Source organism: Carcharodon carcharias, chromosome 11 (assembly GCF_017639515.1).
Source record: "Carcharodon carcharias isolate sCarCar2 chromosome 11, sCarCar2.pri, whole genome shotgun sequence".
Taxonomy (NCBI): domain Eukaryota; kingdom Metazoa; phylum Chordata; class Chondrichthyes; order Lamniformes; family Lamnidae; genus Carcharodon; species Carcharodon carcharias.
In genome coordinates this window covers 28,361,851-28,591,637 of record NC_054477.1, presented here as the reverse complement: position 1 = coordinate 28,591,637, position 229,787 = coordinate 28,361,851, and the positions used below count along the sequence as shown (strand labels likewise).

General features: G+C 40.5%; 2 protein-coding genes across 8 annotated transcripts; one reads left to right on the top strand and one right to left on the bottom strand.

Moving 5' to 3' along the window:
- Positions 1-8,511: 8,511 nt before the first annotated feature.
- Positions 8,512-20,608, top strand: LOC121284477 (inosine-uridine preferring nucleoside hydrolase-like). 4 transcript variants are annotated; one of them, XM_041199984.1, is made up of 7 exons: positions 8,512-8,671; positions 8,977-9,157; positions 11,325-11,518; positions 13,412-13,591; positions 14,661-14,772; positions 15,855-15,991; positions 18,321-20,608. In XM_041199984.1, exons 2-7 carry the CDS (start codon positions 9,145-9,147, stop codon positions 18,666-18,668), a joined length of 984 nt encoding a protein of 327 aa, XP_041055918.1. In that variant the 5' UTR covers positions 8,512-8,671; positions 8,977-9,144; the 3' UTR covers positions 18,669-20,608. The 4 variants fall into 4 exon arrangements, with proteins under 4 accessions (XP_041055918.1, XP_041055919.1, XP_041055920.1 ...); XM_041199985.1 differs by lacking the exon at positions 8,512-8,671 and adding an exon at positions 8,716-8,776; XM_041199986.1 differs by lacking the exons at positions 8,512-8,671; positions 8,977-9,157 and adding an exon at positions 8,752-8,776.
- A 21,283-nt stretch (positions 20,609-41,891) lies between these two features.
- On the bottom strand, positions 41,892-223,898 carry tmem131 (transmembrane protein 131). 4 transcript variants are annotated; one of them, XM_041198870.1, is made up of 42 exons: positions 223,670-223,794; positions 206,607-206,705; positions 172,977-173,038; positions 167,553-167,593; positions 140,981-141,049; positions 118,549-118,672; positions 116,202-116,318; positions 115,521-115,643; positions 109,741-109,821; positions 107,743-107,893; positions 107,592-107,648; positions 106,867-106,928; positions 106,665-106,773; positions 104,310-104,418; positions 101,598-101,751; positions 101,281-101,451; positions 100,275-100,385; positions 100,055-100,189; positions 98,259-98,363; positions 92,955-93,041; positions 92,525-92,677; positions 92,233-92,308; positions 91,979-92,096; positions 90,579-90,717; positions 90,332-90,441; positions 87,901-87,967; positions 85,924-86,075; positions 85,476-85,618; positions 83,778-83,964; positions 83,045-83,230; positions 82,011-82,169; positions 79,074-79,666; positions 67,785-67,954; positions 64,953-65,098; positions 64,755-64,873; positions 64,497-64,652; positions 63,639-63,801; positions 52,243-52,364; positions 51,990-52,104; positions 51,475-51,584; positions 44,070-44,239; positions 41,892-43,127 (listed from the first exon to the last, which is right to left on the bottom strand). In XM_041198870.1, exons 4-42 carry the CDS (start codon positions 167,579-167,581, stop codon positions 42,840-42,842), a joined length of 5,436 nt encoding a protein of 1,811 aa, XP_041054804.1. In that variant the 5' UTR covers positions 167,582-167,593; positions 172,977-173,038; positions 206,607-206,705; positions 223,670-223,794; the 3' UTR covers positions 41,892-42,839. The 4 variants fall into 4 exon arrangements, with proteins under 4 accessions (XP_041054804.1, XP_041054805.1, XP_041054802.1 ...); XM_041198871.1 differs by lacking the exons at positions 206,607-206,705; positions 223,670-223,794 and adding exons at positions 152,156-152,243; positions 195,887-195,902; XM_041198868.1 differs by lacking the exon at positions 206,607-206,705 and having other exon boundaries at positions 223,670-223,898.
- Positions 223,899-229,787: the final 5,889 nt, after the last annotated feature.

Genomic DNA, 229,787 nt, shown 5'->3' with positions numbered 1-229,787 from the left:
CCCTATGTGGGCGGGAGGAATGCCTAAAATGAAGAGTGCGCTCTTTTGCACATGCCCACGAAAGAGCGCACTCATCTCCGTCAGGCTAAGTGCTGCCTCAGGGAGATCGCCTCTAGTTTAGAAAATATTAAAAATAGAAAAAAAAAATTCCCTTACATGTCCACTCATGTGACAATGTCACATGAGTTGGGACATGTTCATAATTTCCAAAAGAACTTTATTAAAATTTTTAAAACCCTACATGAAACCTCATCCTGCCTGTGGATGAGGTTTCATGTTTTTTCTACTTCCGGCCGGGGCTCCTGGCGTGCTCGTCAACCTTAAGGTTGGAGGGGCAGGTCCACTAATTACTTTAATTGATCTATCAATGGCCTCAATTGGCCATTGACAGGTCGGCGGGCGTGCAGCTGATTTTGCTGCATCACCAACTTCCTGAAAATTTAAATGGGGCGCAGTGATGTCAGGAGTTCTACCCAACTTCACCACGCGTCATTTTATGTGTCGGTGAGCGGGCCCTGCCCCCACTCGCCAGCAGTAAAGTCCTGCCCAAAGATTCAAAAATAAGGGAAACATGTCCCCACATGTGACCCTGTCACATGAACAGGAACATGTTAAAAATGAGTTTAAAAAATATTTAATTTTTTTATTCACTGTTGGATGAGGTTTTGAAAGAAATGCAAAGGCCACCAGGCCTATTCACCTGCCCACCAACCATAAGGTTGGATGGGCAGTGAAAAATAGAAATAATTGATTAAGGACCTTAATAGGCCTCTTAATTGTCATTGAGCGCACTGCACATTGTCGCGTGCACCCGCCAACCGAAATATTGCGCAATGCTGTCGGGACACTTGCCCAACATTATTGCGAGCTATTTCATGCTCGGGTGTGTCGGGTACGTGCCCACATGCCGAGGTGAAAATGCTGCCCATGTAACATTCCAGGATTTTGACCCAGAGACAGCGATATATTTCCAAGTCAGGATAGTGAGTGACATGGAGGGGAACTTCCAGGTGGTAGTGTTCCCAATTATCTGCTGCCTTTCTCCTTCTGGATGGTAGTCGTCGTGGGTTGGATTTCCTGCCTGCTCCTCACATCCCTTGATTAACTGAGAGACCAAAATCTGTCTATTTCAGCTTTAAACATATTCAATGATGGTGGATCGACAACCCTCTGGGTTAGAGAATTCCAAAGATTCACAACCCTTTGAGTGAAGAAATTTCTCCTTGTCTCAATCCATATCATGAAACTACTCACTTATTCTAGATGCCCCGGCCAGGAGAAACAACTGCCGGGATGTTTGCTCCCAAGGTAGGCATGCAGAGACAGGAAACTTTATGGGTTCACCAGACCAGCCTTGGGAAAATTGCCCCAAATGGCATGGTCTTTTTTGGGGTGGGGCTGTGCGTGCTAGAGTCGGGCCCCATGTGCCCAGATGCAGATCAGAAGCAGCGTCAGGAGCTTCCGTATGTTGAGGTGGGTTAGTTAAAATACCTGCCTCAGTGCTCTGGAAATTTGTTCCAGCTATGCTGTTAAGTAATTGGCCCTCACCCTTCACAGCCCTCACTGCTCCCCAAGCTTCATCCATGCCAACTCATGGCAACCCATGGTCCATCATACCTTCCATGCCAAGCCTTGTCCCTCCACTTATCCCCATAGTTCCCTTTGGTCCCTATGTCAACTTAGTGCAACTCAAGCCAACCCATGCTTCTTTCTCATCCCCATGGTCCCTTATAGCCCCAAGCTAACTTAGTGCCATCTCATGCCAACCCATGCCCACCACCCTGTGCCCTTAGATTCTCCATACCAACTCACCCAGTATCCAGCATGGGTTGACTTCAAGGTCCATGCTGAGATAAAATAAAGTTCCAAATACCTTTTTTATTCATTCACAGGATGTGGGCTTCGCTGGCTGGCTCAGCATTTATTGCCACATCCCTAGTTGCCCTTAAGAAGATGGTGGTCAGCTGCCTTCCTGAACTGCAGAAGTCTATGTGGTGTATGTGCACCCACAGTGCTGTTAAGAGAGTTCTAAGATAGTGAGTGACATGGAGGGGAACTTCCAGGTGGTGGTGTTCCCATTTATCTGCTGCCCTTGTCCTTCTAGATGGTAGTGGTCGTGGGTTTGGAAGATGCTGTCTAAGGAGCCTCAGTGAATTCCTGCAGTGCATCTTGTGGATGTACAGAATGCGGCTACTGTGCGTTGGTGGTGGAGGGAGTGAATGTTTGTAGATGTGGTGCCAATCAAGCGGGCTGCTTTGTCCAGGATGGTGTCAAGTTTCTTGAGTGTTGTGGGAGCTGCACTCATCCAGACAAGTGAGGAGTATTCCATCACACTCCTGACTTGTGCCTTGTAGATGGTGGACATTGGGGAGTCAATGGTGAGTTACTCATCACTGGATTACTAGCCTCTGACCTGCTCTTGTAGCCACAGTATTTATATGACTAGTCCAATTTAATTTCTGGTCAATGGTAACCCTACTGATGTTGATAATGGAGGATTCAGTGCTGGTAATGACATTGAATGACAAGGGGCAATGGTTAGATTCTTTCTTATTGGAGATGGTGATTGCTTGGCACTTGTGTGGCACAAATGTTACTTACCACTTGTCAGCCAAGCCTGGATATTGTCCAGGTCTTGCTGCATTTGGACATGGATTGCTTCAGTATCTGAGGAGTTGCAGATGGCACTGAACATTGTGCAATCATTAACAAACATCCTCACTTCTGACCTTATGATTGAAGGAGGGTCATTGATGAAGCAGCTGAAGGTGGTTGGGCCGAGGACAGACTGTTACAGGCTTCACTGTACCACAGCATTTCTATGATTGTGTACAAAAAAGACTCTCATTGATAAAAATCTATTTAGTACATTTATATTCCCTCAAGTACTTACCCTTATAAAAACAAACATTTGTATTCACAATCCTGCATCAAAGACAGCTAATCCTTTAATCTTTGGAGCTGTCAATCAATGGTGAACTTGCAGTCCCCCACTATGATAATGACAGCTTGTGGAAACAGTCAAGCAGTAATAATACTATAACAATAGCAATTAGTGCTATGTCAACAAACATCTTTTGAAACCGCAAACACAGATTTTTTCAACTCAGAGGGTGGGGTTCTCCAGCCCTGACATTAGCAGGCATTGTCACAGGCTTTTAACAACTGTCCAAATTTTCCTGATTCCCCTCCCCCCACTGGTATTGGGGCTGGAAAATCCCGCCGAGGGACACAGGCAGCCTGGGTTTTTTTTTTCAAAATTTAGAGGCTGGCTATTGAAATAACTTGACGGCTTTGACAGTTCACAAACTTAATCCACCTTTTAAAAGCATTTATGTTCATTCTAAAACATTGTAAATCACACACTGCGGTTTAGGGCCTTTCCTTCAGCAGTAATTTCAAATGACTGCGCTGAGTTTGGGTTTACCCCACATGTGAGTCAAGTCCAGCCCTCATTCCCTCACCAGCAAAACTAGAATCTGTTGGAAATGGAGGCTGGACTTCCGGATCTGGGTTCCCAGTGCCATTTTGGAAAAGCCCTGGATTCTCTGCAAAAATCTGGGCCAACGTCTCAGTATCTACCTTGTCAAGCCTCTTTATAGTCTTGAATGTTTCACTGAGATCACCTCTCATTCTTCTAAACTCCAGAGAATGTAGACCCTATTTACTCAGCCTCATCATAGGACAAACCTTTCATCTCAGGGAACGATTTAGTGAGCCTTCACTGAACTGCCTGTGGAATCGGAATGCCTTGCAATTGGACTGTATAAAATGTGATGGAAGAACCCCAACCCCCCCCCCCCACCAAGTACTGAGAATGAAAGCTCAGCCTCAAAGCAAAACACCGAGTTAGGCTACATTATGGGGAGGGGGAGTTAATCTCAGACATTCCAACATCACAACAGAACTGATACTTTTAAAAGGACTGGAATTTTAAACATCACCACAGTAGGGAACACAAGATAACAATAAGATCATAAGACCATGAGACATAGGAGCAGAAATTAGGCCATTCGGCCCATCGAGTCTGCTCCGCCATTCAATCATGGCTGATAAGTTTCTCAACCCCATTCTCCCGTCTTCTTCCCGTAACCTTTGATCCCGTTACCAATCAAGAACTGCCATCATGTTATCTAACTGAAAAATGAAGGAGGCCATTGTCACAACCAAATAGCCCCAGACGTCATCCATTCATTCCTGTCAGGGAAGGAGAGAAACCTTTCACATAAGTATCAGCTTTGGAGCCAGGGATACCTCACCTTGGTGGAATTTATTATTTTCAGTTGTGGAAACAACTTCAGCACTGAGTAGGTGTGTCTGGAACAGACTGGAAGGATCAAAGAAGGTGCTAAGCACTAACCATCCAGCAGGATGGCCTCAGGAAATGTCTTCATGATATTTCAATAAGGATCATCATAAACAGGATAAGATCAAGCGTTTGGCATTACAGTCAAGAGGGACAGTCAGGAAGGGTCAACCTGGCTCATGGACCTACAGTTCTCACTGGAAGGACCAACCGTGTGGAGGATTGTAAATTATCAGCCAAATCCGAGGGGCACTGGGGCTGAGAGGTTAGAGTAACTTAAGGGTAACGACCAAATCCAGGGGGTTTGTGTCTGAATTAAGTACAGTTGGGGCAGAAATGTAAGGCTTTGCCTGTGGTTTTTCCAGTAAAGGTTTATCCTAATAAGTTGTGGTGACTTTGTGTGTTTTGGTTGGGAGCCGAGGTCGAACTGTGGAGGAATTTAAATCGGATGAACCAATTGAGGTGTTGTGTCATTTAAAACAGCTTAGAGTTTTGTATTAGGGCATTAGGATGTTTATTCCTAACAAACAAGAACTTTGTGGTTGAGCTGAACCCTGTGTCTGTGCAATTTTATTCTTGATAAAATCCTAAAGTCCCAGAACCACTTTGGGAGGGGAATGGAAACCACTTACAGCCTCCAATGGAAGTAAAAGTTCCTTAAGTTCCTTAAATATGGAGACCAAAATTCCAGGTGTGGTCTCACTAAAAGCCCGTATAATTATAGCAAGACCTTTTTATTCTTGGATTCCCATACACTTTCAATAAAGGCCAACACGTTATTTGTTTTTATAATTGCTGGCTGTATCTGCATGCTAAGTTTTTGCATTCCTTGTACAACCATACCCAAGTTTTAGAGTGTGCTCTCTGCCTCTGTTACAAATAGCGGAGTGCTCTCTCTCTCTCTCTCTCTCAGGATTAACGGATTGTGTCCCCTCTCTGTGAGGATTAGTGGAGTGTGTTCTCCCTCTCTCTCTGTGAGGTTTAATGGAGTGTGCTCTCTCTTTCCCTCTATCTCTGAAGATTAGCGAGGTGTGCTCTCTTTCTCTGTTTGGGTTAGCGGTGTGTGCTCTCTCTGTCAAGGTTAGTGGAGTTTGATCTCTCTTCTCGCTCTCTCTGAGGATTAGCGGAGTGCTTTCTCTCTCTCTCTTCCAGCGAGAGAGTATGCTTTCTCTCCCTCTCTCTCTCTGCGAGGATTAATGGACTGTGCTCTCCCTCTTTGAGGATAGTGGAGTGTGCTCTCTCTCTCGCTCTCCCTCTGTGATGATTAGCGGGATGTGCTCTCTCTCTATGAGGGTTAGCAGAGTGTGCTCTCTCTTTCTCGTTCTCTCTGAGGATTAACAAAGTGTGCTCTCTTTCTCTGTCAGAGTTAGCGGAGTGTGATCTCTCTTCTCGCGCTCTCTGTGAGGATTAGTGGAGCGTGCTTTTTCTCTCAGAGGATTAGCAGAGTGTGCTTTCTCTTGTTCTCTCTGTGAGGATTAGCAGAGTGTGCTCTCTCTCTCTCTCTGTGAGGATTAGCAGAGTGTGCTCTCTCTCTGTGAGGATTAGCAGAGTGTGCTCTCTCTCTCTCTGTGAGGATTAGCAGAGTGTGCTCTCTCTCTCTCTGTGAGGATTAGCAGAGTGTTCGCTCTCTCTCTTTCTCTCTGTGTATGTGGATTAATAGAGTGTGACCTCTGTCTCTCTGTAGGTTAGCGAAGTGTGCTCTCTCTCTTTGTGAGGATTAACAGAGTGTTCTCTCTCGCTCTTTCTCCTCTCATTCTCCCTGTGAAGGTTGATGAAGTGTGCTCTGAATGTGTGCATGTGTGTGTTTGTATGTGTGTTTATGAGGATTATTGAAGTGTGCTCTCTCTGTGAGGTTTAGTGGAGTGTGTTCCCTCTCTTTCTCTCACTCTCTAAGGATTAGTGGAGTGTACTCTCCGTCTCCCTCTGTGTGAGTATTAGCGGAGTGTGCTCTGTCTCTCTTTCTCTGAGGATTGGCAGAGTGTGCTCTCTCCCTCTCCCTCTCCTCTTTCTGTGAGGTTTAGTGAAGTGTGCTCTCTCTCTCTCCCTCTCTCTATGAGGATTAGTGGAGTGTGTTTTCTCTCTGTGAGGTTTAGTGGTGTGCTCTCTCTCTCTCCATCTCTCTCTGTGAGGGTTAGCGGAGTGTGCTTTCTCTCTGCCTCTCTCTATGTGGGTTGGAGGAGTGTGCTCTCTCTCTTTAGGAGGATTAGCAGAGTGTGCTCTCTCTCTCTTTCTCTCTCGTTCTCTCTGTGAGGATTAATGAACTGTGTTCTCTTTCTCTGTCCAGGTTAGTGGATTGTGCTCTCTCTCTCTCATTCTCTCTAAGAGAATTAGCAATGAATGCTTTCTTTCTCTGTCTGGGTTAGCAGGATGTGCCTTCTCTGTCACGCTTAGTGATCTCTCTCTCTCTCTCATTCTCTCTGTGAGGATTAGCAAGGTGTGCTCTCTTTCTCTGTCTGAATTGGTGGAGTGTGCTCCCTCTGTCTGTCTCTCTGTGAGGATTAGCGGACTGTGCTTTCTCTGTGTGTGAGGATTAGCAGAGTGTGCTCTCTCTCTCTCCCTCTGTGAGGATTAGTGGAATGTGCTCTCTCTCTCTCTCTCTCTCTCTGTGAGTTTTAGCGCAATGTGCTATTTCTCTCACACAAAAACAGAAAATGCTGGAAAAACTCAGCAGGTCTGACAGCATCTGTGGAGAGAAAGACAGAGTTAACGTTTCGAATCCATATGACTCTTCTTCAGAGCTAAAGGGAAGTATAAATGTGGTGAAATATATGCTGTTAAAGGGGTGGGGAGGGAGGGGGGGTGGAACAGGTGAAGCTGGATAGAAGGCCAGTGATAGGCGGAAACAAAGGATAGATTGCAAAAGATGTCATTAACAAAAGGGTTGTTAATAATGGTTGTACTGACTAAAGGAGGTGCTAATTAAGAGTGGAAAGCAGAGTGTGAAAATGGCAGGATCAGGGTAAGCATTCTGGAAAGTGACAGATGGCCCTAGTGGGGGTGGGGTGTGGGGAGGGAACAGTGGTGGGAAAGAAGATCGAAAATCTAAAAGCTGGGGATGAAGCAATGAATAAAAATGGAAATAAATTTTAAAACTAATAAAAATGAAAGTAAGTAGGAATAAATAAATAAATAAATATTAAAATTAAAAAATAAAAATGAATATAGAAAAAAGGGGGGATCAAAAAGGAGTGGGGATGGAGGAGAGAGTTCATAGTCTAAAATTGTTGAACTCAATATTCAGTCCGGAAGGCTGTAAAGTGCCTAGTTGGAAGATGAGGTGCTGTTCCTCCAGTTTGCATTGAGCTTCACTGGAATATTGCAGCAGGCCAAGGAAGGACATGTGGGCATGAGTGCAGGGTGGAGTGTTGAAATGGCAAGCGACAGGGAGGTCTAGATCATGCTTGCGGACAGTCCGAAGGTGTTCCGCAAAGTGGTCACCCCTAGTCTGCATTTAGTCTCTCCAATGTAGAGGAGTCCGCATTGGGACAGCAAATGCAGTAGACCAAATTGAAGGAAACGCAAGTGAAATGCTGCTTCACTTGAAAGGGGTGTTTGGGCCCTTGGACGGTGAGGATGGGGGAAGTAAAGGGGCAGGTGTTGCAATTTCTGCGATTGCATGAGAAGGTGCTGTGGGAGGGGGTTGAAGTGTTGGGGATGATGGAGGAGTGGACTGGAGGGAAAGATCCCTGCGGAATGCCACCAGGTGTGGTGAAGGGAAGATGTGTTTGGTGGTAGCATCATGGGAGTTGGCAGAAATGGCGGAGGATGATCCTTTGAATGCGGAGGCTGGTGGGGTGAAAAGTGAGGATGAGGGGGACCTTATAATGGTTCTGGGAGGGAGAGGAAGGTGTGAGGGTAGAGGCATGGGAGATGGGCCGGACACGGTTGAGGGTCCTGTCAACCACCGTAGATGGGAAACCTTGGTTAAGGAAGAAGTAAGACATGTCAGAAGCACTGTTTTGGAAAGTGGCGTCATCATGACAGATGCAATGGAGGTGAAGGAACTGAGAGAATGGGATGGAGTCCTTACAGGAAGCGGAGTGCGGAGAACTGTAGTCAAGGTCTACTCTCTCTCTGTGAGGATTAGTGGCATGTGCTCTCTCCCCCTCAACGAGTAGTAGCAGAGTATGCTCTCTATCTCAATGAGTATTAGCGGAGTGTGCTCATTCTCTCTGCGAGGATTAGTGGAGTGTTCTCCCTTTCTCTCTGAGGATTAGCAGAATGTGCTCTTTCTCTGAGAATTAGTGGGGTGTGCTCCCTCTCTCTTGCTCTGTCTGTGTGGATTAATGGAGTGTGTTCTCCCTCTCTCTGTGAAAATTAGCAGAGTGGGCTCTCCCTGTCTCGTTCTCTCTGAGGATTAGTGAGGTGTGCTCTCTTTCTCTATCCGGGTTAGCGGAGTGTGCTATCTCTCTCTCTCGCTCTCTATGTGAGGATTAGCGGAGTGTGCTCTCCCTCTCTCTCTGTGTGAGGGTTAGTGGAGTGTGCTCTATTTGTGGGGTAACGCGGAGTAGTCCTTTGGGCTCTTGGTATTTTGGGAATTGTTGGGTTAATAACACGGTGAATTTTCTGGTCTGGGCTTTGCCGTGTGTTGGGAGTGAGATTGTGTGGCCAGTCCCGAGTTGACAGGTTCCGGGTTATAAAGAATCGATTCTTCAATCGTTCTATTCTAGGTGCAAGTGCTGATACCCTCCGCTTAAGGTCGAAGGACAGATGACAAGTCAAGTGGGTGAATGTTTGAGAGGTCACTGATTACCCTGCACTGCACAAAGGCTGCTTAAAATCTGTTACAAGTTGGCGGCGGAGAGCGAGGAGTTGAGTGAGAGTCAGCGCCGGTGGACATGACATTCCCAGGTAATCCCTGCCACAATCTCCCTCTTAATCCTGCTCCCGACTGGCACCCCCTCCCACCCCCATCACCAGATGTTACCAACTCGACCAAATGAGCCACAAAACAATCTTGCAAAGAGCTTGAGGCACAGAAACTTGGTCTAAAATTAAATCAGAAATGTTGCAAATACTCAGCAATTCTGGTAGCATCTGCGGGGGGCGGGGGGGGGGGGGGTGGTTGGGGGGAGGAAGTTAACGTTTCAGATTCAAATTATGACTTTTCATCAGAACACTGGAACCTGGCCACTGCTCTGTGCCCGTATTTATGTCCCATCCTTGTTGCTTGCTAAAGGCCCGTCAGTTTAACCCGGCCGCAGTGGGGAAAGTTTTAGGAACCGTCATCCAAGACTAAATTAATAGTCACTTGGACAAATGTGGATTGCTTCAAGAAAGCTAGCATGCGTTTGTTTAAGGCAAAATGTGTTAAGCTTAACATGGTTGGGTTTTTGATGAGGTAACAGAGAGGGTTGATTATTGTGATTGCTGGTGGTGTACACGAACTTCCAAAAGGTATTTGATAAAGTGCCACATAACAGACTTGTTAGCAAAGTTAAAGCGGATGAGCATGGGATGAAAAGGACAGTGACAGCATGGACATGAACTTGGCTGAGTGACTGGAAACAGGATTGTGGTGAACGATCGTTTTTTTTTCAGACTGGAGAAAGGTAAATAGTGGGGTTCCCCAGAGGTCAGTACCATTGCTTTTCTTGATATATAATGATCTAGACTTGGGTGTGCAGGGCACAATTTCAAAACTTGCAGATGACTCAAAACTTGGAAGTATTGTGAACCTTGAGGAGGCTGTGTTAAACTTAAAAAGGCCATGGACAGACTGGTCGAATGGGCAGACAAGTGGCAGATGAAATTTAATGCAGAATGGTACTGAACATTATGCAATCATCAGTGAACATCCTCACTTCTGACTTTCTGATGGAGGGGAAGGTCATTAATGAAGCAGTTGAAGATGGTTGGGCCAAGGACACTACCCTGAGGAACTCCTGCAGTGATGTCCTGGAACTGAGATGACTGACCTCCAACCATCTTCCTTTGTATTAGGTATGATTGAAACTGTTGGAGAGTTTTCCGACTGATTGCTATTGAGTTCACTTTTGTGAAGGCTCCTTGTTGCCACACTTGGTCAAATGCTGCGTTGGAAATAACTTTGCCAATCACCTGGAACTCTACTGCCTGCAATGGTGGTGGAACTAGAAGCACCACTGAATGATTTCAAAAGGAATTTGGATGGACACTTGTGGGAACTAAACTTGCAGGGCTACAGGAATAAAGCTCAGGAATGGAACTGACTGGATTGCACAGAGAGCTGGCATGGACTTGATGGGCCAAATGGCTTCTTTCTCTTTTGCAATGACTTTGACTAAAGACAATCTGATAACATGGAGGTGATCGTTGGGTCTTGTATGTGAGAACAAAACTCTTTTTTCTAAAGGGGAATTCTACTGATTTTCTTTTTAAGTGTCTGTACAGTGGCCCGTAGTTCAGAATACACCCAAGTTTGAAAGAAAAAGTTAAAAATTGCATTTATATAGTGCCTTTTATGAACTCAGGATGTCCTAATGCATGTTTCAGTCAATGAAGTTGTGACTGTGTAAGGCAGCAACATATACATACAACAAGGACCCAGCAATGTGACTATGAAAAGTTAATCGGTGTTGAGCTGTTGGTTGAGTGATTATAAAGTAGCCAGGCCACTGCGGTGACCTCGCCTGCCATGAAATCATCTATGTCCACCTGAGAGGGAAATCAGCAACTTCGTTTAATGTCTCATGTGAAATACTCTGACAGTGCAAAGCACTCTCTTTATGGGGCCATTTGAAGTTGTGAATGATATTTATAATTTTTTTTGCATTAACATAACAGAGCGATCTGACTAGATCATTAATATATTTCCTGATTTTTGTTCTGTTAAATAGTTGAATGAATGATTGAATGGTCCATGGCAGAAAGTTTTGAATGAATCTTATCTTCTCTTTTGAGAAACCCTGAACCAGTACTTTCTAGAAAACTGGTTACTAATTCACCAAAGTAAAACATTACCAGAAATGTTAACTGCAGGACTTCAGACCAGTTTTTACTGTTTTACACTTAATCCTCCTCATTTTTTTGCTCACAGATTCTAAAATGGCCAGTAAGAAGCTGTTGCTTTTAGATGTTGACTGCGGGGTGGATGATGCCCAAGCGATAATGATGGCTCTTGCAGCTCCTAATGTGCAGATCATGGGTATAACATGTACTCACGGAAACACAACCATTGACAATGTGTGTAGAAACGTGCTTCGAGTGCTAAAAGTTTGCCAGAGGACCGAGGTTGGTGATAGAAAATAACGAATATAGTCACAATCCCTTGTAGTGATGCAAATCCCCTTTTTTTAGGGGTAGTTTTTAATTATAAAACATTCTATATTTTTTAAAGAAAGGAAATTGTTCTGGGATGCAGGCATGTTGACAAGGTTGCATTTATTACCCATCTATAAACACCCTGAGAAGGTAATTGTGGGTTACCTCTCTTGAACTGCTGAAGACTTTGTAATGATGGTGCTCCCAAATTGTTGTTAGGCAATGAATTCTGAGGATGGTGGGCTAACATCTCCATTCTTCTTCCACTCGCTCCCGGCCACCACTTTGAACCTGGACTGCTGGCTCATCAGCCACCATTGCGCTTTCCACTTTTCTCTCCAGAATGTCGTGGATGATTGCATCAACGTCCTGGCTTTGACTGAAATTTGGCACATAGATTGTATTGCCTTGCCCCTTACTGAAGCCTGACGTGCTGACTTGCCCCGACCAAATTACTGTGTTGACAATGTCTCCCTCCACTCATCTAATACTTTTTCCTCCTTTGACCACCTCTCTCCCTTACACTCCTCTCACCTTCCTCTTCACAGAATCACAGAATAGTTACAGTACAGAAGGAGGCCATTTGGCCCACCAAAATGCTTGTGTGTTACTCCAGAAACCCTGCCACAAGGCCCACCAAAATATCCTGCCTACTTTCTTTCCTTTGCACTAAGTTTCTCCCTTTTTGCCTCTAAATTCACTGGCTTCCTGTCCTCCTTGAATATTTCCCTTCATTTGTAAACTCTCATATCCATACCATCTCTTTTACCATCTTGCAAGCTCTCAACTCCCAATCAGGGACAAGGCCATCGTGATCATTCCCTGGGCAGCAACAACATGCACACCCCTTTCCCCATATCCACAACTGCTTCTGTGACTTTGATTAGAGCCATTTCAGCATTTTAGTAGAGGAACAGCCAAATGGAGAGATTCAAATATGGAGTTGTGGCGAACGGTTGAGGCATGTTCAAGAATTTTGGAGAGAAAAAGGAGGCTTGCAAGGGTTGAGGATGTTTCCCTTTGAGGAGAGGGAGGGGTTGGTGGCGTAGTGGTATTGTCTGGAGATCCAGCGTAATGCTCTGAAGACCTGGGTTTAAACCCCACCACTGCAGATGACATTTGAATTCAATAAAAAATATGGAATTAAAAGTTTAATGAAACCATTGTTGATTGTCATTAAAAACTCATCTGGTTCACTAATATCCTTTAGGGAAGGAAATCTGCCGTCCTTACCTGGTCTGGTCTACATGTGGCTCCAGACCCACAGCAACATGGTTGACTCTGAAATGGCCTAGCAAGCCATTCAGTTCTCAAGGGCAATTAGGGATGGGCAATAAACGAATAAAAAAAAGGAAGGCTGACTGATGGTTTGACTTCAACCTTGAATAGGTAATAAACGCTTGCTTGAATAGGTAATAAACGCTTGTTTATAGCACCTATATACCAAGATTGAATAAAACTTCAATTGCTATGAAATTTGATTTCTTTTTAAATTACTTCTTCCTCATAAAAATACTCATAAAATTAAATACTTCCAGTTTAATAAGGACTTTAATTGTCAAACTCTGAAAGTATTTTTGAAAATGAAATCATTTATGGAATGTGAGGATTGTTTTATTGGCATCTGTAGTCGCTTGTACACAAAGAAATATCCTACAGAGAACAGTAATCAGTTCATGTAGTTTTTGGTGATGTTAGATGAGGGAAAGTTTTTGCACAGAATGCCCTCTCAACTCACTACTCTTTGATGGGATTTTCAAAGTTCACCTGAACAAATAGCTCAAACCATTATTTGCAATTTTTTTATGCAGTAAATACATTCAGGTCAAATGTGGAATCATTAAAGACTTTTCCCCATCACAGATCCCTGTGTTCCGAGGTGCCTGTAGCTCCCTCCTTGGACAGAGTTTGAATGCTTCAGATTACCATGGAAAGGATGGGCTGGGGGATGTTCCAGACCCTAATGCTCCAGGATTGGAACATCTACAAAGTGAACATGCTGTGAATGCCATGATACAGATAGTCACTGAACACACTGGTCAGGTGAGCTATTCGGCCTTTTGGAAAAGAGAATGCTAAATGCTCAGAGGGAATCTTAATGTGAATTCTGATCCTGTAACTAATCCAATAGAAGCTGACTAAGCAGACTTCTGAATCAATATTAAAATATCAGCAATTAAGCCGCAGTTATTATGATTAAACTGGCTATTGCTTCATTGGGCAGTTTGCTGAATGAAAGACACAGGCAATCACTCTTGTTCAATATTTTAGCCAGTGACAAAATATGACTTATGAATGCAGTTTTGATTTTATCAGTGAGTGACATTGGGCTAATAACCAACATATTGACAGACAATTTATGGAGATTCTATCCCCAAATAAACTCCTGTTGATTATATATTTTGGGTGCCTATTTTGACATTTTAATTGTCCTTTATAGAGGCCAAGCAGGTATGTATGGCTAGCAATGTGTACTACCATAACAGAGAAATGTTTTGACGTTTGACTAATTTACGCATGTTTCATTACAATATGTTGTAAAATTTATCTGAGCAAAATTTTCAAAATAATTTTAGCCCCCTCATTTGATATTAAACTTGCATTTATATAGCACCTTTTTAATGTTGTAAAAGCATCCCAAGGCGCATCACAGGACCGTTACGTGGATCCCTGCAGCTGGCCCCTATAACTGTGCTTCTACCCCAGTTTGGAAGCTAGCTTGATTCAGGCCGTGGACCTCATGCCCAGTAAAGAGCATTCCACTGCCAGCAAGTTTTGTATGGGACATGGCACGAACCGGGTTCCATCTAACGGACATGAGTTTCTATGCTTAGTTGAACACGATTGGCTAAATGCCCTCCCTATTATTCCAATACCTTAAAGGTGAAGAACTAGTTAAACTGCTTCAATGAGAGCAAGCAAGTTCAGATTTCAGGACCACAGTTTAAGCTTGTGACAAAATGACTCTGAATACAAAATTAATCCTCTGTAAATTGCGATTATAAACAGCAAAACCATACATGTAAGCTGCACATTAATACTAGTCCACTGCAAGTTTTTAACATCTTGCTGTTGCTATGCAAAGTAACATTGCTGTTATGTTATATTGCAGATCTCTCTTGTGGCTGTTGGTCCCCTGACCAATGTAGCTCTGGCAATTAAAATGGACCCCACATTCTCTACAAAACTGAAACATTTGTATATCATGGGAGGAAACATGGAAGGTACACCAGAGAGATTGGTCCTTTATTCAGCAAACTTGTGATTTTTATAGAGATAAAAACAAAAAAACTGCGGATGCTGGAAATCCAAAACAAAAACAAAAACAAAAACAGAATTACCTGGAAAAACTCAGCAGGTCTGGCAGCATCGAAAAAAAAAACACCCCCACTAGAGCTATACCTTGAGCGCCCTACCATCCATTCTTAATTAGCACATTCGTTTAGATAATATCACCAACTTTAACTTTAACACCTATGTGTTCTTTTGTACTATTGTTGTTGACATCTTTTGATGATCTGCTTCTATCACTGCTTGTTTGTCCCTACAACCACACCCCCCCTCCACCTCTCTCTCTCTCTCTCTCTCTCCGCCCCCCACACACACACCTTAAACCAGCTTATATTTCAACTCTTTCTTGGACTCGAACTCAAGTTCTGTTGAAGGGTCATGAGAACTCGAAATGTCAACTCTTTTCTTCTCCGCCGATGCTGCCAGACCTGTTGAGTTTTTCCAGGTAATTCTGTTTTTGTTTTTGTTTTTGTTTGTGATTTTTATGATATTATATTGAATAAATCATCAATCTAAACATGTTTTTGTTGTTCAAAAATGCTACTATGCTAGGCAGATGGTAAAACAAAATTGTGTTCTACCAAGATTTACTGAAAAATTGATCTTTACATTCTAATTATAATCTGCACGTATGGTACAAGAATAAATATTTATATTTTGATGAAACAAAATCCAGATGTTTCTCATGCTTAACACAAAAATGTCTACTCCTGCACTCACTCCCTATGAACAAATGTGCAAAGTAATCTGAGATACAGTGGTCAAGGTGAACAATGAATCCTTCCGTTATTGTAGAAAAACACAGGACTTCCACCACGTCTACTGTCATTTCAAAAATTGGTTAGCATACGCCGAAAAAAACAATCATGGACAAAATAATGGAGTTTTTTTTGCAACCTCTGTCCAGATTTGCTTGGCAAACGTACTTCCCTTTGGGCTGTATTTTCTGTGGATTGCTGAGAATTCTGAAAGTTTCACTGGAATAAGGTCCATGAAGATTTTGCTTTCTTTTCAGGCAGAGGGAACATATCAGTCTGTGGGGAATTTAACTTTGTATCAGACCCAGAAGCAGCCTCCATTGTTCTGGATCAGTTCGTATGTCCGACCTATATAGCCACATGGGAGTACACTTTACGTCATTCTCTGCCTTGGGTAAGATATTCAGGATATATAATTACAACGTCAAAATGATTGATGTACGTTCACTATTTTACACTTTCACGTAAAGTGGGCTTTGTTGGCAAGGCTGGTATTTATTGCACGTAGCTAGTAGCCCGGAGAGGGTATTGGTGGGTGGTTCTTCTTGAGCTACAGTTCATGTGGCGAAGGTGCCCCCCCCCCCATCATGTTTGGTGTTCCAGGATTTTCAACAACAGCGATAGACGTTCAAGTCAGGATGGTGTGACCTAGAGGATAATCTGGAGTTTATGGTGTCCCAGTAGATTTGCTATACTGCCCTTCAATTTGGCAATCATGGGTTTGGGAGGTGCAGCCGCAAAGGCTTGGTGAGTTTTAGCAGTGTGTCATAGGTGGTACACAATGCTGCCACTGTGCACTGATCATGGAGAGAGTGAATGTTAAGGCTGGTGGATGAGGTACCAATCAAGCAGACTACTTTACCCCGGATCGGGTGTTGGCAACCTATTGCTCTGGAGCTGCATGAGGCTCTCTAATATCTCATTTGCGGCTTCAATTTAAAGTATTTACATTGCCAATTTGTAACAGTGTGATAACATTTAATGATCAATGTTTCTGCTCCTATTGGGCTATTTTACAAATGTATCGTGAAACTGAAAAATGAATGGCATTTAGAGGACTAATTTTTTTTTTTAACCTGGGTGTGCAATTCAGTCCACCCCAGCAGCCAAAGGAAGGCTTTCTATTGGTTCATGTTGTCATTGTATTAATTAATCCAATATCTGGTTGAACCGTAATCCAGATACATATAGAGCTTTTCACATATCTTATACATTACATGTTCAAATAATACAGTGCAGTTAAACTCACTGCAGAGTGTTAGCAAAACTTAAAACCTTTGCCAAAAAATAACCACTTTGTAGTGAAAGAAAATGTGCCATTATGATTCTCCAGAAAAAGAAGCTGATCAAGCTGAAGGCAAATTTAAGATTTGGATAGATTCAACTTTGAAAACAAAAGTAATGGCTTTTACCTATTCCTGGAATGTAGAAACTGGATTTTTTGCCCAACCTGTATACAAAATTGAATTTACATAAAATTTAGTAGTAAGTGCTGTCATTCTTATAAGCGGCCGAGAGAAGTTAAAGCAAATGACTATTTATAGCATTAATGAGTGAATAAACATTTTTTTTCTTATGCTTTTACTCCATTTTAAAAAAAATCTTGCGACTCACAATAGTTTTGCTTTAGTTCAGTTAAAAGAGGTTGCCGACCCTGCCCTGAATGGTGTTGAGTTTGTTGAATGTTGTTGCATCTACACCCATGTAGGCAAATGGAGAGCATTCCATCTCAATCCTGAAATGTGCCCTGTAGCTGGTGGAGATGCTTTTGGAAACTAGATGAACCTCAGCTGTAGGATAGTCAGCAATTACTTGCTATTGCCTATTGAGTTTTGTGGTAAATCGTGACACCCCACCTCCCTAAACCCAGGATGTTGATGATGGGGTACTAGGTGATGGTAATGTCACTGAACATCAAGGGGAGGTGGTTAGACTCTCTTATGTTGGAGATGACCATTGCCTGGTAATAGAGTTGTCCAAGTCTTGCTGCATGCCTCTCTGGGTCTAGCTGTATTATCTAAAGAGTTGTTAATGGAGCTGAACATGATATAATGATCAGAAACCAGTCCCATTTGTGACCCTTACTTTCATTTGGGCTTGATTTGCTGTAGACTGCTCAGGATTCAGAATTTTTTTAAAGTTCTGCTGGAATGAAGTTCAGTAAAGTTTTTTGTAATTTCAACCAGAGGGTTGGTATATTAAATTAATAAATAAAATGAATATTTCTCTGTAGCATTGAAGATTTTTGATGGAAATAATTTGAAATTGATTGAATTATACAGCTATTTGTTACTTTGTCATATATTTTTAAATTGTGGGTTTTTGACAAGAATATAGTCATAAGCCATGAGTTACACTGGAATTGCTTTGCAAATAGGAGAAAGTGATAATTTTTGAATGGGGCAGATTTTCATTACATTATGTTCTTTCATGTTTGAAAATTTACCAATATTGTCTTAATTAATCATCTTGTACTGTAAAAATGTGAGGCAATCAAGTAGGAAGTTACTCATTTTAAGAGTGAAATATTGAGTTATTTGATATTGTGGATGAATATCACCACTCCACATGTTCAGTGTGGAGTCTCTATGATCTGCTCTGCTGGTGTTCCATTGTTCTTTTTGATATCTACAAGCCAGTAGTAACTTTGCCATATACTAGTAATAGTGAGAGAGATTCCCAGAAGTGTGTAGCTGGTGATTCTGTTGTGTCTATTATAACAGGAGTTTTTTCACAAGTGGATAGATCAAGACACCAAGAAGGCTTGCTTCATGAAGAAGATAACTGGACACAGTGGAGAGCGTGCTAAGATCAAGCAAGATGGTAAAGGGGTGCATCCTCAAGCAGAGTTTGTGTCCTGTGATTCTTTTGCAATGGCGGCTGCTATAGATGAGAGTGTCATTACTGAATACATGCAGTGCAGAGTAAGTGTGGAGCTACAGGGAACACTGACCAGAGGGATGATGGTCCTGGATACACTGAATCGCCAGAAAAACCAGAATCGAGCTTTTGTTATGGTGAAATGTGATCTTGAGAAGTTCAAGCAACTCATGATGTCTGCTCTGAAATAGATAGCAGGATGTTTTCATGGTGGTTCGAAAGAGAAAATTAAAGACCATCATCAGTAGATTTTATAGATCATAAATGTAGTTTTTAAAGCTTAGCAGGAACAGTTACCTTCCCAGTCATCCATTAATGGGTCGGGCTTGTGAAGAAGTGGGTTAAAAAAATACCTCAATATAATTAAAATTTGTTATGGCCGTGTAAACTATTGACTTCACACTGTCACGATACAAAAGTTCAGTCAATCTTGCATCTATAGATCCATCATCAATAGCATCTGATAGTCGAACATATAGATAAATCTCTAATATAGACACTTCATCAGAATCCCACTCTTGGAAAAGAGACACAAAGTTCCACGTTCAGTCACATATATGAAGGCAAAATACTGTGGATGGTGGAAATGTGAAATATGAACAGCGAATACTGGAAATATTCAGGTCATGCCAGGTAGCATCTGCGGAGGGAAAAGCAGAGCTAATTTTCATTCCGCTTACCTTTTGTCAGAACTGTAAAATGTTATAGGTGGAACTCACTCTCCCTACACCTCTCCACCTCTCTACCTTGTTTTCCTCCTTTCAGACATTCCCTAAAATGTACCTTTTTGATTAAAATGTTGGTCATCTGACCTAATATCTCTTTATGTGATTTGTGTCATACTTTGTTTTATAATGCCTCTGTGACAGTGAAGTGTCTTGACATGTTTTATTACATTATAAATATAAGTTGTTATTTCAGGGTTATCCTGGACTATATTTCCATTTTCTCCTTTGTCTCATTCGACACTAACAAAAAGCCTATTTTTCTTTCTTTCAGCTATCTAGGACCCCAAGCTTCAATATCTGTTCAATGCCCCTTCAGGACCCCTCTTCTCTTTCACTTTCCTCCCTTCCAATTTCACCCTTGGCTGCTTTTTTTTTTAAAAACTATTCCATCCAACCTTCCCCTCTCTGACTCTGCTTCTGATGGTTCTGTTGTTCATCTAATTAGTCTTCCTTACCACCCTATCATCCGTTGGTTCTTTTCAGCCCTCCCCTTCACACATGCTTAAAACCCATTAAAGCTGCAGCATTTTCCAGTTGCGATGAAACGTTATCAACCTGAAGTGTTAACCCTGTTTCTCTCTGCGCAGATGCTGCCTGACCTGCTGAGTATTTCCAGCATTTTTTTTTGTTTATATTTCAATTACTTGTGTGGTTTGGGTGAGTGAAGAGGAGAAAGGAGCAAAAAAAAAAGCAAGGGAGAATCATATTAAAACACCACCTTATCAGCTATCTCAAATTACTTTTGGAGATTTGAAGATGACATTTCAGGGAGGAATGCTGAACAGAATATAGGGAGATTGCCATCTTGTTCAAATAATGCCAGGAGATCTTTACAAACAATTGAAAAGCCAGGCAAAACCATGGTTTAACCTCTCATGCAAAAAGTTGGAATCCCAAACTGAAAATTGCATTGAATGAGTCTCATCATATTGAAGCAGGAGCACTGCTTTGCTATGTGTGCAGTCCATTAAACAGAATCCCTGCTTCTAAGAACCCAGGAAGGTAAGGACTAAGAAAAAGCCATTCACATTTTACAATGTTTAAGTATGGAGTGAGTTTGATGGGGCAGTTGGTCTTCTTTTATTCCATATTTTTGGTATGAAACTTTCATCTGTCCATTCGTTCTTAAGATTCAGTTTTGGAGAACACTATGTATTTTAGATTTAATTTGTGAAAACATCTGCCATTCAGTGAGGCAGCTGATGATGGAAATAATAATTATAGGGCATCACAATTGTTAATAAGTGCAATAAATAAATAGCATGATGAGCACAAAAGCGGTACAATATATTTCTCTATATTTCAGCTTTAGTACTCTGTATCACTGTCATTTTAAAACTCCTGATTATGCACTCATGTTCTACCTGACATCACAATAAAGAAAATAATTATTTTCCATGAAATGAGGAAGAATTTAGTCAATTTCAGATGATGCATTTCTCAGTTTTTACCATGCCTCTTTATAAAGAGGCTTTTGATAACACAGTTTTTAATTTCCTAAGAACTTTCTACCAATCAAGTACTGAGATAATGTTATCTTTCCCTTCATTATTGGACCTTCTGAATTAAATATCTATTTTAATAGGAATCTTCACTTAAAATATTGTTGCTGTTTCCAACAGTCTTTGCCTTTGGAACTTGCTTAATTTTTTAACACAAACACATTTTTAATAAATGTGTAATCAGTAACGAACAGAAAAGATCCATTGAATCATAAAGGCCATAAAGGAATTATGTCAGCCACGTGCTAGTGGCAGGATTTGATATCATATTTCTCTTCCTTTGTGGTGACATATCCTGGTGAGTTTAGGCATTACTAAATAAATCAGCTGTTATTGACTATCAAGGAGGCATCTAGTACCATTGATTACTTTTCAATTGATAAATTTAACTGTCAGTATAATGCCTTGCGTTAATTTCCTAAATATAAAGCACATTCAACAGAGGTTGTGGTAGTATTTGCCAGCATTTGAATTAACATATTTTGTTGATTTTTATAGAGAATTTCAGTGTTTGTTTTTAACGGTTCATGCACATTTGCTGACTGGACTATTGGAATGAATGAATGAATGCTAAACAAAAATATAACCAAATTTCACAAATATTTCAATCACAGTATAAATCCGTGTCAGTATATATTGTTTCATTAAGAAATTACTTCTGTATTGAGTCACCCCAATGGTGGCCAGAATCAGAGCGGTTCTGAGTAAAAAGGCATCGAGTGTCCTTCCTGTAGTGAGGTAGAGTGCGGTTCGAAACGTACACTGTCAATCATGCCCACCTATAAAGTTTGAAAAAGTTGACTAACCACATCAAAAAGCTGACATGGCCTAACGAAACCAGATAACTTGAGGAACTGTGTATAATTGATTCTTCTTCCCTTTATCTCTTGTGGGATGTAGGCATCACTGGCAAGGCCAGCAGTTGTTGCCTATGCCTGATTGCCCTTGAACTGAGGGCAGTTAAAAGCCAACCACATTGCTGTAGGTCTAAAGTCATGTGTAGGCCAGACTGGATAAGGATGGCAGATTTCCTTCCCCAAGGGACATTAGTGAACCAGATGGGTTTTTATAGTAATTGATAATAGTTTCATGGTCACCATTACTGAGCCTCACTTTATATTCCAGATTTATTGATTGAATTTAAAATTTCTCCAGCTGCTATGCTGGAATTTGAACCCATGTCCTCAGAGGATTAAGCTTGGCCCCACTTTAGCAAGTCATGCTGCTTCCAGGCAACTTAATGCATAAAATATTATATTGAATTTTGCGAACACTTAATGCTTTTAGATTGTATTCGTTAGTTCAATTTTATTTTCTGCAAAAAATGAAACCCAAGTTCCTCATGTATGACATAATGAAAATAGTACTTACAGTAGGATTACAGTGGGGCATGAACCCAAAATACCATCCAATTGTAATATATGGAGGAAAACTAAAATGCACAAAAGTGCATTTGTTTTTTTGCATGGTGGATGTAGAAATATTTGTAAGCAGCTGGCAGGCTTTGTGCAAAGTCGATTTCCTAGGGTCTAAAATTTAGATTTTGACACATTTTCCAGAATTTTGACATGTTCTGATGTTTGAAGCTAAAGATAATTTATTTTGGAATACAATAAAATGTATAGATTATGGAACCTATTTTACACTAAAAATGCATTGGAAATTCCAATGTCAATCTGGTGCTAAGGAAAGTCTCATTAAGTTAACATTTACCTGTTACACCCGTCAGTCAGGATCACAGTGTTACTCGCAGACATTATCAGTTTTAAACTTTGCTAACGCTAATAACACAATCTCAGGAACAAACCTGTTAAAATGGGCACCTACTCAATAATAAAGAGATCTTGCCAGCATTGGTAGGCCTTTGTGCTATTTAAAAAAAAGACTCTTAAAACTTGAAAAATTGGGGCCTACTTATTTTTAAATATAAGGGCCCATTAAAAACCTGTTTTTTTTTAGGTTTTAGCACCCTCAAACATTGAAAGATCTTACTTACAAAATTGGGGCCTTGCTCCTATTATTTCTACCTTGCTCCCTCCTTTACTGGGGTACATTGCCATCACCCCCTTATACCAGTCTCCGCCTTTCAACTTTTCCATCTGAGCCCCTGCTGAGATTTATTAGCAACCTCTGGAATACTACTGAAAAGTAAAGTGATGCCAGTAAAGTACAAGCAATAGGAGTTAATCATTCACAATCAAAGTTGACAGCAACCCACTGAGAGGAAGAACAAGGTTGAACAAGGTTTTTCAAAAAGTTTGTTGTTGGCCCTCCTGGAATGTTGTCTGAGTCCCCCAAATTGAGAAACTTGTTACCCCTAGCTGCCCTATTTTATCCAAGTGCCTAAAGCGTTCCTTCACAAAGTGGATCTACAGCCAAATTTCTAGAAAATACCTCAGTGCTTGGTTACCAGTCTGGCTTCAGAAAAATCCACTGAACTTTAGTCCCTCTCAATCTTGTGATCTTCAATTACTTGTACAGAGACTTTCGGACCTTTCAGTAGGGCTTCTCAGGCTCGGAGAGTCACTGCCCTCTTCTGGCAAAGTTGGTGAACTGTTGGACTAGATATGCAATGCTGTGGAAAATACAAACACGAACTGCAATAAATAGGCAATTGTGTTATTGCAGTAACGATGTAAGAACTTCTCTGGAAAGTATACTCCTCTATTTATTTTCATCAATGTTCTAGTGAAAAAAAATAAAAACAAAAAAACTGCGGATGCTGGAAATCCAAAACAAAACCAGAATTACCTGGAAAAACTCAGCAGGTCTGGCAGCATCGGCGGAGAAGAAAAGAGTTGACGTTTCGAGTCCTCATGACCCTTCAACAGAACTTGAGTTCGAGTCCAAGAAAGAGTTGAAATATAAGCTGGTTTAAGGTGTGTGTGTGGGCACGGAGAGATAGAGAGACAGAGAGGTGGAGGGGGGGGTGTATGGTTGTAGGGACAAACAAGCAGTGATAGAAGCAGATCATCAAAAGATGTCAACGACAATAGTACAATAGAACACATAGGTGTTAAAGTTGGTGATATTATCTAAACAAATGTGCTAATTAAGAATGGATGGTAGGGCACTCAAGGTATAGCTCTAGTGGGGTTTTTTTTTATATAATGGAAATAGGTGGGAAAAGGAAAATCTTTATAATTTATTGGAAAAAAAAAGGAAGGGGGAAACAGAAAGGGGGTGGGGATGGGGGAGGGAGCTCACGACCTAAAGTTGTTGAATTCAATATTCAGTCCGGAAGGCTGTAAAGTCCCTAGTCGGAAGATGAGGTGTTGTTCCTCCAGTTTGCGATGGGCTTCACTGGAACAATGCAGCAAGCCAAGGACAGACATGTGGGCAAGAGAGCAGGGTGGAGTGTTAAAATGGCAAGCGACAGGGAGGTTTGGGTCATTCTTGCGGACAGACCGCAGGTGTTCTGCAAAGCGGTCGCCCAGTTTACGTTTGGTCTCTCCAATGTAGAGACCACATTGGGAGCAACGAATGCAGTAGACTAAGTTGGGGGAAATGCAAGTGAAATGCTGCTTCACTTGAAATGAGTGTTTGGGTCCTTGGACGGTGAGGAGAGAGGAAGTGAAGGGGCAGGTGTTGCATCTTTTGCGTGGGCATGGGGTGGTGCCATAGGAGGGGGTTGAGGAGTAGGGGGTGATGGATGAGTGGACCAGGGTGTCCCGGAGGGAGCAATCCCTACGGAACGCCGATAAGGGGGGGTGAAGGGAAGATGTGTTTGGTGGTGGCATCATGCTGGAGTTGGCGGAAATGGCGGAGGATGATCCTTTGAATGCGGAGGCTGGTGGGGTGATAAGTGAGGACAAGGGGGACCCTATCATGTTTCTGGGAGGGAGGAGAAGGCGTGAGGGCGGATGCGCGGGAGATGGGCCGGACACGGTTGAGGGCCCTGTCAACGACCGTGGGTGGAAAACCTCGGTTAAGGAAGAAGGAGGACATGTCAGAGGAACTGCTTTTGAATGTAGCATCATCAGAACAGATGCGACGGAGGCGAAGGAACTGAGAGAATGGGATGGAGTCCTTACAGGAAGCGGGGTGTGAGGAGCTGTAGTCGAGATAGCTGTGGGAGTCGGTGGGTTTGTAATGGATATTGGTGGACAGTCTATCACCAGAGATTGAGACAGAGAGGTCAAGGAAGGGAAGAGAAGTGTCAGAGATGGACCACGTGAAAATGATGGAGGGGTGGAGATTGGAAGCAAAATTAATAAATTTTTCCAAGTCCCGACGAGAGCATGAAGCGGCACCGAAGTAATCATCGATGTACCGGAGAAAGAGTTGTGGAAGGGGGCCGGAGTAGGACTGCAACAAGGAATGTTCCACATACCCCATAAAGAGACAGGCATAGCTGTCCCATAGCTATGCCTGTCTCTTTATGGGGTATGTGGAACATTCCTTGTTGCAGTCCTACTCCGGCCCCCTTCCACAACTCTTTCTCCGGTACATCGATGATTACTTCGGTGCCGCTTCATGCTCTCGTCGGGACTTGGAAAAATTTATTAATTTTGCTTCCAATCTCCACCCCTCCATCATTTTCACGTGGTCCATCTCTGACACTTCCCTTCCCTTCCTTGACCTCTCTGTCTCAATCTCTGGTGATAGGCTGTCCACCAATATCCATTACAAACCCACCGACTCCCACAGCTATCTCGACTACAGCTCCTCACACCCCGCTTCCTGTAAGGACTCCATCCCATTCTGTCAGTTCCTTCGCCTCCGTCGCATCTGTTCAGATGATGCTACATTCAAAAACAGTTCCTCTGACATGTCCTCCTTCTTCCTTAACCGAGGTTTTCCACCCACGGTCGTTGACAGGGCCCTCAACCGTGTCCAGCCCATCTCCCGCGCATCCGCCCTCACGCCTTCTCCTCCCTCCCAGAAACATGATAGGGTCCCCCTTGTCCTCACTTATCACCCCACCAGCCTCCGCATTCAAAGGATCATCCTCCGCCATTTCCGCCAACTCCAGCATGATGCCACCACCAAACACATCTTCCCTTCACCCCCCTTATCGGCATTCCGTAGGGATCGCTCCCTCCGGGACACCCTGGTCCACTCCTCCATCACCCTCTACTCCTCAACCCCCTCCTATGGCACCACCCCATGCCCACGCAAAAGATGCAACACCTGCCCCTTCACTTCCTCTCTCCTCACCGTCCAATGACCCAAACACTCATTTCAAGTGAAGCAGCATTTCACTTGCATTTCCCCCAACTTAGTCTACTGCATTCGTTGCTCCCAATGTGGTCTCCTCTACATTGGAGAGACCAAACATAAACTGGGCGACCGCTTTGCAGAACACCTGCGGTCTGTCCGCAAGAATGACCCAAACCTCCCTGTCGCTTGCCATTTTAACACTCCACCCTGCTCTCTTGCCCACATGTCTGTCCTTGGCTTGCTGCATTGTTCCAGTGAAGCCCAACGCAAACTGGAGGAACAACACCTCATCTTCCGACTAGGGACTTTACAGCCTTCCGGACTGAATATTGAATTCAACAACTTTAGGTCGTGAGCTTCCTCCCCCATCCCCACCCCCTTTCTGTTTCCCCCTTCCTTTTTTTTTCCAATAAATTATAAAGATTTTCCTTTTCCCACCTATTTCCATTATATAAACCCCCCCCCCCACTAGAGCTATACCTTGAGTGCCCTACCATCCATTCTTAATTAGCACATTCGTTTAGATAATATCACCAACTTTAACTTTAACACCTATGTGTTCTATTGTACTATTGTCGTTGACAGCTTTTGATGATCTGCTTCTATCACTGCTTGTTTGTCCCTACAACCACACCCCCCCCCCCACCTCTCTGTCTCTCTATCTCTCTGCCCCCCCACACACACACCTTAAACCAGCTTATATTTCAACACTTTCTTGGACTCGAACTCAAGTTCTGTCGAAGGGTCATGAGGACTCGAAACGTCAACTCTTTCTTCTCCGCCGATGCTGCCAGACCTGCAATGTTCTAGTGAATACCATTAAGAATCATAAAATTTTACTTCACAGGAGGGCTATATGTGCCATCTAATGTAGGATGTCCAAAAATAGATACATTCCTGAAATTCCTCTTGTGTGCTCAGTTTCCAAGTGTAAATGATTGAAAAGAAGGTCGAAACCTGTGGTGCCAGGTCTCCAGCCAGTTTATGTTGGTCGAGGACATCTCAAGGTCATATTATTAACCCTCAAGCATTCTATCGAGTAGAAATAGCCTACATACTCTGGAGTTTAGAAGAATGAGAGGTGATCTCATTGAAACGTATAACATTCTTGGAGGGCTTGAAAGGGCAGGTATCAAGAGACTGTTTCCTCTGGCTGGAGAATCTCAAACTAGGGAATACGGCCTTAGAATTCAAGTTCAGCCATTTGGGACTGAGAAGATGAGAAATGCCTTCACTCAGAGGGTTGTAGATCTTTGAAATTCTCTACTTCAGGGAGCTATGTATGCTCCATCACTGAGTATATTCAAGACAGGGATCCATAGAATTTTGGGCACTAGAGGATATGGGGATAGTGCAGGGAAATGGAGTTGATGTAAAGCAGCCATGATATAATTGAATTGTGGAGCAAGTCTGAGAGAACACGTGGCGGAAACCTGCTTTTTATCTTCTTCTTAAGCTCAGATTGGATGACATGAGAGAGGCAGGGAACAAGAGTAAGGAGACTTCAGAAGCTGAAACAAACCCTTTTTCTTCAGGTCCCCAATGGATGCTTAGAGTTGAAAGCCTCTGGCTGGTGTACTAAATGCCCTATTTTAAAAATGAGGGTCCAAATTCTTTTTAACAGATTTAAGATCTTCTCCTTTGCACTTCTTAAACAAAGAGCAAGATATCAAATAAAAACAGGAAAATACTGGAAACATTCAGCAGGTAGAAACATTTTGCATCATATATGTTAAGGTAGAAAGCCAGTAAGTTTTAGATGTTAATTTTAAGTACCAGTAGCTGCCTGCCACAGACGGCTTTCATTGGCTTCACTGAATCTGATTGAGAGCCAGTCAGTCTGAGGAGGCTGCAAAATTACAGGCATCCTTCTATTTACAAAACAATTATGAGAACATATCCAAGGTGGAGATAATGGAACAGAAAATCACAGAATCTTAACAGCACTGAAGGATTTGGCCCATCATGACTGCACTGGCTCTCCAAATGAGCATTATGACCTAGTGCCATTGCCTTGCCTTTTCCGTGTAACCCTACACATTGTTTCTATTCAAATAATCATCCAATGCCCTCTTGAATGTCTCGATTGAACCTGCCTCCAACACACCCCAGGCAGTGCATTCCAGACCCAAACTACTTGTGTGAAAATTTTTTTTCTCATGTCACACTTGCTTCTTTTGCAAATCACTTTAAATCTGTGCCCTCTCATTCTTCATCCTTTTCTGAGTGGAACAGTTTCTCCCTATCTAATCCGTCCAGCCCCCTTGCGATTTTGAACATCTCTCCAAATCTCCTCTCAGCCTTCTCTTCAAGGAGACCAGTCCCAACCTCTCCAATCTATCCTCATAGCTGAAATTTCTCATCCCTGGAAACATTCTTGTAAACCTTTTCTGCACTCTCTCCATTGTGTTCACATCCTTCCAATAATGTGGTGCCCAGCTGAAGTCTAACAAGTTTCTTATATAAATTCAGCATAACCTCCTTGCTCTTATACTCTATGCCCTTATTAATAAAGCCCAGGATACTATATGCTTTATTAACTGCTCTCTCCACCTGTCCTGCCACCTTCAATGATCTGTGCACATATATGCCCGAGTCTTTCAGCTCCTGCAAACCCTTCAAAATTTCACCCCTTATTTTATATTGTGTCTATGTTCTCCCTATAAAATGCATCACCACACACCTCCGCATTGAACTTCATCTCCCCCCTATCTGCCCACTCCACCAACTTGCCTGTGTCCCCTTGAAGTTCCTCACCATCCTCTTCACAGTTCACAACACTTCCATGCTTCGTATCATCTGCAAACTTTGAAATTGTCCCTCCACACCAAGATCTTGATCATTAATATATATCAGGAAAAGGGTCCCAATACCGACTCCTGAAGAATTCCACTACAAACCTTCCTCCAGCTTGAAAAATATCCATTGACCATTACTTTCTGCTTCCTAATTTTCAGCCAATTTTGTATCCACATTGCTATTGTCCCTTTTATTCCATAAGCAATAACTTTTCTCACAAGTCTGGTGTGTGGCACTGTCTCAAATGCCTTTTCAAAGTCCATGTACACCACATCAATAGCATTACCTTCATTGGCTTTTTTCTGTTACTTCTTCAATGAACTCCAGCAGGTTAGTTAAACACGGTTAGAAACACAGTTAACACAGGTTAGAAATCCACGCTGGCTCTTCCTTATCAACCCATATTTTTCCATGTGACTACTAATTCTATCCCAAATAATTGTTTCTAGAATCTTGCCCATCACTGAAGTTAAACTGACTGGTCTGTAATTGCTGGGCTTATCCTCACAACCTTTTTTGAACAAAGGCGTAATGTTTGCAATTCTCCAGTCCTTTGGCACCTCCCCTGTGACTAGGGAAGACTGAATGATTATGCCCAGTGTCCCTAATTTCTACTCTCACCTCCTTCAATATCCTTGGATGCATCTCATCCGGTCCCCGTGGCTTGTCAACTTTAAGTACCAACAGTCTATTCAACACTTCCTCCTTGTCAATTTTGAACCCTTCTATACTGCACTGCTCTTCAGGCACACACTATGAATCCTTAGCTGATCATGAGGAAACTCGGACTGGGAGTCCCCTGCATTCAATCACTGCAGCCCCCTCAAACCCTCACTGTCACCTTTCAACAACAGTAACCTTGTTTGGTGTGGACTTAATCTCTGTCCTAAAAAGCTCTGCAGACATTTGTGAGGAAGGTCAGGGCTTAGCAAATCTGGGACCTAATTTGTGACACTTTCTCCAGCACTCCTGCCAGTGGGCGCGTACTGAAAAAGCTGCAGATTTTTGCTTCCATCTAATTCCGTCTTGTAGGTATCACCTTAAGTTTTATTTTAACAGAAGGATGTCCTAACCTCTCAGTGTGTAACGGAGGAAGGGCGATGATCACAAGAATAGTTCACCTAGAATAACAAAGGCAATCCCTGCTATTCTCCGTTTGGAATTGAGCTCTGTGATGGCATACGTGGAGATTAACAAAAGATAAATCAGTTTAGACAATCTGTTTATCATAAGGTGTCAATACTGTCAGATTACAAAACCCTTTAATAATGATCTTTTGGAGCAATTGAAGGGTCATAAATATTAATTGAGTAACAGTGGTAGGGTCTTAATAATACTATTAAACTGAATGACTTCCATGGCTGCAGGCAACTTTAGCGACCTGACTTCACACACACGCTGGCTCTGTGGAAATTAGGTGGCCAGGTAATTGTGGTGTCTAACTGGTTGTTATCTAATAGCTCAGTAATTGATGACCAGAATGTCATCTTGACATCACCTTTCCCCATTCATCAAAATGTTGGTGGTCTCCTACAAGCTTTCAACTCACAAGCTGTATAACTGCACATGAAAAGCTGTGCATTTTGTTTAAAAACACAAGTGGAAAAGTGCATTAGCAGAATTGGTGAACAATCCTCAGCCTTGAAGTTCCAAGGCTCCTCTCAGTTTCCATGATTTAGTTTACTTGTTTGAATTTAGTTTGTCTATGGTTTTGAAAAGCTTTCTCCGACTTGCTCCTTCCTTGGGGGATAATTCTAAATCCATCCATAATGGAGTGGCACCGAGAGCAGACAGCTACAAATCGAATGTCTTCCTTTTAGGTGTTCTTATCAGTATTAGTTCTGCAGGGTTTACTTCAAAATGGACATCCATTTCAAAAAACATTAATTTATTTCCATAAACCTATGTAGCAAATATTCCTTCTTTAAGCCTGAGGCTTTGTATAGTTTGCTGATTGGTGCTCATGTCATTGCCTCTAAAGATGTTTTCCTAATTGGCATGCGTGTCCTGTACTGCCATTGCTTATATACACCCTTTGTTATCTGACTGAAGCTAGAGATTCAGCACTACCTCAGCAGTGTGCTATTTGTCGTCACATTTCAATCTTGATTTTTAAGCGAAACCATTAGATCTATGATTTATCTGGGGGGAAATGTTAAAATGAGTGAAGGTATGGAGCTATTGTATCAAAGAGGTGCTTGATATATCTCAGCCTGAACAAACCAAAGGCAGAGAAAAAGACTGTCCTATGACTCAGAGAAAGCATATTAGAATATGTAATAGTCTCCACAGAATCGTAGAATAATACAACACAGAAAGAGGCCATTTGGCCCATCAAAGTCTCTACCAACTCTTTCAAACCCCAACTAATTAGTCCCAATTTCCCCCCTTTCCCCACATCTCAATATCTTTTTCTGCAAGTATTTATTCAATTCCTTTTTGAAGATGAATCTGTATCCACTGCCCTATCAGGCAGTGCTTTCCAAAATGTAACCACTTGTGTATAAAAGTTTCTTCTCATCCTGCCTCTGGTTCTTTTGCCAACTACTTTTAAATTGTTGGCCTCTAGTTATTGACCCTTCAGCCACTGGAAACAGTTTCTCTTTTTTTAAATTCATCTAAACCCTTCATGATTTTAAACACATTATCAAATCTCCTCTTAACCTCCTTTGTTCAAAGGAGAACAACCCAAGCTTTTCCAGTCTAGCCATGCAGCTATACTCCCTTATTTTCCTGAAACACTCCCTTCTGTACATATCTGTACCCTCTCCAAAGCCTTCATGACAGTACATTTGTTGATACTGTACCCCAAAATAGCTCCTGAACTTCACTCACTACCTCTATCGGAACTCAGAACAGTTTGTTAATGCTCCTTGCTGATTCCACTCTATCTACATCACTGTTATTCCACCACAGGACCTCTGACTTTATCTCTGGACTTAATGTTATCTCCTATCTATTTCCTACTTCCCATTTACTACCAGGTTTTTAAGTGTATCTTAATTTTTATGTAACCAGATCAAGTATCGCATGCGCTTCAGGGTCCAATCATGTGTGCATTTTGGTTGCTCCCCCCCCCCCCAACCTGAGCAACTTTTCTCTTCATTTCTCCTAAACTCTCCATCATCATGCCTACTTCCACTTTCAGATATTTGGCCCTCTCAATTCCCTATCCAAAAACTGTGGAAGACCTCAACTTTCCAGCTCTCTTGCCACCATCCCAAGCTTGACTCCTCCTTAGTTAAGCCTAAAACATCCCTTGGGGCCTCTCTTTTCATCCTCCAACCAGCTGATCAAGGCACTTTGGCACTGGCCCATTACAAACAGTAACTTTAATTGCCCCTTCCCGCTCTCTCGTCGAACTTCCCACACACACTAGGGGTTTATCTTGCCAATCTTGTCTCAGTTGCTGATCCTGTGGACTCTGCCATTGGATCAGCTCTCACCACCGCTCTACACATTTCCCTCCATAATATCGATGAACAAGGACCTCGCCATCATGAACTTAGCATGGAGGATTGCATTGACATCATAGCTTTAATGGAAACCTGGCTGAAGGGTGATGACACATTCCCCCTTATTGAAGTTTCCCCACTGACTATATCTTCTTCACTTCTACAATCAAAACCTTTTCATGGTGGTAGTGTGGCACTTATTACCAAGTCACGCCTTAGTGTGACCCCCTACTCTGCCATTTTTTCCTTTGAGCATCTCACCTTGTTCCATCCCTCTCACCTCTCTTTCAAAATCATCATTCTCCACCATCTACCCAAGTACAATAAAGATTTTCTCAGAGATATTGTTACTTCCCTCCCTTAGCCTGCGAATCAAATGACTTATCTTCTGTGATTTCAATCTCCAACTCAACTAATCATGCTCTCCTGAATTCACTGCCCTCTTAACCTATCTAAAATCTCTCCCTCCACATAAATTCCATAACCCATATTCACAGCCACCCCCTTGATATCATCGTCTCAAGAGGTCCAGCTAATGCCATTGTACCAATTGCAGATGAGGGTGTCTCTGATCACTTCCTTTTGTCACCTTTCACCCACATCCAACTTCCATGGTCCAAACCTTCTGTATCTGCCACTGGAAAGAATATCACCAAATTCACTTGCAAGTGTTACTTTCAAAAATCCCAACTCTCTTGCCTCTGGCCCACCATTTACCACAACATTTTTGTTGCTATGGATTTGCTCAACTGCATCCTCACCTCCATGGTTGATGCCTTATTTTCTAACAAAAATAATATAAACACAGCTCTCCGCTCTGCTCCCTTAACTCCAATGGATGCAAACTTAAAAGGATATGGCAGACAAATGATTTAGCCATCCACCGTCAGATCTGGCTGGACCTGCTAAAACTGCTCACTATCCCAGGAACATCCTGGAATGTAAAGTTAACCCCAGCTTCCTTTCTCTACTACAAACCATCTTGTTAAAACCCTCTCTCCTGTTTCCTCCACCCTCACCAACAATAAATGTGAGGAACCTATGGACTTCTTTGTGACTAAGATTGATACCATCCAATTAATTGCCTCAGTCACATCCACAAGCCTACTGGACCAAACATTCTCAACAGTACCCCCCCTTGCCTTGGCTCTTATCGCACATCCTTTTCTATCTCCCCACATGTTCCCACCACTGAGCTCGTACTACCCACAAGACCCACCCCCTGCTCCCTTGATCCTATTCACTGAACTGCTGACCACCGAATTACTTGAGGGTGATGGAGGCAGATTCAATTACAGCTTTCCATAGGCAATTGTATAATTAGCTTAAAAGAAAACATTTCTCCAGGCTATGGAGAAAGGGCAGGGAGAATGGGGCTAGCAGAGTTGCTCCTGCAGAGCTAGCATGGATAAGATGGCCGAATAGCCTTCTGCTGTGCTGTAAGCTATTCCAAAACTTCAGGTTTAATAGTGTTGTGTAGGAAGTTGGTCTATAATAAGCTAAAAACAAATATGGAATAGGTAGACAGTTTTTTTTAGGTCAAATTAGGTAAAAGTAGAGGGTGAATTAGTGAATAGGATTGCATTGCACTCTCCCAACAAGCACAAGGAGAAAAAATGCACTTAGTGAACAAACACATTATGGGAAACATGTTTCCCAAAGATCTCCATAAAGCCAGTAGCATCTCCTCCAGAAACTGTGGCATACGTCAAATCAACTATTATGCTCAAAAATGAATTTGTTGAAATCGCCATGACAATTAATTAATTAACTGATTAAATTTTAATCTAATGAAAACACTATAAAGATGGCAGGGCAGGTGATATATCGCAGCTGCAGAACGTGGGATCCACTGTGATCCAAGGCAGACACGTCCGCAGCAAATATATGCAACTTGAGGAACTTTGGTTCAAAGTAATTGAGCTGGAGACTGAGCTGCAGACTTTGCAATGCATCAGGGAGGACAAAGTTACCTGGATACTTTGTTCCAGGAGGCCCTTGTTGTAGGGTTGTCTGGTTAATGGTCAGGGACAGGAAGGTGTGACAGTAAGTGAGGCAGATATGGGGATCCAGAAGGTAGAGATGGAAGAGACTCAGCCCCTGCAAATGTCCAACAGGTTCGAGGCTCTTAACCTGGTATGAGCGAATGGAGGAACTGCAGGGCAGATGAACAAACAGACCAGGGCACCATGGTACAGGAAGCCATTCAAGTGGGGGAGTAAATAGGAATATAGTGGTAGTATGGGACCATATAGTCAGAGGGATAGACATAGTTCTCTACAGCTGTTAGTAAGCGCCTGGATAGTTGAGTTGTCTGCGTGGTGCCAGGCTTTGGCATATCTGCTATGGGCTGGAGAGGAACTTGAAGTGGGAGGAGGATTCAGTTGCCATAGGCCACGCAGGTACCAAAGACATAGATAGGACTAGGAAAGAGGTTTCACTTGGGGAGAATGAGCAGCTAGGGGCTAAATTAAAAAGCAGAACCTCAAAGATAATCATCTCTGGATTATTAACTAAACCACAAGCAAATTGACAAAGTAAATAAGATTAGTATATTGAGCACGTGGCTCAAACTTTGGTGTAAGAGAAATGGATTTCGATTCATGGGCATTGGCACTGCGAAAGTAGTACTTTTAGGACGGTCTTCAACTGAATTGTGCTGGGACCAGTGTTCTGGTGAGTTGTATAACTAGGACTAGTAGAGGAGGCATTACACTAAATAGTGGGGGTGAGGGATTAAGTGAGGGAAGATGTAATAAGTTAGAGAGGGGACCAGGCAAGACAGCAGGGTAGCAATAAGGGAAATGATAATCAAGAGTGTGGCAGAGCATACAAACTCAAGGGTGTGCTAGCAAATAAGGCTAGAGGTTACAAAAATGGTAAAGTCAAAACCATAGACTCTTCATCTGAATATGGATAGCATTTGTAACAAAATGGATGAATTGTCAGCTCAAATATTTATGATCTGATAACTGTTACAGAGACATGGCTGCAGGATGACAAAAACTGGGACTTGAATATTCAAGGGCACATGACATTTCAGAAGGACAGGGAGATAGGAAAATGTGGAGGGGTAGCTTTGCTAATAAAGGATGATATTAGTATAATACAGAGAGATGAACTTAGTTCTAAAGATCAAGATGTAGATTCTGTCTGGGTAGAGATAAGAAATAGCAATAGTAAGAAGTCACTTGTAGGAGTAGTTTATGGGGCCCCCTAACAGTAACCACTCTGTAGGACAGGGTATGCAGGAAGAAATAGTGGGAGCTTGTGGGATAAGTACTGTGATAATTGTGGGTGATCTTAATCTACATATAAGGAGGACTAAGAGATTGATTAATAGGGGAAAATAGAGTATGAGTGTAAACTTGCAAGGAACATAAAAGCAAACTACAAAAGCTTCTATATGTAAAAAGGAAAAGATTAGTGAAGACAAATGCAGGTCCCTTACAGTCCGAAACAGGAGAATTAATATTAGAGAACAAGGAAATGGCAGAACAATTACTTTAGTTCTGTCTTCACTGAAGACAAGTAACTAATCAGAAATACTAAGGAACCAAGGGTCTAGTGAGGAGGAATTGAAGGAAATTGTTACTAAAAAAGTGCTGGAAAAATTAATGGGACTGAAAGCTGATAAGTCTCCAGGGCCCAATAATCTACATCCCAAGGTACTAAAGGTGGTGGCCATGGAAATAGTGGATGCGTTGGTTGTCATCTTCCAAAATTCCATAGATTCTAGAACAGTCCAGCAGATTAGAGGGTGGCAAATGTAACCCCAATATTTAAAAAAGGAGCAAGGGAGAAAACAGCGAATTACAAGACTGGTTAGCCTAACATCAGTAGTAAGGAAGATGCTAGAGTCTATTATAAAGGATTGATAACAGGACACTTAGAAAATATCAATAAGATCAGACAAAGCCAACACTGATTTATGAAAGGGAAATCACATTTGATAAACCTACTGGAGTTTTTTTTTAAGGATGAAACTTAGCAGAATAGATAAGGAAGAACCAGTGGATGTAGTGTATTTGGATTTTCAGAAAGCTTTTAATAAAGTCTCACATGGGATTGTGGGTAATATATTGGCATGGATTGAGAATTGGTTAGCGAACAGGAAACAGAGTTGGAATAAATGGGTCTTTTTCGAAGTGACAGGTGGAGACTTGTGGGGCACCATAGGGATCAGTGCTTGGGCCCCAGCTATTCACAATATATATCAATGATTTAGTTGAGGGAACCAAATGTAATATTTCCAAGTTTACTGATGACATGAAACTTGGTGGGAATGTGAGGGAAGGTGAGCAATGAGGGTGTTAAGAGACTTCAAGGTTATTCAGACAGGTTGAATGAGTGGGCAAATACATGGCAGATACGGTATAACACGGATAATTGTGAAGTCATCGCCTTCTGTAGGAAAAGCAGAATGGCAGAGTATTATTTAAATGGTGATAGATTGGGAAATGTTGATATACAAAGGGATCTGGGTATCCTTGGACACTAATCAATGAAAGCAAACATACAGGTGCAGCCAGCGGTTAAGGTGGCAAATGGTATCTAGGCCTTCAGTACAGGAGCAAGGAGGTCTTACTGCAGCTGTACAGGCATTGGTGAGACCACACCTGGACTATTGTGCGCAGTTTTGGTCTCTTTACCTAAGAAAGGATAAACTTGCCATAGAAGGCATGCAGTGAAGGTTCACCAGACTGATTCTTGGGATGGTGGGATTGTCGTACAACGAGAGGTTGGGTCAACTAGGTCCGTTTTTACTGGAGTTTAGAAGAATGAGGGGATCTCATTGAAATGTATAAAGTTGTGACAAGGCTGAACGGACTGGATGCAGGGACAATGTTTCCTCTGGCTGAGGGGCTCTAGAACAAGGGGTCACAGTCTCAGGATACAGGGTAGACCCATTTCGGACTGAGATGAGGAGAAACATCTTCACTCAACTTGTGGAATTCTCTACCACAGAAGGCTGTGGAGGCCAAGTCACTGAACATATTTGAGGAAATAGATTTCTGGACTCTAAAGACATCAAGGGGTATGGGGAGAGTGCAGAGGATCAGCCATGATCATATTTAATGGCAGAGCAGGCTCAAAGGGCCAAATGACCTACTCCTGCTCCAATTTCCTACGTTTCTATGTAATGTATGGTTGCTAAATTTGATGACACAAGGATTCTGCAAAAGGACATAAGTAAATGGACAAAAATTTGGCAGATGGGGTATAATATGGGAAAATATAAGTTTGTCCACTTGGGTAGGAAAAATAGGAACACAGCACGTCATTTAAATTGAGAGTTGCAGAACAGGAGGTACAAAGGGATCTGGGTGGGTTGGTATATGAATCACAAAAATGTCAGTATGCAGGTACAAGAAATGATTAGGAAGGCAAATGAAATGTTGTCATTTATTGCATGGGAATGGAATATAAAAGTAGCTTTGCTACAGCCGTACAGAGCATTGGTCACGCCACATCTGGGGCACTGTGTACAGTTTTAGTCTCCTTATTTAAGGATATAAATGCATTAGAAGCAATTCAGAGAAGGTTCATTCAACTGATTCCTGGGATGAAGGGGTTATCTTATGAGGAAAGGTTGAACAGTTTGGGCCTTTATCGACTGGAGTTTAAAAGAATGATGTGATCTTATTGAAACATAGAAGTTCCTGTCCTTGACAGGGTAGATGCCGAGAGGATATTTACCCCTTGTGGCAGAGACTAGATTAGAGGACGCAGTTTAAAAATAAGAGGTCACTGACTTAGGACAAAGATGAAGCAAATTTCCACCCGCCTACCTCCCCCCACCCCCCCCACACGCCCCACCCCCCTCAAGAGGGTTGAGAATCTGTGGAATTCTCTTCCCCAGAGACCAGTGGAGGCAGGGTCACTGGATATTTTTATGGCACAGGTAGATAGATTCCTGACCAACAAGGGAGTCAAAGGGTACTGGGGGTAGGCAAGAAAATGGTGTTGAGGCCATGATCTTATCAAATAGTGGGGTAGATTCAAAGGGCTGACTGGCCTATGCCTGCTCTGAATTCGTATGTTTGTATCCAGACCAAGTGAACTGGAGCCAAGTGATCAGTACTACTAAACCAAAATTGAAGATTGTTAAAAGCAGAGGATGAATTTACTGAAAGCACTCCAGGGTGCAGTAAAGGCATCATTAATTTAAGATCAATTGATACTGAACACATTGACAAAGATGTCTAGTGTCAAGCTGATCTTGCAGCAAGGATAAGTTGTCAGGGTTGTTAACTTTTGGAACAAGTTACCAATCAGTGTGAGCATGCAAAAGGTACCTGTGGAAATGGGGAATTTTTGGTCACCACGAACTGAAGATTGCCTTTGGGAACTAGAAAGGAGTAGCCTAGATTTTTTTTCCTCCCTAAAATTGGTCTACTGTTTTTTCTTTTGACGCTCATGTGATACGCAACTGGTCTATAATGGGGATGGGGCCAGTGGCGGTTGGGGAGGGGTGGGTTCACATGATGTTAAAGTTGCACCATGAAAGTATGGAAAGTGTCAATTGATTAGCTGGGCTTTTCCTGTTGGTCTGACACAAGATATTACAGAGGTTACTTTAATACCAATTAACGAAGGCACATGATGTGAACTGGTCAGGAAGACTCATCGTCATAAAAGGGCCTCTTTTCCAAGAAGTCAGAAATGTTGAAATAATTCCAAAGCATGGTCAGAAACCAAAGACTTCATAAAGTAAATTACATCCATCAGAGATCATTTCCACCTGTTCACCTGTTCACAATGAACCTTTCAAGAAAGGCATGAAACAAAATGTGCACTGCTGGAATCCATATGAGAAGATAATGTTGGCAATGTTAGAATCCAGTCACCAGCATGGGCCCAGCGAGATCCAGGCTGAGCAGAAAGACTAGGGAATATGCATTTTAACAAAGTTAAAGAAAACAGCACACTTACGAGCAGTAGGCCAACTCAGCCTTTCGAGCCTAATCCGCCATTCAATAAAATCACAGCTGATCCATTGTAACCTCAACTCCACATTCTTGCCTACCCCGCTAACCTTTCACTCTCTTGCTCATCAAGAACCTATCTACGCTGCCTTAAAAATATTCAAAGACTGTTCCACTGTCTTTTGAGGAAGAGTTCCAAAGACACTCAACCCTCAAAAAAAAAATAATTCTTCATCCCTGTCCTAACTGGGCAACCCCTTATTTTTAAATAGTGACCCCCTAGTACTAGATTCTTCTACAAGAGGAAAAATCCTCTCCACAATGACTACGGCTCTGTCAAGACCCCTCAGAATCTTATATGTTTCAAACAAGACACCTCTTACTTTTCTAAACTCCAGGAGATACAAGCCTAGCCCGTCCAACCTTTCCTCACAAGACAACCTGCCCAATCCAGGTATTAGTCAGTAAACCTTCTCTGAACTGTTTCCAATGCATTTATATCCTTCCTTAAATAAGGAGAACAATACTGTACACAGTACTCCAGATGTGATCTCACTGATGCCCCATATATCTGAAGCATAACCTCCCTATTTTTGTATTCAATTCCCCTCGCAATAAACGATAACATTCTATTAGATTTCCTAATTTCTGTACCTGCATACTAGCCTTTTGTGATTCATGCACTAGGGCACCCAGGTCCCTGACAGAGCTCTGTAATCTATCACCATTTAGATAATGCTTTTTTCATTCTTCCTGCCAAAGTGGACAATTTCACACTTTGCCACATTATATTATAATATATATTGCCACATTTGCCAGATCTTTGCCCACTCACTTAACCTATCTATATTCCTTCTAGCCTTATATCCCCTTCACTTCTTACTTTCCTACCTATCTTTGTGTCATCAGCAAATTTAAAAACCAAATCTTCAGTCCCTTCATCCAAGTCATTTATGTAAATTGTAAGAAGTTGAAGCCCCAGCACTGATCCCTGTGGCACAGCACTCATTACATCTTGCCAACCAGAAAAATACCATTTATGCCTACTCCATTTCCTGTTAGCTAGCCAATTTTCTATCCATGCCAATGTTACTCACTGCATCATACGCTTTTATTTTTCACAATAATCTTTGATGTGGCACCTTATCAATTGGCTTCTGGAAATCTAAATACAGTACATCCACAGCATGTTTCTTCTTTGAAGAACTCCAATGAATTGGTTAAACATGATTTCCCTTCTACAAAACCATTTTGAATCTGCCTGATTAATCTGAATGTTTCCAAGTGTACTGCTATAATGTCTTAAGGAAAATGCTAGAAGCTATTATTAAAGACAAGTTAAACTAACTGGTGTACATACTGATTTGGATTTAAGTGTAGGGGTACGATCAAGAAGTTTGCTGATGACATGAAAATTGGTAGGGTGGTAAATTGTGAGGTGGATGGCCTTAAACTGCAGGAAGATATCAATGGACTGGTCAGGTGGGTAGAACAGTGGTAAATGGAATTCAACCCAGAAGAGTGTGAGGTAATTGACTTGGAGAGGGCTGGCAAGGCAAGGGATTACACTATGAATGGTAGGACCCTAGAAAATGCTGAAGATCAGAGGGACCTTGGTGTGCATATCCATAGGTAGCAGGATAGGTAGAGAAAGTGGTTAAGGCGGTATACAGGATACTTGCCTTTGTTAGCCAAGGCATTGAATACATGAGCAGGGAGGCTATGCTGGAACTGTATAAAACACTGGTTAGGCCACAACTGGAGTACTGTGTACAGTTCTGGTCACATTATAGGAAGGACGTGATTGCACTGGAGAAGGTGCAAAGGGGATTTACCAGGATGCTGCCTGGGCTGGAGGGTCTGAGCTATGGAGGAAAGTTTGGATAGGCTGAGGTTGTTTTCCTTGGAGTAACGAAGTTGGAAAGGAGACCTGATAGAAGTGTATAAGATTGAGGGGCATAGATAGGATGGATAGGAAGGCACTTTTTCTATTAGTAGAAGGGTCAATAACCAGGGGGCAGAATTAAAGGTAAGAGGTAGAAGTCTAAGAGGGGAGTTGAGGAGAAATTTTTTCAACCAGAGGATGGTGGGAGTCTGGAACTCACTGCCTGGAAGGGTGGTTGAGTCAGAAACTCTCATAACATTTAAGTATTTAGATACTCACTTGCATTGCCATTGTCTCCAGGACTATGGGCCAAGCGCTGCAAAACACAATTAGTGTAGTCAGATCTTTGTTGACAGGTGCGGACACAATGGGTCAAATGGCCTTCTGTGCAGCAGACATCTATAAGTCTATCTGCTAGCTCTTTATTTTCCATTATTAATTTCCCAGACTCACTTCCTATAGGGCCACGCTCACTTTGTTAACTCTTTTTTAAAATATGTACAGAAATTCTTACTGTATAAAACTAAATCCACAGAGGAAATCATAAAAATCTCTAAGTTTTAAGTCAGTGAATGCAACTATGCAACCATTTTTCTTTGTGAAGCACCATAATTAAAGTGGAAAAAAAAATCTTTAGGGGAGGTAATGAGAAAAGTGGAGAAATTATAGATCAAGACCATACGTACAGTAGATTGGAGGTCAAGAATTGTTGAGTGATATATGAAGAGGTGGTTCTTAAAAAAGTCATATTCTATGATTTTCCACCCCATTTGAAAGACAGTACAAGGAGGGTGTATGTGGAACATGAACCAATTAGGGAAAGTGCTATTTAAAAGTTTAGTTCTGCTGTTTCACCATGAGGTGGTGCTAAAAGTTTGCAATGTGCTCAGTAGTCTGAGTTAACATAATTGAGCATTCCTATTCATTTTTAAATAAATTAATGTGGAACAAAGTTCAGTTTCTGAAAAACTTTATTTATCTCAAAAAAGTACAACCCAGAGAATCGTGTTTCAATCAAAGAACACAAAGGGGGATCGCGCTGCCTCCATAAACTTTGGGTTTGCGTGCTTCAGCCAGAGTAAACAGCGATCAGCACACATTGTGAAGCACATTATGATGACAGAAAAGGAAAACCAAAGAAACTGTGATTACAGCTTTCTTCCTCATTATGCTCTGCCATAATCTTGATGATTTTTGTTGCCCTTTTAAATACAAATGAAAGCCAAAATGCTGGATACATAATTATTACCTATCGTTTACCAACACATTCCCATTTCTAAAACGCCCGCTTTGCATTTTAAAAACAAAGGGTTCCATTAATTCTTTTTCTCACAAAAACAGAGGAACTTGAACTTAATACTGGGAGAGAAACTTTTCTCCATTATCTTAAAAACACATCACAATGCTTTATAAGGATGTAATACAAAGGGATCTGCATAAAATTCTTGCGTCTTGTTCCCTTTTATTCTCCAAACTGAAAATAAATTTAAGATGTATTTCACTGAACATAGGAAGATGACCAAATACTTCAGTGATTTTCTTTAAACTTGAATACATAACGAACAAAGCCTGTTACAACTGTAACAGAAATCGCATACAAACCATAATTACAGTCAGGATCGAGGAACTGTTTATAGCAGATATGAATCATAATCGTGTGGCAAGAAGCGAAAATAGTGATTAGTTATGGCTGAGAACTGGATCCCTATACCAGGAACATTTGCTCACAAATTTCCTTGTGCGACTCCAATTAAACAGTTGCTGGAGTTGTGCAAAGAAACTCGAGTGAAGGGTTTCTGGACTACAGGCTCAGCTTGATCAATATTTCACGCTTTAAGCTGTGTCATACTGTATTTGTAATCAGGTTCTGTGCATTACCCACAACTGCGGACACCTGCAGATTAGTTCTCATGAGGGAAGTTAGAATTATTCGACCAGGGATCAGAGCTTCGTCTTCCTGGAGTGGGTCTCCAAATATTGTCAAGGTTCTTCCAAGGATCAAACATTCGGCCAAGGTCTTCTATTAAGCTAGGGGCTGCATTTTCTCCTATAAGATCGACAGTCGCCATAGAGTTGTTGCTCGTTGGAGTGGAGAAGGGCAGGCTGTTGTCTCGACTAGTGGACCAGATCGGGTTGCTGAAAGGAGTGGTGGACCAAAGACTGCTGGCAGAGTTACCCAAAAGGATTGACTAAAGTGAGGAGAAAGAGAGGCAAGTTCACGTTAAATTATTAACTGATACAAATGGAAATGTCTTTGGCACTGGTTAAATAAGCAAGGAAACTTTAATGCACATTTAACAAAAGCCACATTAATAAAAAATTGATGCACTCTATAGATAGCATGTCATTTATCCAGCAGCTGAGGAAAAGATGCACTATTTCCAGTGTTCTTCCATCATACTTCATTTTCAGACACTTCATGTGCTCCAAGTAAAAGTCAGTACTTGATAGCTGTGACCATCACAGCATGGATGCCTGCCACTGGCAGATTAGTCAATAAGAGAAGGCACAGCCCTCGTGTGAGTCTTTCCTGTTAAGCTTCTCTAAGCCTCAGAACCAACACTCAACAGCTAGTGACAAATGTATTTTTCTTCTCTATAAATAGTCAATTTCGTCTGATAACTTCCTTTTTATTTGATACACAGGACACCGTTCTTTGTAGATAGAAAGAACGTGCACATGTGCATTGCACCTGTTTCAGCTAAACAAAATAAGTGATAGCCATTAGCCGATTCATTCCCCAAGGCAATGTCTTGACCAGAGTCCAGTTCAGTACCTGGTTTAAATATCAAACAATGCTTGGCAGTTAATTATCAGTCACCATCAATTGGTGCATTCTCTATGGCAATGCCTCCAGCAGAGTCCAAATGCCAGCCAATCAGCATTCTCTTCTCATACAGTATAAATGTTTCCCCTGACATTGGCATTTTCTTGCAAATTGCCCTGATGTGTGCAAGGCAAAAAGCTTTGACAAAAACGTCTCTTTTCTTCAGCAATACTCAAGTTTTGTAATACTGACTATAATTATTGCTTACTTGCGGAATAAACTTGAATTTACATCTACTGTATATTCTCTTGCACAGACGTTAAATGGACTGATATTTATTGCCATTTCTTGCAGCATTACTTACTGAAGTTGAATGAGTTGGTGAAACAGTGCTAGTTGGCCAGGTATTGCGAGCCTCAGGTGATGATGTATCCCAAATGGACGTAGATGGAGCAGAACTATAATCTGGCCAATTCTGGGCAACTTCCTGATTGTTAAAGGTTGCTCTTGAGAGTACATGGGGGCTGAAGACCTCTAGAACAGAAGTAAAATAACAATGCATGTTAAACATCTATCATTAAAATGCATAGGGGATTGGAATGGGATAGAATTCACTCACTTGGAATGATTGGGCAACTAACACCAAATCCACAAATATCATTTGTACCTGCTATGAATTGCTTCAGCACAGGTCCATCAATTTAATCACTAACAAAACATTTATCACTGACTTTATATTAGTTTGGAATGACTTGTACAAAAGGAAATTAAACTTTTATTGACTCACTGCTGGGGCAATAAACTGAATTAAAAAAACATTCTGCTCTATGGAGCTTCCTCTCACCCAGAAAGGCAATTTTAAAAGATTACTATAGTTATGGATACAGTATATACAACAGGGACATAGAGAGAGCAATTGTACAAAAATAATGTCTCCCTCTTATACAGTGCCAACAAGAAGCAATGCCATTGTGACAAGTGCTGGATAAAATGGCATTTACACATGGCTCTCTATCTGAGCAGCATAATCTGCTTTTCACACTTGTGCTAGTCCATCCACTTCCTGAGCTTCAAGTTATTTTGGAGCATGCATTTTTCTTTAAATATAAAGTGGCTTCCTACATAGAGAGTTTATAGCACAGAAACAGATCATTTGGGTTAACTGGTCCAAGCCAGTGTTCATGCTCCACTGAACCTCCTTTCAACGCCCTTCATTTAGCTATCTTGCTCAACAACATGCTGGATCCTTTATGTCCATAGTGTTTTGCTGAAGAAGTCACAAGGAAAGGTTTATACGAGGAAAACAATGCCATTAGATACAGGGGTCTCCGAGCACACATGGACCATGGCTTAATGCTCCTTTCCTGCAAAAACTAGATTCACATTTGCTTTTTTACATTTTGGGGGAAGAATAAAACAGCTTTACAAAGGTAGAATATATTCTCTCAGAAGCATGAATGCTCACTCTTATAACCCTGCTCTATCATTAATGAACCTCTAGGTAGAAGTATCCCATTCAGAACATTCTTTACAAGGGTGTTGAGCACACACTATTCCTGCATGATGCCAAGCCCAGTGATTCATCAATTGTATGAAGTGGCATCAGCCTCCTCTTCATGGTAGCACTTCTTACCTTGGGAGTGAAAAGCTTGTGGGTTCACATTCCACTCCAGAGGTCAGAGCAAATAATCCACCATCTTCACTGTTTATAAAACAAAGCTATTCCCTTAATTATATTGGCTGAAATTAATATCACTGTTACATCCTATTACATGATTTCTGTAATTACGCTGAAGAAATGCTTTAGAAGTACTTATTAAAAATCATCAAATTTTGTCTAAAATATCCAAACACAGGCTTCTATCTTGCTGCATGTGCACAAAAATGCTGACAATACCTTGTCTGGTCATTAAATTGAACAGCCATTATGTGCACATGAAACACTTCAAGTTAATTTTAGTATCACAGCATAGAGAACAGAGCATAGGATGAGCGCCAAATAATTATTCTACTCTACTTCAGTGGTTAGTTTTATACAATTGCATATGTCCATTTATGCACTAGACAACTATGTCCATAGATAACATTCTACACTTTTTAAACCATCTTATTGCTCTATTTATATATTTATCGAGTTACAGGATGCTGAGAATATTGATGCGCAACGTGACCATGTCAGCTTTAAAGGTTGACATTTCTTCATTGTGAAGCAAAAGCCCACTTTCAGTTTATTACATGCAACTGAATATTCAAAACCTTTCCCTCCCACAGGTGAAACCAACTATTTATTGCACGTAAAACGCTGTAGTAAAAATGTCAAAATACTACTTTTCTAAACATGTTTGCTAAACATGTATAATGGGACTTGGATTATCTTTACATAGTAAAAGCAAATGAAGGGGCTGGAAATGTAAACCACACATCCAACAACATTCTGCTCCAGAGGCAAAAACGGGAAGTTAAAAAAATATTGTGCTCCTTTTTAAGACTCTAAGAGGCCCCTTGAGTGGGAGCTGGGACGGCAGCTCCCATCTCGGTTACAAATTGACCCGTGGTATCTGTTGTTGCTAGCAGGGAAGACGAGGTTAGGATTAAATAATGGGGATGCATGGAATGGATGTATAGAGGTCTACTGAATTACCTTCACAGATCAGGAAGTAACTATGCCAAGCTCTCTCTCAGGCTAAGTAATGCCAATTAATATCGAACCAGATCATACCAAGGGTTGACTATCTGTGGTTTATCAAGTGAACTTGACGGGTGAATGGCCTCTTGTTCCTGTTTCATATTTTTGACCTCCCTGATTTAATATCTAGCTCTCAGAACAGCAAATCTTCTGATTAGGTACTTTACAGCCTCAACATAAAGTTCAGCAATGAGATCATGACCACTCCTATTTTCTCAGCTAGAAAGTCCTGGTAAATGGTTCTGCTTTTCCATTTGCACCTCTGGGCCCATGTTTTGTTTCTTTATTGTCCCATTACCACCCACTTTTACCTTGCACCATCTTCCCTTTTATCATTTCATCACCCCTGCCCTCCAACCTATTACAGACCTTTTCCACTGCTTTCCTCACCAACCTCCACTCCTCAGGCTCCCACTTTTTCCAGGTTCTGTACTTGCATAAAAACTGTTAAATCCCTACTGGTGGCTTTAAAATAAAGTGTAAAATCTGTCTTTCATTCTTACAGATGCACTGACTGACTGACCTCCTGTGTACTTCCAGAATTTTCTAGCATTGTTTCAGATCTCCAGTTTTAATTAAAAAAAATAATTTAATAACCTTTCAATTTCTTTTAAGATGATACCTGGGAAACAGTTTAAAAAAAAGTCTTATTAGGACTTTCAATCAAACTATTGTCCATGATTAATACACAAATCTCTAAAGATTGCCAAAAATATTGCAATACAACAATGAGGTAAACTCATTAGTACAACTACTGTCTGCTTCAGCAAAATTCCACTTTCATCAATTGAAAGTTGTGTAAAATAGACCTGGTCACCATTTTAAAATATTCAATAGTTGGGAGTCATATCTGCATCAGCTAGCTTTGCAGTAAACTGCGTGTTATAAATTTCCAATTATCATATTGGTGTCAGGTCCAAATTTTGGTTTCTTTGCTTGTTTTTTTTGTATCTGTTCCCATGTGGCTGATGCAGATCTTCCTCGTCCTACACCAACTTCTCAAAAATCAACAAATTATTTCCACATGTTTTTCAAAGATTAATTTCATCTAACTGAAGTTAGAGTAATTATTTTTGTTGAATGCATATACATTCCAATATTTCTAACATGCATCAGCAGAAAGCACTGGAAGCTGGACAAGGCCAATCTGAACAAGGCAGCATCTTGTCCTCTCAGGCTGACCCAAAAACATTCCTTGGCAGTATTCGGAGATGAGCAAGGGAGTTTCTGGCCAATGGCTCCGGCTCAACAAATACGACTAAAAATAGATTATCTAGTCATCACATTGCTATTTGAGAGACCTTGCTGTGTGCAAATTGGCTGCCACGTTTCCTGCATTGCAACAAATTGGACAGTGAAGAGGATAGCTGTCAACTCCAGAATGATATCAATGGTTTGAGTGGGCAGAGAAGTGGCAAATAGAATTCAATCCAGAGAAGTGTGAAGTAATGCATTTCCGGAGGGCAAACAAAGCTACTCAATAAATGGGAAGTTATTGAGGGGTTGAGGAAGTGAGTCACCTTGGAGTACATGTCGAGAGGTCCTTGAAGGTGGCAGGACAGATGGACAAAGCGGTCAAGAAATCATGTGGAATGCTTTCCTTTATTGGGCAAGGTATTGAATACAAAAGCAGGGGTGTAATGATGGAATTGTATATAATGCTGGTTAGGCTACAGCTGGAACTGTGTACACAGTTCTGGTCATCATATTACAGAAGGACATAATTGCTCTGGAGAGCGTTACAAGAAAGCTACAATTTTCAAGCCTTGGCAGCAATGAGGAGAGATTGCATAGGCTAGGGTTATTTTCCTTAGAACAGAGGTGGCTAAGTGGTAACCTAATTGATGTGTACAAAATTATGAGGAGCCTAGATAGGGTAGATAGGAAAGACTGGTTTCCCCTAGCCGAGGGATCAACTGCCTCAGGGCATAGATTTAAGGTGATTGGTAGAAGGATTAGAGAGGGCATGAGGAAAAACTTTTTCACTCAGAGGGTGGTGGACATTTGGAATTCACTGTCTAAGTTGGTGGTCAAGGCTGAAATGCTCAGCTCATTTAAAAAGGTACCTGGATCTGCATCTGAAGTGCTGCAACCTGCAAGGCTATGGAACAGATGCTGGAAAGTGGGATTAAAATGAGCAGCTAGTTTCTCTTTTTATTTTTTTGGTCAGCACAGGCACGATGGGCTGAACAGCTTCTTTCTGCACCGTAACTTTTCTTTGGTTCTAACAATGACTACAGAATTCTTCGCTTGCTCTAAAATGCTTTGGGACATTACGAGGTTGTGAAAGTCTTCATAACTGCAAGTTTTTCTTCCTTCCACCAACTTCATACTTATCTATGTCCATCTAAATGAACCATGATAACAGGCTCCGCAGATCTTCAATTCCTGCATTGCAGGAATTCACCAAGGCTCCTTTGACAGCACCTTCCAAACCCATGACCATTACCGTTTAGAAGGACAAAGGTAGCAGATGGATGGTAACACCACGGCTTGGAAGTTCCCCTCCAAGTCACCACCATCCTGACTTGGAAATATATTGCCGTTCCTTCACTGTCATTGGGTCAAAATCCTGCAGCTCCCTTCCTAACAGCACTGTGGTGTACCTACACATGGACTGCAGCAGTTCAAGACGACAGCTCACCGCCACCACCTTCTCAAGGGCAACTAGGGATGGGCAATAAATGATGGCCCAGCCAGCAAAGCCCACATCCCGTGAATGAATAAAAAAGACATGAAACTGATGAAGAGATTTTGAAACCAGAGAGAAATAACCGGTGCGAATTAGCCAACAATTTGGATGTTTTTAGGAATCGGAATTTCGGAATGGATCCCAACCGTTTATGTTATAACAGATACCAGTAGCAGAGGAAATCACTCAATGTTTCAATTTCAATTCATTGAAAACACAGTTCCTCTCTTCTACAATATAGAACTTGGATTTATGTATCATTTATCACATGAATGTCCTAAAGCATTTCACTTACAACTAAATACTGTGAAGCAGTGACATTTGTTTAAGTAATGGTGGCAGGCAATTGGTGCTCAAGACCGGACAAAAACAAAATCGACATGTTATCCAAGAATGAAAAAGGTTGCTACTTTATTTTAATCTGTCCGGAGCAGCAAGGGGCTACACTGCTAAGGGAATATATTCCACCCCCACCACATCTAGGCAAAACGTAACTAAATTAGCTTAGAAGGACCGTTCCAAACATTAGGCATTTACACTTGAGATTCTTTTCAACAATGCTCAATTTTTGTTTGAATTTGCATTTCCTCTTTAAAATGCTAATGGAGATTTCAATATCCCCACCGTTGTACTCCGAAAAGTAGAATGTCCTGCAAACTGCTCTTATGTCAGGCTTCCTGCATACCCAAAACTAGCAATTTAATTTATGGTAATTTGAAGAGAACAAACTCATTAACTAACACACTAGATTGTTGTGCAGTTTCCAAATGGCGCGTATCATGAGCAACAGTCTCCATTACTCCTCACCGCCTCAACAAACTTTTGATCTGAACTGAATCACACAGCCAGTCATCTGGCTGCTCATTAACCCTTGAGCAATGGGCTCTGGAGCCAAATTGATAGGGAGTTGCCAACAAGCCAATAATGCTTTTAAAATATCTCTCACTTGCTTTTGTCAGGCAATTAGGGCAAACTAACCTCCAAACATGCTCCTCTCTATTGACATTACATTGATTTTAGAGTTTAATTGCTTGTTTTCAAAGGGAAAGGACTTCTCGAGTTGCTAGTGTGAAAGTTACAGCTGTAGGTGGTCACAACACTGACCTTGTCTAATGTACTCCCAACAGGCAAGATCCTTACTGATTTGAAAGCCATTAGGCCCTGTAGAGTGAATGGTGAAAGAGCAGAAACAGCCAACACAATTATTTCCAGGGGTGATTTATGTCCTCTGGCGTCACCTCCAGAGCTCAGGACAAGGTGACTTTGTGGCAACTAATTCAGTCTTTAGGCCATCTCAATTGTACCCATCTGTGAGATGGCTGCATGTGTTCTGGGGAGGAGGGGGGCAAATGGTCAAGTGCAGGAAGAAATGGGCTCTATTTCAGTCAAATTTGTCAAATGAATGGCCATGTTGACAGGAGGATCCTGTTTCGAGGGGGGAAAAAAGCAACAGCTGGTCTCATTATCCCCAAGAATTCTGAGGAATAATTGTGAACCAAATGTTCCACTGCACCTTTTATGCAGGGCTACTACCTTTAGAAAAATATTTAAACTGGTGCACTTGGAATCTTCCAACACACTATCACCCTTTCTAGTACATGAAGGAGTAAGCAATTTAGCAAATTCAAATGCTGTCTTATACTAGGGACTATATTAGGAACTGTAGGATGCATTATTTTGTCCTCAAAAACATTGCAATCTAATGGAATACAATCATCATTAGTAACTTCAGACTTACTAGGCAGAAACAATTACCCCAAGATAACATCTTTACACAAAAAATAGGCCATAATTTAAAGGCTGATTTTGACTATGATCCAAGATGACCTGGCCTTTCCTCCCTCAACCCCTGCAGCCCAATGGCCAAATAGCACTAATGCCATGCATTGATGGTTGCTTTCTGTTGCCCTGTTGTCTGTTAAGCATGCAAAAACACTTGAGAATTGGAGCAAAGCTCGACTCTGATTCAATGTCAAAATAAGTGAATTTGCAACATGAGCAGGAAGGTCCAATTTCTGTCCCTCACTTGATGTGCTGAGACCAATTACAGTGCTGCTGTGATGGAGATCAGCCAGCTAATAAATAGAATCCAGTAGCTCTCTGGTCCATATGTTTCAACTAATAACTGGATAAGCACAAGTTAATGTGGATTTGTTTTGGCAGTTACATTGCCAAGCTGCTGGCATTAAAGCATTGGGACTGCTGACAAAGTCATTTCATGATCTAGTCCTCACTGTCAGGAACTATTATGCATTCAAATTCGTTGCCCAATATTTAAGGTGGGGCATTACTACAAATGAAAGGGAAACCCTCCCACCCACATCCTTACACTCCTGTATATTACCGAGATAATCCCAATCTACAGATCACTCATTAGTTTGAATGCATTACCTCCAGTAAGATTGAAGGAGTTGCTGGGTCCAAAAGCTGAAAACGAGTTTGGAGGAGCAAATTCAGAGGTGCTGGTGGTACTGAGACTGCATGGACTCAACAAGCTGGAGCTGAAATGCAAAATTAAAAAAAAACTGAACTTTTTAAGAGAATCACATTTTCTATAACACAAATCAATTACGGCCCAAGTGAACCCACTCGCAGCAAACAGATTAAAGGAGGAAAATGAGCCAAATATTTCCCACATGACTGCTCTATCACAAATTAAAATAATCTACACAAAATTATGCTACAGAATGTATGGCTCGCCCAACATATTCATACAATTGCAAGGCTACTAGAAAATAATTAAAAATACAAGTCAGTTAATGTTTTAACTAAAGTTGTCCTCTTTAAAAGAAATCACTGATGCTAGAATTGGAAGGGAAATAGTCAAAAGAAAATCAAAACATTGATTTTCCCTGCTGTCTATCCTAAAACTCAATATCAGTTAATAGGCAGATGATATCCCTCACCTGGTGTCTGACTCATCGCTGTCAAAAGAAGCTATGCTATTACATAAAGGGGCAGTAGGAATGTTGCCACAGGCTTCTGCTTTGTTTAAAGGTGCTTTCATTGAACCGCTGCTGCCTGCAAATATATTATAAAAGACTTTTATGAACAGAATATTTCAATATTTAGTTTGAGTTAACAGGTTTACTAACAGGAAATGAAAGTGTTCCATATATACAGCTCTATCATTCAGTAGCTGGACAAAGTAGTTAGTACCTGGACTCTTGTCATAGCCTGCAGCCACAGCCGCAAAGGTAGGGTTGCCATTTTTCCCAGGGAGAGATGCTGATTTTACAATTTTGGATTTACTACCATTCACTGGTTTAATACCAGCATCACTGCAACAAAAAAAAAAAGGTAATTCTGTAACTAACGCGCACTGTTATGAAAACATAGCAATTTTTATGTTATTGGGATTTATTGTAAGGGTAGGAATAGTGCCCGTCTGTCTGGGTGGGACTTAATTGAATGAAAGACAGCTGGTCCGAAGGCTTTGATGTATCACAAGAGAAGCTAGGTTTGAAATGCTAAATAAGTAAACCTGGTTTTTAAATTTTAGAATGAGAGGTATAAAAGGAAAATTTGCATTTTGAGATAAACCAGAATAGTCATGAATTTCTAAGAGGATGAAATGTTACATCTAGTCAGAAGAAGCTAAACAGTGTGTTTATTTTTCCCAAAGCTTACTGATAAAATTGGTACTATGAAAGATTATTAGAAAGGTAAAGTCCAAAGACATATTGAAACAATGGGATTCACATTAAAAAGGGAGAAACATGTATAAAGATGAGATTATATCTAAGGGGGAGGATTTCTAAGATCTCACGTGTGAAAAGCCTCCAGCCACTATTGCTATCTGGAGGAACTGAAGAAAACTCACTTTGAACATCCCTGCCCAGGGTATTTTGTGTTGCTTTGCCTGGGTCTGTTAAAATCTATTTTATTTTTACTGTTGCCTTAACAGAGATGTAACTGCGAGTTAGATTAATTACTGGAGCTAGGAGTTATCATAGCAATTTGTAGACCTATGTATGTGCTTTAAATTATTTCTTTTATTAATAAACGTTTAATTTAGCTTTGTAAAAACCCTCCAAGACTCAGTGGACTTACTACTGAATTCAAGGCACGCATCTCAAAATAAACATACAACTTGCAAAACAGTTGTTTCAAGTTTCCTTTTGGGATTTGAGCAGCTTAGCATTTACCATCTGATGTGCCATAACAACATTAAAATACACAGCATAAAGAGGCACTGTGCTTATATAAAAATAGTATCCAGTTCATAACCATATGCAAAAAATATACATTTGCATATATGGAAACATGCAAATATCTGATAACATTCATATTTCTAACTGATCAGAAAATTGCTCATTTCATGCCCAACCCATTCTGCATCTCTAAACATGAAAAGGTTGAGCAATTTTAGATTTGATAGAGGTGTCCAAAATCATGAAGGGTCTGGACAGAGTAAATAGGGAGAAACTTTCCCGCTCGTGAAAGGGTTGAGAATGATATGGTGTGTGATTCTTTTGCCCTATGAGAAAATACTTTCCCATGCAGTGAGTGACTATGGTCTGGAATGCACTGAGAGAATGGTGGAGGCAGGTTCAATCAAAGCATTTTAAAAGAGAATTAGATTGTTATTGAAAAGGTAGAATGTGCAGGATTATGGGGAGAAGGCAGGAGAATGGCACTAAATGAATTGCATTAGTAATTGTATTTGGAGAGCTGGTGCAGACACAAGTGGGGCAAATGGCTGCCTCCTGTGCTGTAACAATTCTATGAATTTACATTAGTCATTCAAAATGTCAAAGGGCTGAGAAGATACAGTTTCCTATGCTTTCAAAATAAATTACAACTATGACTACACAACCAATGAAAGTGCTTTTTAAAGTGCTTTGGAACAGCCCGAAGCCATGCATGTGTTTCTTTCTTTAAAATTTCAGTACTTAGATGAGAGCAATAATTGTGACCTAAATCAGGTTTGAATAGTTTGAACATGGGATTTCACACCAGAACAATAGTCTAACAATTGCTAAACAGTGGATTTGAGAGTGTTTTCTGGCAATGTACTAACATACAGGAAGAACCATCTAACTCCAGGAGGGTTCACCAACCAGCACTCTTAGGCACAGGATTACTGGATAATGATCAAAAATAGGAATTCATAAGAATTTTCCACTTCCCTGGCACACCCTTATTGAATCAGCTAAATCAGATCAGGATAGGAATCAAAAGTTGGATATTCTGATCTGTATACTTTGGTTTTTATACCGTACTTGTTATTTCAGATAGTGCTTTAATGATGGGGGAGGTGATGGCGTAAGACTAGTAATCCAGAGATCCAGGGTAATGCTCTGGGGACCCAGGTTCGAATCCCACCATGGTGGAATGGCGGAATTTGAATTCAACAAAAATCTGGAATTCGAAGTCTAATGATGAGCATGAAACCATTGTCGATTGTTGTATAAACTCATTTGGTTCACTAATGTTCTTTAGGGAAGGAAATCTGTCTTCCTTATCTGGTCTGGCCTACATGTGACTCAAGACCCACAGGAATGTGTGGTTGACTCTTAAATGCCCTAGCTAGTCACTCAGTTGTATCAAACCGCTACAAAGTCACAAAGGAATGGAACCAGACAGACCGCCTGGCATTGACCTAGGCACCGGAAACGACAACAGCAATCTCAGCCCTGTCGACCCTGCAAAGTCCTAACATCGGGGGGCTAGTGGCAAAATTGGGAGAGCTGTCTCAAGCAGCAGTCCGACATAGGTCATCCTCACAGAATCACACCTTACAGATAATGTCTCAGACAACACCATTCTTGGGTATGTCCTGTCTCACCGGCAGGAAGACCCAGCAGAGGTGACGGCACAGTGGTATACACAGTCAGTGGGGAATTGCCCTGGGGAGTTCTCAACATCGACTCCAGACCTCAAGAAGTCTCATGGCATCAGGTCAAACATAGACAAGGAAACCTGCTAATTTCCACATACTGCCCTCCCTCAGCTGATAAATCATGTTGAACACTGCTTGGAAGAAGCACTGAAGGTGGCAAGGGCTCAGAATATACTCTGGATGGGCGACTTCAATGTCCATCATCAAGAGTGGCTCGGTAGCACCACTACTGACAGAGCTGATCGAGTCCTAAAGGACTTGCTGCTAGACTGGGTGGGCAGTAGGTGGCAAGGGAACCAACAAGAGGGAAAAACATACTTGATCTCATTCTCACCAACGTGCCTGCTACAGAGGCATCTGCCCATGACAGTATCAGTACGAGTGACCACTGTACAGAGTCATTGTGGAGACAAAGTCCCACCTTCACATTGAGGATACCCTCCATCATGTTCTGTGGCACGACCACCGTATTAAATGGGCTAGATTTCAAGCAGATCTAGTAACTCAAGACTGGGCATCCATGAGGCGTTGTAGGACAACAGCAGCAGAATTGTACTCGGACACAATCTGTAACCTCATGGCCCAGCATATCCCCCGCTTTACCATCACCGTCAAGGCAGGGGATCAACCCTGGTTCATATGAAGAGTGCAGGAGGGCATGCCAGGAAAAACACCAGACATACCTAAAAATGAGGTGTCAACCTGGTGAAGCTATAACACAGGACTACTTGCATGCCAAACAGGATAAGCAGCAAGTGATTGACAGAGCTGAACAATCCCACAATCTGATCCAACAGATCAGGTCTAAGTTCTGCAGTCTTGCCACATCCAGTCATGAATCATGGTGAGCAATTAAACAACTCACTGGAGGCGGCTCCACAAATATCCCCATCCTCAATGATGGAGGAGCCCAGCAGAGTAGTGCAAAAGATAAGGCTGAAGCATTTGTTACCATCTTCAGCCAAAAGTGTCAAGTGGATGATCCATCTCTGCTTACTTTGGAAGTCCTCACCATCACAGATCCTAGTCTTCTGCCAATTTGATTCACTCCACATATCATCAAGAAATGGCTGAAGGCACTGGATACCGCACAAGGCCGTGGGCCTGACAATATTCCAGCAATAGCACTGAAGACTTGCGCTCCAGAACTTGCTGCGCCCCTAGCCAAGCTGTTCCAGTACAGCTATTACAATGGCATCTATCTGGCTATGTGGAAAATTGCCCATGTATGTCCTGTACACAAAAAAGCAGGACAAATCCAACCCAGCCAATTACCACTCCATCAGTCTACTCGGTCATCAGTAAAATAATGGAAGGGGTCATCAACAGTGCTATCAAGTGGAACTTACTTAACATAACCTGCTGACTCCCAGTTTGGGTTCTGTCAAGGAACCTCAGCTCCTGACCTCATTTCAGCCTTGGTTCAAACATGGGTGAAAAAGCTGAACGCCCGACGTGAGGCAAGAGTGACTGCCCTTGCATCCTGAGTGTAGCATCAAGGAGCCCTAGCAAAACTGAAGTCAATGGGAATCAGGGGGAAAATGCTCTGCTGATTGGAATCATGTCCAGCACAAAGGAAGATGGTTGTGGCTGTTGGAGGTCAGTCATCTCAGCTCCAAGACTTCACTGCAGGAGTTCCTCAGGATAGTGTCCTCAGCCCAATCACCTTCAGCTGCTTCATCAAAGACATTCCTTCCATCATAAAGGTCAGTAACAGGGATGTTCGCTGATGATTGCATAATGTTCAGCACCATTCATGACTCCTCAGGTACTGAAGCAGTCCATGGCCAAATGCAGCTAGACCTGAACAATATCCAGGCTTGGGGCTGACAAGTGGCAAGTAACATTTGCACCACACAAGTGCCAGGCAATGACTATCTCCAGCAAGAGAGAATCCAACCATTGCCCCTTCATGTTCAATGGCATTACCATCACTGAATCCCCCACTAACAACATCCTGGGGGCTACCATTGACCAGAAACTGAACTAGCCATATAAATGCTGTGGCTACAAGGGCAGGTCAGAGTCTAAGAACCGTGTGATGAGTAACTTACCTCCTGGCTCCCCAGAGCCTGTCCACCATCTTATGAGGCACATGCCAGGAGTGTGATGGAATACTCCCCATTGCCTGGATAAGTGCAGCTCCCACAACACAAGAAGCTTGACATTGTCCAGGACAAAGCAGCCTGCTTGATTGGCACCACATCCATAAACATTCACTCCCTCAAACACACAGGAGCAGCAGTGTGTACGATCTATAAGATGCATTGCAGCAATTCACCATGGCTCCTCAGATAGCACCTTCCAAATCCACGACCACTGCCATCTAGAAGGACAAGGCCACCAGACTTGGAAATATATCACCATTCCTTCAGTCACTGGATAAAAATCCTGGAACACACTTCTTAAAACGGTTCAAGAAGACAGCTCACCGCCACCTTCTCAAGGGAAATTAGAGATGGGCAATAAATATTGGCCCACCCAGTGAAGCCAACATCCCGTGAATGGAAAAAAAAAAATCAGCATTTGCGCCATCCATCTGTATACCTTGTTCAATTTTCATGCCATTTTTCGTTCCATTGGGGTTTGCTTTAACTTAAATAGGTATGGGCATAAGATAATTATTATTTTTCATTGATGATCTGTGCTTTCAAAAAAGTGCTAAGAAAGTTAATGATATCAGCAGCAAAAGCAAAATTCTGTGGATGCTGGAAATCAGAAAGAAAATTTATAAATAGCTACAGAGACGGGACTGGGGTTGGACAGAGCCACAATTTCCTGCCATCGGTCAGCATACCAGTTTGTCACCATGGTCCTGCCCTGGAGCCATTTTTAAAGAACCAGGTTTTGGTGTGGGGGGGATACTATTCTCCCCAAAGTGGTTGGTAACCAATTAAACCCAGTAACGGGCATATTAAAGCCAGTGTGCAGATTTTCCAATTGGGCTCCACACTACAGCCGAATCCCAGCTGATGAACGGAGGTGGCCTTTCAGCAGGAGACTGAGCAGCTATTGCGCCATCTACCATTTTTAAACACTGCCCTATATGGCTGCAATTACATAACTGTTGCAGCAGCTGCTGCTGGCTACCCTACCCCACACAATGGTGGCCTGCCAGCTGTCGTCTCTATTTGTTTTTAAAAAATCTTCAGAGTCTTTTGCTTGCACAGCCCACCTTGAGGCGCTCTCTCCATCTCACCCTCTTTTTCTCCTACCTACATCAGCAGTTTTCAACACTGATGGTCAGGCTGCAATGTGACAGTGCAGGAGGGTCTCTTATTGGATCTTCAGCCTTGAGAGCCTGGTCTCTATCCTTAATTGGATGGGGGTCCCTGAAGGAGGCACTGAATTGACTGCCCCCCAAATCACCTCCTCAGTCCTGATGCTGGCATGTGTGGGTGACCGAGTGTGGGATCTGGACCCACAAAACAAATTTCAGCTCAACATTTCAGTACTCAATTCTAATGAAATGTCATCAGCCTGAAACAGGGATGGACAATAAATGCTGGCCCAGCCAGCGAAGCCCACATCCATTGAATGAATAAAAAAGGGCCCCAATTTGATCTCTGCTTTGTGCCAAGTTAGCTTTATAGATTAAAAAAACATGCTGTCAATCAAAGACCAACACCACACAATATTTGGTTAAGGTACCAGCCTCCAGAAGTTGCTGTCAGTTTGAGTAGTAGCAACAACAATGAATACTAAGAGTTTTACCATCATTACTACTGCAAAATCTGGGCCGCTGTGATACATGGGTGACAATCAATCCAAAATAAAATGAGTGATTTAAATTGAAGTGATGAAACAGAACTAGTTAATGTTGCAGAAAAGATTGCTTTTTTATTCGTTCATGGGATATGGGCATCACTAGCTATGCCAGCATTTATTGCTTATCTCCTAATTGCCCTTGAGAAGGTGGTGATGAGCTGCCTTCTTGAACTGCAGTCCATGTGATGTAGATACACCCATAGTGCTGTTAGGGAGGGAGTTCCAGGATTTTGACCCAGCCACAGTGAAGGAATGGCGGTATATTTCCAAGTCAGGATGGTGAGTGGTTTGGAGGGGAACTTGCAGGTGATGGTGTTCCCATGTGTTTGCTGTCCTTTTCCTTCTTGATGGTAGTGATCGTGGGTTTGGAAGATGCTGTCTGAGCAGCCTTGGCGAGTTCCTGCAATGCATCCTGTAGATGGTACACACTGCAGGAAAACACTGCTGACAACATTAAACTGGTGGGAATGTGAGTGGTGACAAGGGTATAAAGAGGCTTCAAGGTGATTTAGACAGGTTGATTGAGTGGGCAAATACATGGCAGATGCCATATAATGCAGATAAGTGTGAGGTTATCCATTTTGGCAGGATATTATTTAAATGGTGATAGATTGGGGAATGTTGATGTACAAAGGAGCCTGGGTACACCAATCACTGAAAACAAGCATACAGGTGTAGCAAGCAGTTAAGGTGGCAAATGGTATACTGGCCTTCATTGCGAGAAGAACAAGGAGGTCTTACTGCAGCTGGGCAGAACCTTGGTGAGTCCACACCTGGGGTAGTGTGCGCAGTTTTGGTCTCCTTACCTAAGGGCATACTTGCCATAGAGGGAATGCTGGGCAAAAGGTTCACCAGGCTGATTCCTGGGATGGCAGGGTTGTCATATGAGGCAAGATTGGGCCAACTAGGCCTGTATTCACTGGAGTTTAGAAGAATGAGAGGGGAATCTCATTGAAATGTATAAAATTCTGACAGGGCTGGATAGACTGGATGCAGGGATGATGTTTCCTCTGATTTTTGGTGGGGGGGGGGGCTATAACAAGGGATCACAATCTTAGGATACAGGGTGGGCCATTTAGGATTGAGATGAAGAGAAACTTCTTCACTCAGAGGGTGGTGAACCTGTGGAATTCTCTACTTCAGAAGGCTGTGGAGGCCAAGTCACTGAATATATTTAAGGAGGAAATAGATAAATTTCTGGACGCAAGGGGTATGGGGAGCAAGCGGGGGTATGGCATTGAGTTAGGTCAACCATGATTATATTCAATGGCAGAGCAGGTTTGAAGGGGCGAATGGCCTACTCCTGCTCCTATTTTCTATGTTTCTATGCTGCCACTGTGCATTGGTGGTGGAGAGAGTGAATGACGAGTGGTGTCAAGCTTTGAGTGAGTGTTGTTGAAGGTGCACATGTCCAGGCAAGTGCAGAGTATTCCATCACACAATTAATCAGCAGGAATAATTTTTACAAAATAGTGACAGAATATATATGAGACAAATAGCAATATAATTCAATAAGATTACCTGACAAACAGCACAAGTAGATTCACACCAAGTGCCAGGCAATGACCTCTGCCAAAGAGAGAATCTAACCATCTCCTCTTGGTATTCAAGAGCATTACCATCATCGAAACCCCCGCAATCAACATCATGGGGGTTACTGTTGACTAGAAACTGAACTGGACCAGCCATATAAATACTGTGGCTACAAGAGCAGGTCAGAGGCTCGAAATTGCACAGTGAGTAACTTACCTGACTCCCTAAAGCCTGTCCACCATCGCCAAAGCACAAGCCAGGCGTGTGATGGAATACTCTCCACTTGCCTAAAAGAGTGCAGCTCACACACTCAAGAAGCTTGACACTAGCAAATCAAAGCAGCTTGTTTGATTGGCACTCCATACATCACCTTAAACATTCACTTCCTGAGCCACTGGCACACAACAGCAGCAATCTGTGCTACCTACAGGTTGCATTGCACCAAAATCACCAAGGCTCCCTTAGACATTACCGCCCAAACCTGAAACCTCTAGAAGGGCAAGAGCAGCAGACACATGGGAACACCATCACCTGCAGGCATCCCAAGTCACACATCATCCTGGCGTGGAATTATAATCACAGTTCCTTCACGGTCACTGGATTGAAAACATAGAACTCCCTCCCTAACAGCATTCTGGGCGTACTTACGCATGGACTGCATTGATTTAAGGCAGCAGCTCACCACCACCTCCTCAAGAGCAATTTGGGATGAACAATAAATGCTTGCCTTGCCAGCAAAGCTCACATCAAGAATGAATAAAGGATCCAAACAAAAATACAGTTTAAAAGATGGCTAATTCCAAAAGAAATGAAAGAAGATCTAGGAGCAAGCAACAATGAATTTAACGGCTAGGCAAAAAAATCCAGAAGCTGCACAAAAAGATGTGGTCTGTTTGATGTGTGTGTCATGTCAGGATTCCAGACTGGTGAAAGAAAAAGACTGCAAAGTTTTGCATTGAACAGCAGTAGAAGTTTGTTAAGTAACTATAAATGAAGTGCATTTACTTTATTGCATGCAAGACATTTTAAACGAATTAGTACCTGTCTAAAACAGTGTTTTCATGGCTACACCCATGATGAGTAAGCAATGGGCAACACTGATATAATTAAAAATATGCTTTTTATTTTAATATCATCTACAAATTAAACAGCACTAAATGCTACAGGTAAGATAAGCACAAACTAGATTTTCTTAAAGAAGTTAGTGAAACCCAACACGTTTATAAACAATTTTGATGCTACCAACTAAAATGGCAGATTACCAGCACAGCACTATTCCAGTGATATGCAAAAACCACCCTACCAGCTACAGATATTGCTTGGTAATTAGAGGGCAGAGGGAGAGGAATTACAGTCTTGAGTGGCAAGATTATCCTTCTAGGGCACATTGATAACTACACTAGCTGGTTATTTAGCCAGTATGTAGCACAGCTGGGTAACTGATCACTTGAGACCTGCCCCATCTGAGGTTCTGGATTACCAAATCAGTCATGAAAGACTAACTTAGTTCCATTCACTAAGAATAGCATATTCCAACTAAACTCCAAAAGCACTCCTCCTCAAGAGGAATTTTATTGTATAATAGATGGATGAACAACATTTGACCAAATGGCTTTATCTCATACAAAAACAGAATTACCTGGAAAAACTCAGCAGGTCTGGCAGCATCGGTGGAGAAGAAAAGAGTTGACATTTCGAGTCCTCATGACCCTTCAACAAAACTGGGTGAATCCAAGGAGAGGGGTGAAATATAAGCTGGTTTAAGGGGGGGCAGGCGTGGCGTGATTGGGTGGGGCGGGGGGCGGGGGGAGTGGAGGGGGTGGTGTGGTTGTAGGGACAAGCAAGCAGTGATAGGAGCAGATAATCAAAAGATGTCACAGACAAAAGAACACAGAGGTGTTAAAGTTGATGATATTATCTAAACGAATGTGCTAATTAAGAATGGATGGTAGGGCATTCAAGGTATAGCTCCAGTGGGGTTGGGGTGGAAAGGCTAGCAGGGCATAAAAGATTTAAAAATAATGGAAATAGGTTGGAAAAGATAAATCTATATAAATTATTGGAAAAAACAAAAGGAAAGGGGGAAGAAACAGAAAGGGGGTGGGGATGGAGTTCAAGATCTAAAGTTGTGAATTCAATATTCAGTCCGGAAGGCTGTAAAGTGCCTAGTCAGAAGATGAGGTGCTGTTCCTCCAGTTTGCGTTGGGCTTCACTGGAACAATGCACAAGCCAAGGACAGACATGTGGGCAAGAGAGCAGGATGGAGCTGGGCAAGAGAGCAGGATGGAGTGTTAAAATGGCAAGCGACAGGGAGGTTTGGGTCATTCTTGCAGACAGACCGCAGGTGTTCTGCAAAGCGGTTGCCCAGTTTACATTTGGTCTCTCCAATGTAGAGGAGACCACATTGGGAGCGACGAATGCAGTAGACTAAGTTGGGGGAAATGCAAGTGAAATGCTGCTTCACTTAAAAGGAGTGTTTGGGCCCTTGGACGGTGAGGAGATAGGAAGTGAAGGGGCAGGTGTTGCATCTTTTGCGTGGGCATGGGGAGGTGCCATAGGTGGGGGTTGAGGAGTAGGGGGTGATGGAGGAGTGGACCATGAGGAAACGATCCCTATGGAATGGCGCCCGGGGGGGGGGGGGGGAAACTGATTTTCATTCTATTTTCAAGAAGCCTCCTGAGCGCAATAGTTTTTAGTCAAATCTAATCTCTTATGTTTTAAGATGTTACTAAGGCACATTCACACACTGGTAATTTTCAAAAGCAACCTAGTGTTTGTTGAGGAGCAATATTGTTTTAAAACCTGATGAAGGATTATTAAGTGAATAGGGGATATACAACATGTATGGAAAGGTTTCCCAAGAATAAAGACAAACCTTTCTAACTTAGGGGGCTGGTAACCTCAGTTGGCTAGATGGCTAGCATATAGTTCAGAATAATGCCAAAAGTGTGGGTTTGATTTCCATTCTGGCTGAGGTAAACTTGCAACCTTCCTCCTCACCCTACCCCAGAGAGTAGAAGACAATGGCAAACCACTGACAAGAACTGTCAAGAAAACGGCTCAGGATGAAGCATCCTGATAATGAGCCTTTGGGCCAAGGCCACATGACAATGCAGAGGAATAACTGTCGTCATCAAGCCACATGAAATGTCTTGCTGACTACAGGCCGATCGCAACTAAACAGAAATGGATTAAAATCAAACTACAAAAACCTTTCACATATGAATCAATGTATATCAAATACCCTGATTTTGCTTACTACAAGCCTCTTCAAACGTGAGCGATCAGAATTCTGAACTGTTAATTTTGTAACATACTTGAACTCAATTTTTGGTCACAAACACAGGTTCTGGGCATAATGACTCAAAATATGCTGAAAGATAGGTTAATTGTGAATGATGGATTGTACCTGTTGTTGACAATGCTACTGTAACTGGGAGCACGAAGTATTAGGCTGTGAGATGATCCAAGTGGAGGAGGTGATGGAGGTCCAGGCATAGGTGAGTTCTGTCGCTTCAAGAAGACATCTGCATGAAGTGTCTGGATGGAGAGCTGCTGAAGACTGTCTGAACCTGAAGAACATTAACAATGAAAATTGTTTAGTAATTAAAGCTCTGATTAAATTGAAAATGTTAACACTGCCTCATAGAAAAAATTGTAAACATCATAAAATAGAGGAATTCAATTATTCAACAATAAACCTCATTACTTATTTTATCCTGTGAAAATGATTTTGTGTGAATTAGAGACTAGAATTTAAAGATTTCCTTAAATTATTACTCTCACAAAATGTAATGCACAGGTCACACCTTAAAGTGTCAAGGACAGTTACTAGGAAGAGTGGAATTATTTACTTAAAACCCAATTTTCACTGTAGATTTTTTAAGGGCAGAGAAACTCCATATGCATCTTTTGCTGCCTGTCAAAGGTTTCTCCAATGTGGCTTATACCAATTCAACCAACTCAAGACTCTTAAATGGAATCGAATGGCACAAAATTAAATTGCATCTAGAATCGTAGTACAAAATGGAGGCTCTAAAATATGGACTACAAAGGTAAAGATCAGGACACTTGTGCGCAACCTGAATCTTAAAATTAGATTCATCATATTATCATCTTTTTCTGCAGGGAGAAGAATGTGAAACTACTACTCTGAGAACTGGCTGAATGCAGAGTCACCAAATACCATTTTGACAAAAATAAAATTGAACGCAGAACTTTATTCCTATATTTTAAAATGGTCACAGGAATGAAAGAAGTCACTTACTGCTACTAGATTTAGGAATAGGTACAATGTCCCATTCAGGCGGTGGAGAGTCTTTCTCACCCTCTGAACTGCTGCTGTTTCCCATTTCCTGACCAGAACCGCTTGAAAGAAATTTTACTAGTGGTGATGGCCTTCCATCTACTAATTTGCCAGGCACTAAAATAAAAATTATAGAATCATTAGTTTAAAAAAACCTTTCCACATCAAAAAGAAGTTGTGCACAGTGTATTTGCAATCTGATACACATGAATCCCTTACCTCTTTTTGGCAGGTTCCTCAGTTTTGGGCAATTCGTCAAGGTTGAAGATACTATTTTGGCAGGAAAGGTTTTACGTTGTTTATTCTCTAATGGAGTAGTATATGGCAACTCCAACGAACTTCAAAGAAAGAGAACCAATTAATACTTAAGAAAGCTACCCATTTATATTAGTTATAAATATGATAAGAATGCTTCACCTTGACTTAATGTCATTCTGGGTTTCCTTTTTCATATTTCCTAGGGGTTTCTTTCCTTTAGATTTTAATATGTGAAACATATCAGCATCATCTTTCTCTTTGATAGACAACACTGTTTTCCCTTTTTTCTTATCGGAATCTGGAGACTAAAGATAAAAAAAAGCTAGTCAACTTTTATTCGCAAATTCTGAAGTCAATAAGAGCTTTAGCACAATTATTGTATCCCTTAAAAAACACACCCAACTAATTCACCAGCAGTTCCATATATTCTACTGTTCTAGACTCCAACATTATGTATTTCTTGATTTCTGTTGCTGAATTGGTCAGCTCAAAAAATCCCAATTGATTGTATTGGCGAGAGGACCATTTTATATCTGCGCGTAAGGGAATGGTATATATAAGATGTTCAGCAAAGCAATTACCTAATTTTCCAAATGTCTCCCCAATGTCACGATCTTTAGCTGCTTCATCAATGACCTTCCTTCCATCATAAGGACAGAAGTGGGGATGCTTGCCGATGATTTCACAATGTTCAGCACCTTTTGCGACTCCTCATATACTTAAGCAGTCCATGTCCAAATGCAGCAAGACCTGGACAATATCCAGCTTGGGCTGACAAGTGGTAAGTAACATTCATGCCAGACAAGTGCCAGGCAATGACCACCTCCAACCACCCCTTGACATTCAATAGCATTACTATGACTGAATCCCCCAATATTAACATCCTGGGGGTTACACCATTGACCAGAAACTGAACTGGACTAGGCATATAAATACTGTGACTACAAGAGCAGACCAAAGACTAGTAATCCTGCAGCAACTCACCTCCCGACTCCCCAAAGGCTGTCCACTATCTACAAGGCACAAGTCAGGAGCGTGTTGTAATACTCTCCATTTGCCTGGATGAGTGCAGTTCCAACATGACTCAAGAAGCTTGACACTATCCTGAACAAAGCAGCCTGCTTGATTGGCACCCCATCTACCACTGAAGTACAGTGACAGCAGGATGTACCATCTACAAGACGCACTGCAGGAATTCACCAAGGCTCCTTTGACAGCTCCATCCAAACCCACGACCACTACCGTCCAAAAGTACAAGGGCAGCAGATACGTGGGAATATCACCGCCTGGATGTTCCCCTCCAAGCCACTCACCATCCTGGCTTGGAAATATATTGCTGTTCCTTCATTGCCACTGGGTCAAAATCCTGGAACTCCCTCCCGAACAGCATTGTGGGTGTACCTACACCACAGGGACTGCAGCAGTTCAAGACTGCAGCTCACCATCACCTTCAAGGGCAATGAATGCTGGCCTAGCCAGAGACACCCACATCCCATGAATGGATATACAGTGACAGCAGTGTGCATGAATATAAAAAATTCATTCTCCTTCCAACATCTACTCTTTCCCCCAGCACCTTCGAGAGGAGATTGAGACAGCAATGTGTGTGTTTTTCCTCCAACCTAATACACTGCTCACAATGTAATCTCTACATTGGAGAGATTAAATGTAGATTAGGTGACCACTTTGCTCTACCACCTCCATTCACCTGCCGCTTCTCAATACTCCATCCCACCTTTACAGACAATGCCCTTTGCCTTCTACACTGTTTCAGTAAAACTCAGTCTAAACTTGAAGAACAGCACCTCATGTTTCTTCTAGGCACTTTGCAATTTTTGCCCCGCTCTATTATCATTTGTCATTTAACCATCTCCTGTTCTCCACCTAAGCACCTTTCAACTCATTTTTTCTTTATCTGGTGCATTTGCTCTTTGAACCACTCCTTATGAACTGTTTATCTGAAATATCTTCCTGCTATGACAGAGAATTATGCCTGAAGCATCAACCTATTTCTCTTTACAGATGGATGTACTTGGCGGCTTTCTGTGCATTTTCTGTTTTCGCTTCAAGCTGGTTTAGTTTGACAGTGCAGTTGGAGGGCAGGGACGGAGGCGTCCAAGAGGTGGATTTTATGTCAGGGCATGAAGATGTTAACCTCAGTCTTGCCAAATTTGAGCTTCAGGAAATCATGACACAAGGATTTGAGGCCTGACAAGCAAATTAATAGCATGGAGGTAGTCTATGGGTTAAATAAATGGAGAGACTTGTATGAGTATACATGTGGAAGCTGATCATTTGCCTGTTGTCACCAAGGGACGGAACAGAGGAAATGAAGAGAAGAGCTCAAGAATAGATCCTGGAAGACAGGATCATATATATGGAGGACAGAAGCAAATATAAATGCAGCCAATGCATCTGGCTAAGTAGGAATGAAACTACACAAGTACAGCTCCATGGAACTGGATGAGGGCCTTGAACATTGTATTCAGCTCTGCGGAAAGGTCAAGGATCAGGGTGTGGGGTAAAATTAACTACGGCTGCAGTCTAGGAGGATCTCATTTGTGACTGTTGGAAGGGCTGTTTTGGAGCTACGAGGAGGATGGAACTTTGATTGGAGAGATTTGAACAATTTGTGCGAGAAGAACTTTGATTGGAGAGATTTGAACAATTTGTGCGAGAAGAACTTTGATTGGAGAGATTTGAACAATTTGTGCGAGAAGATGGTCAAAGATCAGGATCTGAAAGAGGAAAGGGGAACTGGACATGGAGGCAGTAGTTGGAGAGGTCAAAGGATCAATGGTGGAGATTTTTGGGAAAAGCCAAAAGGTACTAACTTGAAAGAGGTGTTAAATTATTCACTCAATTTGAAAAAGGTAGAATTAATTAACCACACCTGGGGCAGTTCATATGCAATAAACTGGGGAAGAGTTAGGCTTTTAACACTTTGCTACATCAAGGTACGATTGTTCATATTTACAAAAAGTAACTAACCTCCTTGAGAGGCGATTCGACATCTGGATTAGATGTTTCGGTAGTGGTGGAAGAACTGTCATCGTTATCTGCATCTTTTAATTCATCCTCCTGTGGTTTTCCTTTTACCCGTCTGTCCTTCTCTTCACGTTTTTTCTGTGCTTTAGTTTTGCGTTGTAATTTTACTCTCCCTGCGATATGAGATAAGAACTTGTTCACAATGTCAGAGGAAAATTCAAACAAGATTAAAGCCATTATGGGTTGGCTAATGACGGAATCCTGCACAAACTTAAAGGTTTACTATGCAGACTTGAATTGGCATAATATACTCTGACACTAATAGGTTTCAATTTCTCAGGGAACTAATCTCAGATGAATAAGAAAAGCAATGAGCAAGTGCTTCAAGTATTAAGTAAATTAAATAAAATATTATATAAAAGTTAAGTAAATGCTACAAGTATTTCCTACGAAGTGTGGCTAGAAAACAAAAGAAGAGCAAGGCAAAGTCTAAGCAATGGGAGTAAGCCACTCGCCTATGTTTTACGTTTGCTCTACAACAGCCTTCACAGATGTTGGAGAATAGGTTGACTCTCTTGACACTGGAAAGGAGCAAAATTATATATTTGTGTGGCTCACTTATGCACACTAGATGCTAAATATATTCACACACACAGGGGCCTGTCCTTTGCAGACAGAAGGAGCATGCACATGCATTGCACCTTTTTCAACTAAACAAAAGCTTGGGGAGAGCCATTTATTCCCCATGGCAATGCCTTGACCAGAGTCGACCTGCCTGGTTTGAATTTGAACAAAAGCCTGGCAGTTAACTGTTCCCTGGTGCATTCTCCATGACATTGCCTCTACCAGAGTCCACTTGCCAACTAATTAGCACTCTCTTCTTATGCAGTATAAATTGTTGTTCCCAACTGGTATTCCTGGCCTGATGGGTGCAAGACTAAAAGTTTTTTTCAGCAATCCTCAATAACTGATTTAAGAAAAATCTAATGGCAAATATTTTTGTTGGTGTACTAAAAATTGGCATCAACTTGCACTTAATCTTCTATAAACTAGAACTGCACTCAAATTATATAAACCTGGAGAAACCTATACATCTCTACTGGCAGTTACAAATAAAAGTCAGAGTTGATAAAAGGCCATTCAGCCTAATGAAGTTGATTTTTTTTCAATAATTAGGACTGCCTCAAGAAGCTGAGGTCTTATCACTGGTATTCAGATAGTGATCTGCTAGCAACTCTTTGAACATTATCGATTTTGATCAAGTTTCCCCAATCCAGGATAGATAAAAATAACAATACATGTTTTGGTCTCAGAAATTCCCTATCTACACTGCACAGAGATACAAGATTTCTCAAAATTGAGTTGCGTTATCTTCTATTGATTGCAGTTTCTAATAAAAGCAATTCAGTCTTGCCTACAAAGCAATAGGCAGTTGTAAGCATGTAACAGCTATAAGCAAAAAGTACACTTGGGCTCTTTATTTAGGTCACTGGAATGTGTTATGTCCAACTTGATTCAGTATCCAATATAACTGTAGGGATGTCACAAGCATTTCAGCAACTACAGCCAACCCAGGTTGCTGAAAAAACTCTTTCTTTTGCTCCAAGCACACACGATGACTGGTTCTTACAGCTGTTAGAATTCAGCCAGAGATCCTGCAAAGATCAATAGTCAACAGGATGATGAGTGAAACAAGTGCATTGTCTCCCATTTCATTCTGATTGCATCTCGTCTGCAAACAACCAATCTGTCTATGGAGTTTTATGTAAGCCCTTCTTGGCTTTATCAATAGTTTTTCTTGCCAAAGCAAAAGGCACCTGCGCCAAAATGCAAGCTCACTGGTTAATTTTAAATTGCTGCAGTAGTTCACTGTACACAAAAGTACAAGAGAGGAAGCTGTAGGTGATTACACACACTAATTTTTACTACACCAGCATTTAAAGTAGGCAACCTGGAAAATAGATCCAGGTGCAGAATTATTAATAGTGCCAGATGAAAGCTTATAAACTTTTCTTTCAGAACTCAGGCTGCCATTTTGGACCCAAGAAAAAGTTTGATTAAGTAAGGCTATCACAAACAATCAAAGCAATTGCTAATGAATTTAAACCTCCCCTATCAAGTGCCAGGAATCATGCTGGCCTTTGAGCTTTGATATACTCCAAGATAGTGTAACTCAGTTACATGGAGTGGACTATATGTTCAACATTATTCTTGTGGGTATTGGAAATAAATCTAGAGTAGAGTAGATTATAACTACTACAGTTAAATCAAGCTAAATTTCCTATGGCCTGGAGAACCTTCCAACAGTAGTGGAAACCTCCAATCCCAGCTGTTAGCTGAACTTCATTCTTGCCCCTCTCCACAGAGGGTAGGTTAGATTCTGATTTTTGCTGACATTTGATAAGACTACTCACCATTGAGAGGTTAAGGATGACCCCTCGAGACTCCTTTCTCTCCAACTATTTCCTTTCGATTACATGCTGATTTGGGTTCCTCTTTTTGCTTTTTATTCCTATCAATAGCTGTCTGCTTTACTGTGACCTATTTGGACAACCAACAGGACAGCTACGTGGTTGAAAAAAAACTGAAGATTTTTTTCCTATTATCTATACTTTGTACATTTCCCCACATTGATTAGCCAGAGGGACAGCACTAGAATGTAGTGCTTGTATTCTTCACCTTATTTCTCATACATGTAGGAGACAGTTTCTAATTGTGGCATTTCTGTCTTTTCGCTGAATCCAATACCAGCAGTGATACATAATATTATGGCCAAATCCAGCATCATATTATATTTATTTATTGCATGGGATTCTGGTGGGTCAAATAGGAGAAAATGGTTTAAAATATGCAGATACCAGCCCAGGGTTTTGGAACAATTGGAAACAAAAAGTGTATGATATTCCTATGACAGGAAAACATGTTTTAATATAAAATGATATAATATAAAATATTTTCCCCATGAGATAAAACTCCTGCATTTGTAGAGCATGGTGTTACATTCCAGCCTTTCCAACTCAACCAATCATAGCTAGACTCTTATGGATTGGTCAGTTATTTCCTATTTTCATGACCTTATGATAACCTAGACAGTTTTCAGGGTAACGAGAACCCAAAGACTTGCAAACTTAGAACAGTTCACCTCCAACTGACCTCAATCTAATTCACCATTCCTAGAGGGAGTACAGTCTAGTTATAAGAACATAAGAACTAGGAGCAGGAGTAGGCAATTCAGCCCCTTGAGCCTGCCCCGCCATTCAAGACAATCACGGCCGAACTCATTTCGGCCTCAACTCCAATTTCCCGCCCTCTCCCCATAACCTTTCAACCCATTACTAATTAAAAACCTGTCTATCTCCTCAAATTTATTCAGCGTCCCGGCATCCACTGCACTCTGAGGTAGTGAATTTCACAGATTCACGGCCCTTTGAGAAAGTAATTCCTCATCCGATTTAAATCTACCACCCCTTAGCCCAAAACTATGGCCTCTCATTCTAGAATGCCCCACAAGGGGAAACATCTGCTCCACGTCTACTTTGTCTATCCCCTTTAGCATCTTATATACCTCAATTAGATCTCCTCTCATCCATCTAAACTCTGGCAAGTATAGGCCTAAACTGCTCAATCTCTCCCCATAAGACAAGCCCCACATCTCTGGAATCAATCTAGTGAACCTCCTCAGAACCGCCTCCAATGCAACTACGTCCTTCTTCAAGTAAGGGGACCAAAACTGTGCACAGTACTCCAGGTGTGGTCTCACCAATGCCTTGCACAGTTGCAACAACACTTCTATTTTTACACTCTATTCCTTTAGCAGTAAATGCCAAAATTCCATTTGCCTTCCTTATTATCTGCTGTACCTGCACACTAGCTTTCAGTGATTCATGCATGAGGACAACCAGATCCCTCTGCACTGAAGCATTCTGAAGTTTCTCTCCATTTAAATAATAAGTCGCCTTTTTATTCTTCTGACCAAAACGGATAACCTCACACTTATCCACGTTAAACTACATCTGCCAACTAGTACACCAGAGACCCAGGCTAATGCTCTGGGGACACAGGTTCAAATTCAATCACGGCAGCTGGTGGAATTTAAATTCAACTAATAAAATCTGGTTTTGAAAGCTAATCTCAATGGTGACGATGAAATGATCAGTTGTTGTAAAAACCGATCTGGTTCAATTATGTCCTTTAGGGAAGGAAACCTACCATCCTTACATGATCTGGTGTACGTGACTCTAGATCCACAGTTATCGCCCCCCTTCCAACTTAGGGGAAGAGCGGGTGTCGCTGGCTAAGCCAGCATTTAGTGCGCATCCCCAATTGCCCTCAAGGTGGTGAGCAGCCCTCTTAAACCGCTGCAGTCCATGTGGTGTAGATACCAGTACTGTTAGGGAGAGAGTTCCAGGATTTTGGCTCAGTGACAGTGAAAGAATGGCTATGTATTTCCAAGTCAGGATGGTGAGTGGCTTGGAGGGGAACTTGCAGGTGGTGATGTTGCCATGTGACTGCTGCCTTTGTCCTTCTAGATGGTAGTGGTCATGGGTTTGGAAGGTGCTGCCCAATGGAGCCTTGAAGAATTTCTGCAATGCATTTTATAGATGGCATATACTGCTGCCACTGTTTGGTGATGGAGTAAGTGAATGTTTGTGGAAGAGGTGCCAATCAAGTGCACTACTTTGTCCTGGATGGTGCCAAGTTTCGAGTGCACTCCTCCAGGCAAGTGGAGAGTATTCCATCATAGTCTTGACTAGTGCCTTGGACAGGCTTCAGTGGAGTCAGGCGGTGAGTTACTCGCCACAGGATTCCTAGCCTCTGACCTGCTTATGTAGCCACAGTATTCATGTGGCTAGTCCAGTTCAGTTCCCAGTCAATGGTTACCCCCAGGATGTTGATAGTGGGGGATTCAGCAATGGTAATGTCATTGAATGTCAAGGGGTGATAGTTAGATTGTCTCTTGTTGGAGATGGTCATTGCCTGGCACTTGGGATGCAAGTGTTACTTACTACTTGTCAGCACAAGCCTGGATATTGTCCAGGTCTTGATGCATTTGGACACAGACTGCTTCAGTGTCTGAGGAGTCTTGAATGGGGCTGAACATTGCAGAGTGAACATCCCCACTTCTGATCTCATGATGAAAAGGAAGGTAATTGATGAAGGGGCTGAAGGTGGTTGGGCCTAGGACACTACCCCGAAGAACTCCTGCAGTGATATCCTGGAACTGAGATGATGGACTTCCAACAACCACAACCATCTCCTTTATGTTAGGTATGACTCCAACCAGCGGAGAGTTTTCCCCAATTCCAATTGACTCGTTTTGCTCGGGCTCTTAGATGCCACAGGCTGTCAAATGCTGCCTTGATGGTCAAGGGCAGTCACTCTCACCTCATGAGTTCAACTCTTTTATCCATGTTTGAACCAAGGCTGTTATGAGGTCATGAGCTGAGTGACCCTGGCAGAACTCAAGCTGAGCGCTAGTTTGGTTATTGCTAAACACGTGCCGCTTGACAGCACTGTTGATAGCCCCTTCCATCACTTTACTGATGATCTACACAATCTGACTTTACGGACTGATTTACTGATAAAAAGGTGGTCACTGGCCAGGTTGGATTTGTCCTGCTTTTTTGGGCAGGACATAACTGGACAACTTTCCTCATTGCCAGGTAGACATCTTGTCGCTTTGCTGGAACAGCTTGGCTAGGGGCACTCCAATTCTGGAGCACAAATCTTCAGTACTATTGCCTGAACATCGAGGACCTTTGCATTGTCCACTGCCTTTAGCTGTTTCTTGATATCATGGAGTGAACTGAATTGGCTGAAGACTGGCATCTGTGATGCTGGGGACCTCTGGAGGAGGCAGAGATGGATCACCCAGTTGGCACTTCTGGCTGAAGATTGTTGCAACAGCTTCAGCCTTATCATTTGCACTGATGTGCTGGGCTCCCTCATCATTGAGGATGGGGATATTTGTGAAGCCTCTTCCCCCAATGAGTTGATTAATTGTCCACTACCATTCGCAACTACATGTAGCAGGACTGCAGAGCTGGGATCTGATCCAATGGTTGTGGAATCACTTAGCTCTATCTATCACTTGCTGCTTATGCTGTTTGGCTTGCAAGTAGTCCATTGTTATAGGATCACCAGGTTGACATTTTTTTTTTGGATGTATGCCCGGTGCTGCTCCTGGCATGCCCTCCTGCACTCTTCATTGAACCAGGCTTGATGGTAATGGTAGAGTGGGGGATATGCCAGACCACGAGGTCACAAATTATGTTAGGGTACAATTCTACTATTGCTGATGGCTCACAGCATCTCATAGTTGCCCAGTCTGGAATTGCTAGATCTGTTCAAAATCTATTCTATTTATCACGGTGGTAGTGTCACACAACACGATGGAGGGTATCCTCAATATAAAGATGGGAATTCATCTCCAAGGAGTTGTCACCCGTACTGATGCGGTCATGAGCAGATGCATCTGTGGCAGGCAAGTTGGTGAGGATGAGGTCAAGTATGTTTTTCCCTCTTGTTGGTCCCCTCACCACCTGCTGCAAACCCAGACTAGCAGCCATGTCCTTCGGGACTTGGCCAGCTCGGTCTGTGGTGCTACTGAGCCACTCTTGGTAATGGACATTGAAGTCCTGTGCCCAGACTGCATTATGTGCCCTTGCTTCCTCTAAGTGGTGTTCAACCTGGAGGAGATTCATCAGCTGAAGGCTTGGGGGGGGGGGGGGGGGGGGGGGGGGGGGGTGCCATACATAATAATCAGGAGGTTTCATTGCCCATACATGACCAGATGCCATGAGGCTTTGAGGGGTCCAGAGGAGATATCGAGGACTCCCAGGGCAACACTCCCCTGACTGTATACCACTGTGCCGCCACCTCTGCTGTGTCTGTCTTGCCGGCAGGACAGAACATACCCAGGGATGGTGACGGTTGTGTCTGGGACATTATCTATAAAAAGATACAGGTCCCTGAGTATGACTGTTGCTTGACTAGTCTGAGAGAAGATCTCCCAATTTTGGTACAGATGTTTGTAAGGAGGACTTTGCAGGGTTGACGGGGCTGGGCTTGATGTTGTTGTTTCCATTGCCTAGGTCGTGGAAGGTGGTCCATCCGGTTTCATTCCTTATTGACTTTTTAACAGCTTGATACAACTGAGTAGCTTCCTAGGCCATTTCAGCTGGCATTTAAGAGTCAACCACATTACTGCGGATCTGGAGTCACATGTAGGCCAGACCAAATGAGGACAGCAGATTTTCTTCCCCTAAAAAGGACATTAGTGAACCAAATGGATTCTTGGGCTTAATTCCAGAGTTTAATTCAATTCAAATTCCACCATCTGCCGTGGTGTGATTTGAACCCAGGTCACAAAACATTACCTTGGGTTTCTACATTACCAGTTCAGTGACAATACCACTACGCCAGTAAGAGCATTACGCTGAGTCTCTGGAATACTAGTTCACTGACAATACCATTATGCCACCACTTCCCCAAAGTTGAATTGGCAGCGATGGTTCAAGATATTTGTTTCAATTTGACTTGAATTGATAGAAAATGTGGAAGAAGCAACTTTAATTTTTTTCTTTAGCTAAATCTGCTATGAATCATGAGGAAAATAGCTCAGTCATTAATGCACATCAACAATCACCAGGCAGAGGTAAAGCATCTCTGTGAATCTGGAGAATGAAGGTCTGAAAGACATAAAATGTCCCTGCATATTGAGTGAGTATTGAAGGGAGAAACTACATCTGGGAGCTGGGGAAGAAAGCTTGTGAAGAGAGAATGGAATCCCAGGAGGGATAATGACAAGGGAGGTAGCTTTTGCGGAAGTAATGGAATTGATTCCACCTAGTTATTTTAAAAAGATAAAAAATATGGGATATGAAGTAATAATCGGTACACAAATTTTAAAATAAAATGTGCCTCAAATGCATATAGAAGTAAATTGGGGAGAGGTAGTATTTGGAAGTATGCATGGTTTAGAATGTCCAATTAGATAACCTCGCAAGAACCGTTGCATTTGGAAATCTGGGCTAGGAATCCAAAAGTTTTCACAAACTCCCTAGAAATGCCCTTGTCTGTTGAATACATCTGGGATCAATCTTCCTTCAATAATTCTACAAAATCAACTGCAACAGAATGATTAGATAAGTGGTATTAACTGGCCCAAAAATCCTCTTGCCAACTCAATTACTTGCTTCGGACTCACCACCTCCCTTCTCCTGAAATCTCGCTGAGGGGGACATGGAGACGCCGGCAGTTGGAAGGGTGGCGATGAGCTGGCCACAGGAAAGACAAGTGCTCACATAACTTTGGGCTTCAGGAATTGATGAGTGAATTTCGGTTGTTAATTCCACCCAATTAATGGCCATTACTTTCATGTCCTGGGGGCATCTACCAGTTGTTTGCTGATGGGCTAGAGTGACAGAAAACCTCAGTGAGCCATCAGGGTGTGCGTGGCTGTGCTAACTGTATCCATGGTGGTGCGGCCTAGAGGGAATACTGGTGAGATAATGATAATTTAAGAATGCAGCCTGAGGAAAAGGAACCAAATAAAGTCAGGTAACATTTTCATTTCCAATGCGTTTTTGACATTTCTGAAGAATTAATTTAACACATCTACCATTTTCTCATTCTTAGTATTTTTAATCTACTTATTCTGGAAATACCAGTCTTTTCATCCTTGCAAGACAATTTTAGGGTTTCATGAGTTCACTATGTAAAGCTAAAATTGGTCTTATGGCAGACACCAGGGCAACTTATCCTAAAACTATAATTTGCAGAATAGTTGAAACATAATGCTAGTTAGTATTAGTTGCATGTTATGAAGGCAAACCTATGATGTTTAATTTCCCATTTTTAAATTAAAATTGGCTTTTAGATACAAAGTGTGTTTCTCATGTAGTTACCTCACTTCTACTGTATTTGAGTGCTAGATTACTTCAATGCTCATCCATGCAATTGTCATCTCCAGATCACCTATTCAAATGTTCTCCTGGTCAGCCTCCCATCCTTCACTGAACTGCAAACTCTGAAGGTATCTATGCAACATCTAAATTCCACTCACCCATCACTCTTGCCCTGTTTATCTTAAGTGTTTAAATCCCTTCATGGCTTTACCACCAGTGACCACACCGATCCCAGTAATCACCTCCAAATCCCTCCCTTCTTGAATTTTCCATTCCTTGGATTGCGGGTGTGTATAAATCTGGCCCCATCCCCAACACTAGTGGCCTTGCTATTCTGAAGAGTCATATTCAACTTGAAGCATTAACGTTGTTTCTCTCTCCACAATGCTGCCAGACCTGATCATTTCCAACACTTTGTTTTTTATTCAATTCCAGATTTTCAGTATCTGCAGCATTTTGCTTTTATATTGACAGCCATGTCTTCAGCTGTCTAGGCTATCCCTAAAACACTGCGTTTCAGCTCCCTCTTCCTCCTTCAAAATCCATCACTTGACCAAGCTTAATTTTAATTTTTAATTTATTCTTTCATGGGACGTGGGTGGCACTGGCAAGACCAGTATTTGTTACTCATCCCTAATTATGCGAACTGAATGGTTCGCCACACCATTTCCGAGGTCAGTTAAGAGTCAACCACATTGCTGTGGGTCAGGATTCACATGTCGGCCAGAACAGGTAAGGATGGCAGATTTCCTTCTCTAAAGGATGTTAGTAAACCAGATAGGTCTCAGTCATCATTACTGAAACTAGCTTTTAATTCCAGATTTACTACTAGAGTTTAAATTTCACCAGCTGCTGTGGAGGGATTGGAACTCTTGGCCCCAGAATGTTAGCCTGGGCCAGTGACATTACCACTGTGCCACCATCTCCCTAAGCTTTTGTCTATACTAGCTAATATAAAAACATCAGAAGTAGGAGTAGGCCATATGGCCCCTTGAGCGTGCTCCACCTTTCAGAGATTGCTGAACTTCTACCTCAACTCTTTTTCTCCCTATCCCTTGATTTCCTTAGTTCCCAAAAATTTAATCAATCTCAGTATTGAATATACTCATCCACCAGCCTTTGTGGTAAAGAATTTCAAAGATCCAAAACCCTCTAAAAGGAGGAATTTCTCAAGTTAGTCCTAAATGGTTGACGTCTTGTTAGATGATACCACCAAATTTCAAACAAAAACAAAAATAGAATTACCTGGAAAAACTCAGCAGGTCTGGCAGCATCGGCAGAGAAGAAAAGAGTTGACGTTTCGAGTCCTCATGACCCTTCGACAGAACTTGAGTTCGAGTCCAAGAAAGAGTTGAAATATAAGCTGGTTTAAGGTGTGTGTGTGGGGGGTGGAGAGAGAGAGAGACAAAGAGGTGGGGGGGGGGGGGGGGGGGGGGGGGTGTGTGGTTGTAGGGACAAACAAGCAGTGATAGAAGCAGATCATCAAAAGATGTCAACGACAATAGTACAATAGAACACATAGGTGTTAAAGTTAAAGTTGGTGATATTATCTAAACAAATGTGCTAATTAAGAATGGATGGTAGGGCACTCAAGGTATAGCTCTAGTGGGGGTGGGGAGAGCATAAAAGATTTAAAAAAATTTTTTTTTAAAATAATGGAAATAGGTGGGAAAAGGAAAATCTATATAATTTATTGGAAAAAAAAAGGAAGGGGGAAAACAGAAAGGGGGTGGGGATGGGGGAGGGAGCTCATGACCTAAAGTTGTTGAATTCAATATTCAGTCCGGAAGGCTGTAAAGTGCCTAGTCGGAAGATGAGGTGTTGTTCCTCCAGTTTGCGTTGGGCTTCACTGGAACAATGCAGCAAGCCAAGGACAGACATGTGGGCAAGACAGCAGGGTGGAGTGTTAAAATGGCAAGCGACAGGGAGGTTTGGGTCATTCTTGCGGACAGACCGCAGGTGTTCTGAAAAGCGGTCGCCCGGTTTACGTTTGGTCTCTCCAATGTAGAGGAGACCACATTGGGAGCAACGACCTGCTGCCAGACCTTCTGAGTTTTTCCAGGTAATTCTATTTTTGTTTTTGTTTTGGATTTCCAGCATCCGCAGTTTTTTTGTTTTTACCACCAAATTTAAGTTACTCCAAGCAGAGGAAATAGCTTCTCAGCATCTACCCCAAGTCCTCAAGAATTTTATGTTTCAATGAGATCAGCTCTTGATCTAATGCCAGATAATATAGATTCATTCTACTTATTTCTCCTTTTGGACAACCCTCTCTTCCCAAGATATCGTACTCTGGCTCGACACCAATTTTTCTTATGCTTTTGTGAAGTTTGTCTATGTAATAGGAACTGTATAAATGCAAGCAGTTGTTCTCCAGACAAACCTTTATTTTTTGATGCAGGAGATGGAGGCTGTTCTGTGAAGACATCTGGTGATGGGGATTCAGGTAGTTCACATTCTCTGTCCACTGTATCTCCGAGGCTGGTGATATCAGAGTCCTCTGAGCTATGTCTTGTGTTTGCATTGTCCATACATGAAGTAGTAGGAGGTGACAGATGTGATACAGTGTTCTCATGATGCTGCTCCTGTTGAGGCACTGCTGGTAATTGTGGTAATGACTGTAGATCCGGTTGTAATTGTGTCTGTTGCTGGTGCATTTGGTGAAACTGTCTTGATGTCTTTGATCGCCTGTTTGTCTGGCTCTGGGATGGATTTGCCTCAGAAGCAATGGCATTTACTTTTGTAGCAGATGTAATGGATACTGCTGGGGTAGATGTTCTACCAGTGCTATTTGAGTTATTTGCAAAATTGTTCTTTAGTTTTGGACTTTCAAAGTCTAAAGAGTTTCTGTTACTGTGCAACTGTGATGCAGCAGAGAACTGCTTGTGGTTGGCTACACTGGGTCTTGAAGAACCACCTCCTCCAAATACTCCTCTTGAAGAACTGTGATTTGAATCTGATCCAAGTGCATTTAAACTGAAGACAAAAAAAAGCATGAGAACTTCACTGGTTTTACTTATCCAAAAATTTATATTTGAGCAGATAGTAATTACTCATAATATTTTGTTACTGCACTGAAAAGCAAATGTTTGAAAACTTTTTTTTAAAATTAGACTACATAAATGAAGTTCATTGTAAAATGCTACTTTGAAGTTTATGCAGCTATTACCATGACAATTACATACAAGGTTACAATCATTTTAGGAGTGTATTTAACAGATAGTAACACAACACAAAATTGGCTTGTGCTTATGGATACAAGAACATGACTTTTACGGTGTCCCAGAGTTTCTAGCACAGAACACAGGAAGACAAAATGCCAAAAAAAAAATCAATCACTATCATGGTTAACAAACCTGCAAGCTAAAATACTGAGCAGAATCAGTAACATTTGGTGGTTGTGATCAAGGACAATATGGACAAGTTCTCTCAACAGGGCAGCATCAGGCTGCAGAAGGTAACTCATCCTATTGCTGTGCTTACAAATTTGAAACTTCAAGATGCAGCAGAAGTTCAACAAAGAGTCAGAAAAACAGGTATGTAAATTTAAATTCAAGTATAAAGGGATCAAGTACTGTGACTGAGGTCAAGCACCGCAAAAAGTGTGTCCAGGTTCCCAATCTTAGAATTTGTTCAAAATTGTACCTGTGTAGAATGAGTGGACACAGCCTACACTTGAAGGGAGTTAAATTCAAAACCAACCTGGGTAAACGTCACTCCAGTCAGTGAGTGAATCTATGCAAGGGTTTCTAGGGAGATAGTGGAAGTAAAATTGTATTGATTCTTTTAAGGCAAATTAGATGTATTTATTTCAGATAATACTTTGGGATGCAACATAGGAATAATTTGAGACTTGATGTATGGTAAAGTATAGCATGCTAAGAACAGGTGAGTTTGCACCTATGGTTCTCAAAGCTTTCTACCACTGGGGTAACCTCACCTCATATCTGGGTCTGCTGTAAACTAATTGATAGAGATTAATTGCCACAATTAAATCAACAACTGATTGTTGCATTATGTGACTATCAAGATGGTAGACAGGCCTTGGTCTTTTCATGCCTAGCAATTCTTATGTTTCAGGATACTCCTGGCTCTTGTAGAATGGAGGAGGAGTCTAAAAAAATTCCAGGAAGACACCTTTGGCAGTGTTATGGCACCACGGATGGTAAATGCCGAGCTGCTCGAATCCCAGAGGGGAACTTGAAACAGCTGCCACAACTGTTTGCAATTTGTACTTTGAGATGCGAGCCTTGAATTCAGTAGTAATGAGCCCACTAAGACTTAGTGTTTAAAGGTTTTTAAGCACATACACAGGTTTATAAATTACTACTATAACTACTCCCAAATCTCCTAATTAATCTAGCTCCTAGCTACACCTCCATTAAGGCAACAGTAAAACAACTTAGATTTCAACAGACCAGACCAAGGCAAAGTACACAATACCCTGGACAGTGATATTTAGTGAATTCTCTTAGCTTCGGTTCCTGTAGACAGCAGCTTGATACAGAGGCTGGAGGCTTTTCACACGTTAGATCTTAGAATTCCTTCTTTCCTTACACATAACCTCATCTCCTCTATACATGTTTCTCTCTTTTTAATGTAAATCCCACCATTCCAATATGTCTTTGCAACTTTACTTTTTCCATAATATAAATCTTTCATCGTACTATCAGTAATCTTTGGGAAAAATAAACACACTGTTTGGCTTAACATCTTATGGCTAGGTGTAACATCCCATCATCTCTAAAATTCAAACTACTCTGGTTTATCTAAAAGTGCAAATGCTCCTCACACCCTAAAATTTCAGCCAGGTTTACATATTTAACATTTCAACCCTAGCTTCTCTTTGATAACTCAAAAGATCAAGACTAGCTATGTGCAATTCAATTAAAATCCACACACATGCATACAACCTCACAGAGAAATTAATCCAAATCCCACTATTAACCTACCTTCACATTAAATCACAATAATATGATGAAAATTATTACATTTTCATGACAGGCAGTCTGATTTATTTTAATACGTGTGCCATGAATGAAATTACATAATGATACTTTCTTCATTAGACTTTGCCTATTTGATAGAACAGAATTTGAATTAGTCACTGTGAGTCAATGACCATATAAACATACTGCATGGCATAACACTCCTACTGTTTTAAACTGCACATCCCACACTCGAGCAACTCATAACTAAGTAAAATATGTGGGGAAAAGCTACAATATTAGTTCTAACAAGCTGTAATTGGATCAATATAAGCAATATATTCTGAAAAATCCAATGAAAAACACATCCAAACCAAGATCATTACACTTACTTTCCATCTGATGAAATACCAACTATTCTCCTGAGATCGAATGTCCTTCCCATGTCGAAGGGAGGATTGGACCCCTCTAAAGACAGACGCCTTTTGAAGGGCTCCCATATTCCTTGAGCTTCTAAATAAGCTGTTCCAATCACCAAAAGGAACAAAACACTGGAAAAGAATTACAAATCAAATAATAAACTGATGCAATATAACTCTCCCTCTTTTAATACTTTGCACGTAGCAGGTAAAGAAAGACAAAATGGGAAGAAGTTTCAGCACAAGTACACCCTCCATCTGTAGTTAAGATTAGTAGGGTAGATCCTATCTGGTATCAGATAGGATATTTATCAGGTGTTTGGGGTGGCTTTTTTTCTTAGTTACTGAACTGAGCAACAGAGGCTTGTTCTGTGTGCTGCACACAAAAGTCACTTTACCATCTATAACATCCGAGGACTCAACCCATGCTTTCTAATGCCCAGCCAACTAGTGAATAAGCCTCCTATTTGGGAAAGGCGCAAACAGGATGTAGTTGGAACCTTGGCGTCTTCAAAATGACAGGTCAAGTGAAGGAAGCACAAACTAAGTCAACCTTCTGTTGTAATTTGATACATGAGTCATGTAGAGCATCAGGGCATTGATAATTGACCAGCTGGTCTGGTTTACCAAGGGAACCGGAATGTGGCAAGAGTATCACTCGGGGCTGGTATTCTTCACACAAATCCGAATAGCCCCACAAGTATTTGCCCTAAATGATGGTCTTTGATAGGATGTCCTATATCATTTGGTTGTACCCCTGTACACAAATGGCATTCCAAAGCCTTCACTCTGCCAATTTGTGCCCAAGTTCTTTGACCTTACGTAAATGGGATGCGTCCTCTTATAGAGCAAACAGAAATCTTCGAGATGTAGATTCCTCATTCGCTTTGTTCAGAGAATAAAACATGGTGACTAACTTAAAAACAAAATCAACTTTTCCCAAGATACATGTAAAGCGATATATTCAACAGTAGGTTTTGAAATTGTGCACATTCTTTAATAGATACCTCATTATTCCTGAGATGATCACATACAGTCCCAACTCCCAGTTAGGTCTAGGCAGGGCCTCTGCACATGTTGCCAACATATGATAAGGAAGTGATGCATTTAATACAAAAACAAATTGGGAGCCTCCTGCTGTGATAAGTTTTAGTTCACGGATAACTCTGGAGGCAGTGAAATCAGGTGTAAACCTAAAAATAAAAATGCCAGGTCCCGTATAAATAGATCTTGACCATAAAACCATCAATAGATTAAAAGCATTCAAAGCTGAAAGCATCACAAATGTATCTTTTAGTACTGCAGATCAAGCCATACCCTAAGCCATTAAATGCTAGAATGACATTGGGTGGCTAAAACTAGATGCCAGGAAGTTTGTGGGTTTGTAGCTAACCAATTTATGCTATGATTTTGAACCAACAATCCAGGCGCTTTTTAAAAAAAATGCTAGGGTTACAATCCATTTCTTAAAAAAAAGCCACAGGCTAATATACTGGCTAGTTTATTACAGGGCTGCTATAGTGTGTGAAAAAACTGTTATAAGCAAGCAACATTAAGTTTTTGCTTAAAATATAGAAATTAAAGTAGCCCTGAGCTCAATGATTCAGTCCATTGGCCATGTTTGAAAAAAGTAGCATTTCTAAATTAATTGCAGTGCAGCATTGCCAAGGATGCATGGATTGAACAGCCCTTCAAAATAGCCAAAACAAAACCAAAATAAAGAGAAGCTGAAGGACTCACAATATAATAATGTCTTTAGAGGCATTTGGTTTTAGTGCAAACTCTTGACAGTTTACAACTTTGAAGCCATATCCTTCACAGATATATCCACTGATTTCCATAGACTTGACAAGAACTGGAAGTTGCCCTGTATTTTCTACTTTAAAAACTCTCTTCAATGTGAAGTTTGGCTCTTTCATTTTCATTTCTGCAATTTAAAAAAGTTAGTTTTCAATGAAATATGTAAACATGAAAGGCTTCCTACTTTTCAACACCCCCCCATCCTTTATTGAAAGTAGTACTCTTTCTGGATGTAAGTTGATGGGTGCTAGAAATCCATCCAGTATCTCATCCAATCACTCTTCACGTAAACAGAGGTTAATATGGCAAACAATGGTGGGTGGCTTTGTGTGGCTTTGTGTCAACTCCAATCTCCATGTGTGTACCATTAATCTGGAATCAGAACCTGAAGCCGATTTCCTCCTTCAAGCCCAGTGGTGCAGGGTTAATTATAGCATCTATTGAGGTTCAGGTGCAACCAAATTAAGCATTGGTTAAAGGCTGAACCTAGAACTTTCCTGGTCTGTGGTATAGTACCAGTCTGAACAGTGTATTATTTTTATTCTTTCATAGGATGAGCGCATCACTGGCAAAGCAGCATTTGTTGCTCATCCCTAATTGCCCTTGAGAAGGTGGTGCTGGTGAGCCACTGCCTTGAACCACTGCAGTCTGCTTTACTCAGTAAGCCCTCAGAAGTTTGCCAATACATTTGGTGTTGCAATGCCAGTTGTGACAAAATTTTAAATGCATGCTCAAATTCTTCCTTAGTTGGTTGAAATGGCTGAGCTACTTGTGACATTTTAACAGTAAAGAAAAATAAATTTTAGCCCCTATTGTTAAAATCTCCTTACATCAGTAATCTTTTCTATTTCAGTTTTTTTTTTTCCAATTTATTACAAATAAAATAAGTTTAATTTGTATTACAATTGAGTTCAAGCAAAATTACTAGGTTGTGAGCAAGATTGGAAGTGCCATCTTTCTGGTGGGACATTAAATCTTGGCCTGACTGCCTGTTTAGCTGGACTATAACAGCAGAAAGTTCTCTTATTATCCTGGACTGCACTCACCTCAAACAGCCCTACTAAAACAGGCTATTTATTGCGCTGGCTGCTATTCTAGTCCTTGCTGCGTGCAAATTGGCTATCATAGTTGCTTACAAACTGTTACAACATTGAAAAAGCAATTACTTGGTTCCAGTGCTTTGGGAAATCCCGAGCACATCAAAACTGTTACACAAAGGCAAATTCTTTAATAATTTACTCAAGGCTTGATTTCATAAATGTCTTCCAAGATTAGAAGACTTTCATTTCAACATCATTCCAAGTCCTTTACTATTTTACCATAACAAGTATATCAGCTACACCCACGTCTTCTTTGTCCAGAGCTTGCTGCCTGAAGGCAGGTTCCTGGCAATTATTCACCAAACCACAAAGTGCCAGGATTTTTTTTATTACTACAGGTTGGGAAAGGTGGCAGGCCCCGAGTCTACCTCAGATAAAAAGTGGATCGAATGCTATGTTGGCCTTAACCTGAACCACACACTTGTCATCTTGCCAACTAAAGCTAACTGCAACAACTCCCCCACCGGCCCCCACAGCCACAATGAAAATATTTATTTATTTATTTTCATACTGTTTTCACTACTGTTGAATTACTTACTATCTGAACAATCTTTAAGCAAAGCTTCATTAATTTTGAAACGTAACGAACTTCCGGGACCAGGATGCTTCCCTGCAACCTTCAGGCTCTCAGTTGTTCCTTGCCCTTTTACTACAACTGCATCCACTACTGTCAGGTTGTTTCTGCAGAGTAAAGAATTAGTTGGTTAAAACAATCACAGTTTAAACTCCTGACATAATCAGTAAAATAAGCGTCATTAAACTTTCCCAATTCAGTAGTCAACAGCCCTGAACAGTGCATCAGCATGATCAAATTATAAAGATTACATGCAGTGAATTTATAAACATTTTAAACAGTGTCTTTATTTTACAAAATGCCAAATTAGAGTGCATTCCAAAACCTTCTACAAATGAGAAAGCCCGGAGACACAGGGAAGTAAGCAGCAAAAGTTAATGGATCAGAAGACAATACAGCTTTAGAAACACACCTTATAATAATTAAGGACATCACAGTTCTGTTGTGAACTGGTGTAAACTTCACTGTCACAGCTCTTCTTTCACCAGACTTCAGAATTACATTTAGCACAGATTGCCTTGCAGATCCTTCCACAAATCCTGAAGAACTTTTAACAGATGACGTCTAGAAACAAAGGAAAGGTGGGGGAGGAGAAGGAAAAATAACTAAGTTCATTTTGTATTCCATATATATAGAAAAAAATCTAATTTCCCCTCCCAATTTTAAAGTTTATTTTCATCCCCTTTGTCTACATGTTAGAAATTAAACAAAATCCAAGACATCCACCGCTCCACACCATCTCTTTGAATAAACTATTGCTCTTCTCCATTCATGCAGTTTCAGGCCAGCTTCACATGCCTAAGCATAAGGTCACGGAATCAATTTTTCCACTTATACCTCTAATTTTAAAACTAAAACTTTGGTTTTAAAGAACAGTTTTAACTGAGACAAAGGCATCGAAACAAGTTATATAAATAAAACTAGGTAGAAACAAAACAATATACAGCCTAGCCTGAATTAGATGCTCCATCCTGTTCTTAGCCAGTCCAATTTCATGGACAGCATCAAGCACAGTTCTTTAGAAACAGCAGTTGGGTCCAGAGAAAGCAGAATACAACTTGCTCCCACATCCCACTCTGGTCAACAGGAACAACATTGATGCATTGACACAGAATGAAGCATAGAGGTGTCTCACAGGAGTTTAACTCTATAGCCAGCTAACCACAGAACTGTGGTGACATTCAGGAGGTGCAGTGATTCAGCTGAAATTCTGCAAGTTACTGATTTTCACTACATCCGAAAAAGATAACACATTAAAATGTAAACCTGAAAGCTGATTAATAGCAGGCTTGCTGTATGGATGTGGAAAAGAAATGGCTCACCCTCCCCCTATCAGCTCAAAGAATCAGAAATTGCTACATATCCAAGTTATCAACTCCAAACCTTATTCTTTCTCCATAACTTTCCAAAGTGTTTACATGGTTCTTTCTTAAATGCTTGACTAGACTTCAATAGTCACTTGTGGCAATGGATTCCCATGTTAAACATTTCATCTTCCCCTTTATGCCTTCAGTACCAATTCTAAATTTAATGTCCCGTTGGTACCAATTAACCAACCAGTGAAAATAATCTTTCATTATCTATACTTCTATTAAATCCCACTTTTAACACTATGGATTGAATACACCACTAGTTTTTCCAAGCTGCTCATAATTGTATTATCTAGTCATTGGTGGTACTGTAGTAAATCTGCTCTGTATCCTCTCCTAAGGAAGATCTAAAGAATTTGATTGCAGTGTTATACAGGGAAATCATGCACTTAGAATACATCGCAGCTTACTTTTCTTCTTGCCAATTTTCCTCCCAATTCAGTATAAACCAGAGATCAAACCTGGGATCTTCCCACCTTGTACCGCAGAGCCACCTGTTTGGTAAATTCAATGAACCATTGGGGAAACCCCAAGTTTTTTTTTCAATCCTGATTTCTATGTTCACATTTTTTCTCCTATACCCATCATGGCAAATATAACTGCTTCATTTACATTTTTTAAAAAATCAAATCTTTTGCATCTTTGTTCCTGCTGAAAATTTTCAAAACAAATTCTCATTGAATTTAATGTTATCTATTTTCTTACAGTCTTCATCAAGAACCATAACCATTCTAAGAAACATCAACCATCATGTCTGTTGTTTAAATATGTCTATATATGAAAATTAGCTTTTAGAGGTCTATTAAAATCATCACTGATTGCATAGAGGTCTTAACAGCAATAAGGTGAGCAAAGCTGCTTCTTGTCCATTAAATTTCAAGTTCAGGTCCTTACATCAGCTACTCAACTTAATACAATTCAGGAAGGCGCCCCAACTTTAATGGGAATATCTCAAGCCCTAAATGTAATCCTCAAATGGAGGAGTTTGCTCTTCTTGGAGGACAATTTACTTTACTTACATGGTTACTGATGATCTTAAATTCAAAGGTTTTTGTATCCAGATTAGCATGTTTGCCTAAGTGTAGCCTGAAATTAAAGAAAGGTACAGTAAATGCAGAAGATATTTCTACCAAATCTTTCATATCACTAACCAGCATGTTTCAGTCAACTTTATCTGATGGTGTGTACCATAAGTTAGATGTTTGTGACAACAGTCTGTATTATTCAATGCATTAACCACCATCACAGTTTGAGATTCATATCAATAGCTCCTTAAAATCCAATTTAGAAGCAGTTGCAAATTCATTAGTGAATGTTGCCGGTTCACTATGCATTAACACGAGTCTGATTCTGGTTGGAATTAACTAGCGATTATGCATGGACAGGGGGAGCTGGCAATTGAGAGAAATTTCAGGTATTAAGAAAGAATTGTCTTGGAGATTTGCAGAGTTTCCTTTTTTGCATCATGTTAGTGTCAAATTACAGGGCACCATGGGTGATGTAGAAAAATGTCAAACTCAAACCTTTTTTTAGGTACTAAGCATAATGAAGATCAAGACGCTATACAGAATTATTATATTTGCACCTTAACATTCATGCAATTTGCTATTTCCTCCTGTTCCAAAGTCATAACTATGATCAACCATTCTTCAGACCCTTCTAAAAAGATAGCTAATGCATTCTGAAGGGAGCAGCTTATTTACAGAAAATATTTAACATAAATCGACATGGATTCATAGAATGATTACAACAAAAGGTAGCCATGCGACCCATGTCCTTGCTAATTCTCTGCAAGAGCAACTGAGCTACTCCCACTCCCTTTCCTCATAGCAAACCTTTTCTCTCCAGATGCTTATCCAATTCTCTTCTGAGAGCCAGAATTGAATCTGCCTCCGCCAGTCCCAGGCAGTGCATTCCGGACCTTAACCAGTCGCTGCGTAAAAAGGTTTTTCTCATGTCGAAGATTCTTTTGCTAATCATAAGTCTGTGTCCTCTGCTTCTCAACCCTTCTGCCAATGGAAATAGTTTCTCTCTCTGGCTAATCTGTCTAGACTGCTCATGATTTTGAATATGTCTTTCAAATCTCTCTCAACTTTCTTTTCTGTAAGGAGAACAGTCCCAATTTCCCCAAACTATCCACCTAACTAAAATCACACATCCCTGGAATCATTTGTGACTATTTTCTGCAATCTGTCCAATGCCTTCAAACCCTTCAAAGTGCAGTGCCCAGAGTCAGATCCAATGCTCCAGTTGAGGCTGGACTAGTGTTTTGTAAAGGTTCATCATAACTTCCTTGCTTTTGTACTCTAGACCTCTATTTATAAAGCCTTTGATCCCGTGTGTTTTTTTTAAAAAGAAAAATACTCAACTTGCCCTCCTACCTTTGATTCGTGCACTTATATCCCCCGGCGTCTCTATTCCTGCACCCTCTGGTGAAACGTACCCTTTATTTTATGCTATCTCTCCTCATTCGTCCTTTCAAAATGCATCACTTGACACTCCTCTGCATTAAGTTTCATCTGTCAGGTAGTCATTCAACTTACCTTTCTTCTATGCCCTTGTGAAGCCAATCCCGATCCTCCTCTCAGTTCACAATAATAAGTTATGTGTCATCTACAAATTTTGAAATTGTGCCCTACACATTCAAGTTGAGGTCATTAATATACAAGAAAAGCAGCAGCAGTTCTAGTGCTGACCCCTGGGGACCATCACTCTACCTCACTTCGGGCTGAAGAATAACCATATACCTCTGTTCTCTGCTTCTTGCCACTCAGCTCAGTTCATGTGCGCTGCCACTGCCCCTTTTATTCCATGGGCTTCAACTTTGCTGGCAAGCCTAGTATGTGGCACTTTATCAAACACCTTTTAGAAGTCCATGTACACCAGATCAACCACACTACTCTCATCAATGCTCTGTTATCTCACCAAAAATCTCAACCTAGTTAAACAGGATTTGCCTTTAAAAAAATCTGCTTGCTTTTAATTAATTCACACCTGTCCAGGTGACTTATTTCATCCCGGATTATTGTCTGTAAAAACTTACCCACCAAGGTCAAACCGACTGGCCTGAAGCTGCTGGGTTTATCCTTAAACCCTATTCTGAAACAAGGATGTAATATCTGCAATTCTTCAATCTTTTGGCACCTCCCCCCATATCCAAGGAGGACTAGAAGATTAAGGCCAGTAACTTCACAATTTCCACCCTTACTTCCTTCAGCATCCTCTGATGCATCCTACCCAGTCCTGGTGACACCAACTTTAAGTACAGCTACTCTTTTATTACCTTATATTTCTATACTTAAGGAGTGGAGAAAAAAAAAAGACAATATTAACCAGGCTTCCTCTCTTTCCTGCTGATAGGGTAGAGCGAGATGGGTGCTGGTTGAAGGAGATGGGTGTTGGTTATGTTCAATAGTGGAGAAATAATGAAATTAAAAAGCAAATACATACCTTTCCATTAACACATCTGCAACAAATGAAGGATTTGGATACAATGCTAAAGGAAGAAGTTGGGCAAACACAGGTACGTCTGCTGGATTTTCTAAAATGAGTTCTTTTTCCTGCAGAAAATAAATTTATGAAACAGCAATAGTTACTAATTGATCTAAAATCACTGCATGACATAACACATTTAAAATGTATACAAAAGGATCCAACTTTTAAATTTCTATAAAATACACTTGCGATAAATACTTACTGATGTGTTATTTGTGTTTGTAAGCGGGAAAATTAAATCTCGTGTTGCGTTGATTAATGATGGCCACATAAGCTCTGATGTGATTACAGCTTGAACACTTTTCTGTAGGTCTGTATCTACTTCAAAGACAACATCCATCCTTTAAAAAGTAGGCAAAGACTCGTCAAAAATGCATGCCAGCATTAAATATACGCACTGCCTTTTTACAAAAGACTAGGAGTACAACATAACTTAAAATTATTGCAATATGCAGTTAAGCATTGTATAACAATACTGTGGCCTCTGCCACTTCCTGGTGAAGTGCAAGCTGGATTTAATTGAGGGGGCTCCACTCCAATAGTTTTAATGTATAGGTAATGTGGTTATAAAACAACATTTTTTGCACCAGCATGCCTGTGGTGATCACTTGTCTGCAGGAAAATTGCCATGCTTGCTGATTAGGCCAGTCAAGATATTTAATTGGTAGGGCTGTGAACAAGAGGTAAGTAACATGACAGGATAAACTGATACCAGTGATGCTACCAAAAAGAATTTTCAGTTATCATTACGTACCACACAAGAATTCTGTCTAGTTTCAGCCAGCAACACATCAAGGGATGACAGATTTGAACGCTTAAAAAAATTACTCCTGCAATTTGATATACTAGCAGGGAGTGACCTGCACATGCAGATTTACTACAGCCTCAATATAGTTTCACTGTGCTTCGGAACCAAACTGCCTCGAGCACAATTCCACCATCTGTTGGCTTGCCATTATGCTTACCCAGTCTACAAGTTACCCCCTCCATCATGCCTGACCTCAGTCAGTCAGGAACTAATCAGTTGCTATAGAATGCAAACAAGCAGCAGTTTTGATATATTTCAAAATAAAATTGCAGAGAATTAATCTTCGTTCCAACTTCTAGACAGCAGTCTCTATTGCTTTCCGTCATCTTGCATCTTTTAAAATTTACGTGGGCGTCACTGGCAAGGCCAGCATTTATTGCCTATCCTTAATTTCCCTTGAACTGGGTGGCTTGCTAGGCCATTTCGGAGGGCAGTTAAAAGTCAACAATGGTTTCATGGTCATTATTAAGACTTTTAATTCCAGACTTTCACTGAATTCAAATTCCACCATCTGCTATGGCGGGATTAGATCCCAAAGCATTATCCTGAATCTCTGGATTACTAGTCCAGTGACAATACCACTACGCTATCGCCTATAATGGCATCCAAATTAGTTTCAATTAGGGTACCCAGGGAAAGGAAATTCATTAACCAGGCTGAACTTGAACCCAGGTTCCAAAGGGCTTGGTCAAAGGACAGTGTTGCCTCACCATCCCACCCATTTACACCAAAGCAATGGCCTTTATTTAAACAACAATAACATTTTAGTGCTGAAAACATGTCAAGGAACTCACTTGTGCCCTGAGTTTTCTTTAAGTTCTGTCCATTTTTTGTACAAATTCTTATACAAATCCCAGTCTGCATCCCACGCATCATCTTGCATTGCGAGACTATGCTGCAATCTTAACTCCGCTGGGAAGGGCGGGGGTAAAGAGAAAAGGGAAAAAGAGGTGGCAGAGACAAAAAAAAATACTCAATGCAAAAACTATCAATATTTTCCTTGTATATTTTCTTGATGAAATTACAAATATGAATTTTAATTACTTACATTTAGATAAAAAAGGCAATCCCACATAACAATAATCCCCACATTGTAAGCCAGCATCAAAATAAATATTTGCTATCTGCAAAAAAGATAAAATATAATTAATAAAGCAGGGCAATACTTAAGTTACACCAAAGCAAACAATGTTTGACTTAGCATTGCAACAAAAATAAAAAAAATGCAGGTAGTTGAGTATAATGTCTAAAGTGTTGCATTGTTGAAATGTGGAAGCTAATGTGCTGCTTATAGGAACGAGACAATCATGCACACTATACAAATGCAAAATATGACAAACCTTGGATTTCTTTTTTGATTCTAAATCATCCTTGTTATTTTTCATTCTCTTGTAGTAGAATCGCACATCCTCTGTTAGAGGACGTATATTTTGTAGTTTCACCTTCTGTGAGAAGGAACTCATTATATTTAAACTATGATGAACTACTTTCCCCTGTAAAATAAAATATTTATAAGCTTACAAATGGGGGGATAACAGGTGAAGGAAGAATTTAAAAATCCTTGTTACCACACTTTATAACTTGTGTATATATTGACAGACACACACAGCTCCAGCATTCCCCCTTTATTTCTTCCTCTTCAAAATAATTGGTCAAAATTCAATCATTTCAAGTTCATTCAAACAATTCTGGTGTGTTTTGACATTTAACCTACAGCAAGAACAGGAAGATATTACAATATTAAAACAGCAAAAATGAGTATCATCTTACTGGAAATGAGCCCGGAAGAACAACATGTTTAGGTGAGCAAACCAAGGAGCCTACAGCAATAAGTGCCTTTACTTGGATGGTTAAAATCTGTATAAACAAAAAGAGGAGAATGTTAGCCTACAAACAACAAAAGTAAATCACTAAATATAGCAATTTGCTACAATTAACCTTCACCCAAATAAAATCCTTATCTACACACTCATTCTAAAATAAATTAATCAGATCCCTGCTGCAAAATGCTTCCTGGGGTTGGCAGATGGAATAGAAAAATCAATCAGCACAAAGTATAGATTTTTTTTTAAGGAAAAAAGGGCAAAGATCTTGCAATATATGTAGACAAAATGCAAGTCTCAGGGGACAAAAGAAACTTCTACAGAACAGCTTCCAGTATTGTTTCCAGATTAAACCAATTTATTTAACAGCTTAATTTAACAATTTTTTAGATAAGTGACTGAATATTGGAATACACAATATTCCGATACAATACAAATTTCAAAATTTGCTGCCATGGAGGTATGGCAAACAGTGAGGATGATATCAGTTGATCGAAACAACATAGATAAGCACAGAATAGTCGGACAAGTGACAAAGCATTTAGAAACATATGGGCTGATGCATGTTGGTAGAAGGGATAGGGAAAAGCAACATAGTTGTAATGGCGCAGTTTTAAAGAGCACTGTGACAAAAGTGTAATAATATATTTTTCTGGTTTATTGAGTAGAAGGTTTATGGGGCTAAGTATGGTTGGGTATGTGAGATTTAACTACATTTGGGAGTGAATTAAACTGCAAGCTTGAAATCATTAAACGAAGCTAGGTGCTTGACATGCTAATGAGTAAACATCGATGCTGATTTATCATTAAGGCTTGAAGGGATTGTTGGATTTCAAAGGGATCTTAGTCTGTTTACAACTAGCCAGAAAAGCAAGGCTAATGAGCGTTTATTTTTCCCAAAGGTCAAAGGCATATGGAACAACAGAATTTACATATTAAAAAGAGAAATATATATAAAAGGAGAATGAAAGGCTATGTGGGAGAAGGCCACGTAATATCTAACAGGAGTATGTGAAATGAAGCCTCCAGCCATTTGTGCATAAGTCTGCTATATAACGAAACTAAAGTTGGGGGAAAGGTCAGTTCCACTGTATTGCATTAACTTGCTGCTTCTGTTTTAAATTTAAAACCTATTTTGGACTGTTGCTTTAAAAGGGGGTGTAACTGCGAGTCAGGTTAATTAGGCATTTTAGGAGTTATTAGGAAGTAATTGTAGTCTTATATGCTTGAAATCTTTTGTTAATAAATAATTTAATTTTTAAAATCTCTAAAGGTCTTGGTGGACTTACTACTTCTGAATTCAGTGCACACATATTGTAATAAATACAAATTACAAAACTGTTGTGATAGCACAACCAAAGTTTCCCTTATGGATTTGGTCCACCTGGCACACATCATCTGCCACATCATAACAGTGTGCAGGGACAGAGGGGCCTGGTGGGTGCATGTACATGGAGCTTTGAAGGTGGCAGGACATATTGAAAAAGTAGCTAGCAAAACATATGGGATCTTTGGCTTCATAAAGAGAGATATTAAATACAAAAGCAGGGAAGTTACACTGGACCATTATAAAACTCTGGTTAGGTCTCAGCTAGAGTACTGTGTCTAGTTCTGGTTACCACACTTTAGGAAAGGGATCTTGAGAGGGCACAGAAATTTAACAGAATGGTTCAGGGATGAGAAATTTTAGCTAAAAAGTTAGGTTGGAAATGCTAGGATTGTTATTAGAGCAAAGGAGGTTGATGGAAGATTTGATAAGAGGTGTACAAGATGGTGATTGATTTAGAAAAAAAGTTAGACAAAGAAAGAGCAAAGGGACAGAGAGAAGACTTTGGGCAAGAGATACAAAAGGAATGCGAAGAAGAGCTGTCCTCTTACACAGCAGGTAGTAATGACCTGGAACTTGCTGTCCTCAAAAGGTGGAGAACAATTTCAAAAGGAAACTGGATGGGCACAATTTCAAAAGGAAATCGGATGGGAAATCAACTTGTAGAGCTACAGGGATAGAGCAGGAAGAATGAGATGGACTGGATTGCTCCACAGAGTGCCAGCAAGGACCTGATGGGCTGAATGATTCAGCCTTCCTGTGTGCTGTTATAACTTCAGAGATTCAGTTGCAATCGTCCACAGATATAGTTTCAACCATCGGTAGTCCTGGATTTCCCTTATTGTTCAGTTGGTCAGGGTGGTACCTGTACAAATTGTAAAATTCAAAACGTCCCAAGAATTGATTTCCAGTCTGTTCTTATCATTTGAGCAATGATCCCTGCTACCTACACATGCACCTTCTAGTGAGTGAGTATAATCACGTTTTGCTGTGATACACAGTACAATTCCACCACCCCCACCCACCAATACACAGCTGAATAGTCTATCAACACGTACTGTCACTTCAAGAGAGTATTTATTTCAGCAAAATATTGAAGGGTGACCAGTGTGCACATAATGAATCTCAGGAGTCAACATCTTTAGGAAGATGGGGAAAAGTGTCCATTCTCAAAGGCTAACACTCAACCTGTTTTCATTATATATTTTAACAGTTGAGAGGCTATTTTTGTTTAAAAAACCTCTGCCATAAACCATTATATCTAAATCGAGAAAGCCATTACAAATGTTAAATTTGCAGCAATTATAGTGTATAATTATAGCAGCAAATAATTGTAACTAAACTTTTACTCAAACAAGAAATACTTACAGGGTAAAAGATAGCAAAACAACATTTTTAATGTAATTACTTTTGCAAAGAGCACAAAGGCAAAACAGAACAAGCCAAGCATCATTTCAGCTTTGCAGGTTAACCTTGCACAAAAAGATCAGTCTTGGTACTGAAGAGTGATATCAAGTTCTCCCTTGAATATCATATGCTCGCTGCAGTACGTTTCCCAAATGCTTGGGTAATGTGTGCATAACCCTAAACACAAGGGAAGCTAAAATGCACCATCACCAAATGCATTTTCTTTACTCTTATACACACCAATTGCCATCCCAGTCTACTCTTGATCATCAGCAAAGCAATGAAAGGTGATGTCGACAGTGCTATCAAGTGGCACTTACTCAGCAATAACCTACTCACTGACGCTCAGTATGGGTTCTGCCAGGCCCATTCAGCTCCTGACCTGATTACAGCCTTGGTCCAAACACGGATAAAAGAGCAGAAATTGAGGATATGTGAGAGTGACTGCCCTTCACATCGAGGCAGCATTTAACCAAGTGTGGCAGCAAGAAACCCTAGCAAAACTGTTGTCAATGGGAATCAGGGAAAACTCTCCACTTGTTGGAGTCATACCTAACATAAAGGGAGATGTGGTTGTGATTGTTGGTTAGTCATCTCAGCCCCAGGACAACACTGCAGGTGTTCCTCAGGGTACAGTCCTCGGCCCAACCATCTTCAGCTGTTTTTATAATGGAGGGGGGTCATTAATAAGTCAGAAGTTGGGATGCTTGCAGATGATTGCATAACGCTCAGTACCATTCGCGACTTCAGATACTGAAGCAGTCCGTGTCCATACGCAGCAAAACCTGGACAACATTCAGGCTTCAGATTATAAGTGGCAAGTGACATTTGCGCCACACAAATGCAGGACAATGACATCTCCAACGAGAGACTCCAACCATCTCCCTTTGACATTCAACGGCATTACCATCTCCGAATCCAGCCGCTATCAACATATTGGGGGATGGGGTTGTTACCATCGACCCGAAACTGAACCGGCCATATAAATGCTGTGACTACAACAGCAGGTCAGAGGCTGGGAATTCTGCAGTGTAAAACCCATCTCTCCTGACTCCCCAAAGCCTGCCCACCATCTACAAGGCACAAGTCAGGAGTGAGATGGAATACTCTCCACCTGCCTGGATGAGTGCAGCTTCAGCAATTCTCAAGAAGCTTGACACCATCTAGGACAAAACAGCCCGTTTGATTTTTACCCCCAACACCACATGGTGACAGCAATGTGTACCATCTATGAGATAGAACCATAGAAAAGTTACAGCACAGAAGGAGGCCATTTGGCCCATCTTGTCCATGCCATCCCGAGGACACCCAGGTGCCCTTTCTAATCCCACTTTCCTGTACCCGGCCCATAGCCCTGCAGCTTACAGCACTTAAGGTGCAGGTCCAGGCACTTTTTAAAAGAGTTTAATGTTTCTGCCTCAACCACCAACTTGGGCAGCGAATTCCAGACACGCACTACCCTCTGTGTAAAAAAGTTCTTCCTTATGTCCCCATTACACCTTCTGCCCCTTATCTTGAATCTATGTCCCCTAGTTCTAGAATTCTCCACCAAGGGAAACGATTTTATCCTGTCCACTCTACCTATTCCCCTCAATTTTGTACACCTCAATCAAGTCACCTCTCAGCCTTCTTTATTCTAAAGAAAATAACCCCAACCTATCCAATCTCTCCTCGTAGCTACACTTTTCTAACCCTGGCAACATTCTTGTTAACCTCCTCTGCACTCTCTTCAGAGCTGTTATGTCCTTCCTGTAATGTGGTGACCAGAACTGCACACAATACTCCAGTTGTGGCCTCACCAGAGTTTTATACAATTCCAATATTATATCCTTACTTTTATATTCTACACCTCTGCCAATGAAGGAAAACATTGCAATAACTCACCAGGGCTCCTTTCAACAGCACCTTCCAAACCTGTGACCTCTACCACCTAGATGGACAAGGGCAGTATATGCATGGGAACACCATTACCTCGAAGTTCCCCTGCAAGTCTCACACCATTCTAACTTGGAATTATATTGCTGTTCCTTCAATGTCACTGGGTCAAAATCCTGGAATACCCTCCCTAACAGCACGGTGGGTGTTCCTACAAAATCATGGACTGCAGCAGTTCAAGAAGGCACCATCATCACCTCCTCAAGGGCAGTTAGGGATCAGAAATAAATGCTGGCCTAGCCAGCGACACCTACATCCCATGAATGAATTATTTTTTAAAAAATCACTATACTTATGGCTTTGGTGTTAGATGCTCTGATAATTGGTGTCCCAACAGAAGATGATGTGGCCAGTGCAACTGTCCGCTAAAAATTTAAAGATACTTGGACTGACTATTAACAGTGACAGAAATGCTTTGATCCTGTTAAACAGAAATAAATTATTCATTCCATCTGAATGAATATACTAATGAGACATTGTAGTCACAGAATTCATACTTTAAAATATATTGATGCAGTGTTTTTGTTAAGCTTGTAAACACAATCTACACTAGAAAGACTTTGCCTTTAAAAAAGATATTACCTCATAATCTGTTGTGATCTGCACTGCCCCATCATATGGTCCTTCAAGTTCTTTTGCAGTCAATTTCATCCTAAACACTGCATAATAACCTGAAGCCAAGATCATCTGTGGAAAATAGAAATATTATTTGAGTAAATGTTATAGATTGCATATCACCCCACTAGAGCCACAGCAGTTATCAAGATAATCATTCCTCAATTCCAAACCTAAAAGAACAGAAACCAGGTAAACACAAGTCAAGGATGAGTTCTTGGAAGATGAGACTGATGCTGGTTTAGAGATAGGGACAATGCCTGCAAACAGTCTTGATTGCCGTAACAGCTACTTAAATGCCTATGTTAATTTGAGATAGCGCAAGGTCTTCAAAAGTTGAGCTTCACCCCCATATCTCTATTTTGAGACTTGTGTCACATGCACTTTTAAAAAGCATGCAATAATAAAACAAAATTTCTTACTTCTTGCTTTAGATGCTTTAGATTGTAACCTCAATCTGCTTGAGTATTTAGCCTCTAACTAATCATAAAGGCAGAGTAATTAAGACTTTTATAGGTTTAAAGCAACACCAAATTACACAGCTTCATCTCAGCAACATTATGCCTAACAGTGCTCCTGCCTGTATAAAAGTGTTCTTGCCTGTACAAAAGTGTTTCTGTTCTCCATCTGCAAGCAATGCTACCATGATTTTTAAAAAAAATTGTCTGACAGCCAACATTTAAACCAGTCAGAAAAACAAGAACATTGAGAAGTGGTTACTAGCCCAATTTAAGTGTAATTTTTGAAAATTTTATTGCAAATCCTATCTGCTAACCTAGTCAAGAACCATTTATTCCTCACACCTCAAAATTTACAGTACTTTGGAACTATTAACTAGCAAGGTATAACTATGTAATAGACTCACAAAGGAAATGCTATTGGATGTCAACATTCTCGCAAGAATTGAATAATTACGAAGAAAACATGTCTAAACATGTCCAGATTGCATGCTCCCTTAACAATGAACAAAGCTTTTCCCCAAATACTTTAAACAGCATGCACAACCACATGGGCAACACTCAAGCTTTAGGAGTATGATGAAAAGCTGGTATTAGTGGAATACTAAAGTACACTTGAAATCTTGAACTATCTTTTAGCAGCTGACAATGCATATGTTAGGGCAAAAATGTATGTGTCTGCACGCTTCTTTTACCAAAATCCTCACACCACATGCCACTGTATTTTAAATTCAGCACCTTCTTGGATTAAGATTGCTAACCTTCAACCCCAACTAGCCAGGATTGTTCACGAATCTCCAGGAATTAACAATCTTAACACTGCTACAAGGACATTGAAGAAAAACCATTGGGAGATTTAAAAACCCATTTTCTTTGAACACGTATTTATAGGTTAGAATATTGAAGATTGGGCGAAAAACTGTTTGACTGCACAGTGCGGTTGGAGGTCGTGTGATTAAAACTTTAGGAGTATATAAACTTAATTTGGGTGCCGACAGTTGCCAAAATTCGACATTTGTTTAGGACTGTGCACTGGTACCTGCAACAGTGGGTTATGGAATGGTACGTGGATCTTATTGTAAATCTATATAAAATCTTAGGTTAAGATCAATGTGAACGTAACAGCTATAAATTAGAAGTGATTTGCAAGTGTTACAGCTATTTAAGAATGGACAGTCACATCCAAATCCTAAAGGGTCCAGTTAGTGCAAAAACTTTAGAAGCATATCCATACACAGGGAAAGTTATGATATAAACCATTAATACTTAAGAATTATGTACACAGAATCAGAAGTAAAGACTTACAGAAGACTGTTCTGTTGGCAACAACTTTTCTAAATCAGGAAGGCTGGAAATTATTGTGGTTCTGTTGCCTCTCTCTACAATCAGCAGTTCAATACTAAGGCCGTCTCCCACTACATACCAGGCTTTCACTGCCAGCTGAAGAGATTAAACATCAAAATCAGTAAAATGAAATATGGTGCAAGACAAACAATTAGGTTACGTTCCAAAAAGGGCACCTTACCTCAATTGGGTTGCTATTCATAATGATAAAAATAATATTGCCATCTTCTGTGGCACTCAACACACCAAAGTCTATGATGCGCTCCTCTAAACTTGGTGGAAGTACAAAGTACTGCAAAATTAATATAAAAATAGCTTTTGAAAAAAATGGCATGTTCACAAAATACAATTTAAACAATGAAATCACAGGTCAATCAGTCATTCTTCTACAAGCCCAGGTCAATAAATTTGATTTTTTTAAGAATATACTTTATCAACCAGGCAAGGCTTTAAGGCCTATTTATGCAAGGATGGGCTCTATTCTGAAACAAACTCTGCATTGCGACACTTCATAAAAGAAGCGTTATGTTCCGTTTGGTGTTATTACTGCAGTACAATAATACGACAATTCCAAACAGTTTTCTGTACAAATGTAAACAGTGCACGTTTCTGGTTGAAATCAGGAGGTTGCAACGTCAAAAATTCATGGCAGATGGAGCATACAACTGACATGACTCCACACAACAAAATAGAAACCATTTTCCTGGTAACGCAGCAAGCAGTGCATGTATCTCATTTAAAATATGTTCACTGCAATCAAGTAAACAGTCTGAAAAAACTGCATTTTCAGACTATACAGGTGGCATAAAAATACAAAAAAGGTCAGTAAAAGTTGCAACAGCAGAAAGCACTCCCTATTAATTCAGGAGCTCATCCCCAAAGCCCTCCCTAATACCACCAGAATGTTCTCTGTTCTTTACACATCAGATCAAATGAAAGTGCAGCTTTCAAATTTCTATAAAATATGCACAGTTTTGCAATACCAAATAGATAAATTAGTGTTTGGTTGGAATTTCATTTTCTTCAATTTGAACTTTGCTCTCTTATTACGTGTAGAACAAAAAAAAAAGAGTTGCAGTATGTAAATTACAAAACTCATATCCCAGAACAAATATTTCTCACTTTCTAGGTTAACTGAAGCTCATTACAAAAGTACTGAAAACTTATTTTCCTTTATATGTACTTACATCTAAAAACCCTGTGTAGGCTCGCACAGGCAGATGGAATTTTGACGCATTTGTGACGAGCAGGATGTTGCTGTCTATATGAATGGAGGAAGTGGTAGCCGTGAAAAGGAGAGAAAATATATAGAGTGCTTTTTGGGGGGGAACAGAAACTGGTTCACTGAAGTTTTTAATCTATGAAGAGAAAAAAATGGGTCACAACTTCATTTTATATAAATGTTCTTGAATTCAACAATCCACTGCTCCAAAAGGAATAACCAGATCATGATAAGCAATGCGGACAAAATATTTGATGTCACAATTAAGATGCTTATAGTTACCTTGAACATGCTCTTTGCATCTTCTGGCAAAGAAACATTGTGTATAATGATTGGAAAATTGAATGTATTTGTTAGATATATTGGTCTCTCCACTGGATCTGTAGGACTGTCTCTGATATGAAACAGTGTTGCTGCATGATCATATCCCAAATACCTGTAAATCACAATAAAGCTTTACTTTCTTTCCTCTCAACAACATTGACAATTTTTCCTTGTGATATCCTTTCCAAAGTTCTACTCCAGCAGTAGCTGGGGGACCGTCTCAATTCGGGAAATGTCTAGCTCTAGCCTCTTATGCTCTAGTTCAGTTACTGAGCAACTCAATGGAAAGAAAAGTGATTAGCATTCAATACCAACACAGATTACAATTATTAAGATTTTAAACTCAGTACTGGTTGTAATTCCAACTACATGATTAGGGAGGTGGGAAGGAGTGGAAAATGGGATCTCCTTTGTCTTTGCAGCAGTCTTGTGCCTCAGCAAATATCTGGAAATAAGAAGGCTTCTATCAGTATAAAAGTGACCATGAAGGCATCAGACTCACTTTGAAAACCCAACTGGCTAGTTAATGTTCTTTAGTGAAGGAAAGCTGCTGCCCTTACCAGGTCTAGCCTTGTGCTTAAAGGCTTCAATGCTCAGTGATATGGTACAGAAACCTAACACATTTTGCATAAAACTAATTTAACTGCAGTCACTATTGTTATGCCAGCAAATGCAGGAGCCAATTTGCAAATAATCGTAATTCCCATAAATAGTAGCAAGATAAAGTGACCAGCTTATTTTCGTTTTGGTGGTGTTGGTTAAGGAATAAATGTTCACCCTGGCATTAAGACAATCTCCCCACTCTTTCAGTTGTGCTGTGGAATCTTTCACATCTACCTTAACAGGCAGAAGCAGCCTTGGTTTAATAGTTTGCCCAAACATTGACATCTCCAACAATGCAGCAGTCTTAGTATAGATTTGGTGTTTAGTCTTGGGCTGGGACCAACACACGAGGTAAGTGTACTACTACTGAGCTGTTGTGTTTGTAGAAGTCTTTAGAAAATAATGGATCATTTCTAAAGAGATGCAGTTTGTGCAATTCTGGCTACAACCCTTGATTCATAGATTAAGAGACTTTGCAAGGAAAACAAAAAGATCAAAACTTCCTCATTCATTGTGATCTCAGGTAAGGGAGTCAACATTGTACCTGAGGCAGGGCAAGGACTCTTTCTAATCAGAGACTATTAGACATTAAACCATAGGAGAAACCTTTACCCACTGACAGAGTCCAACTGTAGAATTTTTATTGCCAGAGTGGCAGATTATAGCCTAACGACCTGATCTAAGACGGAGACGGTCTATCATCTGATCACAGCCTTAACCAGCTTAGACAGTGAGCTCAGCAAGCAAATAAATTAATAAATATTTACTTATCTTCAACTCTGATAAAGGATAGTTGTAAGCATGCAGGACTCAAGAACTGGTTCCATTATATAAAAACAAAAAACTGCGGATGCTGGAAATCCAGAACAGAAACAGAAATAGAAACACCTGGAAAAACTTAGCAGGTCTGGCAGCATCGGCGGAGAAGAGTACAGTTGATGTTTCGATTCCTCATGAGCCTTCAACAGAATCTGAACCTGAAGGGTCATGAGGACTCGAAATGTCAACTGTACTCTTCTCCGCCGATGCTGCCAGACCTGCTGTGTTTTTCCAAGTATTTCTGTTTCTGTTTTTGTGTGAACTGATTCCATTACTACATTAAAACTGGCTTAAGAACATGGAAACAAAACAAAGGTTTACTAGTCCTTCACAAAGCTCACTGAACATGATTTGTGTCTGTTCCCAATGCTCAAAGTTACAAATTGTAATCTCAGCCACAGAATTGGCAAAAGATTGGTATAGTGAAAATAGCAGGAAAGGGAAGGCAGATTTGACACCAATTATCATCTATTATATCTAAAAGATGGGTCAGTTCCTTCCTGTCTAAAATTAAGTTCTAAATTAAGTTCAATAGGTAGTAGTATTTATATAACATCTTTAATACAGTAAAACGTTCTATGGCACTACACAGAAAGTTCATCAGACAGAAATTAACACAAAGCTGAAGGAGATATTAAAATGGGTGACTTGAAAGCTTGGTTAGATGTAGGTTTTAAGGAGAAAATTCCAGAGCCTCTGGTGTAGATGGCTAAATGCACAGATCCCAATTGTAAGGTGAATGGTTTGGGGATGCATTAGAGGTCAGAGTTGGAGGAACAGGCATTTTCTTGGAGGTTGTAGAATTGGAGGAGGAAACAGATGGAATCAGGCGAGGGCCATGGAGAAACTTGAACAGGTATTGGTGGACTGGGAGCCAATGTAGTACAACAAGTACAGGTGCTATGGGTAAACAAGACCTGTCATGAGTTAGGGTACAGGCAGAAAAGTTTTAGTTGAGCTCAAGTTTATCTAAGGTGGAACATGAGGCTTGTCGCCAGAAAATTGTAAGAGATGAGTCTGGAGACAACTAAAGTCATGGATGAAGGTTTCAACAGCACTTGAGCACAGGCAAGTGATCTTAAACAAGTAGAAGTGGCGGTCTTATAAAAGGTAACCAACTAAATAAACTACTATAAATTTTCTATTTGAGCAAAGCAGCCATCAATTTTTGGTCAGCTACTTTTAAAACAATGTCAACATTTACTTGCAAGAGAAAATTCTCCCCAAATTAAAATTCAATAAACTTACCCTTCTAACACTTCTGCTTGGTATGGAATTTCAAGTTTTGAATAATTTTTTTCTTTTGCTTTCACTGTTATTTTTCCAGAAAACTGCAATGTACTTTTTGCTTTTGAAGCTGAAATTAAAATGTAAACCTGCAGTTACTGTCAGCAAATTTTAAAAGATGTAACCATAGGTAAGGATTTTTGATTTGCAGCACCTTTTACTACACCATTAACTATTGGCAGCTAGGGTGCTTTGTAGACTACACATTAAGTTTGTAACAAGCTTTACAAGTCATAAAAGGACAAATGCAATAGGTCAGAAACAATTTCACCTTAATACATTCCTCAATCGATGCTTCTTTTCAATGATCTGTTCAAATAATGTTTAACTAATTCCTTTTGTGTAAAGACAAAAGCAGCTGATTGTTCTCCTTTGGGCAGAACAGGTTAAGGGAAAATTTGAAAGGTGTTCAAAAGTATGAAGGGTAATGATCATTTCTCTCCATCTACTCTATTTCCATTAGCAGGAGGGGTCAGTAAGCAGACGCCACAGATGTAAGATGATTAGCAAAAAATTCAGGAGGGGAAAATATGATCCGGAATACACTAACAGAGATGGTGAAAGCAGATTCAATAACAACTTTTGAGAGAGAACTGGGATGTACATTTGAAAAGGAACAGCTTGCAGTACTATGGGAAAAAGGAGCAAAAAAGAGTGAGACTAACTGGGTAGCTATTTTAAAGAGCTAACAGAAATATGGGCCAAATGGCCTCTGAACTGTATGATTCTTCTGAATCAATTGATGAGCTCTTGGTATTTGAGGAACAATTTTATTCCATTAATTTTATCTGCTCCCTTCATATATTTGGAAATTGCAAAGCTTCTTTTTCATGAAAGTTCTATTTTCTTTAATTGTATCTGAAATTTAGGATATTCCTAACTGTACTTCAATATAGTTCACAGCCAATAAAATCAAAGTTGCATAAATAACACCAAACTGTGATCAAGCTTCACATTGACAAATCTTATTACCTGTGTCAAAAAAGCTCCAGATTTTTGAGCAACTATTAACCATACCTCTGCATAAATAATGGATATGCAAGAATATGCATATTTAACAGTGCACAGATTAATAGCTAATTAATTTCAAATAATCTGAAGCATGTACAGTGTCAAAAAAATGTATTTTCAAAGTTACATTATTCAGATGGGTGAGCAAACCCCCAAAACATTGTAAAACGGAGGCAAGGAATAGAGGCAGCTCTTTTCCTGTTTAATAGCAGCCAGATGGTAAATGAAGAGTAAAGAAACCATTGATCACAATGGAGCATGTGAAATGTATTATCGCTTAGCCAGAGGTCACAAGAAAAGATGCAACTATGACTCATGGGAATATTGCAATTATATTTTTTTCATACAATTCGTCACTTGGTATGGCAAAATGATCTGCAACTCAGCTACAAAATAAATGTAGGTCTTCTTTATTTCTGAATGAAAGGCCTTACAGCATTTTGACATGCCAGTATATGTACCATCTCCTGTTAGATCCACTGACATCAAGTACATAATATTTTGTGAAATTCAGATTACAAATTTTACACTTACTCAAAGGAGTCATATTGGATTTGAACTGTTAACTCACTCTCTCTCCACAGATGTTGCCAGGCTTTGGAGTTTTTCCAGCACTTTGTTTTTATTTCAGATTTCCTGCTTCTGCAGTATTTTGCTTTTATTTTAGCACATCTGAGATAATTGGCCAATATTCCAATGGTACTGTGGTGCTGGCTCGTATGACTGGCTAATAAGGAACCTGGCAAAATTGAATTAAGTTTGTTGCTGACTACTGCAGGGTTAACACTGCCAACATGGCTAAGCTATAGATAGCAAAGAAAGCAGCAACTGGAACGGACTGATTTGGAAGTCCAATATATTATGTACAAGAATTGCCTTTAGGAATGTGATTTTTGATCTGAGTTACCTCTCCAATGCTGCCAAACAGGGATAGTTATATAAAAAAAATAATCAGGCCATCCTTTTAGCTGACAGCTAAACAGTAGTGACAACACACCTGTTCATAGTCAGTGCAGAGAACAGAGAACAAAGAAACCCACAGAAGGGAAAAGTAAATAAAAATAAATCTTTCCATAATGGAGCAGTTATTTATACATGGTATGTTCAGAGAACTATCTGAATTACACTCCATTTTTCATTGTGTTGCTTATATGGTTATATTACATATAATAGGATTGGACTGTGTGAAAATATATAGACTATAAAGGACTTCCAAGAATATGTATTGTGGTTAAGTGACAAAATACATTCAACGAAGCTATCCAGTTCAGGATTAATAAATACTTATTTTAGGGATACACTTACCATCAAATATAATACTAGCAACTTTGGTATATTTAGTTTCTGATGCCTTTAGTGTAATTGGCTTGAAGTCTACTGTAACAGCTTCATTTGGTGGGGATGGTTTAATACTCTAGAAATAGAGAACAAATGTACATCAGTTATAAAACAAAAATATGAAAGAGCACAATTTTATAGTCTGAAGTTATGGAAAGTAAGAGCTTACTGTTATTGGTACGTCTTTTGCTCCTGAATTTAATAAATGAAGATTTAAAACTTTTGGAAGATCTGCAGAGAAATGACAAGATTAAGTATTTTGCTGCTCATGCATCAGCCGATTGCTGAGATTTAAAACAAGTACAATTACATGTACTTTTTTCTCCCATTACAGGTCATTCTGAATTAAATGTTCACTAGAAGTGAAGGTAGTCTAAGCTATTCACATCTCTGCAACTACCATTTATGCTGCTCCAAGAGTTGAAATTAGTAAACAAGCGAATGTCATTTTTTTGGCACACTCCTCATTCAGACACAGAATTTGCTTTAAAAAAAAGTTAAAATTAAAATCACAATATAATAAGGTGTGTGGTGTAGTGGCAATGTCACCAGACTAGTAATCCAGCTAATGCACTGGGGACATGGGTTCAAATCCCACCAAAGCAGCTGATGGAATTAAAATTCAGTTAATAAAAATCTAGAATATAAAGCCAGTCTCAGAAATGGAAATGGTGATCATGAAAATCATCATCAAGGATCAGTCCAAAAGAGGAAGTGCAGAAAAGTGACAATGACAGATAAAGCAGAGGAAAATGAATGAAATAGTGGTGAATAAAAGGGCAGGTGGAGCCAGCAGTGTGTTTGCCAGCCGTGTGTTTGGGGCAGGAATACAAAGCATATGAATTATGACCAATGCTGTAACTTTAAATTAATCAATAAAATTTAGAAACTCACCTTGGGTTCGTAACGTACCAAAATCTAGCATTTCTGTTGAGGAATAAATTCCAGGTGCTGTAATCAGAGTAAATTTTTGCTTTTAAAAAAAAAAATCTGTAGGATCATACACTGGAAAACAAATGCAAGATGATATCCATTTCTGACTCACCTGTTGTAACTTCCACTTCAACAGGTAAAATAAGGAACTCTGTGTTGTCTGATGCATTTGTTTTTATTCTGATAAAAGCTGTGTGATTATCTGCTTCTCTTGAAGAAAAACTGGCTCGCATCACAGCTTTAGTTTCGTAGGGTGGGATCTCCTAGTTACAAAAACTTAAGATCTTAATTCTTATTAAAAGAGAGATTCTGGACAGAAAAGCAAAGAACATTATCCTCAAATCCTAGCCCTGCTAGGCCGAGCAAGCAAGTGGTCAGCAATGAGCTGCAGGAACTTCTGCTGTATTGGGAGCATGATTATAAAAGTTTTGTTTTGGAGGTGCTATTAGATGGCATATGACATTGTGGAACAATTTTTCACAAATAAACTTTAATAGATTTGCCCATTACAAGTTCATAGTACAACAACATTTGCAGCCAGAATGACAGTGGAGGGAAATATGTCTATTGTGTTATTTTGTTACAGAAAGAATATTTGCCTCCTCTTCATGCCAAACAACTTAAATCTTTAACATATATTAATTAAATCCTTACAGAATTTGGCTTATACCATTATACAATCCCTAATTCAGTCATAAAATCCAGGTTAGAAATACAAACTTGTATACTGCATTTTAAATTAAATCCCAATATTCAGGACAATGTAGATATTACGCAGTTGCAGCTAGTTCTATGTATTTAAATTAAAAACAAGAGCTGCTATTTAGAGTTGTACTGAATTTGCGTAGGATAACAGAGCACCAGTTTTCAGGCTGCATAAAGTTTAAACTCATTCAAATTCGACCATGTGCAAGTCCAGTCTATACATCAATACACCCACACATTAGCATAAACTAAGGCTGTGCATTTATAAATTGTGCTCATATTACCAGATCCAGTTAAACACTGGAACTGATCAATAAGCCACCATTCTCTTCTGTGTGGCCAGCATAATTAATTGCATTTCCAAGGAAAGACCTGCTGCACAATTTCTTCAGTGGCATTCTAAATGGATGCCATGGGACCTACATGAACCACCAGCTGGAACTGTAAGTTTCCATCTGTCAAATCCAGGATTCAACTTGCAAAAAGCAATTGAACAATATGCTGGAATTCATTACTGACCGCATTTCCACAATCCCAGATTTGTTTCTCAGGTTTTTCTCCATCACATACAAGTCTTAAATCTTTTTCCTGAAAGGTGGATTGAAGTTATCACCACTGCTGTTGGAGAAGCATTGGGCCTCCATATACTACTTCAGCCAAATGATTCAACCAAACTCCTCTGGACAACCAGAGTGCATATTCATGCTATTGAGGATCCAAACTCCTGCCCATCACCCACATTTGCTCTTACGATTAAAATTACTACAGCAAGTTCAAGTGCTCAGACATCATTTTGGCATCTGTGCATAAATATCAAAATTGACACAGATTCTATCGCTATCCCTATGCCTAATTGGCTTTGCATTATATAATTAAAATGTATTTCTATATGCTAACAGAAACAGTTCAAATTCGTCTAAGAACTGCCATTTCAAGTCCTCTTTCCTTCATTGCCAATCAGACTGACGGAAGCACCCAAAGCAGCTACACTGATGAAAGCAGATACAGAGCCATCCATCCTCAAAGGCAACAATCATTTATATAGTGCCTTTAATAAAAGTAAAAATGTCCTTAGATGCTTCAAAGATGCATCAAAAAAGTTCTTGATACTGGAAAGATTACCAGCAAGAGATCCTGTTGTTAGCCATACTTATAAAGGGATTGGCCTCAAACTAAAAACATATTTGGGTTATGAAACAGTATGACATTGAAAGACAGATCAGTGAACATCTGTAGCATGATACAAGAGTATATTTGCCACTTCCAACCCCAGTCCTCCAAAAGCTATTAATCTGGTTTAATTGAGTAATATGGCACTGCAATTATAAGATAGGAAGCAAATTAATCAAATTTGCCCCACAATTATTTACCAGTTTCAGAGCAGTGATGAACTTGTGATACTCACCCATAATTTTCTAGGGCCTTCTGGTTGACCTGTTGGAAGCTCTAAGTGCAGATCGCCTCCACTTGAGTACATTTCAACTACCTGGTCAAATAAAAATCAAAGTCTCCATGAAGCATTTTTCCGAAGTCCATGAAAGAAAAGTTGGGCTTTAACAATTTGTGAAGAAACAGAGTTGCATGGAGTGTAACCTGACTCCAGATAAAGTGGTGTGAGAAGCAGGGAATGTGTGGGGTTGTGGGGGGTGCGGTGGGGGAGGAGGAGGAGTGAAAAATGAAGGAGAATAGTTTCACACTCCTTTAGTTTTACACTAGGGGACATGCAGCCCTGCATGGTGCCAAATCAGACAAAGGGCTCAGGGCCTTCTGAATGCTTAAGTCTACATGCAACAACTGCAGTACCCAAAAAAAGTGGTGAGAACATGGAACTCGCTACTACAGGGAATGGTTCTGAATAGTATAGATGCATTTAAGCAGAAACTAAACAAGCATATGAGGGAGATGGAAACAAGTTGGCTACAATGGTGTACAGTTCAATGAGGGGAAAAAAAAGAGGTGGGTTGAATGGAACATGAACACAGGCATGGACGGGTTGGGCCAAATGGCCTGTTTCTGTGCCACATGTTCTATTTAATCCTATGTAATCCAATTAATTTCAAATGCTTCAGTAAGACGAGCACCACTGCTGCAAAGCTCCAATAGCATTTAAATTTTAATGCTGGAGTAAACTAGACATTTATAGTGCTCTCTTCTTGGCCAGAGAAATGGAATTCCAACCAAAGAGATGCTGGCCAGCACAAACAATATTGCTTAACTGGTGATCAAATTGGTAGCTGAATAAATGCATTGTAAGACTCAAAACCAGATCAGTCTCATTTTGCTACTCCCACTTCAGAATAAACAGTACTTGCATTTTTTCCCCCAAATCCTGAATGCGGCAGCTAGTGCTGAAATATAGATTCAAAGCAATAGCAGTCCTCCAGTGCCTCTCATACTTTCCAAACAAATATAGATAACAAGAAAGTGACTGAAGAGGCAACACAACAAGCTAATCCAATTCTGTATTCACTGGACACTCAGAAGGAAGGATGTTCCCTTGCTGGAGCCAATGAATTGATTAGTAATTTCCACCAGTTTTTCATTTTAGTTCAGGATTGTTGACAGCAATTACATACTCACCCCACCCTTAAAAATATATGGGAACCTCATGGTCCCCATTCCTATTATACACCAGGGACTACTCCACTATCCCACACTGCAGTCACCCAAGGAGATGACAAATAACATTTTCCAGAAGTACAAGGTATTCTAGTATGGTTGTCCTAATTCTCTCAACATACAGACTGATCTATTCATATCAATCTGGCTTTTTTACCCCCACAATGACTAATTTTTGTAACTAGAACCCTGCAATGACGTGAAGTTGAAACAGTTACATAAGCTGTAATGACAAACTACTGCTGGAAACCATTTGTGGTTGCTTTGGGGAAACTGATGCTATTTTGTGTGGGAGGTAAAGTTAAAAGACAATTTCATAAATTTTGTGCTTGATCTCACAAGAAACGTATTTCAAACAGACTATTCTCACTGTTCCCACTTCCTCAGAGAAAGCAAGAAGGGAGAGGTTAAATCAGTAGCATTGCAACAAACTAACCCTTCAATTACAGTATTTCAATTCCCAGATAATACTTTGAACATTGTAATACCTCTTAATAGACCATATTTTCTGAATTCTAGTCCTATAACATTTGAACCCTAAGCATTACTGTTAAAGATTGATTCCATGGAAGTTCAATGGGTTAGCAAAGCTTCTGAGTCAATAAAATTATAGTTAATCTTTGAACCCAAATAAAACTCATCTGATCTTCATTAGAACTGCTCTTGAATTCTATCTTAAAATAGCACAATTGGTAATTGAAAAAAAATCAGATAAGCTGAATGATTTAAAAACTGAATGAAGTAGTCTCTAATAGAAAGCTGTATAGCATAAATGTTGTATTCCTATTTATTTTCTAATTGGCTCCTGCAAATCAGGTAATTGATGATTATTGGTCACTACTGAGCACTGGAAATACAGAAGGCAGCTCGCTTGGCCTAAATAGCCAAGTGGTTATGGTACTGGGTTTGTAACCCCAAGACTCAAGAGTTCAAATCTCACAATGGCAAACTATGAAACAATATAACTTCATCTGAAACAGATGGAAACAGGTTTACTCAAAAAGAGTATCAAGAGTTCAAATCTCACAATGGCAAACTATGAAACAATGTAACTTCATCTGAAACAGATGGAAACAGGTTTGTACTCGAAAGAGTTACAGAAGGCAGCTCCCTAACAAAACTTTAAAAAATTAAACTGGAAGTTTGACTGGCTTGGGACCTGGACAAAACGGTACTCAAATTTGAGAAGGCCAAAATCAAACGAGACCTACTTAATTTCAATATTGGTTCGGTGAGCATTTTTGTGCCAATCAACTAGTTTACTACATCCATATCACTACTTGTGGATGTCCAGTGCATGTCTGCTGCATCACACCTCAAAATGTCCTATTTCAGGGCATCAGGCTTTTTTGTGACACAAATTGGCTGAAGTCAGAACTTCTTAAAGTATAAAGTCATTTATCTGACTTAAGTGTAATCAAAAAGTAGTATGGATAAAGCTGGTAACAAAAGTGGTAAGCAGGAGGAAAAAAAGTTAATTTCCTCCAAAGCTATCATTCACTAACAAAGTAATACCCAGATTTAAATTGATCAACTAATTTCTTTCAACAGTTTAGGTCTGATGTTTATTGTCTTCATCTCAGCTGGTAATAGCAGAATTGCTAAACTTTGATCTAGAATCCGGGCATTGGGTACGAAAGTTTACTTGGGTGTTGGAATTTTCACATGCTGTTGGCCAGAGGGATTACACACACAAAGCTCAAGAGCAACAGAAGGGTAGAGCGTACTGGACTACAAGCCAATATTGCACATCTCTTGAGGGAGGTAGAATAAAAATATTTGTATAGAGTTGGTTACATTATAAGTTTTAGAAGATAGCAAAGTACTACCATTACAGGTATTAGATCCATTAGATTTGGATCAGTATGATGTTAATATTATTGGAGTGAGTTGCGTGATAGATCATTTCACTAAATGTATGATATTAAAGAAATTGGTGAAGCACAGTTAGAGTTTAGTGGTCTACAGCCTATAAACATTAAATAATCAAGTGTTCTCAGCAGATCTAATCATTTTTTTTAAAAAGCCACATTTAGTAGGCTGCCTTTGGTCGTCATGTGCCAGTTGCCACAAGAATTTTTTTTATTCGTTCATGGGATGTGGGCATTGCTGGCAAGGTCAGCATTTATTGCCCTTGCACAGGTTACATCAGAGAGGCTTGTTAAGCCTTTTCAGGGGGTAGTTAAGTATCAACCACATTGGTGAGTCTGGTGTCACAATGGTCAAGAAAGGTAAAGGATACAAGATTTCCTCTGCTGAAGGACATTTGTGAAGCATATGGCTTTTTATGACAATCCAGTAGTTTTATGATTATTACTGAGACTATTAATTCCAGAGTTAATGATCAACTGAACTGAAATTCTTCCAACAGCCATGGTGGGATTTGGACGTCTCCTGAGCACGAGTCCAAACCTCGATTACTTGTCCAGCAACATTACCACTATGCTGATGTCCCCATTAGGTGCCACATCAGCATACAATTGCTTAAATGTTTGAGAAACAAAACACAGCTGATGGTCACCAAGGAAATAGTAACAAAAACTACCAGACCCACCACTTAAAAACAATAAAAATAGGCAGCCACAATGAATCTACTCCAAATATTATTTGAAAAAGCTCCATCACACCTCTACATAGCTCCTCGATTGTCCCAATATAAAACAATCCCATCTGTCAGAGTCCCATCTACAGCTGCATGCTTCTGCCACAAGATGGAGCACCATTAGCTCCAGATCATCATGTCAACACGGTCACTTCAGACCTCAACTTCCAAGTCACTGCCAACATTCCTAACCTTCCTCCTGGATAAAAGTAACTTTGGAACTGCTAGTCATTTACTTCTTTCCTTTCTATATTTAAGTCAATGAGTCATGAAACTTGTGTGTTGTTCTTTCAGAGTAATCAATCCTATAAGCTGTTCTACCATATCTCCCAACGTGGAGAAACCACACTCCTCCCACCAGGGTTTTCTACCGCATTAAGTGCTGAAAATCCTGGCAATGTCACAATGCCATTTTTTTTTTAAGCTTTTCTAAATCTTTGGCAGTCTAGCACATTTGACTCATTCATTTTGCAGTTGCTGCCACATCCCCATGAAACCTGAGCTCCTCCAGCCACAGTATGTGCCTAAACTGCTCTCATTCTCAGCTTGAAGCCCAGGCTTCACAGTTTCTCAGTTCTACATGCTGCCTGTTACTGCTGTGCTTCTTTCCCAACTTGTGAGCACAGCTACCCAGGACACCAGTTTTCAGTGCTTAACTTTTCAAAAAAAAAAAAATGCAGTTCAAATTGCCATGGTAGGATTTAAACTCTCATCCACTCAATGTCAAGAGCAGACTGAGTGAGCCCATACGTTTCTGATCACTTCCAGCCAAATACAAAAGAAAGCCTTCAGTCTTACAACCGAGTAGCAAGATACCAAAACTTTTTAAGGGTAATGGAAAAGAGGAAGAAATGGATTTGAATGATTATCTTAGTCCAGAAATAACTGGTGTCAAATGAAGGCTTTGGGACTGTTCCATTTTGAGTATTACCCCTGATATACATTTAAATAATTTATAGAATGATGCAAGTAACAAAATCATCAATCTTTCATAGGCAATATAATTTCCAGACTACACCATCAAGCAGAATGCCATATCCTAGCTTCAAATAGCAAAACTAAACCATTCTTCTTAAAATTACTAGATCACTCTCAGTTACAATGTAAATGCTACTCTGGTTTGTCACTTAGTAGCACTCTCCTTGGAGTCAGAGGCTGTGGATTTAAGTGCCACTCCAGACACCTGAGCCCAAGTCCAGTGCAGTGATAAGGGGTTGCTGCACTGTCAGAAGTGCCACCTCCCTTGGCTAAACAGGGGCCCTGCCTGATCTCTCAGGTCAACATAAAAGATCCTATGGCACTAAAGAGCAGCAAGGGTGTTTTCAAGGAGGATATCCCCAATGTCCTGGTTACTACTTAACCCTCAACCATAATTTAAAAACATTATCTGGTCCTTATCACCTTGTGTTCCCAAATTGGCTGCCTATGTTACCACAGTAACTACACTTCAAAACTGTACATCATTGGCTGTGAAGTGCAATGGGATATCCTGAAGTTCTAAAAGGCGTTATATAATTGCTAGTTTTTTTTTGGTAGAATGTTTAGATTTGACTCAAGAGAAAATGAGGCTACTTTAGTTAGATACAAGGAAGGGGCATATCAGGAAATGTGAATTGTTGCATTAAACCAGACATTTAAAAAGTTAGCTCCTTTGCACAATATTTTTGAAAAATCATGACAATGTCAAAATTGGTATTATTTACACTAATGTCCTTGATAACAGGGATATTATTACACTGGGAAGTGAATTTACCAAATCTATTCTCCTGCTGTGGAAACTGTCCACCAGGCCATTTCCTTTCTTTATCAGAAACTACCTAATAGTTGTTATTGTGACCTCCCTTGAAGGCCAGGCCAAGACTGGAGATTTAAAACCACAAATCCGGACTTTTCTCTAGAATTGCACCAAACCAGAGAGGGAATATATAACCAGCAGTAAAGGATAAACCAAAAAAGAAACCTACCTGTAAAGGTTCACTGTGAGGGTTGTGTATATTTATTAAAGGTGAAAAACTGCTATTTACAGGAACCCTTGCCCCTATAAATGGGCGCAAGCGATAAGGATTAGGTATTCCAACACCAAACACCTGCAATAAAAGGATTCAAAAAGATGAAGTTTTGGTCTTTTACCATATCAAACACCCTAGACCAATAAAGAAAGTACTACGAATTAATAAAATGAAGTGAGGTATGTAAGCTTCTGTTGATCTCATCAAATCAGTTTTGCCAAAGGTGAGCACTTTTTTTAAAAAAAAATCAAAACACTTCATGGTTGCAGTGTGGTTTCAAACAAGTTGAGCTTGAAATCCCTCATGCTATGATTTGCCCACAAAAATCTGGTTGAAGAACGCACCAAGAGGAGACAAGACTCTTAGTTGAGATGGAAGTAGTACCAAAAATGTCTGTTGATCATACCAGGCAACATTGCTGCTCACTGAATGAATGGAAATGCGCAAGGAGAGATTTGAAATTTAGAAAGTTTGGCTTCGTGGGGGGGGGGGGGGGGGAGAGAGAAAGAGAGAAAAAAGGAGAGAGAGAGAGAAAGAAATCGAAGAAATTCAGGTATTAAAACTCTATTTCAGTTAAAACTTTGAATCAAGCTACATTAGCTCAAGCACTAAAAAAACAAAGTCTTTCTTTCTTACCTGGTACGTAAATACCCCATGAAGTGATGTATTAATAAATAAAGTATTTTCTACATTTCCCACTACTCTTGCAAGAAAAACTACATCAAAAGATGTGTTTCCTCCTGGTGGAATAATCTAGGCAAAATCAAAAATATGAATTAGTTTATATGATGTGTAGCTGTTACCAATTCTATTCCTTCCTATAGCTGCACCAGACATTATTGTGGCAGCCAAAATAGTTAGAATTAGAATTTGTCATTTCATGTGAACATTAAGCATTGTGCTTAAGAGAAACTGAGTCAACCTAAAGAGGAAGAATTTGGGGTTTGGTGAAGGCCTGGAAGAGAAAAACTATTTTGCAACACTATATGTAATCTGTCAGTATTGGTAAGGTACATTGAATACTACCAACTCAGCCTTACCAGCTAAACTGTACTTGCTCTACTGCTAATTACACTATTTGAAACAGAAAATGTATAGCACAAAGGGAGGCCACTACACAAGTTCTTATGCCCATGCAGTGATCAAGTTTGGAGGAACCCCAAGGTGTCCGTGTCTGTCTATTTGAGCAAGACCTGGCCACACACTGGAGCCTCAACTTGTAAACCAATCACTGGAAATGAAAATTGTTAGTTTCTGTAACAAAAAAATAGTTGCATAAATCCAGTTGTTTTTCTAAATTTTTGATGGTGCATTATGTAGAACTTATACCGTTTGTTAAGCAAACATGGAAATGTTATCAGATCAATTTTCAAATTCAATCACCTAAACATTACAAACAACCTAGGTGATAACAAGCCTTCAAAATTCCACTAACCTACTGAAGAATTCCCTTCAAAAACTAAATATCAATATTATTCATTACAACAGTTAAGTTTGTGGTGAAGGAAACTGTTGCAATGAAAAATACTGTAAGGGACTGGACCCTATTTATATGCAGCTTCCACATATGCAAACATTTATACACTACTTCAACCAACTGACATTATTATATACAGGCATTAATGCTCAAACATAGTTTGATCTCTGTTGCATACAATCAATAAATACCCATGTTTCAAAATTGGAAATGCTAGGAGGATGTGTGTCAAATATTTAGTACAACTTGGCTGCTATTGCTACAATGGTACTAAATGCACTTAGCATATGTTGGCAGGCTGGTTATAAAAAAGGGCACAAAATACTCCCCAAACAAGCAAGCTCCATGTGCTTTGCTTGTACAACAATGTTTGATAAATATTCACTTACAAATCTTAGTTCTCAATGATGACATAACTACCACACTTAAACAAATTTAGAGTCTGGTGACCTCTTGGTGAACCATAACTTCTACAATTAATAGTGATGCTGGCAGATAGTCTCCATTACTTGCACAGTAAATTAAAATTAGTACATTCAACATTTGTCCCCTCCCACGCCTTGTCAAAATATTATACCACAGCTGAATTAATTATGGAGAAAAGAAACTTGAACGTTTGGACTACCCGACAAAATTAGTAACTCTACTTATGAAAATATGCAAGTGAAAAAGAATAATCATTAGCTTTCTGTAAATCAAAGCCCTTCAATAATAAAATTTGAAGGATTTTCTAGTTTTAACAGCATTTCAAAGCAATTCAATAATACCACAGACAACAGCTCAGAAGGAGACCATTTTTGCCCATCAGGTCTGGGCCTGGTCTTCACTACAGCAACTCAAAGCTAATCAATCACTCTTTTCCCATGACTGTCATTTCCTCCTCTTTAAATACCTTCCAATTTTCCTGTACAGACACAATGGTCACAGCCTCTACCACTTCATGGTAAAACATTTTATGCTCCAATAACCTTGCTGCATATTTCATAAATTGAGAACCTTCATTTAATCATCTCTGCTCCAATAGAAATAGCCCCAGTATCACATAGCCATAATTTTCCCATTCTTGGTATTATCTTGGGTGAATATGTGATGTGATGTTCCTTCCATAATGGAATGCTAAAAGCTATACATGAGGCTAAGTGTGACCTAAAAAAATATGCAAATGTATTGCTTTGCTAAAATACAAATCTGTAACCCATTTCGGTGGTTTAAAAATGCTTAAAACATTCAAGTCATTGCATTCCAAGCAGCACTGCAAAAGATAATTAAAATATGTGCAGCCAGCCACGTACCCTATTTTCTTCCTGGTATGGCAAACATTTTCATTTGCAGTCACTGCAAGTGATGCAAACAGTTTTCATTAAGTTACATATTTTCCCTTATGGCATGTTCTGGCTACAGATTAACTTCATATGTTGCGGAGAATAGAAATCTTCACCAATGTACACATGACAAAGTGCCACTTCCTGCAGCTATTTCAACAAATGCAAAATACAAAGTTCTTACCCTATTTTGAAAAAATGATGCATGAAAGTGTGATGTTGTTGCTGATATTGATACTAAAATTATTGTTTCTTCTGTGCTGGGGTTGTGCAAGTATACTTTTTCCATTTTTGGCATTCCCACTGGCCTGTGAAGGCAAACAGATATATAACCATTAAGTCATCATCATCACAAGAGATCCACTAGTCAAGTTTGCCACAAAGTACACACTAGCACCTTTAGTGTAGCAAAAAATTCAAGGTACTTTAGAGGCAGGTTGCTTTATCACAGACTTATGTTTACAGCTATTTAAAACTCCTGTACAAGTATCAGAGCTGTGTAATAGAATATTACACTACACTTGTTCCCAGAATTTGACATGGAAGTAACCCATCACATTACAAATGCTCATTGGTGAAAAGCAAATCCTTAGCCAATTTCATAATTCAGATCAGTTTGCTTGCTTCGGTCACTATAAAAAGGGACCAGACATGAAGTTATGTGGGGCTTTCATCCTACTTCTATGGACACAATAGGTGTCAAAGTTTAACACAAATGAGTTCAAATGATCTTGGTAATCTATTCGCAGATCAGAATATTTCAAATGCATAATAATTTCAAGGACATCATAAACTTGATACAATTCCAGTTTAAAACAAATTTACTCAAACACAAACTTTCATGCAAGCCATGGATTGCCCACAATGCTCCCTAGCTCAGTCAAGGTCATCTGGCGAAACACTGGAGAGAAAACTTATTTGTTTAAACACTTAAAATGAAAAGCAAACCTGCTCAGGTCACTTTCACACATCCCAATTAATTAGAGGCAAATGGTAGGAAAACAAGTCATCTTGCATATGGGAAGATAATTAGGCATTTATTAAGGAAATCTCTCAAAAACAATTACATTGTATTTTTTTGCTGCTATGCTGAATTCTTGAACTTCTTGAAAGGCAATCTAGAATTGAGATGATAGAGGCAACACCTTTAAAGGAACACTATTCTTACATTAAGTAGTATTCCTGAACTCATAGTTGCTGCATATTATGTAATGGTCAAGTCGTAAGATACTGCTTTATATTCTACTTAAAATTAAAGTATGCAAAAAAAATGACATGCAACTTCAAAATCATGCACCCTTATTTTGAGTTGATGCAATTGCTTAGGAAGTATTCAAATCTTAGCATATTTTCTGGATTAGGCCAAATGGAATTAATGGTGTCTTATTCAAATAAAATGCTTAATCTCACAAAAATATTAGTCAACACAGAAGTATACAGTAGGCCTTGAAGAAGTGGGTTTTTCAGCCCATTTGATCTCCTAATAAGGACTTCAAGCTCAAATGATGTTTAAAAAAAAGTACTATATTTCCATCATAGCAACCAACAGCATTGTAAAATGGGTCTACGGATTTCTTCCGCTGGAAGACTGCGATCCATGCAGCAGACTCATGTGAAGTCTCTGCAATCATTTTCCAATCTCAACTCATCCTAACCTTGATCCTAGTCAATTTTACTTTGCTTGCAAAATGATTACATCACAGTGACACTCATCTCCTTGCACTATGAATGCTGTACAATCAAAAACAAGTGTTTTTTTATTCATTCATGGAATGTGGGCATCACTGGCTAGGCCAGCATTTATTGCCCATCCATAATTGCCCTTAAGGTGGTGGTGAGCTGCCTTCTTGAACTGCTGCAGTCCAAGTGGTGTAGGGACACCCACAGTGCTGTTAGGGAGGGAGTTCCACAATTCTGACCCAGTGACTGAAGGAATGGCGATATATTTCCAAGTCAGGATGGTGAGTGGCTCGGAGGCGAACTTCCAGGTGGTGGTGCTCCAATGTGTCTGCTGCCCTTGTCCTTCTAAATGGTAGCTGTCGTGGGTTTGGAAGGTGCTGCCTAAGGAGCCTTGGTGAGTTCCTGCAGTGCATCTTGTAGATGGTACACACTGCTGCCACTGTGCGTCAGTGGTGGAGGGAGTGAATGTTGTGGAAGGGGTGCCAAATCAAGGAGGTTGTGCCTTGAAGATGGTGGATAGGCATTGGGGAGTCAGTTGGTGAGTTCCTCGTGACAAGATTTCTAGCCTCTGACTTGCTCTTTTGGCATAGTATTTACATGGTTAGTTCAGTTCAGTTCCTGGTCAAATGGTAACCCATAGGATGTTAAAGTGGGGGGATTCAGCAGTGGTAACGCCATTGAATGTCAACAGGCAATGTTTAGATTCTCTTTTGTTGGAGATGGACATTGCCTGGCCCTTGTGTCACAACTGTTGCTTGCCACTCATCAGCCTAAGCCTGGATATTGTCCATGTCTTGCTTGTCACAAAATTATCATTTTTCATAATATTGTGAGATATTGTAAAGTATCCATGTGCATGAGAGAAAACTAAATTAGACAGATAGACTGCAAGGTTGAAATTATCAAAGCAGTTAGGTGTAAAAGGGAATTTGAAATGCTAATGAGTGAGCTAAGGTAAAGTCAGCAGATAGGGTGAATGAAATTTGCAATTTTAGAGTAAGGGAAGTGTTGTTGGATTTTCAAAAGAGACATAAGGTTTTTACGACTGGCAAGGTAAATAGGATGTTATGACATGGTAGCCCAAATCCACAAGGGAAATCTGGTTACCCTATCACAACCATTTATTATGAGATGTGTGCACTGAATTCAGAAGCAGTGAGTCCACCAGGATGTTTAGAGATTTAAAAAATCAAAATATTTATTAACAAAAAAGAATTTAAGCACATATAAAAGACTACAGTTACTTAATACCATAACTCCTCCTAAAATTCCTAATTAACCTGATTCCCAGTTACACACCTCTTTAGGGCAACAGTCCAAAACAGATTTGAGATTTTAAAAAGCCAGCAAGTTAACAGAACCTACTTGATATTGGGATTCCAAATGGCTTTCTCCAACTTTAGTTACTGGACACAACAGACTTATGCAACAAATGGCTGGAGGCTTCAAGACTGTTTCACACATTCCTGTTAGATCTTACATGGCCCCAACATATAGCCCTTCATTCTCCTTTGTATGTTTCTCCCTTTAATATGTAAATTCCATTGCTCCATACATCTTTGGAACTATACATTTCCCATAATATAAAAGCTTTCACGTAGCCAACAACCTTTGGGAAAAATAAACACACTGCTAGTCTTGCTTATCTGGCTAGTTGTAAACAGACAAACATCCATTTGAAACCCAAACAATCCTTTTACTTATCTAAAAATGTAAATTCCCTTCAAACATTACTTGCTAAGACAACATCCATGTTTACTCATTAGCTTTTCAAATAATTTCTACACCTAGCTTCTTTTAATTTCAAGCTTGCAGTCTAACTGACTCAAAATATAATTAAATCACAGACTGAACAATCTACACACACCCACAAAACCAACTTTACAACAAACCAAAAAAAAATGAAAATTATACTTTTGTAACAGGAGCAAGGTTATGATGTTGATTTTTCCCCAAAAGTGCTGACCATAATGATAATATAAAAGATGTTCAAGGAAAAAATAAGTTCCAAAGACATGGGGTAAACAATGGAATTTACATATCAAAGAAGGAGGAAATATACTTAAGGGTGGATGGAATGCTGCGTGCGGTGTCGGGTGAGATCCGAAAGGTACATTGTGTGAAACATACTTGGGATGAGCCTCTAGCCACTTTGCAGAAGTCTGCTGTTCCAGTAACCAAAGTTGTTAAAAGCCTTTGAAATTCCACTATTAAATGGGTGCTTCAGGTAACCTTGCTGAATTGTATCTATAAATTTAAAATATATTTTGAACTACTGCCTTAAAAAACCAGGGGGAGTATCACTGGGGTTCTAGTTAATTAGGTACTTTTAGAATTGTTATAATATTAAGTAACTGTGATCGTGTGTGTGTTTTATTCTGCGTTAAAAGTTTTAATTTAATTTTTAAAATCTCTGAAGGTGTTAGTGGACTCATTACTTCTGAATTCTGTGCACAAACCTTCTGGTAATAAATACAAATTACAAAACCATTGTGATAGTGTGGCCAAGTTTCCCTTGAGGATTTGGTCAGCCTGGCAAATATCACTTGGCTATCATAACAACATGCTACTTTTGGACATGGACTCCTTCAGTATGAGTCGTCGCAAACAGTGCTGAACATCTTGTGCAATCAGCAGCGGACATCCCCACTTCTGAACTTCTGGAAAAAAGGTCATTGATGTAGCTGAAAATGGTTGGGCCTAGGACACTACCCTGAAGGGCTCCTACAGCAAAGTCCTGGAACTGAGATGATTGACCTCCAACAACCATAACTATTTTCATTTGTGCTCGGTATAACGCCAACCAGTGGAGAGTTTTCCTTGATTCCCATTGATTCTAGTTCTGCTGGGGATCCTTGATGCCACACCTTGGTCAACTGCTGCACTGATGTCAAGGCCAATTACTCACCTCTGGAGGTCAGCTCTTTTGTCCATGTTTGAACCAAGGTTATAATGAGGTTAGATACTGAGTGACCCTGCCGGAACCCAAACTGAGCAGTGAACAGATTGTTGGTAAGCAAGTGCTGCTTGATAGTGTTGTTGATAATCCCTATCACTTTACTGATGATCGAATGTAGGCTGATAGGGTGGTAATTGGCCAGGTTAGATTTGTCCTGCTTTGAGTACAGGACATACCTGAGCAATTTTCCATATTGCTAGGTAGATGCCAGTGTTGTAGTTGTTCTGGAACAGCTTGGCTAAGGGCATGGCAAATTCTGGAGCACAAGTTCTCAGTATTATTGCTGGAATACTGTCAGGGCCCATAGCCATTGAGGTATCCAGTGCCTTCAACCATTTCTTGATATTGCATGGAGGGAAAGAAACTGGCTGAATACTGGCATCTGTGATGCTGAGGTCCTCCGGAGGAAGCAGAGATGGATCATCCACTCAAACACTTCTGGATGAAAATTGTTGCAAGTACATCAGCCTCATCTTTTGCAATGATGTGGTGGGCTTCTCCATCATTGAGGATGGGGATGTTTATGGAGCCTCCTCCTCCAGTGAGTTGTTTAATTGTCCATCATCATTCACGACTGGATGTGGCAGGACTGTGGGGATTAGATCTGATCAGTTGATTGCTGAATTGCTTAGCTCTGTCTATCACTTGTTGCTTATGCTGTTTGACATGCAAGTAGCCGTGTTGTAGCTTCACCAGGTTGACACTCAATTTTTAGGTATGCCTGGTGCTGCTCTTGGTATGCTTTCCTGCATTCTCCAATAAACCAGCATTGATCCCCCATCCTGCCATTACCACCAATTCAGGGGATATGTCATACCACAAGATTACACACTGTGGTCAAGTACAATTCTGCTGCCCCACAGTGCCTCACGGTTGCCCTGTATCAAGTTGCTAGATCTATTCAAAATCTATCCCATGTAGCACAGTGGTAGTCCCACACAACACATTGGAGGGTATCCCCAATAAGAAATCAGGATTTCGTCTCCACAAGGACTGTGCAGTGGTCACTGTCATGGTACTGTACTGATACAGTCATGGACAGATGCATCTGCAGCAGGCAGTTTAGTGAGGAGTTCAAGTACGTTTTTCCCTCTTGTTGGTTCCTTCACCACACTGTAAACCCAGTCGAGCAGATATGTCCTTTAGGGCTCAGCCAGCTCTGTCTGTAGTGGTGCTACCGAGCAACTGTTGGTGATGGACATTGAAGACCCCACCCACATTCTACGCCTTTGCCATCTTTAGTGTTTCCTCCAAGTGGTGTTGAATGCGAGGGGGACAGTACATGGTAATCAGCAGGAGGTTTCCTTCCCATAACAAAAAACAGAAACACCTGGAAAAACTCAGCAGGTCTGGCAGCATCAGCAGAGAAGAACAAAGTTGATGTTTTGAGTCCTCATGACCCTTCAACAGAACTAAGTAAAAATAGGAGAGGGGTGAAACATAAGCTGGTTTAAGGTGGGAGGGGGGTGGGGAGAGAGAAGTGGGTGGGGGGGGTGGTTGTAGGCACAAGCAAGCAGTGATAGGAGCAGATAATCAAAAGATCTCACAGACAAAAAAACAGGTGTTGAAGGTGGGTGATATTATCTAAAAGAATGTGCTAATTAAGAACGGATAGCAGGACACGCAAGGTACAGTTGGCTCTAATGGGGGTGGGGTGAAATAAGACTAAAAGGGCATAAAAGGTATAGATTTAAAAATAATGGAAATAGGTGGGAAAAGAAAAATCTATATAAATTATTGGCAAAAACAAAAGGGAGAGGGAAGAAACGGAAAGGGGGTGGGGATGGAGTTCAAGATCTAAAGTTGTTGAGCTCAACATTCAGTCCGGAAGGCTGTAAAGTGCCTAGTTGGAAGATGAGGTGCTGTTCCTCCAGTTTGCGTTAAGTTTCATTGGAACAATGCAGCAAGCCAAGGACAGCCATGTGGGCAAGAGAGCAGGGTGAAGTGTTAAAATGGCAAGCGACAGGGTGGTCTGGGTCATTCTCGCTGACAGACCGAAGGTGTTCTGCAAAGCGGTCGCCCAGTCTGCATTTGGTCTCTCCAATGTAGAGGAAACCGCATTGGGAGCAATGAATGCAGTAGACTAAGTTGGGGAATTGCAAGTGAAATGCTGCTTCACTTGAAAGGAGTGTTTGGGCCCTTGGACGGTGGGGAAAGAGGAAGTGAAGGAGCAGGTGTTACATATTTTGCGTATGCATGGGGAGGTGCCGTAGGTGGGGGTTGAGGTGTAGGGGGTGATGGAGGAGTGGACCAGGGTGTCACAGAGGGAAGGATCCCTACGGAATGCCGCTGCCGCCGAGGTGGGGGGGGGTGTGCAGGGAAGATGTGTTTGGTGTGGCATCATGCTGGAGTTGGTGGAGGATGATCCTTTGAATACAGAGGCTGGTGGGGTGATAAGTGAGGACAAGGGGGACCCTATCATGTTTCTGGGAGGGAGGAGAAGGCGTGAGGGTGGATGAGCTGGACACGGTTGAGGGCCCGGTCAACAACCATGGGTGGAAAACCTCGGTTAAGGAAGAAGGAGGATATGTCAGAGGAACTGTTTTTGAAGGTAGCATCATCGGAACAGATGTGACGGGAGGCGAAGGAACTGAGAGAATGGGATGGAGTCCTTACAGGAAGCGGGGAGTGAGGAGCTGTAGTCGAGGTAGCTGTGGGAGTCGGTAGGCTTGTAATGGATATTGGTGGACAGTCTATCACCAGAAATTGAGACAGAGAGTTCAAGGAAGGGAAGGAAATTGTCAGAGATGGACCATGTGAAAATGACAGAGGGGTGGAGATTGGAAGCAAAATTAATAAGTTTTTCCAGGTCCAGGCGAGAGCATGAAGCAGCACCAAAGTAATCATCAATGTACTGGAGAAAGAGTTGTGGGAGGGGGCCGGAGTAGGACTGGAACAAGGAATGTTCCACATATCCCATAAAGAGACAGGCATAGTTGGGACCCATGTGGGTACCCATAGCCACACCTTTTATTTGGAGGAAGTGAGAGGAGTTGAAGGAGAAATTGTTCAATGTGAGAATAAGTTCAGCCAGACGGAGGAGAATAGTGGTGGATGGGGATTGTTCAAGCCTCTGTTCGAGGAAGAAGCTGAGAGTCCTCAGACCATCCTGGTGGTGGATGGAGGTGTAGAGGGATTGGACGTCCATGGTGAAGAGGAGGCAGTTGGGGCCAGGGAACTGGAAATTGTTGATATGATTTAGGTTGTCAGAGGCATCATGGGTGTAGGTGGGAAGGGACTGGACAAGGGGAGAGAGAAGGGAGTCAAGATAACGAGAAATGAGTTCCGTGGGGCAGGAACAGGCTGACACGATCGGTCTGCTGGGACAGTCCTGTTTGTGGATTTTGGGTAGGAGGTAGAAGCGGGCCGTCCAAGGTTGGGCAACTATCAGGTTGGAAGCTGTGCGAGGAAGATCCCCAGAGGAGATGAGGTCAGTGACAGTCCTGGAAACAATGGCTTGATGTTCAGTGGTGGGGTCATGGTCCAGGGAGAGATAGGAGGAAGTGTCTGCGAGTTGGCGCTCAGCCTCCACGAGGTAGAGGTCAGTGCGCCAGACAACAACAGCACCACCCTTGTCAGCGGTTTTGATGACAATGTTAGGGGACCTCAGGGAACGGAGTGCAGTAAGTTCAGAGAGAGACAGGTTAGAATGGGTGAGAGGAGCAGAGAAATTGAGACGACTAATGCCACGCCGAAATCGTCTCAGGCTGATCTGACGGCTCTCAGCTTCTTCCTCGAACAGAAGCCCGAACAATCCCCATCCACTATTACTCTCCTCTGTCTGGCTGAACTTGTTCTCACACTGAACAATTTCTCCTTCAACTCCTCTCACTTCCTCCAAATAAAAGGTGTGGCTATAGGTACCCGCATCGGTCCCATCTATGCCTGTCTCTTTATAGGGTATGTGGAACATTCCTCGTTCCGGTCCTACTCCGGCCCCCTTCCACAACTCATTCTCCAGTACATCGATGATTACTTCGGTGCTGCTTCATGCTCGTCTGGACCTGGAAAAATTTATTAATTTTGCTTCCAATCTCCACCCCTCCATCATTTTCACATGGTCCATCTCTGACACTTCCCTTCCTTGACCTGTCTCAATTTCTGGTGATAGATTGTCCAACAATATCCATTACAAGCCTACCGACTCCCACAGCTACCTCGAATACAGCTCCTCACTCCCCGCTTCCTGTAAGGACTCCATCCCATTCTCTCAGTTCCTTTGCATCTGTTCACATGATGCTACCTTCAAAAACAGTTCCTCTGACATGTCCTTCTTCTTCCTTAACCGAGGTTTTCCACCCACGGTTGTTGACCGGGCCCTCAACCGCGTCCGGCCCATCTCCCGCTCATCCTCACGCCTTCTCCTCCCTCCCAGAAACATGGTATGGTCCCCTTGACCTCACTTACCCCACCAGCCTCCGCATTCAAAGGATCATCCTCTGCCATTTCCGCCAACTCCAGCATGATGTCACCACCAAACACATCTTCCCTTCACCTCCCCTGGTGGCATTCCGTAGGGATCGTTCCCTCAGTGACACCCTGGTCCACTCCTGCATCACCCCCTACTCCTCAACCACCACCTACGGCACCTCCCCATACATACGCAAAATATGCAACACCTGCCCCTTCACTTCCCCTCTCCACACTGCCCAAGGGCCCAAACACTTCTTTCAAGTGAAGCAACATTTCACTTGCATTTCCCCCAACTTAGTCTACTGTATCCGTTGCTCCCAATGCGGTTTCCTCTACATTGGAGAGGCCAAACGCAGACTGGGCGACCGCTTTGCAGAACACCTTCGGTCTGTCCACAAGAATGACCCAGACCTCCCTGTCACTTGCCATTTTAACACTCCACCCTGCTCTCTTGCCCACATGTCTGTCCTTGGCTTGCTGCATTGCTCCAGTGAAGCTTAACGCAAACTGGAGGAACAGCACCTCATCTTCCGACTAGGCACTTTACAGCCTTCCGGACTGAATATTGAGTTCAACAACTTTAGATCTTGAACTCCTCCTCCATCCCCACCCCCTTTCCGTTTCTTCCCTCTCCCTTTTGTTTTTGCCAATAATTTATATAGATTTTTCTTTTCCCACCTATTTCCATTATTTTTAAATCTATACCTTTTATGCCCTTTTAGTCTTATTTCACCCCCCCCCCCATTAGAGCTATCTGTACCTTGCGTGTCTTGCCATCCATTCTTAATTAGCACATTCTTTTAGATAATATCACCCACCTTCAATGCCTCTTTGTTTTCTTTGTCTGTGACATCTTTTGATTATCTGCTCCTATCACTGCTTGCTTGTGCCTACAACCACCCCCCCCCCACTTCTCTCCCCCCACCTTAAACCAGCTTATAGTTCACCCCTCTCCTATTTTTACTTAGTTCTGTTGAAGATTCATGAGGACTCGAAACGTCAACTTTGCTCTTCTCTGCCGATGCTGCCAGACCTGCTGAGTCTTTCCAGGTATTTCTGTTTTTGTTTTGGATTTCCAGCATCCGCAGTTTTTTGTTTTTATCTCTGGTTTCCTTGCCCATGTTTGACCTGGTGCCATGAGACTTCATGGGTCCAGGACTTAATTGCCAATTTCTGTACATTCAGATATGTATTACTCCAATTTTCCAATCAAGCCCAAATTATTTTTAAAAAGTACTGTATACACCTTCAGCTCAAAATTAGTTAAATTTTACGTTCTGAACTGATGGGTTTATGTCAACCCCATTAGGTCCTTGCACAGTAAGCAAAGGATTAATAACTTGCATGTACATAGTGCGTTTTGATAGGAAAATGTCCCAAGGTGCTTCACAGGGACTCAATTAGACAAAAAAATTGACATAACCACTGGATGTATACACTGTGCATGCACAGTCATACTTAAACAGTAATGGTGGGGAGGGTGTTAGTGGGGGAAAGAGATACTCAGACATTGATTAACCCACAGATGTGAAATTCCATATTAAAGGTTTGCTGTATTCTACATACATATTTTAACATTCAATAATTACAGCTATTGGTTCAAAAGGAATAAAGACAAAATGCTGAAGACAGTCAGTACATCTGGCAGCATTTGCGGCGAGAGAGAGAGAGACACAGACAGACGAGTTAATAATTCAGGCTGATGATCTTTTACCAGTTTTGATGAAAGATCATTAACCTGAAGCATTAACTCTGGCTCACTCTTCACAAACCCTGCCAGATGCTGAGTATTTTCAGCATTCGGTTTTAATTTCAGATTTCCAACATTTGCAGTGTTTTGCTATTGGGTTTCTATAAGATTTTTATCCTGAGACATGTCCTTGTTGCCGGATGTTCTGTCCTCAGTGAATAGGCTTTGCAATGTTGTGATGAGTGCACTCTTGTGTACAAAGAAACAGGTCCTTTAAGCTAAAACCTTAAGGTAAGCCAAAGAAAAAAAGACGACAATGAATCTAATCTAGAGCACCAATTTACTTACTAAATATTTGTATGATAAGGAAGTGCACCACAAAGGAGTGTAAGACATTGGTTTGAGTGCACACTTCACACTCCCAAGTTACTAATCTTCCAACATCAGAATAAAGCACACAAGACTATCCAGGAATGCGCAACTGAAAGCAGTCCTGCTCTTCTCTCTGATACAGTTCTCTATCGCTTCTGCCCTGTTATAGAATCAGAATGGTGATTACAAGCACAAGAGGCAGCCATTTGGCCTGTCATGTCTATGCGGATCTCTGCAAGAGCAATTCACCTAGTGCTATCCCTTCCCCGCAGTCTTGCAGATTTTTTCTCTTCAGATAGCAATCAATTCTCTTTCAAACAACATGCTTGAATCTGCTTCCACCACACCCTCAGGTTGTGTAGTCCAGATCCTAACCACTTTAATTTCATGTCGCCATTGCTTCTTTTGCCTATTACCTTAAATCTGTGCCCTCTGGTTCTCAATCCTTCCACCAATGGAAAGTTTTACCTTGTATCTACTCTGTCCAGACCCCTCATGATTTTGAATACTTCTATCAGATCTCAAGTTTCTCTTCTCCAAGCAGAGCAGCTCCAGCTTCTCCAAGCTCAATGAAGTTCCTCACCTCAGAATCACACTCATGAATCTTTTCTGCATGCTCTCTAAAGCCTTCACATCCTCCGAGTGTGGTGCCCAGAACTGGACACAATAGTCCAGTTGAGGCTGAACCAGTGTTTTTGTTTCTCACAAGGGTACAAAAGCAAGGAAGTTATGCCCCTATTTATATTAACCGTGCTCTCATCCTGCCTTGTCACCTTCAAATGATAGTCCCCAAGGTCCCTCCGGACCCTGTTTAGAATTGCGCACTATTTTATAGTGCCTCTCCCCGTTTTTCCTACCAAACTAAATCACTTCACACTTGTTCACCTTTGTTGCTGCTTTCTATTTCTCTTCCTGTGTTTCACCAGGTCCCATCATCACCCTCTTTGGCCTTGCACTGTGAAACCTTTCATCATTTATTTTCTCCTGTCTTTCACCTGATCACAGGCCACTTTCACTTTTATTAAAATTCAATCACAGGATGTGGGCTTCACTAGCTGGGCCAACATTTATTGCTCATCCCTAGTTGCCCTCGAGAAAGTGGTAGTGATGAGCTGCTGCCTTGAACTACTGCAGTTCATGTGGTGTAGGTACACCCACAGTGCTGTTAGGAAGAGTGTTCCAGGATTCTGACCCAGTGAATAACGGTGATAAATTTCCAAGTCAGAGTAATAAGTGCACCGGAGGGGGAATTCCAGGTAGTGGTGTTCCCATCTATCTGCTGCCCTAGTCCTTCTAGATGGTAGAGGTCATGAGTTTGGAAGGTGCTGTCGAAAGAGCTTTGGTGAATTCTGCAGTGCATCTTGTAGATGGTACACACTGCTGCTGTGTGCCAGTGCTGGAGGGAGTGAATGTTTGTGGATGTGGTGCCAATCAAGCAGGCTGCTGTGTCCTGGATGGTGTCAAGCTTCTTGGGTGTTGTGGGAGCTGCACTCATCCAGGCAAGTGCAGAGTATTCCATCACGCTCCTGACTTGTGCCTTGTAGATGGTGGACAGGCTTGGGGGGGGCGGTTAGGAGGGGAGTTACTTGTCCCATGATCCCTAACCTCTGTACCTCTGTCCTGCTCTTGTGGCCAGTATTTATATCGCTAGCCCAGTTAAGCTTCTGATCAATGGTAACCCCTAGGATGTTGATAGTGGGGGATTCAGTGATGGTAATGCCATTGAACATCAAGCAGCGACAATTGGATTCTCTTGTTGGAGATGATCATTGTTTGACAATTGTGTGGCACGGCTGTTACTTGCCACTAGTCAGCCCAAGCCTGGATACTGTCCAGGTCTTGCTAATTTGGACATGGACTCAAAACTTGCTACATTGGTAATTTTTCCCAGTTAGGATGAAAGGTCACAGGCCTGAAATGTTTCAGTTTACCATTTTGTGTTATTGTTAAAACAGACAAATGCTATTGTTGCAAATATGCTAGCCCCCACCGCCCCCCACCAAACTAAGAAACACAATTTAAACCTAGTCAGCTTGCACCATGTGACCACAACATCATAAAGCAAGTTAACTTCAAACAAAACTGAACTCAGCAAACATGAAATCTACAGCCAAATACCCTACATCATTTTAACCCAGTCAATACCTGTAATCTCTAGATGGGAAAACGCGCTGAATTGAGCAAGAGCAGTCTGCCACATAATATTTAAATCAGAAATCCCTTGGCACACCACGTGGAGAAGCACAATACCCCAAAATTAAGTCAGATTTTCAGACACAATTCCAATTTCAGTCTTAGTGGGGTAAGCGAGGGAATACACCAGGCACATGCAAGTACTTTCACCCAATTTTAAAAAGTTAGAAGATATTTGAGAGCAGTCTGCCTTATCAAATATTTCCTAGCAGCGGGTTCAAAAAGCTATAATCGACAAGAATCCCTAGAACAGTTCCATTTTCTCACTGTCGGAAACTGAACAGAAATTTCAAAGTGAAATGAGAAAGAGGAGGAATAAAATATTACTTCAACAGCACTTTTTCTTCAAAAGGCTGTATGTCCAGTAAGATTTTTACATCACCAGAAGCATATTCAGATTAAATGGAGATGTAAAATATGGACAAAAATCAGGACTGAATAGTATGAAGCTTCTGCAGCATTTTAAAAAGATCAGCTATTAATTTTGCACCAATGTTATCTTGTAACAAGTGAATATTTTCCTGTTGCAATACTTTTATTGCTTCTCTTCCTCATATACAATTCCCATACCTTGTTGAAACTGGCAGTACATAGCCAGCTTGCCCTACAGCTTGTGGATGGTTTAAATTCTTGGTCCAGCAGTTATCCTGCAGGGCAGGTGGTCTATTGCAGACTGTTATTTGGCACAGGCTTCAACTCTAGAACGCTCTGTACCAAATATCAAGTTCAAATTAGTTATTTTTCATTTGTTTTATTTCTCTCAGCAAGGTTGACAAAATGACCACTAACATAGGATAATTAGATTATAGGTGCTGTACACAGGGCAAATGAAAGAAAAGTCTTCTATGATTTTGAAGTGCTTACATATTCTATTTAAATAATTTCATTTACAAAGCAGAATTTAGTTCATTTTCCCAAATTATCCCATACAAACAACAATTTACAATGACCATTTGACCAATGAACTGAGCAAGGCCAACAAGGCAAAGTTCAAGGTTAGCAGTCTAAAGTACAGCTAGTGTTTCGCAAGTTAACTTGCGATAGTAATTCACTAATCAGAGCTTTATAATTCTCAAATAGTGGAGATACTCAAGATAGAAAGTAAACCCAGTAACTATGGAGAATGTTTTTATACAAGACTATTATTATATATGTGCATATTTAAAGTTTTGTGAAAGCAGAATAGTCATTCAAAATCAAGAAATTTGTTAATCCTGGTGCTAATTTTGTTTACGACCATGACAGGAGAGCATTAAGTCCCACTCAGTTATATTTATGTCCACCTGAGAGTGAGTCATACTCTCAGCACCAAAATGTCAGCCAAGATTGCGTGCTTAAGTCTTGGAATGGAGCTTGAACCCATGAGCCAGCAGGCTCAGAGGCAAGTGCTACCACAGAGCCAAAGCCATTCAGATGACATTCAATTAGAATGCTGATAAGACCATAAGACACAGGAGCAGAAATTAGACCAATCGGCCCATTGAGTCTGCTCCACCATTCAATCATGGCTGATAAGTTTCTCAACCCCATTGTCCCGCCTTCTCCCCGTAACCTTTGATCCCCTTACCAATCAAGAACCTATCTATAACAAAAACAGAATTACCTGGAAAAACTCAGCAGGTCTGGCAGCATCGGCGGAGAAGAAAAGAGTTGACCTGCTGAGTTTTTCCAGGTAATTCTGTTTTTGTTTTGGATTTCCAGTATCCGCAGTTTTTTTGTTTTTAAGAACCTATCTATCTCAGTCTTAAATACACTCAATGACCTGGCCTCCACAGCCTTCTGTGGCAATGAATTCCATTGATTCACCACTCTCTGGCTAAAGAAGTTTCTCTTCATCACTGTTCTAAAAGGTCTTCCCTTTACTCTGAGGCTGTGCCCTCGGGTCCTAGTCTCTCCTACTAATGGAAACAAATTCCCCATGTCCACTCTATCCAGGCCTTTCAGTATTCTCTAAGTTTCAATCAGAGACCCCCTCATCCTCCTAAACTCCATCAAATATAGAGATGAGAGAGATATAGTAATTTTATATTTTACTCAGTCAAATTCATTCTTGACTGGAATTGACATGGGTTAAGTCTACATATCAAAATTTAGTGGAAGTTCTTCCTGGCATATACAAAGTAAAAACTAAATTTTACATTAAAATAGTTCTGCTGGGCTAAGCACACCTCCACAAAGTTCCAGTTCAACCTCTTATGTTACTTTCTCATTCTGCACTAATCTCATTTCCCCAGCTTGTATTTTCCCCATTGTTATTGGCGCCTCGAGCAGTACTAAGTTATTATGGCTTTAATACACTGCACAGTAGAGAGAAAGTTAGCCAGTAATGTGTAGTGTCCATTTATGTTCTAGCAGTTTTATCTTTGGATTCATCTTGCTGCCATTGAGCACAGCTTTCCACACTGGAGAGCCATGCACAGCACTTCAAATAAAAACACAAACCATAGAAAGAAAATGGAAGATATAGTGTAGCATGGCTATAGCTCAAATCGTATTAGCACCCAAGCTGGTTAGTTAAGTTCGCCATCAGACTAGCCCTAGTCCAGAGTACTGGAGGCATAACTCACCATATACCCAGGCATCCAGGGCCATGAGTTAATTTGTTTTAATAAAGCAGCAAGTACCTGTAAAATAAAGCATGTTAGGAATTTCTATGGCCCAAGTTTCCTGCCAATCTGAAGCAAATGAGATATACAAGACTACACAAGTACCCTGAGACAATGTGACCCTTTTCTGAAAGCATGAGGTAAGTTTCTTTAGCTTTGAGTAATAAATTCATCTTTTAATCCACAGCCACAACTGGACACCACAAACAAATAATTGCAGGTAATGTTAATTAAAAAACAAATAAAAAAAAGAGGCACACCACTGAAGAACTTTTCCAGCACAATCTAAGAATGTTCCATCACAGAACCTGTCCATTTGACCCATCATGTCTGCATCAGCATTCTTTGCCACATTTAGTCAACTTCTCTAGTCCTGTTTTTCCCTCATTCCACTTAGCATTCCTGTTTCTAAATCAGTTTTACAGATTATTTCAATGTCATGGAATCAATAGCTTGTGGGAAGATTGTACATTTTCTTGAGTTTGTGCACAAAACAAAATAATTCTAACCTCGCAATTAACTCATATTAAAATTATGCCCTTTCATTATGAACTCACTGACCAATGGAAATAACTATCATACACACAATCAAAACCCATAGTTTCAAGACTTCCATTGGTATACTTCAACCTTCTCAACTCCAGTAAAGGACTAGGCCTATAATTGAACCTTGAATTTTAAGTGACATCCAAGTGAATCCATGCTGTTTCCCTGATGCTTTAACATTTATTTAAAGAGTGCTGCTATAACTGTACACGGTACACCATTTGTGACAAGGTCTTGTACAAATTCAACATCAGCTTTTTGTGTATTCTATGCCCCTACATATAAATCCCAAAAGATTCTGGTTTTTTTTTGGTCTATCTACTTGCACTGCCATGTTTAATGACTTGAGCATCTTCACACCAACATGGCTGTTCTATTTTAAATCTTGCCATTAAAAAGTATAGCCCTTTCTTTGATTTTCAGTTCCATATTACTTTGCATTATAGTACATCTTCAATACTTCGAGCCTATCCATGTCTTCCTACAGTCTTTAACACATCACCATACAATTTTTTCCCTTGATTCTTAATCCAAATTATTTACATACATAAAATACCTGTGCCACTGCCCACAGTCAGTTGAAGTTTCTTTTATATAATATGCATGGTGACAGTTTGGAGAGATGCTTCAGAAACTCCATTCACCAACTGCCAGAGCCTGCACCTATTTTGTTACTTATAGAATCGACATAGTAACATTGCCCTTAAATTACATGTGCTATTATCTTTACCATAAGATTGGTGCTTTGCAAAAACATCAATGCATTTCTTTTATCTATCCACTGATTTTTCTCTCTCAATCCCTTCTTTCTTTCCCCCTCTATTTTGCTCTCGCTGTTGTACATGATCTGACATTGAATTAACTATTCTAAGTTACACTTCCTGGTTTAAACACCGCACCTCAGTAAGGATTCTTCAACATGATTGGTTAAGGAGAGGCATCACTGTTTCCCCAGTTAACACAGGTGTCAGATCCCCTGTAGAGGGTGCTGTGCTGTTTGGCTCTCCGATAACCATAAACTCCAATGCAAAAGCCCACAGAGTCTGTGGGCTAATTCAAATGTAATGAATGGATAGAATTGTTCCTGCGCCACTGAGTGGAAAATCCTGCCCCATATTGACCACAGGGCAAGGAAATTCCAATGTTTAGGGTTTCAATGATAAAATGTTCAGCAGAGATGTATAATAATTGCTTATACCCAGCCCCACCCATATTCAGCCCTTTTCAATAACTTTTTTCCTTTTTGTAAACTATTTGCTAACATTTAAAATGTGCCTCAGGATCAAAACTGTCTGCCTAAGACACGTATTTCTGTCCAAGTTTTATTATTTAAATGTTTTGGATTCATTTGAGTGCTATTTGGCAGGATGGAAGACAAGACATTTTACTGGGGAAATGACCAAAACTTGTGTCTCAATTGCATTTTGAGTTTTTGTTTTATGTACTTGTACCCAACAATGCTTCTACATTCTGTCAACTTTTTTTGTAACTTAGCCTTCAAAATTACCTGTCGCCCCAGTTATACAATTAACGTATGATATCATATCTATCAACCACCATCTTCACATAGCATATTGAATCTACAGCGACCCCTTTAAACAGTCAATAAATATCAAAAATAACTGTTGCGCACAAGGTGTCTTTCATATTACCCAAATGAAAAGAGGCAAAAATGACAACGTAAAGAAAACGTAGGATGCCCCTATTTTGACAAGTCACCTGAACTTTGCTCATTATTTTAAAGTCTTCAATGTGTTACTAGCTTATTCCAAGCCCTGGGTTGTGTATCTATCATGTGCAAAAAAAATTCTGCAACTCCTTAAAACTCAACAACTTTCATCTATAACTTTCAATTTCAGTTGATCCCATTCTATCAGCAGTAGTCAGTATGAGTAATTTGCAACAACAACACTAGCTGATAACGTTATGCAATTACATAATATCCCTTCTGGACAAAGGGACTGAACCACCCCACAGTTTGGGGGGGGGTGGGGAGCATTTCAAGTTTTTGTTTCATGCCTCTATATTTTCTTGATGTTTGAAAACCACATACATTAAAAACACAGGAAGAGGCCTTTCAATGCAGCCACCTAATTTAATATCTTTCCACATTTTTCTTTCCCAAATTCTTATCCAAAATACTGAAGTGTTGAACATCCGTTCAGGACAAAGGCTGTGCATCGCATCATGGACAACTAAAATCAATACCAGCATGTACCGAGAACTTTGCTGACAGATGCATTGGGCAAGTGTTAATGTTCCTGTAGTAGCAGTTCTGCATGCAAAATTACAAGAGTAAACACAAAACTACACCACTTTAGAAAATATAGGTTATTGTATGCTGTTGTCATTTAACGCAGGATACACAAAAAATATCTTGTCAACCAAAATATTAATCTAGGCATGAACTGGGGCAACAGCTAACAGCAGACAGTGTAAGGAAAGTTGAGGGATTTTCAAAATCAAGTGTAAATGCTGGATTACATTAACATGCCACTAAGTTATCTTTAGTGTGCAAGTACATTGTAACTGACCACACTAGCAGTTTGCATTCAGAATTGGTGGAAATACCATCTAACCTCCCAAAATTGCAGTAAAACCATTCATTTCACTTCGCTCTATGGGTAAATAAAAAATATAACAGCGCCCTATCTAAAACAAACAAGTTTTATGTAATATCAGGTCCCAGATGAACAGTGCAATAATTTTGCAAAGTTAAAAAACAAAAAAGTACTATGATACTTAGGAACATTAAAAATTGCTTTTTTTCCCTCTGGTTTTGTTCCTGAACTCTTGGGAATATGCCCACTCTAGTGAACTAGAATAGAATTTGTGCAACCTTATTTCTGCTTTCTCATTCTTTAAATGTGTAACTTCCGAATTGAAGAGGAAATCAGTAGTTTATTTCAACACTATTCAAAGCAGAACCATCAGTTTCGAGAACGTTTACTTCTATATACACATTTCACAATGCAGATTTGTTCAGTAGTACACCTTCAAAATATAGGCAGTAAATTCATCTGGTTTTCAGACATTCCCCATGAAAAAGATTTTTCCCAAATAATTTACTTTGCAGAAGAAGAATACAAAGGGGAAAAAAAGAATGTTGACTATGTGATGACCATGATAAGTGAAACAGGGCGTCTCAAGTGTTGTGAAATGTCTTCAGCCGACTTCTTTATACATAAAAAAAGGTCGATTATTAAAATCTAAAAACTACTTCAACACTACAATAACTGTAGATTGAAAAGAAAGACATCTTAAGTATCTTTGGTTACCAGCAAGTATTAAAGCAGGGATTTTAAAAAATATTTGCACTCAGAATCTGGTCATTGCAGTCAAGGCTTCATTTATGATTCATTCCTTGTTACCCCAAGAAGGTGGACCTTCCTGAAGTTGAGTTATGACAATTTGAAGTTTGGAGTATTTTTGCAGTAATGGCACTCACCACCAAGCACACTATCATAGTGAAGATTGGTTCTCCCAATAATATAAAACTGTAGGTTACGACTGGTATTCCATTGTTCCAACATGTCTTTTTAACTCTACTTTTCTAATAATAAAAATCTTTCACGGCACCAATTTTATCTGCTTTGGGAAAAATAAACAAACACACTGTTGGCTTCTTCTGGCTAAGTGTAACATTTCACCACCTCTTGAAATTCAAATTACTCTGGTTTATCTAAAAATGCAAATTTTCCCTCTACACCTCACATTCTAAAACTCCAGCCATGTTTACCTATTTAAAATTTCACACCTAGCTTCTCTGGATACATCAAAGCCTTCAGGCCAGCTGCCTTTAATTCAATTAAGTCTCTCTCACACAAACACGGACACTATTCCTACCTTATAATAATTTTCATAATGTTATTGACATTTATTGTATTTTCCTGACAGTAGCAAGAGTAAACCTGATTACTTACTGTGTCAGCTGATGAAGTCCAAGTAAGTTTTTCATCAACAATGCATAAAATGGAACTGTGTGTTGCATAATGCAATGAATTACAATCTAGGTGCTGTTTATGTGACCAGAGGACAACACATTCAGGGATTTATTTATTTATGCCACTTTGGAATGCAAAAGGAACATATTTACATATCTGCAGTGAGCTTGAAGAAACCTACAAGTAGCACTGTCTCTGAGCATATCTCAAAATTCCTTCCAAGGTTTTGGCGGTGGAAGAGGGAAAGAGGAGAGAGTGTAATCTGTAGCTGAATATGAACAAAGCGTCTGCTAGGATGCGTTAAAAGACGACATTCAACTTAACCTTTACCTTCAATGCGTTTTTTGAAGCATTCATTCAAGGTGCTGTAATAAAATATAGAAAATAGAAACCAGCAGCATGTAAACCCAGTTACAATGATTCGCAGGAGGAATCAAAGTACACATGAAGAAATCATATCTGGACAGTAGATGTAATGGGTATATTTGACAAAGTGGTCAGTTCTCACATCAGTGTCCTATACATCATATACCAATTGTTCCCAAGTCTGAAAAAGTGCCACCAGAGAGTAAGTGTGCTGTTCTGAATTCTATCTACTTCTGACAGACTGTAAAAGGAGCCACACAAACCACGAGATCCTAAATTTGATCTAGCTCCATGCTGAGTTAGCTGACCTCAGCTGGAGCAATGCAAGAGAACTGGAAAACAGGCTAGGTTACAATTTGAGCTCTCTCCAGATATGCACTCATATCCAATGAGAAAGGCAGTCTCCTTAGGCAAGCCCTTGTTCCCTAACAAACCAAAATGTTGCTTTATGCACAAATTAATCTGGAATGTTTTGGTTTTACCATAAAAGTATAATTGAAAAGAGCACCAAGTCATAGTTTATGGTTAGATTCTCTCCAACTGATAAACATTTGGCAGACCACATCTCAAGTTAAAAATTTTGATAAATGTTCCATAGTTAACAGAAACAAACAGCGGATTGTTAATTTACAAAACTTCACTTAACTCACAGTATCCCTTTTAAATCACATACTTGCATTATATAGGGTCTTTCATGACCTCAGCAAGTCCCAAAGTGCTTTCTAATCAATGAAGTAATTTGTACGCAAATTGCATGCTTCCTTTCCTACACTGTGACAGTAAATACAATACAAAGATCCCGCATAAGGCTGTTACATAGCAACTGGATTTTTAAAATAGTGTTGGTTGAAGGATAAGTGTCGGCCAGGACACCAGGAAGAACTTAGTCTTCAAAAGAGTGTCACAATTCTTTTAGAACCACTGAGCATAAATTGGCTCCTACGTTTCCTACAATATAACAGTGACTCCTTTTAAAAAAAAACTTTTGATTGCAAGTGTTGAGAGATATCAATGCCAATTTTCTTTTCCCTTCATGTGAAAAATGGCACTTCTGACAGCACACTCACATCTGTCAGCTTATATTATGTCCTTGAGGGGGACTTGAATCCACAATCAGTAATAGTTTTGAGAGCCAGCAATAACTTTCACAACAAGTGTCTTCGATGAAACTCATGACTGTTTTCTTGTACAGCTACTTTACTATTGTGACCCAATAGTGGCAGACATAGAATTATTGCTGTGCACTTGCAGGGACAATGAGTTTAGGGTCAAAATGTTTGGTGACAAATGCTGCTTCTCTATTCACTCCACTTGACAGGAAGTGGTTCCATTTAAGGAAATGGAATTGTTGAATACACAAACATAGAATAGTTTGCCTGACTGTATTATCACTTTCACAAGCTCCCACCTTCTCATTACAGATTTCCATCATACATATGTATGCAACAAAACAATTGAATTATTAAAAAAAATTTGCATTTCTCCACATCAGTAGAGCTCCATGAAATAATTGTTATATTAACTTCAAATCCTGTCCCCAGAAATTGCTGTAAAAAAAAGTTAAAGTTTAACTGATCTAATCTCCCTGATACACTGCATTATTGAGTTTTGAACAGCCCCATATACACAAACTGACACACCTTTGTTCTCAAGCCCTCAGTCAAAACAAACTGAAATCTGCACAATAAAAGACTTTTAAAAAGGAAACCAAACACCATATAATTCTGACTATTGGCATCACTAGTTTATTATACAATTAACTCCTCAACCAAATCAATATTAGCAGACACCCTGTTCAGTTCACTTTGAAAAAACAAAATCATAAAAAATATAAAAGGTTGGCTTACTGTTCGTGGAAATCCAACATTGGTGGTTCAAACCGGATGGGTCTGCAGTTGCCCCGATGGAAGGAGGCACTGAAAGAGAGAGAAAGCTTCTGTAACAGCAGCAACACAGTAACATACATGTCTGTTCTTGTGGAAATACAGCATATATTTCCTTTCCTTCGCTTTCTTGTATGAAAAACACCCAGGCCAAACAGTTATTGTTGCACAGACCTAGAAGAACATGTTCAACCGGTCTAGGCTTGTCACATTGCTTGTACTCCCCAATGCTTTCCTGCCTCTTCTCTGCCAACCAATTAAAATAAAGGTTTTATGAACACTCCCTTTCTCAATGATATATGATTAAAATTTTTGTTTTTATGCTATGAATGTAAATTTAAGGAAACAACTTCCTAGAAACAATCAAAACCAAGTCAAAAAAAGTTTAGCAACAGAATTTTTAAAAATTACTAGGATTAAGGAATTATGCTACAGAAAAACATGTGCATTTGTATTTCATCCCTACAGGTGCTTTATAGACAAGAGGGAAAAAAAAGTTAAAAAATTTTGTCAGGTCATGATGAGAATTCGAAGTGTCTGGAATCTTGATCAAAAAAGAATTGAGAAGCTTTTTAAAAAGGAGACAGGAGTAAAAGAGGCAGAGTTATAGGAAAGCAATTGGGCTGCTACTGTACTTCAACTCTGCTACTAAGGGGGGTGGAGGGAATGGAGGACACACAATAAGCTATAGCTAACTGACTGAAGGGCGCAAATGGGTGGTTGTAGAAATGAGGTGGGGTGAGGCCAAAAATCCTAAATTCAGCATGTCAGGAGTCAGGGAACCACCACTGGTCAGTGACAATGGGGAGAGTCAGACATGAATAACAGGGCACTGTTGACCTGTGAACAGGTTTATGAAGGGCAGAAGATCAGCAACTACCAGTGAGGAGAATGTGGAACTTCTATGCAAGAGATCCAATAACAGACTTCATAATCAAAAGTGTATTCTGAAAACAAACTTGGTAGCTGGAGTCAAGAACAATTGCTGGGCTTTTGACAGCACTCCGGTCATTTAATTTGGGTCAGAGGTCAGTGCGGATAGGATATCAGGTAAGTGACACCTCCCTTGCCCCACCACCAGCTCCCCGCCAAAATGAGGTATCAATAACCCACTACTGAATAGTTTTCTCCCAGCCTCCAATTAAAAAAATTAACTACTTGTTACAAGACAAAAAGGTGCAAGATTTAGAGGAAGTTTTGCACGTTGAAATCAGGACTAATGGGACAACTGGCCTAAAGCTACAGGATCCAGAGCCGATTCTAACAAGCAGAGAACTTAGAGAATGCCTTTCCCCAGAATACATCTGCATTAGGTGCCAGAGTACAGTCACTAAAGTGCAAAATTGCTGAGCTTGAAGTCCTAATTCCCACTGTCCACAAAAGGAATTCATAGAATGGTAACAGCACGGAAAATATGAGACCATTCAGCTGGTCAGACCCATGCCACTTCTGAGCAACTCAGCCAGTCCCACACTTTTGCTCCAGTTGTTGGTCACTCCACAAAAGTGAGGCAAATAGTCAAAGTTCATGCCATCATCCATCAGCTAAACTGTTTTAGATAGCCACAAGGAGGACAAAAATTGTTTTGGGGAGACAAGACCAATGTTAGCATCATGGCAAGAGAGGCTATAGAAAATGGCGATAGCAGAAGTTGCAAAGATGACAAAAAGGTAGCAGAGAATTCTACAATCAACACTGAAGATAGCATACTCTGCAGCTATCGTGGAGAGTCACATGGGTGAAATACTTCATGTCTCAACTAAGCAAACTTCTGAAAGTCAAAAAAGTTCTTAAAAATCAATTATTTTACATGATTTAAACTTTGCCAATTGGGAAGTTTTTTTTCAAAAATAGATGAATACGCCTGCAATATTTTAGAGGTCCTGAAGTTCTGTTCTTGGTTGCTTGCCCACTCTGTTACTTTGAATTGAATATATAGTTTTAATATGAGCAGTTCCCCATCCTACAACTCCTTTCCAAGTCACTGTAGCCAAATCCAACTCAAACTGAAATTACTGGTCGGAGGTAACATTATCTTAAAATTGGTTATAACTGTTGCGCAATGTTTAGATTCGTTTCTCGCCTTTAACGGGGCAAAGTCTTTGGGCAAGTCCACCTTAATTACCTAACCAGAATAATCACTGATGCTAGTAAGCACTTGGATGACATACGCAACTAAGTTCTATCATGCATTAGCAGACTCAAATCTGTTTGCCATTGGCAGAAGAAATGGTAGAATTTTAAGAAATTTAGGAAATTTTTCTCTACTCATTCAAAATGGAGTAAAAAGGTACCATAAAAACAGGATTTCAGAAATACAAAGCAGCACAAAAGTGCAGTCATTAGGTGTTTTTCTTGCATCCAAGGTGAGTGACTATTACTCGTGAGCAAAGGAAACCATTCATCCTGGCCACCATATAAGAGTATTAAGCACTTCTAAACCAGGTACAGCACTGGTAGATGTAAAGCAAAGCTCTTTCTACTCTAACAATGTGCTTTAAATCCAACTTTAGCAATACCCAATCCATCACCACTAAACTTTCACCCATTCTGATGGCTATCGAACATTGCCAATTATGAATGCTGCATATTATGGATCATTGCCTATTAGGTACTAGGCCAAGTCTTTCCAAATCACCTCAAATCAGCATCAAAAGCCTGTTTTACACAATTATTTTGGCTGGATAATGCCAACTTCCAGATATAAAAGGATAATCTCCCAAAATTCACCAAGTCCCTCAAGTGCTTTCATGGGCTTGTTCAGTTTAGATTTGACTATTCCATTCAAAGTACTAAACACCCATTGATAATAGTTCAAATTTACTCACAGTAACTATTTTAATACATGATAAAAAATACTCACCAGTGACTAAACAGAATCATTCATGAGAATGTGGATAAATTGATCAAAAGCATTTCATTTGTTAAAGTAAATAAAATTACTGTCCAGTTCAATGATGATCAAGACTGTCACCAATTTACAAAACTTACAAGTCTCAGCTGAGTTTATAAAAAGCATGAGTTTGACCCCATTCTGCTCAACATACTACAATGGAGAACAGAAATGCTGAACTATAGCAACCAGAAATAAGACATTCTAGCCAATTATTTTACAAAATCACATGAAGCATGGGCAGAAGCTCAGATGAACAGAAACAAGGTCTCAACTACTTCACTAGATGGTAGTGCTTAAGGAGACTGTAGAGTTAAATATTTAGCAAATTCAAGGTTTCTTGAGAAAGGAAGCAGAGAGAATCACAGGACTAATTTTTTAAACTTGGCGGCCAGTCAGGCTAACAGGAAAATAGGGGGCTGAGTAAAGGCGATCATATATATTATCAAGTGCATGAATCTCACATTTAATATAAACAAAAACATTGTTGCAATTACCATTGCAAAGCAATGTACAAATGTGATAATAGTAATTACATAAAATTGCAATTGATTAAATAAAGTATTAATATGAAGTTTGTAAAGTACCTTACCCTATCTAGCCATGTAGTAATGAACAGTAATTATTATACTTTAAAATTAGATTTTTCTCATGAACAAGCCAAATTATGTTTTTTTTTTTTTAAAAAAAACCTCCAGATTTGTGGTTTAATGTTGGGAGATTTCAGCCATTGAAGCAGCCACTGGAACATTTTTTGTATCATGTGATGACATATATGGCCACAAATAAGATTAAGATATCTTAATCTTAAAGTATATATGGATCTTTTCTCTCCTAAACCATGCTTGCAAAACAATTAACACCTACACTTGAACAAGCAATATACATCAGGGACCAGTTAGTTACTGAAAGTTAAAAACATTCATAGTGGTTGATATAACACTTGCTCTGCACCCTATGTATAATTTACTTAAACAGCGCTATTGTTTATTTTTAGTACACCACCCCTGCCCTGGGAAGTGCATCTTCCATGTAACTTTAACCCTGAACTCTATAAGAGGGAGAAGTCTTCAAATCTCAGTTTATTTAACATTTCCTTCACCTTACAATTCAGCCTTCAAAGCTATACAGATGAGTGTGTGCGATAACCTAAAGTTTGCATTTCATTGCTTCCCTTAATTTTCACTTACTGGTGTGGCAATGTTTTACCACATTTCCTCCCTCAAGATAAATGACCTCACTCCTAGTAAAGTGCTCGGTTAAGTGGTTTTGTCAAGGTCTTCAGTCCTCCTAAGACAAGAATGAGTGACCAGTGTACTGAAACACTTGAGTATTTACAACCTATTCTGCCCCTGGAGAGTATGACTTGTTAACAATTACACTCTTACAAGGCCCTTTCATAGTGGTCCAGCTACCGACAAATGTACAATTCCGAGCTTCTCAAATGTAAATCAGCCAAAGCTCAGATAGGTAGGTGACAGTCAAACAGACCTACAAATCTGTTGAAGGTCTATCCTGCATTTAAATATGAAGGTGCTGGTCTCCCACATTTGAATAATCATAAAGGTGATTTAACAAGTTCCTAAAGCTCACCAAAAGGTAGGAGTGCCTCATCAGATGCGGTCTTTTTACTTTTAAAAATACAACATTGTTGCAATGAGCCCATCGCACAGTGTACTCAAGCGACTCAGGAGGCACAGCATTTGGAAGCAACTTCAGAAACTGGACTGATTCCTGCCCAATTTTAATCACAGTTAATGGATTGAATTACCAAAACCTCCATTAAACCTTTTTGAGTTTATCAGAGACAAAATAGTGCAGGGAAGAGAGTGCAAATTTGAAGATGAGGACATTGCTCCTTTTTCAGATGCTTTGTGACATTCATTATATACAATGCTCATCTAACGAAATGACTCCAAAACATTGTCTAATCTAGCAGAAATAGAAGCAATTGTTTGAGATTAATTTGCCAAGATGTAAAAAAAATAGCTCAAGATAACCTGATTGTTAATAAAATCATCACAGCAAAATTCAAGTAAAATATTGCACTCTTTCACTCAGCAAGCTTTAATGTTATAGCTTTGTCAAGTCCGACGGTACTTTGAGCAGACCAGACTATAACTGCATATTATACTTTTACATTTTGTTCAAATTTCCATTTGCTACTTTTGCATTCCACTCAAAATTTTCCACAAGTCAGGGGGAGGTCCATAAAGTGCAAAATTAATCAAAACTGCATCACTGATCTGTAAGGAGCAGTTCGATAATACATTCAAAATAGTGACAAGTGCTGTTGATGCTTCCAGAGGCAAGTACTCACCGTTTACACTAGAGTTGCTTCTTATGGCAGATCTCTGCAATCACAGGCAACTTTGAAAATTGAGCATAAAATTAGGAAGACTCCTGGTTACTGCATAGAAACCAAAGTGACATTCCCAATGATCCTGTGCGATGATTTTCAGATCAGCGGAATTTGTCACACAAAAGGAGTAAAACCTTATTAGGATCCAGATGGATAAATACCACTAAATAATTCCAAACATTAATATATTTATGAAATCAGTAATTAAAATACACGTCAAACAAGTGCAAACTGTGTACTTGCATCCTTAAATTCTTCTTTTCTAGTACTCCCCCACCCAAGTTATCTAATGCCACAAGCCTCAGTATCACCTCATTAAGTTACACTAATCATGGAATTAAACGATGAATGATGTAGCACAGGTCATTCAGTCCAGCAGGCCTGTGTTGGCTCCTTAGCTAGAGCTATCCAATTAGTCCCACTCACCTGCTCTTTCCCCAGTTTTGAAAAAAAATATGGTTCCCTTGAAGCATTTAACCAATTCCCTCCTGAATGTTATTTAATTAGCTTGCTGAGTTTAAAAAAAAGTTCTCTCATGTCATCTCTGGTTCTTTTACAAAATAGAGTGTCCTCTTGTTGCCAAAACCTCTGCCACTACAAATGGTTTCTCCTTTTTCACTCTGATGTACACTGCTTTTTTAAAAAAATAAAATTAGTTTAGCTACCATCGAAAATGCAGATTAACCAGTCATTCAACTCTTTGCGCCTGGTAAGTCTAATGCTACAAACATTATTCCACAGTACAGTCAATTTTACTGGAGGAGAGACTTGCATTTAGAAAATGAGAAGGTTTTGACAAAGATGTATCACGTAATTAAAGCTAACTAAAAACAAATTTGAATCACAAACTGGTGAAAATTAAGTTTGAATTAGCAGCTTGGAGCTGTGGCGGTCAAGCATCAATTGCGCTTTTGATTATATATTGATCTGAACTTGGGTATACAGGCATAGTTTCAAAGTTTGCAGATAACATGCATTGGAAAGTAGTAAAACCGCAAGAAGGATATTAGTAGACCTTTGGAGGGCATAGGCTGGTGAAGTAACACGTGGCAGATGAGCTAATGCCAAAGCTTGAAGTGAATCATTTTGGTAGGGAAAATGAGGAAATATAAACTAAATGATACAGTTCTGAAGGTGGGTGCAAGTACAGAGGCCTGAGGATGTGGGTACAGTTTTGAAGGTGGCAGAGCATGTTGAAAAATGTGCACAAGGGCCCTTGGTTTTATAAGTACAACATAACATTCAAAAGCAAGAATGTTGTGCTAAATCTTTGTAAAACACCATTCAGACCCCAGCTGGGGCACTGTATCCAATTCTGGGAGCCCTAACTTTAGGAAGGATGTTAAGGCATTGGAGAGGGTGCAGAGATGGTTTGCTGGAATGGTATCAAGGATGTGGAGAGAATAGAGAAGCTGAGATTGTTCTCTTTGGAGCAAAGAAGGCAAAGGGGAGATTTGAAATCCAAATCATGAATGGTTTTGATGGAATAATGAGAAACTGCTTCCAAAGACTTAAAAGGCCAGGAGCCAGGGGGTACAAATTTAAGATAATTGGCAAAAAAAATCCAAGGCGGCATGCAGAAAAATGTTGTGCACTGAGTTTTCATCTGGAATGCACTGCCTGAAATGGTGGTGGAAGCAGATTTAATAGGAATTTGATAAATACTTGACAGGGAAAATGTTGCACAACTATGGAAAAAGAGCCGGGGCACTGGAATAATTGGATAGCTCTAAGAGCTAGCACAGACACACTTGCCAAATGGCCACCTCCTCCTGTGCTGCATCATTCTATGATTCTGTTCGAATGAAAAGTTAATTTTTTTTAAAAAAAACACTGAATGCAGGTTGTGAACGTTTCTTTTGCTGGTTTTACAAATACTTTCGTAATAGTAAGATGTCAGTTTAATTAAACATTGTCTGCTTCTCTCGTAAAAAAAATTGTAGCTTGAGGGAATTTGTACATATGTTGATTATTGGGGTAGATTCAGCAAAATGTGATCTTGGCAGCAATAATATAATTTCTTTTAAAATAGATTAGTCCTCATACTTCCTCTACCCCTGCCAGTTTGAATTTCAATGAATGGGGGAGGTCAGAGAGTGTTAGTCCTCTATTTATGAACCAGCTGCAAAGAAAGATACAAGGACCTCATGTTTTAAATTCTTTGTTCACAATTTAGATGGTTTGTTTTTTCCAACTCCAGAAGAATTTGACATGGTGTACAAGTCACATAATCCTTTTTAAGTTCTGAATTTCCTATGTATCTGCAAAATGAACACAAACTAAATAACAGTTTTAAAAATGCAAAAAGTAGCACGATGCCTCAGAACATTAGAAATTTTCATTCTCTAAATCTGTTTGTGGTCATATTGAAGACATGAGATGTTGGTCTTAAAAGTTTTAAAAATGGCTTTTTGTCACTAGTTTGCATAGTTACTGGAGCCCAGGTTTCTGCAAAGCAGATGTTTTACTTGCTTTGAAAAAAATAGAAACTACTGAAAGTAGATTTTAAATTAGCTGTAATCTTCAGAGTAATCATTACACTTAAATTATTCAGCTTGCAGATGTCTTTTTTTGAGAAGTAGTGAAAGTTTGAATGTTTAACACCTGTTGCACTTAAAATAGCTTTAAAAAGTATATAAATTAATTCTGTATTTTGACTTGACATTGAAATTTCAAATGGATTGAAATTACAGTTTGATGCCAAAACATGTTGACTTCTGATAAATTATTTCATGTATTTTTGTTTTTTAAACTTGGTTCCATTTTGAAGAGAACTAGTTTTTATCCCAAAGTAATTGCCTGGTGCAGCTATGAGAGATTTGCATTAGCTCTAATATTGTCTTATAGATTTGCCACAATTACACTTGTGGGAAGCTGAATAATAATAAATTCAGTAACAAGTAAGTATGGCAGCATGTGCACTGAGGTGCTCTCTCATTGGGTAAACTAATCTTTCCATGAGCAACTTTAATTTTAGATTTAGAAGTATAATCTACTTCTAGGATTTCATGGTATCTCCTAATATTGGTTCACAATTTTGATTGTTTTTCTAGCAGAATGGTGCTACTTGCATGAAGCAAATTATGGTTAGCCTTTTTAATTTTTAGGGCAAAATCCAATTAACATCTGCAAAACGGCTATCCTTCAGATAAGACATTAAAACAAACTCTTACTGTCTACAAAAGCAAAAATACTGCAGATGCTGGAAATCAGAAATAAAGACAAATGCTGGAAATACTCAGCAGGCAGCATCTGTGGAGAGAAGTAAAGCTGATGCTTCAGGTCAATGATCGTGATAAAGGGTCATGGACCTGAAATGTTAACTCTCAACTGTCTGGTCAAGGAAATGATAAAGATTTTTTTGATTATGTTCGATTAAAAGCAAGGTTTTAGCCAGCATTCCTCCCTCAACAGCTACTATCGAAAATGCAGATTAACCAGTCATTCAACTCCCTGCACCTGGTAAGTCCCAAAACATCTGTCCCGTTTGTCTCCAAAAGAGCTTCATTCTGTGAAACAGTTCGAGATGTTTTGGATATGTGGTAAGGCACCATATAAAATGCAAGTGTTTTCTTTATCAGAGGTAAAGTTCCAAAATAATGACGTGACTTCTTTCAGGCGCATTTCATGTCTGTATACTACAGTTTTGCTGTGATGCACATCTCTATGCAGCTTAAACATTGGAGCTTCATATGTAAATACAAAAGCTAAACAAAATTAATGGAGAAGTAATAGCTGAAGGTGATGCATGTTATTATGAGTCTTAAGTGTCTGTTTACATGAAAATTGTTTGTTTTTCTAATTAATTGAAAAGCTTTTGATTACAAATCTGTGCTTCATTTTTCATCTACCCTGTATTTGCTTTTAAGCTGGATTTCAACAATTTCAAAACGCAAGTGAACTGGAAAGTGGATCAGTGAAGTAAAGGCTGTTGGGCAAGCTGGTTATTTTGATGTGGACTATTTTGTCCAACTAGAAAAGTTTAATTTTTTTTTTAAAAATTAACAATTTTTTGTACATTCAGTACAAAGCACGACCTTTCTTGTAATTTGTGCAAAGTTCTGATGAGTGGATATTATAGTTAATCTTTTGCATTTGTTCGGGGTAAAGAATGTTTTGAAACATAATTTGAACAACGTGAACAATCTGTTTTAAAATGATTGCAATATTACAGTATGGTTAAGCCCACACATCTGCAGTTTTGATAAAATGTGCCACTGAGTCACCTTAACGTTCCATTCGATGATTAAGTTATGCCCTTGTGGCAGGTTTCAACTAACTTGGTAACATTAGTTTCTCAGCAGGTCTGGCAGCATCGGCGGAGAAGAAAAGAGTTGACGTTTCAAGTACTCATGAACCTTCGACAGAACTAGTTCTGTCGAAGGGTCATGAGGACTCGAAACGTCAACTCTTTTCTTCTCCGCCGATGCTGCCAGACCTGCTGAGTTTTTCCAGGTAATTCTGTTTTTGTTTTGGATTTCCAGCATCCGCAGTTTTTTTGTTTTTAACATTAGTTTCTCATCCGTTACCATCACATGCCAATTTATATCTTCAGTTCGACTTAGTCATTAAACAGAAAGTGTACTCCCAATTTTGAGGTTGCTTTCTTTCATTCTTTTAATGAAAGTGATGTGTCAGAAACAAAATAATGTTGAAAGACTCAAATGTGCTTTCCAATCAGGCTGAACTGAAATGCTATCTAGAATTGGGGCTTAAACCTGCAACTACAGAACAACACCTGCAGTAACTGCACAACATTTTATACATAAAATGCAGATCAACAAAACTTCACTAACATATACAAATTTAACTGAGGTGACTGTATTTGAGCATTTCTTTAAAACCCCAGCTAGTAACTTGTGCACAATTACACTTAAAAGGTTAATCTACATGTGCAATGCAAATAGTGATCCTATGTAGCAAACATTACTGATGGCAATCTCTTGGAGATGTTCTAAAGGTACCAGTTAGAAAAGCATTATTCAGATGTTGAACATTTTTTTAAAACCCTCCATTTTGTAGTTTTTCTCCCTTAGCATTTATTGGATACAATGTAAAACTCTGCATGGCCATTCACACAAACCCAATTTATTTAGCAATGTACTGAGGTAACTATTACGCTGCTTTACAGTTAGAAGCATGTAGATTTTAGGCTTGACTTTTAGAAAATACAAATAAAAGAGGAAGCAGTCCTGATTAATCCGGCTAAATTACAATGATTTCTATTCCATGTTTAGTATTTCACAGATAGCAAGTTGATGAAGTGATTTAAAAAAGCGTATAGGTTACTTAAGTTTGTTAAGAGGAATAGAATAAAAAAGATCATGCACTGATAGCCACTACTTGCTGCCAACCCCAACTCCCACAGCCCCTACCTACCCTGCTCTCATTCACCTGTGGCCTAGGTCCTTCGCGGATCCTGGGTTTCTGGTGGGTGCGCTGCCAACAGCTGCCACTGCTCCCACTGACATTGTCTGCAATGGACAGATACGGGCCTCTGATTGGCTGGCAGCACTCTGGGGTGGATTTCCAGTGTCCTGGATCCCAGGGAAGGTCTGATGCTGGCTACTTTAGTGTCCGAGACACAGTTAAAATGACGGACCTTCCAGAAAGGAGGCAATGCAAGCTCTCGCTGGCTCGCCGGCTCGCCAACTGGCGGGCAAGACCCCCACTGAATTTCACAAGATGAGGTTTTGATGAGAGCAGATAGAGAAACACTACTTCCTCTGGTGAGTGGGTCAACAACAAAAAGCCGTGGACTCGGCATAAGTGATCTAGAGGGAAGATGAAGAAACTCTCACTGTTGTGATCTGGAATGCTCTGCCTAAAAGAGTTGGAAGTTATGAAACGGAGTGGCACAAGTATTTGACAATGACAAACTTACAGGGTTATGGACAAAAAGTGGAACTAAGGACGGCTGCTCCTTCAAAGGCCCAGAATAGGCACAACCGGCTGAACGGCCTCCTCCTGTGCTAAATTTTAGATAAAAATCACATAAATCATGTGAACGTTTACAATGATGCAGAATACATCACAATGATTCACCGTAAAATGCAAACTATGAAAGTCAGTCTCAAATATATTTAGCTATGCAACAATTTCATTTTGTGATTAATACTGTACCATAATTTATTATTCATATTGTAATTATAGGTAATTATTTCATTCAATCTCCATAAAAATTTAGCAGCTAAAATTATGGATTGCCATAAAATTATGGATTGTCATACCATAGCCTACACCTTCAGGTCTTTATAGGTGAATAAAAACACTCAGTAAGGCAATGAAATAGCCAACAACTTGCATTTACTAGTAAAAATGCTCCACAGGATTTTACAGAAACACAATCAGACAAAAACACAATACCAAGGCAAGGACAGACATCATGACAGGTAACAAAATGCTTGATCAAAGGTTTAAGGAGCATCCTGAAGTAGCGAGGTGGAGAGGCAAGAAGTTTATGGAGGGAATTCATAGGAACAGGAGAAGGCTGTTCAGCTCATCGAGCCTGCTCCACCATTCAATACAATTATGGCTGATCGAACACTTCAATGCCTTCTACCCCACAGCCCTTTATGTTAATCAGAAGTTTATCAATCTCTACCCCAGAGGGCAGTGGAAGCTCAAACATTGAGTATGTTTAAGGTAGAGATTTCTAAAGATTCACAACCCTCTGAGTAAAGAAATTTCTCCTCATCTTGGTCCTAAGTGGCTTCCCCCTTATTTTGAAAGTGGGTCCCCTGGTTCTAGACTCCCCAACCAGGGGAAACATCTTACCTGCATCTACCTTGTCTATTCTTTTAAGTATTTTGTAGGTTCCAATGAAATCACCTCTCATTCTTCAAGCCTCTGGGGAAACTGGGTCTGTATTCTCTAATCTTTCTTAAGACAGTCCCTCTATCCCTGAGCAAATCTGGTGAACCTTCATTGCACTCCCTCTATGGCAATAATATCCTTTGAGGTAAAATGGACCAAAACTGCACACAGCACTCAGGGTGCGGTCTAACCAAGCTTCTATACAACTGAAGCAAGACTTCACTACTCCAGAGCTTATCTAAAGGCATACTTACCAATGCCTTCAACTATGCACATATGCTAATTAGCATGTCACACCAATAGCCAGTATTTGTTGACAAAATTCAGCATAGACCGCTCACTCATTTCCCCACCCCAACAGTTTCATTCTTCCAATTGTGTTGTTAAAACACCATAGAGGTATCCTCCCATTCACCCTTTTCCAACACTAATAGCAATGCGGCCTCAATATACTGCAGTCCGAATTTCAAGTTCCTTGGTCTCCTTATTTAAAAGGAAAAATGTAAGTACATTAGAAGTGGTCCAGAGAAGCTTTACTTGACTGATATCTGGAACAGGTAGGTTGTCTTATGAGGAAAGGTGGGACAGGCTAGGTTTGTATCCACTGGGGTTTAGAAGAGTAAGAGATGACTTGATTGAAACATACAAGATCCTGAGATGTCTTGACAGGGTGGATGTGGAAAGGATGTTTCCTCTTGTGGAAGAATCTAGAACTTGAGGTCACTATTTCAAAATAAGGGGTTGCCTATTAAGGACAGAAATGAGGAAAAATTGAGGGTTGAGAGACTTTGGAATTCTCAGTCTCAACTACCTTTTGAGGGAGAATCCTTGAATAGCTTTAAGGCAGAGGTAGATAGACTCTTGATAAGCAAGGGGGTGTGAAAGATTATCAGGGGCAGACAGGAAAGCAATGTTGAGGTTAAAATCAGATCAGCCGTGATCTTTTTGAATGGCGGAGCAAGCTCGAGGGGCTGGGTGGCCTACTCCTGCTCCTCATTCTATGTCCGTATGCAAGAACAGGAGTTTCCAACAAAAATATCCAATGGTTGCAATCAATGTCTGCCACTGGTGCTGGGGTTCATAAAGGCAAAGGGAACTACCTTAGCTGCTACACTAAATGAAGGTGGCAGAATTCATTATTTGTGGGATGAGTTAGTGAAAGTGTGCAGTCAGGTATAGGAGGAGGCGAGAGAGGAATGATTTGAATGAGAATGAAGGGAGGGTAAAGAAATGTTTCCGAGGTCTTGAGTCATCAGTTTTCCTGATGGTTAGTTTCTTCTAGATTTCCAGATCGAGTGCTGTGTTACATTTTGTAACCTATGCAACAGATGCACAAAATACCTTGATTTGCATTGGAGAGACACATGCAGTCACAAGGAAAAACAGGCTGCTACTAGCAGGTACAATTAAAAAAAAAGTGATATTTGTCTTTTTTTCCTCCCCACACATGCTTTACTGAAAGCTCTACAAAATTTTTAAAATGCTCATCTTTCTTCCTGAAGTCACAGATGCAAGGCTACTTGGTGCCTTCTACCTCTGTTATACTGTGCTGACAGTCTGTTCAACTTCATGAGCCATCGGGAAGAAATCATATCGTCACATCAGATATCCAAAAATGCACTCCTGCATGGATACTGAACAAATCGCACTCACCATCCCCACAGTCCAGAGATGTTAGGGCCAAATTCCAGGGCCCCTACCATCACTACACTTATTGGGGAGGCAGTAGCATAGTGATGTCACCAGACTAGTAATCCAGGGGGGGAGGCTAATGCTCTGGGGACGCTGGTTTCGATCCCACTACAGCAACTGGTGGAATTTAAATTCAGTGAATAAGTCGAACTAAAATGCTAGTGACTACTGACCTTGAAACCACTGCTGATTGAAAAAACAAACATTCATTCACAGGATGTTCAAGGGATAATTAGGCCACCCCTAATTACCTTGTTTTAGAGGGCAGTTAAGAGTCACATTGCTGTGGGTCTGGAGTGACATATAGGCCAGGCCAGGTAAGGACAGCAGGTTTCCACATCAGACTTTTGATCATCATCATCATATTTTTAAACTCCAGATTTTTATTGAATTCAAATTCTACTATCTGTCATGGCAGGATTCGAACTCAGGTACCCAGAGTATTACCCTGGTTCTCTGGATTACCTGTCCAGTGACAATACCACTATGCCACCACTTCCCCCTGTTTCTGCCATCTTATCTGATCTACATGTGACTCAAGACCTAGTGCAACGTGGTTGTGAGTTAAATGCCCTCTTAATCCACTCAGTTGTATCAAACCGTTACAAAGTCTACAAAAAGGAATTAAACTGGGTAGATCACTTGGCATTGACTGGATAAAACAGCAAACTCAGCCGTGTTGACCATACAAAGTCCTCCTTACTAATATCTGGGGGTTTGTCCCAAAAATTGGGAGAGCTGTCTCAGTCTAGTCAAGCATCAATCTGAAAGTCATGCCAGACAGACAATGCCCCAGACAACACTATCACGAAGCATGCCTTGTCCCATCAACAGGGCAGACCCACTAGAGGCAGCAGCACAGTGGTATACAGCCAGGATTGAATTGCCCTGGGAGTTCTCAGCACCGACTCTGGACCTCATGAAGTCTCATGGCATCAGGTCAAACATGGACAAGGAAACTTGCTGCTGATTACCACCTACTGCCAACCCCCACTTCAGCTGATGAATCAGTACTCGATGTTGAACGCCATTTGGAGAAAGCACGGAGGGTGGCTAGGGCATACTGGAAGTGCCCGGCCCAGAGTACAATGTCCATTACCAAGAGTGGCTCGTTAGCACCATCAGTGACTGAGTCCTAAAGGACATAGCTGCTAAACTGGGTCTGTGGCAAGTGGGGAGAGAACCAAATGGAAAAATATACAAAATCATCCTGACCAATCTACCTGTCGCAGATGCATCTGTCCATGACAATGATGGAAGGCGCAACCAACGCACAGTCCTTGGGGACGAAGAAAGGACTTCACATTGAAGATCCCCTCCATTGTGTTGTGTACCACCATGCTAAATGGAATAGATTGCGAACGGATCTAGCAACTCAAGACTGGGCATCCATGAGACGCTGCGGGCCAGCAGCAACAGAATTGTATACAATCACAACCTATAATCTCATGGCCTGACATATCCCTCATTCCACCATTACCTTCTAACCAGAGAACAACCCTGGTTCAAAGAAGAGTGCTGGAAGGCATGCCAAGAGCAGCACCAGGGATACCTAATAATGCAGTGCCAACCAGTGAAGCTACAACACAAGAATTATTCATGCCAGTGAAAGCAGCATGCAACAGACAGACCTATGCGATCCCAAAACCAACAGATCAGATGTAAGCATTGCAGTCCTATCACATCCAGTCATGAATGGTGGTGGACAATTGTACAACTAAACAGGATGGGGGGCAAGGGTGGGGGCGGCTCCACAAATATCAAAGTTCTCAAAATGATGAGGGAGCCCAGTACGTCAGTGCAAAAGGCAAGGTCGAAGCATTCATGATACTTCAGCCAGAAGTGATGAGTGGGTGATTCTTCTTGGCCTCCTCCTGAGGTCCCTAGCTTCATAGATGTAGTCCTCAGCCAATTTGATTCACTCCACATGATATCAAGGAACGGCTGAAGGCACTGGATACTACAAAGGCTATGGGCCCTGACAACATTCCAACAATAGTACTGAAGATGTGCTCCAGGGCTAGCTGCACCCATATCCAAGCTGTTCCAGTACAGCTACAACACTGGCATCTGCCGAGCAATGTGGAGAATTGTCCAGGTATGTCCTGTCCACAAAAAAGAGGAAAAATCCAATCCGGCTAATTACAACACCATCAGTCTACACTTGATCATCAGCAAAGTGATAGAAGGGGTCGTCGTCAATGCTACCAAGTACCACTTACTCATGAATAACCTGCACGCTGTACTCAGTTTGGGCTCCTCCAGGGCCACTCAGCTCCTGGCATCATTACAACCTTGGTTCAAACATGGACAAAAGAGCTGAACTCGAGGTCAGGTGAGAGTGTCTAGCCTTGACATCAAGGCAGAATTTGACCGAGTATGGCATCAAGGAGCTCTAGCAAAACTGGAGTCAATGGGAATCGGGGGAAAACTCTGCTTGTTGGAGACATATCTAGCACAAAGGAAGATGGTTGTGGTTGTTGGAGATCAATCATCTCAGCCCCAGGACATCACTGCAGCAGTTCCTCAGGATAGTGTCCTAGGCCCAAATAAACTTCAGCTCTTCAATTTCTCCAGAATGTCAAAATTGTGGATGCTCACTGAACATTCAGCACAACGACTCAGTTACTGAAATAGTGCGCATCCATATGCGGGAAGACCTGGACAACATTCAGGCTTGGGCTGATAAGTGGCAAGTAACATTTGCTCCACACAGGTGCTAGGAATGATTATCTCCAAGACAGAATCCAAACATCTTCCCTTGACATTCAATGGCATTACCATTGCTGAAATTGCCCACCACCAACATTCTAGAGGGTTACCATCAACCAGATGCTGAACTGGACTAGCCATATAAATACTGTGGCTACAAGATCAGGTCAGAAGCTGAGGATTCTGCAGAAACCAACTCCTCTCAACCCCCCCAAGCCTGTCCACCATCTATAAAGGCACAAGTCAGGATTGTGATGGAATACTCTCCACTGGCCTGGATGAGTGCAGCTTCAACAACACTTGAGAAGCTCAACACCACCCAGGAGAAAGTAGCCTGCATGACTGGCACCCCATCCAACACTTTCAGCATTCACTCCCTCCACCATTGATGCACAGTGGCAGCAGTGTGCACCATCTACAAGATGCAATGCAGCATCTTATCAAGCAACTTCGACAGCACCTCCCAAACCCATGACCTCTACCAACTAGAAGGACAAGGGCAGCACATACATGGATACACCACTACCTAGAAGCTCCCCTCCAACCATTCTGGTTTGGAAATATATTGCCATTCCTTCACTGTCGTTAGGTCCAAATCCTGGAACTCCCTCCCTAACAGCACTGTGTGCCTACACCACATGGACTGCAGCAATTCAAGGCAGCAGCTACCCACCAGCTTCAAGAGCAATTAGGGGTGGGCAATAAAAATGCTGGCCTAGCCGGCGACACCCACGCCCCATGAAAATAACTCCCTAGACCAGATAACAGGAGATCAAACCCAACGTCTTTGGGCTTTAAGGCCTAATTACTCAGGAGCTTGTGCGTGACTTGCTCTAATATGCTTCAAAATACAGGTTATATTTAGCAACATCATTACTACCTTTCATCTCAATCAGCTTGCCCCTATGATGTACAAAGTTACAGGATACACAATGACTGTCAATATTAATGCACTTCTTCCAAATCACTCCCAAAACACAAGAACAAATCTCTCACCATTTAGAATGCCATTAGAACCACGTGTGCCCTTCTGTCAGTCATCTATTATGTTTTCTTGCACTGCAATGGAAGCACGTTGTTGAAATATTTCCACGCCTGCATAAGGGCTTATCCAGGCACAAAATTACATTCCAGCTGAAAGAACCAATCCTGGTTTGCCATTTTTCAGCCATCAACAATAACTTTGCCTTCAGGCAGCAATGCTGATTAATTTATTAGCTATTGTGATTTGACAAGTCTTTGTGAAATAGCTATGGCCCACCTGATTACAAAGTTAAAAATGAAGTGCAGACCAGTTTTACATCCCCACAATTCAAAACATTTTGAAACTTCAGGCAATATTTAAATATAGACATAAAATTACTTTAAGCTGTTACCTTCAAACTAGCTAAATCAGCTCACCCTCTTTCCTTTAAACTGTAGCTACTGGACTTTTTAAATAAAAATGTAGTATCCTCAATGCCATATTCACATTGTGCAACTTGGGTCACAGCTGAAATTTCAGTATTAATCTCCCATCATAAATGGCTAAAATCATATGTTTATGTGCTAACTTCCAATTGCTCTCCATAATTTCTGTAGGAAAACCCTATGGAAACAGGGCCATGAACTCTAAAGTTGTGGCCTGCCTATATACCAATAGTGGGGAGCTGCTAAAAAGCAGTATATGTTGTTTGCAAGCACTCCTAATTTCATTACCAGATGATTCAAAGATGATTAGTTATTTCCAGACAAATCCCTTTCTCTGCCTATCAATTCTAAGCAAACTAGTTCAGATGGTTCATCATTTAAAAGCAAATCAATTTTAATAAACGCCAATTTCTGTATTTCTACACTGTGGCCCGTCTCTAGTCCATTTGAGTACGCATGGCACACAACATACTTAAGCCAAAGATATGCCTTCTAAATTATTAACATTTGGTAGTTTAATATCTAAGTATTAGCCAACAAGTTCAACTGAAGAGGGCACAGTAACATCTGGAATTTGGATGAATCAGTGTTACATTTGATGGCTGCCAGAAGCCAAGCGGACATACTTGTAAGTCCTAGAATAGTTGTAATGCACGTCTTGGTCTACTGACTTCAAGTACTCGACGTCAGTGATACAGATGAGGTAAAGAACTGTATCCAAAAGAATGAAGGGAAAAGGCATTGCATAAAACAATATAGTAATCATGCAAATGGTGGAATACACCGAGTCAATGCAGTGCACTAACTGGATAAATTCCATTACCAGAATACCACTTGCAATGGCTCATCTTCTTGGTCATGCATGGATACTTGCAGTGTCCCCAAGGATCTATCCTTGCCCTCTTTTTAAGGGCATAGCAATTACACAATTGCAATTGTAATCCAAAGGTTTGGACCAATACTGTGGAGAATGTCAATTCAAATATCATGGCAGTTTGAGAATTTGAATATCCGTACTCCCAGCCCTTTGACCTATTTAGACCATTATCCAAGCAGGATGTGGCATCTTAATCATTCTTACCAAGGTGTACCATCTTACACTATTGAAATTCATTTTGCCAATTATATGTCCATTCTGTAAGTTTATTAATATTTTCTTGTATTATTCCTTTGTATTAGCTATAACCCCAACTTGCTGTTGGCTGCAAATCTGTACTTCCCACTTCTGAATTAGACATAATTTGTTAACTGGGTTCCCAGCATCAGTGTATTGCCAATTTCTGCCTTTAGCCAGTCGGGGTATCAACCCTACACATGGTTTTCTGTTCATACCCAGATTGCTATCCATACTGCTACCTGTCCTGACTCCACATGCAACAACATTCTCACACCTACTCAGTATCTCAAAAGTCATTTGAAAATCCAAATATATTACACCTCCTGCATTACCCACGTCCACTCTTGTTACTTCTGCAAAGTATATTCAACAGAAATCAGTGCCAATACTATATTTACAGTTTACAGTTCATAGATTTTTTTCAATGACATCTTGGAGTAAAGATTCCATCATCTTTTCCTAACACTGATAAGCTAGCTGATCTGCAATTCCCTGGGCTTGTTAGATAGTCCTTTAATCTGGGGCTAATTAATCTGTCCATCAGTCCTTTGGCACTTTTCCTTTTTGTAAAAATTGTCACATGTAATAACACTTCTGCTGTCACTTCAGCTGTCTCTTCTGTAACTTTTAAACCTAAAAATTGCAATCTAGCCAAACCAGGAGTTTTGTCTTCTAAATTTGAAGAGGCTTTCAATTATCTCCCCCCTTTCTATCTTAAATGTCATTCTCTCTTTTAATCTCTCCTTTGAGGGTCATGCTCACCTTTTCTCCCTGGTAAATAGTGAAGCAAGAGAAACTGTAAAAGTAAATGAATGTTTCTGCCATTTCACAGTCATTATTTGAAAATTGAACTTGGACATCTCTATCCTGATGTGTGTTATGAGTCTGTAGAAATTTTTTTGATATTAATTTCAACTTTGCAGCTTGCTTTGTTTTCCTAATTGTTTTTGGCTTTTCTAACCATTTCATATTCCCTCATGTCAAATTCCTTTATCATGAGTGTACTAACATATGTCACCTTCTTTGTTTTCATTTTATCCATCTCTTTCACTTTTGTTAACTCATTATACTTTTAAATGCCACAACATCCTAACTAGTTCCAGAACACTAGGTACTATTTTGTGTGATATGACCTCTTTCCCAGTACATTAGAATTCTTCATGCCTGCTACAAAACTGGCCTGGAATTCGTACAGTAGCAGGTAATAGTTATAAAATGTACTAATGGATGATTCCCTGCCAGTGAGGGCAAGAGAACAATTGATCTAAAATAGAAAATAGGTTTCCTCTACCTATAATTCTAACATCACTTCTAATTTTCAAAGTGGCAACAATCAGTTTAAAAAAAAGAGTAGGCGATTTGGCCCCTCAAGCCTTAAGGTAGCAGGACAGGTAGATAAGGTGGTTAAGAAGGCACATGGGATTCCTGCCTTTATTAGCCAAGGGATAGAATATAAGAGCAGGGAGGTTGTGCAGGAACTGTATAAAACACTAGTTAGGCCACAGCTAGAGTATGGCGTGCAGTTCTGGAATCAGAATTATAGGAAGGCTGTGACTGCAATAGAGTGTGCAGAGGAGATTTACCAGGAGGTTGCTTGGGTTGGAGAGTTTTGGTTAGGAGGAGAGATTGGATAGACTGGGGTTACTTTCCCTGGAGCAGAGGAGATTGAGGAAGGACATGATTGAGGTGTATAAAATTATGAGGGGCATAGATAGGGTAGACAGGAAGGAACTTTTCCCCTTGGAGGGATCAATAGCCAGGGGGGCACAGACTTAAAGTAAGAGGCATGAGGTTTAGAGGGGAGGAGAGGAAGAATTTTTTCACCCAGAGGGTGGTTGGAATCTAGAACTCTGTCTGAAAGGGTGGTAGTGGTAGAGGCAGAAACCCTCATAACATTTTAGTAGTATTTGGATGTGCACTTGTAATGCCATGGCATACAAGGCTATGGGCCAAGAACTGGAAAATGGGATTAGTCTGGTCAGGTCTTTGTTGACCAGCGCAGACATGATGGGCCAAATGGCCTTCTTCTGTGCTACAAATGCCTATGAGTCTATTTAGTTAAAATGGAAGAGTGTATTTCAAAGCATAAATTCATTTGTTCAGGTTTTGGTTATGATGTGGAGTTAAAAGCACTGATGTACATTAAAGAATCCACTGCCAACTCTTGAAATGTAATCATTATTTTGTAAACACCTGCACTGCTTCCAATTCTAATTGCCGTGTCTGACAAACCAACGCAATTCCAGAGCTTGTGATTTACATGAGCAACTCTCGTTTACACGTGCGTTATTTAAAAATACTCACTTTCAGAAAAAATGCAGAACCATAGAGGAAGTTCATGAGTCTGTCAGGAAGTTAATTTTATGGCAAATTCCTGAGAAAATCCTGTTTGTGGCAATCAAAGTTGACACAACCTACACTAGAACTTTGTCAGTGATAGGCTGCCATCCAATGCAAAAAACCTAAATCCAATGACACAACTTGGTTGAAAAATCTTTTTACAAATCTGCTCAAGTAGTCTTAAAAAGAAATGAGAGTAGCATTGGTCTAAATACAATGGTCATGGACACCTTTAAATTTTCAATCCAAAACATGCAAAATCTATTAAAAAAACAGGGGAAAGCATGTTTGGGGTAGATGATAATTAAAATCCCCCTGATGCAGTACAGCACCACCTGAAAACGTTCAGTTTATGAGATCAATTTTCCATGGTACTTATGCCAAAAAAACGCATTCTTAAGTTTCCAACCTATATTTTAATTTTGTAGTTCAGAAAGCTGATTTCTGAACTGAATAAAAAGACACAGAAGATTTTAAGGGAACTGCAAAAGATGAATTACGTGTGCACACACACATATATATGGCAAACATCAGTAATTATATAGACAAGGATAGCAATGTTACAAAAAAGCTTTGCTTTGCAGATTTTAAGAAATTAGGATTTATATGCAAAACAGATAGCATTCAATTCTGGTTCATGATTGTTAGTACAAAATCCAGGAATCCACAGCTGCATTTTTTTTAAATCAAATTTCCAAGGAACAGAATATTCTTTCACATTCACTATTATGTGGGTAGATCACACCTTGTTCATTAACACATCCGTTGATCCATGAATGATGGAAACAAAAATAAAAAAAATGCTGGAAAAACTCAGCAGGTCTGACAGCATCTGTGGAGAGACAGACAGAGATAACGTCGAGTCTGTATGACTCTTCAATGGCTATTTTATTTAGATTTGTCTTCAGAAATGGAGTGCGTTTATCCTCAGGACAAAAATTTTACGTTACTAATTTTTCACTCCTTTACTTGGTCCATTTCATCACAAATAAGTGAGCAACCTTGTAATGCCTCTATGCCACTGAGAGGAGACTAACCAGGAACATCTACCGCATTACTTTTGAACAGAAAGTAAGGTGGCTGCGGTTTTGGAGGTCAATCATCTCAGCTCCAGGATATCATTGCAGGAGTTCCTCAGGGTAGCGTCTGAGGCCCAGCCATCTTCAGCTGCTTCAATGACCTTCCTTCCATCAGGTGGTCAGAAGTGGGGATGTTCACTGATGATTGCATGATGTTCAGCACCATTTGCAACTCCTCAGATACTGAAGCAGTCCATGTCCAAATGCAGTAAGACCTGGATAATATCCAAGTTTGGGCTGACATGTGGCAAGTATCATTCATGCCACGTGAGAGGGAATCTAACCATTGCCCCTTGACATTCAATGACATTAGAATCACTGAATCCCCTTCTAACATCCTGGAGGTTACCACTGACCAGAAACTGAACTGGGCTAGCCATATAAATACGGTAGTTAAAACAGCAGGTCGGAAGCTAGGAATCCTGCAACAAGTAACTGACCTCCTGACTCCCCAAAGCCTGTCCACCATCTACAAGGAACAAGTCAAGAGAGTGTGATAGAATACTCTCCACTTGCCTGGATGAGCGCAGCTCCAATAATAAGAAGAACACCATTCAGGACAAAGCAGCCCACTTGATTGGCACACCATCTACCACCGACACACAGTGGCAGCAGTGTGTATCGTCCACAGGACGCATTGGAGAAACACAGCAAGGCTCCTTCAACAGCACCTTCAAAACCCACAACCACTACCATCTAGAAGGACAAGGCCAGCAGATACATGGGAACACCACCACTACCTGGAAGTTCCCCTCCAAACCACTCACCATCCTGACTTGGAAATATATCACCGCACCTTCACTGTTGCTTGGTCAAAGTCCTGGAGCTCCCTTCCTAATGCGGGTGTACCTACACCACAGACTGCAGCAGTTCAAGGTAGCAGCTCACCACCACCACCTTCTCAAGGGCAACTAGGGATGGGCAATAAACACTAGCCTAGCTAGCAAAGCCCTCATCCCTTGAATGATTAAAAAAAGTTCAGAATGCTAATAGTTTAATGTCAGTTTTGAACAAAAATTTCAAAGTAGGTTATAGTGCCAAAACATTCAATAGCAAGTACTGGAATTTAGCATATTGTATGCTGTTCGCAAATGAACCCAGCCCAATGCCTTTAAAAATCAGCAAGGTACTGAATTAAAATAAACCCATATTGTATGGCACCACTCTGATCTAAACACATCTAGAACATCTCCAGAACAGCTACTCCTCCTACCGCCAGCACCATTACCTCTTAAATCTTCCAAGGATTTTCCCTTTGCTCCCTCCTCTTCCTTATCTATACACTGTCCTTCATTGATTTGATCAACATAGACTTAAATTCAGCTTCCTTAAGCACCCAGACAATAGACTTCGAATCTCATCACTGTTCTCAACCCCTCCACAGCAGCTTCTATGTTAATATAAAAGTAATATGCTGCAGATCTGAAACAAAGAGGAAGTGCTAGAAAACCTCAGCAGGTCTGGCAGCATCTGTGTGAGAGAGAAACAGGGTTCATGTTTCCAAAGGGGAGCCACATTGGACTTGAAACGTTAACTCAGCATCTATAGTTGTCAGACGGTTTGCCCAAAATCCAGTCTAATGAATCTCACCATCCTTAAACTCATCGCCTTCAGCCCCTGCCATCAGCAATGCTCTTTCCTTATTCCACCATTGAACTGAGATTGTTTGATAACCTCAGTATCTTGTTCAACCTTCAGACCCCATAATCACAAATTTCTTACTTCTACAACATTAAGCACCTACACCCTCACTTCAGTCCCTCCACCATTACTGCCCTTCTGTCTGCCTTTTTCACTTTCATACCCCAAAGTTACTTACTGGCCTGCCATCCTCCACTTTCAAACTTCAATTGAGCCAATACCCTGTGCCACATTAACTTTTGATTGCTCTTCATCCAAGTCTGACCTACATTTGCTTCCTGTGGTCAAACCCAAGAAAAGGGTACTGTTTTATATTTCTCATGGTCTGACCTAATTCTGTGTGCACAACCCCATCCAGGTTTATAGTAAACCCTTCACTGCTAACTCCAGCCTCTTGTGCATCTTCACTCCAATAGCAGCAAACCTTTCAAGTGCATGAGTCTTCCTCAGATATTCTCTCCAAATCCATCTGCTTCTCCACTTCTGTTTAAAACCCTTCGCCTCAACTAAGTGTTTGGGTATTACTTCCAATACCATCTCTCTGCCCATTTTTCACTAATCCATTTGTGAAATCACTATAATGAAACAGGATGTGCTTATGTGATGTTTATTAGCCTGCACCAACTCTTGGGCACCTCCTCAAGATACCCCATGGAACCACACAATGCAGTAAACACATCAGAATAATCTGGGGGAAAACACAAACTACCAAACTCTGAGGAGATCAGTTAACATTGAAATTAGATATGCAAAGCTGTTAAATAGATCAGAAAAGTGGGGTGGGCCCTTATTTTGTTCCCCAATAAAAAATATTTTTCAAAGGAGGAGATAATAAACTTTGACCCAAAATAGTACAATTTACTTGCCCAGATATTTTAATGTATTTTGGTGTTCTAAGTTATTTCTTCACAACTAAGCTTCGCGTTTGCACCAACTCATGAATTTTAAATAGGTGTACAGGTTTACACAACTAAATTTTTGAAAATAAAATAATTCTCACTTCGTGCAAATTCTTGTAGACAGACTGCAAAACAGTACTTTCATGCCTTCAAATTGCATGTTATGAAGTTAGTTCTGTTTTCAGGAACACGAAAGAACTTGTGCATATTAACACTTCATTCTGAACTGATGTTCCAGTATCCAGTCACTACTTATTTACATAGTTGCAAATCAGACCACAATGACGTTATATCCTATTGTTTGTCTCAAAATATAGCAATATCATTTGATAAGGGTTAATGGGAAAGTTAACAAAGGTCTACGGTTAAGATTTTTCAAACAACTTTGAATATATTTGTTAAAAGATGAACTTCTGACAACTTTAGAAATACTGCAAAGAGGCTTTAATGAATGCAACAGTGAAGGAACAGAATTAACAAAGCTAGACAACAAGTAACGAAGAGGAGCACCCAAAGGTAGTCACGACAAATTAATCTTTCAAGTGAATCAGGTTTGGGGGAAGGGAAAGCAGGAAATGATGGAAAAACAGTAGAGGGATTTTTAAAAAAGGGCACATCAGAGGCATTTAGTGAACTGTATTTCTGCCTGGAATCCTGAGCTGGGGAAGGAAGCAGGGGAAAAGCATTGGCTGTGATAGGGGAATTGAGATAATTAAGGATAGGGGCAGTGAAACATGGGGAAAATAGCCAGCCTTCAGAGGGAGGGTAAACAACACAGGTAATGGGAGGGGGAAGGATGTTGTGAATTGCATGATTGTTATTTCTATTGAAGAGAAATGAAATAGACTTCAGAATAGCTGTCGATAGGCAAAAGGGATTAGCGGGGAAAACATGCAATCCATTATCAATTGGGATGTTGAGAAGCTGATGAGGGAGAAAGAGGCTGACCAAAATGTCAGTTACCAGCAAGTCTTTTCTCTTGAAGACTGGGTACATTATTTCTAATCCAAATGCAGAATTTCAGACTTTCCTTGACTAAATTATTTTCTGTTGCTTTCCCAGTACTTCTTGCTGTTTCTTTTCTGTAGCGTTGACATCACCATCAATGAAGAAATGCTACAGAGAACTGGTCAGAAGTGTCATCAGGACCTAAACGATGGAGACACGACAGAGACTGGCAGGACACATTTTGCCTCCTGGGCGTACACTCCACCAGACTCGACACCACCAGATAGAAAGAGAATGGGGCCGGCCAAAGGAGGCTAGGCAAAGTACATTTAAGGAGGGCCTTCAAGAGCAGGACACCACCTGGACTGAGCAAAAGAAAGTGCGATGGGCCAGGGCTGGTGGCAGAGTCTTGCTGCCAGGGTTCCCCAGTCCTGTGCTTGACCAAGTCTAAGTAAGTCCCAAAATTAAATTTCCGATCTTCGCAGCAGTATGGCTGAAACCTCGAGTGTACAAATAAAACCACTACTGTCATAATATGAATAGAAATATTTAGATTTCAATTAAAAGTTTTTCATTTAAACTTTTGACTTGGGATTTGTCAATATCTGAAAGACCCAAGATACTTACGCTTTCTGCTGATATGAACTGAGGCCCATGTCGGACTCTGTCTGCAAATACAAAAAAATTGAATAAGTCAAAGTCAAAGCTGCGTAAATTATTGAAAGCAGCCCACCTCCCCCAATTTATAATCTATTAATGATGAACAGGCCAGCAACTGACATTAAACCTAAGAGAATATAAGAAAAGGAATATGTTCCTCTCCGCAGATGCTGCCAGACCTGCTGAGTTTTTCCAGGTATTTTTGGTTTTGTAAAAGGAATTACAAACAAGGTCAGTGACATGGCTCACAGGCGTTTTGGTTAAGTGGAGCAGAGTAGTAAGATATTGATTCTTCCTCGTTTTTCCCTAGCTGGCAAGCGCATCCCAGCAATCACCTGAGAAGATGCTGAGTGGAGAACTGGCACTTCTTCCAGAAGGGAAATTCCTAGCATTCAGTTATCGGTTACCAACTCAACAACATGGGAGCAATTAGAAATAGCACTCATGGCATATGCTCTTTCTTAGCCAAAGTTCTGACTGTTAAATCTGGAGATTAATACATTGAAAATAAGACATTTTAAACAGCTAACTTTTATTTAAAAAGCAGGCACTCCACTTTCGTTATAATGGTTTTCAGAAGGTTAAGTATTTTCATGGTGCAATAAGGTGCATGTTGGTTATAAATAAATATTCCTGCATAGCATGATGACAGTTTTAGAAGATGGGTTACCACAGGTAAGTTACAAATTCCAGCAGTTTTCGTTATTCACCATTAATTTCAAGGCAGACCTCAGATTATTGCTATTCTCTGACACGATTCCAACTCTCTCATTCAGAACTGTTTAGATTATTGGAATAGTGCAAGAAATCAACTGTTCCCAAGTACATTTAAATTTTCCTGACTTACTGGTGCAAAATCAGGCATATGGCCCCATGATGTGAAGAGCCTGGCTCAAATGACCAAAACCAGTTCAATTCAAGGCTCCTTCCAGAAATTGGACACCAAATTATCCCAGTTTAGGCTTACAGGCCTTTGAACCTTTTATCGTTTTCAACTAGCAGAAGAGAGAGGGAATTAAAGGACCATCAAACAGACAATGCTCACAAGGCATTATACCTGGCTATAGCAATGTCACAGTTACCCCATCATGGCAAGCTGAGGCAGAACACATCTGGCATCAGAAATAAAATGAACATAAACATTGCTGGCTGGTCATAAAAACTCAAACTGGTTTGCACTAATGTCATTCAGGGAAGAGAGCCTGCCACCTCTACATACAATTCCAATTCTACAATACAAGGGAGACTCTTAACGGCCTTTAAAGTGGTTTAGAGTGTCACTCATTTGTTAAAAGATCACAATGAAGTAAGGAGGGGCCCACTAGCCTCTACTAGCAATTGAGGATGGACAGTTATTTCAGTTTTGTCAGTGCTGTGTCCCCCAACAGCACTACAAAAAAAGCCAGAGGTTAGGCAGCATCTGTGGTGGGAGAAACAGGTCATGGTCAGATTGTGATCTTTCATTAAAACTGGTGAAAGATATCAACCTAAAACATTTAATGCTGTTTCTGCCCAACCTGCAGAATATTTCCAGCATTTGTTTTATTTCATTTAACCACACCACTGATCAGATTATTTCTTCCCCACTCTGCTACCACCATGCATGGTCCCCTCAGTCAAACTATATAATCCTTTAAAATCCTACAAAACTACATTAAAAAAACAGATATAATGGTTGCTAGCTTGATCAGTATTGTAGGAGTCAGGATCCTGTTACTTAGGAATTACAGAATCAAGTTCATACATTTAGTCATCAATGGTCTCACTGGAACCAGGTTCATGCATTAAATAAATCAATTCTCACTTATGTCAGTAAAGAATAAGTGGTGATAAATTTTCAGTGTGCCCATTTGAACTGTGAAAAATTCCAGGATAATTATGCATTCTCTGTTCTTGCAAATTTAAGCGGTGTTTGGATAAAGCATTTGCTAAGGAACACCCAAGTAAAGTACCGCTGATTACAGATCTGTGATTGGTGATAGTAAGAACAATGACATGAATTATTATTAGATGCATCAAACCAATATGCTTTAATATTGCATAATTTCCTATACCTTGTTTTAGTACCAGTACACTAACAATTTTCCAACAGGACTGTCCCCATGCACCTTGAGTAACAGAATTATTGCATGATATCCTTTATACAAGCCAGCAATCATTTCAGTTTCCTTGATAATAGGAAACAAACATCAAGAATGCAACATTTTGCTTCCTTATACATTTCCTGGTTGTATGAACTTCCTCTTTGTCTGAACTTCTTATCCATCACATTTCCTTGCCAGCTGAAATGCATTTAAATTTCCCCATATGTTTGATGCGAAACAATGAAAAAACAGCTGCTTTCCCATTAATATTTCCTGAATTACTGGAATCTGAAACAAATACTTTATTGCAAAACACCAGCTTCAAGTTTTTATCTAGCAATCTTCGGCTTTTACTTTTTATACTTTCAAAAACATTGCAAATTGTTCCTCATTTTCTTTCACTTTTTGCATAATCCATTGGTCTGGCCTCTTTGTAACACCGAACAGTTTTAGCTGGTTAAAGTGTGCTAAAATACAATAATTATGGAAAAAACAGAAAAAATATCATTTACACATGGCAAGAGAGAATTTGGGGTGAATAAAAATTAAGGGCTAGTGTTATGACATGGCAGGTGATGTGTACCAGGCAGACCAAATCCACAAGGGAGACTTGGCCACGTTATCACAACAATTTTGCAATTTGTATTTATTATGGAGAAGATGCGTTCATTGAATTCAGAAGTAATGAGTCCAGTAAAACCTTAACAGGTATTAAAAATTAAACTAAAATATTTATTAACAAGTCCTAAAATTCTTAATTAAGCCAATTCTCAACTACACACCCTCTTTAAGGTAAAAGTCCAAAATAGATTTTAAATTTAAAAAGCAAGCCAGCAAGTTACTACAGCATCCATTCGACAGTGGAATTCCAAAGGTTTTTCTCCACTTTATAATTAGACAGAGAAGACTTTTTCCAAACATGGCTGGAGGCTTCCCTGAGGCTGTTTTACACACTCCTTTTAGTTCTTATATGGTCTCACAACATCACCTTCCTTCCTTCTTCATATAGGTTTCTCTCTAATCTGTAAATTCTATTGTTCCATATGTCTTTGCAAATTCACTTTTCCCATAATATAAAAAGCTTTCATGCTGCCAATATGACCGCTCTCCTTTTTGGAAAAATAAACACTGCTTGGCCTTGCTTATCTTGCCAGTTGTAAATATCCTACCATCCCTCTGGAATCCAAACAACCCCTTCATTTATCTAAAAATGCAAAATTTCTTTCAAACTTTATATGCTAAGACCTCAACCATGTTTACTCAAAAGAGCATTTCAAGTACCCTTCTACACCCAGCTCCTTCTGATAATTTCAAGCTTGCAATCTAGCTGACTCTAATTCAATTAAATCTCTCAGGCAGAATTATCCATATTCACCCCTAAAGACCTACCTTACAACAACCTAATATAATGAAATTATGGCTTCGTAACACTAGTTAAAAACTGCATTTCTACCCCTCCAATGGCAAAGAAAACTTCTCCACAACTGCACTCAACCTTTGGTGCAATGTAAATCTGCCAGTACAAGTTTTCTTTTCATGCTCATCAGGTTCTGTAGTATTCTTTTATACCAGTTCTAAATTCAAAAGTGTGAAGTTCCATGATACCAAAATATCAATTGCTGCAGCCTTTGGATAAATGTCCCATAATAATTTCACTGTTGGCTGGTTCTCATGGAGAATAGCTTCCAGTTTATTTTACTGAATTGAAGTGAGCATTTGATGGAATCTAAGTTCTAGAAACAGACACGAATTACATCACTACGCTCGTCATAGAAGTATAGTTGCAGAAATGGTATCACATAGCGACCCAAAGTAATTGTATACAATCTGAAAACAATGCAAAATAATTCCAAATGTAATAAATCCCACCAGAGTTTTTGAACTCCACTCAATTCTGATCATTTTGTTACAAGTAGAAGTCAGAATTTTTACTGAAAGACAATTAAATTGTGCAATTTAGAAAGGTATAACCATATACCACAAGTATAAGCAACCACAATTAATAGCTCTATGACCATTTATGGTCTGGCCATTGCCAAGCATTGTAGTAGGCTGTGGAGGCACCATGGTATTGTATGGTGTCAGTGAGCATCTTTTAAAAAAGTCATCTGTCATCGGGAAACAAAAAAATCCTTAGTTTGGTTTATTCTTAAAAAAAAAAAATGGCCCCTGGAGCCGGTTCTGCCTTTCAAAAAGATGATCCGATTGTGACCTTACTCTGTTTTCCTGCCTGTCAACCAATACTCTCGAAACGCTTATCAAAAATCTGTTTATATATCCTTGAACATATTCAAGGACCCAGCCTCCATCTCTCTCTGGGAAAGAATTCCAAAGATTAACAACCCTCAAGGATGAGAAATTCCTCATCTCCCATCTTAAAGGGGAGACCTTTTATTTTGAAACTGTGCTCCCTAGTTCTAGATTTCCCCACATTCCCCAAAGAAAACAACCTCTGAGCATCTTGCATGTCAAGTCCCCTCAAAATCTTGCATGTTTCATAAGATCACCTCAAAAACTCGAGTATAGGCCAACCTGCTCAACTTTTCCTCATTAACCAATCATCCAGAGAATCAACTTAGTAAACCTTCCTTGAACTGCTTCCAATGCAACTGTCCCTCCTTAATTAAGATGACCAAAACTGTACAGAGTACTCCAGGTGTGGTCTCACCAGTGCCCTGTACAGTTTATAGCAAAACTTGTCTACTATTCATTAATGGTGAGTTGAGACTGTTACTGAACAAATGAAAACCAAAAGTCACCTGCTTGTAATATTTTTCAGTCAAAAATCATGTTACATTACAGAAAGGATAACGAATACCTTTGTATTTTGCCATTGGGAAAAGTCCAATATTTTGCAAGGCCATGCAAAAAAAGAGAAACCAGGGCACCAAAAGATTAAAAATAGGACAATTATAAAATGAGAAAATATGGAATGGCTGACAGGGCATTAGCCAAACCTTTCAATTGGGGTTGCTGTCCTGTATTTTTTCCCCTGGGATCTAAATCAAACAGCACAAACTTGCAAATGCCACAGGTAGAATTACTCAGTGGCAAGTCTCAATTACTACTTTATTCATGTATTTTTAAAATTCATTCATGAGATGTGGGCGTCACTGGCTAGGCCAGCATTTATTGCCCATCCCCAATTGCCCTTGAGTAGTTGCTAGGTTTAATGTGACGTTGTGAAAAATATTGATATTTAACTTAAAAATGTTTTTAAATGATGATCCAAGGTGACAAGTAAATTGAAATGTTGATAAAATCTATGTGTTTGCAAGCCATGATACAATGAAGTATAATAACATACCTGTAACAAGCCTCCTTCACCGAAGTGTAGTATCTCAATTATGTTTTCTGATTGGATAAATGCTGGAAAGAAAATAAAAACTATAAATATTTTATTCATTCTCAGTAAATTTGAATGTGAAACATCATGATCTAGTGTCAGAATAAGGTGACAAAGCAAGTTGCTAAGCAAGATGACATCATAATAGTACTTTAGGGGGTGATCCTATATAAAAGTAATACAGTAGTTTACCTGTTGCTCGAGACTGCTCTCTGAATTGGTTATAGCTGTTACCTTGAATGATGTCATAATAGATAAGATACCATTTTAAATCAAGTCCCACTAACCCAAGATTACAGCAGATCCTAGGACCACAGGTACAACATTTGTGGCTACATCCCACACAGGTTTGGTATACCAGCTTTACACAGAAAAGACAGCACAGGTAAATCCATCTAATCAGGCAGAAATAAAACAAAATTACTGATGCTATTGCATAGCCAGAAGTCAGATTGGACACAAATAAAGCAACTTCTGACTTCAACCATAGCTAATTTATGCATCCAAACCAGGGCTTTTGTAAAAAGTAACACAGGCAGCCTGTACTGATTGACTCTGCCCCTCGGACACAGCATACTGATCGACACTGACCCTTGTGCAGCCTGTACTAATCAACTCTGCCCCCCAGACACAGCGTACTGATTGACTCTGACCCTCAGACAGCCTGTATTGTTAGGAAATAGAGATAGTTTAAGTTAGTTATATTGGTATTTGTGGGTGCACCTTTTAAATCTTATTTTATAGGTCTTTAGCCAGCTCTTCAGATTAGACCACAAGTGAACAAAGTTCATTTTAGGCTGACGAAAGAGCAAGATTACAAAATATTGAAGAACAGGCCTCGAGCATGAACTGATCAGGACAAAACAGGACTGGCAGCTGAACTAGTTGAGTCGATCAATTCCTTCAAACAGTAGGATAAATACATGGTTGAGTGTGGAGTTGGAAGTCAAAAAGGACATTGTGCAGGATAAATCAAATACTCCACAGGACAAAATAGTTCCTACAAAGCCAGCAGAGGGGAGTGGGGAAGAAAAAGCCAATACTGATGGTAGGCCAAATGACCTCCTGAAACATACAATTCCAAGGGGTAGATTTTTAAAACTGGTGCAGATGGACTGCACATTAGAGAAAGCTACAGTCACTTTAAATGGGCAGCAGATCACCAGTTTAATGTCTGGGCAACAAGTTCAAAAATCCAACCAAATGAATTCTTTGAAATAAGGGGAGACCAAGAATGATGCAAATGGTGCAGGGAAGAGGAGAGGGGAAGAAAAAAAGGAATGTTGTCTGAGAGGATAGGAAGGCTGGTTGAATAATGGAGATGGGATAATAGGTAGAAATCCAGTTTTCTTACAAGCTTTTGAGGATAGAGGGTTACACAGAATTTGAGAGATTAAATGGGTGGGGTAAAGTCCAAGATTTAGATTGCACAAGATCTGTAAGTGGACATCCAATAGGCTGAATGGCCTTTTCGCCTCATGATTTCTGTTCGATGTGGATTAATGAGAAAGTAAGAGCTTCAATATCTTGCATGTTGCAATGATTTACTGCACAGGTCAGAATACGGTTGTGAATTTACAATTATATTAGATTTCCTTTCCAAAATACATATAAATTATGCTAAGTAACAAGCATTCCATGAAAAATAGGGAAATCTCTGAATGATGTGTTTGGGAATCAAGTTTTTTTTTTATGTATTCAACAAACAGAATAGAATTTCCTGCATTAAATTTTACTTCAGTTGTAAAAGAACCTTTTCTTTCTACATTTAAGTTTTGCTTTCTAACACAAACTCAATTCTGGCCAAAGATTTATTGCTGCTCATCAGACTGTTACAAACACATTCACCAAGTTAAGTGGCCAACCTGAAACCAGCTCGTAGCTCCTGCCACTGGGCACAGGGTGCCCTAACAGGACCTCATCTCCCATTCGAACCTGAGCCTACAGCCAAGCCACTTTGGTAAACCTAGTGGCCTCACCACATGGCATGGGCACTCCCCATTGCTGGCAAAGCAGTATGGAGGAGGCTAAGTGACCATTAATTGCCACTGATAAAATGCCATGCAGGAAGGTAGATGACAGGCACAACAATCCCTATCATCCCACCCAATTTCACACTACACTATCTCCACCTGTTTCCCACCCTACCCCACCCTTTGCCTGCCAGCCTGCAGTTTACTCCCTCATTCCAGGTCCCTACCAAGCAGCTCATTTTAGCTCAACTTAATCTCAATTAATTTCTTGTGACCCCAAGCTTCACATACTCAAAAGCTGCCCATTTCACCTTCATAATATCACCTACCCTCACTCTTACTGTTACTTCAGCCACTGCCAGGTTCAGTTTTACCAACACTTCACCCAGCCAGAGTTCTTCTGACATAAAAGTTTCAACTCATTCAAAAAAATGCAATTTGCTTCCTTTCCTTCACCAGAAGTCCTGCTCATGTGCCTCAATTGGTTTCATGGTCCAGCAGAGTCAAAAATACTCGTCTTGTTTTGACTTGGTAAAATAGAGGATGTGCACTGGTACGCAAACTCTGGTCTCCTGTACACCTTTTAGGTGAAAAAAAGGCGAGTTATCTTGGCCCCACACGGAACCCCTTTCTTCATTTTTAAACATTACTTGAGAATATTGTTTTGGTCATCTCAATACTTGCATTGTTCTTCGGCAACTTCTTTATCTCTCCTCTGCCAATCACTTTGGGACATTCAACATATTTAGACAAAAAAGAGCTTGTTGCAAGTGCAAGTTTTTCCACAGGTAGTTGATCCATTTCACTGCAGAAAGCAATACTTATGGGTATTCCTTACTTTGTTTCATACTCTTACCCTGTTTTAAATAAACCTAACAATGCACCAAAATGCAGCAACACAACTGAAAGTATACATTGTTCCTGTTCAGCTGACTATCACTGCCATTAATTTTCAATTAGTTTCCTAAAGCTTTGGGCACACTTAACTATGAACCAAAAATATGCCACGTGATGGGACATTAGGAGTAGTTCAATGTTCAGTCATGAATCCAATGGGGCACATAAAAATGGGCTCGTTCACCTCGTTTTCATCCAGTATTGGTTTCCTGCCAACAGTAATCTTCAATTGGAATTACTACTCGATAATACCAGTCAACTGGAAACCAGTTTGACTATGCAAAAAGCCTCTTTGGAGGTTTAAAATGCAATTTTAAAAAATGTTCCAAGGTATTTCACAGGGATTTTAACAAAATTTGACACCTAATTACATAAGGAGATATGAGGACAGGAGACCAAAAAGCTTGGTCAAAGAAGTAGGTTCTAAGAAGCGTCTTAAAAATAAGTAGAGAATATCCAGAGCTTAGGGCTCGGGCAACTGAAGGTACAGCTGCCAATAGTGCAGCAATGAAAATGAGATATGCAGAAGAGGCCTGAACCTGGGAGGTTTGTAGGGCTCAAGGAGGTTACAGGGATAGGGAAGGGAAAGGTTTGAGGGATTTAAAAATAAAAGAATGAGAAGTTCAAGGCATTGCCCAATTATATACAGACATTTCTTTATTAGAAAAAGAATGTGTCTGGAGGCAGAAAAGGCTGATTCATTTGACAAAAGCAAGAGAACTACAGAAGTTGAAAATCCGAAATAAAAATAGGAAAGGTTGAAAACTACTGGCAGGTGAGGCAATATCTGCTTAAATAATTGATGTGTTAATATTTCATGTATGAACTCTTCCTATATGTGTCAAAAAAATTATATTCCGAATCAATTTTTTTTAAAAAAAGAACTGGAGCATTTGGGGGGGCTAGGAGGAACATCTTATATTTAACCTGCTGATAGGGAATTAAATTGAATTACCCTCATGATTCGCCATTATAAAAAACAGGAAGTGACAAGCATGAACAATACATTTGTTCTATGGTGTCCCACTAAAAAAAGTGCAGTGTGGTTGAGAATTTTGGCTGTACTATTACTACAAGAGATAGGCAACATAAATAAAGTTAACAGGGGAGAAAGAAACCTCTTCCAGAACGTTAATGATAAAAAAAAAGACAATGTTGTCCCCGAGGACCACCCTTAATTTTGAAGGATTGCTCCTAAATGTCTGATTGTCCTGGATCAAACAGATCCACCTAATGCTAACTGACACCATTTATAATGGAAGAAACAACAGCTATATTCAGAAAAATGTTTCTGGAATTTCAATGAAAAAGGCTCTGCAACATGTGGTAGCTGAAAAGCGTCCCTGCCTACAGTATTTCAAACAAAACTGTTTCAAAAGCTCTGAAGTTTAAATCATTTTTATGAGAAATAATCATTTAGAGGTTTTAATCATTTAAAAAGCTAGACCAAACAATAACTTGAGTGCCCTGGACACTGGAGATCTCCATGGCAAACCATCAACACAACATAGGAGCAGTAAAATTAGTTCTTGGGGGTGCTTAAAAAGTAGTATCAAACTGCTGCATTGTCACATCTGATTTAGGTCATCAAAAAAAAACTGTTGTAATTACATAGAGAATACTGAATATTTCCAAGTAAGCCACAAGGACTCAGGTGACAAATTAAAGAGTAATAAAAATCAGAATCCTGAGCTTACATTACAGAAAGGCATCAAGTTGCACTCAATCATAAACAACATTCACAAACTCAGGTGGGGGTTGACTGAACAGTTGACTAAGTCCATAGGGGTACAAATAAAACAAACGAAAAAATCTTTCATTGGAATCTATTAGCTGAGCATTAAGAGTTTGTATCAGGTTTTATTGCATCCTCGAGAGCTAGATCTATTCAACAGATCCATGCAAAATGCAAAGTTGCAAACGCTCTTGTTTTTTCGACTGTTAAATACAATCGCGTTGAAAGTGAAGCTAAAACTGGAAGCATTTATGTCTTTATGATGCATGAATTAAAGCAACTGGATACCTGGGCAACTCCTAATACACCAGTTCTCAAAAGTTCAATTGATTAACAGCCAGTGCTGTGAGGCTAATTAGTTCCAACATCAAAACAAAGAAGTGTTTCAAAACAAGATTCCGAGACAGTAGATAGAAAACTGGAAGGGTTTCAAGAAAGAGAGGGAGATGTTTACTCCTGATAATTCAATTTTATGCTAAAATTGATTTGAACTTTCCAATAATTTGAATTAATTAACAAAATAGATAGTGTTAGAAAAACTATGAACGGGATAATTTCAAGTAGCCAACTGAGTTAAGAGCAGATGGCACATCAATTTAATAAAGCAACTGGCATAACCCAGAAAATATCCACTCTACTGGGACATCTAAAGTCTTGGGCCAAACTAAAATCAGCAGTCTGAAGATTCTGTTTTTCACCCGCTACTTACATGTTGTTGGGCTTCATACCCATAAACAAAAACCAAGTTATAAGAACACAATACATTTGTTTTAAAGGAAGATACTGAAAGTTTTATACAAATTTTCAGAGAGCAGCACATAATGGGGCAATTTAAAATACAACAGTTCCTCTAACAATACTACATTTACATCTTCCCAAAAAGCACCAATAATGAGCTCAAAGATATTCTTTTCAATCTACCAGAGGTTTTTTTAAAAAAACACAATGTGTTTGTCAACTGTAAATAAATCAATAATTCTTATCCCTTGAAGATACAGAAATTAGTCATTTGAAAATTAAGTCCAGCAAAGTCAGGCTGCGCTGTTAATGTTCTGTTTCCACTCTCATCTATGGATGGGGTGCACGTAACTTGCTTTTGGCAGAGAATCAGTACATGCAGAGGTGCCACATCAAGACATGTTCTGACAGGAGGCTCAATGGCACAGATGAGCTGTGAAGAAAGGCAGCCTTGCGTTTATATAGCCCTTTCATGATCTCAGGACGTCCCAAAGTGCTTTACAGCTAATGAAGTACATTTGAAGTGTAGTCACTGATGAAATGTAGGAAAGGCGGCAGCCAATTTACACACCAACTCCTACAAAAAAAAAAAAAATTTTTTAAATGGCCAAATAATGCGTTTTAGTGATGTTGATTGGAGGGATAAATCTAGGACACAAAAAGGAGAACAGTAAAATACTGCAGATGCTGGAAATCTAAAATAAAAAGCAGTGCTGAAAAAAGTCAGCAGGTCTGGCAGCATCTGTGGAAAGAGAAACCAAGCTCATGTTTCAAGTCAAATATAACTTCTTTGAAAATGAAGTAGTAGTTCACCAAGGAGAATGCCCCTGCTCTTCTTCAAACTTATACCGTGGGATCTTTCCACATGTCATCTGAAAGCACCTGAGATAATACAGCACTCCCTCCCTACTGGGCTGGAGTGGCAGCCTAAATTCCTGTGCTCAAGTTTCTGGAGTGGGGTTAGAAACCCGAACACTTCAAATCAAAGTCAAATGTGCTACCAACTGCCAGCCCTATTCTGCATATTAGCTGCAGATATTCTTGTAATAGATTGCAGAGTTTTATTTGCCTCTCTGCTGAGATGGAGACTATGAAGGCAGTTCCCTACACTGAAGATCAGAACAGTAACATTAGCTGGGTCTTCTGAAGTAACTCAGTCACATCATGACATGCTTTCAGTGGTACTGCATTTAAAGCAGCATGCGGAGACCAACAACCACACCCAATGCTGCCTGAATGTTGCACCTAGGTGATATGGATTGTGGAAAACTGTCTTCACAGACATCACTTCAGCAGCAAAATGTTGAGCGCGCTACGCCAGTTATTGCTAGAATATCTGTGGTTAACATGAGAATGTGAAACAAAGGAAGGAAGTGGAACAAACAAAGCTATGGTCTTCAACTAGGCATTGTTCAAGACTGATCTTTGGTGACGGCGCCAAAGGCCAAACCAGGACATCTTCATGACAACCTAATGCAGCACCATCCTGGGTTCTCCCGCTAATAGTTCAGATGCCAAGCCATGCAGAATTTCTGCCTGTCATGAGTCCTCAACCCTTTCATCCTTGATAAAGGCTAGCAACAAATTGAAATGTTTTTAAACCTTTGTAAAAAGGTGAAAAAAGCTGCCCAAATCTACTTCTGGGGCTGTTAATGATGCACAGTAGCAGTGCATCACAAAAAACGAGTGTTACAACGCATGCCAAATCTTAAACACCTTATAGTAAAATACACTAAAATCAGCGTCAGTGCTTAAAATACTATCTTACTGAAATTTAACAAATGAAAATCTGCAGTGAACAGATATAATCCTTGCTGCAGATTTAAAAGTTCTATAACCCTTATGGCAAAAGTAGGTGGAACACAAACATGTTGCCACAGTAGTAACAGTTGGAACATTTGATCTCTTCTGTCAGTGTTCAGAGTAGTGCCAATTCAAAGCCAGGCATTTCACATGGAGATAAAAATAAGACAATTCCAACCTGCTGCTATCCCTCCTAGAAACATGCTTAGAATAAAGCTGGCAGAACTTGGAGAGTAGATTATGAAAAAACTGTAAATGCAGGAAATCTGAAATAAAGAATGAAAATAATAGAAACACTCAGGCCAGGCAGCATCTGTTGAGAGAAAGCGTTTGCACTTCAAGTCAGTGACCTTTAATCATCTCAGTCCACAGATGCTGCATGACCTGAATATTCCAGCTACTCTCGATCAAGAAGTTGGGTCAAAGATACCTGGGAAAAAGGAGGATTGGACCATGAAGCTGCAGATCCATCAGCCTGCCCACATTCAAAATGTGGGATGTGCAAACCAAGATACTGTTATTTTAATCTCAACTCTTCCATGACCAGACAAGGCTTGTCTATAATAGAGATAAAAACAAAAAAACTGCAGATGCTGGAAATCCAAAACAAAAACAGAATTACCTGGAAAAACTCAGCAGGTCTGGCAGCATCGGCGGAGAAGAAGAGTTGACGTTTCGAGTCCTCATGACCCTTCAACGGAACTTGAGTTCAAGTCCAAGAAAGAGTTGAAATATAAGCTGGTTTAAGGTGTGTTGGGGGGAGGGGGCGGAGCGAGAGCGAGAGCGAGAGCGAAGTGGGGGGGTGTTGTGGTTGTAGGGATCATTGATGATCTGCTTCTATCACTGCTTGTTTGTCCCTACAACCACACCCCACCCCCTCCACTTCTCTCTCTCTCTCCACCCCCCCCACACACCTTAAACCAGCTTATATTTCAACTCTTTCTTGGACTCGAACTCAAGTTCTGTCGAAGGGTCATGAGGACTCGAAACGTCAACTCTTTTCTTCTCCGCCGATGCTGCCAGACCTGCTGAGTTTTTCCAGGCAATTCCGTTTTTGTTTTGTCTATAATAGAATTGCTGAGTTGTTGGCACCAAACAGTGTCTAGCAGATAATAAAGTGACATCAAGTATCAATAGGTTTACAATTTCAATCTTCAGAATTCTAAGCTACAATGGCTTCAAAAAACTGAGTCCATGCATCGGATTTAAGGCCAGAATCCACTCCTTCCCCACAAAAAAAGTGGCTCATGTCTTCAAATTTGACAACGTCATTCATCCAGGATGCACAAGAAAAGACAATTCCCAATGGATTGTCACTTGCCTCTCGTGCTAAAGGATGGACAGGTTTAGGTTAAATTAGGAGCAAATAGGGAACATTGAGAGAGTTGGTATTAATTTAAAACTGACTTAAAATCTTTATCTTAGTTATTCCTGACATTTAAACAGTTTATCACTGTAGTGTTAGTGTCTGCAGCTGCATCAGAAAGCATAAAAATCATAAAGAGACCAGCCCAGGGGGATTGAAATTTCAATTTGCAAGAAGCTCAAGGGTTAAAAAAAATTTAGAAACAGAATTAGTGGCCCAAATGCAGCACTACAGCATGTGCCTGCATAATAGTGTCTATATACATCAAATTTAACAGCTGCAAAAAGCTTCAGAATGCACAAATTATTTTTTTTATCACCAACTGAAACAGTAGCTTCAAATGAGCCACATTTAAACTAGGTAGAAATGCACTAAAATATTACATCTCGAAGTGAAATGTAAAAAAAAAACTCATGTTCCCTATTGTTTTCTCCCTCTCACTACCAGGAAAAAAGATACCCAATAGAAATCTTAATCAAAAGAAGATTACATATTTAGCTTGAGTATTTATACAGCTTGCTGCTATAAGCAAAGTTGATGCTATTAATTGCAGGGTAACTGCACTGTTATTGTTCAAAGGCACTTTTACAAGCTACATTTACAAGGTACATTTACAAGCTATTCATAGTGCAGATCCTGCATCAGTACATGCGAGGACAATTTCAACTTGGGTGAGTAGCATGAAATGGAGGTTGTATGCCCAACACCAGACTTCCGAAACAACTGTTCTACTTTGAACTCAGTCACAGCAGGTGGCGCCCAGGAAGACAGCGGAAACACTAGGCATGTCCTCAAAGCATTCCTGACAAGGTCAAATATCTCACCGACTTATCGCAGACCATAGCTTGTGACCAACGAAAACAAAAAGGGCTCATCTGGGAAGGCACTGAACACAGAGGCTTTGTCAAGAGCATGCAGAGGTAAGTCGAGGTGGTAGAGGGTGCACACAAACCTCCAACCAACCCAGCTACCCTCAGAGCACCACCTGCCATGCATGTGGCCGAGTCTGCAGATTGTGCATTGGATTTGACATCTCAGAACCCATTGAACTAGAATGGAAGCACGTCATCCTTGATCAAGAGATTACCCAAGAAAAGAGTGGAAATGGTCTTATACCAATTAACCATCAAGCCAGCTGCAGTCCTATAACAATTTTAGGAATAGCAAAAGACTATTAAACCAATAAGCCCGCTGTTAGTTACATTCCACCCAACTACTCAAATTCCTCAATGTCTTCTCACTCCATAAGCCCATCCATTTCCCCCTTGACTGTATTTTTCTGCTATTCACTTCAGTAGTCTTCCCTAGCATTTTACACTTACCTTTCACAGTAACATTTCACCCAACTTCCTTTCCAACTTAACCAAGAACAAAAGAGGCTGAAGTCAACTCTACCAAAATAATCCTTTGCAATAGTTAATTACAATTGGCATTTAAAAGCTATAAGCTACAATGCGCTTCCCAAAATAGAACAAAACAAGAACACTCATAGCAATCAGAAAGTTGTTTGGAGAGTTGACCAGAAACATTTAAAAACAGATTCTGAAATGTTTCTTGGTGAAGATATCAAGGAAGTCAGCTGAAGGCTCTGAGTTCAAAAGGTGGAAGGAGGGAATGGATTCAAGGTCAGAGACAGGGTCCTGGATCACGAGTGTGTGGAGGCTGCTCTATAGGAATAATGTAGGTTCTGGAGATAGGGTAGGAAAGGAGAAATTGTAGCTTAGAATGCATACAAGTGGAAGGAGGTCAGCAGGGGACCCACAACAATCAAGACTGATGGTGACCACAACAGTAGTGCCAGTAAATAAACTATGCACATTTGCCACCAACACCGAATCCCAACTCCTGCTTTCTGCTAGGCTACACCACATTATCACTGTTGGAAGCATTTTCATGGATCGTGGAGCAGCTCCGCTACAAACACCGAGGGTCACAACTTCAAGCATGCTTTAGAGCCACAGAACCCTTGGGAACCGAGTTGTTGACAGGGATGTGCAATATAAATACAACTCTAAATTCTGCCCCATGAATTGTGTTAAAGGAGGTGATGCTTAAATACAACTCCTTAAACGTACTTGCCCCTTTAAAAGGGCATTAACTAGATTTAAAAAGATAGTCATCAACCCAATGTGCTTGTCCCTCCAAATGATCTGTGCACAAGTTCCACAGCCATTACGTCACTCAAAACTTAGTTAAATTTCCGTAAATAAATGACTAGCCCATAGATAAAACAAAATTCCAGGGGCAACTCTTGGGCTTTAAAAAATATTAACCAGAACTTTACATATATTTTACCATTCATTGCTTCAATATTTTCTTACATGCATCTTAAGCCAGGGAAAGGCCAATATGCAAAGCAAACTAGTTGCCCTACATATATTTAATTCTCAATTTCAAGACAAATGATGCTACATTTAAAACTAGAGAGCCATGTTCTGAAGTCAATCTGCATCATCAACTGCCACTCTTGGCACTGTTCAGTTTGCCACGCTTACATTGCAGGCCAGTTCCTACAGCAACCACTTCAAAACAATGCGTACATGTTTGCGGAGTTGTTTAAAGTTGGAATTTTACAGAATGGCTGCCAAAAGTCCTCAGTTTGAAATGGCTAAACCACTCCACTGACTTGAGGCAAGCAGGGGCACCTTAATTAGTCAGTCTAATGATGATCTCTCACGATACCATACTTAATTTATGCTTTCATTGAAGGCCTGTGTCAAAGTCACCTATTCTAATGGCAAGCATTGTTTCCACAGCCAGGACCAACATTTTTCCTTACATAACTGGAGCAGCAATGAACAAGTCTTTGTTCAAATACCACTAGACTTGAGCACATAAACCAGGCTAAAACTTGCAGTTCCTAGTTCTCCTAGAACTCCTAGTTCTGTCCAAGAGTCATGAGGACTCGAAATGTCAACTCTTTTCTTTTCCGCCGATGCTGCCAGACCTGAGTTTTTCCAGGTAATTCTGTTTTTGTTTAAAACTTGCAGTACTGGGCTGATGGCTATGTTTAAAAAAGGCCCCGCCTAGCTATTCAAGTAGGTCCAAGGAGGTCCAATGGCATTATTCAGAGAGCAGGAAGTTATCTTGGTACGCTGTCCAACATTCGTCCCTCAGTCAATCAAAGTTAACTGCTTAATTATTCAGTTGCTGTTTGAGGGTATTTATGTGCAAATTAGATTTGCATGTTTACCAAGACAACAGTGACTGTACTTCAAAGTAATCCATAGGTTGCAAAACTCTTTAGAGCATCCCAAGGATTTACAGCACCTCTAGTGGACCCTTGGCACTTTTAAGGCCTTATGGTTTACATTCAGATATAATAATAGAGGAACATATTTCTACACTTTACATAGGAAGACAGTGGGCTATCCAGTCCCTCGAGCCTGTTCCACCATTCAACAGGATGATGGCTGATCTGTACCTTAATCCCATCCATCTTGCCTCAATTTTTTTTATTCGTTCATGGGATGTGGACATCACTGGCTAGGCCAGCATTTATTGCCCATCCCTAATTGCAGAGGGCATTTAAGAGTCAACCACATTGCTGTGGGTCTAGAGTCAGACCAGGTGAGGACAGCAGATGCACATGCCTAAATTAGTGAGCCAGATGGGTTTTTAAGCAACAACTGGCAATGGTTTCATGGTCAGACTTTAAATTTCAGATTTTTATTGAATTCAAATTTCACCATCTGCCATGGTGGGATTCGAACACAGGTCACCAGAGCATTATCCTCTGGAATACTAGTCTGGTGGCAAAACCACTATGCCACCATCTCCCCATATCTTTTTATAATCTTATCTAGCAAAAGAACTTAGCAAATCTCGCATTTAAAATTATTAATTGAACTAATATCTGCTGCTTTTTGTGGAAGTGTTCACACATTTAACACATTGTAGTGTGTTATCTCCTGAATGGCCTGGATCTGCTTTTAAGGTTACATTTCCTTATCCTAGACACCCTCACTAGCAGAAAGTTCCTCTATTTTTCTATCCCTCCATTCCCTTCAAAATCCTAAAGTGTTCATTCAAATCACTCAACTTAACCGTTGATGCCCTGTTAACATTCTGGTTCGTGCACGCTGCACTTCCTCCAAGGTGCAGTGTCCAGAAACGTTCACAGTACTTCAGGTGTAGTCAAACCAGGACTCTAGTTATGCACCAAAATGTTTTAAATACTTGGGCGGCATATTTTCCATCCTTGTTCTCTCTGTAGCCTTTGACATTATAAACCCCAGCCTGCAGCTTCTGTTCCAGATCAGGGGGACTATCCATTCCTGGCGACACCTTTACTTAGCCAATCATAGGCAGAACAGCACTGGCAATGGCTTCTCTTCCTATCACCTCTAAAGTACTCTTTTCCTCACTTAAAACAATGAATCTAAAATTCTCATCTGCACATCTCCATAGTCACAAACTTGCCCCACCCTACTGCATTTGCAACATTCTCTAGCCTTGTATCCACTAAGGCATCCTTTGGGACTTTGGTACATCCTCCTCTCCCCATTATTTGTTGTACAGCCTTCAGCTATGTCATCCCTACTGAAATTCCCTTCCTAAACACCTCCATCCAAAAAAAGTTCAGTGGCCAGATCTTAATTTAGATTTCCTCCTCACAACACTGTCTTGGGCTATTTTTACATTGAGGACACTGTACAAAATGTAATTTTTTTTAGTAAACTACCTAGCTCACCCATTACCGAATGTACATCAACTCTTCATTCCAGTCACGAATGTGGAAAATGACAGGAAGTCTGAAGAAATGGATGCCACAAACTTAAAAGTTCACAAAACATACCACACTATGGAGTTTACAATGTCCTCTGTCAAAATTAGATACTACATCATGCAGTTCCAAAGCTCAAGAACAGAAGAGAAAGCCACGTTTATGCTAAGTGCAACTCTGCAACCCTGCTTATATTGCAGAATTTAATCCACGTTATCTGGCAAGAACTGTAAAACCTGCGATAAATGTATTTCAAGTGCACAATTAGCCAAAAAGCTGTGGAGGTGTGGGTTCAGTGGCAACTTTTGTAGGAAAACCACAAACAGGTGTAGACAGAACCCTTATTTGCCAGCTTAAATGTTGTGCGTAAACTGCACTCATTTTTATTCTTTTTAGTCAAATTTGACCAGATCAAACATCTTGGTGTAATGTGAAATGGTTGCTCTGGGTAACAAAGGAATCACCTCAGTAACAACATAAAAAAGGGACCTTAAGATACTGCTACAGTAATGAATCCTACATAAACCTCAAATCACAAAAATTGCATTCTAGCCAAGCCTTCCCCCACCTCATTTTCCTCCTATGGAAAACTACCAAAGCATGCCACAGTCACATTTCCTCAGTCTTTCACTCAAGTAGTACTATACTTGTGTGGTTAACATAGAACCCCATCCATTTTGTTCAACAATAAGATGGCCTCTATTCACTTATGGATTAGTTACCAACCTTCCTACTTCCAGAGAGGTCTTCCCAAAACTCTCCTTGCCAGTCTCTTAACTGTTCCCTTACACAAATTAGAATATGTCCTCCTTAACCAGCTGAAATGACATCACCCAAATTGCACAGTAAGTGGAAAAAAGCAAAATACTGCAGATGCAGGAAATCTGAAATAAAAACAGAAAATGATGGAAAAACTCAGGTCCGGCATCATCGGTGGAAAGAGAAACAGAGTTAATGTTTTGAGTCCATATAACACTTCTTCAGCTCTGAATAAGAGTCGTATGGACTCAAAATGTTACTGATGTTCCTTTCTCCACAGATGCTACCAGACCTGAGTTTTTTTCAGCATTTTTTGTTTTCATTGTACAGTAAGTGACTGGATCACAAACAGGAAAAGATTCAGGTTTAATCACCAGGCTATGCTTGGTGGGCCAAGATGAAATAGGAATTAGCCTTAGGATCACAGAGAATAGAAAATTAGGCACAGTTTCTGCACGAGTGCCATTTATCAATTCGCAGTACACATGTACATCCCAGTTTAGAATGGGATTGGGTGCATTATAAATGATTTTCCACAGACAAGACATTTGTTGTCAAGACTCAAGACAAGTAATGAAACACTTGTAAAGTGCAACAGAAAGTGACAGGCACTCATGGGATCAATCCCAAGCCAGAGCTTGCTGCCTTCAGGAGAACATTTAAGGGATAAAAATGAGAAAAGGAAAATTCTTTCAGCAATATTAGATCTCAACACTGCCAAATTTACTGTACTGAAATGTGTTTCTCTGCACACAAACACATTAGATCTGCAAATTTACAAAAATAATAAATTTGCTAATCAAAGCCTGCCAAGTATAACAATCAATATTTATCAAGTCAAAAAAATACTTCGTGCTTCATTTAAATGATGGCAATCAAAGCTGGTGACTGGGGTACCCACAAGATATAAATCAAACTAGCTGAACTGGAAATGATACCAACCTTGCCACCATTAATTTCATATTAAACATCTAAAAATAGACAAAAAACTGCAGCGGATACATTTAAAACATAACTATCTAGGTAATTTAATACAAGAAAATAGGAATAGGAATAACCTATACTGTCACGAGCCTACTCTGTCATTCAATATGATCATGGCTGATCTCTGGCTTTAATTTCACTTTCCCACCGCTTCCCCATACCACCAAAAATCTATCAGCCCTGAATATATTCAAATGAGGGCACATCCACAACTCTGAGGTACAGAATTCCAAAGATTCTCATCCCTTTGAGTAAAAAGATTTCTCATTTCAGTTCAAAATGATCAGCCCCTTATTCTGAGACAGTGCCCGTGTTCTAGATTCCTCAGGTAGGGGAAAAGAAACAGTCTACTCTGTAAAGCCCCTTCAGAGTCTTGTATGTTTCAATAAGATCACCTCTCATTCTTCTGAACTCCAGGGTTATAAGTCCAATTTACTAAGCCTATCATTGGACAACCCTCTCATCACAGGTACCAATCTAGTGCACCATCACCAAGATTCCAGATTTGGTCTCACCAAAATCCTGCACAACTGTCACACTGTCCCTGCATGCTAACGTCGCATTCCCTGTTTGAGTGCAAAGTCCCTCCAAAGTCCATCAAATCATAGAATCAGAATGGTTACCTTCTTTGCTTTAACCATTTGGCCTGTCGTGCCTGCATCAGCTCACTGCAAGACCCTAGTTACATTGTCCCAACCTTTTCCCCCATGGCCCTGCAAATTTTCTCCTCTTCAGATAAAATGTCCAATTCTCTTTTGAAAGCCACAACATTCTCAGGCTGTGCATTCCAGATCCTAACCACTTATCTCATTGGCAAAAGACCAATGACCTTAAAAATTGTACACACTGGTTTTTGATCAAGCTTCACACCTTTTAAAAATATTCTGCTTTTGTATTTTTACTACCAAAGTGAAAAAGCTCATACTTACCCACATAATACTTAATCTGTCACCTTGTTGCCGTTCATTTAACCCATCTATATTTCTTTGCAACCTTAGTGTCTTCCTCAGTTTGCATTCCCGCCTAGCCTTGTATCATCAGCAAACTTAAATGGAGATCAAGAGCAATGTATTCAAGTCATTTTGGTTGTAAATAGTGGAGACCCTGACACTTTGTCTTGTGGCACTCAACTAATCGCAGTCTGCCAACTTGATCATGCCCTATTTACTTTCAGCTTGTTGTCTATTAACCAATCCTCTAGCCACACTAATATATTACCCCCATCGTGCCCATTAACCTTGTGTGGCACCTAATCGAATGCCTTTTGGAAATGGCACCTACTGGTTCCCCTTTATCCACCCCACTAGTTACATCCTCAAAAAAAAACTAAATTTGTCAAACAGAATTTCCCCTTCATAAATGATTAGGCACGGTCAACATCTCATTATGATTTTCTAAGCACATTAAGATTTCCTCAATAACAGATTCCAGAATTTGCCTGATGACTGATGTCAGGCTAACTGGCCTGTATTTCCCAGTTTTCTCTCTCCCTCCTTTCTTGAATGGTGGAGTCACGTCTCCAAGTCTGCTGGGCCTGCGCGAGAATCTAGGGAACTGTAGAAAATCATAATCAGCACGTCCACTATCTCTGGGATGTAGCCCATCAGGGTCCTGGGGATTTGTTGATTTTAGACCCTGGATTGTCTCTAGTACTTTTTTCCCTTTGCTGATATTAATTTCCTGAAGTTCCTCTCTTTTTAGTCCCAATCCTCTGGCTTACTAATGTTCTTTGCAACATTAGAAGCCTCTTCTTTTAATCTGTTATCCTCAACTTCCTTAGTAAGTCAAGGATATTTTTCTCACTTGTGTTTATGATTTTCAATGGAATATATTGTTGAACGTCTCTCATTTTATTTAGCCATGCATTTTAGTCTATTTTGAACATTAACCAGCTCTCCCCTTAAACAAAGCAAGTTACATAGTTATAAGTTTAAGTTTGTTTGGGACTGGAGTATGTCACCGTCAAACTTGCAAACTTCAACTGCATCATGATTACTTTTTTCGCCAGTTGATCTTTTACTATGAGATTACAACAGTAATTAACCCTGTCCCATTGCACAATACTACGTCTAAAATAACTTTGTCCCTAGTCAGTTCCACAACATATTGTTCCAGGAAACTGTCATGAAAACAATTCTACAAACTCCTCTTCCAGACAATTTTTGCTACTTTTATTAATCTTCATACAGGCTGGATCAAAGTCTTCAACAGACTTTACACTGGAGTTTGTAACAAAGGCAATTATTTCTTGCTCAATGTTTTGTCCAGTGATGGAATTACTGTTAGGTGGCCAAGAAACTACTCAGCCTAACATCTGTCATAGGACAAATGCTACAATCCATTATTAAGGAGGTAAGCACATGACATTTAAATCAGAATACAATCAGGCAGAGTCAACATGATTTTTTTTGAGTAGAGAAAGTGTGTTTGACTAATTTATTAGAGTTCGCTGAGTAAGTAACAAGTAAGGTGGATAAAGAGGAGCCTGTAGATGTGGTGTGCTTGGATTTCCAAAAAGCATTTGATAAAAGGTGCTTCAAAGGTTACAAGAAAAAATAAGAGCTCATTAGGGTAGTAAGATTCTTAATAGCATGAACAGAGGATTGTTTAGCTAACAAGAAGCAGAGAGTAGGGATAAATGGGTTATTTTAAGGTTGGTGAGCTGTAACTAATGGAGTGCCACAGGGATCTGTGCTAGGGCCTCAGTTACTTACAATTTTTATTAATGACTTGGATGAAGGGTCCAAACATATGGTAGCTAAATTTGCTGATGACAAAGATGGATAAGAAAATAAGTTGTCAAGAGGACAAAGTCTGCAGAAGGATTTAGACAGGTTAAGTGAGTGGGCAAAGATTTAGCAGATGAAGTATAACGTGGAAAAATGTGAACTCGCCCACTTCGGCAGCAAGAATAGAAACACAGCATATTATTTAAATGGAGAGGGGCTGCAGAACTCTGCGGTACAGAGAGATCCGAATGTCCAGGTACATGAATCACAAAAGGTTAGTAAACAGGTACAGCAAATGATTTGGAAGGCAAATAGACTGTTGGCATTTATGGGAAGGGGAGTAGAATATAAAATTAAGTAAGCGTGGTTACAGTTGTCCAAGTCCTTAGGTGAGATCATATCTGGAACATGGTCTACAGTTTTGGTCTCCTTAATAGAGACTTGACAGGGTGCATGCTGGGAGGATGAGGGGGAGCCTAAAACTAGGGACACAGTTTAAAGAATTAGGGGTCTCAAATTTAATGCTGAGATGAAGAGGGGCATTATTCTGTGGAATTCTCTTCCCCAGAGAGTAGAGGCCGGGTCACAGGACATATTCAAGGTTGAGTTAGATAGATTTTTGATCAACAGGGGAGTCCAAGGGTTATGGGTGGGGGGCATAGAGGAAAGAGAAGATCAGGATACAATCAGATTGTCCATGATCTTATCGAATGACAGAGCAGGCTCAAGGGACTGAATGGCTGCCACCACCTCCCACCAGAATTTCCTGACCCTGTTATTCCTCATCTCTACCCATACGGATAGACAAGAACCTCTCACTGCTGTTCTTACAGCATCTATTACTAGGGATAATACTATTCCTTTTCCATTCGGGCTGTCTTTTCAAACTGTGGCATACTCTGGAATATTTACTTTCCAACTTTGGTTATCTTATAGTCATGTCTCTGTAATAGTGATTAGATCTAAACCATTTACCTATGTATCACTAGTTCATCCATCTTACTGCAGATGCTTTGTATAGGCAAAGCCTTTAGTTTTGTTCGCATGTACCTTATTTGCTGATGCGCCATTTTGTTAAGCTCTGTAACTTCCTTGTCTGTACCCAAATTGCTAGACCATTCCCTTCACCTGAACCCCACCCCTTTTCAACTAAAGCTCTATCCACAACCCTAGTTATATAATGTCAAGACACTGATCCCAGCCAAATTTAACTGGAGCCCATACTAATGGATAACTCCATCTTTCTTCAAAGTTCTCTCATCTTTTATGAGAAATACATTAAGTCATTCTTTTGTGATCTAGATTCAGATTAGTACACCACTGTAAATCAGCAAGATTGCAAAAAAATATACAATTTTATTGCACCAATACTGCTCATTTCATGGTATGGAGTATTTTAAATTTTAGTAAAATAATTTGAAACATAACAGCTTTTAATTAAAATACTTTGGTGCACATCCCACTCTCAAGATTGAAACCAATTTAAAGGGAAGCCACATAAATATATCAGCTTGAATCAAATCATTGTAAGCTTCCCAATATAAGATTTAGTTCATCATCACCTCATTTTCTCACAATAATTATGAAATGTTTAAGGACATGTGGTACTACTGAAATATTTCCAACTTGATTGAATGGTGCTATTCGCCTTAAACAAAGAGGCAAGCTTGCACTTGATACCAAGACCCAACCTCTTATGTACTTCAGATTTGCAACCAGAGTACATATTAAAAGGATTTGGTTTTATTCCTTCCTCCCAATTATACGGTTTGGCATTGAAATCAAGGGTCCCTGGATCAAGCAATCCTAATTTCTAAGCATAATAGTCCTGCACTCTTAAATTAATATGGAGAGGCTTTAATAGTGGCACAGATCCAATAATGCAGTAATTCATGGGGAAATAAAACTAATTACACAGTTGTACCCAATCTGCTTGGGGTAGGCGAACATGTGATTTTTATACAACCTCCCTTCCCTTAAGTGCTCCTAAAAGGGGATGCTGTGAATTCAACTGTTCAATGGTGCAGCCATCATCATGCTGATGCTGCCAACACCTCTCACCAAGTTCATTCCAGCTCCACAATTCCCCACAGACTGAATTCCTGATTACAGCTTGGCTAGGTGCCCAAACCATCTCTAGCGACACACTGCCCATTTGCATTAGAAATGCCACCCCTGCAGCAGTAACATCAGTTCCCATTCATTTACAGGCATTAACTAGTATGCAGCAGAACCACTAAACTACACTTCAGTGTAGTATAAAACTGAAAATAGTTCATCAAATTTTGCAAAACAAAGCAAATTTCACACTGAACTGGCAATCCTATTTTCATTACTTATTTTCACTAACCTAGGCAAATACACAGGAATATTTCCATTACTGCAATCCTAGGACACTGAACAAGAGTAGGACCAGGTGTGTTATCCTAACTTTTTCTCAGAATCAAAATTACAAATTAGACTAGGATGAACTGCTTCACAGAAGTTATCACATATTTGTAACCTGCTTTAGTTACACATTGAGAACATAACCTCTGACAACCAAAAATTGATGGAGGGGAGGGTAGGGTTGTTTCATGGCCTAGATTTTGCCTGTTGACCTAAGAAAACTTCCCATCTGAGGTGCAAACTTCCCCTTTTCTAATGGCAATTTTAATCTGGCACCAGGGGGATCTCCAGGAGTCCAGAAATGATATCAGCAAGCAGCCTACACATGGCTAAACAGGAAGTTAAAACCACTGAATGGATTCACTTTTAACTTAAAGCAAAATAAAAGGCAGAAATTAAAATGGTAAACAAAAATGATAAACATTATAAAAATGTTGAGAAATTTGACATGCCACAAATATAGAATTAGCTTTTCAAGGCTAGTGAAAGTGTTTAACAGTAATTATGATGCAAGGACACTGTTAAAACCCAGTTAGCTCTCATTCAACAAGGTCCAACTTAGTGGGATTAATTGTAAAAACCTTTTAAGTTATCATTGCAATTCCTAAGATGGCAATTAAATCTGGGAGGGAGACCTTAACAGCATACACACTGAAGGAGCTTTGAATCCCTGACAGTAACTTTTGGATATCTTCATTATTCTGCACATCTGCAGGCTCCTAAAGTTGCCATCAGTTTCAGTCGAGTAAACGGCAGCAAACACCGACAGTTTTGCTGTGATTCCTGCTGCAAAATCTGGGTCAATGTTTCAGGCCAGAACTGGAATACGTCATTACAGACGAGCAGCTTATAACAAGGAACAAAGAGCAGGGAGAAAATAGTTATCTATGACTAGGCAGAGTAAATGGCAGAAATGACAAGGGCGCAAGATAACAAAGGCAATAATGTGAGAAATTAGACAATTTAAAGATAACTACAAACCAAGAGAATAAATAGAAGCAGAAGCGGAAGAGGTGGTCGGGGGAGCATGGAAAATTTGGTAAAATGGTGAAGATTGCATTAGCTACAAATCATTCACTGATTCATGGAAACTCCAGTGCACCTATCCTACATTACAAGCAAATATCTGAGAGAAAATTGAAACCATGGTTAACATTGCCCAGAAGGCTGTAAAAACAAACAGATGAGGTTCTGTTTCCAAGCTTGTTTTCAGCTTCAATAGAACAGTATAGGCATCCAAAAACAGAGATCAAAGTAGGAGTGTGACGGAGAGTTAAAGTGGCAGATGACCAGAAAGCTTAGGGTCACACTGTTGGACTGAGTGGTGTACCACAAAGCAACTACACAATCTGATGGCCTCCCCAATGTAAATGGACTGCAACATGAGTGAAAAATACAATTCCAGGTTACAGGAAGTGCAAGAAAATCACTGTCTCCTATAAGAGTTCTGGAGGCAACGGATAATGGTATGGAAGGAGTGAAAGATATAGGCATGATATCTCCTAAGCTTGCATGAAATGTACTGGGTAAGGAGAGCATATGCTAGGGGTGATGGAGGAGAACACCAAGATGTCACAGGAAATTCTGGAAGGAGAGAGGAGGGAAGGATATATGTTTAATCATGGTATGATGTTGGAGACGGCAGTGGAATTACCCATTGAATGTAGAAGCTAGAAGAAGGAGATGACCTTGATTTTGGGATGAATAAAGGAAGGAAAACTGGGATATGGGCTGGACATGGTAGAATTCGGCTAATGAACAAAGGCAAGATTTCAGAAGTTGTTTGGAAGATGGCATTGGAAGGAGAAACTGGGAGAAGGGAATGGAGTCCCTTCACAAAGCAGAGTGGGAAGAATCAAAATAATTGAGGTAACTATAGAAGCCTGTGGGCTTGTAGCACATATCAGTGGACAGTATACCTCCAGGAGATGGAGATAGTGAAGTCAAACATAAAAAAGGGAAGAGTCAAAGACAGAACACGGAGGAAACAAAAAAAAGGAATCTTATGAAGGGTCATACAGGTATGAAAGGTTAGCCATATTTTTTCTTCTCCAAGGATGCTTCCTCACCTGAGGTACCCTCAGCATTCATCTGCCCTTAAAATGTCTTCAGAATTTGAAAACTGACTACCATTTCAGCATATCAAGTCCTTTGCTTATCATTTGATTAACTGTTCATCTAGATACTTTGGAATGCTGACAAACCACGTGCATCTGTTTTCCTGCTACCCTTGCCTGAAGGTAGTTGTGCTCAGATATAAAACACGCCCTTTCCAAATGGCCATTATTCACTTGTATCTCTCTAAAAATTTTTTAAACAATTTCATTTGTAGCAAAGTATTAACTAGTATTAAATCGTTAGCAACCAAGAAAGTTAATGCATTGCTAAAACATTCAAACTTTAATAAAGTCTAGACACAATCAGCTGAGCGTGCTCAACAAGCATATTCTGTAGCCACATTTAATTTGCATCAAGACAATAATGCATATTGTTCCAAACAACCACAAAAGACATAGCCTACTGAAAGTCATGTCATTCTGCATGCTGCCATTATTTACGTACCTGCAACCCACAATTAATGCTTCTTGCAACTTTAAAACATGTGCAGTTTGGATCATGTCAGCACAAAAATTTCCAGCTAAATACTTATGGTGTTCTTTGAATTACAAGAGAGCTGCACAATATTTCAATTATACCCCTATCAACAAGTTTAATTTGTGCTATTCAGTAGCAGTACTACAAGTTATAATCAAATCCTGGGGCTTTAAAGTACCTTCTTACATTCCATCATAATCCCAGAAATGTTTTTCACCAAAAAGGAAGAAATGTAGTCAGCTATACTGGCCCATTTGACTCAGCACAGGTGGTGGTGGTGATCTCAGACAAGCTGGGGCAGGGAGGGTGAAGAAAAGTTGCTGCACCATGCTGTAAACACTACTGGAAAGTTCTGATCTCTAAATATCAAATGACAGCTTGCCTATCACGGTGAGGTAGGGGTAACACCACCCATTGGTCACGTTCACATAGAAGGAATGGCCACTATCCAAGATACTGAATAGCTGTTAACATGGGCAGGGGGAACTTGGTTAGCCTTGCAAATATTTTTTTTTTTTAAAAAAGGCTGTTGCAGAAAGATAGTGATGCATCACATGGCTATAGTTAACTATATGGTCACTGACAATTTAATATTTGCTGACACTGCTGTTTTTACAATTAAAAGTGTCCTCTAACCGGCCTCTGGAGCTATGTTGTGTGTGAACCAAACCAGAGACAAAATCTTACAATATAGGGAGCTATTCAGCCCATCATGCCTGTGCCAGCTCTTTTAAAGCGCTATTCAGATAGTCCTCCTGTTTTTGTGCACCCACTCCCCACAATTGCCCTTAAAATTCTTCCTTTTCAAGCATAAAGCCATTTCTCTTTTTGAAAGTTACTACTGAATCTGCTTCCACCAACCATTCAGTGCATTCCAGATCATAACTAGCTGCACTAAAAATCTCATCTCCCATCTTTTTCAAACAAAATTACCTTAAATTGGTGGTCTGATTACTGGGCCAATGGAATAAATAAATTGTTGCCATCAAAATTCTTCATAATTTTGAACCTATTAAACCTCTCCTTCACTAATCTGGTCATTGACCAGAAACGTTAGCTTCCACAGCATAGCTGACTACATTTCTCCACAGATGCTACCAGCTCTGAGTATTTCCAGAATTTTCTGTTCAAAAGCCACAGTATTGCTTAGTCTCTCCACATAACTGATGCCTCTCATCCCTGATAATTTTCCCAAAGTGCAGTGCCTTATTTGAAGCCCCAGAGAGGAGCGAGAGATAGGATAATTAATTAAAACTTAAGACAGGCTGATTTCTCAGCTGAACTGGACCCAACCACGATGGAGGAGGAGACAGAGACAGAGGCGGAGACGGAGAAATGAGGGGCAGACCAGGTCGGCTTCTGCATCATGATTCTGACATGAAATAAGTAAGGCTGGATCCAACAAGCAGAGCATCAATACATCCTGGATACGCAGTGTACTTGAAGTACCCCTCCATTGCCAACACTTTAGAAAAAATATAAAAATCTTTTAAATTTAAAAAGTAAACAGTAAAAGAACTGGGCTGAGAGAGAATCAATAGAATCCAGTAAATTGACCCTTTGTTAATAAAAGATATAATGGGACAGTCATGCCTTATGAGGATTGTACAGTGGTTTCCAGGGCAGGGGTGTTGCCAACTTCAAATGTAGCTGCTTTTTGGGTCCTTCTGGATTTTGGAATGTCGGATAAGGGGTGAAGTTGCTGTAAGTGCCTCTATTTATCAAACCAAGGTTCACACCTCTTTATTAAGAAAAGTTATCACTTTATCCTGCCACCTTCAGGAGCTGGGTTAAAGATGGAATCAAAGGCAGAATAATTAATCTAAATTTCACTCCTGAAACTTCAGAATAACTTGACAAATTGTCCCATTGCAAGACTGTCATTAAATTTCAACCAACCTTATTCAGGAGGGCCTTTGAATCAGTCAATTGCTGTATCTGAAAGTGCGAGGAGCTCATGGCCTTTGCCTTCATGATGGAGACCATTTGCCTTCCTGTCATTTCCTTCCCTTCCTCAAGACCACTAGGTCAAACTTGCTCCAAAGTTTCCTTCCCACCCCACCCTCCCCAAACACTGCCTTAGGCCTACATCATTCTGGTGGAATTGTATCACTTCTGCACAGAGCATTTCACAGTCTGATGACTCCATTCTACGATTAGCTTTATCGCTAGCCTTCAAGTTTCTCCCTCATCTTGCCCATGGTCTTAACCATATTCCCAATAAACTACAGACCACTCAATTTCCTCACCTGGCTCTTAACAGATCTCTCCCTCAAGTCTGCCATCACCACCCCTCTCCTCCATCCTTGCAAACTGCCACTCCATCCCCAACCTCCTTTTCTTCAATATGTTGTCACCACCCAATGCCCATCTTTCCCAGAACTCCATGCTTGAATCCCTCTAACCAGGTTTCCAACCCTGTCACAGCACAAAAACAGCTCTTAAAAGGTGAACTATTCATCATGCCTCAAAGTGTTTGCAGCCTTTTCCAGTTGATCAACCATACTCCAATGCATCACTATCGTTGTCCAGCTGGGTAGGACTACACTGACCTGGTTCCATTCTTATCAAATTGTAGCCAGAAAATTGCCATCAATGGCTGCTCTTCCAATTCCCAGTTACCACTGGTGTCCAATGGTCTACCATTGAACTGTTTCTGGATGATCTCACCGAGGGGCAGCATGTAGATGAGAAAACTGTCAACTTCCACATGTATGCTGGCAACACCCAGGTCTTTTTTTTTTTAAGTTCATGGGATGTGGGCATCACTGGCTAGGCCAGCATTTATTTCTCATCCTCAATTGTCAAGGTGGCGGCGAGCTGCCTCCTTGAACAGCTTTAGTCCCTGTGGTGTAGCTACACCCACTGTGGTGTTAGGGAGGGAGTTCCAAGATGTTGACCCAGCAACAGTAAAAGAACAGCAATATAATTCCAAATCAGGATAGTGAGTGGCTTGGAGCAGGGCTTCCAGATGGTGTTACCATGTCTGCTGCCCTTGTCCTTCTAGATGTAGCAGTCATGGGTTTGGATGGTACCAAGGTACCTTGGTCGAGTTCCAGCAGTGCATCTTGTAGATGGTACACACTGCTGCCACTGTTCATCAATAATGGAGGGAGCGAATGTGTGTGGGATGCCAATCAGGCAGACTGCTGCGTCCTGGATGGTGTCAAGCTTCTGGGAGTGTTGTTGGAGCTGCACTCATCCAGGCAAGTGGAGAGTATTCCGTCACACTCCTGACCTGCGCCTTGGAGATCATGCATGTGCGTGTACACGTATGCGCACGCGCGTCATGTGGCAAATTACTCACTGCAGGATTACCAGCCTCTGACCTGTTCTTGTAGCCACAGCAGTTAGTCCAGTTTAGCTTCTGGTCAATGGTAATCCCCAGGATGTTGATAGTGGGGAATTCGGCGATGGTAATGCCATTGAATGTCAAGGGGCCATGATTAGATTCTATTTTGGTCATTCATGCCACACAGGTGCCAGGCAATGTTACTTGCCACTTGTCAGCCCAAGCCTGGATACTGTCCAGATCTTGATGCATTTGGACCTGGATTGCTTCAGTATCTGAAGAGTTGCGAATGGTGAACATCATGCAATCAGCAGCGAACATGCCCATTTCTGATCTTATGATGGAAGGAAGGTCATTGATGAAGCAGCTGAATATGGCTGTGCTTAGGAGGCTACCCTGAGGAACTCCTGCAGTGATGCACTAGAACTGAGATGGCTGACCTCCAACAACCACAACAATCTTCCTTTGGTGCTAGCTATGATTCCAACCAGCAGCAAGTTTTCCCTGATTCCAAATGACTCCAGTCTTGCTAGGACTCCTTGATGCCACAATCGGTCAAATGCTGCCTTGATGTCAATGGCATTCACTCACTTCACAAGTTCAGCTATTTTGTCCATGTTTGAGCCATGGCTGTAATGAGGTCAAGGCCCTAGTGGAACCTGAACTGAGCTTCAGTGAGCAGGATGCTACTAAGCAAATGCCACCTGATGGAACAGGTCATCAACAGTGCTATCACTTTACTAATGATGCAGAATAGACCGGCTGGGACAGTAATTGACCAGGTTGGATTTGACCTTTGGAGTACAGGATATGCCTGGACGATTTTCCACATTGCAGGGTAGATGCCAGAATTGTAGCTGTACTGGAACAGCCTGGTTAGGGGTGCAGCAAGTTCTGCAGCACAAGTCTTCAGTACTATTACCAGGATTTTGTTGGGGTCCATAGCCTTTGCACTATCCAGTGCCTTCAGCCATTTCTTGATATCACGTGGCGTGAACTGAAGACTGGCAATTGTGATGCTGGGGACCTCTGGAGAAGGCTAAGATGGATCATTCACTCGGCACTTTTGCTAAAGGATTGTTGAAAATGCTTCAGCCTTACCTTTTGCACTGATGTGCTGGGCTCGTCCATCATTGAGGGATGGAGATATTTGTGGAGCTTCCTCCTCCAGTGAGTTGTTTAATTGTCCATTACCATTCATGACTGGATGTGGCAGTACCGCAGAGCTTAGATCCGATCCGTTGGTTGTGCAATCACTTACTGCTTATGCTGTTTGGCATGCAAGTGGCCCTGTGTTATAGCTTCACCAGGTTGACACCTCATCTTTAGGTATGCCTGGTGCTACTGTTGGCATGTCCTCTTGTACTCTTCATTGATCCCCTGGCTTGGTGCTAAAGGCGGGGGGGGGGGGTGGGGGAAGAGAGATGAGGACATGGACATATGTGAGGCCATGAGGTTACAGATGATGGTCGAGTACAACTCTGTTGCTGATGGTGCTCAGCACCTCACCAATGCCCAGTCTGGAGTTGCTAGATCTGTTCAAAATCTATCCCACTTCATGGCAGTACTGCCACACAATACGATGGAGGGTATCCTCAATGTGAAGACAAGACTTCCACAAGGACTATGCAGTGGTCATTCCTACCCTTACTGTCATGGACAGATGCATCTGTGGCAGGCAGATGGATGAGGTCAAGCGAATTTTTCCCTCGCCACCTGCCACAGGCCCAGTCGAGCAATTCTCTTTTGGACTTGGCCAGCTTGGTCAGTAGTGGTGCTACAGAGACACTCTTGGTGATGGACATTGAAGTCCTCCACCCAGGTTACATTGTGCCCTTGCCACCCTCAGTGCTTCTTCCAAGCAGTGTTCAACATGATTCATCAGCTGAGGGAGAGCAGTACATGGTAATCAGCAGGAGGTTTCCTTGCCCATGTTGGACCTGGTGCCATGAGACTTCATGGGGTCTGCAGTCAATGTTAAGGACTCCCAGGGCAACCTCCTCACTGTATACCACTGTGTCACTGTGATGGTGGTGGTGTCTGGGGCATTGTCTGTAAGGTATGATTCCATGAGTATGAACGTCAGACAACTTTTCCAATTTTGGCACAAGCCCACAGATGCTCATAAGGAGAACTTTGCAGGGTTGATAGAGCTGAGTTTGCCATCATTGTTTCCAGTGCCCGGATTGATGCCAGGTGGTCCGTCCAGTTTCATTCTTTTTTGACTTGTTTTTAAGTGGTTTGACACAACTGAGTGGCTTGCTAGGCCATTTCAGAGAGCATTTAAGAGTCAACCACATTGCTGTGGGTCTGGAGTCACATGTCAGTCAAACCAGCTAAGGACAGGAGATTTCCTTCCCTAAAGGGCATTAGTGAAACACATGGCTTTTTAAACGACAAATCAATGGCTTCATGATTGTCATTACACTTCTCATTCCAGATATTTATTGAATTCAAATTCTACCATGGTGGGACTCAAACCAGAGTCCCCTGGGTGTCTCAGATTACTAGTCTAGTGACAATACCACCGCTTCCCCCTTAAGCCTCAACACCACCTCTTGCTAAATTATCAGACTGCTTATGAATCAGGGCACTGGATGAGCAGAAATTTCCTCTAATATTGGGAAGACGATTTTATCATCTTTGGTCCCCAACACAAACAACTCACCACCAATTCCATTCCTTTCCTTGAGAACTGCCAGAGGCTGAATGAGACTGTTCACAACCACTTGTGACCAAATTTGAGCTTTCAACCACATACAGACATTGTCACTAACATTGCCTATTTCCACCTCCATAACATCACCTGAGTGCACCCAGTTCTGCTGTGGAAACTCTCACCCATGCCTGTGTTACCTCCAGGCTTGACTATTCTAATGCACTCCTGATCATCTCCCATTCTACCTTCTAAAGTTTGAAGCGATGCAGCGTCAGTTATGGCTCAGCTTGGTAGCAAATCACACCAGGGTCAGAAGGTTGTGGGTTCACATCCCACTCGAGGACTTGAGCACATAAATCTAGGTTGACACACCAATGCAGTACTGAAGTAGTGTTGCATGTCGGGGGTGCCATCATTCAGATGAGACATTAAACTGAGGCCCTCCTTTCTGTGGATGAAAAATATTCCAGCACTATTTCAAATTAGAGTAGGAGAGTTATCCCAAGTGTCCTGGCCAATATTTATCCCTTAACCAACATCACAAAAACAAATTATCACATTGCTCTTCAAGGGAATTTACTGTGCACAAATTGGCTGCAGTGTTTCCTACATAAATAAATTGAAGAGTAATCACTGTTGTTAAGAACTTCATTTGCTGTAAGGAGCTTTGGAAAATCCATTGAAGGGCAGCACATATGCACAAGTTCTTTCTTGCCTGTGCCCTAGCTGGGGCCCATGCGGGTACCCATAGCCACACCTTTTATTTGGAGGAAGTGAGAGGAGTTGAAGGAGAAATTGTTCAGTGTGAGAACAAGTTCAGCCAGACGGAGGAGAGTAATGGTGGATGGGGATTGTTCGGGCCTCTGTTCGAGGAAGAAGCTAAGGGCCCTCAGACCATCCTGGGTGGGGGATGGAGGTGTAGAGGGATTGGACGTCCATGGTGAAGAGGAAGCGGTTGGGGCCAGGGAACTGGAAATTGTTGATGTGACGTAAGGTGTCAGAGGAATCACGGATGTAGGTGGGAAGGGACTGGACAAGGGGAGAGAGAAGGGAGTCAAGATAACGAGAAATGAGTTCTGTGGGGCACCTCCATCCCCCACCAGGATGGTCTGAGGGCCCTTAGCTTCTTCCTCAGAGGCCCGAACAATCCCCATCCACCACTACTCTCCTCCGTCTGGCTGAACTTGAATTTCTCCTTCAACTCCTCTCACTTCCTCCAAATAAAAGGTGTGGCTATGGGTACCCACATAGGCCCCAGCTATGCCTGTCTCTTTATGGGGTATGTGGAACATTCCTTGTTCCAGTCCTACTCCGGCCCCCTTCCACAACTCTTTCTCCGGTACATCGATGATTACTTCGGTGCCGCTTCATGGTCTCGTCGGGACTTGGCAAAATTTATTAATTTTGCTTCCAATCTCCACCCCTCCATCATTTTCACGTGGTCCATCTCTGACACTTCCCTTCCCTTCCTTGACCTCTCTGTCTCAATCTCTGGTGATAGACTGCCCACTAATATCCATTACAAACCCACCGACTCCCACAGCTATCTCGACTACAGCTCCTCACACCCCGCTTCCTATAAGGACTCCATCCCATTCTCTCAGTTCCTTCGCCTCCGTCGCATCTGTTCCGATGATGCTACCTTCAAAAACAGTTCCTCTGACATGTCCTCCTTCTTCCTTAACCGAGGTTTTCCACCCAAGGTCGTTGACAGGGCCCTCAACCGTGTCCAGCCCATCTCCCGCGCATCCGCCCTCATGCCTTCTCCTCCCTCCCAGAAACATGATAGGGTCCCCCTTGTCCTCACTTATCACCCCACCAGCCTCTGTATTCAAAAGATCATCTTCTGCCATTTCCGCCAAGTCCAGCATGATGCCACCACCAAACACATCTTCCCTTCACCCCCCTCTTATCGGCATTCCGTAGGGATCGCTCCCTCCGGGACACCCTGGTCCACTCCTCCATCACCCCCTACTCCTCAACCCCTCCTATGGCACCACCCCATGCCCACGCAAAAGATGCAACACCTGCCCCTTCACTTCCTCTCTCCTCACCATCCAAGGGCCCAAACACTCCTCTCAAGTGAAGCAGCATTTCACTTGCATTTCCCCCAACTTAGTCTACTGCATTCGTTGCTCCCAATGTGGTCTCCTCTACATTGGAGAGACCAAACGTAAACTGGGCGACCGCTTTGCAGAACACCTGCAGTCTGTCCGCAAGAATGACCCAAACCTCCCGGTCGCTTGCCATTTTAACACTCCACCCTGCTCTCTTGCCCACATGTCTGTCCTTGGCTTGCTGCATTGTTCCAGTGAAGCCCAACGCAAACTGGAGGAACAACACCTCATCTTCCGACTAGGCACTTTACAGCCTTCCGGACTGAATATTGAATTCAACAACTTTAGGTCGTGAGCTCCCTCCCCCATCCCCACCCCCTTTCTGTTTTCCCCCTTCCTTTTTTTCCCAATAAGTTATATAGATTTTTCTTTTCCCACCTATTTCCATTATTTTTAAATATTTTAAAATCTTTTATGCTCTCCCCACCCCCACTAGAGCTATACCTTGAGTGCCCTACCATCCATTCTTAATTAGCACATTCGTTTAGATAATATCACCAACTTTAACTTTAACACCTACGTGTTCTATTGTACTATTGTCGTTGACATCTTTTGATGATCTGCTTCCATCACTGCTTGTTTGTCCCTACAACCACAACCCCCCGCCCCACCCTCCACCTCTCTGTCTCTCTATCCCTCCGCCCCCCACACACACACCTTAAACCAGCTTACATTTCAACTCTTTCTTGGACTCGAACTCAAGTTCTGTCAAAGGGTCATGAGGACTCGAAACGTCAACTCTTTTCTTCTCCGCCGATGCTGCCAGACCTGCTGAGTTTTTCCAGGTAATTCTGGTTTTGTTTTGGATTTCCAGCATCCGCAGTTTTTTTTGTTTTTATCTCTGCTATTTGGGTGGATGGGAGAGAAAAAAAACATCACTACCATTGGTGGCCATGCCTTTAGCTACCTAGGTCCCAAGATCTGGAATTCCTGTGCTAAACTCTCTCCACCTCTACCTTGCTTTCCTCCTTTAAGGCATTCCTTGAAACCCTAACTTATTAAAGAAGCTTTTGGGCCTCTACCCCAATATCTGCTTCTGTGGCTCAGTGTCACTGTTTTATAATAAGCACATTGGACCTTTTAATTACATTTAAAAAAGGTATTAAAAGTTGTTAATGCAATTTGTGCACAAAACCAGCAACAAGATAAATACAGTACACAAAACCAAGTCCATTCATTCAAGAGGCCTGATAGATTTCAAACTCTCAAAAATTTGGCATTAAAAAGTTAAGATCTTCAGAAATTATAACTTTATTTGCAAACTGTTGGAAGGAGACCGTGAGCAAGTATGCCTCAAACATGGCCGAAATTGAAATTTCACTTTGATATCTACTAATGGAGCTTTCAAAATGGACAAGATTTAAAGTCGAACCAATATTTATGGTATGTGCATTTACAAGAGAGAAAGAATTGAATGTAGATAGCGCTTTTCAAGACCTCAAGATACCCAAAGTGTTTTACAATCAATGAAGTGATTTCTGAAGTGTTGTCAATTTGTGCACAGCAAGATCCCACAAATAGCACTGTGATAATGACCGGATAATAGTTGGTGGTATTTGATGAGGGATAAACATTGGACAGGACACCAGGGACAACTCCCCTGCTCTTCACCAAAATCATGCCATGGAATCTTTTATGTCCACCTGAGGGGGCAGATGAGGCCTGGGTTTAACATCTCCTCCAAAAAATGATCCTTCAGATGCTGCAGCACTCCCTCAGTACTCCATTGTAGCCTAGGTCTTTTGCTCAAGCTTCTTGAGTGGGCCCTGAATCCACAATCTTCAGATTCAGATGCAAGAGCGTTACCAACTGAGCCACAGCAGACGTAGACAAACATAGAATTAATTTTGGTCTGTCACATTTTGCCACTCTTGGCATACAAACTAGGTCAGTCAAAATAAGTTCTTCATACAACTTTTGAACAGTTTAGAATATATTAGTTACAGTCAGCCATTTGTGGACTGGAGGACAACAAGTTTTATAATAGAAAGAATGGCAAGAAAAGTGCAACAGGAAAGTATCACAGGAAGTGACATACACAACTGCTTCTGTATATACACTTTAGTACTAAAATGAAACTTCAAAAAAAGATTAAAACTAAAATTCTAGGTAATGATCACAAAATTTCTACTACTCTCCTCCAGAAAAAGCTTTGATCAAAAAATGCACCATTTCTCAAAACAGCGAGGGGCGGGAAATATAAGCAGTGTGTTTTGCTTTATACAAAAATGTCAAACTAAAAGATGCTATTTGGGTAGAATCAATGGTATCTGGGTTAGGCTACATCAGAACTGGCATGCCTGCTACTGACACCGAATGCCCGAACTCTTAAGTACCATTAACCCTCATCTTAAAATGGAGAGTGGGAAAAGTCAAACATTAAGTCATCTTAAGTCCTTTTACTGACTTACAGAATACATACTAAAAAGTTGTATTTGTGTTGTGAACATTTAAGCATGTGTGTGTTATACTTATTGCAGAAAGCCTCCCATTTCTGAAGTTTTAAAACAAAAGTTTTGGCAATGTTGGACCAACTGCAGTGTCACAACACCAGAAGCTTACAGTATTTGTTCCAAAATAGTGATTCAGATAGTGCTAAGATTGTTTAATCTGTATTTCAAACCTTTTAACAAAGAATGGGCACAATAAGATCTTTAATTTTAATTAACCACAATTTGTAATGACAATCTTGAGTAGGTACAGCAATTTTTAGCGTATTACTGAATTGATATGCATACCAGTATACAAAACTAGTATTTTTTCCACATAAAAAAACATATCCAAAAAAAATCAAAGTGATCAAAAACAAAATAGTTTAACTAGAAAATACCTTCCTTTAGTGATTGTAGCAGTTGAGAACTTAAAACAACCAGATTTATTTAGCACTCATCCAATGTGTCCTTCAGTCAGTTGTGGTTAAGAATGTAAACTATAGAATGAGAGAAAAGGTCATTTTGAGCATAAAACCTACCTATCCCGAAAGACTCATGTTACAACCCCCTTAGAGACTGTTAACGTTTGAAGAGAAATTCAAACAAACACTATGAACTGAAAGAAATTATGGCACAAGATTTCACTTGTTATTAAACAAAACGACCTTTACTGAACACAAAAAATAAACACAAGCAATACCAACTTAATGCTCTAGTTCACACTAAGTCTTGAAACTTCGTTCCCCTTTTACTTCCTAATTCTGTCCAAGAGTCCCTTTATATATGTTAGGAGATCTTGAAGATTCATTCGCTTTGGTCTTTTGGAATTCAAACCAAGTATGCCACAGCCCTCCATAATTCAGATTTCTTCTGAGTGTTCCAGTTATTGTCAGTGAGAGACTTTGGAAGAATCCTTCCATTAGCTTTTGGATATGCAATTTTCAAACTTTTCTTCAAAACCTCAATGGACTCCTCAGCTCAGGCTTAGTCTTCACTGCATTCATGCTTAGTGATTTAAAACATAAATCAGGAACACCCCTGGTTCCTAATGGTCTCTTTGCTCCTTGTCCTGGTTTTGGACGTTCTGGGAGACTCTCCCTCTCTGCCTTCAATCTAGCTACTTATTTGTAGTCTTATTCGTCTAGCTCCAAGCTGAGCAAATCTTCCAGCCTCTTTTCCCCCTCACAAATGCTGTCTCCAAACGGAGTTGCTGACAGCCTCTGTCTGTTCCAAAACTGAACTGCTTGCTTCTGGTCAGCAAACACACAAATTAAACAAAGGAACCTAACTCCCAAAGCCTGGCAACATGGCATACTTGGGATGCTGTGAACAGAAGAAATGTAAACCAATTATCTTTACTCTTCAAAACAATCCCTTTGATTCTGTGACCCACATAACTAATTTATATATTTAATGGCATTAAAGGACCTTCTCCAGACTTGTTGGTTCCACCAAAAAAAAACTCCCTTATTTACAAAGGTGTCTTTAGCTTCTTTGATCTAAGAAGTGCATGAATAATCAAATTAATATAAAAGCAAAAAGCTACGGATGCTGGAAATCCAAAACAAATATACCTGGAAAAATTCAGCAGGTCTAACAGCATCTGCGGAGAGGAATAGTTAACATTGAGTCTGTATGACTCTTCAACAGAACTAAGGAAAAATGGAAGAGAGGTAAAATATTAGCTGGTTTTAAGGGGAGTGCGACAAGTAGAGCTGGATAGAGGGCCAGCAAAAGGTAGAGATTCTAAAAGATGTCATAGACCAAAAGGACAAAGGTGTTGACGTTGGTGATATTAGCTAAGAAATGTGCTAACGGTGACATTAAGGGTAGAAAGCAGGACGAGAAAGATATAGATAGCCCTAGTGGGGGTGGGGTGGGGGGGAAGGGATCGAAATAGGCTAAAAGGTAGAGATAAAAACAATGGATGGAAATACATTTAAAAATAATGGAAATAGGTGGGAAAAGAAAAATCTGTATAAATTATTGGAAAAAAGGGGGATTGGAAAGGAGGTGGGATGAAGGAGAGAGAGTTCATGATCTAAAGTTATTGAACTCAATATTCAATCCGGAAGGCAGTAAAGTGCCTAGTCGGAAGATGAGGTGCTGTTCCTCCAGTTTGCATTGAGCTTCACTGGAACATTGCAGCAGGCCAAGGACGGACATGTGGGCATGAGAGCAGGGTGGAGTGCTGAAATGGCAAGCGACAAGGAGGTCTGGGTCATGCTTGCGGACAGAGCAAAGGTGTTCCGCAAAGCGGTCACCCACTCTGCGTTTGGTCTCTCCAATGTAGAGGAAACCGCATTGGGAGCAACAAATGCAGTAGACTAAATTGAGGAAAGTGCAAGTGAAATGCTGCTTCACTTGAAAGGAGTGTTTGGGCCCTTGGATGGTGAGGAAAAGGGAAGTAAAGGAGCAGGACTTTACTTCCCCTCTCCTCACCATCCAAGGGCCCAAACACTCCTTTCAAGTGAAGCAGCATTTCACTTGCACTTTCCTCAATTTAGTCTACTGCATTCACCGCTCCCAATGAGGTTTCCTCTACATTGGAGACAGCAAAGGCAGACTGGGTGACCGCTTTGCGGAACACCTTCGGTCTGTCCACAAGCATGACCCAGACCTCCCTGTCGCTTGCCATTTCAACACTCCACCCTGCTCTCATGCCCACATGTCCGTCCTTGGCCTGCTGCATTGTTCCAGTGAAGTTCAATGCAAACTGGAGGAACAGCACCTCATCTTCCGACTAGCACTTTACAGCCTTCCAGACTGAATATTGAGTTCAACAACTTTAGATCATGAACTCTCTCCTCCATCCCCACCCCTTTTCCAATCCCCCTTTTTCCTCCAATAACTTATATAGATTTTTCTTTTCCCACCTAATTCCATTATTTTTAAAATGTATTTTCATTGTTTTATCTCTACCTTTTAGCCTATTTCGATCCCTTACCCCCCACCAGGGCTACCTGTACCTTGCTCATCCTTTCACCCTTAATGTCACTTATTAGCACATTTCTTAGCTAATATCACCACCGTCAACGTCTCTTTGTCCTTTTGTCTATGACATCTTTTGGCAATCTCCACCTATCCAGCTCTACTTGTCCGACCCCCCCTTAAACCAGCTTATATTTCACCTCTCTTATTTTTCCTTAGTTCTGTTGAAGAGTCATACGGACTTGAAACGTTAACTGTGTTCCTCTCCGCAGATGCGGTCAGACCTGCTGAATTTTTCCAGGTATTTTTACTTTTGTTTTGAATAATCAAATTCCCTTATTGACATAACTGTAGACCTCCACTCCTACCAAAAACTCAAAAGATGGGCCATCCATTGTTTTAAAATTCTCACTTCCAATCCTAATCTCAGTAAATAAACATAGATTACCTTTGAAATGCAATTACCCCAGGTTTGTTCACCAGTTTCTCAACCAAATGTTTCCATTTATCTACATTTAACACATTGAAAAATGAAAAAAGTTATACCTCTAAAACACAGGAATTATATTAATAAACACTAATCCATCAAATCCATAAAGGTAATTTCTGCTCCTTAGTCCAGTATCAAGCAAACCTTCAGAATGTGTCCATCTCGACTATATCTACAAACGGAATTCCATGTTAGAGCAGCATATGTGTCATGACTCTTGCTCATTACATTGTCTTTGTCTACACCTATTCCATCACATCCATCAATCCCAAACATTCATTTAATTCCTTTTTGAAAGAAGGTAGTCAATAACTTTAACTGGTTTCACTGAAGAGGTGCTCCATTGTTCCATAAGCTAAGGGTTTTTTAAAAAAAAATCTTGCAGCATGTTAAAATTAATGCTCACAAAGCAAGTCAAATGGCTGGTTTGCATCCCCATCATCACACCCAAATGCCTTCAATTAAAAAGTTAAAATACTTAAACTCCTCATAACTTGAGACCTAGAATCATCCTGATCCCTCTTCAAGGTAACAATATCATTTTGAGAGATAGCTAAAAGGCTATTGATGTAATAGCAGAATAACTTAGATTTAAACAGCCGATGCAAACGTCAACTCTTTTCTTCTCCGCCGATGCTGCCAGACCTGCTGAGTTTTTCCAGGTAATTCTGTTTTTGTGATGCAGACTAGTACCTGATCAGCTTGGCTAACTGTATTTTAGATTGATCTTTCAATCACATCGTGCTTTTCTATGAATAAAAAGCTTTAGCTTATTTCATTTTCAGAGCAACTTTTTTTTAAAAAAGTTTTGGCCAAGGATCAAAAAACAATTTATGAAACAACTCAATAAATAGGTATGCTAGCAGGGAACTTCAGCAACATACCCGCTGAGATACAAATGAGTGACAGAACAGGGAACTAAGCCAGCAATTTCCATACGTAACTAGTTTATGATCACAAATCGTCCATCAGGTAAGGCAGGGAAAGAGCACAGACCAAAATCATATTCGTCATGGAGGACACAGTCTCCAGTCAACTAGTAGACAAACTACAGCTACTTTTATACTAATGTTGCAGAAATGCCAAAATAAATTTAGAATCACATGGCACAGAAGGAGACCATTCAGCCTAATACATTCATGCCAGGCTTGCTGAGCCCAACATAAGAAAACTATTTTTTGAAAAATTTTAAAATGGGAGTTTTCCAACTGCAGTCAGTCTTCAGTGCTTCATAAACAGAAATGAAGGCACATGAGCCCCTTGTAATGATAGAACCTATTTCAAATGAGTCTATGGAAGGGTACTTTTTGCCCCCATCAAGGCCATTGCAATGGTTCTGTGCCACTTATCACCAGATCACACCTCAGCCTGACCCCCTACTCTTCTGGTACTTTCTCCTTTGAGGATCTCATTTTGTTCAACCCTTTTCACCTCATTCAAAATTGTTTTCTATGCCTTCAAGTACAATAAAGGTTCTCACTGAGATATCTTCACTGTTTTCCTCCCTCAGCGTCTGCACAGAATGACTTCTCATCCTCAGCGATTACAGACCCTCAACTCATCAAGCTCTGTCCTTAATTCACTGCCCTCTTATCCTCCCTAATCGCTCTCTCTCTATGTAAAATCTCCAACCCATATCCACAGCCACCCCTCGACCTTGCCGGTCCAATTATAAAATCAGACAAGACCATCCCTGATCACTTCCTTGTATTACTCTCCAACATCTTCCCCGCACCACCCACCTCCCCTTCACACTCCAACCCTAGTTTCTTCTGTATCGATGTCTGGATAACGCTATTACCTTCACTTGCATCTTTACTTTCAAAATTCCAACTGTCTAGTCTTTCACCTTCCGTTTTTACATTTCTGCAGCTAATTTACTCAACTGCCATCTTTGATGCCATAGTCCCCAATAAAAGCATTAGTCTCCCTCACCCTGGACGTTCCCCTAGTACAGCTCTCATCTCCATTCCATCAAATAGTAGGGTCAGACTTGAAAAGATGTGGCAGACAACTGGTTCAGCCATCCATCATTAGATCAGGCTGGATGGCAAAGCATTAATCGGACCTCACTCTCACCTACTAAAACTGCTCACCACTCTGAAATGCAAAGATAACCCCCAGCTTCTTTTGTCTACTGTAAACCATCTTCAACCCTTCTCCTGTTTTCTCTACCCTCACTTCTAAGAAGAAGTGTGAAGAGCTCAGGTACTTCTTTGCTACTAAAGATCAAGACCATCTGATCAGAAATATCTGCCACATTCCTCGCTTCCTGGGCCAAATTACCTCTAATTTTCCTCCTGAGCTTGCACACTGTTAGTTTCTCTGTCTTATGACATTTTGAGCTCATTTTGTCAATGAGACACACCTCCTGTTTTCTCATTAAATTGTTAGCTACCCAACTTTCCTCCTGGTTAATAGTTAGACAATATTGTTAACAGTTCTCTCCCTTCAGGTGCTGTCCCCCTCTCTTAAATCTGTGGTCATCACCCTTTTCAAAACAAAAAAATACACCCCGATACCTCTAACCTTGCAAACTACCACCCCATATCTCCACCCCCAAACACCTCATCCCCTTCCCACGGCACCTTCCCATGCAATCGCAGAAGGTGCAACACCAGCCCCTTTACCTCCTCGCCGTCCAAGGGCTCAAACAATCCTTTCAGGTGAAGTGGCACTTCAATTGCACCTCCTTCAATTTGGTCTACTGCATTCGCTGCTCCCAATGCGGGGGGGGGGGGGGGGGGGGTGGCAAACGCAGACTGGGTGACCACTTTGCGAAGCACCTTCGGTCTGTCCGCAAGCATGACCCAGACCTTCCTGTTGCTTGCTATTTCAACACCGTCCTGCTCTTATGCCCACACGTCTGTCCTTAGCCTCCTGCAATGTTCTAGTGAAGCCCGACACAAACTGGAGGACAGCACCTCATCTTCCAATTAGGCACTTTATGGCCTTCCGGACTTAACACCGAGTTCAACAACTTCAGGCCATGAACTCTCTATATGCAGCCCCTTTTTTTATCCTCTTATTTTATTTTTCATTTATTCATTGTCTTATCTCCCCCCCCCCCCCCCCACTTCATATCCCATTTTCGATCCTTTTTTCCCCCCACCACCACAACGGCCACATTGTTCTTTTCAGAGTGCTTACCCTTGTCCTATCATTCTGCTTTCTTACCTTAATGCCACTATCAGCACCTTTTTTAGCCTTTACCACTACCATTAACATTCCCTTTGTCCTTTTGTTCATGACATCTTTGTCAATCTGTCCATTGTCCCCACCTATCACTAGCCTTCTATCCAGCTTCACCTGCTCCACCACCTTCCCCCACCCTGCCGTCTTTGGGAATGAGATGTTTAACCAAGTTTGCCCCCTCACATCGATACAAAAGATCCCATGACAATTTCAAACAGGAAAGTTATTCCAGTGTATTGGCTAATTTTTAATCCCTTAGTATCCCTTAATATAATAATCTGATCATTGCTGTCTGTGGGAGCTTGCTGTGCGTAAATTGGTTGCCCTCTTTCTTACCTGAAAACAGTGACACACCTCAAAGTGCGTCAAGACATCCCAAGTTGTGAAAGGCACTATATAAATGCAAGTCTTTTTAAATAAATTTTCTTTCCTTCTGCAATCCAAGCAGTGTTACAAATCAAATTAGAAGTTCCATCAAGTCTGGTAATTATTGGAAACCGATACGAATTGTTTTAAAACAGAACATCTACTCAGACACGGACTCATGCCCTGTAGACGCAATTTTTTTCCCCAATCAGATTACTAACAAAAATGTCTTGTAAGCCTTGCAGACTCAAGACAGCTATCTATTCCTTTTACACTTTCATTAAACCCTTCACTGATTTAACAGACACACAGAAACAAAAGAGATGAAGCAAAGGTATTTCAAATACTCTTGATCTTTTAACAGTTCATGTACTTTACCCAGAAATAATACATGTAATGCAATTTTCAGCACAATTGGTTTCAAAAGAAGCCAATTCCTGGTGAGAAAATGTCAGTTGTGCAATTTTACTGAACTTGTGGTAAGCCAGTGTTTCACTTAATGATTTCAGTAAATCTTTTTTGAAAAACCAAAACTCAGCAAAATTCATATCACCTCAAGGTTACAAGTTTATATAAAAATGACAAATTACAGAACAAGCGCTGCATTAACTGCCGATGCTTATAGTTTCCAACATACCCACTTTTCAAAAGATACCCAAAGGCTGACAGGAAGTCACACTGCATATCTTATCAAGATTTAAGTTGGAGGTGATGATTTGTACTTGCAAACACAAATCATGTCCACACATTGTATCCATGTGTGTATTTCAGCTGCCACTCTGAACCTGAGCCATTACTTTCCTTTATCTTGGTCCCTTCTATTAGGATCAGTCATGCTACCTCTCAACTCTCCCCTAAGTCACGCTGTGCCCAATTCCTACTGTTATTCCTCTGCCTTCCTATTTTCCTGCTGACGTTCCAAGCCTGAATCCCCATGTACCCCTCTTGGCATTCTCCAAAGGACCTCACTAAAGCACCAGCTATTACGTCTATATGAGCAGCAACCCCAGTTTCCAATCCCGTTCTCTTGCTAATCATTTTCCCCAGTGCTCCCACTGATGGTTAATCTCCTTTCCATCCCGCTCACCCCACTCATTACTGCAGACTAGTCATACGGACTCGAAACGTTAACTGTGCTCCTCTCCGCAGATGCTATCAAACCTGATTTTTCAGGTATTTTTGTTTTTGTTTAGTACTGCAGACTAACAATCGCTGCGCCTTTCCATTTTCCCCTGCAGAACCATTCATGAACAAATCCAGAGTCCATTATCGTCTGATCATTCTCCTGCGAAGCATTTTGGGACATTTTTTCCTGCATTAAAAAAAAGGTGCTATAAGCGGAAGTTGTGCAAGCTGTAGCTATATTAAGCTTATTTTCTGCAGCAATTCCACCTCACGACATTGCTGTGCTACCCAAGCCAACTGGATCCTTCAAATACTCCCTGTATACCATACATTAGTTCAGTACAATAAGAATTAATATGCAATCCAACAATATTAACAGCAGTGTCTCCTGAAGTGGCTCAAATAAATAACCCACTGAACATAATTAGAATTCTCAAAATAGAAAGCTGCACTCGTTTGAAAATGCCTTCATATTTTACCCAAAGTTAAGATAAGTTATCACAGTGCAGCATCATCTGGTCTTTAATGATTCATGCATTTAAAATGATTTGCAATATTCCAAAGTAATAACATTCCGTGAAAAAATTAAAATATGGGAAAGTTCACTACTCTGAACTCTCCTCATACTGCATACATATTCAAACCTGACCCTATGCAAAGAAGCAATGCTAGCTCACATTTAGTTTGATGAAAGACTATACTTGTAAAATAGAATAGATCATTTTACAACTATCGCAAATTCCAGTAAAATCTAGCCAAAACTAAATGTTTATGAAAATAGGATTAAAGATCCACAGATTCTGTTGTACAGTTGTCAAGGGGCCAATTGAAAGTAAAGGCTAATTCAATAGCTAGTGCAAAGACTTCAACCCCATCATACGCTGCTAGAATTCTTTCCCTTCTCCCTACCATGCAACTTCTGACCTCTCCCTCCAGTCCCCCACTCATTCTAGCTTGAATTCACTCAGTTCCCCTCCCATCCCACATTGCCTCTTTTCCCCAACCTGAGCCCCTCAATCCCTTCCACAATTTACCCTGACCACTCAGCAATCCCTACTGACCGACACTGTTATTGATTCTGGGACTTTGTGACAGTTATGATCAACCTCTTCACAAAGCATTTAAAGAGGGAGTCCTCTAACAAAGATATGGTGCATCAGGGTTTATGCCACAAGCTAGTAGCCTGATCCACTAGTTCACTATTCTCTGGGGCATTACCCATCTTATGTTCAATCTAGTTCTGCTGTTACTACAAGCACGGCCCTGATTCACCCAGATCTATATCTATGCAGTTAATGTCTTTGTGAGCCGATTACAATCTAGCCCCATTACATTCATAGATATGATCAAAATTTCTAAAGCTACACTTTTCTAAAGCATACAGACCCTGCTGTTTACCTGGATAAATGAGGTGTTTTTAAATCTCAGTATCAATCTTGTGGTTTATCCTGCACTTTACCAGAGTTTCAATATCCCTGGAGGAGATCAAAGCTAACCAAAGTATTCAAACTGACGTCTAGCCAACATCTTGTACAATGACAAAACAGTGAGTTTTACTTTGTTGTGAATTGTCCCAGGAGCACATCTTGGAATTGTTTCCTTTCTTTAACTTTACAATATCAATCATGAACATTCAGAGAATGATACACCAAAACATGCAGGTCTTCCTCTTTTCCCACTGGCTTTAATCTTGTTCTCAGTTTTATGCAAGTACATTCAGCAGTTCATTTGTCCCTGTGCATAACAATACTCAATTGAATTTAAACATCATACTCCAAATTTAGCCACACTTTTCAACACGTCTGAACAAATTCACCAGAGAAACGCAAGCGCTTAAAAAGGTTTAAATTATGAGGACAGGTTGAAATTAGAAGGTTGAGGGGTAATCTAACAGGTGAATGAATTTATGATAAATAGGGATTAATAGGATAGATACAGAGAAACTATTTCATCTAGTGGAGGAATTCAGAACAATGGGGTACAACCTTAAAATCTGTGCTAAGCCACCAAGGAGTGAAATCAGGAAGTTCTTTCATACAAAAAGGACAGTAAAAATCTAAAACCCACTCTGCAAGGCAGTGGATGCTACATCAATTGAACTTTTAAAAAAGAGGTTTTTTGTTGGACAAGGATATTAAGAAACTTGGGACAAAAGCAGGTAAATGGAGTTAAGGCACAGTTCAGCCATGATCTAACCAAATGTCAGGGAGAGACTCAAGGGGCTGAACAGCTTGCTCCCGATATTCTGTCTATATCTGTGCAAATCTCACTAGCTCAAGGCCCATCTCCTCAATAATCTATACTGACTCCAAGTCCTTCAATGTATTGAAATGTAATGTGAAATATTTGTTTCCAAATCCCTTTACTATGTCTACAATCCTTCCAAACTAAAGATGAAATACAAATACTTTTGAATGCTAAAATAACCTGCCCAACATTTTAAACTTTGTTTTTGTCAGAATTTGCATTTATCTTTTTTTAAAAACCTGCACTGATTGATATAAATAATAGCTCACAAGAGATACTATTCTTTCAAGGATTGATTTGACTCAGCATCTTATTAAAAACAAAAACAGAATTACCTGGAAAAACTCAGCAGGTCTGGCAGCATCGGCGGTGAAGAAAAGTTGACGTTTCGAGTCCTCATAACCCTTCGACAGAACTCAGCATTTTATTACTTGGGTACAGTACTTTACAGGAATATCACCAAAAGACTACATTTATTTTAACTGTAGAATCAAATGCTCTAATTTTATAACTATTCCAGAATCCATGTTGAATATAAATTAACTTGTTGCAACATCAACTTGGGATAAGATGTCAGACATTATTACAACAAAATTCAAATACAAAAAAGGGCCTCAGTTAAGTTCCCCAATCATCTTCCCTCCTATAGCAAAGCTCCTGGCTGAAAGTGGTCAAACTTCCAATGTTATACTTCAGACTCACTGCATTTTTCAGGAATTCCAAGAAAATCTGGAGGTTTGGCTGTTTTGTGTACCACCTTTCAGCCACAGTATTTTGACATTGCAATGAAAGGAAGAAAATAAAATCATTTATAAAAGCTTGTTCTGTGTATCCTTCATAATGTCATAAAACTCAGCCTTAAATTTTCCTTCGTGCTTTTATTCCCAAAATCTCCCTTAAATGCATTTATTTCATTCTCTCCACTCTCCGTTGCTTGGTTTTCACTTTCACCATTTAAACCTTTTCCCTAAAAAAAAAATTTGGTTATTTTCATTTCCACTTTAAGTTCTCCAAAAACCAGCAAATCCGTCTACTTACTGATGTAAGAATGTGCAGTAACTCCAAGAAATATTGCAACAAAATGAATTGCTGTTGTCTGAAAGATAAGTTATACTGATACTAGGAAACAGCAGTCTGAAACAGTGTGTTGTAAACGCTAAAAAAAACTTGCATCTCTATAGCACCTTTTACAACTTCAGGGCATCTCAAAACATTTACAGACAATTGAGTGCCTTTGAAGGGTAGACAATGCTGCAACACCGTAAATAAAACAGCCAAGCAAAATACTGCAGATGCTGGAGACCTGAAATAAAGAGAAAAAGTGCTGGAAAATCTCAGCAAGGCTGGCAGCATCTGCGGAGAGGGAAACAGGGTTAATTGAGGCCAATATATTGGACTTGAAATGTTAACTCTTCCTCCCTCCACAGATGCTGCCAGACCTGAGTTTTTTTTCCAGAACTTTGTTTTCATTTGAAATAAAACAGCTTCTGTGCTTCTGTGAGAGCTTGCTGTGCAATGTGATGGTCACCAGATAATCTATTTTTGTGACAATGGTTGACCAGGACACTGGGGATAACTCCCCTACTCTTCTTCAAAATAGTGGGGGCCTTTGAGATGCACCCGAGAGAGCAGACAAGGCCTCTCGGTTCAACGTCTCATCCAAAGGGCGTTACCTGTGACAGTCCAACCACCACTTAATTCTGCCCTGGAGTGTCAGCCTTGATTTGTGTGTTCCAGTGCCTGGATTGGGACTAACCCCACAAGCTCTGACTCAGACCAATCAAACCACAGCTGATAAAATGTAGTGAGCGTGGGAAAATGAATTTGAAACAGGCTCTTAAGGAAATAGGAGCAGAAGAAGGTCAGCTGGCCTCTCAAGTCTGCTCTGCCATTCAGCTGCATTATCGCTGATCTTTTACCTCAAGATCATTTTCCTGCACTATCCCCATATCCCACGATGTCTTTAATAGCTAGAAATCTATCAATCTCTATCTTGAAGATACTCAATGGCTAAGCCTCCATGCCCTCTGGGGTAGAGAATTCAAAAGATTTACTATTGTCTGAGTGAAGAAATTCCTTTTCATCTCAGTCCTAAATGGTTCACTTATTCTGAGACTGTATTCCCTGGTTCTAGACCCTCCCAGCCAGAGGAAAACATCCTTTCTGCATCTACACTCGAGCCCAGTAAGAATTTTGTATGCTTCAATGAGATCACCTCTCATTCTTCTAAACTCTGGAGAATGTAGGCACAGTCTCCTCAATCTTTCCCCATAGGACAATCCCACCACCCCAGGGATTAGTGTGATGAATCTTCATTGCACTCACTATGGCAACTATATCCTTCCTTACGTAAGGAGCCCAAAACTGTAGACAATACTCCAGCTGCAGTCTCACCAAGGCTCTATACAACTGCAGCAACTTTTTTACTCCTGTTCCCAAATCCTCTTACAATAAAAAGGGCTTGCCTTCCCAATTGCTTGCTGCATCTACTTGTTCACTTTGACTCATGAATGAGGACACCCAGGTCCCTCTGGACATCAACACTTCCCAATCTCTCACCATTTAAAGAAATACCCTGCACTTTTGTTTGTCCTACCAAAGTGGATAGCTTCACATTTTTCCACATTATATTCCACCTGCCATGTTTGTGCCAACTCACTAAGTCTGTCTAAATTGCCTCTTTGCATCTTCCTCAACTCACATTCCCACTTAGTGCTGTGTAATCAACAAGCTTGGAAATATTACATTCAGTCCCCACATCCAAATCATTGATATAGCGTGTGAATAGCTGGGGCCCCAAGCACTGATCCTTGTAGTATCCCATTAGTCACAGCCTGCCAATTTGAAAATAACCCGATTATTCCTTCTCCTGTGTGGCACCTTGTTGAAAGCCTTCTGAAAATCAAAATATACCACATCCACTGGTTTCCCCCTTGTCTATTCTGCTAGTTACACCCTCAAAAAACTCCAACACGTTTGTCAAACATTCCATTTCATAAATCCATGTTGGCTGCCCAATCTTACCATTATTTTCTAAGTATCCAGTTATCACATCCTTCATAACGGATTCTAGCATTTTCCCAACTATTCATGTCAGGCTAACAAGTTTGCCGTGCCCTGTTCTCTCTCTCCCCCTGCTTTCTTAAACAGTGGAGTTACATTCGCTACCTTCCAATCTGCAGGAAAACATTCCAGAATCTATAGAATTTTGGAAGATGACCACCAACACATCCAATATCTCTAGAGCCACCTCTTTCAATACTTTGGGATGTAGGTCATTAGGTCCAGGGGATTTATCAACTTTCAGTCCCACTGGTTTCTCCAGTACTACCTTTTTACTAATACTAACTTCTTTCAGTTCCTCACTCCTGGTCCCTTGGTTCTCTAGTATCTGAGGTTTTTTTTCTATCTTCCTCCATGAAGACAGACAAAGTATTTGCTTAGACTCGAGCTTGGAGCAATTGGGATGGTGAGATCAATTTAGATGCATTATTCCAATTAACTATCCTAATGCAGCGAGAATTGGTTCATGTTACAAAACAATTAGCCAGGACAGCCAATTGTACAAAATCTTGTTTAACAATTCCATCTCATTAGCTCCAAGACCAATTCATTCACAATAAAATTAGAGAAATCAGGTGTACTTAAGTCTAGTTAGATCCAATTCACAAAGTTAAACTGGGAATAAAACTCACCCTTTAAGTGCCACTAACTTTTTGGTGCACAGTTCAGAAACTATTTCATTCAAGTCTCAGTTCCAGGTCATTTGTATGCAACCCCCTATTAATCTCATCTACACTAAAAACATCCAACTTTTCTATCCACCAACACAACCACCTTGTTTTAAGATTGCCTACCCAAGCATTAAGTGGTGAATAAGACAGAACTTCATGTAGTTGAACACTGTATAAAACCCAAAGATAACTGGCTGTATCCCATGAAGGACCATAGACACCTCTCTCCTGAGAGAGGGCCAATTGGTGATATGGCTTGAGGGGCACTACTCCAAGAATGCGACAAGGCAAGGAGGCAGACCTCCATGAACTATCATAGCCAGTACAGGGATTGAACTTGTGCTGTTGGCGTCATTCTGCACCACACTCTAATCATCTAGCCAACTGAGCTAACCAATCCCCACAAAACCAAAGCCATCAAGATTCCAGTTTTATCAAAAACTTTGACCTTTTTCCTACTTTATTCTCTTCCTTGGTGCTCACTAAAACTGAAGCAGAGTCAAACCTAAGCTTATTGTATTCTCAAACTTTACTTCAAACTTCATTTCCTATCCCTCAGCAAATCAGCATACCTTTCTACAGCATTATTCACTTTCACTCCACTGACAAAACCCCTAACTATGTTATGACATGACTTCTCGATCATCCTTCCAAGTTCTTCTGTATACAAATTCTGTTTGCCAAAAAATCCACTGTGTGCATCCTGCCAGCAGTAGCAGTCACCCAGGTTATGCATTCAAGACCCACTCCAAAACTTAAGCAAGTCCTAGGTTCAAAATTCAGTGCAGCACCAAAGAGTGCTACATTGTCAAAGATGCTCCTTTTCAGTCAGAATGTTAAAACAAAGCCCCGTCAGTCTGTTCAAACGACCATAAAAGATCCCTAGCACTATTCAAAGAGCAGGGAAGTTGTTTCAGTGCCTGGGCAAAGATTTATCCTTGAACCAATAACTGACAGATTAAGTAGTTGTTTATCTCATTGCTGTTAATGGGATCTTGCTGTGCACAAAACGTGGCAGTAAATTTTAAATATAAATCACAAAGTAACTAATTGGCTGCAAAGTGTTTTGGGACACATTATGAAAAGCATTACTTAAAAAAAAATCATGAAAAAAATCTTATTTTCTCACACTCCTGTATTCACCAACCTTCTCAAGCTCCCAAAAATATTGAGCTCAAGCCTTTGGCTGAAAATCCCTTCAAGATCTCATTTCACGCTACATCTTAAATCACCTCCAATCTCTCCATCCATGTCCCATGGTGACTGAGTTTAGGGACATTAAATGCTTTCCACCCTTCCTGGTATTACTTCATCATGGTTCCAATTGAAGTAATGCCACCCCCCACCCCACCGAAAAAAAACTTCGCACATTACATTCTCTGCCCGCTTTTACAGACCTCTTCAAACACTATCTTCCCAAATCCTCTACTGCTATGTAAAGATATGTTGGTACTTTTAAGTGTTAAAAAGCAGCAATAAAAACGCAAGTTGTTGTTGAAGTGTTGTTGCAAACTACTGACTGCTGGACTGTTAAAAATCATCTCCAGCTCAGTCTTGAAAATCCAACCTGAAATTTCAAGTATTCCTACCTTAACCACTAGCAAAAAAGTGTGACACTTGGTACGAGTTTACAAACAAACAAATAAGTACCAAGCACGTCTCAGAACATAGCTCAATTCTTAAGCAACTTCCTCAAAATTTGAAGAAATGTAACTTTCAGTCTGATTGGAAATGAAAAAAAACATCCCAGGTGACAAGCCTCCAATATATAGTATTCAATTCTTATAAGACATGTAAATCTGATAAGTGATCAAACAACTTCCTGATGTTTAAACATTCCTTCCCCCTCCACCAACACCGCCTCCACAACAAGAACCAATCTGCTGAAACACAATGGTAATGACAAAGTGTTGGTAAACTGTTTTTTCGTCTGTCTAGACCTACACCTATTGTGACAAGATTCTACTATCAGATATTTTAAACTTTCAGTTAAGAGCAAGTCCACAAATTAATTTGGGTGATTTCAAAAAGGAATGTACCATTTTTGCTTTAAACAAAAAAAAATGCAAAAGTTGGTGCCTGACAAGTTTTTTCCCTCCCCCCTTCAAAAAAAGACAATGCTTAAGTCAATGCCTAAAATCCTTTGGTTCCTAAAGCTTCAACTAAGCTTAACAACTGGCCAGTGAGTGATTCTCATAAACGAGAGCGTTATTACTAATTTTGCCAGTTCATTCAATTGCGTAAAATTTACTAGAACTTACTACGCTTACCATAGTACTTCCTATTATATTTTAGCAAACTCCAGCACTAACTACATCCACACAGGGAGGAAACAGAATATAAAAATGGCACCATACAGCACAAGAGCATTTTAAAAATAAAAATATACAAACCATACCCATTTCCTCACATTTAGCTATTTTCCCTTTCAGATTGAACACATACACACACACAGAGACAACTACAATTTGTCTTTTAATGTCACATCAATGAATAACTACAACAAACTATTCAAACCATATAATGGCTCCAAAATTATGCTCTTGACTGACAATTCATTAGAGATACTCAGGTGGCAAGTCTCAAATGGGGGGGGGGGGGGGGAGAAAGTGTCAAAAAAAACTTTTTAAACCACTGACATTATAAAATCATGTTTCCCCTTTACACTAGCGTGTTTCTAGGACTAGTGGGAATAAAAAAAGAGGCCTCATGTTTTCAGGGAATGGGCAAATTAAATACTTCCGATTTTCCACAACTTGGGCTCAGCCAGGCTATTTTGTGAGCATATTAATTTAGGTGTTTTTGTAAATAAGGCATCAGGAGAAAATCTACATTCCAGGCCAGGGGTGGGCGAGTGAGTGAGTGAGGGGGGGGGGGGAATTTATGACTAAAACCTCTGATTTTATCTCGCCCTCTTGTTACTGTCCTTCTCTCCCCTTCTAGGCCGAGTGAAGCCTGGAGCTGGTGTAGGGAAGAGGGGCCGCCGACTGCCGACACCAGGCGGCCTCGCCACACCAAACACACACCTGAGCCTCCCTCTTCTCAACCTCAAACCCTTTTCCCTTCTAAATAAAAAAATGATTATTCTTTTAAACAAAAAAAAAGGAAACCCCTCTTTTAATCAATTTAAAAAGGTTTTGTTTTAAAAGCTAAAAATTTTGACAGAGAGGGGAACGATTATTTTTTTTTAATTAAAAAGAGTCAGGGTCCCCCTCAAACTGCTCGATTCTACCAGAAAATAAAAATACGAATTTTCACTAACATTAGATTTAATAAACAGCGCAAAGCTCTAGGATAGTTAACAGTGAGATAGAGGGGGGGGGGGGAGAGAAAGGTGGAAATTAATTATCTCGCCCACCCCCCTTTAACTAACCTTCTGTCGTCCCTTCCGCTATGTGGGAACAGACCATAATAAATAGATGAAGGAGTCCTACAACTGGCCCTGCTGAAGGGCTGAAGCTCCACCGTGGCGGTTGTTGGTGTCCCGGGCTCTCGGAGCCTGCTCCCTTCCACTTCGCCATGCTGCTACCGCTCTGCTGCTGCTGCTGCTTGCTGCTTCCCCCTTTGATTGACAGGCTAGAGCTAGAGGAGGGACAGACAGCGACCCCTCAGTCAATGTATTATATACACACACACACACAGGCTGACTCACTCTGTCCTCTCATTCACTCCCATGCAAAATGTGGGTTGGGTGGCTCACGCCCACACCAAAATAATGGCCCCCAACACACACACACACCCCAAACCAAAATAAAGAGAGGAAATGCATCAACCCCCAACAACAACAACAACAAAGAGGCAATTGCCTCCTTCCTTCCACACACACACACACACTCTCTCTCCCCTCAAAATAAAATGCTAACAAGACAAAGAAATGGCACCAGTCTAGAGAGGCAAGCTCAAAGAAAGAGAAAGCACACCACTTGTTTCACAGTCGGTTCACTCTGGGCAAACTCGATAGAAGAAAGGGCACGGAGCTCCGCCCAATAAGCTGTGACAAATATCAACCGCTACCTTATTTGATTGCTTGCTTCCCTTTCCCCAGTTGAAAGAAAATAAACAAACAGGCCAACAATTCGAGAGATGAAACAATATTGTTAACCCTTTAAGGACTTCAAGGAATATTTGTTAAACCGATTGTCAAAAAACATAGAAAAAGCTAACTATGGAGAATAAAATATCCCATGAGCAGTTATCAAGCACTAATCTTATTTGGGAGGAGTTAAACTATATCATAAAGGAAAAAGAATTTGGCAGTGAAATAGTGCCTTAGGTGACCTTGGGATATCCTAAAAGGCTTTGCAGCCAATGAAATACTTACGAACACACATTTGAAGCACAGTCCCTGTTACAATGCAGGGAAATGTGCCAGCCAATTTGCACAAAGTAGGATGCCACAAATAGCAATGGGATCACCTGTTCTGTGATATCAGGTGGGGCGGAAATATTGGGTAGGGCAGTAGGAGAACTCCCTTACTCTTCTTCAATTGCAACAATGGGACTTGACACAAAGGAGGTCTCGTGGTGCAGTGGTAGTACCCTACCTCTGAACCTGAAGCTGTGAGTTCAAATACCACTCTTAGACATAATGGCTATGGGAAGTGTGTTCCTAATATGGCTGAACAGGTTGATTATCAGCCTGTAAATTTTCTGATGCACGTGCAGTAATTTGCCAAGCATAATCATGGGCCATCCCAGTAAAGTCTATGATCACCAATGCCCTCTTAGGACATGGTGCCTGGTGGAGGATTTTATGCATCCACCTGAAGGCAGATGAGGCCTCACTTTAATGTCTCATCTGGGAAACAGTACCTCCAACTGTGCATCTCTGCATCAGTACTACTCTGAACTTCAAATCTCTAGAGTAGGGTTTCAACCCACATTCTTCTGACTCAGGGCTGAAGCTGAAACCCTGTGTCACAGCCAGTAAATGTAAAGCAATCTATAACAGTCATGCTGAGAAAAATACTGCTTTGAAATCACACTCAATTTCCTTAATTTATCTCATATATATAATATATAGAGAGTTTTACGGGCAATAGATTATGGAGAAATATAGTTTTAATTTAAGTTCTGTCGAAGGGTCATGAGGACTCGAAACGTCAACTCTTTTCTTCTCCGCCGATGCTGCCAGACCTGCTGAGTTTTTCCAGGTAATTCTGTTTTTGTTTTACTATGGGAATGTGCTGTTTAGAAGTTTCATTATGTATACTTTTGTAAGTAGGGCTAAAAAATAACCACAATGCACCAGCAATTAATACCAGTTTAACACTTCTCAAACAGTTGGCTAGCCACTTAACCAGAATAAATGTCAACAGATTTGTTCTTTCAACTTTTGTGCAAAATGAATGAATGTTAAATTCAAATAGTTCCTTTTACAGCACAGAATCTGCAAGACACTGGTCACTGTTGCAATGTGAGTGGCAGGGGAAATGGTTGGAGCTAAATAATGCCATAGAGGCAGAAAACATGACAGGAAGTTATGGGTAAAATTGACAGCACGTCCATGGCTCTGAAGACTTGCTGAAAGATCTAGAAAAGGTTGCACAACTTAAAAAAGGTGTAGAAACCACTGCAAGACTATTACCATAAATCAGCACTACAGGACATGTATGGACAAGGAAGGAAAAGAGAGCTGTTAATGATATGAGCAAGACACATTGTCACGAGCCCCAGAAGTATGAGCAAAGTTTATTAGCATGGTTAATGATAGTGAAAATAGCAGGATTATTCAAACTGTGTTGTAAAGCCATTGTGACAAAGGTAATATACAGAACCAAATTTCCCTGGGCCAAATCACCCCATCTTAATGCTCAACCGCTGTTGTATTTAAAGGCTTAATTTGCATATAACCAGAGATGACAGGCGACAGCAAATTGGTGAAGCCAGACATGAAACAATTCCTGAGCAAATTATTGTTGAATTGCAGAGGGGAGAGGAGCATGCAGATGATGCATGATTTTGGAGATTAAAGAACATTAGAAAATTCACGGTACATCACACATTATTTAGATATTCTATTATGATGTACTACATTGATATAATTATAAGGATGAGGCAGGCCATTCAGTCCATCTTAATTCTATAAACTCTCCCAATGGATGATCCAATTATTTTAAAATATATTTTCTCTTCCCTATATCTCAACATCCTTTCCAAATGTTAATCACTATTTGTGTGAAGAAGAACTTCCAACATCAGTTCAAAATTTATTTTTTACTAGCTGGAACTTATGTCCTACTCCCACTGTTTTAACTTTATCCAATCCCTGAGCTATCCAGTATATATTTCTTTAAGACTCCTCTGAGATGCTTCCCTCCTTTCAAAAAGCCAAAGTTTCCCCAGGTTTTACTCAAAGCACAGTCAACAACAACAAAGTGTATTTATATAGCACCTCTAAACATACCAAGGCACATCACAGGAGTGTTACAAAGCAAAATTAAAGAGAAATTGGGGAAAAGTAAGGCTGAGATTTTCCCGTCCCACCAGTGGTGGGGATCGCTGCAGGCAGGACTGGAAAATTTGGAGAGCAGCCAAAATCCATTGACTTTGGGCAGGAATTTTCAGTCCCGCTGCTGGTCTGACTGAAAAATCCCACCCTATGAACTTATTAGAACAGATAACGAAATACACGCAAGGAGATAAGTTTTAAGGGGCATCTTAAAAAAGGAAGGAGAGGTAGAGAGATGGGAAGGTTTAGGGATGGAACTCCAGAGCTTAGGCCTTGGCAGCTGAAGGCACGCTAACAATGGTGGAGTGATTACAATTGATCCAGGGGCTAGAATTAGAGGAGCACAGATATCATGCAGTGTTGTCCTTTGACACTAGAGTTCAAACTCATGTTTTTTTTTAATTGTCTCCATCAGTTCCTCATTGGTCAGAATTAAGCATAATACCTATGATTTGGCCTGATCAGAGTATATACAGTTTGATCATGATGTCTATCCTATTGTTTTGTTGTAGTAATTGTTGTTTTATTTAGTGTGTAATGTACCTTTAAGAATAATACTTGTTAAGTGCGGGTTACATGATCTGTAATAATCAATAGGAGAGTAGCACAGGCTACCTCAGCAGTCAGTGTAGAGAAAGAATTGGAGTTGAAAGCACATGTGTAGTTGCTGCTGAGTATATTGTAAATAAACTTAATTTTTCACTCAAGAAGTGTCTGCAGATCAACTCTATCATTAATAGTAGCAACTCAACCACCCTTACAACAAACTGGTGATGAGGATAAAACAAGATTGAACAGAAGAAATCGAGTTGAAAATAAGTCGTCACTATGCCTCACCCATTGTAAGTAGCAAGCTCCATTAGAATCAAAGAAGTAATCCCCTCTCAAAATGTCATAATTTGGAAGAATTGCTTCATTTGAACCAGCCACAGGTGATTGGTTTCATTACATAGAATGCCTCACATCTCAAGCGAACGAGATTACGGGGGAAGAGAAGAGGCGAGTGATCCATTTGAATACTTGTGGGAGTAAAACCTACAATCTGGTTCAAAGTTTGATGCCACCCAGTGCCACAGATTCAAAAAATTTCGATGAATTGGTGGACCTTGTGACGGGTCATTTTCAACCAAAGTCACAATACAGATGTTCAGGTTTAATTCACAAAATAGAGCCCCGGGTGAAACAATTGCATGTTGCGTGGCAAACCTGAAGCAGCTAACGGAACATTGTGAGTTCGGTATGGCTCTAAACGACATATACATAGGTTGTTTAGTGTGTGGCGTGAATGAGGACAATATTCAGAAAAGATCATTGTCCGAAGTGAATTTGAATTTAGAGAAGGCGCTAGAGATAGTGCTGGCCATGGAAAGTGCAGTAAGGGATTCAAAAGCAGTACAGGATGTGCAAAATGGCGCTGTCCTCCACATCGGGTGGGAAATCCCAGCCAAAAAGGGCACGAAAACGCAAAATGCAAGACTCTGCTGAGAAGCAGGAAACAGCCTCCACTAGCCGAAGAATAAAGAAATTAACTTAACTGCAAAATTGAAGAATCACTTTAATAGAGGTGGAAACAAGCAGAATTTTAGCGATTGGCAGTTTAAAAAAATCGAACACTACTATTGTCACAGAAATGGACATATGACGAGGCAATGCAAGGAAAGATTCAAGCAGGCTTTTAAACAACAGAAGAGGCCCAATGAAATCTACAATGTAGAAGGGCCTGAAACAACAAATTCAGACATTTACTCATTGTTTAATCTGCAAGTTGGAAAGACAGAACCAACATTTATCACAGTGAAAGTAAATGGCAAGCCTGTTAAAATGGATGTAGACATGGGAGTTTCCACTACAATAATTGGGGAACATTTGATATCTGAATAATGGTGAACATCAATTAAGTTTAGAAGAAACAGCTACCAAGCTCAAAACATATACGGGTGAAGACACTCAAGTAAAAGGCATAAGCAGAGTCCATTATGGAAGCCAATCAGCAAAGCTACAAGTGTTGATATTGAAAGGCAGAGGACCAATTCTTCTAGGACGAAATTGGCTAAGGGAAGTCAACCTTGATTGGCCACTGATTTCCAAAAGGAAGCTGGAAGTGTTCCTGTTTTGAAAAAGGAGTGTGTAAGGACTCAACAACCTGAAGAAATGCAGGCTGTCTAAAGCCAAAACCTGGAAGAACAGCAGAAGAAACTCGAAGAGACCCTGCTTGATGACAGAGTTCGAGATGAGGTGAGCAACCTTCGCAGGGAAAAAAAACTTGTTGAAAGACCTTCACACACTACAAGATGCCCTCAACTCAGTGTTTGTACCTCTGGGAAAGTATAAAGAGGAATAGAAAGAATTCAGCACTTCTCTGAACAAACTAAAGAATGGGTTGGTTTTCTTCTTATCGTGTCCACAGACAGTCCATACATGGCCCAGCCAGAACTGGACATATATTTGTGCCTTGTTGTTGAATTCGGCAAGATCTGCAACAGTGCAGGGTTCCTCTAGTGATAGGCATTGCAGGAGATGTTGCATAGTCTGTGGCTCAGTTCCATATTCACAAGTTGTCGGGCTGGTTGTATATCCCCATTTGCTTAGTGACACCTTTGAATGACCTACACCAGTCCTAAGTCTGTTAAGGCACTTCCAGATTGCCCAGTTGCAATTAGCCCCTGGGGGAAGGCTTTCATCCGGTAGAATTTCCATCGTTGGGGGTTGTTCGAGACTGGTGAACTGGTCATTCCACAAGGCGATGCAGGCTTCAGATGGGGTTTATTGTAATGGAACAACACTGTTCATGAAGCTCTTCCTTCACTTTAGGCAGCTGGGTGTAGGTGTATGACCATGTAGAGGGTGCCTCTCATCTGATGTTTGACGGAGTAGCTCTTTCTTGCTGGCTACCATTCTTCTTATATCAGGGGGAGTGATACCCGTCAGGATATATAGGCTGTTGGTGTTTGTTGGTTTTAAACAACCTGTGATAAGTCGGCAGCTTGCATTTAGGACGGCATCCATTTTCTTAGCACAAGTAAATCTTTCTCAAACAGGC

Bases quoted from the DNA above. Each gene is read 5' to 3' on its own strand.
- LOC121284477 (XM_041199984.1), top strand. The intron at 13,592-14,660 runs GTGAGCTATTCG...GTTATATTGCAG, and splicing joins TCACTGAACACACTGGTCAG to ATCTCTCTTGTGGCTGTTGG. The intron at 15,992-18,320 runs GTAAGATATTCA...CTATTATAACAG, and splicing joins TACGTCATTCTCTGCCTTGG to GAGTTTTTTCACAAGTGGAT.
- tmem131 (XM_041198868.1), bottom strand. From the start codon at position 223,817: ATGGCGAAGTGGAAGGGAGCAGGCTCCGAGAGCCCGGGACACCAACAA. The intron at 101,452-101,597 runs GTAACTATAAGC...TTCTCTTCATAG, and splicing joins ATGCAAAGAGCATGTTCAAG to ATTAAAAACTTCAGTGAACC. The intron at 79,667-82,010 runs GTAAGTGTAATG...TTTTGTCTTCAG, and splicing joins GGTATTTCATCAGATGGAAA to TTTAAATGCACTTGGATCAG.